At 38.6% G+C, this 288,358-nt stretch overlaps 3 protein-coding genes and 1 long non-coding RNA gene across 5 annotated transcripts; 2 read left to right on the top strand and 2 right to left on the bottom strand.

Annotated features, from left to right (window-relative positions):
- Window positions 1-967: 967 nt before the first annotated feature.
- Window positions 968-6,059, bottom strand: LOC307146020 (uncharacterized protein). Its single transcript, XM_079849742.1, has 5 exons — window positions 5,704-6,059; window positions 4,956-5,131; window positions 4,558-4,716; window positions 2,299-2,388; window positions 968-2,159 (listed from the first exon to the last, which is right to left on the bottom strand). The coding sequence occupies exons 1-5, from the start codon at window positions 5,873-5,875 to the stop codon at window positions 1,845-1,847; spliced, it is 912 nt and encodes a 303-aa protein (XP_079705868.1). The 5' UTR covers window positions 5,876-6,059; the 3' UTR covers window positions 968-1,844.
- A 66,492-nt stretch (window positions 6,060-72,551) lies between these two features.
- Window positions 72,552-247,686, top strand: plxna2 (plexin A2). The gene is made up of 31 exons (XM_079849341.1): window positions 72,552-73,858; window positions 85,958-86,140; window positions 134,505-134,639; window positions 163,423-163,523; window positions 171,540-171,663; window positions 173,341-173,494; window positions 175,208-175,304; window positions 178,795-178,909; window positions 179,877-180,077; window positions 180,706-180,802; window positions 182,008-182,207; window positions 191,116-191,267; window positions 195,446-195,563; window positions 199,112-199,248; window positions 200,296-200,463; window positions 202,676-202,769; window positions 208,555-208,794; window positions 208,957-209,097; window positions 210,238-210,472; window positions 213,466-213,608; window positions 213,913-214,181; window positions 223,915-223,981; window positions 225,354-225,500; window positions 225,775-225,934; window positions 227,388-227,491; window positions 237,749-237,848; window positions 240,626-240,816; window positions 241,262-241,431; window positions 241,560-241,772; window positions 241,932-242,082; window positions 246,221-247,686. The coding sequence occupies exons 1-31, from the start codon at window positions 72,656-72,658 to the stop codon at window positions 246,314-246,316; spliced, it is 5,706 nt and encodes a 1,901-aa protein (XP_079705467.1). The 5' UTR covers window positions 72,552-72,655; the 3' UTR covers window positions 246,317-247,686.
- A 14,061-nt stretch (window positions 247,687-261,747) lies between these two features.
- Window positions 261,748-270,393, bottom strand: LOC307145959. Its single transcript, XR_013819032.1, has 3 exons — window positions 270,312-270,393; window positions 267,128-267,326; window positions 261,748-262,009 (listed from the first exon to the last, which is right to left on the bottom strand). It is a non-coding gene; the product is annotated as an uncharacterized lncRNA (long non-coding RNA).
- Window positions 270,394-271,451: 1,058 nt separating this feature from the next.
- On the top strand, window positions 271,452-287,732 carry cd34 (CD34 molecule). 2 transcript variants are annotated; one of them, XM_079849642.1, is made up of 5 exons: window positions 271,452-271,660; window positions 282,697-282,894; window positions 282,982-283,136; window positions 285,410-285,562; window positions 286,369-287,732. In XM_079849642.1, the coding sequence occupies exons 1-5, from the start codon at window positions 271,585-271,587 to the stop codon at window positions 286,558-286,560; spliced, it is 774 nt and encodes a 257-aa protein (XP_079705768.1). In that variant the 5' UTR covers window positions 271,452-271,584; the 3' UTR covers window positions 286,561-287,732. The 2 variants fall into 2 exon arrangements, with proteins under 2 accessions (XP_079705768.1, XP_079705767.1); XM_079849641.1 differs by having other exon boundaries at window positions 271,474-271,660; window positions 282,991-283,136.
- Window positions 287,733-288,358: the final 626 nt, after the last annotated feature.

Raw genomic sequence — 288,358 nt, 5'->3', positions numbered from 1 at the left:
TTTCTGTGTTGTGTGTTTTAAATTCCAGTCAAAGCCTGAGAACCCTGTGTTAGTTCATGTTTATTGTGTTTAGACTTATTGAAGACATTATACACCCATATAGCTAGAATGGCATGCTTTATATGAAATAGAAATTGCTTCATAGCTCATTTCTGATCTTATAATATAGAAACATGAGCAGGAAAACAACATTTTAAATTTAAACCAAAAACAGCATTTTAGAATACTTCCCTTTCTCCGCACTTTATTTGTCTTGGTGAAGGAGCATGTAAGTGCATTTGAATGCTCTTTTATTTTATAGATCGCTATCGATCAGTCCTGGGAAGGAGCGCGGCTCTCTACAGATAGCAATCAAAGTGTGACATCGCAAGACTCCATTTCCTCTCCCGATGTCAGTTGGGATTGATTTTATGAGTTTCAAGGTCTTTTTTTTCTCCAAAGCACACTGGAAAAACTTTACACTGTAAGACCAAAGACAGAGCCTGGAGCTTCAATTATGTCTTTACTTACGTTACACAGGACGTATCTAAAGATTCCCACCATTAAAGGTGGATTTTACAAAGCACTGCAGGTGCAGGGGAGAAGAAGGTGTTTAATACACCTATGCAAGGAATAATAAACTGATTACAGTTGTTACATGTTGTCAATTGCTCACAAATATCTGCAAATCACCTCAGACTGCTGAAAATGACAGATTGCAGTATGCTCCAATCTGTTTTTAATTATGTTCAAGATGCGTGGCAGGCTTGATTTTAGAGATTCAGTGAAGAATGAAGACTGACATGAAGGCAATTTTTCATGCTCTCTTAATTAAAAATGCCTTTTCTTCCCTTCCCTTGTCTCCTTCCATTTTCCTCCCCTCTGTCTTCCTGTGATCCCCCTTTCCTTCTGTCTTTTTAGTTTAGTCACATATTAGTTTCAAAAACTAGTGAGTTGCCATATGGAGGCAGCACTGTAAGGCATCACCTACACTGTAAAAAATGATTTGTTGACACAACTTGACTTGGTCAAGTCATCTTGTTGCATTGACTCAGTTAAGTTTAGCCAACATTAGGAGGTAAGTTCACTCAACTTATATGTATTTGTTGAAATAACTTGCAGTAAATTGGGCCAACGTACTGTATCAATTAAGAAGCATTTCGATTTTTTTGTTAAGTCAACTTAAAAACATATTGGTTGAACTTAATTTTTCATGTTTTCACAACCATTAATCAAGTCTAATTGACATGAAATAGTAATTTTTCCTCAACATCACAACTTAACTTTTTGAGTTTAACTTTTGACTTCATTGCTTGCTTTGACAAGAAGTTCTATCTACCTGGAACCAGATTATTTTATGAAATCAACACAACTGCAAAATTGAAACTCTCAGCATTTATTTTTTTAAACAGATGCACTGCACCCGAAAACAGCCAAAAAGAATTAGCTTGCAAAGATATAAAAACATCACAAGAAAAACCCTCACATATAATCAGCTCACACAAGCACGTGCAAACTTCTTTATGCACAGACCCATTCTTAGAGAATAGTACAAATAACTCTCCTTGTCACTATCAGATATTTTCATTGCAGGAACAGGTGTACATGAAGAATTCACAATAAGCTGTGTTTAACAACTTCAAATAAAACAGTGTCTTCAATTCCCAATCAAACATCAAACATGACAAGGAAAGAGGAAGCAGGGCAAGGTAACAAGAAAACAGTCTGTTTGAAAAAAATTCAAGAATACCAATGCAACTTAAACTTACACTTAAAACAATGAGATCTAAAATAACAATGGTCTTACACTTTAAAACAGTGTAACAGTGTAAGTCTAATAGTAGCAAGAAGGAAAAAAAAGTTTCTTATCTCAGCAACTTGCTCTTCAAAGAGTGAACTCTTGCGGTGCAAGAGTCTGATCCAACTCCAATGAACAGGCGCTGTATCACTTCAAAAGTGAATTTTAATTCCTTTGGGTAGTCAAGGTTTAATGCGTACACCAGGCCCATCAGGTTCAGAAAAGCATTAGGTATGTCACTCAGGTGACGCATCACCACTTCTTCCTCAATCACCAGGGCAACGTCATTGTAGAATTCTGGGAGAGGTTCCATCACATTTTCCACAACCACTAGGATTCCGATCACCACACCCTTGATCACATCCTCTTCACGGTCACTGGGCTTTGTAGAATGAAAACAAAAATGAAGGTACTATTACTTAAAACCAATTTCACAACCAATTTAAAGTCCCCAGACCCCTGCAAATTAAGAAATCTAATGTGCAATTTTCCCTTGTTTTGCCTTAAAGGTTTCAGCTTACCTCGCATATCTTCATGAATTTAGGAGTCGTCTCTCGCATGTACCACGGCAGGCCAAGCAATGCTGCAGTCCTCATCCTTTGGTTTGTTGTCTGTAAAATATAGGATGGTTAAAGTACCTGCTTTATTGGTTCAATCCTTTGTTTTTCTTTTCATTTATCCTTTCAGCCCCTCCCACTGTCTTGAAAAATAAAAACATTAATTTCAAATATGTACACTTGTATATTTTGTTGTAAATAAATCACCAGTGATGTGGTCCAACAACAGTTGTTTGTTACCTTTTTGTTCAGCACCAAAATACTCACTTAACCAGGAGTGTCTAATGGTGCTTTCACACTGGGCTCGTTTGCTGCGGTCTGGACTCCGAGCCCGAGCGCGATTGTTCCCGGCAACCCCCGCAGCGTTGGTCTGGTTTCACACTCAACTGGATTCTATCGAACCGTGGTGCGTTATTACGTCATCACAAACGTGCATGACGCATGATAGAAAACAGAACGCGGGTAAATATATAGGTTTTTTTAATTAATTCGGTGCTATTATGCGCAGCTGAGTGAACAACACAGGTTTACTGTGTGTGTGTGTGTGTGTGTGTGTGTGTGTGTGTGTGTGTGTGTGTGTCGTATAATGTGGGCTTCTGCTGCTTGCAAACTAACTCTTTTGAGGAGTCAGTGGATTTCAAAATATGTTGTCCTGATTCCACACGCTATGCGCGAACACACTGAAGGCTCACTCTCACTCTCAATCGCTCATATCCAAGGTAAATCATCAACACTATCATCCCTTACATGTGTTTTATTTAACTTAATACATCATAATAAGCTAAAACGCATGCGCAGGTCACATTACGTCCTGAACAAGTGTGCACCCAAGTCCGTGTTGCTTTCACATTCACCCTATCCGCAGCACGGTTCGAGTGCAACCGAACAAAGACCACTTCCTCCAGGTAGTCTTGGCTTCGGTACCCCAGTGCACACCCAAGTCCACAGGACGTAATGTGACCTGCGCATGCGTTTTAGCTTATTATGATGTATTAAGTTAAATAAAACACATGTCCGGGATGATGGTGTTGAAGATTTACCTTGGATACGAGCGAGAGTGAGCCTGCAGTGTATTCGCGCACAGCGCGTGGAATCAGGGCAACAAATTTGGAAATCCACTGTCTCCTCAAAAGAGTCCGTTTGCAAGCAGCAGAAGGTCACCTTATGCCCCCCCCCCACACACACACACACACACACACACAGTAAACCTGTGTTGTTCACTCAGCTGCGCATAATAGCACCGAATTATTGACCCACATTCTGTTTTCTATCATGCGTCGTGCACGTTTGCCATGATGTAATATGCACGCAAACGCACCAGAGTTCGATAGAATCAAGTTGAGCGTGAAACCAGGAACAATCACGCTCGGGCTCGTACCGCAGCAAATGACCCCAGTGTGAAAGCAGTCTAAGTCTGCTCCTGGAGGGCCAATAATGTATTGCAGAGTTTAACTCCAACTTGGTTCAACACACCTGCCTGGAAGTTTGTAGTGATCCTGAACACCTTGATTAGCTGGTTCAGGTGTGTTTAATTGGGGTTGAAGCTAAACTCTGCAGGATCTTGGCTCCCCAGGAGCAGGATTGGGCACCCCTGCCTTAAATGAATTGGGGTTGTAACAACACTTTAAAGGATTTAAAAGGATAGGTTACCAAAGATGATAATTGTCATTTACTCACCAACATGCCACTCCAAACACATGCAAAAATATTCATAAATGAACAATGGCTAGACTGTTAAGCTCTATAAAGGACAAGTCAACACTATAAAAAAATGCAGTTAAAAGTAGTGGATGAGTCATGTTGCCTATTTTAAAAGTTTTAAAAGTTTGTGTAATGAACTGATCAGATCATATCAGTGTTAAGGTTACTACGACATACTACAACAACATCAAACCTCATTAGTTCTTGTGTCATGACATTTGATCAAAAGACTTGCAAGAACCAATGAGGCTTGATATTTATGTAGTAGCTAATACAATAAAACATCATTGTAAACAAAGACTTACATTTTTATGTTTTCATCCTACAAAGACATTGTATGATTTCAGAAGACTTTGAATATGACATGCAAATTGAATAGGTTACTTTTTAGATGCTTACTCTGAAGTCATTGTATGAAAAGACGTCACTATCAATATGATGTGAGTAGTGAGTAAGTGAGTAAATGATCACAGAATTGTCATTTTGGGGAGAGAAAGACTGCTTTAAAATAAATTGACTCACATTCGTATCAAGGCTCTCTAGTATTGAAGTCATTTCTGGAATGTCCTCATAACGCTTTGACCGGAATAACTGTATCAGCTTTGAGAGATGACCATCTAGGCCTTCCAAAAAGGACTTGCTCAGGTCCTTTGACACAAGCCTGGTGAATTCTTTGCTGATCTATAAAAACATAAATACATTTACAAATTGAACAAAGATGCCAGGGTCTCAGTGACAGTCTTAAAACATTAACAAGTTTAAAAAAAAAAAAAAATTCACTCAACATGAAAGAACTGGTCATATAATCTTAGGATATTACAGTAAGTTTGCCCATTTCTTCTAATAGAACAGCACAACTTTCACAGCCCAAGATTTTCTGATTAATTCAAAGCACACAGAAATAAATAAACACAATTTACCTGTCTCTCTGTGAAAATGGCTGGCCATCGGATTTTCATTTGTGACACTGGTGGCTCCTCATCAACGACTTCTTGTCTTCTCAAAGAATACAGCACACTGCTCATAGCAGCATCAACAAATGTGATGTCTGGAGTCCTCTTCATCATCTCCACAGCCATTTGCTCTCTTTCCTTTTCTGTTCAATTGACATAAAAGTTTAATCATGTGATTATGAACTACAAAAAGTTGAATTTGTATTAATACAAAATCATGGCAAGTTACCTATATAGGCCTACAGAAGACGCACCGTTTGCACATGCTCAAAAACATTATGGTTGTCAAAATCATATGGTATTTTTATTCGTAGTGGTAAAAACAAATATGGACTGGCGGCGGTGCTTCAGATATTAACGTTACTGGTCATTCTGTGTTTCTAACGATAATGAGATCCGATCAAGAACACGCTAAAAAGTAACTTATATGTACACTTTTTTTTAATCTATTTACCAACATTAATACTAGTCAAAGACGACTTCTCTTTCTGCTCACGTCTCGACAGCAGCTCGGTGTCTAACACACTGTAACGTTATAGCTAGCAAAAATATGCGTATTTTTTACAGTCTATGGTGCCAGTGCGTGTGGCTCCTGATTACTAATCAAGTTGTCTTAGTTTGTCAAAATAGCCTGTAATCAATACGCGGTCGGTGAGCGCAAACGAAACAAGTCTAATTTTTACATGAAAGAAAGAACAAATCAGGGTATACTTACTATAAAAATCCATCTGTAGTCGTTCAAATAAGAGCTCCTTCGTCTTTTTCCTCGCATCAGCAACTCGTGTCGTGATCTCGTCTTCTCGTGCAGAAAATGGCGATGGCGCGTCTGCTTCAAATTGGTTCAAATAGTACGTCATCATGACGTAAAGTTTCTGGCACATGCGCATTACACAGAAAGTTGATAGAACCCATGTTTTGTTGTTATATGAACACGTTATTTAAAGTTTTCCATTTCCCTTCAAGTTGAGGTTGTCATAACTCATCCTATTGTGTAGTGAGACACTGCAAGTTGACAGGACATGATTTTACTAGTCCACCTGACTAAAACTCAGAATCACTTTTTACAGTGTACACTCTAAAATGAAATGTGGGAACCTATTACCACAACTTAAATAAATGCATGGTTAAATTATTGATTTGATTAAACCTTTTTAAGTTGCACACGTTATTTTGATGAGTTATGTTGAAATAATAATGTAGATAAGAATATAGGATTAATTGGTTCCAGGGTCACCACTCAATTGGACCAATCAACTTAAAAATTAGTTTATTATGTTCCTGTAACTCATTGTAGTTTGTTGGTTGAACATAATTTCATTAGAGGTTGTCAACTTTGATGATAAAGTTTCGGATTTTGTCTCAGTATGAAGTATAGTGTGGCGAAAGACTGCCTCTGCTGAAGAAGGTCAACACCTACTTCTACATCATTGCCTCTTTAGCTCCGCCCACCGATTTGTCCATGTCATAATAGTAAATAGGAGAGAGACACAAACACAGGATCACTCCAGCAACAAAACGATAGAGATGCCTCTGAGGATTACAAGACTTTTTGAAGTGCCAGGTTGTGGAAATACACAGTCTTTGCTTTGCATTAAGACAGTGTGGTGTGGATGAACTTTTTCAGACTTTTAAAGTTTCAGTCAGATCGCATCAGTAAGACAATGATCTCTTTTTTCTTCTCTTTTATTGCTTAATTTTACTGCAGATTAGTTTTCTGGCTTTTCAGAGAAACTGAAAATAAAAGATGAGGCAGTGCTGACTATATTGGATCTGACAGATAGTGTCGAAACACAAGTATGAGTGAGTACTGATGTTTTTACCACGTATCACTATAGCTTTGTCTGTTACAGATTGTTTCAAATGTACTCACTTTACTGAGAATGATAAACAATATAAGTACGACAAACTGGTAGACATTAATTAGTTTACACGAAACAGTATTTATAACCCTGATTATAAGCTTAAACTTGACATAAACTGTAAACTTGTCCCTCAAATCTGATTGGTTGATTGGAATGTTGTTCAATGATCAACAAAGATGTTAATCCAGGAACATGTTGCACTTGGTGAAATCGCATTCACCAACTGGGCCTGTAAGCAGAATGAGGCAGCTTGCTAGGTTCTTGGAACAGTACTGTTTTTAACATCACATGGCAGATGGTAGAAAAAACAAGTATGTTTTTTTTCATCCGGCTAAACAGTGAGGAAAAAAAGGGGGGAAAACATGATTTCGAACACCCATTCAAATTGAAAATAAAAACCAATTTATCTCTGAAATCTAAAAGGCATTGTTCTGCATGCACAAGGCAATTTTCCTGATTAATACATGATCATACTGTACTAATTCATGTGTAAATCCTCACAATCCTTCACCTGGAGGTAAACAAGAGTATTCTGGGGGGTGGGGGGGGAGGTTTCCCCCAATGCACATGCCTCCTGTTGACATGCTCCCCAGAGGCCATTGTGAATATTCTGTTTCCCTCCGATAAAGCCTTTAAAATATTCAGTGTGAGAGTCCTCCTTTGCGCTCTTTCTTGCTCTCCTGCCAGTTTCTCTCTGGGTCCTCGTGGCTTTCTCCTCATCAGTAATAGACTCCTGGTGTCACCGCTGCAGCTCTCAGCATGGGGCTAATGCAGAGATGGAGCTGTCGCCGGGAGAGACCAGCCACCGCAAATGACATACGTTATTCACCCCCCCACCCAATCATATAACACCCACGTTCAGTCTGCTGCAACCAACCATACACCAGACAGAATATTACAGATCTACAATCACAATTGTTCTAATCACACAAACGTCTTTGAACCCAGACATTGACATTTTAAGACACTGACCATGAATTGCATAGGCTTAGCAATTAGCATGATACAGACTGAATAGGAAAAATTTCTATATTTTTTTTTATTACTGCAAAAACAACAGAAGCGTGATTTGCATTTTTTTTTTTTTTTTTTTTTTTTTTTTTGTCAAGAACTGAATTCAATATGAATTTATTATGAATATACAGTAGGTAACAAACAGCATGCAGATTTGCACTTAAATTAAATGTAAGGAAGTAGAGTTAAAATGAATTGACACAGTAAATAATAAATGAATGGTATGTAAATAATAAAGTTTGTTTAGACAATGCCTTTTTTGAAAGTTTTTAATATGTTTTAGAAAGACGGATGGACGGATGGACAGATAGATGATAGATAGATGATAGATAGATAGATAGATAGATAGATAGATAGATAGATAGATAGATAGATAGATAGATAGATAGATAGATAGATAAATCCCTGTCATTCCAATTCCCAGTTTTAGAATGAGCATGAGCTTCTTTTATCTAAAGGGATAAAAGTAAAGCAGCTCAACATTAAACAAGCTTCAATTACAATCAAATTTGGCACCGCTTTCCATTTTCCTCTCTGAGCAATGTAAAATAATCCCAATGACTTCATAACAAATTCATAGTATCATGTCCTGACCTCATGCTCAGCAATCAGACAGCAGAAGTCTTTACACTCTCTGGAAACATGATCTTGTGACCTTTATCTGAGCTCATATTCTACTGCCATTGCTACGCTGCTGCTGCTGCTGACCTCATGCAGGAGCTGCAATGAAATGGCCTTACGACTTTAAATGTGTTTTGGTGTGACTGTACATACACAGCACTCAAAGTAAGCCTTTACAATATAAATAGAGCTGCACTGAGCACTGCATATGCATGCAGGTCAACAACAATGAATAATGTGCACTCTGGACATTTCAATAGGAAAATAGGAAAAAAATATATACTTTGCAAATTTTATTCACTTAAGTACATCTGAAAAGAACTTTATTTGGTTGATTTGTGTATGTTGTTGAATTATACATGTCAGCCTGTTTCGTAACTGTCTTCTCTAGTGTGAATAGAAATGAATTTACAAGACAGTATTTGTGCATTTTTGTTGTACATTTTTTGATTAGCTAGGTTCAGAGAAATGTATAGTTACAAGAGTCATTCTGAATGAGGCTGATTAGCACCTGCATCATGCTGATGCTCGAAATTCATTAGAAATTCAGATTTCCGTGATTAGTCTAGCACCTCTGCATTAATTCCCTAAATAATCCCATTCTATATTAATCCTCATCTCATCGCTTAAATATCTCCCCATCTATTTCATTTGGATTTCTGCAGGCTTAGAAAAAGTTGATCCATTAGCTTTACAAATTACATGCATTCATCACGTTTATTCATGGCAAAAGTTGGCAAAAAATTAACCATGGATCGCTGAACTACCCTTGATATTGACGAGATTACACATGTGTACTTCTGATATCATGTCTAAGCGCCTACATGTCTCCTTAGGGGCATGAAAACAACATTAGCAACAAAGGTAATGTTAAAAGTTCCATAAAATTGCTGTGTTGAAGTATTTCGTATGAAACAAAAAGCTGGAGTGGCACATACATGTCCATTAGCCATTTACATGATTTGCTGCTTTCTATTGCAAATGATAATTATTCTATGTTATAGAGAGCAGACTGTATGTGTCATAAAAGTCATTCATATTTTTGTTCCCTTTTGCCAGAAGTCAATACATTTTAAATTTTCAGTATGAATATATGCTAAATGTTAGTTTTGTCAACTTTTAAGACTACATTATAGCATAAAAACTACTTGAACAGTAAGATAGACTAGACAAGTGCTATAATTTCAGATGGATTTTAAACAATTTAGACATGGCAAACAAAGAAACAAATATTATTTTTTTGTGTTTCTCATGCTGGGAAAGTGACACCTTGGCAACACTTACATGCATGATAAGCAGAGAATTTTTCAATGTACACGACAACAAATTTAATATGACTAAACTTCTTGTCAGAATTACAAGCACATCAGCCTCTCCTCACTCTGACACTTGTACAAATGCAAATGCTCTTTTTTCAATCAGTTGAAAGTGATTACACACTACCTGCTCCTGACATCCCATAATTACCGCAAGACCCATTAAGAAGAGCCAGGCGCACAATCATAATGACGCTTACATGGACCGTTCCCACTGTGAAGCGTTTTCCAAAAGAGCAGGAAAAGTAAGGGTCTTTGGTGGATTGCTGTCTTAATTGCTGGACTCATCAATCAGCTCTATTTTGGGTTCGCTATGGTTTATTAGCATATTTACGTACCCGGGCATTCAGCATACGCTGGTTACAATGGCCCAAGCCACACATTATTTGGAAACTGAGACTCTCGCAACCTTATTGTATGTGTAATTTTTTTCGATGTTAAAATATTTTATTCTATCCTAGCTTAATTTGAATAGACAACAAGCCATGTATGAGTTGATTGGGTGACTCTTTCTGCAGGTTACATCCTTCCACCAGTAGTAACTGTCTTAATAAGTGAATTATCGTTCATTCAACCGATACGGCAATGTGCAGACCGATCAGTGTATGACATTAAAATAACGTGAGAGCAATTCGAAAGCACTCAGAGCCGTTTGCCCTCTAATCGCTTTTGTGGTACTTTGATGTCAAACACAGATCAGTCTACGCAGCGCCGCTTCAAGTCGAACACACCTACTGTCTTTATATGTGTTAAATCATTTTGGATTAGAGCATCTGCTAAATTAATACATGTAAATGAGTCACTAACTTATTCATTCAACCGAATGGTTAAAAAATTTGGATTCATTCAGGAATGAAACAAGTTACTGTCATTATGAGTGAGCCATTGAATCATTCATTCAACCAAAAACGCTAAATCATTTAGAAATGAAACACCACTGTCTGTGTGTTGCAAAGGTTTTGCTGTGACTTTGGATTATTTTGTGACTTGTTTTGCATTTTTTTTCTTGCATCATTTTGATATGCACCAGTCCACTGGCCATAAATCAGAAACGGGATTTTAGTTTTATTTTGGCCAATCTCTATTTCGGGCTTGCGTCAGAGAACTGACTGAAACTGTTTTCAGAAAAGTTTCAATGGCATTTGCTTACCTCTGTATAAGTGCCCTAAACTAAGAACCCAACGTTTGCCTGTTATAGAGCAAATAAACTACAAAAAAATGTGCTTAAAGAAAGAAAATAGGCAAACGGTATTGGAATTGACCAATTTGCTTATAAAAAAGTCATAATTGGTGTATCAGTATTTTAGATTTTTTTTTTTTTTTTTTTTATGTTTTCGTTCACAGCCAGAAATGTTAATCTCTAAAACAGACAAAACCATTTATGGCTATAGTTCATCCTTATATATAACTATATAAATTGACCTTACAGAAGTCTACTACTTTGTTAACTGTGACTGATTATTTCACAGAACGCAGAGGCCTTTTTTGGCCTCTCAAATTTTCATGCATATAAAACAATAGGAACGGCCTTGGCTCTTTAAGCACCTCCACGAGATCCAAAGGTGCCATAACCAGCACAGAACCCAGCTGCGCCTTTTTCAAAATGGCTGGCAAAAGATGGGGATCCTTTGTTTTGTTTATTTCCTCCTTGGCTGTGTGAAGACCGTTTGAACCCAGCTGTTTGAGAGTGAGTCACATATACATATTTATGGCCATCTGCTTGTGCAGAAAACAAAAGAAGAATCAAGCCATTTCCAGACGTCATTGTGTCTTTGAGTGAAAGCCGGGATGTGGGTTCTCCAGAATGGCACGGTTAAACATCACATAAGCATGAATCTCTCCAAATCCGTAACTTTTAGCCTTGAACATTCGTCAAAAGGGAGAAAAACACACCCATCTGAAATGAAAAGGCTTATGGTTTCAGCTGACACCTATGCTTTCTCGCCACGCATGACGTGGACTAGATTTTCCACGTACGTAAAGTGCCAAAAAGGAAAGCGTTTGGCATGCAGCAGAACTGAAAAAGGAAGGCTTCTCAACTCAGCATGCTGACAGTGGCTAATTTATCTGTCACGTCAGAGGCATATGCTGCAATTAAAGTCATTTTCTCACACACATTGTTCCGTGCTCCTGTGGGTAGTTTGCATGCTTTGAGCATCGCCTGCATCACGACAAAAGCGCACATTAGGGTGCATTATGGAGTTTTTTTATCCTGAGCGCCTTGCATCTCTATCGTAGTGGGAGAAGATTGAGGTCACAAGTGAGACTGTCCCTTAAATTAAGGGCCATTAAAAACTCCCCTGCAGCAAAAACGAAGCATAACTTGTCTTGACGAAACAAAGGCAGTGTCTTTGGTAATAGACTAATCATTGAGACCATGATGATTTATTAACTCTAGTCTTTGTTGTGCATCTCAACTAGAATTAATAGACATCAAGAGTTTAATGTCATGGGATTGTCCATCAGGGAAGTGGTTGATCTCTAAAATTAGGAATGATAATGTAAATGGAAAACAGGTAAAAGCATGGATCCATCCAGCCTTGTATCAATGGTTCAGGCTGCTGCTGGTGTAATGGTGTGGGGAATATTTTCTTGGCACTCTTTTGGCCCCTTAGTACCAATTGAGCATCATTTAAACTCCACAGCCGACTATTGTTGTTGACCATGTCCATTGCTTTATGACCACAGTGTACCCCTCTTCTGATATCTACTACCAGCAGGATAGAGCGCCATATCACAAAGCTCAAATCATCACTGAACATGACAATGAGTTCACTATACACTTAAATGGCCTCCAGAGTCACCAGATATAAATCCAATAGAGCACCTTTGGATTGTGCCATGGTGAAACAGAAGATTTGCATCATGGATGTGCAGACAAATCTGCAGCAAAGCTATCATGTCAATATGGACCAAAATCGTGTGAAACATGAAGATATTTTAAAGAACTTTTTTTTTTTTTTTTCATACAATGAAAGTCAATGGGGTCCAGGTTTAGATATTAAATTACAACAAAATGACGGCATATCCCTTTCAGGTTTCCACATAGTGGACAATAAAATGGGCCATAAAATCCCTCTCTTTTATTTACATGGGCAGTAACAATCACATATGCAATCACTATTTCTCTGCATTTTCTTTTCTCTTTCTCTGCTCACTCTGCATTTCTTTCTCTCCATGATAAACTCATAGTTCTCATAATTTTATTCTAGGCTAAAAAGGCAATGGTCTGTATATGTGATCCCCCCCCCCCCCCCCCCCCCCCCGTTAGTTACAAACTGATTTTTTTCCTCCACCATTTTGCCCAGTCTAATAAATAGATTTTTATTTCTCATTCACACGTTATGTAAGTTTTGTGTTCAATGAATCGGATGCATCATTTTGCCTATTCTATGGGTTCTAGTGTAGTTGGAGGTTTATTCTACACCATCGCCTTCCAATTTTAACTCTGAATGAAGCTGATTAGTTGGTATTTGTCTCCGTGAGAAGGACGTGGCCTTGCTTATTCAGTCGCATGGATGATACACAGCACATCCAATCAAAGACTTCAATGTTTCCCTACAGAGTTGAATGGTTAATGGATGATTCGTTTTGAGAAACAACATTTCTCTTAAAACTGTGGCTAGATATAGGCTACTGTTAAATAATTCAGCTGTGCTTGACATCTACTCCAAGTCCAGTAAATATAAAAGATACCCAATAGAGGCAAATAAAAATGGCTATGAAAGGGACAAATGCATACACTGGCAGTTTATATTAGTCTCAGCATAGTAAACCTCTTTCTTTTTCACTGTTTTTGCTTTCTGTGGTTATTTTCAGAACTGATTATATCAGTGCTGTCTGACACTCAGTGCAATCTCTGAGAAGTCTTTCTTTTTCTCTCTGTCTGTATCTCTCTATATTTATCTTCAGCATTCAGATACAATTTCCTATAACACTTTACAATGATATTTCTGAAATTATATATATATATTTTTGAAATAAATCTTTCTTCATTAAATTCACCTCAAGGAGGCAGTGTGTCAACCTCTATGTTTCAAAGTCAAGAACTGTCATGAAGACTACACACTCCTTTGTGTGCCCTTATGTGGGGTGAAACTGAAAGTTTACTTTTGGTGTGTGTGAGTGTGTGATAATGTTGCCCTGGCGTGTTTAGCTGTTGAAACACACTGCCAACTGAGTTTGGATGATATCCTTGTGGCAGTGCCACTCTTTTTTTCTCTCACCTTTGCTCTGTGATAATGATGAGCGTGTTAGAGCAGGATAATATAGCCTACCCTTCACATCTCATATTCTTGGTCCTTAGTGATCGTCAGGGTCTGTAATTGAGAGAGAAACTGAGGTTTCTGTGCGGTAGGGAGCATGTTCACATGTCATTCACATAATTTCTCAAAGCAGTGAGCTGACAGGCTAAATTAATAATGTTAAGGGAATAGTTTATTCAGGAAAAAATTCAGTCATCATTTACAGATCTTCCCAGCAAACAGGGAACATTCTTAGAACTTTGTTTCTCTCAAAGTTATGAACAAACTTTCTTCAGGTAGCATTAATAGAACATTCGTTCAGAGTTATCTGTTCTTTAAAGATGTTTTCAAAAGCACAACGTTTATACATCGTTTATGGAACTACTTTTTCTGAAACATTTTAGTTTGTCTAACGTTGTTTAAATGTTAGTTGTTTTAGAACGTTCAGAAAACATTTAAAAATAAAGTTTCCTTAATGTTTGCAAAATTATCAAATTAAAAGTTCCCTTAACGTTTGCTTTACCAAAAAAAATAAAATAAAAAGTTTTCAAAACATTAAAAAACTGGCAGTTTTGAAAATTCTGAAAACTTGAACATTTTTAGGTTTAAATTAAGGGGAACGATATCAAAAGGTTCATGCTTTCACAACGAAAGTAGATTCGATTGGCCTATATAAAGTCTGAGTAAATTATGACATAAATATCATTTTAGGTGAACAATCCCTTTAAGAAGGTAATTGCATGTGTGTTCGAGCCTTTCTGTCTCTCACACATACATCTCACATGACAACCTTTTTAGAGTGTTTGGCATGGTAATGGGTATGACAATGTTGAATTTGGCTGAATAGATTTGCTACACTGCTGCTGCTGGTTATTGCCGCTGCAGAGCAAATACGGTACTTTCTACTTCCAATATATACAGACCCTTTCCAAAAAATTAGAATATCATGGAAAAGTTTATTTATTTCCATAATTCCATTCAAAACATTAAACTTCCATAGATTATAGATTCAGGGCCCACAACTTAAACGATTTCAAGTATTTAGTTGTTTATTTGTACATAATTTGGGCTTCCAGCTCATAAAACCCACGAAAACAGGATTTCAAAAAATTAGAATATTACATGAAATCACACAGTAATTACACAGTGATACCATGGTCATTGAACCAGGTTTTGGTTATTTTGGCAGTGTGGGCAGGTGCAAATCCTGCTGGAAAATGAAGGAAGCATGAAGTGCTCTGAAAATGTCCTGGTAGACGGCTGCGTTTACTCTGGATTTAATAAAGCACAGTGGACCAAAGTCTTCTTTTCTGATGAGAGCAAATTTTGCATCTCATTTGGAAACCAAAGTCCCAGAGTCTGGAGGAAGAATGGAGAGGCACACAATCCAAGATGCTTGAAGTCCAGTGTGAAGTTTCCACAGTCTGTGTTGGTTTGGGGAGCCATGTCATCGGCTGGTGTTGGTCCACTGTGCTGTCCACTCAACGCAGCCGTCTACCAGGACATTTTCAGAGCACTTCATGCTTCCTTCATTTTCCAGCAGGATTGGGCCCTGAATCTATAATCTATGGAAGTTTAACGTTTTGAATGGAATTATGGAAATAAATGAACTTTTCCATGATATTCAAATTTTTTGGAAAGGGTCTGTACATGACACGCTGTGAGCAAGTAAGAGACACTGATGCTGTACAAAATATCATACATGAATTACCCACAGTAGATCTATACAGGTGGAGCTGGGGAAGGTGGGGGGTTCCTAAAAGCACGATGCACTGCTACAGAAAATACTGTCCAAGTATTTGAAGGTTGAGCAGCGAGCTCATTGGCTACTGATACAGCAGGAACCAATCAGCTGTGCCCTATAGAGAATGATGCGATTGCAAGCAGGTTGAGTTAAGGACCTATTAGCCTGCACCATCTAGAGTTTCATGACAGAACTTTGTATTTCAATTTGTTTTCTTATGCCTATGATAATATGAAACATATGCAAATCTGCATGCAAGTTATTTTTTTATTTGGACAATTTCTGCCTGCCGTAAGCAGCACAATCAGCATGCATGTGACCTTGATTCATACCATTAATTCCAGAGGCAAATGTCTTCCTCCCACACCAGCTGTGCTAGGGAGTGTGACCTTGACTCGGTTGAAGGTTGAGCCAGAGTCTACCCTGTCGACTTCATAGCATGAGCTTTTGTATGCTAAAACACGCACACATGTTCTTAATCTAACAGGCAGAAAGGCCACAACATATGTGAATAATTAATTCTTAAAGTTTCAAGAGGTCTTCATACCTGGTTTAAAGGGCCAGTTCTCCTATAAAATGAAAATTCAGCCACCTTTGCTGTTTTCAAACCATTATTTCTTCTGTGGAACACAAAAGTAGAATTTTAGCAGAATGCTCAATATGAAGTGGCTGTCACCCCATCATGAAAGCATCATAAAATTGGTCCATATTCCAGATATTATAACTTTGAAAGACTTGTTCTCTCTCATTTATTATAGTCCTATCTCTCTTTATCTCGCTTTCTGACTGTCTCTGTCTCATCCGGAACATTTGTCAGCTTACCCTTGTCCGTCTTCTAGGAGTCTGTAAATGACAGTCTGTTCCTGACAGCCACACTCTCCCCTTAATTCTCGTCTCCTTCTGTTTTTTTTTCATCCCACTACATTTTCACTCTTTAGCAGATCTCGCTGTCTCTATCTGTCCCGTGAAAAGCAGAGCACAGGCTTTATCAGGTTATTAAGTACATGGTGTGCTGGAGGAAATGATGGGACCTGTACCCTAACAATGAAAGCAGGTCAGAAGATGAGTCACCGGTGGAGGGGATTCAATTAGGGCCCGGCAGTGTGTCCACCATTCACTTTATAATGGAGCCACTAACAAACTCCTTCTGCCTGGCCAGATAAAGGCCAAGAGTGTTGCCTTTTGTTAGACCTCCATCGCAGTCTTCTTCTCATAGGCCCCCAGATGCTCCAGACCCAGTCGCCTAAATTGAATACCCCCATTCTTCTCTGGGTTTTCAGTGCAAAATAGTCATTTCCGTTGGCTTGTCGCACTCCGTCCTTCCATCTCTCCCCTCCTTTTTCTCTGACGCGCGCCCACAAATTTCATTAAGGGCTTCTCTAGTACATTACCCAGCGAGCAAATCAAATTGCCGTTCTCCGGAGGCTGGAGCAGGGTTAAATGAGCCTTTCAGAAGACTTTGGCCAGAGCGGGCGCTTATTAGCTCTGCCAGGCGGCACACTTCTCCTTGGTGTGCCCTTTAGACCCCAGGACCCTCCACATGCCTGCACTGCATCTTTTCTCTGCCTCGTACACATTCGCTGTACCACAGTATTCAGTTCAATCACTCTATGTGATAGCAGGAGAAAGGAAAATGGAGAGAGGAAAAAAGAGAGAGAAAAGTTATTTTTTATTTTTCTCCCTTATTTCTTTTCCACTTTTTTTTTTTTTCTCTCTAAAACGGTTTCTGAATTGCATGCAGTGTGGGTGTGTCATTTTCAGATTTTTTTAAATGGTTGTTTACAAGGAACATCTGCAATATATGTATATATATATATATGCACTGAAAAAAAATTATAAACGCAACACTTTTGTTTTTGGCCCCAATTAGCTGAACTCAAAGATCTAAGACTTTTTCTATGTGCACAAAAGGCTCAAATATTGTCTCAAATATTTCTCTCAAATATTGTTCACAAATCTGTCTAAATCTGTGTTAGTGAGCACTTCTCCTTTGCCGAGATAATCCATCCACTCCACAGGTGTGGCATATCAAGATGCTGATTAGACAGCATGATTATTACACAGGTGTGCCTTAGGCTGGCCACAATAAAAGGCCACTCTAAAATGTGCAGTTTTACTGTATTGGGGGTCCGAAAACCAGTCAGTATCTGGTGTGACCACCATTTGGCTCACGCAGTGCAACACATCTCCTTCGCATAGAGTTGATCAGGTTGTTGATTGTGGCCTGTGGAATGTTGGTCCACTCCTCCACTGCTGGATATTGGCAGGACCTGGAACACGCAGTTGTATACGCCGATGCAAGAACTGGGATGTTTTCACCTTTTGATATTCTCCATATTTAAACAATATATACTGTATATATATATATATATATATATATATATATATATATATATATATATATATATATATATATATATATATATGTCTCACTGTGTCTCAATGTCAACATATCACAAATGTTGATCCAGGAACATGTTTGGTGAAATCAGGTTCTGCATAAACACTATATAAATGCAAATGTGTATATTCTGATTATTCTTTGAATATATATAATTCTTATTATAATTGTGGTTCTCATCATTACAATGATTTTAAGTCAGCATCAAAGCAGTATAATGTTATGATATAACAGTGTGTTTGTATTTTTATACAGTATGGATAGATAGAAAGACAGACAGACACGCACGCATGGATGCACGCACACACACACACACACACACACACACACACACACACACACACACACACACACACACACACACAGTATATATTTATTTATTATATTTATTTTATAATATTAGTATATTATTTATTTATTATTTTATATTTAATGTAGCATAGAGCTTTTTAGGCCAAGAAAGAAGATGGCAAACTGAGAAATTCTTTAGTTCTTTGAAACACAGGTGGGCTTTTAACCCACCAAGCGTGCTGCCAGACAGCTTCAAGAAACCAAGACATGGAGACTCAAGGGCACTGGACCACACAGAATGCTTTAAGCTTTCGCCACCAAGCATGAGTTGTGTCTCATGAACCAAACCGGGAGTTTTTCTTTTCACTTGTTCAAGGGCGCAAGTGCTTCTGAGATCTTACATGTCTAACATTTTCTGTCAGGTGGAGAGAAAAATGTGTGGTGAGAAAATCACATTGGTTGTAAAAAGGGGGTCACAGCGGACCATGTGTCCACATTTGCAGAATGTACTTCCTGCTTTAAGTATTAAATTTTTTTTAAAAAACCTGTGCGGGCTCAGGCTGAAAATAGCAAGATGAACTACATTACTAGTCAATGTTTTTGTTTAAAGTCGCTTATGCTCACCAAGGCTGCATTTATTTGAAAAAAATTACAGTAAAAACAGTAATATTGTAAAATAGTATTACAATTTAAAATATACATTTTCTATTTGAATATATTTTAAAATATATTCCTGTGACAGCAAAGCTGAATTTGCAGCAGCCCCCCCCCCCCCCCCCCATTCCAGTCACTAGATATGTCTCGTGTTAATTTTAGATTCCTCTCATGACACATTTCTATTTCCTGTGTTAATAATTAGTGTTCTGAAATGGCCTGGTGCTGTCCATTTGCAGTTATTATGACAATATGTGAAGGTGAAAGGTGAAAATTAATGTTAAATGACAGTCTGGGCCCTTGGACGGGTTTTTTTTCTTTTTCGGATTGCATTCCGTTTGTACGTGTGTGTGTGTATTAGAGTCCCTTGTGTCCTGTGCAGGATCATGTTGTGAAACCCCAACCGCAGATTCGGGGTTCTGGCTGCTCACCCCCATTAGCAGGTCACAGACCCCTGAGGAGGTAATACTATAATTGGTTTAATGGCAAAAAAAGAGGAGGGGGGGGGGGAGAGATAATTATGGGATTTAGTTTCACACCACATTAGCTTTAGAGGTGCTGGTGTCGCCAAAATGACAGTCACAGACCAGGACAAATAAATAAATGTGTCAAATCTGCAGGGTACAGACCGAAACACATTCACACACAGATTTGCTCTCCAAGACGGGAAGTACATCTGGAGAGCTGTTTTGAGTCTCAAAAAGCTTCTTAAACTTTGACTGTGAAGCCTAACACAATAAACCACATAAATAAAGCCTAGGTTAGACAACGCATTTACTTTAATACTCTTGAATTTGCTTTAATGCAAACTGAATCGACAAAGGACAACAATGGAGAAGCAGCGAGCAAACATGCATAAAGCACTCCCGCTGGGAATTGACTCCTACATAAAATCATTCAGCACAGAAGTAAAGTTTTATTCCATGCTGAATTTACATAAACAATGTCCTAATGTTTTAACTCGGGGTGTCTTTGATCAAACTGACGCACAAAACAAGCCATCAGGCTCTAAATATGCAGCCCCCAGAGAGCAAAACGCAATGAATGTCTTCCATTTATCCAGTTGCCTTCGAAAGCGGAAAATCTGACATTTCCAGGTGTTCGCTGTTTATATACTCAACCGAAAAGACAGAGACATATAAGAGGAACACACCCGTACATACTGCCACGGTTTAGTCTTTTCCAGCATTTAACGTGGTGTGTGGCAACCATTTTGTTTAGTTTATCCCGGGCCTGAAATGTCAGCGAAATGTCAGCTGTTGAAAATGCATGAGTGATGGGATGGGGAGGTGTTTGTCTCCATATTTACATTAGATGGGTTCTCTCTTCCATGCTTTCCCTCGAGGCACTGGCCACAGGGTTTTTATTTTATTTTTAGGGGGCGGATCAGGAAAGATCAGTGTCACTATTTACCAAGCCGGTCGGTTGTAACTGAATTAGAACCCCCTCTATACCTAAACAGGATTGGTTGGTGTGTTTGTAAAGCGCAAACTCCACACTTTTAGAGTAATTGCCCATACAATCTTGTTACCAGGCTGAGTGACTTTCCACTTAATGGAGGTGGGGTTGCAAGCGTAAGGCCTTGCTAATGGATATTTAGTAATGCTGAGCGTTTTTATTATTACTTCGAAAATAAACCAAGCCAGGCCAGCTGCGTCCAACACAGATTTTGGCATAGTGCAATCACAGAGGGATATGAGCTTTTGTAACAACTTTTGTAATTGGTGCTTGCCTTTGCAAAATTCACTGCTTTGGTGGTTGTTCATTTGCTGCTGCTGCAGTGTTTTGAGTGGTTGCCAGGGTGTTGCTAACAGCCCACCTGAAAAATAAATAAAACTACAGACATGTATATATTTTCTTTTTTTTCCAGTTTCCAACTAAATAACCTTGGCAATTAGTTGAAATAAAATAAGTTTAAGTTTTTTTTTGTAGGATGTGTTCTGGGATTTTTGGATGGGAGTGTTTTAAAAATGTAGGATGGGAGAATTTTTTTTTTTCTTCAAATTTTCTCCGTTCCCTCACAAAACGTTTGCGTTCCCCCGAGAAACTTTGCGTTCCCTCGCAAATATATTTGCGTTCCCACGCAAAACCTGTTGTGAGCTCAGACAAACACTTCCTGTTTAATGTCCCGCTGGCAGTGCTTCAGAGCTCTGGACGTTAATGGAGCGTTTTGAACTTGGACTCAAATATAAAGAAATGCGGTCAATATATTCACATAATTCAAAGTTCCCGGATCAATATTCGTGAGCTAAAGTTATTAAAACACAAAATACACCATTTAGGCTACAATAACAGTAAGTAGCCTAACCTAGACAATGGAGCTACAACCCAGTTGTCCTCAAAACGAGCTTTATAATATAAATGTGTCTCTAACCAGCCGATTGAGAGACAAGTCCGAAAAGGGACCGTCTGCAAAGTGCAAATCCCAAAACCCTTCTGCACATTTTATTAACCATATTATAGCTTCACTGTGATTCACTGTACTGTCACCAAATTCATTCACACATCACTGCTCTCTTGCTGGTTATAGCCTACTACAACATTTAGTTTGATAAAAATTATTATTATTTTTATTATAAACACCCTTTTTAGAAAAAATATTCAATAACTTCACACTGTTATACAGTGTAATGCCATCAAATTCAGTAAGCAAATATAATGCAAAAGCTATGGTTGTAACTATTATGTTGTCTGCCTGCATACGGTACCAATATAATTTGTGTAAAGAATAGGCCTTATTTTTTATGTGCAATTACTTCCCAAACTAAGTATTGTATAACCAACATTAGAGCAGTGATGTGTGAACTAGATTTGGTGTGTTACAGTGAAGTTATTGAATATTTTTCATAATATAAAATGTGAAAAAGCAGTAGTATGACCAGTGGGACACCATTGATGTGTAAACTGAATTGGGTGGCACTACAGTTTGTAACATTGAAGTTAATGACTATTTTTGCTTTCTCATAGAGATCCATTTAGCCTATATTATAAAGCTCGTTTTGATGGAAATTTGGTTGTAGCTCTACGTCACTGTGTTTGTAAATAATAACGACTAACGAGTTACTGATCCGAGAAGTTCGAATCTGTGAATATAATTTCACCTTGAGTTAAGCACTGACCGCATTCCTTTATATTTGAGTCCAAGTTCAAACACTATGAATGAACCGGTTCAAAAAACCAGTTCACCAGTTCTTTTACGTCATCACGTAATGACGTCAATTCTATCATCCTGGCGGATAAATATACATTCAAATAAAGGCATTTGTAATCATAACTTCAGTTAAATAATAGTACTCATCGTCATAATCATCTTGGATAGGTTTCTTACATTTACGTTTTGAAAATGAACCCTGTAGTAGGCCTAAGGCGATGCGCAAACGCGGATGTTTTACATGTCTTAAAGGGGTGGTTCAGGATTTTCGACATCGGACCTCATTTTCAAGTGAGCCTGGTTGTTATTCATCAGTGGAGACAGTTTTCAAAAAAATTCATCCAGTCCTTACTTTTGGATAGTTCACCTATGCTAAGGCTAGCGCGAGTCAACGGTGCACGTTAGCCTGCCATTAAAAACAGTGTTACCCACTCCACAGTACACCAAAAGCAAATAAATTATAACGCCAGACTATCGATGTAAATGTCTATTGAGAGAATAATGTTAGAAATCAAAGTACTCTTGTATCTCAATTATCTGCGGCAGGTAATATACTTGCGTGATTGTTATGTGGACCGACTCTCTCGGTTTCCTAGGTAACCAAATATAACTCCGCCGTTGCTATAGACTGCTTATAAATACAGGGAACAAATTATAACTAATGCAATGTGATGAAAGGGTAGTTTGATCACATGATGTCACATGAAATCCGTTTCAAGCTACATCCATATGTGGTGTGAAATCCTATTCAGGAAATCCGCTTCATTCTGAATGCTCTGATCGGATTTTGCGTGGTTGATGTGACTTTCTCACGGCACGTAAAATGTGAACGCCAGACGTTGTTATAGGAAACATGCTGAAAGTCACTGCCGAAACAAGGCTGTGTTGTTGCAAAGTGCCGGACGAGCAAAAAATGATTATTTTTGAATTTTGAAACCGGCGGAGACAAGAGCGTGGAAGAAAGCTGTGCATACCAGACTCCTACAGTTCTGCAGCAGGCTCAAGACGCAGTAGTCCAGTGCGACGGCTACACATTTCCATGTTGTAAAATTTAAATAAGACAACATCTCTATTGCTAATGCAAACCCCTCCATCAACTTAACGTCATTGCCATAGAAACCAATGCAGATATTCTGGAAAACGAAACAGTTGCATGGACACACAAATCGATCTGAACAGTTGCGATACACAGTGTGGACATCATTGTAGATCAGATTCCAATTGTAAACAAAAACATTCGGATTTGGACTGACAGTGTGAACGTAGCCATAGTGAACTACTTTACGTCAACATTTTAGCCATAGTCAACGCTTCATTTACACATGTGGTTGATGAGCTGATGCTGTGCCTCTCTCAACCACAAATGCCTTCTTTCCTCAGTTTTTTGCACTCTTCTCTTTAACCTTTGACAGTCTATAGAACTCCAAATGTTTTTCCCGGTGCGACCGATTAGTACAGACCAAAACACGACCATTTTTCAGCAGCGATAATAAGCCAAATTTGCGAGTCCGTTCAGTGCCTCCAATATGTCCGACTTCTGGATTGATGACATGTTGTGAAAACTCTCTACAGTAATACTGATGCTTGCTGTAGTCATAATGTACTGTGAAGAATGAGTGGTCTGTGCATGTGCGTGTTTATTGGTATATTCTTCTGTTTTTGTGCCTAGGCCTATCTCATGGCAAAGTTGTTATGGTATTATGGATGTTAGCCTCTGTTGTTTCAGTTGTCATTTTGATTGTGTGTTTGGTCCAGTTGATGTCCATCTGCAGATAACTGCTGGCTACGCCAACCCAGCTGAGGAGCTCCATCAGAGGGTACAATTTCCATCTGATTGGGCCTCTCACCACTCAGATTTATGCTGCAATTAACTGGCCAATTAAAGGCCATTTTCTCCTGTTTCCTGTTAATGGCTGTAAGTTGATAACTGTCAGAGATGCTTTGGAGAAGTATGTATTCCTCTACACCCAGCTGAGCCTGGCTTTCCTCTAGTTCGCCACATTTGAGCCTGACAACTCCATAAATGTTTAACAGATCAGTGAAGTTGAACCAGGTTCAGATGGGACACACATTCTGTAGAAATAGAACTTGACTAGGGTCTTGGGAATAGGACTGAACCAGTGTTAGAACAGCAATGGCCAATAAATCTGTAATGGTTGAGAAAATGTGAAGATCATAATGTTAGTGTTGCTGGATTGTTGGTTTGAATGGTTGGTAGTGTTGTTATTTAGCAGGCCTCCCTTCTGGATGTTTTTATGTTGGGTAAGGGGTGTTTTTATGCATGAGATGAAGGATTTACTACAGTATTGGGGCAAATTCAAGCAATTTTGTCTTGTAAATGGTGATTTAGTTGTATTTATTTGTGTTAAAAATAAAAAAATAAATAGAATATATATTTAAATGATATCATTATCAACTGAATCTCATGGCAATTCGTAATTACAATTTGTTTCTTTTGTCAAATTGGTGGCAAATTCAAATGAATTTGTCCAAATAATTTTGTATGATTGCTTACATTCCAGTGGCAGTTAGGTTTAGGGGCGGACCTTCAGGGTTACTTTTTCAAAAAACACACATTTTCGTGTAATTCACATCATATGAAATTGCCACCTTGTAAAATAATTACATTTTCCTATATATATATAAATTTACATATATATATATATATATATATATGATCATTTTAAGGCTCAGAGAAGCTTGTCTGATGTAATGTGTCTTTGGTGTAGGTCATTAGCGCTTTCAGATCTCTCTGCAGTAATGGTGATCACAGGTGCAGATGATTTAGGTTTTGGTGCCTCACACTCCCAGATGCTCTGAGTTCAATGAGCAGAGATGAATGTTACTCTACAATGCAGTGTTACAGGGGATTCATAACTTTCCCTTTCTCCTCTCTCACTGTTTTGCAATGCTCGCCCTCACACATCTACATGCATTAGCTCTCTAGATTGATGCTCTGGTTTTCTATAAAAAATAAATAAAAGGAATTAATCTAGCTTCGGCAGTAAAATTCAACTGATTCTTCTGGATTAGACTCCCTACTGTAAGTTTGAATAGAGGGTTACTTGATATTTTTTCACACTTTTCCCCCCTTTTGATTAATTTCTAGCATCTAGATTTTTTTAGCTATATGATCTTCATGCCCTTTATATAGGCTATGGACTGCATTTTAAATACCAAAGTATATGTAGACCAGTAACCAGTCTTCAAAATAGGCAACAGCAATAAGAAAATGAAAATGACACTGAAGACTGGAGTAATAGCTTCTAAAGAAAAATCAGCTTTGCCACCAAAGGAATTTTATATTTTAAAATATTAAAATAGTTATTTTTAATTTGTAATATTTCACAATATTACAAAAAAAAACAACAACATATTTTGTTAAAAACATCAAGAGACATCTTTTAGAAACAAAACAAAAATCTTGCTGACTCCAAAGTAAACTTTTGAACAGTATATTCTATCAGTTTCCATAAACAAATAAATCCATCCTACATTATAACCAAGAACAGTTGTCATATTAAACTTTTATATCTTCAGTAACATACAATCTTCTAAAAAAAAAAAGAATGAATGATTTAAATGTACAAAATATGAATAGCACATTTCTTCTTTTTTAAGGAAGCCACAGAAGCCAAAACTTCTGTTGGTCCTCCACGTGGCATGAACTCTACAAGAACCCTGAAGGTGTCCTGTGGGATCTGACATCAAGACATTAGCAGCAGATCCTTCAAGTCCTGTAGGTTGCGAGGTGGAGCAGCCATGGATTGAATTTGTTGGTCCAGCACATCCCACAGATGCTCAATTGGTTTGAGATCTGGGGAATTTGCAGGCCAGGGCAACATCTTCAACTCTTCATCATGTTCCTCAAACCATTCCCGAACAATGTGTACAGTGTGGCAGAGTGCATTATCCTGCTGAAAGAGGCCACTTCCACCAGGAAACACCATTGTCATGAAGGGGTGTAGGCTACCTGGTCTGTAACCACTTTGCCACTTTTCAGCCCGGGAGTTTCACGCCCAAGACAGGCCCAGTTTTTCTATGGTGGAATTCCAAATTAGCACTTTTTCCAAATTGGATTAATGAAGCAACAGTTCAGCTCTTACTATTGTGTAGTTTACTAATACCATGGTTCAACAAATAATGTAAAGGTTAAATAATAATTCACTTAGACTTTATAAGAAGCAATTGCGACTTTATTTCACACAGTTCTGACTTTATATCTTGCAATTCTGACTTTATAACACGCAATTGCGACTTTATATCACGCAATTCTGACTCTATATCTCGCAATTTTGACTTTATAACACGCAATTGCGACTTTATTTCAGGCAATTCTGGCTTTATATCTCGCAATTCTGACTTTATAACACGCAATTGCGACTTTATTTCACGCAATTCGGACTTTATATCTCGCAATTCTGAGAAATAAAGTCAGAATTGCGATATGTAAACTAGCAATTGTGAGATAAAAAGTCGCAATTATCTTTTAAAATGTTTTATTCTGTGGCGGAAACAAGCTTCCATACCTCCTGGCCTCTTTCTCCCATCCTCCCTGACGCATACCGTTACGGTAGGGCCGGCCCAGCTATCGGTAGGTGCCGGCGGTGCCGCGGTAGCCTACCTGAGAAAACGTTTTTGGAAAAGACGGACTATGGACCCAACCAACTCTATAGGAGGTGAGGGGAGAACTCCCTCACATGGTACAACCCATGCAGAGGCTGCGCGCTGCGGTGTCAGAATGCGGAACGTGTAATGTAACTAACGTGACAAATGTGAAAAAAAAAAAAAAAATCCTCGACCGGCCCAAAAGTGAAGCGGCCCACCGGGAATTCTCCCGATTCTCCCGATTACCCACCCCGGGCCTGTCTGTAACAATGTTTAGGTAGGTGGCACGTGTGAAATTTATGTCCACATGAATTCCTTGACCCAGGGTTTCCCAGTAGAACATTTCCCAGAGCATCACACTCCCTCCACCAGCTTGTCATTGTCTCAGTGCATCCTGGTGCACATGTATGGCTGTACACAGGATGTAAAAGAAAACGGGACTCATCAGACCAGGTGACCTTCTTCCAATGCTCCAAAGTCCAGTTTCAACGCTTGTGTGCCAATTGTAGGCGCTTTCGACGATGGACGGGTCACAGGCACTCTGATTGGTCTGCACATTCATCCGATAACGATCATTAAAATTTTGTTTGACTTGTGCCACAGTAGACCTTATGTTGGCTTGGACCAGACGGATTGGCCTTCGTTGTCCTCGTGCATCAGTTAGCCTTGGGCGTCCAACACCCTGTCGCCAGTTTGTCTTTTCTCGGACCACTGTTGGTAAGTTCTCACCACTGCTGCACCCACAAGCCTTGCTGTTTCAGAGATACTCTGACCCAGTCGCCTTGCCATAACAATTTTGGCTCAAAGTCACTCAGATTTTGATTCCTGCCCATTTCTTCTATATCTATTCAGAGCTGATTGTTTGCTTACTATCAAACCTACCCAGACCTTAATATGTGGCCGTGTTCTAGGAGATGATCAATGATATTCGCTTCAACTGTGACTGGTCATAATGTTTTGGCTCAATACTGTGTATGTATATATTATTTATTATTGATTGGCAATCTTTCCCCATAAACTTCCAGGTGCATTAAAGAAAGTGAATTAATTGAATATATTGTCTTTAATAATTTACATCATGCCATATAATTTAACCTTGAACATTCCTATAATGTCCATTTTTTGTTTCTATTGGTTTTTTGTTTCCATTTTTTGTTTCTATTTATCGATCACAAAATGATCCCCTATTTTGTTTCTGTTATACAAGACTGTTGAGGTTCAGAGAGGAAACACTGAGGTAGGTAGATATAACAGTGCAGTTATTTTATGACACACATATTCACAGTTCTCCCACAAGTGGAGAAAATACCAGACAGTCCTGCTCTGAGAAACCTCCAAATCCAAACTTTCTGTAGACTGTAGTGTTTGCTTTGGAAAAGACTTCACTTCTGAGTTTTAAATACATCTTACCTGACATATCCTGTGACCACAGCGACCTGCGAGGGCCAGGGCATGTTAGAAGTGTACGGAGTAGTGCTGACGTTGTAGGTGCTTAAAAGGCTTTGATGGGTGAGAGGAGCCATCAAAACCATCTAGGGCTTGTCTCTGGACATCACAAGGCTTTGGGGTGATATTTTAGTGGTATTTTATGACGTACAGGGCTTCAGCAAAGGCTGAGTGATCAGAAATGATAGCCAGTTCTTTTGGATCTACCGTAGCTGTTTTATTTGCTTGCTTTCTTGTCTTTTTCTTAGTGCTTTGTCTATTCAATATTTGTCACCTCAGAAGTCTTTATTATGTGTTAAACACATTTATGAGCCCTTAAGACTACTATTTGTCAACTGAAATCAAGCATACATAGTGTGATCTTAGCATTAATGCTGTTATCATTGAGGAAACAGCAGATCAAGAAACAGTTTTCCCTAAGGCTCATGAGAACTTGCTGATGATAAAGTGTTAAATTGTATTTGCTCTCTTATGGTCAGGATAAGAAAGATGTGGGAGCTAGTCCTAAGGCGTGGCGTACATTTTTAATGTTGTTTTTATAGATAATGATAGTCCAGAAAGCCATCCTACAGGAAACATTAGTGGCGCTTTGGAATAATTTTATTTTAAATAATGCATGGTTAAAAATGAAACTCGGAATGGATCTAATTTAAATTTAAATGTGCTGCATGAAGAGAGTCCCAGAGGAGGACAAACGTCGCAGAAACACACATCAGTGGCATGTGGTTGTCCTCAATATTATTTGTGGTGTTTTCAATCTTGTATAAATTTGTGTTTTAGTTTTATTTTTTGTTTAAATGGTTCTCACATATGGAAGAGAATTTAACTTCACTACTATCAACAAGAAAATAATACTATTAGGTTAAATTCAGGTGGATTGGGACACTTTTTGCCATTGAGACGACTGTCACATGACTGAAAACTATAATTATAGCTATCTATTATGTCACCACCTCTTCAGATCATTAGTCATCAAACTCCTAATAATATATTTTGCTTCAGATGTGACCAGAAGTTTGTTCATTAGTTTGTTTATTTTGATGCATGAATCATTCATTTTTAGATCATCGTAGGCAGGGTGTATTAGACTTTTCGCCCTGTGTGTTGCCATTATGCTTCAAAAAGTTCACAAAGAGATCATATGAATCCATATGAATTAAGCGTATTAGTCCAAATTTCCTGAAGAGACACGATTTCTTTATATGAAGAACAGATTTAATTTAGGCTTTTATTCACATATAGCTAAACATTAATCAACGCACTCATCAGATATGGTGAACGGAAGCTCAAGCATGCTTGCTTGACATGCGAGAACCAATGAGGTTCATTCTCGTGTGTTACGCAGCACATTTGAGCTTCCACAGGAACCAATGAGGTTTGTTCTCATGCATCAAGCAAGCACGGTTGAGTTTCTGTTTATTGATTTGCTGATTAGTGTTTATATATGAATAAAAACCTAAATTCAATCTGTTCATCATATAAAGAGATCGAGTCTCTTCAGAAAATTTGGACTAAACCGCTTGATTCATATGGATTAGTTTTACAATCTATTTATGAACTTTTTGAATCGACTAAGTGGTATTTGCTTGGACAGTCAATGGAGGGGCAGAAATCTCAAAAATGTCATTAAAATATCTTCATTTGTGATTTGAAGATGAAAGGAAAGCCTTACAGATTTGGAATGATGTGAGCGTGAGTAAGTGATGCCAATTTTTGATCAGAAGTACCAGTAATAATAAAAATATTTGTATTTTTAACTAAATCCCATCTTCTTGCCATTTCCATTCCATTTCATTGCCGTCTGGATTGCTGCAAGGCCCTCTGACATTCTTCTTGTCACATGTTTAACCGTGACCCATGTCCTTATCATCTACCTCTCTGGCACCGTGACGGATGAAAAGCTCTAATGATTCTGTCACGTCCTGATCCCTGCCATCCTTCCTTTCTTTATCCCCCCATCCTCCATTCACATCCCCCTATCTGCATAGGCTTTGGTCCTGGTCGGAAGTGAAAGGCCAGGTGGGATTAAAGTATCAGCAGCTGTCTGTGGTGTTTTCGGGACGGGCGGACGAGAGGTCTAAATCCCTGTCTTGGGAGACGGCGTGAGCGAGTAAACCTTCATCAGTCTCACTCTCGTTCTCAGCATCACTCCATCTGTTCCCTTGGCGATGGAGAGCAGTGACACGTAATGCTGAACGCAATTGTCTCGTCCTTTGTGCGTTCCGCATCCCTTGGTGGGGATATTAGCCAGATGAAATGAGTAATTCATGTCTGTTGGCATTTTTGGGGGTTTAACGAAGAGGTAATGGGATGAATTTGTGATGGGGCGTTTCTGGTGTCCTTTGACTGCTCATAAGAGATGGAATTATTTAAGATTAATTGAGCTCAGTGTCACTTGGGTTATGGAGGACACTGCAAACATTGACATGCTTAATTAAAATCTGACAATCATTATTTGATGGGGAAAAGCTGAAATATAACCTGTCAAGGTTTTTTAGCCACTTTATTGATAGTAAATATTTGGAAATGACAGGAAAAGATAGGGAAAATAGATTTGAACTTGTTGCTCACATGAGCAGCATAGCTTAATGTGTTGTACTGTATGCATTAACTGTTTCTAACCATAAAATGTCCATATAACTTGTGTGTTGGGATGATTCTAGCCGAATTGTAATATATTGTCTAATTGAATTAAAAATAGTATAAAATGAATATTCATTCATTGGTTTTGCAGTAGATTACATTTAACTGTTTATTAAATGTGTTTTTAAAGATTACATTTGCTGTCATCTAATACTCACTTAGTTAATCTAATTGTAATAATAGAGGAAAAACAAAGTTCTGTGAACTCTAGATGGCGCAGGCTAAAAGCTCCTTAACTCGATCTGCTTGCAATCAAATCATTCTCTATAGGGCACAGCTGATTGGTTCCAGCTGTATCAGTAGCCAATGGGCTCGCTGCTCAACCTTCAAATACTTGGTCAGCATAAATACTGTAGCAGTGCATCGCACTTTCAGAAACCCCTCAACTTCCCCAGCTCCACCTGTATAGATCTGCTACAGATAATTTGTGTATGATATATTGTACAGCAGCAGCATGTCTTACTTGCCCACAGCACCGTGTTGTGTACAATATGTAAGAATTTCGTTTTTTTTTTTTTTTTTGCTTTTTTGAAAGAAAAAATGGATACTTGTATTCAGTAAGAACAGATTAAACTGACAAAAGGCGCAGTAAAAATACGAAATCCACAAAAATATTATGCAGCAAATCAGCATATTAGAATGATTTCTGAACGATCTTGTGACACTGGAGTTATGGCAGCTGAAAATTTAGCTTTGCCATCTCAGGAATAAATTACATTTGAAAAAATATTAAAATGGAAAACAATTATTTTAAATTGCTATAATATTTTATAGTATTATTGTTTTCATTGGTGCATTTTCAAAAACTGCCTTGGATACTTCTTTAAAAAAACATTAAAAACTATCAATTTTTCCCCATTTTGAACTGTGGTGTAAGGACAAAATGAGGATAAGGGATGACAAAAGTTAAAAAATGTTGCTGAATTTCCTGCTTTATACTTAAGAGCAGAGATATGTTTCTTTCTCTACAAGCTCTGTATGTTTTCTTCTTTCTTCTGAGCTTCCAAGAAAACAAATTTTGTTCTTCAGTCAGTCCATCTGGGAAATGGAAATCAGCAACTGAACCCCAGGCAAAACAACAAGATGGCAATGTTTGTTGAGGAAGGCCTGTGTCATGTACATTTACATTCATGTTGTTGGCAGATGCTTTTAAGTGACTTAGCAGAAAAAGTACCAGTCAAGAGGTGACTTGTAGAGATGTTTCAGATGTAACTTGTGTGTCATTGACATGAAGTTCTTTTTATGGAGAAATATATTTTTTACTTGGCACAAATTCAAACCTCCTCGCTAATATGCAAAGTAGTTTATTAGTATGCACACTACGCCTCGTTACTGATTGTGGGGGACATAATGACAAAATCAACAGGAGATTACCCTATTAAGCAGTGTGGTTCTGCTTAATAGCCATGCGTTTGATTTGGCCGGAGCCGTGCAGAATCGTTGGGACGTGCCCATGCCTGTTTCCGCCCGCTACGGTAGACGCCGCTACTTTGAGAGGCGTTTGCCGTAGCAGGGTGTGGAAATACGTCTAATTAAAATCAAATACATTATCAAGATCTGCGACAATGAGAGAGCCAGGAAAACACATAGTCATTTCCCAGAGACTCTCGTTCTGATAAGCATCTTATTAAAATGGAGGCCAATTTATTGTGCGTGTAATTTTTGCAAGCGCTTGTGTTGCGTGTATATCAGACTCTGTGAGGCAAGTATATCTATTGTCTTTAGAGATCATATCTTCGAATATATGACTCTGTATGCAGGCATGTGTCATTGCAAGCTTTGTAGACGGTTGCAAATGCAACAAAAAATAAAAATGTGTGTGCATGACAATAATTTGAAATCTTTGTGTGTGTCCTTATGTGGTTTCTACTATTTAATGCACAAAACTATGAACACAGCAAGAGGGATGAAAAATGATTATTTTAAACCAGTTCTTTTTTAATAAATCAGTAAGTTAGCACTTTTTGAATCAGACTCTGTTAGTGAATCGAGCTGTTACTTATGTTCACAAATGACTCCCTCAATATACTACAAGTCTTTTTTCAGTTATGGGTGATCTGAAATGAACCGGCAACTGTTACGTTACTGTGACATATTTTACTGGCAACTCACCATAGACACGGCTCAATCCGAGGGGCGGGATAAACGGCTGTCTTTCAAATTCACTCTGCACGCAATAGGACAGCGCTTCAACCAACCAGATCGTTTTCCCAAAAGCGGAGCTAACGTTAGTTGATAGATTCAATTTTTGAATCTGGCCGGCAAAACTACAAACACATCTTCCTTTTTTAAGAATGACTTAAGTGCCGTTCTTTGCTCTTTTCTCAAAGAAAAACTTAACTACAAGTCCTCCAGAGTCGCGGCCAAAGCCGATTCGAAAGACTGTACTCCAGCAGCTGCAGCAGCCGCCAGTCTTTGTTTTCAAGTAGCAGGGAACCGTCGCAACTCTGTCGTCATTATGTTAAACCTGCCCCGCCTACTCTATACACGACGTGATTGGCCTGACCCAATTTAGGTTTTTATAGCTCGAAAGTCAACGAAGAGTTGCTAGACTACCCTGGCTGCAAAATAAATTTTGCTGCCGCTAGGGTGCGTCTAGATTTCTAGGCTAGGCCTCTTCATCACAGCACATACAGTAACTGTGACTTGTTAAAAGCTAAAGAAAGAACCATGTACTCCATAAACTGTAACACTTCTGAGCAATCATCTTTGAGCGATCCTGTAATTTCCTAAATGTTTTATTTTTGTCTGGAGCCCTAGGAATATTTGCGATAATGAGTCCTTGCGAATGCCGAAATGTGTAAATGACTCTGCTGCGAAAGTGGCACGCTTAATTGTTTTTTTCCATCATGATCTTCTCTGGTAGGAGTGTGGATGATGTTTATGTGATACGGATGGCAGCGTTGTGTTGAAGGCTCGGCCATCTGTGTGGTTCAGTCTCTCCGTTGTTTCTGCTAGCACCACTTGCTGACGAGGCCTGCCACTCTCTCCCACGCACTGGATGTGCGAGAACGCGGCGCTGCAGTGAGTTCCCTCCGCCCTCTGTCAGTCAGACGCCTTCAAGGAAGGGCAAAAACAATAATAAACACTTCAGTGCGATGTGTACCGTGATGTACACACACGCAAACTCACACGCTGCTGGCAATTACAGAGTCTCTTGTTTTTGTCTCTCTGTGAGAACAGAACAGAGATGGAGAAATGCATTTTGTTTTCACGTTGAAGCTTTTTCATGATGTTTGTTCGCTGTCGAGCGTGAGGGTCTGTTATTCCTGATCAGATGGGTACAGAAAGACCATGATTTAGCTACTGGCAGAGCTAAACGTCAAATTTGCTGGGTGCTCCTAAATTTTTGCTGGTGCTCCTAACTTTTTGAAGTTGGGAGCACCGGTGCTACAAAGTAAAAAAGTTCATTTCTAACTCTGAAGATTCAACTTTTTTTTTTTTTAAAGTGACCCTATTATGCTATTTTAATTTTCTCATAATATACATTTGCCCATCACCACATTTTAATGATTCTCAAATGACTCGTCCTTTCCGCGAGCTGCTCTGCTCTGATTGGCCAGACAGCTCAGTCTGTTGTGATTGGTCTACCGCATACAGCGCGTGTGTCGGTTTGAGGGTGGTTCAAGTTTTCCGGGCAATATGCTAATGTTTCGTCTTTATGTCACAACGAAACGGCTTATGACTCGTTTGAAAAACTATTCATTTAATTGACTTTGAGTCGACTCTTACTTTTGAAAGACGACAACTTTATATACGGTGCACTTTCAGATTTAAAAATTTGCACAATGTTTTCATTCACTTAGAGCTATGTTACACACTACATGAAAGGTCATTTTCAAAAATCCATAATAGGGGCCCTTTAAGTCAGTTTAATGTATTAAACAGACTGTTTTATTACAGTGTTCTTTTCTAACAGAAGTGACCCGGAGGCTGTGAACTCTTCCCACCTCTTAAAGGGTTAGTTCACACACACACACACACACACACACACACACACACACACACACACACATACACACACACACACACACACACACACACACACACACACACACACACACACACACACACACACACACACACACACACACACACACACACACACACTCACAAAGAATTTACAGTTCCAAGACCATATGACTTCCTTATTTCTTCCCTCTGTGGAACATAAAAGAGAAATAACTCATTTTTTGTGCATACAATGGAAGTCAATGCGCTCCAATGTTGTTTGGTTCCCAACGATCTTAAAAATATCTTCTTTTGTGTTCCTCAGAGGAAAGAAAGTCATGGTTTAGAACAGAAAACAAAAAATGTTAGGCTTACTTTTGGGTGAACTATCCTTGTAATCTCTGTTCTTTAAACAATAAAGAATTTAGTCAGGGTGCACATCATATTTTATTTCATGTGTGATTTAAAATGGTTTTGTAAGGGATAGAAGTACATTCTTTTTAATAGATTTTACAGTTGGATCAAACTTGTTGGATTGACCTTGGTTTTGATTGTCCAGCTGATTTAAAATGTTCCAGAAATTCCAGAATTCCAAAATTCCAAAATTCATGTTTCTATAATGAACAAAACATGGATTAAGACATTTTCCCTCACAGCAAAATGCAAAACAATGCAGGTGCATTTTGAAATGTTTTGATTTATCTAGGGCTGTCACTAACGATTATTTTGGTAATCGAGTAATCAGATGATTATTTTGACGATTAATCGGATAATATTTTTTGTGATAATGGACTTTAAAATGACTTAAACTTAAAAACACATTATAACGAGGCAATAAGAATCGGTTCAAATAAAGTATCAAAAGCAAGTAATCATTTAGTTTTATTGAAAAAATGCATACATAATGTAATGTACATAATATAAACATAATCAACTTATGTACATTACATTATAACAAATGCCAGCAGAGGGCACCAACGGCCGTTTTTTATAATGCAATGTTATAGTTGTTGTTGTTACACTTTTTACAGCATGATAAATCCTTGTTTAATATTGGCCAAAGAACATTTAATTCAAATGTCCACTTAATCTTTATTTTGCCGCTTCTATTTCACAATAGAAATAGGTGGACACCAAAACATGCAAACTCAGAGCGAGGGTTTAAACTTTTATTTTGAAATTTTGCAAAGAACATCAATTTGGATATTTTCAAATATATTGAGGTATTCGCCTGTGTTGGCCTAGGTTTATAAATGATTTACGTTACACATCTTGTGAAATGGTGCACTTTGCGTTCCCAGATGAACGTTATAAGCAACCCAAACTCACAGCAAATGCAGAGGTGGAGTTTGTGAGCTGCTGAGACGCTCCACGCATGTAAAGGATAACAGTGAACACTTTGCTCTGAAACACAAAGCGCATCCCAAATGCATGTTATTGGAAACCCAAACAAACCGCACATGCAGAGACTGAGTTCATGCGGAGCAGCATTTACTGTGAATGGAGCTGCTCTATTTAATTGAATATAAATATCAATCCGCCAGAGTGGCTAGCAGGAGTGACTGTGTTACACGCCAGTGCTGAAATCCACCCTAAACCCCTGGTGGAGACATTGTTCATGCACCTCATTCTTTAAAATGTATTCTTTTGTGTTCTGCTGAAGAAAGTCATACAGTTTGAACCAACATGAGGATGAGTAAATGATGACAAATTTAAATTACATTTCAACATACTTTTCTTTTAAACAAGTGAAAAAAGTCAAACTGAGAATGATCAAACCTTCATTCTTCTCTACAGACTGTCAGGAGGCTACCCACAGGTTTCCTCCTTGAGTAGGCCATTAGAGGGGGACAAACACTTGTGTGTGTTTGTGTGTGGGGAGGTTGGTAGTAAATGTGTGTCAGTCTACAGCCACTGACTGCTCTGACAGGCCTGTGTGTGTCCATGCATCCATGCTACCAAAAAAGCAACTCGCTACACAAAGATGATCCATTCAGTGAGCAGAGGTTCTGCTCCAGCCACTTTGCCACACACACTGATCATAGTCTGTGTGTGCATGTGTTAGGACATGGCATACACCAGTTGCCTTCTCTGTGAAAAGAGACAGTGTAATCGAGAAACCCAGTGCCACACAGACACAATGAGATACAGAATTAAAGATCTTTAAAGGAATACTTCACCCCAAAATGAAAATTTCTGTTATTTACTCTCATCTCGTTCCAAACCACGCATGACTTAGGCTAAATTCTTCCATGCAACACAAAAGGCAAAAATCAGAAGACATTTTCACAGTGCTGTTTTCCATTCAACAAAGGCATGTTGTAAGTGTGAGTCAAGGCAAAAATACTGAAATGGCATCATAAAAGCACTATAAAATAGTCTATATGATGTGTGTCTTTAGAATTTCAATAGCTTTATGTCTGTCTGTGTGTATTTTAACTCGTTTATTGAGGCTAATTTAGATCCAATTCATTCTGATTGGACAAGCTGTTTTTGTAACTGGTGTAAAATTACTATATAAACATACACTGATGGCTGATGCCACATTCTTTTTTAATTGAAAAAATATTGTTTTATAAAAATTATTGTTTATCCTTAATTCATATCAATTTCACTTCACTGCTGTTGGCACCTTTGTGTAATAAAAGCAAAGTAAATCGAATGTGCTTTAGTTTTACCACAGTTAAACATCTTCTTAACGCACTGGTTTGCTGTAACGCACATCTTCTTGTGGCTTATATTGCTTCATTTTGTAAGAATGTCCTAAATCCGTGTTAGTTGCAGTTGAACTGTCTGTTATGTCTTGCAGGTAAAAATGCTCTGTCTCCTGAAGTGTGTCGACCAAGTGCGTGTTCACTCCAAAAGAGGGCAGAAATTCAGCACTACTTTTCGCATCAATAGCACACAGTCAAAATCACAGACTCACGGAATGTTCTAGAGTACTCCTCCTCTGTGTGTCTGTAAGAATCAGCTGTTGTTATGGCTGGTGTGTGTTGTGTGAGCTGAGTGGCACGGCTGAGGGGAGAGGTGGAATGGGGCTCCCGCTGAGCCGACGGAGTCACTCTTGCCCTTGTGACGCTTTCAGACGGCAAAAGAGAAGAGGCGAGATGAGACGCCATGGAGCGTCAAAGCTAAAGCCCCTTTGAAACCTTTCAGCTCGCTACAAAATTACGGCATGTGAGCACTTTGATCCGCAAACGGATGAGCGGCGGTCTTGCAGCGGGCCATCGCCCTGCATTACGCTCATCGCCCCTGCGTCTGACTCGCTCACTGAGCTGATCACCCGACAAATCGAAATCGGCTCAGCGCATGCCGAACAATTGCACCTTTCCATAATACAATGCAATTTTCCCTTCCTTGTCTCGCCACATAGTTTCTGATGGATAAACATTACGACAGACGCTTTACGCCCGTCTAATTCCTGCAATTAGTCCCTTCACCTTGGCCTCAAAATGAACACTGTTGCATTTTGATTGCAAATACGTGGTACAGACTGACATTAAGGTGGAGGGAGGCTTGTTTTCGGTGGTGTTGAAGCTGTCTGTCAGGTTTCTCCACGGCGGACGGCTGGCGAGACGCAGGAAAGCTGTCAGGAGAGTGAGCAATGACTCACACTTTTGTTTGCCTGTTCGTTGCGGTGTTAAGCACGTCGAGTCGGGCAGCTGGAGTGAGGCCGTGTGCCCGTACATGTACAAAGTCACACATGGCAGAATCCCAGGGGTTTAATGGAGACCCTTGACGGCAGAGGTGTGTGTGAGTTACGGGCCAATCGATTTGCATCCACCGCATAGGATTACATGGCCAGAGAGGATAAAGAGGAGAGGGAGGATAGAAGGAGGGTTCTGTGGACACTGTTGTAGAGGAGCAGCCTTTAGATACCAACATCTCATCCATCAATACACAATGAGAAGTGGAGCCTTTGTATAAATACATTGGTTTGCAGGGAAGATCTGAAAATGGAGCATAAAAGTTTGCATGCTTGCATTATTTTTTACTACAGTTTGGAAGTTTAGAAATGTACGTTTTAAATGTTTTTGAAAGAAGACTCTTTTGCTCACCAGGGCTGCATTTATTTTGATCAGAAATACAGTAATATTGTAAAGTATTACTACATATTATTTTCTATTTTAATTTAATTTATTCCTGTGTTGGCAAATCTGAATTTTCAGCCCAAAGTCATAAATCATTCTAATATGCTGATTTAGTGCTCAAAAAACATTTATTATTATCAGTGTTGAAAACAGAATTTTGTGTGTGTGTGTGAATATTTTTGTGAAAACAGGAGGATTTCAAAAGAACATTTATTTGAAATAGAATTTCAAAGATCAAGATTAGTTTATGTCTTCCCCTTTTCTAATTTTCTCAAAAACACATAAAATAACACTTAATTTCAACATTTATTCTCTCTTAATTCAGCCATATGCAAAGCATGCTGGGAACTAACAAGCACTGCCCAGTTTCAGGTAATGCAACACAAATCATTCATGTAATCCAACACAAATGGATTAAAGGTCCCGTTCTTCGTGATCCCATGTTTCAAACTTTAGTTAGTGTGTAATGTTGTTGTTAGAGTATAAATAAAATCTGTAAAATTATAAAGCTCAAAGTTCAATGCCAAGCGAGATATTTTATTTAACAGAAGTTGACTACAACGAACGGCTGGATTGGACTACACCCCTCTACTTCCTTCTTTAATGATGTCTCTAGAACCGTAACCTCTGCCCACAGGAACACAGGCGTATTGATGGCGAAATGTCAACAGACGTGGTTGATGTTTATCTATAATCGGATACCGCAAGTTATCGAAGTTGTTAGTTTGCTATGTCCATTTCACCACGGACTGTTTTTCTAACCTGGGATAATATCAAGCAGGCTTCTCTCAGCGTTTCATACTGACGAAGGGGGCAATTTCAACTATATTCCAGCAAGCGGTAAGTAGTGATTTACTATGGAAGTAGCGATCAACTTCACATCGTTTCTCTTATAGGATGAAAATAATCTTACTTAAACTGTGATTAATATACAGAAAGCGATCAAAGAACAATCCCTTTCCAATCGCCCAAGCTGTCAATCACACAGCGCGAGTTTATCTGGACACTTGCAAAAACTCGTTATGAAATCAATGACGCTGTTACACTGCACAACGAAGCTCTTACTGTATTTATATACATCATGTTTGCATTGGTGAAATCATTAGTGAGAGTGCAGAAACTGCGTTGCAATGATAAGATCTTTCACGCGATCAACAGGCTGTCATCTGCTCAGTGCTCATCACTGCAAACTTTTATGTGATGGTAATAGATCTAAATACTTAAAAAAACTTCTCACGATTCGTTAATCCAGATAGCTGTAATAGTAAAAACGTATAATAGCTGTAATAGTAAAAGTTTTCCAGATAGTTCCACATGTAATGCCAGATATTTCATATGCAAGCATGTCAGCCAATCACAGCAGAGGGCGTTTACACTGAAGTCTTACAGCAGACACGCCCCTTCAAACAGAGTGTTCAAACCAGGGAATGAAATCAGGCTAGGAAATATGCCTTTTATTTCTAAATTATAACAATTTTTGATCTAAAAAACATACTAACATTATAAGGGCACCCCTGTAAACATTATAAAATAATAAAAATAATCCATGGAATGGGACCTTTAAGTAAACTTAAATTTTACCTATATTTAAGCAGATTGAACACAATCAAATTACGTTTGGACAAAATGTATAGCAATTGTGTTGCTTAAGCTCATTTTAATCAAGCAATTTGAACAAGCAGCAAAAATCATTTTTTTCAGTGCATCATTACTGAATTAAAAGTACAAAATTCTTTAAAAAAAAAGAGAAATCTTATTGACCCCATTTTTTTTTAAACGTATGAATTCCATGCAAACACTATTTAAAACATTTAACCTGGAAATATATATGCACTTTTGTTGTATTTCATCAGATGAAATGAAAATTGACATTAATTATAAACAGATTCTTTTAAGTACTTCCACTTGTCGTTAACCTAATGATTTCCATCAAACATATTTGACATGTTTTAATTGAGTCTTCTGAAATATTTCAGATCCATTTGACTTTTTCACCATCTGGAAGTTGGGCCCGATTTGGGCGCGTTCACTGCCCCTCGGAGTCCAGCAATCATCAGTAATTAGGCTCAGATTGTATGACCACGGCCAAGGTCAGGCAGGGATAATGTTTCATGGATTGTACCAATTATAGCATTCGTTCCAAGGCTGGCACTTGAGCTCAACCTTGAGTCAAGCCGCGCAGTGGTTTTAACACGGGACATGTGTTCTCCGCCACACAGCTGCAGTCTCCATTCACACACATCTGTCAGCTGACTTCAAATGGCCAAAGTCAAACGTTACCTTTTCATCAGCTTGAGTAATTGCAGCCCCAGGAATGCGAGAGAATCTAGTCTGATGCTCCTGCATGTTTACAGACCCATAAAACACAATTAAAAATTGTTTGTTTATTTATACCTTTTAATAAGACAGGATAAGAGAATACAGGAGATTATGCAAGAGAGGACATGACACATACTCTTAAAAATAAAGGTTGTTAATTGGCATCAATGGTTCCATGAAGAACCTTTCCATTGCTCTAAAGGCTACATCTTTATAGTGGAAAAAAGGTTCTTTAGATTATTAAAATGTTCTTCACACTAAGAAAAAAAAAGTTATTTTATGAACTCAAGTGAAAGTTTCTTTGGGGAATGGTTCTTCTCACTGCAAAAAAACTAATACGAACCTGCATCACCCATGACTACCATTGCTAAGTATATTGTGCACTACACAATGCTCTTTAATAAGAGATTTGTGTGGACACTTTCTACAAAACATTAAGTCACTAATGACTTATAGATAAAACAATGGTTTTCTCATTTTATGCAGATGAGGGTTCGGCTCAGTCTAACTGGATTGAGCTTTAACTTTGCGATTCAAATTGAATTACCCTTTATTTAAACATACTACTTGTATAATGACCAATGAATCATATATTGAAAAAAACAAACAAAAAAAAACTATATTTGATTACCAGTGGATGACTAAGATGCATTTGAGAGTTAGTGTAGTGGAACTTCAATATGGACGCCCTCCAGATATTGACCCTGCTTCTCTTAAGAGTACACACAGCTTTTAGTAGGCTATACACAAGACTTGGTAGATGCGCTCTTCTCCTCTGGCAGTTTCGCAATATTTTTGATGGCTGCCACCGGTTCTTTTCCCACTCTAAATTATTGATGGATCATGGAATAAGTGCTCCCGCAATGTCCCCTTTTAAAGTACAAAGATGTAGAAGACAGGCCAATGTGTAATCCATTTCTGTTTGAGCTAACCGATCAAACTATCGATTGTAGAATGCCACTTTAAAAGATTCGGCGACAGATGTGCAGCTGGGAGATGTGACAAAATCCTGCAGCCTGTCTGGCTGTGGTTATTCTATTACCTCCAGCAACTTTCCCAGCCGTCAGATGTGAGATTTTTTTTTTTTTTTTTTTTCCTCCATAAACTAAAAAGAATGATGAAAAGATTGATGTAGTCTGTAAAAAGGAATTGATGATGCAATATCTCGTTTACTGTAGAAAGAGACTATTAATGGCCCACTAATCCTCTCTGACAGCCAAATATCATTTGTTGGGGTTATATGGCTCTGTGATGCTGGAAAATATTTCATTTTAGATGAAACACAAGTTTTAGCCTTTAATTCCTCTGGAAGGAAATGCAAAAGGACAACTCCTGTGATTATATATAGATGCAGGTTACGGAAAGCAGCAGCACAGATCATTATGAAGCAAGATTTGGCTCACAGACTCAAGTGCCTAGCTAGATCTCCACATACACACTGTATCTGAAACGAACATCGGCATAGACAAGAATAGCTAGCAGTGATTTGTGATTGTGACGATGCACTCCTTTTATATTTGTGATGATAGGTTTCTGTCGAAACAAAGACAGTTTTTTTTATTACAGGAATAAGCCACACGTTTCATGACTGAACAAATGTATCCATGTAACACTAATTTAAGCGTGACAATATTAATTCTCACAACAAAAGGCTATACTATCAAAGTTTATTACTTCAATGTTTTTTCTCAAAGTTTCTATAATTAAGTTTTTTCATAAGAAATGAATGGGTTTACTTTAAATGTTATTCAGATTTATTAAATATGAAATTGTATTGTTTATTTTAATTACTAAATTATTATGCAAGATATAATTTAATATATTATGCATTATTTTGTTTCATATATAAACTATACAATATTTTGTAGTCATGTGTCTTAAAATAAATGTTTAATTCTCAATGTTAATACATTTTTAGCTGTTTTGAGAAGTAATAATAGCTTATGGACCCATAATATAATACCCATAATAATAAGTTCTAATCAAAATGAAATTATATCTTGAGTAAACCCCTGTTGACTAGATGAGGTAATTGCAATATTCTGTCCAAAGATGGCACTGTCTAGCAAAATTATACTGGGTTAGCACTTCCCTCACACTTGCAGCTGCTTGTAAAATAAGAGACAATTAAAAACAAATTTACTTGTAAATAGATTTAGCATATTGTGAGGGGACCTTTTATTAGCTGCTATTCTCACATGAGGTCAAAGGCATGAACTTCATATAACCTCATATCCCAAGATCTTCATCCATACTGTTTTTGAAAATGCTTATAGCCTAGATAATATTTAGTGAATCACATGTTATTTTTGAATAAAGTGATTGTGCCACAGTTTTTTTTTTGTACGTTTTATGCCTTGCAAAAAAAGTGATTGCACAAAAATGCTCAGTTTATTGTAAACAGCCATTTTGATTTTAACAAATAATTAATCCCATTAAGGAAGCTGCAGTTAAATAAATAGATAATCCTATGACTACAGACAATATAGCCTTGAGACATATTGCACTAGGCTATAACAGCGCACTGTAGCCAATATGGCGAGATTAGATATTGCAGAGTTATTAAATCTAAATATGCAAATGCACATTTCTAATCACCTCAGTTGTGCATTTGTAAAATGACCATCTTTGAGAGAATGAAACAGTTAAAACATGCGACATGCAAATAGAGCCGGTCGTAAGTGAGTGCTAGCACAGGGGGCTGGGTTTAATCGCGCTGCTACTGTAACGCTGCTGGGCTTCGGTTCCTGTGCCAGTCTCGCGTAAAACCTTCACAGGAGAGCAATGAGCGCGCGCATGACGATCTAACGGAGAGCTGCTGATGAAAGGCGTGATGTCAAGCCGCTATCAGTGTCAGAGGACTGGGGGAATGTGCCGTGCACTTGGCATATGCGCTTGTGAATGACCATCCTCCCGGCATCGACAGATAAAGCGTTGAATTTTGCTGCATAGATCAGAAGCCTAACGTTACCTGAAGCCGCGCGGCGACCGTTCATTCATCATCTTGCATGCAAGAAATCTTCGAGGAATTGTGAGAAATTTGTTGAAGGTGCTATACCTTTGAAGCTTCGGCATTCATTCGGATGTGGATCTATCTGTCAAAACTGAGCTGAACGCAGAGGCATCTTTTGACTGAACATTAGATATAGCATCCTCAGCTTTCTTCTGGATTGTAGGTGAGTGGACAAACGTGCTTCATGAATTCATTCAAGCCCAGAAATGCTTTTCCTGGGAGATGTGGCCAGGAATACTAATGCGTTCCGTGCAGCGTGTTAGAGGAAAGCGTATGGGAAAACAGACCATTCATGGTAAATTGCGAATACATCGCAAAGAAGTTGAGCAATATAATTAGGATAATGGGAATTAATTTGGTGGTTTTGCATTAGCCTATGTGGAAACGTTTGCTGCTGATGCTGGAAATCTCAATAAAACAAACCTTATCCTCACAGTCACGTTTCAACTTTGAACTTAATATGCAAGCCGTTAACGATAATGATTGTGTGTCTATTGAATTTTGCTGAATTTGAATTGTAGCCTATTTTCCCCACGTAAGAGAAGTTAATGATATTATTGTGTGTCTATAATTCAATTTTGCTGAATTTGAATTGTATTTTTCCCACACATGAGATCAAAATCTACAATGTTTGCTAATTATTCTCGTCAAAGCGAAAAACACGCAAATTTAAATGTTGGTCATCAATCTTCCTCATGCATATGCGCGCTCATAATTCATCAACCTTATTTTATTGATTTAATTTACGATCATTTAAACCTCATATAGGCTACCCGTCACTTTGCGCTCTCCTTGCGATCTTATCTGTACTCTTGTAGCCTACGGAATCTTCCTCGATGTCCATTTAAATAGACATGACTAACACAGTCGCATAGCCTACTCAGTTTTGTGGGACGCTGCATGTCAAAGAAGTTGATAGACGTTCAAAATGTGAAACAGATTGTTGCCGAGAGCTCATAATTCAGCTCTTCTCACCTAAAACTCCGTTCCGTTCATCTGGACTAGGCTACAGCAGATGCACTCACAAATCTTAATTTCCCTCAACTCGCGGCTCTGACATCGGCTCTAAAGAAAATAAATGTTTCTTTAAGTAGAAAATCGACCAGCATTTGCATGAGAATTACTGGCATCTGCTATGAAGGACAGGGATGATATTAATCGGTGTCTGACTAACACAATCAAACGGCGCTTTCAGTGAGGAAGATGAGGTGAATTCATCTCGAGCGTGACCTCTTCACATCATCGTTTTTATCTCCGAAACAGCGGTTTGACCCGAGACGGCAGGGTGAGAACGGCTCATTCAACAAGAACTGAAGTGGAGAACGTCTAAATGATCACAGTTTCGAGGAGAATTCGATCCACATTTAATTTGAGATGAAGCAATAGAAGTCTTGAAAGTATGTCTTTTCCTGTTTCAACGGGGTTTTCAAACCTTTCAGTAACCGCAAAAGTTAGGTTACAAGTTCGTCAGTGTGCTAAATAAACGCTCGGTGAAATCGCGACCGCCTGAGGAGGTAACCATAGCAACAGAATAGGTTGCTTGAACGCGTTCCGATAAGATCAATATCGGACGGTGAGTCGACCATACGGTCATGATCAACACATTAAAAATGTTCGTTCAGATATTTTACATAACTATGGTGGTTATGTATGTTATTTGATAACTATACAAAATATTAATGACAGAATTTCAGCTTAAAGAGCTAGTCATATTCACTCACTGCTATCAAAGCTGAGGAAGCTTATAAAGTGCAACTGAAATGAATGCCATATAACCTTTTAATTTTCTTCAAATTACACTTATTTGTCTGTTTGTCATAAAAAATTGGCACGAGACACCTACATAGAGAACAACGATGATAATTTATTTTCCATGGCTGTGCATTTATGGTAGTTTAAAAGTTTATACGTTTCATATTTGATGTTTTAAGTAGCTCAGCTTTTGTTTTATAATCCTTTCAGTCATACAGAATCCTTTTATAAGTCAACATATCTCTGAATTTCAGTCTACATTCCACATTAAATCCAGTGGCATTTTGTAAGCTTTGGGGTCCTGCTTCCAACTGGTGAGGTCATGCCCAAATTATGTAATTTTGGCCAATGTAGTCATTTACAAATTATAATTTTTTTTTAACATAAGGTGTTGCTCTATCATGTTAACCAGCATGTGTTGTTATTTGGTCTGCTATACAAAGTGAATTGATAATGGTAATTAATAATCAAGCTTGCAGTAGTATTTCCTGCTTTTATTGTAGTTACATGCTGAAATGGTATTGTACAATACATGCTGACTGTGCAGATTTAAAAAAAAAAAATTCAGACTCTCTGTTGGTATACCATACTTTAATTGGCTCATACTGGGGCCTCCCACATAGTGTCCCGTACACTACTGTTTTAAACATTTAGATAAGGGAGTCAAACCTTAGCAAATGACACTTAATGCTTTTAGATGAGAAGAATATGATTACATTCTGTATTGTGTTCTGGTCGCTGCATGGCTTTGTAGTTTGTTCTCTTTGATAAGGCACTCAGAGACAGGGAAGGCTGTAGAGCATCTCCAGATCACAGGCTCTTTAATCAATAAGGTTAACTACACAAAGCCGAGAGGACAAGTCTCCACTGGGCGCACACCCATCAACTTTACCTGCTTCCTCCTTTCCCTTACCACGGAGGCTTCATGGGGTTTAATCGGAATTGCAAAGTGAATCAAGAACTGTCTTTGCCTTTCCTCCCAGCGTGAGCTTCCTAAGTTGGATTTGCATGTTCTTTCTGATTGTCAAAAAGCCTCTAGCTTTCTTACGTTGGGTCGCATGCTATTGATTTCACTATGTAAGTCAGGTGCATTAAGCGTTTCCTGAAGGGTAATTGGAGGGTATTATGTGCTTAAAGGAGGTTTGTTCCTCTGTCTTTAGCCGTTGGCTCTCAGATAGATGTATACGTTTGAGGGGAAGCTGAGGGTCGAACCTCAATGGGGTGGCCACAAGAGACCCATGCTGAGTGCTTATCCTGCTTGCCCCAGTTAAATGCCTTGCTCGAGTGTGTTAGTTTAGGGACCAATTTGGATGTGTGCTTGTATCTTCTTGGCTCGGATTTTTGAGGTCAGCGAGATTACCTTATCAGTACTTTCCGAGGAGATTCTGCAGCTGAGAAAACGGCAATGTAAAGATCCTAAAGTATGTGCTATCTCATCACTCATCTTGCCCATTGTCCACCAGGCATCTAATGTTTGCAGAAGAGCTCATCATTCTCTGTGGCTTTGACTGAACACTGGGATTAATTCTGTGATGGATAATTGCAACCAATCCCTCCAGCAAACTTCGAGTAGGCCCACATAGTTCCATAGCGCCACCTATTGATAAATACATTGCGGCAACAAACCACGATGTCCGAAATTACTCAGGGTTACAAAGCGGTTTAAACACAAGCAGAGGGGCATTTGAGGTTGGTCGGTTATAAATAATACCATGCTCGTTTTAGTTGCATGCTGTGTCACCAGCGTGCACTACACCTCCAGAGAAGCCCCTCTTCTCTTCTCTCATGGTGGCATACGGGCTTGCCCCTGTTTAGCTTAAGAGATTTTGACAAGTTGCGATGCATGCAGGCGGAATCCTTGACCTATTTCTTAATGAGTGAACAGTACAAATGCATTCAGGGGGCTGCGTTTGCAGTGCAAGGCTTTCCACCGTCCCCCCACCGCTCGTGCACACAGACACAGTCTTGCATGCTCATGCCCTGCAGGATGGGGTCCTTGTCAATAGAGTTCATCTGCTTCCTCTATGCTTGTCTCATGTAATAGTGTGTATATCCAATGTTTGTTTGCTTTAACGCATTGATCTCGCATTCTCTTTGCAGCGTTGCCGCTTGGCTGTTTATCTAGGGCTCTCTACCGACCAACTGTCACAACAAAGATCGCTATCACTTTTGACCCTTTCCACTTGCGTAAAGCGTCTCTGTGTGTTTGTAGGTGAACGCGTGCATGCATCCAAGTGTAGCAAAGTAGAGCCAGATGTGGTTGCGACTGCAATTGCCCTGTGACATTAAGAAGCAGGATGCAGATTCACATAGATAATGATATGAACTTGTCTACCCAATAGTTTCGGCTGCCTGAGTGGCTTCTCTGTCTATCTCTGTACATCAGGTGTAAACAACCTGGCGTGATAATTTGTCCTCAGCATTGGTGGATTAGGCATGGGGTTGATACTGTGACCCGGCGTTCGGCTACACTGTAATTAGGCCTGTGTTTTCTGCTGCAGCTAATTACCCTTGAACAGTTGGTGGACAGACTCTCGCTTGGAAGGTGCCAGTGTCCAGATTGGTCACAGAGAATTGTGGGTGTTGACGCCCTTTACTGCTCTAGAGTGTGGGCAAGAGTCAATCACGTGCAGGTGCTGGTCATTCTGAGAACACTCGCCGTTTTATTCAACATTTTATTAAGAATTGAAACATGTTCTCTGTAAGATCAATTTTCTGTTCAATACATAAGCAAAAAGGGGTGTTTTCACCCCAAAATGATTTATTCATCCTCCTTGTCATACCAAACCTGCATGCCTTTGTTGCTTCTGTGTAACTCGAAAGAAGATATTTTGAAGAATGTTTTGCTTTTCTCCCAACAGTCCTAAAAAATCAATTTGATTTGCAGAAGCTTATGGCACTTTTTGTACTCTTGACTTTTTGCACTTTGATCATCTGAAGAGCTGGTATTGCTCTCAGTAGCTTGTTGAGACCATTTTTGTCTTAGCCTTTTTGAAATCGTGCTGCTGTTGTATGAGCAACTCAAAACACAGAAGACAAAAATCAATCACCACCCATCTCTCCAATACAAACTTTCTGCTATTTTTTTTTATGAGGGGGCCGATGATGCATGTTGTTCAGTGAGTAATCTTTTTGAGGGTAAAATGGTGAGGGCGGTTTTATGGCAAGATGCTACTGATGGTTCAGTTTGGGTAGGCTGAGGCTTCTGGATGTCTGTGCTTAGTTTCGTCTAGTTTTCATGATGGAGTTTTGCCTCTTGAGACTTTGGCCAAAAAGAAAGTATTGAGGAGGACATATAATAGACAGAGTTTGTGTGTGTGGAGTGAGAAAGAGAGTGATCAAGAGAGAAAGACACATGTTGCCATGTGGCCAGTCATAAGAGGAGATAGTTCTCCAGTTAAACCCAGCACTCCCCTTCTCCTTCTCTCCCCCTGCAGCTGCCGCTTGTTGAACTTGTGGAAAACAAAAGCTTTTGTTTAGATCTTCAATCCAGCAGATGGGAGGAAGGACAGTAAATGAAAACGGCAAAGGGAATGGAGCAAGTAGACCATGATGGGAAGCATACAAACTTGGAGGCCGGTCCTTTGGGAAGAGTAACGGTCCCAGGAAAATGCTGCCACGAAGTTCCTGCACTGTGCGGCCCTCTGTTACTTTTTCATCCCAAGCCATTGACTGAAAGCGTTAGTCAGAGCCTCCAGGCTCTCTTGGGCCCGGGCTGCTTTTATTAAGATGTTAATGGAATTGCCTTCATGACACACTTCTATAGGACAGCCATTCTTCAATGCCTCAATCTGTCTTCTGCACGGAACACATTAGCGGCTTACGCACAACAGGTTCCTTGCACGTTCGTGGCTCATTCTTTGTGGTGATTCTCTAAGACTCTATAATTCTTCCGTGTATATAATCGTTCCCGCCGCATGCATGCCATATTTCACAGCATGTAAAGACCGCCCATTTCAACGATAACAGTAATAATCTATGGACTCTAGTGCTTCTGTTTGTTTGTCAGTGAATTGTAGCCTGATTGTACGGTAACATCAAATCAGTATGTTAAACCTCGAAAATGCTAATGCTGTTTTTCTACACAACGTCTAAAAGGAGGGATGGTATGCTGGCGCAAGCCTTTGTGCCTTCCACAAACCGCTAATGATTTCCCTCCCTTAACCACAACCCCTTATGTTGTGTTTGCTAAACCCTTAGTAGAGATTCCACTGCAGACATACTAGGCTAAAAGAATGATGTTATAAACAAGTTGGGATTTTTTTTACAATCCATAATTTGTGTAATTAAGCTTCGAAATCCATCAGTGTTGGAATAATTGCTTTCTTGTCTTGTTTATTGGAATGGTCACTGTCCGTGTAATTACCGTACAGTGAATCCTTTTCATTGTCATTTAACAGACTGTTTAAAGTCTGTTAAATGACTATGAACTGCTATATAATATATATATATATATATATATATATATATATATTTTTTTTTTTTTTTTTTTTTTTTTTCGTGTACCCAAAATTCTATCATCATTTATTCACCCTTGCATCGTTCCATACTTTTTTCCTGTGGAACCATGTTTGTATAGAATGAAAGTCAAAGGGTCCAAACCAATTTATTTTATTGTATGGAAGAAAAAAAAAAAAAAAATGCTGATACATTTTTGTTTTAATTTTCTACCAAAGAAAGGAATGGGAATACCCAGGGTTTATGTGCTGTGGGCTTGCACACCGTCCCCTATTGACGAGAGGCTGTAGTCCTTGATTTTGTCATTTAGTCTAAAGTTGGCATTTGAGTGTTAAATTGACTTTCATTCTGATTTTTTTTTTTTTTAAATGTATGCTTGATTCAAGAGCAGAGTGCATTCAGATTACACCTCGTCCGCCTTCTCAGTGGTGCACTGGTGGAAATAATTCCTTTGTTGTGGGAATATAATTGCTTTTAACCTCCTTTTACCTGGCTTGGATTTTTGGCTGCAGGCTTATGCACGTACACTGACGTGTACCCACCTGCATCCATGCTGTCTGCTTTGTTACAATTCTCAAGTCAGCCATAGCCTTATCAGGAGAGATAGCTCCTCTTTCCTGTCAGGAGGCAGACGCCTTAACACATCCTCTCCGCCTCAGCTGGGAAAAGAGCTCCGATAAGCCTCCCAAATTCATTCCTGAGCCTGATAGCAAACAGGGCTCCTCGGGAGAGAGACAGGGAACAAGAGAGAGGGAAACTCAAAAAGATAAACACTTTCCATAGCACAGGGCAAAACAAACTGAAAGTGATGATGAAAGTTGATGAAACTCTCAACTTCCAAAGTAAAAAAAAACCAAAATGACACATGCCATCTTTGTGTACCCATGATAGACACTGGTTTGTGCAAGCACATTCACAGAAGGCCTGGCTGGTGCCAGGAGCATTGGACACGCTCCTTTGAAAACAAGAAGTATCCATACTTAGAATGAGAACAGAAGGTCATACCGAAGGAGCGACTCAGAGTGGGAAAAGTATTCTGGACTGAGAAGTTCTCCCTTATGCTCAGCATTCTGTTTGAAATCTTTACTTGGGCTTGGGTAGCAGCCACATTGAATTCAAAGGTTCCTTGAGTTCTTGCTAGTTTCTGCAGATTTCCACAGAAGTTCCACTTGCTCCTCAACTTTTGATTGTTCTTGTTTTTGTTGTTTTTTGTCAATTTTTATTTATTTATTTATTTTATGCATACTGAGCTTTACATATACTACTCTTATATTTGTACATTTAAGTTATAGTTAGGCTATACTAGGATAGTATATTTTATTATTAGTTTTATATAATCATATTTCTTATTATTTAAAATGTATATAGTTGTATTTATTTAACAATTTTCTTTCTAAAATATGGTAAAAAGTGTAGATTCTGGCAATTGTGCATTGAATATGTTAGCTGGATTCATAGGTTAGCTTTCCGAGGTATTTTGAAAATGGCATCTTTTTGTTTGATTGCTTGTCCTTCAAAGGCGATAGTCGCAATGAAACTGGGAAATATCGAGTCATTTCAAAACATCAAGGTCATTGGGTGCGCTAGCAATTGATTAGATCACAAATCTGACCTTTGGGGGGAAGCACGATTGTTTGAGCATGTACAAATCTGTCCGGAATCATGATAACAATGAACAATCACTGTTTTCCTTTCTCAGCTTCTCAGCACTCCCATCAAATGATTCATTTGTTTGTTTGTGTCGTACATAAAATTCTTGTAGAAAACCGCATGTTTTCTAACAGAATCTGTATCTTTATGGCCTACTAGCGTACAACAGAGATGTCATAGCATGATTCCTGTGGTGTCAAACCTCAACATCAACATTTCCCTTCAGCTTTCCACATTTGAATTTCACAATTACGAACGTAAGTGTTTGTCTCGTGAATCGCACCACAGGAAATAAATAATCAAATGATGACATCATGTATAATTCACAGATGAACAGCAATGTAGGTCAACCACGCTTCTTTTCTTGAGCATTTAAGGGGAGCGACTGTCGAATTAGGGTATCTAAGACAATTATCCCAAGTGTGACAGCACAGAGAGTCTCTACAGAGGACTGCAGATCCCTGTGTTGTCCACCGAGATGTTGATTAAATATGACTGCTCTGAAGCTACTGTCTGCCGATGGGGGTTGGGGAGGGATGGAGCGAGTGAGAGCTAAGGATAACGGAAGGGGGGTTTGGGCAGGTTCTCTGCTGTGAATGAATAGTGGCTCAAGCCTGCATCTGTAGCAGTTTAGGATTATGGGTTAATGCTGTTTAATGCCTGCCACACAAGAAGTGAAAGCATGGAATCTGTGACACTGTCACTGTGATGTAATGGTGTCAGCTGGGTGTTTACTCAGCGCTGTGCTCTTGCACTGATCTGAGACCAGCTTTTATGAACGGTTCATTTCAGGACTTCTGTAAGCACAGGTTATCTTGCTGTTGCCTATTTCCTGGGGCCTTCCTCAACTTTGAAGTCAGCATGAACTAAAATGACCCCATTTACTTTCTTAATATCCTTTTCTGGTCTTACTGTGCACTATGTAGTGCACGTCATATATATATACTTGCTCTGCCTCTGAAAAAATATCCTGTTTAAATAAAAAAAAAAAAAAAACAGGCAGCTGTGGTTGCCAGAAATTCACTGTAAAATATACATGGACAATGATTCCGGTATTACAGGAATTCATATTGGTACCTGCATATTTTACAACTTCTAACTATTTTATTAAGTGATAGAATTTTTAATATCCCAAGTTACTTGTTCAAAACTTGTACAGAGACGAAGCACTGGATCATACAGACAAATACAAAACACTATCAGGTTAATGCACATGATGCTTAAGTATACAATGAACATTAAATGTAACAGAAAAATCCCAATGTGCATTACTGATAACAAAAATGAGAAGAAATAATAATTTAATAATAAATGTGCCACGCAGTGACTTTTGGGAATGTACTTTTACAGTGTTTCACAGTAAATTATATAATAATTCATAGTTTGTACTTCCATAAATTTGATAGTAGTTTAATTTGAAATAATATTAAAGAAAAAATAGACCACTTTTGCGCCGACGTCACAGTTACGTCACGGCGCTAGCTGGAGGCAAAACAAACGGAAAACTGGAGGCGGCCAATACAAACCAGCACAGATTCGGCTACATAATAAGGAGCTTAAATTATTATTTTTATTATTAAATGTCATCTTGTTGTGTTGTTGGGTGCAAGAATCGATGAAAAATAAGTATGCTGTATCTGGAATTTTTATTTCTAGAAAATATTCATATCATTAAAATTGCACCGTAGTGTCACTCTTTACATTGTCGTCTTCTTGGCGCTGGCTAGGCAGAACTGCGGATCGTACCACACAAGTCTTTACATGACCATTCAGCACATAGTTATAGGCATCTAAATATATATGCCCTCAGTTTCTCTTTACCCTCGGTTTCTCTATCGGGTAGGTGTAGAAGTCAGGCCACTCAACCGGAGGTTAACGTTAATCCTGTCAGATCGTCCATTGACTGAGCGTGTACGGTCATCTGGTTCCGTCCGTTAAAATTAACTTTTGCAAATAACAATCGCGGTCCTGGACAGTGGTGACCTTGCACATTAAGACAAAATCTGATTTTCTCCAGTCATTGTTAAAAAAACAAGCTAACAAAACTTGCAAACTAGCGTTAGTGAAGCGGCCAGAGGGATCTTTCTGCCTCCAGCTAAGCCCCGCCCACACAAATACGTCACCATGTTTACCAACTGTAAAAGGGTCTATACTATCAGTAATTTAAAGTTAACTAACTAACATGATTTCTGTATCATGTCTTTTGCTGTAAAAAATTAAAATTTTCATTGTGTACTCAGGTTTGGAATGCCCATTTTTCACAAACCAAACAATTCCTAATATTTATATAAACGAATCCTGCTCTTTTTTTCTCTCATTGTTTGTGTAACATGGTTATGTCATGTTACATGTGTTAAAGGAGTAAAATGGTTTGAGAGTGCCATTTAAAGGTGTAGTAAGTGATTACTGTAAAACACTGTTGGAATTTGAAATCAGCAACCAGAAGTTGCTTTGTTTTTGTGCAATACGTGAGAAACATTGGTTTTGCTTTTTCACAGAACCAAAATATGCTGTTGTTGTAGTTGAATTAGCTAAATCATCCATACTTGCACGAGCTGTCTGATGAGACAGCTGTTAGTCGTTGCCTGTGTTGCATAGCGTGTTCGTTATTTTGAGGGCGGAGCAATGACGGGAGGGGTGTGTTTCTTTTGGGTAGGGGGTGTGTGTGTTTGGGTCTCGATTTCAAATATCAACAGTGTTCATTAGAATTCGCTTACTGTACCTTCAGTGTTGACTTAGTGGTTGCTAGGATGTTCCTAGATGGTTGCTGTAGTATTGTCAATGATTGCTATGGCATTAAGAGTTGCTAGGGTGTTCTGTGTGGTTGCTAGGGGGTTGATGAGGTGTTATGTGTTTTTGATGGGCAGATGCCAGAGTTGGGAAAATTTAAAACTAAAGAAAAATGAGAGTGACTCAATTAATTTTAGATCTACTTCCTTGCATTCAAATATGAATAATTGCTTTTGCTTATGCTGATTTGAATTCAGTTAAAATATAAAACTTTCATTTTCGTATGAGGTCATCATTTGAGGAATCAAAGTTTCCTTAATCTTTTTAGATAAAACAGCCTGATGAACTCTGAAAACATATAACTTTTCAGAAACATTCTCATTACCACATGCATTTTGGAAGCTTTTAGGTTGAATTGTTTAGTGAGTTTTCGGCAGTAACCCGAGGCATCTTAGATGCTTGCGAAAACATTCGAGATGAAGTTTCTAACCCCCAGCTGAGTTGAAGACGGCACTCATCGCCACGGGCAAGAGTTCAGAGGTGAACTGAGCTCAACCACCCACCTCATATGCTCATTGCTTTGGCCCCATATCAACTGTTTTGGAAATACTCCAGTTATGTAACAGACTCGAAAAAGCCAGAGCTTCTGTTCCTGGAGGCGATAAATATTTCATTATCACTGCCTGTCATTATTATGCATCAGAACGAATCTGTCAATTAAAGGCTTTGTTGAAGAATTTTGTCGAAAGGAAGCATGCCGTAAACCGGTATGGAGCCTGAATTAAAAATTAACTAGCTTTATATTGTTTGTTTGTTTACTCATTTAGTTTCTGCCTGACAATTAACAGCTTGTAGCAGACAGCTTTCCACCCCTCCTAAACATTGTCCCTCCCTCGTTCCTCTGTTCCTTCTTTTGTTTGCTTAGTGTGGTGGAGGAAAGAAATGTTTGTGGCTGCAAGCAAGCATATGTGTGTATGTGTTGTTGGGTGGGGTTACGCGTGTCTGTGTACATGGGTATTGTGGTGTTGATATAAGAATGCCCTCTCCTGCCAAGTTTTATATGGGTTGTTGCATCACCTAATGATCTTTGCAGGACTTTGGCAGATGCCCAATGTGTCTGCATTCATTATCATGGACACATACACCTGTCCTCCTGCTTTTTTTGCCTGTCCTTCTTGGGATGAAAGCTTCTTACTGTCTTTCCATTGATGTTGGTTCAGTAAAACCAAGCCCAAGGTGTCCAAGTGTGCGACCTTGACTGGGTTTTTCTTGGAATTTGTGCTTCTGTCTAGTCAACTGGCCTCAGGCTCTCCACACCGAGTCAGTACGCTTCAAATCATATGGCTACTCTGCTTTGCTCTCTCTCAGAACAACAGATCTTCAATTAGATAAGATCCTTTCAGAAACACCTAAGGATATTGCACAAATTGTCCCAGTAACTCCGTCTGGGGACCCCATCAGTATACCGTGACCTGCTATCAGCCTCAATCTCCTTGATGTTCTAACGGTGGCTAAAGGAAATCTAGTGGTGACTACAGATCATGATTGTGTCCATCATTGCTGTTGCACGCTGTGATAAGTGGATGAATTAAATGAATATAGAAATCATGGTAAGCTCAGAGGTGCTGTACTGTCCGACATGTTGTGGGTCACAGCCTATCAATCCCCTTGTGTCTTCAACACGTCGCTCCACATTCATATCCTTCTCCCACACTTTTGTTGTTCACCTGTGTGTGACGATGACATTTTTTCACCTGCTAAAAGTTTTGATTGGTTTTGCACTTTCTTGCACACTTTCTCAGTACAGAGTGGAAGATCTTCCTCTGAATCAGTGCTTCATTGTAAGGACTTTGTGGTTGGTCCCTTGGTCATGTGGTGTTAAATAAAAACCCTGGTTTACTGGGTTCTAGTTCCAGTCAATGTTTTTATTAGTCAGTTACTGACAGCATCCGCAGGCAGTACGGAATATGGCTCGAAACGGGAAACAAGGAAGAAGGAATGTGAATAAGACCTCTCTGATTGTTCCTGGCGAAAGTGAGTCAGACAGGAAGAGGAAGGGAGCAAAAAGGAAGTGGGCATTATATTAGTCTTGCTCAGGAAAAGTATGACGGACGGGGCAGGGCATTGGTGTGACCGTTCTCACAGGATGGAAAAATGGCTTACTGTTTCACATGCCGGTCTCCGAGGATGGCTGGCATGCTGCCATGCTAAGGTCAGGCAAGATAAGTCACCCTCTCTGGAGAGACTCTTAGTCAGAAACTCAAGTATGTTCTTGCAGTGACAGGCATTTCCGATTCTCCACCCAAAGTATTTGTCAACACCTGGAATAAAAAAGCAAGGATCAGCAATTTTACTTCCTACCCTCCCTGATTAATGCAGTTGAATGCATTGCTCATGCTCTAACATTGACCTGTTTTGTTTTGCCTAAAGTAGTTTCAAACGTCATGTACCTTTCAACCTCCATCCTCTACTGCACATCAAAATCCAGATTACATGGGTGAAGTTCTTGCTCTATTGCTGCCTTTACTAATGACTCACAAATTATCCATAGATTTTCTCCAGTCAGTGAGTCTCTTGTCTCTCCATTAACAAACTTGTTATAGTTCCTGGTTGGATCTTTTAGCCGTCTGCTGACTCACAGTGGTCTGGAAGAAGAAGCCTTTTCAGAACAAGCATTGAGAATTCCATTTGTAATTGAGTTAAGAATGCATTAAGTTCCATTCAACAGTGAATTACATCTAGAATTGAGGTAGCAAACATGATGTTTGTTGAATTAAAATGAATTCCTGTAACTGTACTTTTTAACAAAAAAATAATGAATGTTGGCTTGGCAAAGCCTTGTTTAAAAGAGATAGATAGATAGATAGATAGATAGATAGATAGATAGATAGATAGATAGATAGATAGATAGATAGATATATAGATAGATAGATAGATAGATAGATAGATAGATAGATAGATAGATAGATAGATAGATCTCTGTTTGAACTTGGCTTGATTGACAGGATTGGCACATCATAAATCATTACATATTTGTGAATGTTTCTGATCCCATTTAGTGTCAGATCTTTTCCTTCTTTCCCTATTTCCATCTCTTTCTGTATTTCTTTCTCTCCTTTCCTCATATTTCCTCAAATAGCTTTGGGTTCAGCCGCTCCCTCTTGCCCAGCTGAAACAGATGCTAATTTGAATCATCATTCACACACAGATTAGTCTTTGATCAAACTTAATGCCCAAGGAGCGTCTGTTGCATTTGAGAGGAGAAAAAAACACCCTTTCATCTGTTCCGAATCTACTCAGAGAGGGAAAGAGTCAGAGGCGCAGATGAGCGAAAGAAGCCATTTAGATGGCTGTAGCCATTCAGGTTTGAGACCATGACCAATGAGGATTGTCCAAAAATGGTGCCTTAACCGCTTACAAACAGCATGACCCTGAGACTCACACCTCAATGGTAGTCCCAGAGGATCTGTGTGTGTTGCATATGGTCTACTTAGTCAGTGGTATTCTTCTATTACTATTCTGTTCACATGTGGGACTGGGTCTAGTAACTCCCTGCTCTGAATTTCAATTCCGGCTCTTCTGATGTATGCCTGTGTATGGGCATGTGATGCTGTCCGAATGTATGTTTCATTAACATATGTTCATTCATTGAGGGCTATGGTGGGGTTATTCCCACATACATACATATATACATACATACATACCTATAAAGTGAAAACAAAACAAAAACACACACACACACGTATGTGTGTATGTGTGTGTGTGTGTGTGTGTGTGTATTTGTTTTACAATAACAATTGCAGAAAAAATAGCATTACAATGCCAGAAATCAATTTCAGTAATGCACTGAGTTTAATTTATCAACATAGAAGTCATGTTTAACGTGATAGTTTCATCCTTGAATCTATTATAATATATTGCTAGTCCCGAGATTCTTCACATTTGTGAATAAATAAGTAGATTCACATAGAATGCTTGTGGAATTGAGGAATTGCTAATAAAGGACGAGAGAGAGTAAATGAGATGGAAGCTAGCAACTCCTTTTTGGCACTTGATGGGCAATGTCTTTGAAATCAAGGGCATTAAATCAAAGTTTACCATTTTATCATCTCTCTCTCTCTTTACACTTTCTTGGTATCTGGCTTCCTCTCTTCCATTGCTCAGTGGCATGCCTATTCATGTTTCATATGGTGCATTTGTTATAAGGCCTGATCCCTCACACCTGCCCTGGTGTGCTAGATTCATGCCCCAGTGGAAAAAGTGCTTCGGTGTTCAGTATCGTGACACAAGATTTTTCATCCGTTGTTGTAGGTCAGTGTGACATTCACTCCTCTCCACAGCTCTTCTACAGCTCGATTTTCAGTTTCACATTCGTGAAGAATGGAGTATCAGTTCTGTGCTGCCTTCAGTGAGCACACCAAAAACGCAGAGAGGATTCTGACTTGATCTGTATTTTTTCTTAAAAATTCTTCAATTTGTCTTTTTGAGATTTAGTGGCCTATTTTTTTGATGCAGTCTATTATATTAATAATTAATTTGTCTTGAAACTCACAATTAAATGGATCTGGCTGGTAGTCTGTGCAAAAGGAACTGACCTCATCAAGGATCAAGGGTCATGTGATGCCAGAGCTCTCAAGGTGTTTGGCCCACAGGAAGCAGACCTGTTTTTTTCCACTTCACACTCTTTCCTCTGGGCGTTGAACTCAGCGCAGTGACTCAGCATTTCCGTTGGCTAGATAGCATGGTTGTCAGGGTTCAGGGTGAATAAGTTGGCACTTCCAAGTGCTCAAAATATTACTGACCTTTCACTTTCTCTCAGGTGGGAAGATGGACAGGCTGCTCCTTCATGCTCCTTGTGCTATTGGCTGCAGACCACCTATTACCTCGCCAGCTATGAAGCTGTCACATACTAGAATTTGATTTGGATATTCACTTGTAACTTGCAGAAATATTTTGAACGCCTCAGTAATGCATAACGGAACCAGCCCTATTTACCAGTTTTTTATTTTATTTAAATATATATATACATTTGATATATAAATCAAATTATTTTTAAAAAGTATTTTAATATAAGTAAAAGTCCAGTCCTAATAAAAACTGTTTTATTCTACATGGAGTGGGTCTCCTTGTGGAGGCTGCCATGTTTAGATCACATGGCCAGCCGAACAACATTATCGAAATGTGTTTTTTCAAACAAATATTTTCATTTAGATTTTTATGTTGTTGATTATAAAACTGCTTGCTAGGTGGTGTCTAGATTATTCTCAAGTTAAAAGAGTCCTTTACATCAGCAACCTGATAAAAGCTGTTTTATTCATGTAGCTGGTCGCCTAATGGGGGTCGCCATGTTTGGATCACATGATCAGCTGAACAACTATATCAGCTAGTGCATCGATAGATCATTTCCTACTTTTTCCTATTTACGTACATTTACATGTGAAAATGAGTAACAAATAGCTTAATACAGCATCAGTATTGATTATATAAATATGGACGGTCACGTTAATGACCTTAACGCCATGCAGTTTATAAATGATGAGTTTTTGAAGCTTAGTTTTTATTAAGGGTCTTGGTGGACTGAGAAGGTATCTTTGCGTATGCGTCCATTTTAAAATCCTGTTTTTCCACAATATGTGAAAACCCACCTGTGTGAAAATAACAATAGCCATTAAATGGAACAAGTAAGATCCATACATGACCTGATGTTCGCGCAGACACTGCATTTTTCTTCCAATCCGGTAGCTTTTGACCTACTTATGTCGCCATGTGGTACTTAACCAATTCACTAATTGCTTTCATTTATTCATACCCATGTGAAGTTTGGCGTCCCAGTCATCTGCCTGTCGTCTGAATGAATTCATTCGGAGCAGCAGCGTGTCTGTCTCTGCAGCCAACTTAAAACGATCACGTCAAACTGGGCTTCATGGTGTACTCTATGAAAAGGATGTCTGTCTGAAGGGCAAGAGGAAAAGGAGATATATTTAGATAGATAAAGCCTCACCAGACACTCTCAGTGCTTCTGTAAGGGGCCCGTAAGTCTTCAGTAGCTAATGCAGGCAGCTCCATTTCCTTATTGCCTCGATGCAGGCAGATATTAAGCTAAGTAACAAGCTGCCGACTTGATTCGCTCGGTTTGTATCACCCCTGATGAAATTATGGCCTTTGTTTTGAAAACTGTGGTTGTTGGAAGAGTACAAGAGGACGACTGAGAGAGAGAAATAGTATTTTGGAGAAGCTCAGGCCCTGTCTAATGTAATAGACTGAAGAAATGGTTCCTGTATGTGCTAAATGAGATTTTAAGGTGTCTGAGTGCTGGATGGTAACCGTAAAGGAGAGAAATAGAATCTGGGATGCATTTAACACTTATTCGGTGTGTATCAAGGTAAAGTGGATGAGATGGCGGAGGGAAAAGGTATCTGCCCACTCATTGCAAAGCCTCTCAATCTTTCTGCCTCAAAGTTACGTACTTATTGTAGCTCGCGGCGCAAGAGGGTTTTCACTTATGTTTGATTGCATTGGTGTTAACTCACTCTATGAGCTCTGGGAAAGATCGGCTCTTAAATCACAGCAGCTTCTTTTCTTAACAACACAGTAAGCAGGTGGAGAGGGCCTGGAAAAGACTAGAGTATTAAATCCATATAAGTGGATAAATAATTAAAACAAAAGCAACCGGACTCTTCTGATGTGACCCTGTATTACACTTGCTCTCTAAGCGGGGCTAATAATACCTTAGATCTGAACAATATATGAGCCCTGAATACGACGAATAGCTCAGCAATGTGTTTATGATGTATTTTATGCCTGTTTCACATATGTAATTGTCATGCTGAAACTTTTAATTTCATGTAAATGTGAACAAATAAGAACTGAATGGGCATAAGTTCAAACATCGCCTATTTTGAGGCTGCAATCTTTTAGCTTGATCACATTTATTTTTAATCTTGCACCCCTGAGTGCTGTGTTTAGCAATCTTAGGCACAGGAAAAGCTAGATTTAATGCATTTTGATAAGATCTTTCTCCCTCAGCCATCATTGTTATAAACACATTTATGGGCCAATCTCAAGAAAACATGGTCATATTTTTTCATCAATATTTTCAGATATTTTTTGTATATATATATATATATATATATATATATATATATATATATATATATATATATATATATATATACATATATATATACATATATATATATATATATACATACATATATACATATATATATATATATATATATATATATATATATATATATATATATATATATATATATATACATACAGTAACAAGATCTTTTTTTCCATTTGATTTTGGGTTAAAATATGGCCAGGACATGTTTTTAATTAGATTCACCCATCAAGACATGCATTGCATTGTTCACAACCTCGTTTTTTGTAATATAAGACCTTCCAATGACCCACTCAGTGGTTCGTAAATTGACGTGTGATTTAAAGTCCGTGTCTGACTTATTGAGCCGGGGTAAGAAGTGACTATCATGGGGTTCATTGGCATCTCCATGCCTGTGCTTCCTCTGTGATAAATCAACTGATATCCTCTGGATACCCCCGCCTCCCCCCCCAGGCCTCTGTTTATTAATAAATGCTGCTCAGTGACAGTATACAGTCAACAGAGAGGATGTCCTATACGCCTGGGGAGAGCGTGACGGATGATCCGGCCTGTACAGACTGCCGTGACACCGCATACAGTTGTCATTCACTCTGTAGACAGTAAAGCATTTCAATGTGGCTTCCCAACATGCCATGCCTGAGCACAGAAAGCAATACACAGTAACGGCCCCATAACACTATAATTAACAGACAGATTTATGACACCAAAGCAGTTATTTCAGCAGCATTTACATGATTTATTCAAGTCCTCGACAACAATGATAGTGTAAAATACATCAACTGCTGCAAATCTGTCCCTGTCTGTACTATAAACTTCTGTAGTTAATGGCCTCATGCATGTATTAGTGGTCAGGAAGTACATTGAGGTTTTTGCATAGACTGCAGGAGTAATATTTCTGAATGATGTTTTTAAGGCTATCTGCTGTCCTTATTGTTTGTGAAGCTACGTGGCAGTGAGTTATCACAAACAGGATTATAAAAGAATATATTTCAGCTCCGCTGTCACAGATTAACCTGGAACATTGTGGCCCCCTTTACTACCGGCCTTTATAGAATGCTCTGCTGAACAGCAGCTACATTAATTGGATTGGCATCTGATTGATTAGACAATAGTGAGTGAAGCAGAGAGGGTAGAAACACTGGTCTACATGCAGCCTACCTGTTATTGAAGTAACTGGAACCTCTTCTTGTTCCTGTGTCGAATATGTTTAGAGATGTTGATTCTTCGATTGCAAGGTTGTGATTTGAACAAAAGCTGATTTGAAACAAAGTCCCCTTAAGGCAAGTCATTTCACTCGGCGGACATCTTTCAAGCGCCTCGGGAAGCTATTTCAGTCATTCAAGTGCAGCTCATATCTCTCTGAATGGGGAAACATCAAATTCTCCAAAGCTGTTCACTAAGCTTACGATTACATTTTATGTAATGAAATCTGACAACAAATGTCTCATAATGTTTGTTTCTAAACACTCAGGTCATGACAGAAAAATGCATTTTTCAGGCTGGACCAGCCAATGCGCATGAACAGAATGAGTTTTTCTATTCCACTGCACTACTTTTCCATTATTTTTCGATGTAAACATGCACTAGACGGACGTGTTTTACCGTTGCGCTCACATCTTACGTCTTTTGCAGCATCTCACGCATGACACTGTGTTCTAAACTGTAGTTCAACTTTTTAAAGACGCTTTTCGAGACCTTGCGGTTTTTCCTCATTCCACTGCCCGCGTCTTGCGTTTTTCAAAGCAAAAACACATTCTGTGTGAACCAGCCCATAAGTGTGCGTCTCAGAACACTGACTGTTTCTATAGCAACTGGAGCTTTTAACGGCAGCTGCATTGATTCAATGTCCAATTGGCGATTGGCTCTTTTATTTAGAAGGCTGGACTTGCATTTTCTCCCATTCATAGTAATAAGAGTGCACAGTCTTTGTATATCTAAAGTCTTTAAATGCATCCCAATTCGCGTAGTAGTGCACTATTCTATGCCGTTTTATAGTATAAATAGTACGAAAAGAAAAAGTGCACATTAAACACTTTGTCACAGTTTCAATCATGCAGCGGAGCGGGAGAGGCTATCAACCTCAAATGTTGAATGACAACGTAACATCATAAAATTCATACACTGCATGGCTGAGTACATTGTGCATAAGCACATAGTGTGTCATGGGACACAACTTTTGTTTAAAACCAGGCTGGAGTGGACAAACAGTAAGGTTGGTACAGTTTACAATTGTTATTGTTATTATTATTTATTACATGCTAATTTCATGTCTCTTGTATCACTCCACAGTCTATTCTCCTATAATGAAATAAGAATTTCAACTTGCCCAGTTGTTATTGCAAAATAAATAATTTCAGTGTGATAAAAGACCACCCTATCTGGGTTTATTTTGTAGCACTATCTCTTAAATATTTGATCATTCTATTTTTTATTAGCCATTCCAGATATTGATATCACTGGCATCAGTTGACCGCTGCTTACCGGAAACCGTCTACACTAAACTAATGTTCACATTCACTAGAATTGCGCACACACACAAGAGTGTCATTTTCTGTTTATGGCGCCCCTGACGCTCAGCCGTCGCTGTGGGATGAGTGTGTTAAATCTCGGCAGCGCTAGCTGTGCCTCCCGCTGTGTGTGGAGTAGCCAGGTGGTAGCTCTGAGTGGCTGTGCATACACGCACTGTGTGATTGGCACACTGGATCCCATTGGCAAGCTCTTATTTGAAACAGTGGGAGCAGAATGGAGTGGATTATTCTGACAGGTGCCCTCTCATTTCCCTGAATATCTTATGTAATGCATCGGATTTGAGAGCCAAACATCACAGCGGCAGATTGAAGTAATATTATGCAGTTCAGTGGTATCCGTAACGCCGCTGTCTGTTTATGCCGTCTTTTTTCACAAACATTGTAAATCTTCCTCGCATCATCCTCTTTCTCTATCTCACTGACTTTCTTTTTTCAGTTCTCTGTGCCAGGCTGTGCAAATCTGCCCCAGATAATAGTCTGTGTGTTGGGTGCCAGCTTTTGGAGTTGTGACTGCTGTTGTAACGGGTTGTTGCCCAGCTGGAGTAATGAATAGCTGGGTCTTTGCTGCCTCTCCCTCTCTCTTGGGTGCCAGAGCCTCACACGGCCCCTTCTCCCTGCTAGCCAAAACTCGTACACACACACACACACACACACACACACACACACACACACACACACAAACACATTTATACACTGATCCAAAGCTGAGGAAGTCCTTTGGGAGAAATCCACTCCGTGGCATTACAGTCCGGATAATCCACATGAAGGTTAAAGTCGTGCTTTGAGTCTGTTCTGAGGATTTGATCAGATTCCATTGTGTTTTCTAAATAGGAGATAAATAAGGGTGCATTTGTGTTAAGCAGCCAGCTTCAGTGGCGTTTGAGAATGATTCGGGCTGATTATTAGATAGCGGTTCTGTTTCACCATTGGCTGTGGGCTGAGATGTGATTTATCTCATTGGCTAAATCAGTGTCTGACTTTTGGCAGTGTGAGGCTTTGGTTTAACACTGACCCCAGTCTGGGGTGTTAGGATGTGGGCCTGAGAGAGCTTAACACTCCCTTCTCACAGCTGGGAGCGCTGCTGTTTATGTAATCCAGCAGCCGGCAAATCTCTCATCCTCCTTTCTGCTTTAGGACACCTAATACTGCACTCACTCTACTCTTAACACCCGGGACTTGACCGTGGAACTTGAGAGAGAGATGAGAAAAGTCAAGTAACGGTTGGATAGAGAGATTCTGATCAGAGCGATCAAAAGAATTTCAGGGCAAATATATTAGAGATTATGTTGGACAGACCAGAAACCAATGTTTTGACATTTATTTGTTTACGTTTATGCATTTGGCAGTGACATTTATCCAAAGTGACTTGCATCGCATTGAAGGTGTACATTTTATCAGTTCATGCATGTGTATGACATGTTTTAGTCATATTTTAGTCATCTAAATTATTTTAGTTTTAGTCGACTAAATATCATAAGATCCAAATATTGATTTTCTCCCAACTGTTTACTTTCACTTAAGACATAACCAACTTATGGTTTGATGTATTTTTGTGTGTATTTGTCCTTTCAAGCACACTAAGATGCAAAAGACAACTCAGTTTAGTACTCGTACACCGTCAGAGAGGCGGCTTTCTGTGTGAGTGCTTCATATGTGTGTGCACAGTAAACCCTCCCGAATTGAGTTCTCTTCTCACGCTTTTAAAACTGGTTAGCACCATGCTGTTCTGTTTGAGCTACAAGAATACAGTAGCGTAGCTTTACAGTAGTTTATACAATACTAAAGCACAATGATGCTTTGTTCAATATAAATACAATGTAATGTACAATCAGCAATTTTTATTTTATTTTTTGACTTGTTGCATTCCTGGCTGATTAATGTGGGGCAAATTTCTTTTTTTCTTTTTTCTTTTTTCTTTTTTGTGGATCTGGTGTCGCATCTTGAATAAATTTTCAAAAACTCCCTTCAACCGTCATGCAAATAAACAACTTTTGATTGAAACAATTGAGCTGACAAAAGAAAATGCTGAACAGACAGCATCAGATTTCACCGCTCTTTCATGTGCAACTTCGTCGTAATGTTGACTTTCAAAACTTGCAGACTGGAAAGCATATTCTGGGCTTCCAGATTGATAAATGCGCGTTGCGTCAATCAAAGCGCTTAATTAAATTCAAAATCGCAGAGCCGAGGGAGGTAGATCTGAATCCTGTGGCCTCTGGTGACATTTTCCGTTTGTGTCTCGTGTCTTTCCGAAGGCTCCCCGTCTCCCACTGCCGCCCTTTACAATTCAGATTTATGGAAATAAGCACTAATAGTAACCTGTGCCAAGCTTGACAGACAGCTCTGATGAGAAGTACTTCCAGTTTGTTTGTGTGTGTGTATAAATCCGTAAGCAGATTGTCGGTCGTGGTAATAGGAGTGAGTCCGAGACACTGTTCGAGTGTGTAAAGCAGTGCGTGATTTTGAAAAGCTTATTTTTGTGCGCACGTCTGCGCGTGTTTGTTTGCCAAGGAGGTGGCGACTGTGGGAGGGTGAACAAAATGCATTAGAATAACATTAATAATATTATAATCTCCCCTCAGCGGAGTTGCGGGACTGTGTCAGGAGTGAAAGAGAGAGTTTATGTTCACAGAGTCTAAGTGTGGAGGATGCAGTGATGTCGCAGCAGGTTGCGGGTGAAAGGCAGAGATTAGATCCGCACCCCCTTGTTTGCATTCGGGGATAAGAACGCCTGCTGACGGCTGCTAATTCTGATGTCATGTTGACATGGCTTTTTCTTTGGGAAATCACAATGTGTGAGGGATTTAATAGACTTTGATATGCTTCAGTCAGACTGTATCACTCAGTGTCGTGGTGAGAGAGAGACCGAGATAATAGCGGGAAACTGGTCTTTAAAACGCTGCCTGAGGATCGAATGCATGCACATTGTGTAACTCACCGCACAGTACAAAAGTTCATTGCTAGAGCTGTAATAATTGGGACTGTGCCTTTTAGTGGTTTTGACATTTGCATTATGAATACACAGCGTACTAATGGGCATTCTGATGAAAATCCTCTCTTAAAATAGTTTTTTTTTGTTTTTTATAAGTAATGACCAGTTAGACTAAGACAAGCTTCCTCTACTTTTTGAGCTGATAGTAATAAGTAGGTGTCGGATTGGCCAGATAAACTTGACATCATCAGTTTAAGACCTTAGCTCCTAAAGTCATTATACAGCATTCACTATCTGTTTTACCTTCTTAATATGAATTTTTTTCTATTTAGACAGGAATGAAAAAAAAAAATGAAAAAAAAGAAAATTTCCCACTTTTAGTCTCTGATACATTCATATTTACATTTTATTCTTTAAGCAGATGGTTTTTAAATATATATATATATAAAAATTATTTATACATTTATTAATTTGACAGGCAGTTGAAGGGGAAGGGTTGAAAAATAAGAGGTCTTGGTGACATCAGCTGAAAAGGAAAGTCGTTTCAGAGGCGGAGTATTTTATTACATTTGGAGGAAACATTAAGAAAACAAATTTTTTCTTCTTCGTAATAACGTGCACCAAAAAAATCATTAACAATAAGAATGGTAATGTATATTAAGAAGATAAATGGGATCCATTTTGATTTCATGTTAAGGAAAAGTAAATAGCAAATACATAATTTTGCACACTCAAAGTCGTTTTTTCCAGCTCCCCCACCCAATAGTTCCCTGAAAGAAGAGTTCAGTAGTTCCTGAGTAGGCAAAATAAGACCAACAGGAAGCCATGTGGTCAGTGAGAGTGTAATCCGTCCCTACTTCACACTGTGTCATTTCCCTATGGGCAATGGATGCGCTCGGCAGTGGGAGCTGGCACGGAGAGAGAAGCAGCCATTACTGGCGCAGCCGGAGCTCCCGCAGAGACAAAAGAAATTATAAATATCACTACACTGCCACGACACCCTGCTCTCACAAAGCCTCTCATTATCACCACCAGAGAATGTCAGGGAAGAAATAAAGACTAATGGACTAACCTCTCCTACTAATCGTTTTTTAGACGCACTCTCACAAAGTGCTGCTTCCCTCAAGGAAAATTAGACTTTCTATTTTTAACCTGCTAAAAAAAATGGCAACAGAGATAAGACTCTTCGCTGCCAAGCGATCGGCCTTTCAAAGGCAACAACTTCTCAAACTTTGTTTTCTTCTTCCTTGCTGCTTGATTATTGTCTGCTTAAATAACTTTCTTTTCTGTGACGGTATAAATATTGGTATTTATTTAACCATTTAGATTACATGCTCAAAGATTAGTTGTTATTAGGAATGACGGATTAATCCCAGGCATGAAATTCCAAAGTGTCATTTTTTTTTCCCATTCCACAATAATTAATAGGATTTTCCGCCATAACGGGATTGTGGTTTAGGTTCTTTATCTGAAGCCGTACAATAGCTGTAAATATGAATTTAAAAGATCAAACAACTTTGGTTCTATTGTTAAGTAGCTTATAAAAGGAGGAAAAATATGTAATGGTACACGGGGTGGGGGGGGGGGGATGTGGTGTGCTCCCTCTGCTCTCATATCCATAGCTTCAGCCCTTGAGCCAGGCTCTCTATCAGCCCTTGGAGTTTAAAATTACCCCTCTGTCCATTGAAACGGTTCGCCTGTGCTTTGAATTGTGGAGTCTGTGATGAATCACAACATAGCATTACTCTTTCAACCCTAAACCAATTCTAATGTCCTTATGCCAACGCTAATATAAAGTATGGCTTATAATTCTAGAGATTTGGTAGCTACCGCAATTTCACTGCCAGGAATCTGATCATTACGTTAGCAACTTATTCTATAGATGAGCGAACCGAAGTTAGTCACAAGGCCGCTATGGGTTTATGCAGCACTAACATGTGGTTTGTTTTGCCTCACTGTTCATTAAGGAAAACAACAGTTTTCCTGTACAATAATCACAGCCTCAGCACTCACTGGAATGCAGTGGTTTTCCTGTTCGTTCAGTCTGCACACTCACATTTAGCCCCACAATGAAATCCAAGGCCATGCATTCGGATATAACAAGCTAGAACATTTCCATGCCCCCATTTTTGGAGCTTTATTCAGTCAGATACCACACTGTAAAAGATACCAATGTGGCCTGAAAAAATCTGCTCTGTGCTTGTGCACATTTCAACCGAGGAATCTTTTAGAAGCATAGGCTTGAATTTGCCATGGTTCACAAGAGATTAGTAGTGCTAAATTTGGATCCCATCTGAACAGCATTGTATCCCGGAGGTCAGTTTAATGTAAATGTGATGAGCGGATTATAACCCAGGGATGGATTTCCACATGATAAAATGACACTCAGTGGAGCCATGTGCTGATGCTCAGTCAGATGGAACTGAAATAACAGTCAGGGGCTCAGTGGTACTAGTGATGGTGTCTTCGTTATAAAGCAAGTGCTTTCAATCCAAAGTATATATATATACACACACACAATTTTTATTATTACTTTTTTTATTTTAACTATTAAATTATTCAAATGATATTCCCAGAGCGCACCAACTGTCTTTTTATGTGACTTACTGACGCAGGTGCAACTCCACCACAAATCAAACCAGAGACAGAGGCAGGACATTTGAATAAAAGCATAGTCTCTTGTGGTTGTGAGGTCATAATGGATATGTTAATGAGGTAACTGTTACCTTTCCATTTGTGCACTGTATGGTTGTGAATCACTGTCATGGTGAAATAAAGCTCTTGCCAAAATGCCTGTGCTGTTGTCTCCACAATACAGATGCCTGTTCTGACAAACCTACCTAAATCGCGCCATTATCTCTATAGGCTCTGGTGTGACGAACCAATGATTCACAGGTGCAAACATTGACATGGTAATCTCTTCCGAGAGCCAAGTGTAAAAGACTGACTTCAAACAATAAAAGGAAGCTAAGAGGCGAATCAGTCTCATCTATTCAATTCTTTGGCCAGGCTGCATAATAAGCAGAGTCCTGTCAAGCGTCGCAGAAAAGAGGGGGAAAAACACAAAGCATAATAAACAAAGCCCCTATTGCTTCTGTTCCTGACAGCACTGCTGCTAAACTTTGAACAGTCATTATTTACACCATTCGGTCCCCTCTTCAGTGCAGCTGTCGCTACGACATAAAAAGAGAGAAGCCACTCGTTCTGAGCCAGCAGGGAACTGGGGAAAAAATGGTTAGGGAAAAGGAAGAAAAGAGAGGAGTGGTGGTAGTTACTCGAGCAAAATCATACAAGATAAATTCAGTGATGGTTTGCGGTTGGAGAGAAGAGATGATTGCACTCCTGAAGGTGAGGCCTAAAAGCCAGAAGGCTGCAGAAAATTGCTTGTTCAGCAGATGCCACCTCCAGGGGAACGTGCTTTGCACCTCCAGCATGTGCGAAGTCCCACAAAAGAGCAGCGTGAAGGACAAAACCAACCCTAGGACTGGGTTTTACAACTCCCTTTATAGCCATGCTAATATACTGCACCTCAGAACTGAGCTCACGCATGTTTATGATAAAGAGGACAGCTAAACTAGGATATTAGCACTTTGATATACAGTATGTTAGCAAAGTCCTGTTTATAATGCTGCACAGGTAATTTACCTTTGATCACTTTGTCCCTTTAGCCTCTACATGCAATTCACAAAGCGATTAACAATAGCTTCTATTTCTTGACATGTTCTTGCACACTAGCAAAGCTTTGTTCACTTAAACAACAATGTCTGAGCTAATTACAATTGTCGGACTGCTTTGCTTAATCATATGTGATTCTCTGATGTGCAAGCATTGTCTACACTTGTTAGCCCTCTCGTACCACCTACTGTAGCACTGATAATGTATGCAAATCAAACAAGGGGGAAAAAATATGAGTAGAAATATGTTGAATGTGTTCGGACATTGTAGATTGTATATCTCTAATGGCTGCCTTATTCGTTTAGGGATGATTGCTCTGGTGCCAATGATTAATCCCTCCAGGACTTAATGGTGTCAAAGGGATACAAAAAAGGAAAGAGAGAAAAACACGAACAGAATTGGAAAGCATAATTAATGGATTCAGATCCTGTTAAACATCCCCCTCACAGAGCAGATAGTAAAAACAGGGTGCATGGAACCGGCACCCAATTTGTTCACACTTTGTTGTAGTAATAAGATCCAGGCCTCCCTCATGCAGTGGATTGGATAATTAACTCCCTGGGATAAATTCAGAAGAAAGAGGGCCCCCCTTTTGATTTATCGTATGGGGGAGATGTCGCTCTACCGGTCTTTGCAAACTGCTATTACATAAATTGCCTTTTCCACAATGTACTTTTCTCACTGTGAGAGTGACAAAATAAGTTTGGAAGGGTAGATAATAAGGAAGAAGCATGCGTCAAGAAATGAGAGTGTAATGTTAATATTTGTCATAAAGGAAAGCTTTTAAGCATACTTTTCCTGACATAAATACATTACTCAAAAAATATGAGGGAAAAAAATGAAATGGCTCCAAAACTAAAAGAGTAATAATTTTAAAACCATTTGTCAGACCTATTCAGACATGCTTTTGCTTAGATTCTTTCTTTTTTTGATCTTGTAATTGACAAAACAGGCACTACTCTAGAGACCTTTGACTGAGTTCCATTCTTAGAAATTGCTGTCTCAGAGAAATGGCAAGCAGCGCAATTCATGTCATGCTAATTTCCGTTGCTTCGATGTGCTTCACCTTCCTGCATTCTGTAATCCTGCCCGACAACTCCTTTGGAATGTGAAGATAAACCTTTCCTGCCATTGTCTATTAGAGAAGCTGCCCCCTCCTCTTGGGTTAGTAGACAGTCCTCCAATGGAGGCAGAGGGCCTTGGTTCGTTTTAATGGGGTGCAATTTCCATTGTCTGTTAGCTTTTGGATTATATGTGAGCCTAGATGTTTTGATGCTGATTTATGTCCTCATCACTCTCGCTTTCTCTCTTTCAGAAAAATGTGAAGACCCTGGTAAAGCACCGGACCACAAAGTTATCCTTCAGACTACGAGGACGAAGATTGAGCCTTCTGATACTTCTTTAAACTCTTCATTTTCTAACCTGACGGGTCCCTCGGACCATGGAGGGACAGCAGGATTCACAGAGGACTTTGAAACAAAGCCCTAGACAGGGTTCCACATTGTCCTTTACGTGCTGGTTGTTAGTCTTAATATTGCCTGTAGTGTGCTGTGAACAGTCCTTTACAACATTTCACCCTGAGCGACGAGAATGGGCCTTCAACCACCTGACAGTTCACAAGACGACAGGAGCAATCTACATCGGTGCTGTCAACCGAGTCTACAAGTTATCGGGCAACTTAACACTCCTAGTATCCCACGACACTGGTCCGGAAGATGACAACAAGGCCTGCTACCCTCCACTAATTGTTCAGCCTTGCAATGAACCACTGGTTTCTACCAACAACATCAACAAACTCTTGCTCATTGACTACTCTCAAAATCGACTACTTGCCTGCGGAAGCCTCTACCAAGGTGTCTGCAAACTGCTACGGTTGGACGACCTCTTCATCTTGGTGGAGCCCTCTCACAAAAAGGAGCACTACCTTTCCAGTGTCAACCAGACTGGCACCATGTATGGAGTCATTGTGCCTTCGCAGGGCAAGGATGGGACCCTCTTCATTGGTACCGCTGTGGATGGGAAACAAGATTACTTTCCGACCATCTCCAGCCGGAAACTTCCTCGTGATCCGGAGTCTTCGGCAATGCTGGACTACGAGCTACACACTGACTTTGTTTCATCACTCATCAAGATTCCCTCCGACACACTGGCTTTGGTGTCTCATTTCGACATTTACTACATCTATGGCTTTGCCAGTGGGAATTTTGTCTACTTTCTGACTGTGCAACCAGAAACACCTGAGAACAGCATGTCTTCCAGCGGGCCCTCAAACGACCTGTTTTACACCTCTCGAATCGTCCGACTCTGCAAAGATGACCACAAATTCCACTCCTATGTGTCGTTGCCTATCGGTTGTGTCCGAAACAGGGTTGAGTACCGTCTTCTGCAGGCGGCCTACCTGGGCAAGCCTGGGCGAGTGCTTGCAGTGTCCCTTAACATTAGCGCTCAGGATGATGTGCTCTTTGCTGTATTTTCCAAAGGTCAAAAACAGTACCACCATCCACCTGATGACTCGGCCCTCTGCGTCTTCAGCATCCGGGACATCAATGCACGGATCAAGGAGCGTATGCAATCCTGCTATCAGGGAGAGGGAAACTTAGAGCTCAACTGGCTTTTGGGAAAGGATGTACCTTGTACCAAAGCGGTAAGATTTGTTTTATGTATTACTAGCCGTAGCAACTAGCTTGTTAATTAGCTTGCTAAACCAGCTTTTGTACATGAATCATTACTTTAGATGTAGTATCTGAAACCTTAATCATGGAAGTTCTTTCCAAATTGTACTACTTTAATTGATCTCGTTGTATGCATGGTTTATTTAAGAGCTTTATTTAGAGCTCTCTGCCTTTGAATGCTGTTCTCTTAGCGCAATATACATTTTTGCCCTCTCAGATATGGATAGTTCCCATGCCTGCTTCTGCTTACTAGAAACCACAGTAGATCAAAACAGTCAGATGGGGAATTGTTACTAAGTTTATGTTTTCTTTGGAATGAGAATAGGATCTGCATCATAATGTTTACGTAGCTGGTTGTTGTTCTAACATATCCATATTTCATTCTTAAGAGTGTAATAGTATACTATCCAAGCAATCCTGTTGACCCCTGCAACCTACAGGATTGAATGACTGGCATGGTCAGGGTTGGTCTAAGCGTGAATGTACACCCCAACAAATCCCATGAAAGGAATTCTAGACTAATCCTTTCAACTGTTTTGGTAATTGTAAATTTTCTAAATATTCTTCATCCATGTGTAATTATGTCTAATTGTTTAGCGTTGGTAGTCTAAATGGCTACATTAAAGTTTGATACACATAGGAGTCATGTCAATGTGATAATATTCTCCAAATTGAAGCAAATTAAATATGTATAGGTCACTGTGGTTAACTATAGTGATTAGGGTGATTAGTTATGCAACTAGTTTAAAACTGCATTTTTTTGTAATTTTGGTATTTTTGTACCACTTTTTGATAACATTGAATCAGTTAACATTGGTTAATGCATTAGGTGTCATGAACTAACAACGAATGTATTGTTGCATGCACCTTTATTATTCAAGGTAATCATCTTTTGTTTTCTTTGTTCTTTACTAGTCTTGCTCCCAAAAGACCACAGTCCTTAGAGTTTCTACTGTTTGACCTCTGATGTAAACAAATTGAATTAGAAGCACTATTAATTCTCTGTGCATATGCATATTTACAAGTGACCACATTGACAAGTGGTGCGTTGATGTTTGCATAAATATATAAATGAATATGTGTATGTTTTTTATTGCTCTCACTGGTTCTTTAGCATATGTGTGCATGAAGTTTAAGTAGAGTCTTAATGACAAACCACTGACACGTGGTTTCCTCCAGGGTATCCTTTATTAGCTTCAGTAAATTCACCATTAGCATGATGTCAGAGGTGATTGTCACTCAGAGGAAAACATTATTGAGTGTCTGAGCAGGGTGGTCTTCATAGTACCCGACTCCACTCTGGTCCCATTAAGGACCCTAGAGGATCCCCCATCTGACCCCAGGGGGTCCGTCAATGGCTTATGATGTCAGCCTGCCCTCCTCCATGTTTTTCTAGGCCTCATTTAAAAAATTGCAATAGAAACCTCCTGCGTCTTCTCTCCTGATCCTAGAGGAATGTGTCAGGATTGACTGAGGAGGAGGACTTGGATATAAAAACATGAGGATAATATGTACTCTAAAACTCAATACTGTTCAATAAATCTATGGTATTATGCAGGTTGATCTTTAACAATTTGAATAGTGAAGCCTTTGAACCCATACTAATCAAATGCCAAAACTAACCACCCTCTTGCTGCCACCAAGCTTTTTTTACTCCCTTTTCAAGACCAGTAGGAGTATGAAAATATTTTTACAGTGAAATAATACTCCTTAGATTTTTTCGTTTGCTATCCAAGCTCATTTTACCTAAACATACAGCTAGAACTCCCCTACTGTTATGTTTTTATTTAATTTCCTTTCAGTTATTTCAGGCTATTTTTGATCACTGGAAACATGGCCTCTGTGCAGCCTTTCGGGTTGGTTTCTTCAGCTCCAGTGTCTCTGCTGAATCACAGAGAAAGTGAAACCAAGAAATAGAGGGTGAGAGGAGGAAGAAGAGAAGTCATAAGCCAAGAAGACCGAATGAAAGATTTATCACAGAGCCCAGCTTGCAACTGTCTTCCTGCCTGGCCAACCTGCTCGCTGCTTCACATCCAGCCCTTTGATGCTATTCACTCATTCAGCCGGTGTTACGTTTCATCAAGCTGCCTGATCAAGCCTATCGCTGTGCCAGTTTGAGCAGTGATCTAAGGACACTCTATTGATCAGGTGGCTTCCAAAGGAACGACCCTTGTCCTGATTTGTGTATGGAACAATAACCCCCTACCCGAAACAGTAGTCATGGGAAAGGGGTTCCAGTGATGAGCATGAAGGTTGGCGTGTGAATATCATGCATTTTAGATGGTTTCATATCAGAGAGCACAAGGGAGGCAAAACTTGACACTGAATGTTCAAAAGCTCACACTCTGTCAGTAGAGGTGCTTGGAAATCATGGAAATCTATGTGCATTTTATTTATTCTTTATTTTTTTTTATTTTTTTTTTTTAGGTAAGTTGAGCTTGAATAACAAACAAAAATGTATGAGGAGTACTATTTCATTGTAAAAATATTTTCCTACTTCTGAAATGGGGGTAAAAAAGTTTGGTGGCATCAAAAGGGTGGCGAGTTTGCTGTGCCATTTAATATGTGTGGGCTCATAGACTTTGAAGTGCTAGTCCTGGTACTGTCCACTCCAGATTTATATAATTTATCATCCAATAAAAATGAATATCATATTGACTGATTGTTAAATTTTATGAATTTAGAAACATACATTTTGCTACTGGGTTGCTACATTTTTTAATAATTACATTAATTTGAGCTAAAGTAGCAATTTATGTTACCATTTCGATGCCAGATTTTGATGTTATTGAAATGTTCGATTGCCAAACAGTTTTGGAAATGTGGTTTTTCCCTTTGAAGTATATAAGATGTAGAATTAATCCTTTGCTGTACATTAGCATAGGACTTGCAAGACTAGAACATAGCTGCCCGAGGGCCATTACCAAGATGAACACAGAGTGGACTGACTTTCTTTAAAAAAGGACTTGGCATACAAATTTAAATCTTGTAGTCAAATGCCAACTGTTTTTTGAAGAACAGATCTAGGCATCTATTTTTAGATTCGAAAATAAAAGAAAACACGATGAAGAAGGGCTGGAACAATATCTGCAGAGTACGAGGCATTTACATCCCTGCTTTATTGCCGTCCCCCAGCTTGTGAAGGGCTGGGAGGCAGTAAAGATTTTATAGCGTGAGCCTGTAGTCGACCAGGCTGATATTAAAGGGCTGTGGAGTGTTGGGGACGAGCACTGCTGCGTTCAGCATCATGACCGAGCACACAGTATCCATCCCTCTTACTCTACATGGCACTTTGAGGCCAGTGTCAGTCACAAACTCCGATGACCTGAATCGAAACGCCGCCGAGTGTTGTAACTCGCCGCCCCAACCCAAATGGGGATTGATAGTGGCCCACGCTGCATGTGACATGAAAAATGGGCCATAGACCCTCCCATTAGATTGTAAATGTTTACAAGCTTCAATCTCTTTAGTTTAAGTTGGTGTGTATGCGTGTGTCTGAGAGAGAGGAGAAGGTGCAAGGGGAGAGCAATAGAGACAGAAGGAAGGACAAATATTGGTGTTTCTTTTGGCCCCATTAGGACCTGTGGACACACCTTTGATTTCAAATGAGCTATTGTGTTAAGCAGCATTCTGTATTGGAAAAGACATTGGAGGAATTTACTTTTTTTTGGAATAGAATGGCATATTTTTGGTTTTTCCTTGCTAAGACTAATAGCTAGCATTTTACACACACACACACACACACACACACACACACACACACACACACATACACAGACAGTGAACAGGATCATTGTTGATCCTGGAACAACATTCCGATCAACTAATCTGATTTGAGGGACAAGTTTACAGTGTATGTCTTTCAACCAGGGTTAAGCACCCTACACACCGGGACGAATATCGGCGCGCGTTATTCGCCAGCGTTTTTCAACGCGTTTTTTGTGTTCACACCCAAGCGATTTTCGCTGACGATGAGCCGAGTGAACATGCAAATTCATTCCCTGACATTAGATGGCGCTTAATGTAAAACAGAAATACCCCCGTACACAAGGTGCAATACCACTCCATAACAGTTCTCTTTTATCAAGATTTTTGTAGTCGCTGTCGCGTTTGTCATATAGTTCTTTATGTTCCGACACCAACAAGCTCTACATTCATCTTGCCTTGCATCTTCCTCGTCTTATTTCTTCCCGGCAGTGTAGACCATAGACAGTATAACAGTGTAAAGACGCTACTTGGCGTATATCTTCTTCTCCGTTTCGTATGTGTGCTCGGCAAGACCGTTTTGTGTTTGAGCGCCCCCAAGTTGTGTTTTACTGTAACTTCACAAGCTCCAGACACGTGAGCAAAAGCGCCAATCTCATTGGTCGGACAGTTCGGCGCGTCAAATAAAAAAAACGAACCCGAGGCGTTTTTTAAAAAATGACGCTTTTACGCGTGGCGTTTTTCGCGTCGGTGTGCACACTCACATTAGCGCCCTTTGTTTAGTCACGAGGCGTTAAACGTCGGCGAATATCGCGCGCGAAATTCATCCTGGTGTGAACAGGCCTTTAGGCTCTTCTACATCATGGTTGTAAAAAAATAAAATAAATAATAATAATAATAATTAAAGCTGCAAGCAGCATTTATCGGGGTTCAAGCAGTTAACGCCTTTAAGCACACAAGCATCAAAAGACATTACGTTTTATTTAGCAAGCATTTAACAACTGCCATCATAGATGAAAAAGTCAATTTACAGCCAATACTGGCAGTTTACCATAGGAAATATATGGTTTTAAAGCGTTTTTACAGTTATAGCACCTTTTCGTCTGAGTCTTCTTATAGTCTTGCCAGATCTCCACCACTTTTATTAGTAGTACTCAAAGTGTGCCTATATATATATATGTGTCAATTTTGTTGTAAATATGTAATTTTGATAAGGAGTTTAGACAATTATATTCAGTGGCGTAACGAGCCAACACCGGACCCTTAAGTAGGATTATCAAGGCGGGCCCCTTGATGACGCAATTGATGATATTGATGATGCAATGTCCGCGAGTAGGCTACCATGAATAGGGCAGGATATGATCATACACAGCATATAAGAGATGAGATGACTAACAAAATCAGGAGGAGCCTACACTCACCAAAAAACAAACAAAAAAAAACACTGGTGACACTGGTGACAGCGCGCCATAACACATTGTTAGGCCTAGGTCCAAATACATAAAAAAGATGCTCTCTTACATTATAGCGGGATTTTCCGGGCTTTCCTATGTGCAACTGCAAAGTTGTCGATTAGATCAGGATTGTGTGCACGGGCATTCTCAATTGACCCTTCGCAGGGAGATTAATTGACAGGCGATCTGACTAATCATAATCCGCCATTTTGTCCAACAAAGCAGTCAGGAGAGTTAGTAGATTAACATTGGAGGATTTAAATTTGAAAAACAAAGTGTGCTGACGTCTTAGCACTTTAAAACAACATTCCTTTTATGTTCATTCATGTTTATTTTAATGCTATAAATTAACTAGAAGGAAGAGATGATCGGTTCACGAGCAGCTTTATCTGAGCCTCGAGTCTACAGCGATTTGTCAGACACATTAAAGAGTCACAAAACGGTATTTATTGTTTAAATGTCTCTAAAAAATGACCACGTTTGAAAGGTGAGACTTGTGACGCTTTTCCATTACCAGTACTAGCTCAACTCAACTCGACTCGGCTCGCTTTTCGCTCCGTTTTCCATTGCAGATAGTACCTCCACAATAGTACCTGGTTGTCATAGCGACGCCGCAGGAAACTGCCGTGACTTAATCTTCTACGCGAGATACATCCGCTGCCACACACACAGGACAATGGAGGAAATCGAGTGTATGCTGGTTTTGGATGTTTTTGTTTTTGCTGTTTTTTATTCAGGATACTCCGTCTGGCACGTGCAATGATGACGCAGTGAATAGTGAAGATTCTCTCTGACCAATCAGCAGTCTGCCGTGTTTTCACGTCACATTTTAGTATCGCCTCAACTCGCTTAGAACCTCGCCGGAGGTGGTACGAAAAAAAGTACCTGGAAGCAGGTACAGGTACAACTTTTACACAGTGGAAAACCAAACAAAGCCGAGTCGAGCCGAGCCGAGCCGAGCTGGTACTGTGTAGTGGAAAAGCGCCATTTGTTTCATATCAAAAGTACTTGTCTGTCAGCGTGCAGTCTCCTCTCTTATCCGCAATGTATTTTTCACTGCGTGAGAACTTGGTGTGGTGTGAGAGTGGCGTCGCTTGTCAGACATAGCAACAGTAACTAAAGTGGGCGGGTCTTTGCGAATGGTCATTGACAGTATGGACGGGGATTCGCCAGTCCCAATTCAAAACAAATTTCATCACAATCCATCATTGTTCGTTTCAAACATGTGAGAGCATCAAAATGATCCATGGGTGAAATTGATTGGATTTAATTCATTGTTTTGTCAGTTCCTATCATCATTTTAACATTTTGGCATTATTGTTTAGCTATTTACATATGTTTTCAAATTTCCTTTGTTTTTTTGTTGTTGTCTCGATCGGACTAACGGCTATGAAGATAAACACAATTTTTTAAAGCTCTAAATTACACTTACAAAAACCATAAGGCGAAACCTGGCATGTTTGGTATTGTTGGACTTTAGCAAGGATTCAGGAGTCTTAAGAGGTCACTCTTTTGAAAAAACACTGGCTTGAAACTTCTAAGGCTCCTTCAAGGCATTGTGCCAATGATGTATACTGAGTTTTTTTAGATACACCAATGTTCTCATAGACTATCATGGCACCCTGGACAAAGACACTGCGTGCCAATTTTCAGTAGACTAACAGTTGGGTGCACTTATAGCTATTTTCATGATTTTTTTCTCTGTTATACCACCACCAAGTGGCCAGTTGTCACGATTTTTTTCATGTCAACTCAGATTGAGCTTATGAACATGTGTCCCAAGTTTTTCTATTTTCATAATTTTCTAGTCGACTATAGTTATTCATTTAAGCCATTAGTGGAAAAATCGCCCCTTTATATTAATTGAATTACTTAAATAGGCTATATAGCCTACAGGATAATGAGCGTTTACGTAATACAGCCGTACTCAAGCGCACGACCGCAGGCATAAAGCTTGCAACAAAGAACCGGTAAAAGTAATTTGGGGTCAGTAAGATTTTTTAAGAAAGTGACAGTATAGACATTTATAACGTTAGAAAAGCTTTCTATTTCAGAAAACTCTGAAACTTTCTATTCATCACAGTTTTCTACATCGATAAAAATATTTATTGAGCAGTAAATCAGCGTATTATTCACTCAGGTAGGTTGCACGTTTTCTTGCGTGGGTGGATGTTGGAATCAATAATCACGTTGTTTGCATTCGCCTAAACTGATTTGCCAAAATCAAAATGCTGACATTGAAAGTCCCGCTCGGAGCGGTAAATCAAACAATGATTTGTCCCTAAATAATGATAAATTATATCATAATATATTATATATTATTATTATTGATAGGACGATAACAGGTGTCGTGATCAGCACTGCTGCTGTATCAGTCAGTGATCAGCTTTGCAGTAAAAAAAACAGGACAAGGGAGATATAAATTATGCATTATTAATTATAACAAATAAATTATGCCCAAAATACGGGACATTTGGCAACCCTAACGTTAGTTTTTCCCTTCCCCAAGAACAAAGCACATAACGTTAGCAGGGTTGAACTGGAACAAAAAAAATTAGATCAAATTTGCTAATAAAAATGAGCAAAATATAGCTAACAGCTCAGATAACTGCGATTGTCTGCAACAAATCGGAGAAAATCAAGACAGAAGAAGAGGTCTACGATGCCTACGGATGTTGGTTGATCACAAACTTCCAAGATGCCGTCTGCAAGTGTGTTTATGTCGATTGCGTGGGTATTAGAGATTTTTTTGCGATTGTCATGGGGTTTCTCAGATTTCGATTGAGACCGGTAAGCATTAGCCTCGATAGTAGTCGTGTCTCCTTCATTGCGTATTTTAATATTTTGAATATATCCCTCCACTGCATACTGTAACCCCTTTTGCCTCGATCTGGAAGATATCGCGGAGGTATTGCTCCAAAAAAGGTCACTGACACGCACGGGTATACCTCTTCCCGTCATGACAATCTGTCGTGCTGGTCGTGTTTGACCATTTGTTTGTCGGACGTAGCAACAGTAACTAAGGGGGGCGGGGCTCGGCGAATGGCTAATTCTTGCGATTTTTTTCAAGTGATCTCAGATTGAGCTCAGGAAGATGTATCCCAAGTTTAGCAAAAAAATCTCTTTCCGTTCACAATTTACAACCGTTTTAGTAAAAGTGGCCCTAGTGCCATCAAATATGTTGGTTCCCCTTATCGACCGTTAATTGAAACGAATCCTTACAATTACAGTAGGGTTTCAGCACTTTGTTGTCTCGATCAGACTAACGGCTTTGAAGATAACCACAATTTTTTAAAGCTCTAAATGACACTTACAAAAACTATAAGGCGAAACCTGGCATGTTTGGTATTGTTGGACTCGGCAAGGATTCTTAGGAGGTCCCTCCTGTGAAAAAAACACGGGCTTGAAACTTCTAAGGCTCCTTCAAGGCATTGTGCCAGTGACATGTACTGAGTTTTTTGAGATACACCAATGTTCTCATAGACTATCATGGCACCCTGGACAAAGACACTGCATGCCAATTTTCAGTAGACTAACGGTTGGGTGCGCTTATAGCTATTTTCATGATTTTTTTCACTGTTATAGCACCACAAAGAGGCCAGTTGTCACGATTTTTTTCATGTCAACTCAGATTGAGCTTATGAACATGTGTCCCAAATTTAGCGAAAATATCTCTTTCCGTTCACAAGTTATAACCATTTTATAGCACCACCAAGTGGCCAATTGTCATGATTTTTTTTCACGTGACCTCAGAATGAGCTCATGAACATGTGTCCCAAGTTTTGCGAAAATATCTCTTTCAGTTCACAAGTTATAACCGTTTTATAGTGCCACCTAGTGGCCAATTGTTGCGATTTTTTTCATGTAATCTCAGATTGAGCTCAGGAAGATGTATCCCAAGTTTAGCAAAAAAATCTCTTTCCGTTCACAATTTATAACCGTTTTGTAAAAGTGGCCCTGGTACCATCAAAGATTTTGGTTCCCCTTATCGTCCGTTAATTGAAATTTACAATTTTTTGGATGATTATTGATTGTCAGACTCCAGAGAATATTCTTGCAGTGATTTGGTTCCGATCGGGCAAAAAACCTAGGAGAAGTTTGCAAAAATAGTTTTTTCAAAAAAATGCAATTTACTCGAAATTGGCGCCTGAAGGGCGAGCAAATCGGAGATAGCCATTTTGTCCGCCTCGAGCCAAGGATTCCAACGATATAAGACACTTGATCCTGGGACAAACGGTCTAAGAGTTATGAGCGATTTTGTACTTTTGGTTGCTGTAGCGCCACCTATGGGCCAATCGGGGTCATACTCTGATAGGTTGTCCCCAAATTGAGGCCTACCATCTGGCCAGGTTTCAAGTCTCTAGGCCTTACGGTTTGTCCTGCACGATGCGTTTTACGAATCCTTACAATTACAATAGGGTTTCAGCATTTCATGCTTGAACCCCTAATAAGAATGAAGGCTTTTTGCCAGTTATAGCGCCACCTGTGGTCCGATCTCCATGAAACTCTGCATGCTTCCTCAGCATGTTCTGACACATATGCTCATCAATTTTGGTGAAGTTCTGAGTTTTCATTTGGGATTTATAGGCTTTTTAGTGTATTTTGCCACGCCCCTTTTCTAAATGACCCTGTTACAGCCACCCAAATGGCAAAGTTCAACTTTTTTTTGATAATTATTGATCTAGAGAGTCCAGAGAATTGTCCTAGACTGGTTTGGTTCCGATCGGGCGAAAAACCAGGGACTAGTTCGCAAAAGTAGGTTTTGGACAAAATCCGACATAGCAGAAAATTTTCCCTGCCTACATCCAAATCGGAGATAGCCATTTTGTCCGCCTCGAGCCAAGGATTCCAACGATATACGACACTTGATCCTGGGACAAACGGTCTAAGAGTTATGAGCAATTTTGAACTTTTGGTTGCTGTAGCGCCACCTATGGGCCAATCGGGGTCATACTCTGATAGGTTGTCCCCAAATTGAGGCCTACCATCTGGCCAGGTTTCAAGTCTCTAGGCCTTACGGTTTGTCCTGCACGATGCGTTTTACGAATCCTTACAATTACAATAGGGTTTCAGCATTTCATGCTTGAACCCCTAATAAGAATGAAGGCTTTTTGCCAGTTATAGCGCCACCTGTGGTCCGATCTCCATGAAACTCTGCATGCTTCCTCAGCATGTTCTGACACATATGCTCATCAATTTTGGTGAAGTTCTGAGTTTTCATTTGGGATTTATAGGCTTTTTAGTGTATTTTGCCACGCCCCTTTTCTAAATGACCCTGTTACAGCCACCCAAATGGCAAAGTTCAACTTTTTTTTGATAATTATTGATCTAGAGAGTCCAGAGAATTGTCCTAGACTGGTTTGGTTCCGATCGGGCGAAAAACCAGGGACTAGTTCGCAAAAGTAGGTTTTGGACAAAATCCGACATAGCAGAAAATTTTCCCTGCCTACATCCAAATCGGAGATAGCCATTTTGTCCGCCTCGAGCCAAGGATTCCAACGATATACGACACTTGATCCTGGGACAAACGGTCTAAGAGTTATGAGCAATTTTGAACTTTTGGTTGCTGTAGCGCCACCTATGGGCCAATCGGGGTCATACTCTGATAGGTTGTCCCCAAATTGAGGCCTACCATCTGGCCAGGTTTCAAGTCTCTAGGCCTTACGGTTTGTCCTGCACGATGCGTTTTACGAATCCTTACAATTACAATAGGGTTTCAGCATTTCATGCTTGAACCCCTAATAATAAAACAAAAGTTAAAATTTGGTAAAAACTATTATAGAGCTATTATGCACTATAGAAGTTATACACTGTGTGTTTGTGGTTTCAGCCCCAGTCTCGTCTGTATAGGTGTTGCTTTCTGCAGGTGGAGTGTGTAAGTGTGTGTGAATGTGCTTTCGTTCCCAGCTGGGGTGAGCTACACTATTCTCATAGCACAGGGTAATGAGGCAGTCTAGGAGCTCGGCAGGACTCACCAGAGCAGAGCGGGAACATGTCTGCCCAGCTGAACAGAAAACCAAGTGGCTGGCTTGGGAAACCACACTCAATGGTTCAGTTACTGTCTCCCCTCAGAAACTGAACAAGAGTCAGTATTCTCTGGCCTTCACTGCAAACCCAAATCAGTTAATATCATCAGTTTATAGTGTGATTACACTGAATCCCACAGTCACTGAAAACCCTGAAATGACAAGGAATGTTTTCTAAAAATTTAATTTCCATGCCAGGAAACACATATTTTGAAGACAATCATTCAAAAGTTTGGGGTCAGCAAGATTTTTTAAATGTTAAGTTTAATTATATTGAATATAAATATATTGAAGTAGAAAATGGTTATTTTAAATCTGTGATGGCAAAGCTGAATTTTCAGCATCATTACTCCAAGCTTTTATTGTCACATGATCCTTCAGAAATCATTCTAATATGTTGATTTGGTGCTCAAGAATTCTCATCAACATTTTAAAAAATGGTTGTGCTGCTTAAAATTTTGTGCATTTAGAAATCTGTTGTCATTATCCTTGCTGGAAAAAAAAAAAACTTTTGAGTGGTGAGTGCTTGAAATTGCTTTTAATCTTTATCAAATATATTTTCACAATTATTGTCCCTTTATCATGAATATCTGCATTATTATTTTTTCAGCATGTGGAGAGTGAGAAAAAAAACCCAAAATTTTGATTAATTTTTTTTTGTACTAAAATCAACCTTTAGTGTTGCCGGATCCATTTCTTACCTTCACTTGACAACATAACAAACTGATGACGCTGGGTCGGTTAATGTGATTTGTGCTTCTCTGTATTTAAAATCAGTGCAACCTTTTCACCCTCCTACTGATGCCTGTATAAACAACCAAACCGACCTTGACTTTTTGATTCCAAGCAAACTGCTGACTCTCGGTTGACCTTTCTCCTCCTGTAGCCTGTCCCTATTGATGACTCCTTCTGCGGTTTGGACATCAACCAGCCCCTCGGCGGCTCTCAGCTGGTGACCGGACACACGCTTTATACGGAAAGCCGGGACCGCATGACCTCGGTGACCTCCTACGTCTATAATGGCTACTGTGTGGCTTTTGTTGGCACCAAGAGTGGACGACTGAAAAAGGTGAGTCTTGAGTGCAGGAGTTTTAACTCAGCGGTGGATTGAATGTTGTGGCTCTGAAAGCTGAGACGTTTTACGGAGTTGGAAATGTTTGATTTAAATGGAAAAGTTCTAGATCTGTAACCTAAGATACAAGCAAACGGTTTTGTTCGCAAACAGTGTGTCACGTTAGTTATTAATGATGTCTTCTGGAGGAGCACCACTTTGAACTGCTCTACTGGCCTCATTTAAAAGTATAGATGGAAAAGAGGGAACCAGAAACTTTTTTGCCTAAATATTTAATACCTTTTTGTAGGATTCTTCTGGTTCTGTTCACTTTCTCGTCCATAATGGGCAGCTTAAAGTGACCTCAGGGGTTCCTGTCTACCTCCCAAGTCTATAAATTTTTATAGAATGTCTTCTCAGCCAAACCCAAGGAAAGGATGTTAGACACAAGAGCCAAATGCTGTTGAGAGTATAAGGTTATCAGATGCTTAATTATAATATCTTTCAGGTAAATAGCATTAAGATAATGTGTTAAACATATCTTTTGGTTGGTAATAGTAGTGTAATAGACAAGAAACCATCACTCAACTTCTATCAAGAGTATTTAACGGAGGTGTTAGCATAGAACAATAACTAAATAACTTTATCTATTTTGATATGTTTATTTCCACTCTAAAGAGGCTTTTGTATCAGAGGAACGTTTTCATAGTTCCTATAACTATTGGCTGAAATAAAGTACTCGCTTTTTGCTGTGTTCACACCGCAGGAACTGGGAATGATTTTAGTTCTAGGAATGCCTTTTGGGGGAACTAAATTAGCTCCTACTTCAGAGTCTGGTCTAACCCAGCACAATAGGAACTAGTAGTGACGTAAGTGTATGTTGATTGGCCAAACGCATGTGGAAACACCTGTCTTCAACCACACAGCAAACACTTTTCGTATACTGGAACTTTCTTTGTATAACAGTTCTATCTAATGACATGTTAGACAGGACTGTTAAACAAACCGTAAACTAATGAAGACGGAGAATGGGAGCGCTGTGTGCTCAGGCATTCTTTGTGGCTTCAGAATAAAAGTCCCACACAAAAACCAGAGTGGCAGGACATGTGAGTTACTTCAGAGTTTTGGGTGCGAAAACAACCAGGAAAATGGCCCTAGGGGGAAATTTAGCTCTCTGGGTTCTGCCCTGGTGGCTAGTTTTTTGTACATTTTCATTTAATATTTAGCTTTAATTTCAGCTTTATTTAAATTACTGAAAATAATTTTGAATGGTTTTAGTTCAAAAATTACAACACTAATATACAGTAAACATGCACTGAAATATTTAGATTTCATGTTGACTACAGATCTATCTGTGTGGTTCAAAATGTTTGCCCTTTACTGAGCTGGCAGTTTAGTAAGTGTTGACATGTTAGCATGTGGCTAATGGAAATGCTGTGGTTGGTAACAAGATGAGACTACCTTCAATACGCAATTATGAAGATGACTAGGGGTCTGTCAGCTGCTATTGGGACTCATACCTCCTTTGGGACACGACAGTGATGAGTGACAGGTTAGGCCCTGTTAGACGAGCAGGAACAGGCATGCCCACCTCCTGTCCTCACCCCACAGCAGCTGAAGGAGACACCAAAGAGATGAAGACAGAGAGAGACCTGCTCTACAAACGCTGGGTTTGTCCCTCATTCCCACCTGCCCCCCTACAAACACACACAAATAACAGCTGCCTTCCCAGACGCCAGGGAGAACGGACAATGTCAAAGAGTCAAACCGAGTGTTTGTTTCATGCCGGTAGCACAGCAACGTCCAAATTGTGTTTTGCGCCTTGATTAATTAATTTATAATTGAATCAGCACTGCAATCAGGAAGTGGCATCGGAGGCATTCGCTTTCTGTAATCCTCTTGTTTTAGTGGCTTATTAATTAATGTTATTTTTTTTTCTCCTCTCGGTTGGTACAATCAAATTAGGCCGACAGCGCTGTGCTCTTAGAAGTGCTGCCGCGGCATGTTTGTCTAGCCTCAAGCTCTTTGCTGAATGTCAGCCTGTGTGTATTATCGCCGCCCTAGTGGCCAGAGAGGAAAATGAGACGTACAGATATGGTGAGATTAGGGAGGTATTACCCTAGATGGAAACGCTGAGTATCTTGCGATAGTCTCTGCAAACCCTGAGGATTCGGTCACATCTGCACGGGGCGTAACAGTGTCGCAGGAAGAGGATGAGACAGTCTTATGAGAGCTTGTGTGTTTTGGAGAGGTTAGAGAGCTATCGCAGCCCCAAAAACTGTGTCTCTTGGAGAATACACAAACGAGTCCAGAGAGCTCAGGAAGCTGGTATTTGTGAGATTTTTCTCCATGAGCCTTTGCCTTCACTGTGCAACTCAAGCTGTCTGGCTGTGTTCCAGCTATTAACTATTTAATAATATTCACCGTATATTATCTATGAGTTTGCTAGTCATCTAAAATTAAGCAGCATCACTGATAATGTGATTATTTGCATATGCTTTTTATTTGGCCATGACGATTCCTAATGTCTCCAGATTCACCAGTATGAAAGTGTTAAGACGTTTTAATAGCACCTATAATTTATTTTTATGATCATTTGAATATGTATATATTTATAAATAATGCTATTTTTTTCATTTTACAATTTTCAAAATATAATTTTCAATTTTAGCTAAATGGCATGGCCCTAGTTGCTCTCATGTTGATGTTAACCTATAGACTGACAGGATTTTGATGCTCTGTAGGTGATATATTGTTGCACAGGGGTGAGTGGTTGTGGCTCGTTCTTTGAAGAATGGAGTCGGTTGCATGATCTGCCTATTCCTGCCCTCCACCTGCAAGAGGAGGGGGAGGGAATGAGAGAAAGAGGGGGAAAGCATAGCACAGTGGCAGCAAGAGAAGGGAAGAGACTGATGAAATGTGAAATTTAGCTCAGCTGAAGAAACCGGGCTTGCACTGCTGCCTGTAATTGGATTGGCTCCTTTCCCAAAGAGCAAACCCACCACTCTCTTTTTCTTTCTTTCCCTGCCTCTTGCTCTCTCTCTCACTCTCACACACATACACCAATTCCCCATTCAATCGACAGAGTCCCCTGCTGTACTCTTTCCTCTCTCTCATCATTCTCTCTCTCTGTATCGTGGTAAAGCAGATACTGGGACTTTTTCAGCATTGGCTCTTGTAGCTGGACTAGTAGCCGGACACACAAGTTGAGGAAAAAGCCCTTTGAATGAATTAATGAAAGCAGACCCTGTGCTGACCCACGGTGATATTGTCCTCATTTCAGCAAGCGACTGTAGGTTAAACAGTTCTAGCATTAGTCATTTTTACAATCCTTTTCTGAAATGTTGTCCCACTGGTTTAGGTAGTGAAAAATTGGATATTGTTGAATGTAAGCAACATTTACAGCCATCTACTGGACTTTGAGATTGATTATTAGTTTGCAGGATTCGGAAAACGTCGTAATAATTTGTACTAAGGATGTAACAGTATATACATTTGGGTCAATGATTTGGTCAACCAGTGATTATGTAAATGTAAGCGCTGATAATTATTTATCCCAAAAGGGTTAGTTCACCCAAAAAGGAAAATGCTGTCATTATTTACTCACCCTCATGTCGTTCCAAACCCGTAAGATGTTCATCTTCGGAACACAACTTAAGATATTTTTGATGAAATCCGAGAGCTTTCTGATCCCTCCATAGACAGCAACATCATAGCAACGTCATTGCAACTTTCAAGGCTTAAAAAGATAGTAAAGACATCGTTAAAATAGTCCATGTGACTACAATGGTTCAATTGTAATGTTATGAAGCGACGAGAATACTTTTTGTGCTAAAAAAAAAAAAAAAAAATGATGACTTTATTCAACAATTTCTTCTCTTCTGTGTCAGATCTCCTACGCTATTCACGTAGTAAACACAGTACAGCGCTTCTGGGTTCTCGTCACATGGACTATTTTAACAATGTTTTTACTACGTTTCTGGGCCTTGAAAGTTGCAATGACGTTGCTGTTTATGGAGGGATCAGAAAGCTCTCGGATTTCATCAAAAATATCTTAATTTGTGTTCCGAAGATGAACGAAGGTCTCACGGGTTTGGAACGACATGAGGGTGAGTAATTAATGACAGAATTTTCATTTTTGGGTGAACTAACCCTTTAAACTTTTAGTGAAACAGCTTGACGTGAAACTGAGCATCAAAATGTTATCATTTAAAGTAGAAATTCAGAAGTATTTTTCATTTTTGGGGACATCATGGAATTATGATTATTATTACCTTTATTTTTATTTATTATTTATAAAAAAAATTAGATGTACCATGATATATGAATATGAATTTAACCTATAGTGTATACTTAAGTATATACAGTATCACAGAACTTGATATTACTGTCTGATGCCATCACTGTACCATAGTATTTCCATTGTACTTTTCTGTCAGTAAAAAAATAAGCATGAGTATTTTCTCAAATGGTCACTGCTATATTGTGCTGTTCTTCTTTTTACTGCCAGAAAATGTTACAGTATTGTGTGTGTTATAGGCACCCGACCTTACACCAGTGGCAGTGCCCTCTGAGCTGATGGGTGGCAGAGCAGGGATACTGTTCACCTCAGCGGGATTTTGGCAGATAAGGGTGGCAAGGACAGCAGAATGAAAATCAGTTGCATTCAACGTCCCATTCAGCCATTTTACTTAGAGGTCATGATAGCATCTGATTTTTTTATAGAATTTTTTATCTGATAGCATGTGATTTTATATTCAAACATGCAGTTCTACAATTATAATACTTACTTAACATTTAAATTAATATTACTGTGTATACATCTTATTTGTAAGCATATATGATATTCATATTTTGCTATTGAAAATATCAGCCTCTGTTAGCAGAATTGCGTCAGATTAATTATAGGGCGTGAAGTAAAGTTTATATTGTGTTTTAAGTGCAAATCTCAGGGGAGAGTGCGGTCTTCCTAAGAGGAGGGGGACTACGTTAGGAGCGATCAGCCCCAGAGGGTTGCTTTTCTCTTTGATATTGTTTGAGAGGAAAAGACCGCATGCTAAAATTAGATCTTTAAAGTTATCCCACTGGGAGATTAGTGCTGATTTGAGATGGTCACACCATCTGAACTACATTAATCCAATCAGAGCGCAGGCATCGTGAACTGTGGGACTGAAGGAAACGGTGTGACTCAGGTTTACTAAAAAAAAAGTCAATTGAAAAGAGCACCTGGGCTAATTATACGCGCCCCCATTAGACATCCTTCTTTTCTAATTGGTGGTATAATAAGTACTGTGATATGAGTAGTTTGCATGACCTACATGGTAATTCCACTCATGCAAAAATCCCCAAAGGGAAAGGATTCTATGTCTGCATTATGTAGTGTTGGGAAAGCTACTTTGAAACTTAGTTTTCCAAGCCACAAGCTACTTATAATTTAAGTAGATAAACAACAGTCACGCTGCTCTTTAAAAATATAGCGAATATAGCTAAATTAATTTAAGTTAAGCTAAGTATTTAACCAAATATCAGATTATTTGATTTATTTGTAAATTAATAAGGATCTTAATCAGAGTGGCAGCATTAAAATATAATAAATTTACAGTAAATGCAAATAATAAAACTAGAAAGCTTAAAAAAAAATAAAAAAATGTGCTGTCAAATCGATTAATCGCGATTAATCACATCTAACATAAAGATTTGTACACACACACACATATGAATAAACTTTCTGTTAGATGCAATTAATTGTGATTAATTGATTTGACAGCACTAAAATTTATAAGTGATAGATGAGGTGTTGAACATGTAAAGATGTCTCTTTTGATCACCAATATATGTATTAAAAATGTATCAAATATATATTTTTTTTTAAATCGTTCTGACCCTAGTGTATTTTTAGTGTATTCTTTTCAATGCTAGTGTATTTTGCTCCAAAAAAAAAAAAAAAAAAGAAAAGAAATTGTTGCTTTGGGAATTGGTGATTCATTTTACATGATTATACATGTTCACCGATTTAGTAACATGAATCAGACTTCTGAACTCTACAATTGAGTGAGCAAGGACAATTTAGAAGAGCACGTTTGATTATTTCCATGATTTGTGTGACTAAAAGCTTCATCAACAATATAAAAACCAGCAATGTAGCGTCATATCATGCCACGTTGCTAGTTGTTGGAGAAACTAGCTGACTATACCATTTTGAAAATAGCTGCACTATCATTCTCCATGAGAAATGTGATAGCACTTTATTTTACAGTCCTGTTCGCCGTGTACATACTATGTACTACTTATACTAATTGCAATAACTGGGTAATAACTAGGTACTAACCCTGAACCTACCCCTAAACCTAACCTTAACCCATGTAGTTAGGTTATATTACCCAATACTTTGGATAACATATACTGTAAAATAAAGTGCAACCAGAAATGTAGTTATTAGCATGGCTAATTTTAGGTAGCTTCTCCCCAACACTGTTTTTATATGTTGTTTATGGTGGCATTAACATCTGAACCACAAACAGCGCATTGGGCACGCATGACCAAACCGATTCCTGTCATCTTGCTTCGTTAGCTAATCAGCATTTAGTTTGGACTGTGTTCCGACAGGGCTTGGAAGAACGGTTCAGGTGTCTTCCTTCTGGCAGCCAATTGAGACCCTAATTGGACAAATGTCTCATTGAACTGGTTAAGTGAGTTTCTGGGCACCCATCCCAATCTCCTCGACATTGACATCATCGCTGACATGGTGGATGTGTTCGGGACTGGAGCAGGGACGCAGCCGTGATCTGCAGCTGACTGCGGCACATGAAAGAAACTGCAGTTTAGTGGACTAAGCATGCAGCTGTGTCTGCTAGTTAGCTTAGCTAACACCTTTATTTTGTTCTTCGCATCCCTAGTGGTCTAAGGTGCTGTCTGATGTGCTAGTTGCTAAAATCTTTGATGTGCTGGGGAACATCTGGGTTGGTGGCTTTAAAGGGATAGTTCACTCAAAAATGAAAATGGTCATCATGTTCCAAACCTGTATGAATTTCTTGAAGACATTTTGAAGAATGTTTGTAACCAAACATTTGTGTGTATTTTTTCTATATGGAAGTCAGTGGTTCCTCACAACTGTTTGGTTAGGGTTCGAATTTTCATTTTTGGGTGAACTATCCCTTTAACGTGTTTATCTGTCCCAGCATGTACAGTAGCTTCCTGATTCTACCGTGTCGTCCTTTTGATTTGGTCCGTAATGAGCCATGGCTGAAGACGTGCATTATTGTCTGGGGAACACAGCAGGAAAGAGAGATGGAAATGGTGAAGGGGAGAAGAAAAGCTTTAACATGTAACATGCTTTCCAGCACTTCTGTAGCTACTTCAGAATAAAACCATGTCCGTCTCATGAGAATACACACAAAACTAGCATATGCTCACTGAAATGTACTGTAGCGGTATGCATTTTTAAAGATCCCATGAAATGGCTTGACACAGTTTTCTTTGCCATGTTGACATGTTACACTTTTTTCAAAGCTAAAAATCTTTCGATAACGTCACACTCGTGACGATCGGGAATTTCACCTGAGAGCAAAAGATTTCCCAACGCAGATTTTTGCATTTGGTCACACGGATTTGTCACGTAAACCAAAAGAAAGCTGCTTGGTTTGAAGGTGACTTCTGTGTGAGCTGAGCTTCATACTCTACACTACTAACATTTGACAAAAGACCTTTTTTGCCCATGAAATTTCATTAATATTTCGTTAATCTGACCACATCTTAACACAAATTGGCTTAAAACCATGCAGAGAACTCTGATGTTGATTTCATATATTTACATAATCGGTTTTAGAGTCTTTCCTCTCTCTCCAGATGTCTATACCACACTCTCCTTAGAGAGATAGGTAGAGATCATTTTTACTTTAGCAGAAACTTAATGAGTCATTTAGAAACAGCCTGTCAGCGGCAAAAACGCTCACTAGAGTTTGCTCCGCTAAGCAAAACTTGCCCGGCAGTTATGTGTTAATTTGTTTTTTCAAGGTCAAGGGGTCATCCGGCACATTGGTTTTCATACTGGTGGCATTTCTCGACATACTGCAACACTACAACAAATTCTGCTGTTGTGCGGCAACACAAATTGGTGTATCTGCAATGTCGTAGGCTGAGGTTATACTTTTCTCCTGCTGTTTCATAATTACTTGAATTGGACGCTTTTTATAAAAGCCAAGCTTTTCTTCTTTTAATTTCATATTTAGTGTGGTGTGTTGTTATCCTTGATTTTCTGGCTCCAGAGTATTTTAGTTGGAAAAAAAAGAAAGAAAGAAAAAAGATCAGCCATTGAGGACAATACAGTATCTGCTGCCAGATACAAACAGTTACGAGATGCATTTGTTTAAATGTTCCTCTTGGTTTCAGTGTTGTAAGGAAGCTTCAATTACATTGAACACAAATGAGCAAGACAATAGAACATGCGTTTCAATCATCATAACAATTTCTCACTCCTCCTTCAATGTCATGTTGAATTAGCATCAATCTGCCTGTAAATTGAATGCTTTGTCTATTTCCATCTGTCTCATATCACTGTAGTGACTTTAGACAAATATGATACAGTGTGACATATAATGACTATTATTCCCATATATTACAAAATATTTTCAATAATTAGTAATTAAATGTTTATTTATATTTAATATATCTATTATATATTATATATAAAAAATTTTTAAGACTTTTAGACCCTCTTTTGTAGCCTGTTTGCGAAAAGTAACAGTAATATCACATTTTAAACCACTATTTTCAGACATTTTGTAGTCGTGAAAGCAGTTTTATCAGCAGATGCTTCTTGATAGATTACAGTAATCATTATTGTCTGCTGTGATTGCAGATGGTGTTGCACCCTCAGTGCCACCTTGCTAACTCTCAGCGAGATTGCGAGCAATCTTCCTAATCATGTTACTGTACACTGGGCAATTCAACTTCAATTTGCCTCCTGCCAATAGTGGGAGACTCTGATTGGCTGTTGAAATTAGGAGCTGCGAGAGCACATATTGAAGATCGGCTTGCCCTGATTTTCCAAAGAGCCTGTTCTTGGATTAGACAAGGAAGAACTGGGTTCTTCGAGTTGATGCAATCCCTTTATAGACCAACAAGGTTGGTGATTTCAAATATCACAATGGTAGAATAACCTTTTAGTATTATTCTTGTATTTGAATGTTAAGAATCCTGTAATTTATAGTCTCAGATCTTAACAATAGTGATACTTGATGTCTGTGCTACTAAACTTTATAACGCTGTGTTTTGGTTAGCTGTGCTCTTTGACCATTTTTAGATTCAGTTTGACATTTTTGGTGCCATGACCCCTGGTTGACCTCTCCAATTGAAGCAGCAGAGACAAAAAGAGAGCAAGTGACTTCATTCTGCTATTCAGAGCAAGCCTCACAGTTCTTTAGGAGGGATCTCAAGCTTTCCTGGGCTGGCTCAGGACTGAAGCGCTGCTAAAGAGCCAAAGGCTGAATGATAGAGGGACCCTGCTGTTTCTTTCACTCATCAAACACACTTCCACACAAAGACACACACACACACACTCCTGCCCCCAGACCTCTTCCACTTATCTTCTTGGCACGGTCTTCAGTCGGCCTTCTGTCCGCGTACAGTCGTGTGTCCGAGCCTTATGTGTGTGAGAGCTGAGTACCGGCCAGCTGTCTTCCTTTCGCTTTTTGTGCCTCTGTAAGCACGTCCTTCGTCTTCTCTCTTTTCTGCGTCTCTCACACTGTCTTTCTAGCTAGTCCTTTACATTACCATTAGACAGCCCACCCTGCAGTGATCTCATTACTGACACACACACACTCTCTCTCCATTCTTTCACTCTCCTTTTCTTCCTAGCCATCTTTCGTTTCTTTCCCTAGCGCTTTATTTCGTGAGATTCTGCTTTTTTTCTCTCTGTGAATTATCGCTTTTTTTGTAGTCTCTCTGTTCTTTGTTTCTCCATTCGCTCTCTTTGCCACTGCTTTAAATTTGTTTTCAAACCATGTTTTTGTACTTTGTGCTGTAGAGGCGTTTTAAATCTCTGTGGACGCTCTATTAAAGTAATATTTTTTGCCAAAAATGAAATTATGTCATCATTTACTCACCCTCATGCTGTTTCAAACCCAGTGCAAGTGGGAAGTTTTAATGAATTGTACTAGTTGCTTTTTTTTCCCATTGAATTACAATAAATGAGCCAAGAAAAGTACATAAAGCTATAAAAAATAGTTCTTCTGACTATTCCAAGTCGTCTTAAAAGCTTTGTGCTAGAAACCGACCAAAACTGAGCTATTCACTAAAAATCTCGACTGGAACATTCATTAAAGTGGCAATGTTCAATTTTTAATTGACTCATTCTTTTGAGTCAAATTTTTACAATGAATCAGTTGATGCAATTCACAAAACTGTTTTGAATGATTTATTCAAGAATCAGACTACTTGCTACTATCAGAAACTTGAGTTTCACAGAGGTTGTATGCTATTCTGAACATAGCCATTGTCTCATTTTCTAGACTGATTGCGTTAAGATCAGGAGAGTTGATTAGGTAATTGATGCTAATACGCTCTCTCAGGATCCCGTGTGCACTGCATCTGTTTATTCCAACCCTTCTACTTTATTAATATCTTAACTATACATTTCTGCCTCTTCATTTAATATTCTTCATATCATTTTTCAGCGGAGCGGTACATTAGCCTTTTGACTGTCAGCCGTAATTGGTCTAAATGTCATGTGGTGGGTGAATTAACCTTGTGATTAGTGTTAGTCGTCATCAGAGGCCTGCATCCACGGCTCTTGTCTAAATTCAAGATGTGATACATTTTATAAACGCTGTTTCCTGAGAGCGCAATTCCAGTGATTCCAATGTGTGTGGAATCGAATATACTTATATAACCCCTTGCACAACAGAATAGTTCTGTTAGCTTTTCTTGTTCAAGTGGCAAACGCTATTTTGCTGGACACTCAAAACTCAAGTACACATATCACTATGAATAACAAAAAACAGACTCGAACCTGCATTGCCCACATGAGCACCAGAACTCAACATGACAGAACATGTATGCTAACCACTCTGACATATACTGTTCTCTTAAATTAAGCCTAAATTATCTATAAAATGTGACTGTTAAAAGTAAAAGCTGCTAAAACAGAGCAATGCGCTCTGTTTTAGCAGATTATGGGTTCAATTCCCAGGAAATGCATGCATTGTAAAACATATACAGCTTGAATGCAATGTGAGTCACAATAATGTCTGCCAAATGCATAAATGTGAATATAAGTACGGCAAATTGGACTGAAAATAACTGCTTTTGTTGGCTAGGTATCCACTGCGAGTTCTTGAAGTGAAACTGACACCTTTTCATCAAATGCAGATTGGGTCTCTGGTTGCATTTGACAGCGTTATGTCCTGCGGTTAACATCGGATAATGTTCAGCACCTCCTTTTCAATAATATGTCACTTCAGCTGTAGCGTACTGCATGTTCTTTCAGTGTTTTTGTTTAATTGAATACAGAGTGTCTAAGTCACTGTAATCCAGTCTTTCTCTCTGGCACTTGAGGTCTAAATGTAATTGTGTGAACTAGCAATTTAGGTCGTGGTTTCCACTAACATTTGACAGTATGATCAGGACTGGTGAACCACATAAGAAGATCTGTGCTCCCGACTCAAAATCTTCCGCTTAAGCGTTCAAAAGATTAGAGTTGCGCGGCATACTCATTGCTAACAGATGTCCTCGCGGGACCTCGTTCCAGTTTGTTTGGAAAAGGAAAACCTCTGTAATGACACAGAAACATCTATTTCATATTAGCAGGGCTGTGATGTTCGCTATTGGCTGTTCGCTGCTCGCTGCGGTCTGGTAGAAGCCCAGAGCATTAGCATAGCGCGGCTAGTCATCAGCACATCGATATTCAACCGGAGTGCCCGGCTCACATAATCACTGCAGGGAAAGCATTTGAAATTCATAGAAATTCCTACCAATCGTGTTGGCCTTTTTGATCTGCTACAGTGGAAATGAAAAGAAATTTCATAAGATTCTTACATAAAATTATAACCCACCTTTAGCATGGAAGGGAATGAGGCCGTTACAATAAAGGGGGATGGCACAGGGATAGATAATGTGATCTAGAGAGAGAGTTAAAGCATTTTTTTTGGCCACGGTTCCACAAATAGATTTCTACTGTCCGTCAGAGTGGACAACTGGCTGGTCGCCAGACCATATTGATTTACTTTACAAAGCACTTGAATGGGCCAGATATCTGTGATTACCCAATTCATTAGTGTAGTCTCTTAGAGCGGAGGGGAAATTAGATAAAAGCTAAGCCTAGAGATGGGAAAACCTCAAATTGTCCTGCATGTGCATGTCTGGATAGCTGGAGTGCACTTTAAACCAATTAAAACCTGCTTGGCTTTCACTACAGCAAACATTGTTGTACACCATGGGCCCTAGTTGTAGTTCGACCAACCCATTACGTTGTTGAAAAAATAGGAACTATTAATTTGTGGATAACTGTCGTTAAAGGGATAGTTGACCCCAAAAATGATTTACTCATCTTCATGTCTGTTTGACTTTCTTTATTCAGTAAAACACAAATGAAGATGTTTTGCATAATATCCTGGCTGCTCACTCTCCATTGAAAAGAAGTGAATGGAACTTTTCAAGCTCCAAAATGACAAAAAAAAAGCACCATAAATTTAGTCCATATGACTCATGTGGTCTATTCAAAGTCTTCTGAACCATTCGATAGCTCTTTGTGAGGAAAAGATTGAAATTGAAACCACTATCCAGAGAAAATACCTTTCACCGTAGCTCTCAAATCTCATTCACACTTGTGTTCATTGAGGCTCATTCGTGACACAAAAAAACAGAGAACTAATTTGAATTGTTCTGAATTGCAAACTATTGTTCTGAATGGTTCAAGATGGTCATACAGAAAGTTGCTTGGTTTTGTGAGCAAAGCTTTATACATTTCACAGAAATGTCCCTAATGCGACTGCACCTTCAGTCTCGTAAACAATTATGCCACATGTTTGAATATGCATAAACATTTCCAAAGAACATAAAGAGACATGCTTCCCTTGAGTGGAAAGCAAAAGCACCCGTCGTCAATCGTTTGTGTTGCGCTGTGATTTGTTGATGCCGTTGCGTCTCTGAAGAGCTGGCTTTATCAGGTAGCTTTCAAGTGAGGCTCTCTGGCTGAAAGCCTGAATGATGTTGGGTTTTTTTTTTTTTTTTTTTTTTACAAACAAAAAACACATTGTGCTTGTGAGAGCATTTTCCCTCCTTTTTCTTTCCCTGTCACTTTAAATAACACTTTCAAAAACGTTCATCTTGTTTGAACCATGTCTACTGTACAATCGAAGCAGCTTTGGATCTTGCACGTCTCACTTAAGAACTCATTTCAGCTGACAAGGTGTATTGTGTTCGCCTGTGCCATTTATTAGCGTCAAAAGAGTTTATTGCGCCAGTGTAGAGATGTGTTCTACTGAGAACTTTATTGTAGATCATTAACACTTTCTTGAAGCTTCTACAAGGAACTAACCTGTCTTGGCTTAGTTTAGCAGCCCCATCTGCCCTGTACATGGAATATACGTGTTCTAAGAGATATCTATGATGTTCTAGGTTTTTTTTTTATCTGCTATCAGAATGTTATTGGTAATTTCCTGTCTTCTCTTGGCCTGTCCACCTTTTTCTCCACCTTTATCACCGAGACAGCATTCAGACACCATCATCTCTAATGAATTCTGATACTTATCTAATAGCGTGCGATAATGTTTCAAACGTCAGGTAATAATGTCTCCTTCACCAAGTCATTACCGGGCCTTCACCCCTTTTCCGAGTCCACCTTTCATTCCGTCTTGGCATGGATCACAGACGCCCCCCCCTCTCATCCTCCATCCTCCTGTTTAGCCGGCTGGCTCGTGGCAGACTTCCCTGTGACGTCACACTTCCATGTGCCTAATACGAACTGACAGCCTCCCCTCGTTCATGCATCCCAAATGCACTTCCAGTCATTTAGACTAGCAGAAAAAGGAAATGCTTACTTGCCTGCAAATTCCTCAATAATGCCTTGCTTCGCTACTTAATAACTGCTGTTTTATTTACTCAGGATACCTAGGATCTTAAAGTCAACATGGAAACATGAACATTTTCCCTGGTTATTTTCCACAGGGATTCCTGTTTTTGATATGACTATGCACAATTCATCCGTGCACATTATTCCGAAGAATTAAATTAATTAATAAAATAAAACAAGAAATAATACATTATAACAAAGTTTCTATTTATTTATTTATTTCCTAAGTATTGAAGTTGTATAAAGATTTTTTTTACTTCCTTTTTTTTATAATAATTGATTTAACTTAACATTTAGGTTGAAGAAATTAAGATAATTTTTTATATTTTATATAATTGCTGAAAAGTCTTATAATAATACAATTATACAAAAGATATTTAAAATAAGAAATTAATCATTATTTCGGTTTTCGGCAAAGTGCATCCAGAGCACTTTAATAATAATTGTAAATTCACATTTATTTACACATTTATTAATTGTTTAACTTTAACTTGCTTAGCATTTAAGTTGTATAAATATTGTATAAACTTATTTATATATACAAAAATATTTATTTACTTGTTTATAGTTGATTGTTAATTGAACCTTACTGTATAGTGTCACCGAAATAATAATAATAATAATAATGTTTTCCGTATTATTATTATTATTTTGACCTTCTGAAGCAACATATTTGTTGAACATTTGGACGAACTTGATCTTCATCCTCCACATAAGGGTCAAAAACCCACTTTTAAAGATCCAATCGAATCTGTTGGATAAAATCAGGTCCAATCTTTTTTTCCACTCTCAAATATATTACAGAAGCAAAAGGGGTTGCCGTTTCATGTTGACTTTACGGCACAACAATAAACATCCTTTCGCTCATGTTCAGGCTAACCTAGAGTACTGAGAGTTTTCCACTATAGGCAGCAGAGCACAGATGAGGTCTTTTGCTCTGTGGTTCTCATTCAGAATCCCGTGTGTGTAGCTCTTTCTCGGCACTGCCGGCTTCAGGCTTTTTCATTATGTTTTGCCGGGGAGTCAGTCCAGAAGGTGACAGAAGTGCTAGTGCACGGAGCAAGGTCAGGGCCATGTAATCCCATTACACAATCAGAGAGAGAGAGAAAGGAAATGCCAAGCACAGGGTTACAACTCAGGTAGGTCTGTGTATATTTTTGTGAGTGTGGTTTGTAATATGTAATACGGAGTGGCATGTGAGGTTAATATCCAATCCCAATGCAAGTCTTGGTGGTTTTGGAGACGTTTTCTACACTAACATGGCTAACATTGCTGGCACTGATGTCATCCATTAAGCAATAATCACCGCCGGCGCAACGCCATCACAGCGCCTTCTCAAGAGGCCATACAAGGGCAGCCATGCGGTCACAGTCGAGCGCAGACCGTGTGCATTCAGAGCATTAACAGAAGATATGTTGCTTGTTTTTGTGGTCCAGTGGATTTGAAACTGGCCCTGTTTCTCTTATAGAAAAGTACAGTGGTAGTGCAATGGTTCAGGGATAGTGTCACATTGTAATACCTTGGTGCTTTAAATGCATGATGTAGTACAGATTGAATACTATGTTCATGTGCTTCAGAAAATACCATAGTATTACCGTGATACCATGTATTATTACTGTGATACCATGTCAAAAAGCATAGTACTTTGTATTTGGCACTCCAAATTACTTAAATACCATGGTACAGTGTTAAAAAAAAAATCCAAAAATGCATTAGTGTTACCATGGTACAGTAGTGTTGCAAGTAGAAATAAATCATGACACTGGTACTATTAAATTTATTTTAAATGTAATACTTTTATTCAGCAGGGATGCATTAAATTGGTCAAAATTGACAGTAAAGACATTTATAATGTTACAAAAGATTTCTGTTTCAAATAAATGCTGTCCTTTTGAAAGAATCCTGACCAAATATTATTTTAAATATTAAATATTATTTTAATATTTCCACAGAAATATTAATCAGCACAACTGTTTTTTACATGAATAATAAGAAATGTTTCTTGAGCATCAAATCAGCATATTAGAATGATTTCTGAAGGATCGTGTGACACTGAAGTCTGGAATAATAATGCTGAAATTGGAGCTTTGATTTCACAGGAATTAATTTACATTTTAAAGTATTATATTTTACTGTATTTTTGACCAAAAATATGCAGTCTTGTAGCCTGGCAAGCCAGACCTACATCAAGATGTTAGGTTTGGCAACTCACCATAGACACGGCTCAATCCGAGGGGTGGGATAAACGGCTGTCTTTCAAATTCACTCTGCACGCAATAGGACAGCGCTTCAACCAGCCAGAGCGTTTTCCCAACAGCGGAGCTAGTTGATAGATTCAACTTTTGCCATATCTGGCCAGCAAAACTACGAACACATCTTCCTTTTTTTAAGAATGACTTAAGTGCCGTTCTTTGCTCTTTTACTCAAAGAAAAACTGAACTCCAAGTCCTCCAGAGTCGCGGACAAAGCCGATTCGAAAGACTGTTCTCCAGCAGCAGCCGCCATTCTTTGTTTTCAAGTAGCAGGGAACCGTCGCAACTCTGTCGTCATTATGTTAAGCCCGCCCCGCCTACTCTATACTTGACGTGATTGGCCTGACCCAATTTAGGTTTTTGCAGCTCGAAAGTCAATGGAGAGTTGCTAGACTACCCTGGCTGCAAAATACATTTTGCTGCCGCTAGGGTGCGTCTAGATTTCTAGGCTAGCAGTCTTGGTGAGCATGAGAGAATTCTTTCAAAAACATAAAACATCTTACCAATCCCAAACTTTTGGGAAAACAATGGTATTCTAAGGTACTTTAAAGAATACTACATCCAAAAAAATCATGGTATTACCATGATTGATGTAAAAAAAGAAAGAAAAAATCCATAGCATTCATGGGTACTTTAAAGAATACCATGGTATTATCATAGTACCATCATGGTACCTTGTCCAAACAATCATAGCATTCCAACATACTTTAAAGAATAGCATGGCATTACAAGGTCACATATCCCAAAAAGCATATTTCATGGTATATCAAAGAATGCCATACTATTATCATGCTACATAGTAACACCTTGGCACTTTTGTACGTGTATGCAAAGATTGTTGGATCGGTGTTGTTGGTGTGTTTGGCACACACAGTTTGGCTCAGCTCAAAGCAGCTGCTGGTCTGGCAGGGGGTCCAGACCCACGGGCTGTGTGTGTTTGTGTGTGTGTAGGGTTAGAGTGTGTAGATTTGGACCCTGACCCGTAGTTTGTTTTTCCCGTCGCCCTCATAGGGAGTTGGTAAACAGCTGCCCCTCGGGCTGAGTAAACACGGGGAGCACTCCATCATCAGCCCAGTCACTGTCTATACGCTCCCTGGGCGTCAGTGTAGCCGCACCGGCCCCGATATCTCCCTGATCTTTCGTGAAGGCTTTTAGAGATGTTTTCTCTTTGCAGTTTCCCCCCACAGAGTCACTGAGCATCGAACACAATTCAGCTACACTTGAACCACTTTCATTATGCAGTTCTACAAATCAGCATTGTGTAGATTGTGGAACTGGTGGCAGAAATGTTGCCGTCTTCTCCTCCCCCGCAGGTATGCAGTGTTTTGACGCTGAGTGTGAGAGGTGTGCGGTGGATCGGGTGACAGTCTTGGCTTCCCGGGTTGCCCCCGTGTAATGAGATCTGTCTGATGTTTGGGCTACTCTCTCTCCAGAGCGCTGTCTGCTTTAGACAGGGTCACACTGAGCGGCGTGACAGAGATAAGATGAACTGTGTTGCACAAGATCAGGTTTCAAGCACTCAAATGCTGACTTTCTCTTTCTTTCTTCTCCCCCGCCTTCTCTTTCTCTCTTTATGTAGGTAATCCAATGATGGTTAAGGGCTCTTTGTACATAAGATGTTGTGAGATTCAACTCTCTCATCATTTTATAAAACATTTAATAAACATCACCTGTGGCCCAAGACGAGAATTAATTCATTTAATATCCATTAAATGGTGGGCCAAACAAAGGAAAATATTATATGCAAATATATAATATACATTTTTTAAATAAATACATGCTGAATAAATAAATGTGATGTCAAAGATTGATTGATTGATTGAGTGATATTGATTGATTGATTTGTTTCTTTGTTCATTTTACTAAAAATGTATTTATTTATTTACTTATTCAAGATTTGCATTTATTTATTCAGGATTTATTTATTTAATGGTGGGCCAAACGATTGAAAGAAAGAACTAGAGAAGTAAATATAATGTAGTATAATAAATAATAAATAAATGGTAGTATATTAAATAAATTAAAAAAAATTCATATGTTTATGAATATGTCTGAATATAAAAATGCAATTCGTATGTATAACAGTTGTGCTGCTTAATATTTTTTGGGAACCCGTAATACTTTTTTCAGGATTCATTGATGAATTAAAAGTTTAAAAGAACAGCATTTATTCAAAATTTTAATCTTTTCTAACATTATATGTCTTTATTATCACTTTTTATCAATATCCTTGCTGAATAAAAGTAATAATTTCTTTTAAAAAAAAGCAAGAAAAAAAATTACTGACTGCAAACTTGAATGGTAGTGTATATTGTTACAAACGATTTCTATTTTAAATAAATGCTGTTCTTTTTTAACTTTTTATTCATCAAATAATCCTGAAAAAAGTGTCACAGGTTCTAAAAACAATATTAAGCAACACAACTGTTCCCAACATTGACAATAAATCAGCAAAGTAGAATGATTTCTGAAGGATCATGTGACACTGAAGACTGGAATAATGATACTGAAAATTCAGCTTTGACATCACAGAAATAAATTATATTTTAAAGTTTGTTTTGTTAGAAAACCAATATTTTAAATTGTAATAATATTTTTCTGTATTTTTAAACAAATAAATGAAAAGATACTTATTTCAAAAACATTTTAAAAAACATTGTTCCAAACAATATATATATATATATATATATATATATATATATATATATATATATATATATATATATATATATATATATATATATATATATATATATAAGTATATATATATATATATATATATATATATATATATATATATATATATATATATATAAGTATATATTTTTTTGGCTCACTGATAGTTTTCATAAATATAAAAATAGATCATAAAAATATTGGGATTTTTTTTTTACCTTTATCCTTTGTTCATTTTAAACCTTTATCCAAGGTTATGGAAAGTTTATAGAACATAGTCTGTTGTTCGCAGACAGTTATTTTATAAGCAAGGGCCCATGGAAGAGGACCAGGCCCAACAATAACATCTAAAAAAAAATAAAAAAAAATGTAGAACTCTGGGATCATGTAGCTAACAATGGCAGCATGTCTTCAGGAGAAGTGGTTATACTGGCTGCTATTGTTGCCTTGTGAGATGGAGAGGAAATTGTTTCTCCTTTCAGACCACAATGACTTCCCCCATAAAAGAATCATCATCGACTGTCAGAGAAGGAAAACAATATATTTACTCTCTCTGCAGACATCTGTTGTCTGTCTCTGTTTTTACTTCCCTCTCTCTCTCTCACTCTCTCCTGCATTTCCAGCATGCTCTTTCTACTCGGCTTTAAAAGGGATTTGGATTTTGCATGAGTACTGCCATCTCATATCAGATTTAAAGTAGACAGTGTGGGTTTTAAAGGATGAACTGAGGTATTTAGTCATTTTCTCTGCTCCATGCCTGTCTGTTTTCTCTTGTTCTCTCTCTTTTTTTCTTTTTCTTGTTCTCTTTCGCTCTTTTACCCTGAAATGGTGCTCGAAATCATTATAGGATGCATTTGTAAATATTTCTACTCTGCTCTTGTTCAACATCCTCCACACAAGCCACAGACAGCTAAACAGAGATGGGTTCACTATATTTGAGAACAAAACAACTGATTCGGCTTAGACAAGAAGACCTAATAAAGAAACCATAAAATTGACAGTAAATGCAGCAGCTTTTTGCCTAACGGGTCTATTAACTTTTTTAAGAGTCTTGAATAGTCTGTTTTCTATCCTGTTCCTCACACAGTATATTGTTCTTGGCTTCTTGTTTTGAGAGTGTTTTTTAAAGGGATAGTTCATCCAATTCACCATTTACTTACACTCATGTCGTTCCAAACCAGTTAAAACATACTTCCGAATATCTTCTCATTTTACATTTCAATTTACATTTTTGAGGGAACTAACCCTTTATGATAATCCTCCAGTCCTACATGTGTTCATACTCTTCATAAAGTACAACTTTCAGCACATTAGGACCTTCATTAAGCCATTTTCCTGATCCAGATGTACAGGGACTGCAAGTCCCACAATGCACTTGACTTGAAAGCGATTGCATTGCCCTCAGTGCTTAATGCTGTTGTATTTCTACTGAGGTTTTGGTTTTACACTATAGAGTCAGCATCACAGTGTAAAAGCAGATCAAATCATTTCTATGGCATCAGAATGCAGAAGAAGATGTTGAAATGCACAATCATGCTTTTCAGCAGTCATGTTTGCTCGCAGTTATTTGATTGATAGCTGATGGTCTCTAATCCGATTTGGTCTTTTTTTTCCCCCCCTGCACATGGGATGGCACGTGTACATCTGTCCGACTAAGTCACCGACTGATTTGCTTCAACTTCTGCGATGAGTGTGTAATAATTGCCAGTGAAAAGCATAAATCTTGTTTGAATGAAACAGCACAAATCCCTGGTTAGGCTGCATTTGGATAAGCTGCTTGTACTGAGCTTAGCCCCTTTGATTTGTCCTGAGCCCCATCTGAAATGGAGAAAACCTTAGATAAGCACAACTTACCAACAGGACAAATAAATGCTTCACGTTCGTTTCAATTGCTACCAAACCCGAGTTCGATAACAACCCCCTCCCCCTGCTCCTTCAGGTCTTTTCACTTTTATTTATGTATTAAAATATAAATGTATTTATTAGATTTGATGACACAGACATACTATGGTTTGATTTCCAAAAAACAAAATAATTCAATTATTTATGCATTTATACACTTCCATACATTCCTTTTTTTTTTTTTACTTTTTTTTTCAATAAAACTGTCATAACATCATTAAAGGAGAACTCCGGTCAATTTTAACATTGAGCTCATTTTTTTGTACATTTGGAGTGCTGTCAATACAGAGAACAACGACAAAAATCGGTGTTGCCTACACCGAGTTATCCTCTTTTTAAAATTTGCACCCTGTTGACTTCAATGGGGCAAGTTTTAAACCTGCTTTTAGCCTCTTAACATCCTTGATGTGTCATTACAAGTGCACAGGCCATGTGAGTGATTCCTTCGGAGTGAACACGGGTGAATCTGACTGCAGTAGATGTGAAAGATATGAATAAAAATTATATTTATTTAGCCAGCGCTCATACCTGTATTTACATCCTGTTTTCGGTCAAAGTCCATAGTAATCGATTGTCGAGTTCACACGCATGATCATAGGTACTAAACCAATGCGCGTGAACTCGACAATCGGAGTTCTCCTTTAAAATGATATGCTTTTTATTAAATAAATATAAGATGACATGTTTTTCATTTCCACCAAGTTTGAGGTTTGTAAAAAAAAGTTTTGTTTTTTGTTTAAAAAAAAAAAAAAGAAGTATTTTATGTTCACCAAGGCTGTATTAATTTGAAAAAAAAAAAAAAAAAAACCAGTAAAACATTAATACTGTGACATAACTTTATTTTATTTTAATATGTAATTTATTTCTGTGATGGCAAATCTGAATTTTCAGCATCATTCCTCCAGTCTTCAGTGTCACATGATCCTTCAGAATTCATTCTAATATGATGATTTGGTGCTCAAAAAACGTTTATTATTATCAATGTGCTGTTTAATATGTTTGTGGAAACTGTGATACTTTTTTTGTAAGATTATAAATATATTTACTGTCACTTTTGATCAATTTAATGCATCCTTGTTGAATAAAACTATCAATTTCTTTCAAAAAAAAGATCTTACTGAAAGGTACAGTATTATGTATGAGAGGTAGAGTTCATTTATTTTGAATTATGCTTACTGTTGTTAACCTTGCTTGATCTTGTTTTAAGGATGCTTAGATAGTTTAGCTGGGAAATGACAAAAACACTAGTTAAGAAAAGACTCGTACACTGTAAAAAGTCATTCTGGGGGGTTCTAGATTTCATGAAATTGAATATGTAAATTTTATTTAACAAATTTTTTTTTTTTTTTTTTTTTTTTTTTTTGCAGACAGTTTTTTTTGCATTAAATTGAATTAAAAATGACTGGAATAAAATCTACTAAATTTTGTTGTTAAGGATTTAGCTATTCTTTTTGAATATTTCCAAATGGAGAGAGTATTGAATGAACCTGATGCCTGAAGCATCTTTCTCTTAAACCGTGTGTGTGTGTGTGTGTGTGTTTTGTGCCGTGGTGTCCCAGCGACCCGAGGCTACCCGCCGAGTTCTGTGGTCCTTTTATTACACATCTTTCCTGTACTTTGCCTTGCTGTCTCTTTGTCCGACTGTCCTGTTGATTTTTTTCTCTCCCCAACTGTTCTTCTGTGCTTTTTGGAATATTAGCATACTGTTGCCACTACAGGCTTCAACGTTGCAATTGATGGTTCTCCAGGCTGTCACATTATACAGCTCCGCTTCTTAATGTAAGCCACGAGGGGGGACCATGTGGACGACAGCCAGACCCCATGAAAAGATGGGGTCTGCAAAGCAATATTTTGAAGTTGTGGAAAGTTTATTTGTCTGAACTTGGCGGGAGCCTAATCCAGTGAGAAAAGCAGAGTCAGGATCGGGTGTCAAATCGGGTTAGGGTGACTGTAAAGGTGAAGGCACGAGCTGTCACTAGACCCCTCGAAACCCCCAGAACAGCTGAAGGAAACCTGCTGGCCTTCAGATTAGCCACGGGAAAACAACGACTCCTGAAAGGGCCTGTAATGTGCAAATAAGCCGAGGTTCCAGTGTCAAACTCTCTGTCAGTCTCTTGGGCCCTTAAGTACTTAAGGACTGAACTTTCTTGCTTGGATTTATTTGGATTCATGGCGTTTGTGTTCTCGTGTCAAGGCCAAAAGGTGTTTGCTATAGCTAAGCTTCTTTTATAACAAAGGCATGAAACTGTATCCAAGTTATGACTTTTTAAATGGGAAACTGATCCTTTTAGATGTGTTAGATGATCCTTGATGGGTATTGTCGAAGTGCTGGTAAGGTATTCCAAACTAAAAATCCAATACAAATGAATGTTTCTTGGAAAAATGAGAGCAGATACTCTGGCGTTAGAGTTCTAATTCAGCTAGTTAAACATATTCAAGTCTTTAGTGGAGAGGAGCCAAAAAACCTCTTTACTCATTACATGTTCTACAACTACAAAAAGACTTTGCCTTCCATTTGTTTCTGGTTGTTTTCCGTGAGTGTTGTGTTGAAATGTAGCTAAGTGTTTCAGTTGCATGCAGCCTGGGTTTCTTTGCGAATCCCTCGACAGGCTGAAATGGAAAATGCTGAGTTTTCTATCCTAAAATGGCCTCCAGCACTGTCCTCATAACCCGGCTAGCCAGCAGGGCTTGACATTTGCCACCTCATTAATGGGCTAATTAGCCTGATTTAGACTAAAAGAAGTGCGAATCCATCCATCCATCTATCCATAAGGGAATTTCATATTGTACAGAGTGCAATTTTATCCTTCCCATTTTGTTCTTTTTTTGGCTCCCACCACTCAGAACAATAGAAGTGCTTTTTGTAACTTCAGGATTGTCGAGTAAGTATTTCTCTAGCTCACTTTTTCAGCTTCCACTATTCAATTCTATAGCCAGACAGCATTCTCAGGCCTGCGCTTGGTCTCATTGTCCCCACAGACCTCCCTCTACGGAAGTTTTTTTTTTTTTTTTTCATGCAATTCTTCCTCAGGTAATTACATTTTGATTCCATACTTCAATTGAATGGCTTTGTGCTTACAGTTTCATTAGAACAATATTGGTTATTTATTTTCTTCTCCGTTAAGAGGCTGTTGATTTGCAGATGGAGAGAGGGAGGAAAAAAGGCAAAGAGGCCTCCTCTTCAGGCACCTGACATTTCGCTGCTCTTCATTAAAAAGGAGAGGCAAACAGTCAAGGTCTAATTAAGACATCAATTCAGGCACGGTTATGAGCATTGCGCACTGTTTTAGAGACACATCACAGCAAATCTTTTTAACTCCCTTCCTGACTGATGTGTGCTTAGTGGTTGAACCAGTCATGAGGATGGTGTTTTGTTTAGAAAGCATAGCTGTTGCAAAATGAATATAATATTATTTATTGTAATGATATTATATCTGCTGCGGCCATACGTTATAATAAATTATTGTAATCCCAGACCAGAGCCATTGATTTTGTCTGAGCTATGACTTTTTTTTTTTAAGTAATATGAGTCATATTTTCTCATTTTATTTGTCTTAATTTATCATTTATTGTACAATTAGTAAAGCTGTTTGTTTTTATGATGACAAAAAGTTTTAAAAGAAAAATCTTTAGGCTGATCATTTTTTTTAGGCTGCTCTGCTTTAACACCGCTCGTCAATGTCAAAATGGTCGAGATGGCCAATCAAATCAAAGAAGGCGGGTCTTACTCTCTGACTGACACTGTCACAACACAATGTGACAACATGTAAGTAGATGTAAATTTTAGACTGTTTTACAATATAAATGTTTCATGACCGACAGTAATAGACTATCTAGTGATGCAAACTACTAAACTTTTTATAAAATTTCATAATTTTGAATTGAAAATATGCGATAAGATGAGAAACGTTGCCATTTTCGACATATTAGACATACGGATACGAGTGAATGTGTGCACATTTTAAAATAAAATATTATTTACAAATAGTTTAAATTTATTACTTCATAAATTACACCTAGAACTTATTTTATTTATTTATTCCCTTAAATCCATTTTAATCCTTTTATTACACACACATACATACATACATGCATAAATACATATATTGAACACTTTTTAGGAGAGGCAGTAGATCTTTTGAAATTGTCTTTTTGATTGACGTGTGCTTAGCTGTTGTAGCAGTCATGAGGGTGTTTATTTAGAAAGCATAGCTGTGCATTGCCTCCACATGCCTGTCAGTCTATTCACTTCTAGATCTGCTTTTTTGATTGATAAAGCTTTAAAAGCACAGTCTGGCCATGTTTCGACAAGCGCCAATTATTCTGGGAATGTTTGAAGAGGTGGGAAAGCCTAGACAACTCAACTCAACTCAACTTTTCTCAACAACTGGGATGCAGCCATTATTCAGGCTGGCAAAATGTCTTTCTGCCCGCTTATTTGTGATTTAGGCAACTTTTCTCTTACTGGCCAACTTAAGATCTACTGTATTGTTTCTGGCTTTTTGAGGTCAGGGTTCTGCTTCCTTTCCCAGCTCCACCATAAGCCTCCAGACTGACTCATTACCGCAGGTTTCCATCAGGACAGACTCGGAGGCTATGCTACGGCTTTACCTGTTTGTTCATGGTGCAGGTAACAAGTAGACTTCTTGACAGTCAGGTCTTTGTATGTGCACGCAACCATGACTCACAAAGATTTGTGTACCCGAGCGTGTTTTTTTGTCTTTTAACAAGATGCAGACAGACTTACTGGTTCTCACAGGAAAGAGATTACTTACGGAACATCATAGCCCTCAAAGTCAACGTCTGCAATGATTTGGACTGCTGTCTGTGTTAAAGCAATAGGCCTGACTGCTCAAGCATCAGTCAGACATGCCTCAGAGATTAGGCTGAGAAATCGTGTACGGCTGCGTTCTCTCAAAAAGAATGTGTTAAAAGTGCTCGCTTGATCCACGAGTCCCTGAAATGACCTTGTTCTGAAACTTGTGCTGTATTATTAGGCTTTAGTGAAACACAGACTTCAGTAGAAACAGCATTCAAGGCTACATGTACACTTGCAATGAACAGATCTGATATTTTTTTCATGTGCAAGTTATCTGTTTTTATTACTTGAAATATATATATCTGTTTTTACTCTGGAACATGTAAGTGTAAGTTTTTATAGTAGTTGCACATTAGTAAGTGGTTGTAGTAGAGCTGCAAGTACTATATTTTTAAATATCTAGCCTATCTGTCATGTAACAATGACAAAAGATTATGAATTAAGATGAAAATTGCACTTATCAAGTGTTAAAATAAGGTTTAATGACCAGGTATCAATCAAATCTGATGCAAATGTCATGTTTTGTTCTAAGTATTTACATGCATGCAACAAGTTTATATCTATCTAATTCTGAATTGGTTGACATTGTAAATGCTGCCTAAATGTTGTGAAAGCTTGTTGGTTTTCATCATGAATGTATTCTAAGGTCATGAAAAAAGTGCTTGCTCAGCTAAAGGGCTGTCAGACGGCCTCCTGGATGGGATTGTTCTAGCAACTGTAATTATGTGGTAAAGCACTGTTTTTTATAAACCATCTCTCTTTGTTTCCTCCCTCTCTGTTGCTCTCTCCTGGCAGAGGAAGTTCTCTCATGGCTTAAGTATGTAAGGTTTGGCCGGCGGCAGGGTCCATGAGAGGAACCATGACTCTCTCTCTCATATACAATATCAACTTCGCAACCGTTACTGAAGCCAAAGGAGCTGTCATTGAAATTGTGCAGCTGTCGGCCCTCTAAAATGTGGTTTTCTTTCCTGTCCTCGTATGCATAACACTGAGGCTAGTGAGGAAGTATATTTTAGTGATGTGAACAAGAAAACAGTAGTTTGTTCAGCAGTCGAGTTGGATTGATTTTACAGTACGCTGTGTTAAAACCTTGTTCAAGATGTTGTTGATCTCTCCAAAGCTGATTGTATTGTTTTGCTCATACCTCACACTGGCACGTTGTTTCTGAGAAAAGCCGCAATGGCACTGAATAGTCTTCCAGTCTCCATTGCTAATAACAGCTTTTGCTGTCCACTGTGTAAATTTTTGTGGCGTATTAATTATGGATTGTCTACCCTTTCACAATTTTATTTGAACAGTAAAGACGGCATAGTCTCATAGTGTGGATGTGGCTTAGAGTGGATTCACTCTTTGTTGAGTTTACATTGTACAGGATGCTGAAAACATATTTGCGGTTGTCTTTTCTTTTTTTTCTTTTTTTTTTTTTTGCGAGAACACATGAACACACACCAGTTTTTCCTGTACTGCTGTTTTGAATATGTACAACACCAAAATGAATCTATTTTAGTTTAAAACTTAGAATAAATTGAAATAAATATTTAATTTTAAAGATTTTTTGAGTTTTGAGTTTGCAGTCTGAATGGAATGTGATGGGATTCAAATATTGGGAAAAGACTCATCTGATTCACAGATAAATGACTCTTATGAGCCTGTTCTGTTAAAATAATCATTTAAAATGACTAACAAACTCACAAATTTTGTGTCTGAATCAGTCAGCGAGGTAAATTAACTAAGATCTGACTCACTTACTGGCTGAATATTATATGAAAATGGCAAAATATGATACAAAATAGCAAGTATGTTTTGTTTAGGACAAAATTCTGTAGGGAACGTTGACACACACTCACACACACACACAAACACACACACACACACACACACACAAAATCATGTCAGCCGTGTGAGTAGAAGCCCCAGGGAGCTTGTCTGTGGATGAAGTCTGATAAATTCATTTTGTTTTCTCTAGGCTGAAGCGGAGAGACAGAGAGATTGTCTGATGTGTCGGTATCTACCATGTCATATTACCTTGAGCTTATCAGCTCTCATCATAGACTTTTAGTTAGTTGTATTTTTACCACAGAGATTATTGAAATTTTCCTCTGATTGGTTGACATGCGTTCCAAGCGTTCTGATTATTTTTTTGTTGTCCGCGTTACAGTTGTTGGAAAGTACTTAATTAGTGATGCAATGAAAAGTTTTACACAGTGAAATAATTGACTTGTGGTGATTAAATTGAATGCTTATTTAATTTCAATTTTCAATGGCCCATCATCACTTATTTCGGTCATGGCTCACAGGTGAATCATTTGTTTGTGGCATATGTTGATTTTGTGTGTATTTGTGTGCAGATTAGATTGAGCGGTCAGACGGTCCGCTCTGATTAATCACTGAGCAGTCACGCGAAGCCAGAACGTTTGCAACCCATGTTTGTGTGACCGACCGATTTAATGGCTGCAGAAACCGTCCGTTGTTTTGATCTCAAAACGAACAAAACAGTAATTGAGAGGGTTGGTCAGCTGTGTGTGTGCGCACATATAGCATATGTTCATTTCCATACAAACCGTGTAGAGAAAACGTGGGTATCCAGGAAGTAGGAAGAGACGCAGACGTAGGCAATAATGATATTGGTTCCGGCACTCTGGTCAAAGGTCAATGAGTCACTGCGAGTTGGAAGACAGGTGATTGATCAGTTCAAGTGAGGATCGATTGATATGAATGCCTTGCACACACAGCTAGATGGATACACACTCGTGAAGACAAGCTCGGCAGTCATGGGCAATGATTTACTAGGCTGACTGTGAGCCAGCTGGACCCCCAAACTACCCACCCCGACCCCCCCCCCCCCCCATCCTTCTCTGCACGATTGGGGACACAGCAGACCCCCCCTTTACCCCTCCTTTTAGGCATGTGTCAGCTGCACCCGTTCCCCAGGCATCCCCGTGCCTCCGGTGTCTGTCGGGGTATGCTCAGTTCATCCGCCCCCCCTTTTTCCAAGCTTCTTTGTCCATTCATTGGGGATTAGTGTTATTGAATTATGCTGCAGCCCTGTCACTCTCCCTAGATCACAGTTTTACCCCCTCCCACCGTCTCTGTAGGGGGCTACGCATGGGAGGGCGTCTGTCCGGGGTCAGGCCCCCGAATCACGGCTGAGGGTGAGAGGAAGTGCAGGCCCATGAAGCGTGACTTCCTCTACCTGGGATGAGTGCCATTGAGCACCAAGAAAGTGACAAGCTGCTCGTTTGATGGATGCGGGGGATCGTTTGATTCCATCTTTAATGTTTAACGTCATGAGCAGGACCACATGGAGTCATTTGCAACATGGTCAGTTGTACACATCATTCACCCCATGTTCATTTATTGTAATATTTTATTTTCAGCCAAGTATATAACCAAATATTTAATATTGGTATAGACAAAATGTAAAACTTCCTAAATCATTCTTTGAAAAGACCAATATTGGTCAGTATTGATTGACACTTATTGATTGATAACTGATAACCGCATCCCCTTCAGTGTCTATGGGTACAGGACTGATAACGGCTACCATTAAGAATATAGTATTCTCAGCTTTATTTAACACATTATACTATAATGAAAGTAATTGTGCCAGTTTGTTTTGTTCATTCGTTTATGGTATTGATGAAAAAGATTTCGAATCAATCAGGGGTGCCTTTCCCAAAAGCATCGTTAGCCAACTATGGTCAAAAGTTCCGTCGTTATCAGCATAGTTCAACGAGTCTGTGTTTCCCCAAACCATAGTTCTAAGAACATTCGCAAACAGCATCACAAAGTTGTGTGGTTGGAACGACAGCTCTCGACCTGTGGTTCAGAGCATAGTTTCTTGTTTGCATGACGTGGACTCAATAAATCCTTATCTTGAGCAAAATAAGCAAGCCAACATTCAGTACAGTCTGTATCTTTTATTTAGAATACATACAAATGTCATAGTTTGTCAAGAGATTTAAAGCAAATTTTTTGAAGAGTGCGCATGTGCGAACGTGCTCTAGTATGTAAGAACGAGCCTATGATTGAATCTAGAAATAAAGCAAAATAACTGAGAAAATGAGAAATAGTCCTCAGATGCCATGTCTGTAATTTATAGCAAAACATCTAGCATTAATTCGATCTCAAACAGATTCATTAAAATAAGTTATTACACCACCACATGTGTCACATCATTAACCAACATAGTTGAACGACCAATTTACGACAATACGTTTTCTTCAACAGTACATTGTACTATGGTAGTTAAGCAGCGAGTTACATCATTGTATGGGAAACCCCAGAACGGTTACCAAATGAATATTTGACTCACTGACTGGATGTTTATATGATGAGACAAATTATATCCACACAAATTATAATCTTATTATATATATATATACAGTATATATATATATAACTCAGAACTCAATGACAACAAGTCAGACAAAAGAGAGGGAAGGACAGAAAGCGAGAAAAAGAGGAAAATGGAAAGGGACAGGAGACAAAGCTTGACGCCAGAGGAGATGTCTGTCTTTCCACGCGGCTGCCTGCGCACATGAGTATCTGGTCTGTGTGTATCATAACGCTCTACATGCTTTAGCAACAGACCCTTTAATTCCAGATCTTCATGAACACCATATGAAGTCAACAAGAAACTCGCCAGCATCATGTACCACTGCTAACTAAAAAACAAAACTGCTAGGCGGTTAAATACAGGGCTCGCTGAGCAGGCCAATGGAATTTGACATTTTTGTGCATGTCTAAAGCATGTCCATTACCATCTAAGGAGCCACAGTATTTGTTTTAAATATAATGTAACAAATACAACATACTGAAATGGTCCCACATCCATCCACACCCCCCCTCCTCCCTCCCCCCCTTAGACGCCCCATAGTTCAGGCACAAGACTGAGGTCAAACGACACGCTCACACACAAATACACAACGTGTTTTATGCTTTTGTTGGTCTTCACGCCTCCTCTTGAACCCTCTGTTCCACAGAGAAGCATCAACACTTCCTGTTTGAGAGCCCTCGGGACAGTTTGTTCACATACACACATATTTTACTGTTTCTGACTCTCCCAAACACAAGCTCATTTACCTCATCAAAGCATAGTTTTGTGTATCCCCACTAAGACAGAGGCTGTTTTCAATGCCTCTTACATATGGAGCCCATTATTCAGACTTTATTTATTCACACAAAAGGTGGGGGTCCAGCCAACCATAAATTGTGGGAAAGGCTGAGAGAGAAACAAAAGGAAAGATGAGCAGACTGCTTATGTCCAGCGTCCAAAATGTTAGTCATTTGAATGGAAAAAGAATGTAGTAAAGGTACCGTAAAAAGCTATTAAGTAATTTACCATATATGGTGAAAATCATAGGTTTATCAAGGCTAAAATGCAAATTTTTTCTGTAAAGTCTTGTAAATATTATGGTTTTTGAAAATAGAAAGTATGAATGACCTCATCATTTACAGTGAAATTCTGTATTTAATAACGGAATGCATGCGCTTTTACAGTAAAATGTTGTTAACATCGTTTTTTTATGTATATTTTGACAATGACAAATAACAATGTCTAAAATCATAGAAATTATAGATATTTTAAGGTTATTCTTTTTATAGCCAAATGTATAGGCAAATGCATATTTAATATTGTAAAGCAAAAACAAGAGTTACATCATCAACCCATATGTTTGAGTATAAAGCAGATTTAAGCATTAGACTGCAGCAATAACTTTCTTCCCCTGCAAGTTTAAAATAAATTTTTTTAAGAATTTTAAGATTTTTTTTTTATTTCTCTGTCATAAACAAGCCCTTGACTGAGAGAAAGGGAAGGAAGGAACATTTGAAAATACTAGATAGAACCAAAATCGTTTTTGTCGACTAAATAGTCGAGGTGTTAAGACCAATTTCTTCACATTCTATAACCACCAAATGTGAGAAAGGAAGAGAAAGGGACAGACATTTTTAGAAAGCATGAGAGTTCTGTTACTGAAATTGACCAACAGGAAACCCGAGTGTTTCTGGCCTGAAACTGGACAAACACAGAGCCGACTGGACGGAGTCTGTGGTGAAAGGATAAAAGAGGGAATGAATAAGCGACGGAAGGCATTTGGTGTGTTCTTTCATTTTTGGCTCTTTGGTCTTCCAAATAAAGAGTGGGAACATAACTCTACCTGTTCTCAGAGGAGAAAAAACGACAGATCTCTAAAGTATCTCAATTGTTTCCATTTAAGTACAGAGATTAAATGGAAATGTTGTTTGTTCTTCTCAGTTTCAGAAGTTTCACAGACAGCTCAGATTTAAATATGAGATCAACCATTTTTCATCAAATCATTCTTAGACCAAATCATCTGGTTGTGCTAAATTTTATAGTATTCTTACAATTATTTTTAGTAAAAATATCTAAACATCGTTAAAGGGATAGTTCACCCAAAAACTCATTAATCATTAATTACTCACCCTCGTACATCTTTGGAACACAAATGAAGATATTTTTGATGAAATCTGAGAGCTTTCTGTCCCTCCATTGACAGCTGATGCAACTACTTTTAAGCCCCAGAAAGGCAGTAAAGACATCATGAAAGTAATCCATGTGACTCCAGTGGTTTAACCTCAATTTTATGAAGTGACCCGAGTGCTTTGTTTGCTGGAAACCCCCCCAAAAAAAACATAATTCACCACTTTATTTGCTAAATATTAATCTCCAATGCACGTCAATGGAGAGACACTCTCAGATTTCATTAAAAACATCTTCAATTGTGTTCTGAAGATGAACAAAAGTCATACGGGTTCGGAATGACATGAGGGTGAGTTTTTAATCACTCTGGGTATTAATAACATTTTTGGGTAAACTAACCTTTAAAATGTGAATATTATTTGACACAAAATTGCATGAAATGGCTTGTATTCAGAGAATTGATTTTGAATTAAGTTTTCTTACCCCATTTATATTTTAAAAAAGAAATGAATATAAAAACTAGGGCTGTCAAAAGATTAATCGCGATTAATCGCATCCAAAATAAAAGTTTGTTTTTAATAATATATGTGTGTGTACTGTGTATAATTAAATTTGTATATATAAATACACACACATGCATGTATATATTTAAGAAAAATGTGTTATTTATATATAAAAAAAAATATATTTATATATAATATAAACTATATAAATATATATACAGTATATGTATGCAAATATTTCTTAAATATATACATGCATGTGTGTGTATTTATATATACAAAATAATTATACACAGTACACACACATATATTATGTAAACACAAACTTTTATTTTGGATGCGATTAATCGCGATTAATCTTTTGACAGCCCTAATAAAAACATCAATTCGTTTTTTGTTTTTTACTAGAAAGCAAGAATTAATTTTTACTGTATTGTATGTGAACAATCATCTCATATGTGTCTTTTTTTAAATTTCTCCTTAAGAAACCGAAACATCTGATAAACAGTTGATAATTAAATAAAATGCACAGTTACTGAGAACTCAAAGTCTCCTGAGCTATGAAAGAGCAACGTTTGAGCAATTAAAAAATCACAATTGCAAATCAAGACAGATGGAGACTAATAGTCTATCCTTTCCTGGCCATCTGATTCAAACAACCATTTAAAAAAAAAAAAATCTGATTTCTGCTTTAATTCCATCAGAACCTGTTATTTAGCGACACCCAGACGCGGTCCAGCTCACCAAGGCTCGAACAGCCGACACAAAAAGCAAAACATTCGCTTTCCATCTCATTATAGCCAACGTCTGCTTCTCACCAAAACAATAGAGTGCATTAAATCAACAGCAACTGTGTTTGATTTGCTATTCGCTCAGTCGTGGACACGGTGTCTATCCGGCTGCCAGAGCCAGACGTTACCTCACAAAGGCAGTTTCGAGTGAGGAAATGCTTTATGGTGCAGGTAATGCAGCGCTGAGATGGACAGCCAGACACAGACATCCAGTTGCTTCTCAGTGCCAGTCGGGACAAATCAACCCAACCCCTAGCGTAAGACCTGCTCTTCAACTCTCACTCCTGGTAATAAACCATAATTGGAGGATATGACACATGCTAGACATCCCATTTTAAACAGATAGTCTAATATTTCTGCATGCTTTTCGGCTAGAACATTAAGTTTGAGTTTATAGCATTAAACAGCTGTACCTGAATGGACTGTCAGCATTTGAAATAATTTGATTCACATTTGACCCACATTGGACAGCAAGCTGTCATTCTTTTCCATAATGAGGCTCTCTGAGCACGCCCTAGGGCCTAAGCAATGGACATTTGGGGGGGTCACACACACACACACACACACACACATACACGCACTCACCCGAGGCCCTTTACCTCAATTGTCTATAGTGCAACTTTCCTCTTACCATTGGTGGTGTCCTCCTTGTAGATGAACGTTATCATTTCATGTTTCCGCGAACAGTTAGCACACTCAAATTAGACACAGACACACACACACAGTGGTTGGGCACTGACCGGCAGTAATGGCATTAATGGTACTGGCCTACATACAGTGTCTTACAGGCTAGTGTGTGTTGGAGCACGTAGGACACAGAGCCAGATGAGAGAAGGAAAGGTTAGATTTGCATACATTATAACTAAACCAAGGCTCAAAACATGTGGCTGCTGAAAAATGATCCTGATATAAGATAATGTTGAAAATAACATGTTTGACTATCGCCATGAAGTCTGGTATATTTTGCAGTTTATTACGGCAAAGAAGTGCCTATTTGGACAGAAACATACTGTCTGACTGGCTTACAAGTGACCAGCCACTGTTTTTATACATTGCGTTTAGAGATGGGTAACTGTTGACGTACTGCGTTTTTGTATAATTTAAATGAGAAAAAAAATGTGCATATTTGGCAATTGCATTAGCCTGCTTCCTAGTGTAACCACATCGAGATGGAAAATCTGAGCAATAAGCATTTTAATTTGAATGAACAGCTGTTAATGCATCAGTTCAGACTGACATAAACATTCTCATGCCGTCAATGCAGAGTTTCGTTAACACTTTACAATAAGGCCTCATTTGTTAACATTAATGCATGAACTAACTTACGTGAACTAACAACGAGCTATGTATTCTTTGAGCATTTATTAACCTTTGTGAATGTTAGTTAATTAAAATGTTCATGTTAGTTCACAGTGCATTACCTAATGTTAACAGATACTTTTGATCTAAAAAATTTAGTAGTAAACGTTAACTAATGAAGTGAACTCATTTTAACAAATGAAACCTTATTGTAAAGTGTTACCGGAGTTAAAAGTATAGTATGGTTTCCATTTCACTGCAAATAAAGCTGGCCGACCAATATGATTCAGGCTTTTGGTCACATGGCCAGAGACGCAGGATTTCCCAAAGTATCCAACAGACAGTGTGATTTTGCATGTCTTTTTTTTACACATACTGAACAGATAAATCGAATGAGAAAAATTTGACCAAATTTTCGTGCCGAACATTTGTGTTGGTGCCCTTTACTGTCTACTTGTTTTCTTCTCCTTTCTTTCGCTCTTTTTTGCTGTCACCCTTGCTCTCTTCCCACAATGTCACTGCTGGTCTCCTTCAATCTATTAGATTCTGTTTCCCTTTACTTCTTCTGAACTTCCCCTTTTACGCACACACTGTGCATATGTCTATCCCCTTTTTTTTGTTAGGTGGTCTGTCCTAGTGAGATCAGTCAAACACATTTACCTGAGATACGTTTAACACAGACGTTTTGACCTCTTTTCAGCCCAAGTTCATATTTTACCTCAAATGTATAGAAAGTGATGTTTTCATTTGAGATTTGTTGCTAAAAAATATGTAGCATACTCAAATATTTCTTAGATGTTTATATAAGGTCCGAAATATACTCAACGTAAACACATGAACACAAAAGCATTTAGCCATGTAAGCTAAAAGTATGTTATAAGGGACACTAAAGCAGGCATTAGCACAAACTTTCAGTGTTAACGGATTAATGTTAGTATAAAAAAAACTGCTTTTCCTGTCTTTTAGGTGAACTGCTATTGTGGCTAAGCACATTTTGCTGAGAAGGTTAGCTAAAGTTAGCTATAGCTAGCTAGCTGAATAACAACACAACCAGGGAGAAGTGTATTACCATCACAGTAATGCTAAAGTAGAAAGTATGTACAATACCATTCAATGTTTGGGGTCAAATTTATTGAGCAAGGACACTGAAAAGTGACTGTGAAGACATTTATATTGTTACAAGAGATTTCTATTTCAAATAAGAGCTGTTCTTTTGGACTTTCTATTCATCACATAATCCTGAAAATGGTCATGGTTTCCACAAAAATATTAAGCGGCACAACTGCTTTCCGCATTGATCATAAGAAGAAATGTTGCAAATCATCATATTAGAATGATTATGATTATGATTATGACAATTAGAATATTTTTGATCAGATAAATGCAGCCTTGGTGAGCATAAGAGACTTCTTTGAAAAACATTTAAAGAATCGTACAGACCCCAAACTTTGGAACGGTAATGTGTTCCTGGCCTAAGCGCTTAACAGTCATAGCTCAGGCATTTCCTTCCCGTTTCACCTCTCACCCTTTCTTTAGATCCATTTCTTTTGCAGAACAACCTTAGAGTTGCCGAAAGAAACAGTAATAAGAGGAAATTTATATGTGCTTTCCTGTGTTTCTTAGGGAGGGCCATTTGTAGTAGGCAAGCCTCAAATCCCCCTCCAGCCCTCGCTGCACCTTTGTTCTTATAATATATCGAACAGCAGAGACGATAACACACGTCTGCTTTCCACCTCCCTATGGGTCTGTCAATGTGATTTGCTGCAACTGGGGAGTGCTTAGAGCCGGCATGGTTGTATAGTCGTCCACTGCTACTCCAGCCCCCCATGCATGTGTGTCCTCTGTATACGAGGGCACGGCAGCATGTCATTTAGGGGGTGAAGGTGGTGTACACTGAAGACAGCAGGAAGCCAATGACCTCAACTGAATTTATAGTCGCAGTCACCCATGAGAGAGGAGAGCTCTGCTGTTGTGCCCCCTCCTCTTTACCCACAATGCATAGAGGTTGATTTAGTGGTGATCTTGTCTTTGTAACAAGACCTCCAGGTTTTGTTCAATTATTGATCTGCTAAAGGGGTATGAGGTGTGTGTATGTGTGTGCACTATCAATTTGATGTGGTCTCTCCCACTAGCAAAAATATCAATGATTCTTTAAGTTTGTTTGTGTGCTTTTGATTGCGTAGGTGTGTGTATATGCTTTATAGATCAGTAGACTAGTGTGACGTGTAGTCTGCTTTGGTTTTGTTTTCACTGTTCCCTTCCTGTTTCCCTGGCTGTTAAATTGTTTCCACACACCTGTATCTGTTATATTCTTCTTAATTACGTTCCCTGTGTATTTAAGCCTCGAGTTATTTCTGTTCAGTGTCTGGTATCGTCAATGTTTGGTTGTGAGTGTTGTTTTTTTATATATATATATACAAGTTTTAATATTTGTATTAAATTTAACCTATATTTTTTTATTAATATTTATTTGTAATATTTTTTAGCAACAACTGATTCAACTATTTTTGCTTTAATATTTTAATTACATTTTTCTTAATATTTATTGTCATATTTAGTATCAACAACTGGTTAGGCTATTTTCTGGGGATGTTTTATTTTATTTATTTATTTATTTTGCATAATAGTATTGTTTTTAGTATCAACACATTTTGATTATTTTTGTGGGAGGGAATTTTATTTTATTTTGTTTTATTTTTATTTTATTTTATTATTTTATTTATTTTTCACTGAAAAGAAGCAGTTCATAATCTGACTACACTGGCAGCGGTGTGTTTTTGATTTACTAAATAGAACTGGCTCATAAGAGTCATTTGTTTGTGAATCTGAATATGCTATTGTCTGCAGCCTGAAAAAAAAAAAAAAAACTTTTTTTTTCTCCCTGCTATTTTTTCTCCTTATCGCATCACATTCTAATCTCAGGTAAATTGTGGTTTGTTTTGCCCTGCCGCTGAAAAACGATGCAGCAAAGTCCATGGATTGCATTCAACATGGATTGCATTCAAACAACTGACTGAATATTTGATTTTGAAAATACATAATTTAACACAACATAATATAAATAGATTAGTCCAGTGTTCCTCTACCAAAATGCCCACACCCAAACTTATCTATATTTTTTTTTTCCTGAAAGTGTGTCAGACATATGTCCATGTGTTTATGCACATATGTTGTGTAAAGCTGTCATACGTGCATGTGTGATCAATTAGCACACATCTCACGAGACTCACCGCAAACCTGTTCATAGGCCATGTACATTGCTCAAAATGGGAACGGATGCTTTTGTACGTCATTTGAGAGGTTGTGTGCACGTATTCTCTGAGCGGGTCAGTGTTAGGGCTTACCGCTGTAATCCCCCCAGCGCCCCTGGGGGACATGTTGCCATGGTTACTGTGATGGTGGCGTCCGATCCTGGGCGTTAGAGTTGTGGCCTGCTTTGCTACGGCCGTGAAAAGAAGCATGCTCAGCAGGTCACATGGCCCTCATCGCCAACTACAGCGGGTCATGTGACCCTTATCGCTCTCTGCGCCCAGGAGGGCCATCGAACGAGTGGTCAGTCCTGGTTGGACAGTAGAAAGCAGATATTGCTTTGAATGAAAACAGCGTATTTGAGGTGTGAGGGTCCAGATAAGCTACAGCAGGTCCTTAGGGAAAGCAGAACAGGTCATCTGATAAGAGTGTGTCACACACACACACACTTTTATACACACATTCCCCTTCATATACTGCCTCCAGCAAAAACAAAGCTGCGCTTCCTCTCTCAACACTTTGTTTCTCATTCCTCTTTTCCTCATTTCCTCTGCCCAGCTTTCTTTACACGCTTTCTTTCTATTTCTCTGTCATGTCTGTGTATAGATGTAGAATTGCACTGTCGAGTGATAAGTGTGAGCTTTAATCTAAAACCTTTATATAATTGCCTCGCAGGTGGACCAGAATTTGATTTATCATCATCACAGCTCTCTCTCGTTCTCCCGCCATCTCTCTCTCTCTCGGTTGAATTATTTTGAAATCAGTTTAATTAATCTACCAAAGCAGTGCAAAATAAGTAAAATATGGTAAATTACTGTATTATGCAGCTTTCTAGAATACTTGATTCTGATATGGTACTGTATAATTAATTAAACATAGGTAATGTTTAATAAATAAAAAAAAACACTCTAGTCTGGGGATTTAACAGCAATCAGGGCATCTGTAATCATCTGAAGGTGCTGAGAGAGACAAATAGATGGCCATTGTGAACCACACATCATGAGAAAGAAAATCAAGAACAGATGAGAACCCTGCTTATAGTTGTATTGTGTTGAGAGAGAGAGAGAGAGAGAGAGAGAGAGAGAGACAGAGACAGAGAGAGAGAGAGATTGACCTTATCAAAGAACAAATAATAAAATAACATTTCTCCCAAGACTGTGAACTGCATTTGTGTAGAATCAAAAGGAAAAGATGAATTACACTGAGTAAATAAGATCTGCATGATATTTTCTGGCTAATAAGGTGTAGCAGTGTAAGTAAGTAATAGTGGGTGCTCTAAGCATTACATATGAAGTTGATAAAGCAACAAACGTCTTCTAACAAGTTGCATTTCTGCCCTCTAGAAGCGGAAATGTTTAATTACAAGGAGGATAGTCTTGCCTAGCCAGACTTTTGATTTGCGCCGTAAAGCCTTGTCCTCATTGTAGCTTATTCTGGCCAAGATCTGCCCACTTACAGGAAGAGACTATCAGACCATTGCTCTGGTCGTGTCATTTAAAGTCGAGACTACCAGGAGGATAAATGAGGGTTTTATTCGGACTGATCTGAAGTTTCTGCAAGCGGTTGACATGCGTTCCTTTATCTTTATTATTATTATTATTATTATTAATAAAAAATGAGCATTCACTGTACATGTTCGGTTTCACTGTACTTTGTTCCTTTTATGTCAAATTACAGCCTGCTAACTTGCAACACAATAAGGTTTTTCTCTAGGGGAGAAATTTGAACTGCTTTGCATTGCTTTCCCTTTCTCTGTTTTCCTTTCACCCAGCAACTTTAGATTTTATTCACTCCATCATCCACTGTAAGCACTTAAATGGGTAGAAAGCGAGACAGAGAGACGCATTGTGCTCATGCTCATGATTTGGCGTTACAACAAATGTTTATGAAGTTGCTTTGATAGCGTGTGAGTTAATTGTGCACCTATAGATATTAAATTTACAACAGTGGCTCTGAGCCGCTCAGCTATCTCTAATAATCGTGTTGTCGCTTAGGGTGGTTTTGGTTTCTCTGATCAGTTCTTATCCCGAACACCCTACTGAGATTTGACTTCCTTTTCTTACTGGACCCCCACTGTGTCTGCAACTCATTTGACAGGTTCTGATTCTGGTGCTTAAGGCTTATCTTATAAAAGTTGTTGTGTGCGTGTAGATGTATATGTAGATGCATAGAATCTTTTTTTTTTTTCTTTTTTTTTTTTGAAAGTCTGAAGTGTATGGAAGCTTTAAAAGATTATTTAAAAGATAATCGCAACTTTTTATCTCACAATTCTGACTTTTTTCTCAGAATTGCGAGATATATACTCACAATTGTGAGTTATAAAGTCCAATTCTGAGGAAACAAAATACTTTTTTTCTCACAGTTGCAAGTTTATATCTCACAATTCTGACTTAATAACTCACAATTGCCATTATATCACGCAATTCTGACTTAATAACTCACAATTGCCATTATACCACGCAATTCTGACTTAATAACTCGCAGTTGCCATTATATCACACAATTCTGACTTAATAACTCGCAGTTGCCATTATATCACACAATTCTGACTTAATAACTCACAATTGCCATTATATCACACAATTCTGACTTAATAACTCGCAGTTGCCATTATATCACGCAATTCTGACTTTATAACTCACAGTTGCGACTTTATATCTTGCAATTCTGACTTTATAATATGCAATTGCGACTTTATATCACACAATTCTGACTTTGACTCACAATTGAAATGCAATCCTGAGAAAAAAAAGTCAATGTAAAAAAGATGTAAACTCGCAATTAATTGAAAATAAATTGTTAGAATTGTCAATAAAGAAATGTCAGAATTGTGAGAACTTTTTTTTTTATCTACCTTTTTTATTTCTTATTCAGTGGCGGAAACAAGCTTCCTTAGAAGTGGCACATTCTCAGATGATCTTCGTAATTAGCTAACTTTCCAATACATCCTTTGATTTTAAAGGAAAGGTATATTATGTTGACAATCAATGTTGAGTCTCAATAGATTCTTGGTTTTTAATGGCGCATACTAATTTGTCTGTAGTTTATTTTAACATGCACTTTTTATGCTGCTTTGATACTCGCTGAAGCGATGCAAACAAGAGGGGCCGTATAATTTACATTGTTTCTCCTCCGCACACAATTAATGGGACACACAATCGTATAGTAAACACTCTGCCAGCTCTCCAGAGCAGAACACTTCATTTGTTCCCTTACCGTACCGTAGGTTGAACTAGGTTCTCCACAGGTCCAGTAAACATGGATAAAGCCATGAGATTATGGTAAAAATCCATAATAGAGGCTGGAACAAAAATTCTAAACACTATTTGTCTTGTTCCAAGCTCATCTTTGTCTCATTGTTGATTCTCTTTAATCTTGTAAGGTCTCTGAATTTAGAAGCTGCTTTCTGTATTACAAAAGGTCCAACATACCATCTACGAAACTCTGCGAGAGAGAGGAAACCTCAGCGTGGAACTCAACTGCATAATAAATCTTAATGCAGAACAGTTCGGGCCAATTAAGTGCAGAAAAACACCATATAACCACTAGTTCAACATTAGTTTTACCTCAAACTCATTTTCAATGAGCTCACTTGGACACGATCCACCAGTTTTGGCGGTGGTTCTGTCGTTTTAAAACTGCTCCAAATATAGCCGGCTGGCCGTAGCTGCAAGTCTGCATGTTGGCATTTTTGGATAATTAAGGATATTTTTGATCATGTTTTACCACAGCCACTCATTATTCAGATCTGGTTTCTGTAACCAGCGAGAAAAAAGCTGACTCCAAGTTGTGTGGGTTTTAAACTTAGGTCAGGTAATATCAAAGCTGTGAAATTCTTAGGAAGTTTATGTCTGACATGATGTTCAGAGTTTGAAGTATTTAAAGCGCTTTAGGTACTTTTGTTTCATCTGGCAAAAAGTAATGTCATTAAAACTGGCCTAGTTATGTTTATGACCAGATCACTGCTGGGGGATTTTCCCTCTGTCACACTATACATTTTTAGGCTTTACGGTCTTTGACACACTATGTTTGTTGTTTATGGATTATGTGGGTTACTTCCTGTGAAGTTACTTTCAGGATCATACTTAACTAGCTCACACTCAGAATGTATACTGTAATGACCTGACTATCCATAGACATGAATATGTTTAGAATCGTGGTTGCATTTTTTAATGACTGCTTCTTAAACTTTTTTGTGTGCTTTATTGGAGTGTGTTTAATGAAAACCATAAGTTAGAAGTTAGTGACAAAAGTAGTGGGACTTAGGAAGTTGGTTAGCAACAGTGAAAACTCATTAAAGAATGTTAAAGAAATATTCACACATTATAAAGCAAAGTCTAGGTTTAAGAAGACATTATGATTATGTGCTTACTATGCATATGTTTTGCCAGTATAGCGTATCACATGAGTGCATATATTTAGTTAATAATGTTATGGTGTTATTTGCATAATGAACTTCACATAGACTAGAGAATGAAATAACAGACAAACGAAACTTTCTCCAATGTTCCCTATGTTTAGTTCAACTTAACACAACCAGATCTCAGAAATCTATTGTGAGGGTCCAAATGAACACATGCAAATCGCCAAATGGAAGTACAAATTGTTTTTTTTTTAATGTTTGTTTCAATATCTTATGGAGTTTTGCTTTTCAAATAAATTGGAGTTTTAATGATATTTTTTACTGGAAAACAAGACATATTTTTATTTACTTAGCAAATATGCATTTTCATTGGTGCTAATTTTTATTGATGTCCAGGTGTGGTAAAATTATTTTGGAGTCATGCAAATAGCTAAACGTCATAGTCAGAATGAAACTGTCCACTCTCTCCTGTTCTCTCTCTTTCTCTCTCTGTCCCTGAGAGGTTGAGATCTGCTTAAGTGCTCAAATGCATCTGGATGGAAAGTGACACACGGCCCTAGCAGTCTGTTGCTGTAACACATGCGTTATGGGAGATAGTGTTGTACTACAGCAGCGAGAACAAAAGAGCCTGTTTTCCACTGATAGAAACCGTCAGAAGACAGAGAGAGAGAGCGAGAGAGAAAGGGAGAGAGGGCTTGCTGACACCAGAATTCTTCAAGCTGACACAGGTGATGGATTAGATGTGTTATCCAGGCGGACTGGGGCTCAGAAAAATCTCTCCAAGAGCAGAGAGAGAGAGAGAGAGAGAGAGAGAGAGAGAGAGAGAGAGAGAGAGAGAGAAATACTGCTGCGTCTAACGGACCTGATATATCGCACTACATCTCACCCTATACGAGAAATCTATCTATCTATCTATCTATCTATCTATCTATCTATCTATCTATCTATCTATCTATCTATCTATCTATCTATCTATCTATCTATCTATCTATCTATCTATCTATCTATCTGTCTGTCTGTCTGTATGTATGTATCATTCTGTCTATCCGTATCTATCTATCTGTCTATCTATCTGTCTGTCTGTCTGTCTGTCTGTATGTATCATTCTGTCTATCCGTATCTATCTATCTATCTATCTATCTATCTATCTATCTATCTATCTATCTATCTATCTATCTATCTATCTATCTGTCTGTCTGTCTGTCTGTATGTATGTATCATTCTGTCTATCCGTATCTATCTATCTATCTATCTGTCTATCTATCTATCTATCTATCTATCTATCTATCTATCTATCTATCTATCTATCTATCTATCTATCTATCTATCTGTCTGTCTGTCTGTCTGTATGTATCATTCTGTCTATCCGTATCTATCTATCTATCTATCTATCTATCTATCTATCTATCTATCTGTCTGTCTGTCTGTCTGTCTGTCTGTCTGTCTGTATGTATCATTCTGTCTATCCGTATCTATCTATCTATCTATCTATCTATCTATCTATCTATCTATCTATCTATCTATCTATCTATCTATCTATCTATCTATCTATCTATCTATCTATCTATCTTTCTGTCTGTATGTCTGTATGTATCGTTCTGTCTATCTATCTATCTATCTATCTATCTATCTATCTATCTATCTATCTATCTATCTATCTATCTATCTATCTATCTATCTATCTTTCTGTCTGTCTGTATGTATGTCTGTATGTATCGTTCTGTCTATCCATATCTATCTATCTATCTATCTATCTATCTATCTATCTATCTATCTATCTATCTATCTATCTATCTATCTATCTATCTATCTATCTATCTATCTATCTATCTATTTATCTGTCTGTCTCGTTCTGTCTATCCTTATAAATCCATCCATCCATCCATCCATCCATCCATCCATCCATCCATCTTCATTAACTATGGTAAAGGAATAATTAATGAATTAATGATGTATAGAAATTGATGGGCAGTTGATAGCTAGGAAGCTCACTAAGTTATAGAACAGAGCTATTGTGTTTGAATCCTTCTGTCTGTTACTAGTGAGTCGAATCTGGGAAACGTTGAGGGTCAGGTTGGCCTTATTTTGACAGTTAACCCTTTCAGTTAGCGTTAGCCCCTTCTTTACTGGATAAGCACTGACATTTGACCTGTGAGAGCAGACAATTTTGAGGAATCTCTCTCTCTCTCTCTCTCTCTGTCTGTGTGTCTCGACATACTGCGTGAGCCTACACATTTAAAATGGATTACGGAAGATCTGAGAGAGGCCACGGGACAGATTGCTCTGTCAGTCTGAGTTCTGTCTCTGACTCTTTTGCGCTCCCATGCACACACATATTTAAACAAGAACATCCATTGTGCACGAGTCCCGCAGTGTTTGGAAACAATATTCTTGAGGTCCGTGCTTTTCTTTGCCTTTTATTGCAAAAAAAAAAAAAAAAAGGAAAAAAAAAATAGGGAAAGGGAAATACAAATAGGAAACACATACAGGTTTTTTTCTGGTACTTTTTCTGCTTTGATCATTCATGCTTAGTGTGGTTTAGAGGTTATGGCTAAAAATAGACAAGAGAGTAAATAGTGTTGCTGAATTTCTTTGAGCAGGTTTATGTTTCAGTGCTTTGTGTTGGAATTAAATTACCCTCTTACAGTTCTTCCCTTATGTCTACTCTGTCATATAATCGCTTTAAAGAAAGATTGAGTTGTGCTTTAGTAAAGACTTTTAGATGTAAACAGAGTCGAGTATCCCTCTAGTGGTGGGAGGGTTATGTGGATGTGAGCATTCAAAATCTTTTGATTTGTATTCAGTACGTTTCTAGTTCCAGAAGAGTTAGCTAACGTGAATAATCTGAAATGGGATGTATTCAGAACGAGGTACCCTAAAGGTTGTTTCAGATGTGGGTGCACATATCTACGTATAAAGCGCACATGTACAGTGTGGAAAAGACTGTTTTGCAGTTTGTTATCATGTTAAACAGCAAGAGAATTTGTTTCTGGTTTCTCTTCAAGCACTTTTGCTGTTGCACGCTTACATTCTCACATCAAAAGCATCCTCTTGGCAAGAACGTGCAGCTGGAAGGGACCGACGGTCTCAGAAGTCCCTCATACAAATACAAATACAAATACAACCACACATGCAAATACACATAGGGCAATATATACACAAAGAGCCACTTGTATATAGAAGCCTATAAATGAACATGCAAAATGACTATTTGAAACAGACAGAGACAGTATAGCATGCATATATAAGTGAAATGATTGTCATGATTATCGGTGCTGATTGACATGAAAATCCAATACACAAGCACATGTAAAATGCTCATCTTTATTTAAAGTAGGTGACAGTGTGCACACGCACTCAACACAGAACACACAGAATGATATGTGATTGTCGGGAGTAGTTCTGCGTGGGCTCTGAGAAAGACAGCTGCACTTACACTGGAGCCAAAGGGACGGCAGCCATCTATAATGTGCATATGGGAACGAGGGAGAGAGAGAAAAGAATGTGCCAATAATGAAAAAGTAATGAGCAAATGTTTCAGAAGGTTGTAAGGAGAAGAGAAACCTTAAGCAGAGAGAACAATGATGACAGAACGAGACTCAAGCCAGGTGACTGACAGATCAGTGGTCGGTCGGGGGGGGGGGAGTAAAAATAGAAGAAGGACAGTTTGAAAAGAGATTAAATCCATTTCCAAATGCATTCTGGGTCAGTGGAGCTGAAGTAATTGTACATGTAGCCTGCCACTTTAGAGCAGGGATCTTCTTCGTCTGGACTTCCAATTATATACATTATATAGACAATTTTAATGGCTTTTCAATGCAAGCATCATTACAAAGTGTGTGAAGTATACATTATATAACAGGGGTTAGTCTTTCTATCTACCAAGATATACTAGTCCATTAAAGCTGCATGCCTCCCATCACTTTTACAGTTACATCCACAGAACCTACTGCGGTGTCCATGTCTGATTGCTTTATAGTCCCCCGTCGGACCAGTGAACACAACATTTACTTCTACAACCAGAATGCCAGACCCACTTCCTGACTGCAAATGAAGTATGTTCTTCAAAGTGCCCTCCGCGGACTACTGGACACACAGTTCTCCCTGACATAAGGTCCCTGCGGTGCGCACCAGGTCGTATCAGGGTCATGCTCGGCCGAGCAAAAGGAGGCGGGTCTTGTTGACTGGCTGACATGTTTTATGTATGAACACATTTACCGTTGTGTGCTGTAAATGTCAGTTTAGTGGATTGGGAGTCTGCCGCTCACAGATGGTTTTTACATTCACTGGAGTGGACTAATGCTTGAACAGGGCTTTTGTGTAGCGTGGACATTTTTCTTTTCTTTTTTCTACTCTTGGCCAGAATTGTGTTGAGAGAGACTGCAGACAACTGTTTTGGTTATAGATTTAGCAGTAATCATAACCGTAGCCTTTGATTGGCTAATTCTCCTGGGTCTTTGTTTGGGTCGTCCTCAGCCTCCTCGTCTGCTCTATTGTAAAGCAGTAGTAGACAGACACATGACCTTGGACTAACCCCGATCAAACTCCATGCAGGACAGCCGTAATGTGTCCTGGGCTTTCAATTGTCTTTTGGGGCTGGTGAATGCAGTGGGAAGAGACCTGTGACGTCAATTCATATTTCATTTGATTTTATTGTTTTTTGACCTGATCAAAACCGCTTTAATCTATTTAATCAAAATATATTGTAAAAAAGATTAAATACTCTATACATTTTTTTTTTTTACTCAAAATAAATGTACTAATATATTTTGTATAGCTAATATTGTCTAATTGTAATATTATATATATTTATTTATTTATTTTTTATATTTTTGTATGTAATATAATGTGTATATAAAATAAATAAATAATATATTATTATTCGTTATATTATTTATTTTACAAAATATTGTTACCTAACTATATATATATATATATATATATATATATATATATATATATATATATATATACATGGTGTGTGTGTGTGTGTGTGTGTAATGTAAAATACAATATACATTATGAAATGCAATAAATTATTACAATATATAATACAATTATATGATAATATTAAATTGTTCTTGTCCTATTTAGAATAATTATAAGCAATACAATTATATAGAGAGAGAACAATTGAATAATATTATACAATTGTATCATATATTGTAATAATTTATTATATTTCATAATATATAATATTTTACATTTTATAATACATACACATATACATGGGTCAATGACGTGACGGGTCATTTTTTTGTCCAAAGGCCTTAATAATAATAATAATAAAACAAATATATAACATCCAAAGTATGCAATGTAGTACAACTTGATCTCTTTTACTGAATCCAAAAGGTTTTAATTATATTTTACTACATATAAATGTATTTTAAAGATTTTGAAGTGTCAAAAGGTCATTCGGTAAAACTGATATAGTAAATATTTAAAAGGAAATATATTGTTTTTAATAACTAAAGGAACTACAATAATACAAATATAAAGCAGATAAGGCTCTTTTTTTACATTTCCCCTTTTCTCCTTTCCCTGTGCAATGTTTTACTTGAATATGTTGGAGTGTTTAGAGTAGTCCAATAAATGATTACATTTATGAGATCAGTGATAATTTTTTTTAATATTTCTTCTGTGGTACACACTATATACTATCTCAACATCAATGTCAAATCAGTTTTTAACTTTCAAATCAGTGGTTAAACCGAATTTCTTTTTTGGTGACATTTTTTCCATCTTGTAAAAAATGACAAAAAAACAGTGTTAATTGATTGTACAAACCACAAAATCTTATTGTTAACAATAAGTTTTTACACTTTTAAAAACCTTATTCGTCAATGACCCACATACATAATATGAAAAGTAACACACACTAATTGCAGTTTTGCCTTGAAATGTTTTTGTTTTTTTTGTAAAATCTTGTAAGCCGAATTTTCAGATGGTGAAAATGTAAGACAAGTGGTCAATTTCTGCTCATGATGGCATGTTTTCTTCTTTTTGTCTTAGATTCGGGTTGACGGTCCTCCTCAAGGTGGCGTGCAGTATGAAACTCTGCCGGTGATCAAAGATGGAAGCCCTGTTCTCAGAGACATGGCCTTTTCCCTGGACAACAGCTTCATCTACGTCATGTCGGAGAGACAGGTCTGAATATATACATGTATATTCTCTCCCCTCTCTGCTTCTTTCTTCCATTCATAACAGCTGTAGGACGGAGAGAACGTGACAGCATCCATTAATGAAAGAGAGAAATGGGAAGAGGGTAGAGTAGCTGTGTCAGTGAAGGAGAGAGTGATGGAGGGACAGCTGAAGGAGGAGAGATGGAGAGAGAACAAGGTCACCCTCCCTTGACAGCATAATGAAGAGAGAGAGAGAGAGAGAGAGAGAGAGAGAGAGAGAGAGAGATAGAGATGGGGAGAGACCCTGCTCATTTAATATCAATACACACAACACTTCCCATGGGATGCATTGCAGAGTAGAGGTGGGCGGTATGAGTCATTTTATATCACGGTAACCCTATACATCAAGATATTATGGAAAACACTTGGCCTCTGAGTCAAAAAAGGGTAATTGTGAAGTTATTTCTCAATAGCGACTTGTACTCTTGTAATTGCTACTTTATTATATCTCACAGTAGCTATGTTTCCACCCAAAGTTGCGGTTTTAAACTTATTCGCAAAATTGGAGTATCGCATAAACCATTTGTTAACAAAGCAGCGTTTCCATCCCATGTGTTCAAGAGAGAGAAAAAATCATCACTTCATGGGAAATTGGCACAAAACACCTGTAATAAAAATGGAAGCCACAGTGGCTCTTCTTTCCTACATCATTAATAACGGAACACAATAAACCCTGTCATGTTATCTTGTGTCCGGATGCTGGTGTTTGGGAACGTAATCATGTGAGACGGTTTTAAACCAAATCATTCTGATGACAGACTTTGGCTCAGGCATTTCAGAATGATCAAACAAACATTTGAGATGCTGTGCATTGAAATTGGTCCACTGGTTAGTTATCCAATCACATCCACCGGTGAGGCAAAGTCACATGAGTTTTTTGTTGTGCACTTATTTATGTCCTAAATGTGTTTCCATCGTAGTTTGTGCTTAGTTATGTCTTCTTATTGGATAAACAATATATCTACCTCACTTGAGCACATTTTTAGGCACAATTTTAGATTTGATGTGTATCTTGGTATTTTCCATTTCGATATCCCAAAATGGATGTATAAATAGGTGGATGGAAACATACCTTAGTGTGATTATTTCTTCAGAAGTTATTTCTTGTTTTTTTGCACCTTTTTTCTCACAGTTGCAGCTTTTATCTCACAATGCGACTTTATTTAAGATGATTTGACATTTTATCTCTCCTCAATGCGACTTTTTTCTTATTTTAAACTTAATTTAAACAATTACCTTCTTTCTTTTTTTACTCTGAGGCAAAAACAGTCTTCCATAGGCTATATTTATTTTTACTGTAGTAATGTTGTTTCACATTATATATCAAGAGTCTCAAGATGGTGAAACATTATAAATGCTATTGGATGATTTGAGCAGTGGTTTGAGGGTGTTGTAAAATAACCAATAATTATAAAGTAAATCAGTTTAACTAGTTTAATGCAGCAGAGTTAATTATTCTTGCCTTGACAAATATATACCATCATATTGCCCAACCCTGTTTCAGACTATAAAATAAAGAGAACCAAAGGAAGAAAAAGAGAGAGACAGTCTCTAAAGAGAAGGAAAGGAAACAATACTGTCTCTGCTCAGAGATGGATGACCAGGCCGGTTGCTTGCGTCTCCAGGCTTTTTTTAGCATCCGTTGTAGAGGGTTGATATCTCCTCTTGGGATACACGTGGGCAGTGGGATGGGGTCGGGTGTGGCGGTAATGAGAGAGGTGGTTTAATGCACAGTGGGCTGACAGGTTCACATCATATCGGTACACGGGCGGCCCGCTGGGTCAGCCCCACTGGGCATCACGCATAGCAGCAGATGAGAGGAAAATGGAGGAAGGAGAAAGAGAAGGAGACTTGTTGAGTCAGCACTTTGTGTCTACACCCTGTCACACTTATCAGGCACATAGTGACCCCAGCATTTTATCAACTTTGTGGCTTGAGTCCAGGGCCCTTGCATCATCTGCTTTTTCTCTTTCTTTCTTGCTAATATTGCTAATGTTGTTAATAAAACATGCTTTATTTTTAAAGCTAAGGTTTCAGTAAAGCTAAAAATATTTGCAGGTAAATAAGTTCAAACTCTATTGACAACATCTATGGTATTCTGTCAATTACCACAAATATATGTTTATGCATTTAAACTTCCATTGTAATTTTGCTTTGTTTTACAAACTGAGGGAAGAGTCTATTTTGACTTTATATTGTTTGTGACTAGTTTTCAAGTTCTCAGGGGTTTTCTGTGGACTAGTTCTCAGGGGTTTTCAAACTGGGGCCAAAAAAAGTATTTTACAAAAATGATTTTTTTTTAAGCTGTTCAAGTTAATGTGTAATTTTGTTTTTTAAATATATATCAAGAAATCCTTTTTTTAACAAATTGCTTTTGAATGTTTACTGTGATAAGAATTTCTGATTTGAATATGCTACATTTTTACATATATAAAAAGTAACTTAATACAAAGTACAATTTTTTTAAATTAATTTGCTTAAGCAAACTTTTTTATTCTATATATATATATATATATATATATATATATATACATATATACTTTTTTATTCTATATATATTTATACTGTTTTATTTTCTTTTTTCTTTTATTAATTCCATTATTTTCAATTCAGTTTAATTAAAAAAGTAGAGCAAAATAAGTAAAATATGGAAAATTATTATGCAGTTTTTTAAATACTTGTTTCTGATTGGGCAGTTGTGGCAAACTGTATAAACCATCATCCGAGTCAATTGCTTCTTTATTTTATTTTATTTTATTTTATTTTATTTTATTTTATTTTATTTTATTTTATTTTATTTTATTTTATTTTATTTTATTTTATTTTATTTTATTTTATTTTATGTCAGGGTTTTTTTCCCCAGTTTTTATTTATTTATTTTTTTATTAAAGATGAGACTTATATTTGTCTCACATAGTGTAAATGAGTCTGTATAGGTGACAAATTATAGCTGCCTTTTTTTATTTATATTTTTGGAAGTGGGATCATCATATTTGGGGGTCTTTGGCATCAAAAGGTTTGAAAATCCCTGTTCTCTTAAGGAAAACAAATGTAGCTGTTTGGGATTAGGCTGTGTATATAAATTCCTGTGTATCTCTTCACTAGCGCTGAACAGTCTTTAGGGAATCATGTTCGCTGAAACCTCATAAGATTCGTCCCTCTCATGCAGTAATTCAAACCGATCCCATCGTAAAAGAGCCATAAGCACGTTCCATCATTTCTTCACCCACTTTTGTCCCGTTTTAAGTGTTTCAGGTGATTAATTCAATATTACAGCTTATTAAACGACCACGTTGAGAGGCATCGCTGAGCTCAATGAGTCCTTTCAGTCTGACTCGGGTTGAATTGCTCTCGGAGGTATTTCTCTTCATAACGCCTGCCGTATCTTCTGTGAGTTGTGTCAATATTCAGGATGCAGGTGTGAGACGTTCTCTTGTTGGGCTGAGAGGAACAAAAAAATGTTGCTAAAGACCGCACGGCCCCCGTCACCCCAGCACGCCGCTGTTTGAGGAGTCAGTCGGCGTAGTCACACTTCACACTTCACAAAATGGCTGAACTAGAGTAGTTATTGCAGCTCTGTGAGGATGTGTAGGATACTGTCTATATGTTTACTGGCAAAGTTGGCAGTAAATGACAGCAAAAAAAAAATGTCTAAAATGTAAAAATAGGTGAAAACGATTGATACTGGTAAAAAAAAAAAAGGAAGGAAGAATAAAAAATTAGCTGAATTGATATCGTCCAGATATATTGTGCATCGCTTAGTAATATTATAGCATTTTTTACTTTGTCATGATCTAGTCAATCTGGTAATGGATAAAATACTTAAATGTGTTGTGAATATTATTTTATGTTGTTTTAAATGTAGTTGCACCCTTTTTTGTGACTAAACAATGGTTATGTTTAATAAGGCTTGTGATTAATGTGAAGAATGCAGTACACATTGATATGTGGGTATAGATAGATAGATTTATTATAATCATATATTTACATGCATGCATGCATGCATCAGACACCATGGGCAGCAGTGGATTTGCGGTTAGCATTCAAACATGCTCAAACCAGCATGTCATTTTACTATATGCACACACGCACAGACACTCCATCTTTACCCACAAACGTTTCACACCACCGCCATTCCCATTTGGCATCTATAATTCTTTTCTATGATGCCATATATTGTGCATTTCTCAAAGACTCATAAATACAGCTCATTCCAAATGCATAGCCATCCCTCACATGCACACAAATAGTCTAGAAACGGATTGCCTCACACTGACATAAAAAGAAATACACACACACACACACACACACACACACACATGCATAGACTTTAGGGCTCATTGTCTCAGTGTATATGTACGAATACCATGTTAATGGTCCGTAGTTATTGGAACTGAAAGACAAATGAGCTCCAGACAGGTTGTGTCCACAACCAGAGCAGTCAAAAAATACAGGTTATGTCAAACGTGTTTACACAGAATGTCTATGAAGGACTTGGAAGCAGTCGGTGTCTATGAAGGGCTACAGTCTTAGATCACGCAGGCGGTGAGATGGTGTCCTTTCTGTGGTAATTCATAGTCTTGTGATAAAGTGCTGTGGCTGTTTGGCTGGGGAAGGGAGCCAGAGGCTAACAGCTATGAAAGGTCAGAGCTGTTTCAGCTGATAACAGCTTTACAGAGACAGAGGGGAGAGAGTGGCGAGCGAGGGAAACAAAAAGGGAGTCGTTGAAAGAGACATGGAGACTTAGCGATGTCATGCACGTTTGCTAAATGTGTGTCAAAGACTGTTTCAAAAATATCTCATCTAGGTTTTACATTCTAACTGACTGTAAACAGTCTTTATTTGTCACCTCTCTGGCAAACTGCTGCCATGCGAGTGGGAGTCTCTGTTTGAAAACCTAGTGTGCTGCATAGATGGCATTCTTAATCTGAATAGTGACAGAATTGGTACACTCTACATAGGAAAAAAAATTATTTATATGTTTTATATATATATATATATATATATATATATATATATATATATATATATATATATATATATATATATATACAGTGCTATGCATAAGTTTAGACACCCATACTAAAGTTGACTAAAAAGGAAAAATCCAACCTTTAAGGACACCAATTTTCTTTGTGAATGAATAATGTATCGTAAATAAATAAATGTTCTTCCTTAAAATACAGGGTGCATAAGTTTGGACACCCCTATGTTAAATTCCCATAGAGGCAGGCAGATTTTTATTTTTAAGTATTTTTTAAAAAAAATTTTAGGATACTATGCATCCTGATAAAGTTCCCTTGGCCTTTGGAATTAAAATAGCCCCACATCATCACATAGCCTTCACCATACCTAGAGATTGGCATGGTTTTATTTCAGTTAGCCTAATAGCTGGTTTGATTTGCATTGTGAGATGATCTTATGGAAAGTACTCCATGCCAATCTCTAGGTATGGTGAAGGCTATGTGATGATGTGGGGCTATTTTAATTCCAAAGGCCAAGGGAACTTTATCAGGATGCATAGTATCCTAAAATTTTTTTTTTTTTTTAAATACTTAAAAATAAAAATCTGCCTGCCTCTATGGGAATTTAACATAGGGGTGTCCAAACTTATGCACCCTGTATTTTAAGGAAGAACATTTATTTATTTACGATACATTATTAATTCACAAAGAAAATTGGTGTCCTTAAAGGTTGGATTTTTCCTAATTTTTTAAATTAAGGCATTAAGTTCAGTTTCCAAAAGATGATTTTTTATTCCTCTTTTTAGTCAACTTTAGCATGGGTGTCTAAACTTATGCATAGCACTGTATATATATATATATATATATATATATATATATATATATATATATATATATATATATATATATATATATATATATATATATATATATATATATATATGTAATTGTTATTATTGAATTTACACACATACACAAACGCTGGGTAGTAACTGATTACATATAATTTAATTAAAGTACTTAATTTTTGGAATCTGATTACTTAATCGAGGTTACATTACATTTTGAAATATTCGTAATCAGACTAGTTACTTTTATATTTTACTTTTATTTTTATGGTTACTAATATATTTTCTTTCTCTTTGTATTTTTATATCAGTATGGTACAAGATTATCCTATTCAATTCAATATGATAAACGAGTTAGGTCAAAAGTAATCTAAAAGTAATCAAAAAGTAGTCATATTAGGTTACCTTAAAATGTGTAATGGACTACGTTACTAACTAAGATTTTTGTCTTGTAATTTGGAATCAGTAATTGCAGTAAACTACAATTTGTAAGTAATCTACACACACTATACAGAGCACACACACAAACACACATAGAGAGATAGATAGATAGATAGATAGATAGATAGATAGATAGATAGATAGATAGATAGATAGATAGATAGATAGATAGATAGATAGATAGATAGATAGATAGATAGATGTATTCTATATGAAATGTCTATAAATATCTATATATAAATATATACACACATATTGGTAAAAATGTACCTTTTATTCATTTTTTCAGTATTGAATAAAATATGATGTGTTGGATGAACGTTTGAGCTGAGCTCTCTGGTTTTTGGAACAGTGCTTATGTGTCATGTGTACGACCTCACAATCAAATGAGGCCTGTGCACAAGCAAAGCCACACCTGCTGCCATATGCAAATCCAACACATGTAACCAACTCCAGCAAACGCTACGGCCCTGGTCTCGCTCTCATCGAAGCGTGTAAACCAATCCCTTATGCAAACTGCGAGGAGGAAAGAAATATTGCCTTGCAGGTTTGTCTGACTAGCCTTTTTGCATATCAGCACACAAAACTCAAAAAACAAAGACATTTTTATATGGTGAGATTGTACAACACTTTTTATTTTCTATTTCTATTTTTATGAACATACAGTAGCACATTATCTCTAACTTTAATTGAAAGACCTGATGCAGATAACTGAAATGGCACAACAGTGTGACAGTTATTTTTCAATCAGGCAGGATAGGGCTTGAGAATAGATTGTCACTATTTTGATTGGTCGTTTAATCAGTCGCACAATAAAATTGTTATTAACTCCCACCGCATTAGTGGCGAACGATTCACAATGAATCATTTACTCATTTAATTGCTGGGGCCATAGGTCAAAACCCACCAAGCATCCATTCAGAGCAATGAAAGCATAGCTTCAAAAGCATGTAATAAGATGTGAACATGTCTGTTGGCAAATGCCTCTTTTCTAAACATGCATTATGAGTCATCAGTGTCGTCCTCTGAAGCTTTGCACAGTAGTTTGATTTTGTGAGTTGGCCTTAGAAACCCGACTTGAGATTGATCTGACGTTGTCCATCCCACGCCCACTATTAAGAGTGGCGTGACATTTCCAATGCCGTGACTAACGTGGAGAAGCTTGTGAATGAAGTGTTGACTTTCACAACCAAACCAGATTCTCTGCATATGTCGCTGTCATTCACATAGCCGTAAACGTTCAGGCTGAACTTGGGAATCCAAGATCTGCTCCTTATCCTCGCCCCTTCTCTCGCCTCCCCACCTCAGCTCATAAAAGCGACGTAACCGAGATCATCAACCAAATAAAGGAGCCTCCGTATTTCCACCCTGGCAATTTCTCTCCCAAGTGCTCAGCTGTGAAATTTAAAATCCATGCATGGCTTCCCTTTTTCCCCGTCTTGAAGAACCCGATTATTTGCTCTATGTCTTTGCATAGCGTTAGCCTCCTTTGGCGCACACACATACTGTACTTCGAGTCTTATGCATGTATTTACCGTTTTGATCTCTCACTCACACACACGCACCGAGAGACACTCTAGGCCTGCACTACCTTTGTCTGGGAAATGTGTAGGAAATGAACTGTGTGGTTATCAAACGCAGGGAAATGGGATTTTTCACCCGGAGTAAGATTGTTTAGAGGCCCTCTCCTCTCTTCTACAGTCCATTTCCAGACAGCTCCTAAAATAACACTCTTCTTCCATTATCGAGCTGAAGATTGTCTCCACGTTCAGTGCTGACCTAGCCAAATTTAGAGCCATTGCATTTGGTGGCATTTGTGATTGAATGTAACATTTCTCCAAATAGGGATAGTGTAATTTGTAACATTTTTAAGTAGCTTGAATATAGTGAAAAAACTGTGTATACAGTGAAAAATCCACTGTATACATTAGTGACATTTTAGTCATTTAGAATTTAATTGAATGTACTATATCACCAACTTCTAAGTGAAACTTCTAAGTTTTATGTTTTTTTAGGATAAAATAAGTGTCAGATTGTCAGTGTTTTGTTGCCCGATTGTCGTTTTACCGTTTAATCAGTCATACAATAAAACTTTTAACAACTCATTAGTGGCAAACGACTCACAATTAATATTTTTTATACAGTATATAATGTATTTTATAATGCTGAGGCCATAGGTCTGAACAGCCCAGCCCAGCCCCTGACAGCAACATGAACTTGCTAGTGCTACTAGATACACAGACATGCTGCTGTGAGATGTAAGATATGCTGCTGCTGCATAAATAGACAGATAAATCCCGCAGTAAATCTAGACAGGTGGAGCTGTGGGAGGTAGAGGGTTTCAGGGGAACTCTAAGAACAAGCTATATGACTTGCTTACAGCAAACAATGAACCAGACTATTTAAATGTTGAGTGAGCAATCTCATTGGCTGCAGGATCAACAGAGGCCAATCAGCTTGTGTCATGCGATACTGATGTAATTGCTTGTAGATTGCATGTAAAGGACCTCTCAGCCTGCGCCCTCTAGAGTTTCATGACTGAACTACACACATACATACATACATACATACATACATACATACATACATACATATAAAAAGGTATCGCCCAATTTTATTAACATTTCTATTCTAGCTGTGAAGCCTACATTTATGCAAATATTCAAATGTCAACTAAGTGAAATCCTGTCTGCGCAGATAGTGCCCTCAAGAAACCATATCTAGCCTGTGATTTACGCCTGGTGCCTTTGGAGTCTCTTGTTTGCCTTTGTTTGGTTTGAACTGGCCCTCATCCTGCATGCAGATTGAGTTGGCCGACAGCCACTGGTTTCTCTGTGTCTGTGTGTGTGGCGTTCTGTAAATGTGTGCGCATGTGTCTGGATGTCAGCGTTTGGGTGACTGTAGCATGGTTAGGGGGATGGGGGTATATATGATGAAAGGGCTAACAGGAAATCAACAGAGCAGAGGATGTGATTAATGAGAACAAAGCAGCATTAATATTCACTTAACAGAAGTGTGTGCGCACAGCTCCTGATTTTTATACACAATGCGCAGGAAAAGACCCAGAGCCTGGAATTCTGTTTTGCCGTTTTCCGTTATTGACTAGCTCAGCTAACAATGAGCTAAACTGAGGAATTGTGCCCAAAGTTCAAGCAAATTTGCCAATAAAAAAGTGCCTTCTCAGCATCAGATGCCCCCTAGCATTGCCTTGACCCCTGGTCACCTTGTGAAAGTGCAGCTGCTCTTGCTAAAAAATGGGAACAAGGAGTGTGTCTTGACCAGCGACCTCTTTTCTCCCCTCTATCCACCAATCACTGTCATTCATGCTGCCCTGGACAAAGACTTAGATTAACTGTAGCTGCCATGGTAATTGACGGGGAAGAATGAAAATGTTCTTTTTTTAAGCATAAAGAATGAGAAAATGAGATCCATTGTATTCATGAGAAATTGGACCAGTCCAGCTTATCCATTATTGCGTATATCTGTTTACATCACAGTAGGTTAAGGCAACAGCTATTATGAACAGCAGTTTTACATTATTTATAATTCTGATCAGGATGGTATGTATTAATTGTATTATTTATTTAAATTAACATGTTTTAGTAATGGTAAATGTAGCATACTAAAACATTTTAACATCGCATAGTTCTATAAATAAATGTTGATGCATTAACAAATATGAATTAAAAATAAACAACAGCACAAAAATAGTACATTTGATTATTTCTATTTTTTATTAAATTATTTCACTGTTCACTTCAATTCACAAAATTGAATAACCATTGTGTATGAAATTTGCTATATAAATAAACCTGGCCTACTATAATTAACATTAGCCAAGCTTAATAAATGGTGTAAAAATCCTGTTATTGTTAGTTCACGATATCTAATGCATTAGCTAATGCTAACAAATTTAGCATTTTTGTTGCTTGTTACTAAACAACTAGTTTATGAAATTAACTTGCTGTGTGTGTATATATATTAGTTCAAATGTAATATATATAGTTTGGTTTGGGGTCAGATGCAATATCCACGCCATGAAATCCATGCTTGTGTTTTTTTTGGACAATGCTAGTCTGTGACGCATGATAGTAAAAGATCATTGATGCCACACAGAGGGCTTTAGGACTGCTTGACATCTGCAGGCCATTAAATGAACAGTGATGTGCATTTTGCTATTGTCAATCATTCTTTTTGATTAGCAATTCAATCTTTCTAGTATACGCTCTTGCTAACACAATGGCAGGACTGATTGATATAAAATTGTCTGTTATAATTTTTAGGGGGTCACTGCTGCACGATAGAAAGTACAGGTAGGGGAATCAATTCCAATGATAAGTTGCACGTTTAAGTGTCAACGTGACTGCTTCACTTGCTATTGACAGAGGGACAGATCAGGATAAATGCCCCTGTCGATACGTCCCGCGTCCAGCGTTATTGATGAAGCTATTTAGCCGACTCATTCTGTGAAAGCCGGCTCCAATCTCACACTCTCTCCAGACACCAGGTGGCTTTATGCCTGAACGCCGCGTATATTGCGGTCTTCGGGTCAGCGCCTGACCTGGTGTTGTGTATCAAACTGCCAGGGTCACCCTAAAGGTCAATTGTATATTTTCACCATTGCTATTCACCCTTACAGATACTTCTTCAAGACTAGAATGAACCCTCAATGTGGAGCAGTCACCATCACATGAAATGCATCCCTCCTCTTGCATTCATGCATTCCTAATTGACTTAAGCGAGGATTTGCACTAATCAGGTTTGGTGCACAAGAACCATTGGCCAGTCCTAACCTCATTATTTGATAGCAAAACTCTTGTCGGCCCCAATCAAGTGTTTAATTAAAATACGCATCGGCTTCAAGGTGCTTTCTCTTGCCCTCCGTCCCTCCGTGTTTCCACCCTCAATGGAAGCTGCGCTGTCAATAAATAATTTGCTCTGCTGCTTGGCGAACTAGCAGCGGCTCTTGTTCAGCTGAGAATTTGGACCTTGAGGTGAAATGTCTTTGTTTTTGTTAGTAAACAGCCCGGTTGTACCCCATGTCGCCCTCTGACCCATCAGGCTAGTCCTAGATTTAGTACAGCGAACAAAGACAAGCCAGTGTCATGCTGGTTGTTATTAAGAGTGGAGGCAGGCGCTATCGGCACTGTCTGTACCTGCTGAATGCTGTTGCTGTCTCACAAGCCTCTAAGGGGCTTTCAGTGCGGTGTTGATTTAATAGTCTCAAATGAGGTGGTGGATATTTGAGATCTGCTTGCGTGGCTTGTTTTGGGGCCGTTGGATGCCTTGTTAAGAGAGCGGTGGCTCTGTGGGGGCGCAGCATAACGCGGCTAGTAAGCAGAACCGTGGATGAGAGCGGCAGAGGTAATTCGGCTTTGCAATTTTTCTGTTGTGCATCAATCTCGAGTCGGACCACCCAATGAGAGATGTCGATAGCGTAAAACGGCTTGACAAGCATTAGCGGTGATGAGTGGCTAAACACGTTCCCTGCTGTTTTGTGAAAAACGTCCAAAAAGAGTGCTGGAAAAGTTCAAATGATCTATGAAAGAGCAACCTCAGCGATCGAATGAGATTAAAGCAACAAATGTATCAGTTTTAAGTGTCTAATTTATTTGGTTTTTGTTTTTTTTCCTAAGTGTGTTAAGAGAAACATCTGAGGCAGAAGATAATGAGACATAAGATACTTCTGTGATGTAAGGAGTTTGTTTGGTCTTTATCTCTATAGGAACATTCTGTTGCTCAGAGGTTTCTCTTTCATAGTTCAAGACTTAATTGTCATTCTCAGATGTTTTTCATGTATCAACTTTGGCTCAGATAAACCACCTTAGGAGAAGTAAAACTGACTCAAATGAAACATAAGACATTCTCAGGTATTCTAAGTCAAAACTGAGAAATTTGTTTTTGACAAGCATAGGAAATCCCTTTCTTACTCCGATTTTTCTTAGCAATGTTTCATTGAAGTATCAAGTGTCTACTTAGATGCTTACATCACTCAGATGTGTTTCTATCAAAGCTCTGGAAACTTTGTGATTCTCAGAAACGTTACGTTAATGGATCAACTTGGTTTCAGATATTTCTCCTGAACCTCCTAAAGAGTAATGAAACATTTCTGAGAATCACAATCAAGTCTCCAGAGCTCTGAAACTTCTGAGCAAAAACTCTTCCTAGAGATTAAAGCAAGACAAGAAAGAGATTGCATGGTTGTCACACTAAATTCTCAGTTTTAACTCCTTGTTTCTCAGAATCATCTCATTTCTCATTTGTATCTGATCTTTATTTCCCTTAAGGAGATTTATGATAATCTGAGGCAAAGTTGATACTTAAATTATGAGAATTGTAATCTCCAGAGCTTTAACTTTTGAGCATTTTCCCAGAGATTAAAGCAGAAGACACATCTCACAATAAATTCTCAGTTTTAGCTATCTATATTTAAGAATCATCTCATTTCTCATTTGTGTCTATTTTTTTCAAAGTTTTAGAAGCATCTGAGACACAGTTGATACTTAAATGAAGCATTTCTGAGAAGAACAATCAAGTCTCCAGATCTTTTGAAATATCAATTTCTCAGAGACAGGAAAGAGATCTCCCATGCTTCTAAAACCAAATCATATCCCAGAAGTATATCATGTAGACTATCATTTGGTTCTGTTTGTATTTCTCTAAAGGATTTTTAGGAGAAATATCTGACACAAACTTGATATTTTTCCTAGAGTCACTGAAATGAACACTTTCAAGCAACTGCGCTGTTGTCGCAGGGATCAGTCGTGAGGATAGCAAGATAATACCATCTGCAATTAAAATGTTCTAGCATATCAACAGTCATTCGAGCTGTCAGCACATGACTGCATAATGCCGTAGCTTTTGTGCGTGCCCCACCACACCAAGAGGTCTCCCTGACATCCGTCACATCACTAATAATGCCGCTTCAGTCTCCTAATTGCAGGCTTTAATTGTAATAATTATTTACAAGCCTAATTAAACAAAAAAGGAGTCTCATGGAGAAGTGACTTCCAGTTCAAGTAATCAGGCTCGGTTCTGTCAAGAAACTCTGCTAGCATATTATCATTAGCGCTAGCTGTCTAATTGACGAAGGCAGTGCCGTGTGACTCGCTCTGTCTTTTTCTCTCTCTGTCTAAGAAATTACTTTGTTCCCTGTCGGTGTTGTGGAAAACAACAACCGTATCTTTCTCTATATACAGTATTTCAGGGCTTCTTTGTCTTGAGGAATGTAAAGGAACCTGAAGGCACAACAACATTGGTTAATGCTTTTAGAGTAAATTTTGTTGTTAGATGTACTTGTTCTGGCTTTTCTCAAGGCCATTGAAGCATGGTATTGGGCTTGTGTTTGGTTACGCACTTCATTCCACCAGGCGTTGTTGTTGTTTTTTCTTATTTATTTAAATCCAAAATAAGTGATCAACAAAATATCGATTGAAATCAAGAAATCAATTATACAAAACGAAATACTACTAACAAACTTATGAAGCGGTCAAAAATCACCTCTGACATATTGCCATTCAATACATTTCCACGCCCCTTTATGACATATTCAATTTTCTACATTTTCTTTCTTAATAAACAGATTGAATTAAACCAAGACATAACCAAATAATATTACAATGTTGTAACAAAAATATGAAACCAAATAAATGTTCTTAAATTGCTAAAACATTACCAGCCCATAATTGTTGTCTTACAATCAATTGCAACAACAACATTATTTTAGAAGATGGTAGATATATTTATGACTGATTTCTATATATCCCTCTTTGTTTTGCTAAGTAGCTAAATTTCTCTTTGTGAGGATAATAAATGTGTTGGCTATCAGGATAATACGTTTGTTAATATTTTGGCTAACTAATAATGGACTTGTTATGTTGCAGAGGCTATTGACTTCACCATTTCCATGTGTCTTTCAAAACAGGTTCTTTGTATTTCCGTCCTCATTCGGCTTGATCTGGTGTCTGGCAGCGATTCCGAGATACTTCTCATTAATCGAGTCCAAGCTTTTTAAAGCCTTGGCTTCGGCGATACCGGAATAACAAAACCCCTGTCCTTCTTTTATCGATTACATCTGCCCAAATTTGAGTGGAGTCTCAGGCTGTGCCAGCCCATAATGTGTCTGCGTGCTTCCAGACAGATCCTGTCAATGTATCCCTGCTGAATGTCACAGTGGGCCCAGCACTCCTCCTCTTGTTTTGTGGCGAGAGGCTGTTAATGAAGCCCCCTGTAGATCGAGCGCTTCCCCTCCTGAGCACCTCTGCAGGTTTAGCTGCCGGTCCTGGCCGAGTCCGGGGTGAAGCCCACCCCTGCTTGCCATCCCACCAACACGGGCGCTGCCAGAGCTGCATATGCTCTTTGTCTGGGTTGCTAATGGCTCAGATGCAATTGTAAACACCCTGCACGGCGTGAGGTGATTGTTTTTTCTGGGTTACTCAGCGGTAGTGGCAAGTTCTGCCTTTTCGGGGTACAGCATGTGTCGGAAGAGCGGCTCTGATGTCTGTCCTAACGCGTTGCCGGCCAACAGTGAAAAGAATCAATCTAGCAGCTCCGCATCTGTCCTCCTGTGAAGATCATTTTGCGAGAGCTGTCAGCACTAGTAGCCGTACTGATGGATGCATCTTGCACGCTTCATGTTTGTGTCATTTACTCCTGAGGGACACACTCTGAGACTCTAATGTCAGTACAAACCTTTGATATGTTAATAATACTCATATGGTCTTGGACTCACTTAATAAGGCCGGGTTTCGCATCGTCAGGTTTCCCATCTCCGCTACATGACCTGCTCTCTAGAGTTAGATGTGTAAGTTATTGACAGAAGCACTGTCTTCAATTATATCCGTTCAGAGCGTGTGATGCACCGTGAATTACCATCAGGGTGATAATACTAATGCAGCGAGCGTACGCCGAGTGGGTGATGGATGTCAGTCTCGAGTGGTGCGCTGGCACAATGCTGACAGAACTCAACAGGGAGCGAGAGGCACACTGGTGGGCGATAGATGCCAGAGACAGTGATGAATGTTGGGAAGGAAATTTCATAAAGGATTGAATGAAGATTGCCCTGGACCTGTAAGGATTTTTGAGGTTATTGAAGTATTACTTTTGTGGCTGGTGTGCACTAGACACAACTCTGGTTTACAGCAGGTATAGTATTACAAGGACACCCTTTATTTGTTATAAAAATTGTACATTTAAATGTATATATATATATATATATATATATATATATATATAAATTGACTTTTTTTGTGATTTAATTATTTATTGGAGAAAAGTAAGAATAAAAAATGTTTAAATAGTAATAGTAAAAATAGGGATTGAGTAAGGATGAAGTGATTGGGGGCTTTTTAATTAACATTTTTATATAATTTTGGTTCCCCCAAATCTTGAATATTCAGTGGCATTTTTGATGGGCCCCAAAACAATTGAATGACATTTGTCTCTAAAGTTTGTTTTGATGGAACAGGCATAGCAAATGGCAGGCAACTAATACAAGTAAACCGTGTTCTAAAACCATAAGGTAAAGAAATACGTTTTGTATTAGCTATAAGCCAGAAGCTTAAGGTGATTGGTGCAGATCCATCCAGTCAAATAAAAATGAGCCACATTTGCCTCTCACTGTGCTGGCTGGATGTACAAAATGAGACCCAAAGACAGCCAAGGCTCATTACCGGAATATTTTCATGACTTTCTCTTCGACATCGTCGCAGAAGGGTCCTGTCAGAGCGGCTGGATTAAATGAGGCGAACTGAACCGCATGTGTTTTCTTTCACGTTTTTCTACAAAGTGAGGGCCCATTATTTCTTGCGGTGGTGTTTTAGGGTTCCTTTGCTAGAGCTCATCTACCTCCTCCTTGGCTGTCCTGGAGGAGGGAAAGAAATCGGGACATGTCTCTATCATATAACCGTCTCATGATCTGTTAAGGGAATAGGAACATGGGGCATCAGTTGCGTCTGCAAAATTGGTTTTTCACAGGTCCGCAGTGGGCTTGCGGCTGAATGGAAGAATCTTGTTTATGATATGACTGGTACCAGACTGGGCCACCTGAGCCATCATGGTGTTTCCCCCCTTCTCCCCAAACCTGGCCAGCCGATCACGCTGAGCATACGCCTGCAGAGCAGCCAAGAGAGCAGTGGGGTGCATCCAAACCCACCATCTGTATATACACACGCATGCAACACACAAACACACACGCTAGAGATTTCCACAAATGCGGAGGGGGGGGGGGGGGGGGGGGCGAATGGCAGACAAAGAGCCATGGAAAGGGGTTTAAACCACAACACACAGTTTGTGCTGAAATCAAGTGTGGAATTTTGATGTCTTTTGTCTTCGGCTAACAAAAGAAGCCCTCATGCAGTCACACTATGACACTCTCTAATTTCACATAATCAAACCTGGATTATTATGCAGCCCCGGGTCAGAGCGACCCACTGTCTGGCTGCTTTCTTGAAATCAATAAGGCCCCTATCATCTCCCCTGCTGCTATACACCACTGCTTGAACATGTGTGTGTGTGAGGGAGACGGCCCTCAGCCTGTTGCTCTGAGCTTTGACAGCTGAATTATTCACTCCTCAGACAGTAGCTCAGCTTCTGCCTGCTGTCAGTTCGAACTGAATTATCAGTTTAGAGACCACCGTACTGCTGCTCTGGGATCTGGATTTAATACTAGCCACTATTGTGTTTTTTTAAAACCTCTCCATCTTTGTTCTACACAATCAATGGAAATCACATCAATGAAATTACTGGTGACTACATTAGATAACGTGTTTGATTCCCAAAGTATTGTTCTGTGTCTGAATGTGGTGTTGCAGATGGAGGAGGGTAATCACATTTGTAGGTCTCATCAGTTAGCTTATCTGACAGTTGGGTTTTGACCAGGACCATGAGCTAATGCCCCCTACCTAGAGAAAGTTCAAGACCTGTTCCTGCCTGGCACATTGTAGAGGAGATGTCAGGGGCTAATTGACAGGCTGACGGACAGACAGGTTACAGGGCTTTACCGGCGTCTCCCAGAGGGGGCCCCAGGCCCTCCCGACAGCTGCGCCCGGGCGCTGCGCTCCACGAAGAGGCAAACGTAGGCCGCCTGTGCACCTTCCTCTCATTAGTGTCACAGTATGTGGATACTACTGTTGTCAGGTGAGGTGGTGTGGATCACTATTTTGTCAGCTCTGACAGAGATTTTGTACATATGCCTGTGCGAGTCATGGTGGAATAATGTGGCAAACACACACACACACACATGCGGCCCCTCTCCTCACCAGCCCCGGTGAGAGGATTTCAGTCATACATTATTGATGTACTCACTCTCTATCGACTGGCTGCAGTTTCCAGCTCCGTATCTCAGGTCCAGTCTACCTCTCTATTATTTCACTCCTCCTTTGTCTCTCTCGCTGTCTGTCTCGCTAACCCTTTTACAGCCCGCATGCATTTCCCGTAAACTCTACCCCAGTTCACTGAAAGCGCGTACATTTTTTGTGTGCTATCTGAATTTTTACAACTGCTGTTAGCAAAATATGAAATGCATCAAATGGGATAATTCAACCCAAAATGAATTGTCATCATTTACTCATTCTTATGTTGTAAAAACCTGTGACTTTCTTCTGTGGGATGAAAAGATGTTGTTTGAAAAGTGTCTTCTTTTTTTCATACAATGAAAGTGTTGTTTTTGGCCCCATTGACTTTCACTGCGTAAACAAAAACTCTTCAAAATATTTTTGTATTCGTGACAGAAGTCATACAGGTTTTCAACAACATAAGGGGATAAATTATGACTGAATGTTAATTTTTGGATGAACTATCCCTTTAATAAAAGTGTTTTGTCTTGTTTTGTGTAAATTGCAAGTTGTGACTGAAGTAAGCTAAATGCTAACCAGCTAAACCTTTAGCATTTTTACACTCTGAGACCTGCTGTCGGCTTTCCGATGTGCATTTACAGTAGGAACACATCCCTCACAGAAGTTGTGTCTGTACATTGAATGAGATTTAACATGGTAGAGGCTTGCAGAAGCTTTTTTTAGCAGTCTTGCATAGCCCCATGGTGCTAAAGCGTCGAGATGCTTCAGTCGAGCTAAATCTACACGTTCAGGCCAAATCCGTTACACAAATAGCTCTGATGGGAAAGAAACGGTTCGCTGAGGAGGCTCAAAGCTCTGTTCAAACACGGAGGTTAAGAGCCTTCACATTTCATCTAAAACACAATCAGACAGGATGCATCACTCAGAAATAACCATTGATTTTTGGCTAACAACTCTCTAATGCTTTTTGAAATCCACTGTGTTCCGGAAATAGTCTAAAGCTAAGCTAATACTAATACTGTTGCATTGTAATATTGTTAGCTAGCTAGCTGTGAGGTTATCTCATTTTGATTTATGTGTATTATTCTGTCGGACAGTAAAAAGTCCATATGACATTTAAGTTCGGAGTGGAGAGGGATTTCAAAGGTCACCCCATGAGCACACATGCTGCGCTTTTGCCTTTAATATAGTTCCTAATCAGTTGTGCTATTCTGCTGTGTCTATATTTTAACCGTAAAACATGTTTCTTACATTTTCTGATGAAAATGTTAGTGCCTGTCCACGCAGAACTCGCAGCCATGATGCTAGATTGCTTTGGCTGCTTGTTAGCGCATTGCTATGCTAATCTGAAGGATTCTTAGCATGCTGCTAAGGGCATTATGAGTGATTGCTAGGTGGTAGAGAAAGTAAAAATCCTATTCATTGTCTCCTTAGAAGGCTTGATTTTAAACAATAACTTCTAAATCTCTTAAGACAGACCCACTGTGAGGTTGATAATTGATGGTATATAATATTGTTGAAGCCATCAGCCTGCATTAGTTTCGCTTTTTTTTTTTTTTTATAATCATGTTCAACAGCATAATTCCTGATGAAAAAATGCATAACCCATGATTATGCAAAAAAATCTCCACTAATCATTAGAATTGCGTCAAGCAAATCAGGACAAAAAAAAAAAAAAAAAATCAGGTCTTGATGAGTGCCTAAAATATAAATATATTTATCTTTAAAAATGATTAGCTTTATATTTATCCATTGTTTTTAATTAGATTGTCACTCGCAGTGCTTCATGGTATTGTAATTATTTACCATCAAGTACACAGTCTTGTACCTGTCTTCTTGTATGATTTTCAATTAACTCTAATGTTGTGATTTACCTTGTAGCTGGTTGGCTTCTAACACTTAAAGACTTTAAAATCCATATGGGAAAACATACTTCTGAAACCAAGATTGCTGAAAAACTGGGTGGGCGCTATAGCACTCTATTTAGAAAAGCTCTGGTACCTAGATATGACTTAGATCCCTCTATTAACAAAGTTAGCTGGTATATTAGCTTAGCTAGTAGAGTATACTGCTAGCAATGTGAACATTATGGGTTCAGTTCTCAAGTCTTTTCTCAAAATTCTTTGTCAGTTTTATTGTGTGCCAGGTTAAAATTGTAAGTCCAATCACTTAGAAAAGTAATAGTGGCCTACATATCTCTTTGATAAACCATACAAGTTAAGGTACAGTATCATTCTCATTCATCAACACTAAAAATGAGCAGTGGTACTAGTGATGCTTGCTTTAGCCATTGTCTTCGTGTACTTTGATGAACTTATCTACTCTCTCTCACTCGTTCACTCTATCATGCCATCTTTCTCCTACAGAACGTTGGAGTCTTGCTGAGAGGCCTCTTCGCGCAATCAAGAATGCTTTGATTGAGTTTTCAACCCACACACACACACACATGTGTTTGTGAGTGTTAGTGAGATGTCAGTGAAAAGGGCTGAAAGAGTTGTGCAAACAAAGCAATTGTGCATGTGTGTGTGTAGTAACTTACACTTCACACATGTGAATGTTTTATTGCGCTGCAGTTCGAGTGGGTTTGCTGAATATATAACAAGGCTTTCTGAAAGCGACTGCCGTTGTGTGTCTGGCAGGTTTGGCTGGTTAGCACGACCCTGTTAGCCCCCATGTACTCAATGTGGCTGCAAAAACCATCTTTCTTCATTGATTTGTGTGTTTATCTGTGCAGATGTGTGTGTTGGTTGGTATCTCTGCTGGGATTAGAGGGGTCAGATTAGGCCGCTCGACTCCACAGAGACATTGCGCAGGACGGATAAGAGTCAGTCAATTGGTGCCCTCAGCTTAGCCAAGCATGAATTTATCACCAGAGAATTCTTGCTTAAGACTGAGGTGTGTGTTTGACTTGACTTTGTGTAAATTGAGTGTCTAAATGTAAAAAGAGCCCAAATTTGAGTTAATAGCTTTTATTACATGTTGGTTAGCTTTTACATTTACTATATACTAGTGCACCGCTAAACGTTGATCAAATTTATATAATTCTCTTTTAGCATATGTAAGACTTTTTTATGTTTTTAAAAGAAGTCTCTTATGGTCCAAAATACAGTACAAAAACTCCTCAAGAAACATTTATTATCAATGTTGAAAACAGTGCTACTATTATTACTATTATTATTAATATGTTTGCAGAATTTAATTATTTTTTCCAGGAAACTTTGATGAATAGAAAGTTCAAAAGAGCAGCATTTATTTGCAGTAGAAATCTTTTATAACATTTTAATTGTCTTTACTCTCACTTTTGATCAATTTAATGCATCTTTATAATTCATTTAAAAAAATTGTTCTGCCCGCAGAATTGTGTTTTTTAAAATTAACATTTACGCATTCCAAGTCCTCTAATAATACAGAGCAAAAACATTGATGTTGTTATCCTGCTCCACAGAATTTTGTCAAATCAGATATGATATGTCTCGCTCAAAAATAAAAAGTTGTGGAAGCTTTTCATGGTCTTTAATTAATTATGAAAGTGTTTATGTTAATTTCCTGTGCGTATTTAAGGAATATGTATGATTTATGCGCGTAGGTGGATAATGAATCACATACACACATGAACATGCTGGTTTTCTCTGATTTTCCACGAGCGCCGATGGATTTATGTGTCAGTGAGATTATTTCACTGTGTGTGTGTGTCAGAGGGGACATGATCGATGGATCTCATCGCTGTGGGTGCAGTGCTCAGTATCTCACATTAAAAATGAATGTGTGAGTGTGTGTATGTGTGTAGGTGGCAGCGTGTCCCAGAGGTACCAGCTGTTTACGGCTCACTCCAGGAGAGGGGTAGGGGGTCAATGCCTGGACTGGTCTCTATGGCAACCAAGATGTGGATTTCATGAACCTTTTGAGTGTGCATGTGTTTGTACGGGAACATCTGGATACAGTATTTGTACATGAGAGGCTTCTGGATTTCTGTAGTTTCAGCTCAGATGGAAAGCCCACCCTTCATGGACCGTCTGTTCTGTACTGCACACAAAATTATGAGCATTCGTACAAAAAAAAAGGAGTCAGTGTGTGTAGGTTTTAATCAGTCTGTGTTTATTTTTATTGAGTCATATTTAGTTCCAAGGCTGCAGGAATGAGGCTTTTAGAATGAGGTTTCATTTTAGTCATTAGATGTTTACACTACAGTTAAAGGTTTGGGGTTGGTAAGATTTTTTATGTTATCTTATGCTCACCAAGGCTACATTTGTCTAATGAAAAATACAGTAAAATATATTTCCATTATATTTATCTTTTCAGACGTGTCCCGACAACAATAAACACTCTCTCTTTTGTATATAATTTGCAAGACATTTTTGATCTGTCTTTAATCCAAAATCCACTGGAACTTATAACATCATGCCAAAAAAAGGTCACTATGCATATTGTTCAGACAGTTTTTTTCCTGCCTATCAGCAGTTCTTGGCCAGAACAAGCTGTAATGTTGATCAGACTGTTCTGTATGCTGATAATCAAGTCTAGCTACACAAGAACAGGATTTCCTTTACCCTCAGTTTACCCTCATATACTTTCAGTCTGCTTCTAACCCCTCATTCTTCTCTCCATGTTTCGACTCTTAATCATTTACCTCAGACCCTTCATCTCTCTTTCATGCTATATCACTCTCTCCATTCATCAGACAGGTGCATGTGACATTGAGGGTGTTCTGAGGACTATAGAAAAGAGAAGTAATGAACTAATAGCTCATACTGTAGATCCCAAGCACAGGTCTAAGATCAGCCGTTGGGTTGTAATCATAACGTCTGGGGTCTGGATTACAGCAGCTGAGGTTCTTTAGAGGTTACAAGCTTGACTTGGAAGAGTGTTGCTTTTGAATAAGACAAGAATTCGGTGCCAACTGTCTTCTTTTCTTCTAAATGTCTTGTCTCCAGGCGATTCTTGGCCAGCTTCAGAGCGAGTGGAAAATATCGTATTCAAGCCAGATATAGATTAGCAGATAGCATCCTGGAAGCATTTTAAGCTGTGGAAGAATTACCGAGCTCAAGAGGAAATTAGGAGTTGGCACGGACCCTGTCCTACCATGAGTTTGGGCTGAACCCAGAATTCCTCACTAATCTAACTACAGTTGTCTTTTAAGCCAATTGGCTGTTATTAATACTTGAAGTTCACAAGTGCAAGTGGAGATTAATGGCGTTTGTGGTGCATTCGAATGTTTTTTCGAGGATTTTGTTTTAAGGTTGTGAGACCACTTCTTTGAAAGTTTTATTTATTTTTTAGAATGTTCTCATCATTTGGCATCATTTTTTGGATTGCATATGCCACTTTGGAAGTAAAATAGCCAATATACACTGTAAACCCTAATAAATTGAGACTACTCAAATAATTTGAGGAAAGTGGTTGCGTAAGTTTATTTGAGTAATGGGAAAATTTAAACTCAATTCATTGAGTTGACCTAATGTGGTCTTCTCATTGAATTAACTTAAATGTTTAAGTAAAGATAACTTAAAAGGCAAATGGATTAAACTCAAACTTGCCCGTTTATATTTTGTTGTTTACTAATTATTAAAATTATAAATCATTAAACAAAGTTGTTTTTGTTTTTTTTCACATCAACAGCTTTATTAGGGTTACATTACATATCTTAACTTCTATAATGCATACTGTCTGAACATCGTATATTAACATTTAATCAGTAAAACATACAATTACAACACATGCAGATACAAACATCAGTTATGCTGTATAAACCCATCATGTTTTCTCATATATATAATTATTTTCATAATCTTTTGCAATTTCTAAGTTTATATATATATATATATATATATATATATATACTGAATAAGATATGGCACCATTAGTGACCGCTGGGCATATATTTCTATGCAGAAACTACTAAGTAAACACCCAGAAACTGAAGCATAAATCGAACACCACCACATGTTAGAGGTCAACTTGAACGCCTTTTAGTCATCCAAAAAATAATCTGAGAAAGAAAAGGCAACTTGAATAGTTAATGCCGATAAGTACCTTTAATAGATTGATCTTTATGTTGCTTGATAGCTGTAAACAGCCAATTTGCTAAAAGACTATTTAACACCACAGTAAAATAGTTATTCATATTAATAAATGTAATCATTTTTTGAACGTTGCTGCCTTTTATCAGTTTGCTCTTGCCACTGCTTGCATCATGCCTACCAACATCCCTTTACTGTGGTGAATTCACTGTAACGTATGATCTTGCTTTCTACTTTATATTTTGTTCTATTGCAAACTAATCAAAGTGAAAATCTATCCAAATGTAAACCACGTTTTTATGTTCTGTGGTTAAACTCGAGTTTTAATGAGAAAACATTCACACACAATCACAAGCTCCTCTCAGTGGGAGAACAGGCTTCATTGTGCTTCCCGCTGTGTTGACTGACTAAAGCATGTGCTGGTCAACAGCTGCTCCAGTTGCCTGCCCGCAACCCCCATAACACCTTTATCCCTCTCACTCTTTCTGTCTGAAAGTCTCGCTGTGTCCATCTTCTCCTTTGACATGGTCCTGCCAAGTGTGCAGACGAGGACGCACACCTGCGGCAGCTGTGTCACCCTGCAGTTCAGCTGTCCCCTCTCTGATCCCTCCGTCAGCATTCGACACTGCTGCAGATCTTCCTTACGTGGTTAGCATCACTAGTACTGTTGTTCATACTAGGGTTACAGGGATAGTTCACTCACAAAATGAAAATCCTGTCATAATTTACTCAAGTTGTTCTGTGGAACACAAAAGAAGACATTTTGAAAAAGGTCTATTTCTCTTTATTTTTTTTTATTTTTTTTGGTCTATACAATGAAATTCAATGTGGTCCAATGTTGTTTTGATTACATTTTTAATTTGTGGCTGGTATTCTTGTCATTATTGTCTGTTTGTGCTACAGGCAAAAATAATACGTTTAATTGTGCAAAAAAATGTTTCATGAATTATTTTCTAAAAAAAATTACAACACATGTAAGCCTATATAATAATTTTTCTTAATTTTTTTGACTTGATAAAAAAAACTGCCCAGTGTATTCATTCAAATGAGACCCCAGTTACACTTGCAGTCCAGAGGCTTCATGAATTGTATCTATTTTAGTTTGGATATGCCATTTCTAGGGTATGGGTTTAAAAGGGGTACAACGTTAACTTGTTAAAACTGCTTATAGCCTATATATATATATATATATAAATCGGTCAAAAGTTTGGAAACGTTACTATTTTTCTATGTTTTTGAAAAAAAAAGTCTCTTATGCTCACCATTGCTGCATTTATTTGATCAAAAATACAGGAAAAATAAAAACAGATTTCTATTCTAAATAAATGCTGTTCTTTTTTATTTTTTATTCACAATGAATCCTGACAAAAAGTATCACAGGTTATAAAAGAAAAATACTGCTCAACTGTTTCCAATATTGATAATAAATCAGCATATCGGATTGATCCAAAGTATATTAAAATAGAAAACCATTATTTTAAATTGTAATAATATTTTATTTCACAATATATATTACTGTTTTTTTTTTTTTTTTTTTTTTTTCAAAGCAGTCAGACCTAGATTTTTGTCTGACTACTGATAAAAATGGTGAAAAAAAACCCCATAGACCTACATTGAAGGAGGAACCCAAGACATATCCAGAGGCCAGAATATCAGAGACTTTGTGGTGGGCTCTTTTAAATACTTAAAAATACCCCAAATGCCCTAGCAACCACCTAGAGCACCTTAGCAACTGCATAGTAATGCCCTGGCAGCTATTCAAAACACTATCGCATTGTGGAGGGTTTGTACTTCTGACATTTTCTTCATATAATACAGAAAGTTTTTCTATCTCAGTGTTACTCCAGAAAAGGCATTTGGTGACCATTGGAATCAAGCCAGCATCATCTGGTATCTGTGAGTCTAATGTTGTTGGATTGTTGGTCTAGCTCTAAGTCAGTGTTGTGTAACATTGAGACTTATTGCCCATGTTGAACCAGCGTTGTATGGCGGTTGTTGCTTTGTGAGCGGAGCCCCTGGTGGGCTTGTTTGTCATCAGGCTGGGCGGCAGCGCTGATGTGCTGGACTCATTACTTTTGACCACCTGTTTGTCCTGGGGCAACGAGTGAGTGAAAAATAAAGAGAAATGAGGGAGGGGGAGCTGGGTGAAAATGAAAAAGGGAACAGGACGGATCCTTGTGGGACACCTCTCGGTTTTTGCCATGAAGTCACACCGTATGTATAAACACAACTGTGCATGTGTGTGTGCGATCACAGCCATGTGTTGCTGGAAACAACGCTGGTAGCGGGAGGTTGAATGAGTGTCTTTGTTGTGGAGCTGTGTGTCGCAGGGACAGGTGGATGGCCACCCCCTTCAGACCCCGCCGCTCACACATTAATGACATTTAACACGGCCATACAGCGCACACACACACGCGCAGCGGGAACCCTGCGTGTTTCTCCACCCCTCTCACTAAACACACACTGTGTGCCCACTCATCCATCTTAAAACTGTCTCTCACTTCATCCTACCCTTTGACCCCATCACGAATGTCAGAATAAAGAAAACACAAGGACTAACCGTCAAAAAACTTGATGCTCTGCCCAAATTCTGAACAGTAACCGGCACAGTCTTATTCGTCAAACAAATGTTGTTCTTGTATTACATTAGTCTAAATAAAATGTCAAATAAAATGAGGCTTTGGTTTGGTTATTCCTCTGCACCACACCTGACCACATAAAACCATCCTTTCATTTCAGTCAGATATGTTGCTAAGCAAAATGGAAAGAAAAAACGCTGTTCGTCCCAAAATCCTCAATGATTTCACACTCTCCTGTCCTGTTTGTGTGTGTTAATAGGATGCAGGTGCACCCTAAAAAAAATCCCCTCAGTGACAAGGGAGGACATCACAGACTCCAGCTCTGGCAATGAAAGCAAATCCCTGAAAATACATCAATAGATAAAAGAGATATTACAGGCACAGGCACAAATCACAGAGCTGTGGCCCGGTCATCACAGCGACGCTATCCCAGCATGCCAAGTGGGCAGCAGAAGGCTGTGTGAGTGGAGTGGAGAGGGGCATTGTGGGTCAGCAGGCAAAGCAAAGCAAAGCTCGAGTCTGTTGTAGTGGGCATGTGTGAGTGTGTATCTGGTTAGCACTCATCTCTGAGGTATTACGGGTGTGTTTGATTGTCTAGGTGTGTGTGTATGAGAGCAAATGTTTGTCAGAGACACGTAGCTTGTTGGGTTTTGAGGAGAGAAACGTTTGTTTTTTAATGGTTTTTGAATTGTGTCTCGCTCTAGAGGCAAACTTGACACGATCACTTTTACTTACAGTATGTGTGTCTTCATTTGTGAAACAATTTATAATTGAACTAAATATTTATTTTTAATATTTCAAAGAATGTTTTTATATTTTAATGTATTATTTTATTTATTATTATTATTATTATTATTATTATTTTAAACATTTAAAACAATTTATAATAATAATTTTTTTGTTGTTGTTTTAATTTATTATTATCTTTTTTTTTTTTTTTGTCGTATTAGTATATTATTATTATTGTGCAAATGTAGAAATATTTCTGTTATGGTTAGCATTTTGGTATGTGTCACCATTCAGTTCAGTTTAGTATCGTTTCCATGGACTTTTCAGTTTGTTTTCAGTTTGTTCAGATTTCCCGCCACTCGTTAGTTTCTATGGTTACTGTCATTAGTTAGTTTGGTTTAGCTGTGTCTAGTTTATCACCTTGTTATCTTTAGTATATATGTCACGTATCCTGAGTTCCCTGTCCCGTGACCGTTATGCCTACATCTGTGTATATTTGCCCTTGCCTGTTTGGATCACTACATGTTGGATTATATTAAGTAAACTTTGTGTCGGAATCTTCATCTTCTTTACACTTCTTGACTGCACACACCCGTAACTGTATGGTTATGAGCTAGTCTATAGTCATTATAATTATTTCTATTTAAGTCTATAAATATCCTCATTTAGATAGCAACTGTGAATACATTTGTGTTGTGAAATGTATCAATTACAAGCAGTTTACACAGTGTTACACTGAACATTATGTATATAGATCTTAAAGTACATATTTCCTCCTTTATGTTTGAGCAGGTGTGTGTGTGTGTTCTTGTTTAACTTATATTGAGAGGCCAAATGCCCCCACAAAGATAGTCAAATGAGAAAATGTTGATAAAATTTCAAGGAAAACAGCTTATAAATCATACCAAGTGATGTTTTTTGAGTCTACGGAAAGATATAAAAAAGCTAATTTGTGTGTTTGTGTTCATATACCTAGTTGAACAGATGCACTGGGCGACACAGAAGAGCAGTGTGTCGATGTTATTCCTCTTAGTAGCAGTAGAACAGCTGTTTGTTTCCTGTTTCCTCTGTTCTGTCCGTTTCTGTTAGCATAAACACACACACACACACACACACACACACAGTACAGGTTTTACCAACGAACGCAATCGTGTTTGTCTTTGACTTATGCATTTCAAAGGAAACGCATGGATACATTAACACCCAGACGTTCTTGTCCACATACACAACTGTCACCAACATGAAAACTGGCCATTTGGTTTTCATAGACATCACAAATGCGATCTCACTTTCATCTCGCAGGGAGATGAAATGGAGATCAAATAGAAACCCTGAGGCAGTAATGAACTAATATCTCAATTTGAAGTCTTCTGCTTCTTGGAAGAAATAGAACTTGTGGTTAAAATGTTCTCACATTTGCCATGATAGCAAAATTTGCAATCAAACATTGTTAATCTGTTTAAGAACTGGAATATTTCTCATTTTCTTCCAGGATCATATTATCTGGGCAACATAATTTAGCTTGCCTATTTGTATTGCTCCTAAAGACTTATAGAAGAAACATCTGAGAGATGTTAATACATAATTGTGTAACTAAGACCTCTGGTGCGTCTTCTGAGGTATGAACATCTGAGCTAAATGTTCCTCTGGGAGTAAATGTGGTGATGGTGTCCTGCTGTTCACGTTAATCTGGATTCTTCTCTTTTCTCTCCTCTTCCATGTCCATCATAGTCTCAAAATAAAATTGGTTGAGAATTGATGACTTCAAATGTTACTTCAATATCAAATATCCATCGAACGGACTGATAGAGCTTGAATTGAATGAATATGCTCCGTTTGTTCTTTCATTCAAAACCTTATTTGCTTTGTTGTTTAGGTCACACGGGTGCCGATCGAGTCGTGTGAGCAGTACGGCACATGTGGAGAGTGTCTGAGCTCAGGAGATCCTCACTGTGGCTGGTGTGTGCTGCATAACATGTAAGTTCCCTCTTTATATTGACACACAGTTAGTGGTAAAGCAATGCTTTTTGTGCATTTGAAGACTAAAATCTCCATAACATATATAATGAAAAGTCTAAGAAAGATCACAGGGATCATTCTCACATGGCACAGAGATTGTTTGCCCTCTGGTGGTGGACTAGTGCAACTGCATCCAGATGCGTATAGCTCTCAATGCTGAATCCTCAGATGCTTTCGTGCTTTAAAATACTGTATTGAATGTTGCAGCACAGCACAGAGTTTGTCATCTTTTAGTGGTTTTGTGCTGTTGTGTAAACCCTCCGCTGCCATCATTACTGTAATGGCGGGCGTACCTCCCTTGGGAAAGTGCACTTAAAGTAATTTACATGACTCCCGACAGGACAGGGACAAATAATTGGCGAAGTGAGCGGTATTTGTGCCTCTCCGTTCAGCATGGGGCTGTTTTTTTTTCCGTCGCAGCGTGCCGTCAGCACGGCAGGATTACATTCCTCCATCAGTCCTCTGGGGCTTTCTGCTGCATGTCATACAGACACCATTCGAATCTCAAACATACCGTGCTGTGTTGTGCAGACAAGCTTAAGTATTTATTAATTCTCTTGCAAAAACTACTGAAAGTATCATGCTACTACTGTACCTTGGCATTATTTGAAATTAACTCGTTTCAAAGGGGTCATGACCTGGATTTTTTATTATTATTATTTTAATATATTCTTTGAGGTTCGCTTATTGTTAATGAAGTTTTTTTGCTTAAAAAAAAAAACAAATCAAAAACTTTGTCTGAAATGGTCAGTTTTTAAGGCACGGCTCCTTTAAGGCATGTCAGTAAACGGCCAGTGTTACGATTGGCTAACATTATTGCATAGGAAACAGCATCAATGCCCACTCGCTGTTGCATGTGAGTGTTTTGAAAACATTATAAATATAAAACCGCCATTTACACGCATGAAAAAATTTACTTACGATTTGCGATGTAGCTGCGACGGCTGCTCCATCTGTCAACAAAGGTTTCTTTGCGAACTCTCCATTACACTGTGCCTCATTTACAAAACAATCTGCAGTCAAATTCTCCAAACAAACATACAATCCTCGGACGCGATCCATGACGCCTTTAAAAATCCACCATCCACTTGTTCCTGATGCTCGTATCCTTCTGAAGTCTCTAGAGAAATGAGCAAATGAGCTGTTTAAACGGGACGCACCAAAGCGAACGTTTATTTCAGTCTTCTATTTGTCCGGTTATCAACATAATCAAATGTGTGGAGTATTTCAGAAACTGAACGCGCATCTATATACTGTATCCAGTGTACACAGCGTCAGTGATTATAATGGGTTCTGTTTGCGATATTGCCTATTGTGCGATTGCTCTGGAGCCAGGCATATCCAAATGTATTTGCCCGTGTGACGTCACAAAGACCTCTTATATGTCAAAACATTTGCAAATTTGATTGTCATCAACCTTTAAAATATCCCATGTCATGACCCCTTTAAAATATTAGATATTATTTTTTAAGCATTTTAATTTAATGCTTAAAATAATATTTAATTTATTTTAAAATTATTTAAAATATTAATTATTTTGATTTTTTGTAGCATGTTATTTTATTTCATATTTTAAAATAAATATTAAAAAAATATTTAAATATAGTATTTCATATTTATTTATACTTTAAATATATATAATAAATTATAAATAGATTTTAAATAGGATACTTTGATTGCTATTTTTTGTTGCTTTTTTTTTTTTTTTTTGAGAAACAAATTTGGTGTATCGGTACGGTAATCATTCAGTACCATGGTATATTTCAGATTTCTCTGTAATTTCTCTCTTCATATGTGCTAGTATTCCCCTACAGCGAGTGCTTTTTCACAGTCAGTGTTCTCTTAATGAAATTAACATCTCTCTCTCCTGCTCGCTATAATTCCAGCTCCACACACATATTTGCTCATTTCTCACTCCTCACGGCCCCTATGGAGTCCGTCCTTCCACATCTGATAAAGCGGCAGAGAGAGAGAGAGAGAGAGAGAGAGAGATTGCTGACACCTACTACCATGCTTTCATTAGTCTTTTAGCCTCTCCTCCACTGCACTGTTTTTATCCTCCTTTGCACATACTTTATAATAAAGGTTTTCAAATAGTTATCTGAAGCGCAGGTTCATCATTAGATGCCTTTTTAAATCAAGAAGCATTTTTTTATGTGTGTGGGGGATTCCTGAAGGTGAGATATGGGTCTTTGGAGATTAGATAAGAAATCTTGATGGGACATTTAAGTTTCTACGGATCAACACATTGGCTTCGGGGTTTATTAAAGCACCAGAGCAGATTATATGTAAAATAATGGTTTACTATTTGAATATATTTGAGTATATCTTATATAAAATGTAATTTAATCCTGTGGTGGCAAAGCTGAATTTTCAGCATCATTACTCCAGTCTTCAGTGTCACATGATCCTTCAGAAATCATTCTAATATGTCATAAGTCGCACGGGTACATTTGTGGCAATAGCCAACAATATGTATGGGTCAAAATGATCGATTTTTCTTTTATGCTAAAAATCATTTGGTTATTAAGTAAAGATCATGTTCCATGAATATATTTTGTAAATTTCCTACCATAAATATATAAAACATTTATTTTTGTGAGTGAATGCAGCACAATCACGAATATAAATGGACAACTTTAAAGTCGATTTTCTCAATGTTTTGATTTTTTTTGCACCCTCAGATTCCAGATTTTCAAATAGTTATATCTCGGACAAATATGGTCCTATCCTAGCAAACCACACATCAATGGAAAGCTTATTTATTTGTTTTCCAATGATGTATAAATCTCAATTTCAAAAAATGCACCCATGTGACTGGTTTTGTGGTCCAGGGTCACATATATCCAGGGTCCTGCATTATTCTGCTCCTAGTTGGAGAGATGGTCTGTATTCATACCTCAGTTCAGAATAGTGTAATTAGTGCAAGTCCCTCTAATTATCAGCAGCTGCTGTGCGCCATGTGATTGAAAAGAGAGAAAAAATGAAAGCAAGATAGTTTTTGAGCATATGAGGAATCACTAATTCTGCTGGTGTTTAGACTATTAAGGCAAACAGCATCTGTCTGATATCGGTTTATCTGGCAATGGCATTAAGACCCAGAGGCGTCTCTCATGGCCCAGTTAGACTGCGTACAGGACCCTGAAACTGGGAGGGGACCAAAAAGAGGAGGAGCGAGAGTCAGATTTAGGAGGACTAATCTCCTTGGCCCATGGAGAACACTAATCCTTGGAGATGATCTGATTGGCTGAACTCTTTTGAGGTCAAAGGCTGTTTTAATATCAGTGATCCAACAGTTGCTCAGCGGAGATCATTCCTACGGATCCATAATCGCTTTTAGGATTTAACTCATTATAGGGAGAAAGAGGGAGCTGGGGAATCCTAGCACTGATCAATGTTTAAGGGCAGAATGTAAGCGTATTTAACATTATGCAATACATGAGTGTCTTCAGTGTGTGTGTGTGTGAGCTCTCGGCTTGGGTCTTGTTTGCATGGCTGTGGCTTGCGTTCCAGGAGAGAGACGATCTTCACAGCAGGGGTCAGCGTTTGATCCGTGCTGTGGGGAAACATTCTCTCTCTCTCTCTCTCTCTGATGTACACGCACGGCCATCCTTGATATGCTGGACTAGCATACTATACTATATCTGCTGTATGTACTGTATACTGGACACAGTATGTCAATTTTCTGTATGCATTGAAAGCACAGAGCACAATGTGTGAGATGTTGTATCCCACGATACAGTGCATGTGACCTGACCTTCCATGTGACGAATGAACCTGAAGAAATGTCTGGAAAAGTCATGGAAATTAATCAAATTAACCTTTCACCGTCTCACCTTTAGACCGAGATAGAGGAGAACGGTCACAACACAGTCCTTTGGCCATCAGCAATAACACTACTCATCACATTACAACAACACTGGCTCCATTAATCGTCATCTGCACACGTTCAGAAGGATTGCGTGCCCTGTAGTTGGTTTAATGCTCTTTCAAGCAGCGCTATTATGGTTATGACAATCATACGCTGCTCATTACAGAGCCAAGACGTTTACTCCTCGCTCTCAGTATTGAACTTAGATGGTGTCGGTGTATGTTTGGGTTATATGGGATTGATGCTCAGCTAAATGAATTCCTAATTACATATTGATCTGGAGGGATGGAAGCAGATTCACACTCACAGGCTGTTTATGAGTGAATTATTTCACCTGTTGGACACGCACTGGGGCAATATGGAGATGAGAGGTTGGTTTTAATTGATGTTGGGTTTAGGGCTCTTCTCGTCTCATCTCGCCTCTCTACTCTCTACTTGCCTCGTTCCTTCTCTTCTCTTCGCGTCTTCTCTTCTCTTGATGTCTCTTCTTTACTCGACTATAACTGTTCTCTTTTTGTCTTGTCTCTTCACTTCTTGTCTTTTCTTCTCTGCTCGTGATGTCTCTTCTTCAATACTCATCTCATGTCAACTGTTCTTTTTTTGTCTTCTCTTCACTTCTCAACCCTTTCTTCTCAACTCGTCTCGTCTCTTATCTGCTCTTGATGTATATTCTTTACTCATACTCATCTACTGTTCTCTTTTTGTCTTGTCTCTTCACTTGTCGTCTTTACTAATCTCAACCCTTTTTTCTCAACTTTTCTCTAGACTCTTGTTTTCACTTTTTGTCTTTTTTTAAATCTCCCTTTCTTCTAGTCTCTTCTCCTCTACTCTTATCATCTTGAGTCTATTAATTTTTTTATCTTGTGTCTTCATCTCGTCTTCTTGTCTCTTATCCTTTTCCTTATCTTCTCACGTTTCGTCTTATTTACTCATCTTAACACTTTTCTTTTTGCCTCAAATTTTCTCTTAATTCTTTTCTCTTCTTCTTTTGTCTCTTCTCTTCTTGTCTCGTTTCTTTATCTCTTCTTGTCTCTTCTGTCTCATTTTGTCTCATCTAAGTCCTCCCAGGGAGAAGTTCACATCACTCCCACAGCTTTCTTCTCAGCTTTATTTTAAAAGAGGGACTTTTATTCCTCTGTAAAACGTCTCCTCTTCTCCTCCCTCAGAGGGTTTGCTCAATCGGGTGTCTCGCCACACACCTCACGGGATGTTTTGGAGACGACGCTGGTAAGAAGACAGGAAAGAAACAAGGGAAAATCTTCTCCTGTCGCCTGTCTTCTCTCGTCAAGGCTGAGTGTGTGTGTTGAGTGTGTAAGGAGGAGAAAAGACGCTGTAATTGCCTGTCTGGTGCACAGGGCTAAAAGCAGGCGGTAGAGAAAAACCCAAAGGTTAACCCACCACTACCATTACCTTCCTTTGTCTCTCTCTCTCTCTCTCTCTCTCTCTCTCTCTCTCTCTCTCTCTCTTACACACACTGAAAACAGGTCATTCATAAATCTAAAGCTTGTCACGCACATTGCACTGCTACATTTAAATACCAACGTTTATTCATAATTAACAGCAGTTTTCTCAGCAGAGTTTAGCAAATCATAGTAGAGCTCATTTGCATATTAAAGGTACAGTAGCTAAAAAAAACTTTAATTCTAAGGGACAGACAGAAGGTGGAAAATGGACAAGCAAAAATAAATATGAACCTTTGGTGCAAGAAACCTTGACAATCATACTGTATGTGCGTGTGTGTGTGTGTGAGAGAGAGAGAGAGAGAGCGAGCGAGAGAAGAGAGAGAGATGTACAGGGGACACACACTTCATTTAATGAAAGAGAAAGAAGAGCTTGCCCACTAAGTATACACACTTACTTGTACACACACATTATAATGGCCGTCTCCTGGTGCCATGGCAACGCAGCATCCCGAGCACACCTACCTCCTCCTCCAAAATCAAACCCGGCTCCTGGATTTGGCGGCTCTGAAAGATGCAGACAAACACACACCCACATTTTCAGACAGCGAAGAATGCACAAGCCGCCCCGGACATCTGAAAGCACATTAAGTGTCATTTCCCCCCCGGAGCATTAGGCATGTTAAAAAAGACACGGCAAATTGCAAGCCTACACGCTCTTTGTCAGAGATAGAGGAGCAAAGAGAGACGGAGGCTGAGTCAAAAGCAAGTGACAGGCTGAATGAATACAGTGTGAAAAGTAAAAATAACAACCCTCAAATTCGCAAAAGATTTATATCAGTAGGATGAATCAACTGTAGTAGTTTCTTTTTGTGAGCCAGTATATGTGTAAATGCAACAAAAATTAACAAAATGGTCATTTAGCAGAAAAAATGCATTTTCTTGTCCATCAGTGCCTTTGGTCAAGTAAAAAATACTTTGAGAGGAATAAGAGGATATATTCTGGAATTGTACGTGTACATGAACATTGTTGGCTCGTGACCGTAATGACAGCTTTACACATCTGGAATTGGATGTTACTGATTGCTCTTTCAAGGGAAAGTGATGGTATGGAAGTGTTCAGCACCAAGGACAGCAGCTGAAGGCAGCAGATGCTCATGAAGCCTGTGTGGAATGTAGCCGGGGGGGTTGCAGCAAGGGTGCATTAAATTGATCAAAATTGATAGTAATGAAAGCTGTTCATTTGAACTTTATATTCCTTAAAAAAAAGTATTACGGTTTTCTCATTATCAGCATTGATAATAATTTAACATTATTTAACATTATCAACATTGATGATAATTTAACGTTATTTAGCATTATCAATGATAATTAGAAATGTTTCTTGAGCAGAAAATTAGCATATTAGAATGATTTATGAAGGATAATGTGACGCTAAAGACTGGAGTATTAAGTGCTGAAAATTCAGCTTTGCCATCACAGGAATAAATTACATTTTAAAATTATTATTTTAAATAAATCACAATATTACTTCCAGCCTTGGTAAGCATAAGATAGTTATTTCAAAAGCATTAAAAGCAAAGCTTTTGAACTGTAAAGATGAAGTTTACCTGGAAATGAAAATTTGAGAAGAAAGTTATGGAAGTTACAGATCTTTTACTCAACCTCATGTCATTCCAAAGGAACACAAAAGAAGACATTGGAGAGTGTCCAGAGTGCTCTTTTTCCTAATTGGGACTGTCGAACTGCAAAAATATATATTTTTTTTAATGATCTTTTTTTCCTTTATAGTTCTGAAATCTCATCTATGTCGTTGTACCAGATTTAACTTCATTGTATCAAATGTCATTAGTTCTCTTGTCATCATTCTTGAATTGAATGAGATTTGAGAACTTTGGCTGAGGAGAAGCCTTTCAGCAAAAAATGACTTTAATTTCTGCCTTTTTTACACATTGTTTACTGTTCAGCTTCAAAAGACTTGGAATATAGCCAAAGGCTACTTTGAAAATGAAACAAAAAATGATTATTAGTTGTAGTTGTTTGTTTTATGTAATTGTACAGCTCTTTTTAAATGTGCTTAGTACATGTACATGTAAATGTAAATGTACTAGAAATAAACATGTCTTTATTTGGCATGAAGGAGAGTAAATGATGACAGAATTTCAGTTGTCAACTGGATATTCCTTAAACATATATATATATATATATATATATATATATATATATATATATATATATATATATATATATATTGTTTTTGTTTATTGGTTTGTGTTACTCAGAACTTAATGTGGTTAGAGAAGAGTTATCTTCCTACTTTTAAAAAATAAAAGTTCCAAAAGGGTATTTTCGCAGTAATTTTTCAGTGAACATTTCTTAAAAGAACCATGTTTTTCTTAGTATGATGAACATTTGAATAATCTAAATAACCTTTTTCCACTATAAAGAACCTTTTACAGATTGTAAAGATCCCATGGATGGGATCTTTGCATTCAATATAGGGCAATAAAGAACCTTTATTTTGTATGGTATGTGTATAGTGCTTGCAGTGATTCTCTGGGAACACACATGCTGATGATTATGCTTGTTCTGAATGCACTGTATTGTCTGGCAGATTTATAAATGAAAATATTTTTGCTTGTCAAAATATCTTCCCAACTAACTACTGCTCTCTCTCTCTCTCTCTCTCTCTCTCTCATGTAGGTGTTCTCAAAGGGATCGTTGCGAGCGGGCAAACGAGCCGTACCGTTTCGCCGCCACACTGAGTCAGTGTGTGAAAGCCACCGTGTACCCGGACAGCATCGCTGTGTCTGAACCCAGCGTACCGGTGAGACACCTCACAAACCATTTATAACCTTTACTCACGAGAACACATATCCACCTTAACAACCTAGAGGTGATATTGACTGAAATACAGGAGCATACATTCCTTCTAGCGAGAAAAATTTGCATGAATTAGTTTTCAGTGCGATGTCTAGATAAACAGTTTTGGGTTTGGAAAGCGTGGTCTGTGTGGGAGGGCTCGGAGAGCGAGATATCTGGGAACAGAGGCCTTTGGGAAAGGTATATGCGTGGGTGAGATGCCAAATAAGCATGTGGGCCGGAGTAGGAGTTGCGTTCAAGGAGACAAAGATATCTATTCAGGGCTTTTTGTCATTATTTTATACCCTCATGGATACCTTTTTATTCACGCAAAAAAGTGCAGGCATCTCAGGCATACAAGCAAGTATGAAGGTATTCACCTTGGTCAAACTTCCCTACGAAGCCAGGGAAAAAAATTGTGATGTCCAGATAATTGATAGAGTCCCTGTATCACAGCTACCTGATTAAGATAATGAGGTGTCCGGCTCTAAATTAGATGTTTCTGTCGTGCCGTAGCGCTCGACAACATGACAACAGGGTCACCGCTGCTCTGCGCGTCGCACAATGAAGGGAAACCATCACCATGACAACAAACCCATCCGCACGGGCGCTAGAGGAGCATGAAAAGCAACAAAAACAATCAAATTACCTTTATTAGAAATACTAGCAACAATTAGCCCTCCCTGCACATCAGCAGCCATGAAGAGAAATGAGAAAAAGCTAACCTGCAATGAAAGGAGCAAAGGCAAAACATAGAGACTCCAATCACGCCTTGTCAATGTTGTTAAGGTCAGATCATGCTTACCGCAAACAATGTTTTGTCTCGATGTTTGAGTACAGTCTGTGTATCTGCAACGAATAACAAGATGACTAATTAGCAAATCTGTAGCTGTGGCTTAAAGAGTGAAAGGAAAGGAACATCCATGTGGTTCTAAAAGTAATTGGATGCCATTTGGAGATGGGAAATTTTAAAAGAGAGGGTGAAGGAAGGCAATGAGATGGGCCGAACGTACATGCTCTCAGAAGAGCCGCAAGACGGCTAGAACTGTTGAAAAACGGCATGGTAAAAACAAAAAGTTAGCCGAGCAATCTTAACAAATGTCACAGTAATAATTGTCCTCTTCTTCAGTGGTGTGAAGACCAGCCTGCACTTCGCTCCTGGCATGTGAAATGTGTGTATTTATAGTCTGTGAGCTTCATCCTATGTGTCACCGGTCCCCCAGAGAATGACTTCAGAGGACCATGTGTGCTTTGAGAAGATGTGCAAGAGCATTCGTGTGAAATACAGGAGATCTAGTTCAAAGATAGAGGAATAATAGATGGATTGTTAAATGCCCAGTTTCAACCCTCTTTGAGCAGGAGTCTTTATAAGGTTAAGTCTGTAATGATGGTTGGAGTTTATGCTGTGTGAGACCATCTGCCGTAGAATGAACTTTGCCCGTATGAGGAGACTGAGGTTATTTGATCAGAAATGAATCTCTTCTGTTGAGCTGTGGCTTGGTTCAGGCATGTAGTCGGTTTATATAATGAATTATGTCATTTATTATTTAAATATAAAATAATAGTTATATAATTGCAATACATTTATTTTCCAGCTTGAAAACTCCTGATCTAATCTAAATGATCTCTTTCCTCTGTCTAGCTGCTGGTGAAAGTGACAGATGTTCCGGATCTTTCTGCTGGAATCACCTGCTCCTTCGGGAACCTGACGGAGGTTGAGGGCAGAGTGGATGGGAATCAGATTCTCTGCACATCTCCCGCTGCTAAAGATGTTCCCATCATCCCCACAGATCAAGGTATTTATTCAAACTAGACCATTTAAACTAAAACTCCATATTTGTGCTTTATTTTATACCCCATAGATTTCTCCTGCTCTCATCTCCATGCACTCAACCTTCCCTATCAATTGACATCTCTTCTGTTTTTTCGTTATCCATCCGTCTACCTGTTCCCCTCAGAGAGGTGATCTCTATTCTCTTGTATAGATGCTCTATTAATAGACCCTCTCTAGCGTACCAACAGTCTTGCTTCCTAATGAGGGCTTCTTTCAGCGGTGCCGTCCGCTCTCACACTCAAGCCACCCCATCGATCCCACTAGCCACGTGCAACCGCGGCTCTAATGAGCCTACAACGACCTCAGGTCGGCCCCAGGGCTTCATGCGTGCTCTCAGACACACTTACACCCATTACAGGTGACGAGCCCTCTGCCCTCTCCCTACCCATAATAGCTCCAGGGATGGAGTTATTCTCCAATGCTTTTCAACAATCGGGTTTAGAGTCATCTGTGGTTAGCAGTATAATCAGGGATCAGTTTGCAATGTGGGAAACCAAAATCAGAGGATCCAGTTCCACGGAAAACTGCATGATGTAATTGTATGTCACTACAGACGTATCGGATAAGTGTTCAGTTTGTTAGCAACGCTTATACAGCAAGATTACTCTGTTTGTTTGCTTTTAAAGCTTACATTTGTCCACGGACAAATTCCTACATGCGCTTCCAGTCTAACCTCTGTTGAGAAGCAGATGGCCATATATGCGGCAGAAGTTGGTTGTGATTATCTGAATCACAATAATCTCCTCCCAGCCCACAGTAAATGACAGCTTTGTTTACCCACAACCCCCATGCTCTTATTGGGGGGAGCGTTATCCAATCAGTGGGCTCCCTCAGGTAAATGTCATCTAATCCCCCGGTGCCTCACATTTGCTGCTTTCTCTTGACTGATTCCGGCTCGATAGGAGCTTATGAACATCGATCATGTGTGGAAATACCTGCGCATAGAGTCGTGGGTGTGACCAATTCGATTCCTAGTTTATTTCCAATAGCTACAAGGCACAAGACAGTCAGGCATTTGGGAATTGCGTGCCAGTTACTGCCGTTGGCATATGCACTTGAAACGGTCTAAAAATGTTTCAAAATGCCAACTTTTTACCCTTCAGTCCATTCATCCGTGTTACGAAGCATGGAAACAGGTGTGAAGGAGGGAAGAGGAGTGCTTTCGGGTCACAGCTGACTTCCCCACGCTGTATGCTATCTGAATTGCTGCCTGTTTGGGACGGAGCTTGTGCTTATTTGAGTATGAAGAGCTAGCCGCTTATCGAGCGCGAGAGTTTGGTCTGCACGCCGATCGGCATTCTCCACGCCACCACCCTGCCAAACAGGATTGGCCTGGCTGGTGTTCTGTGGCGATGCCAGCCGTTCCTCCTCCATTACATCGACGCTGCCGCCCGCGGGCCTGTTTCACATTAACAGCAGGGCTCAGCTGTGTTCGGTATGACAATAGCGTGTCTTCACAAAAAAAAAAAACGCCAAATATGCTCATATCAGCTTGGATGCCACACACTGCAGAGCTGCTCGAGGCTCCGCTTGACTGTGAGAATACCATGTGAGGTATGCCAAGTATTAATCAGAAGACAGCTTGAGCATGAAGCAAGCTGAAAAAAGGGTGGCAAACCAAACACAACAGAATGCAATGCGACAGAAATGTTCTAATCTCTTGCTCTCTTTTCAGACTGGTCCGGTGTCGAGCTCAGGCTGAACTCGAAGGAAACGGGTCAGATGCTAATTAGCACAGAGGTGAAGTTCTACAACTGCAGCGTGCACCAGCTGTGAGTATACACACACTTCATTTGACTAATTTCCATAGAAAAGAAAAATTGCATGTGAGTACTCATTAATTGTTTTTCCTAGATAGATTAAATGGAGCAAAAATGGCTCAAATATCCTTCTTCAGAGGTTTTTCTTTTGAAGAAAATACACCAGGAATCTTGCACGTCTCTACCAAAAGCTCAGATCTCATAGTCTTAGAACTCAATGTGACCTCAAACATTTCTCATGATTTCTTCATTTTATAGTTCTAATTTCATAGCTCTTTTTTTATACACTACCATTCAAAAGTTTGTTCTTTGAAATGTTTTTGTTTGTCTCTTATGCTTGATATTTGATCAAAAACAGTATTATTTTGTAACAGTAATATTGTGAAATATTATTCCATTTAAAATAACTGTTTTCTATTGGAATATATTTTAAAATGTAATATATTCTGTGATGTCAAAGCTGAATTTTCAACAGTGTCACATGATCCTTCAGAATTCATTCTAATATGCTGATTTGCTGCTAAAGAAACATTTCATATTATTGTCAATGGCACAGTAGCTGTGCTGCGTAATATTTTGGTGGAAACCATTTGTTTATGCTTCTTTGATGGATAGAACAGAATTGATTTGAAATCAAAATCTTTATAAACGTCTTTACTGTGACTTTTGATCAATTTAATGCATCCCTGCTGAGTAATCTTACTGACACCAAATGTTTCAACGGCTTTATAATTAAATGAAAACTTAACTTAAAACACAAAACATGGAATTCAAGTGTGTTAAAACTGTGCCTAAATAGCTATTTGGCTAATGGTTAACACTATCTTATAGCCCACACAGTCAGTGATAACAGCAGAAAAGGAAAGTTGTTTCAGATGAAGAGCTAGTTAAATATTTAATTGAAAATGAATATTGTAATTGGCGCAAGTTAAACTGACAACATAGGGTAGGTTTTGATTGCATAACTAGTGGTTAGCGGATGTTGCTCAGCGTTACGACTCATTCTGAATTCTTTTCCAGATACATCATGAGATATACGATGTGTCATTCCATCTATCCATCTCTCCGGTTTCTGTGATATTTATCTTCATGATGCATTCGTCCCACATACGCAGCCCTGCTGATATTTCTCTCACTTCCTGTGTCGTAGAGTATCAGCGTTGTGTCACGGCGCTCAGCCAGCTCACTGCGCTCGCTGTGAATATTTCAAAACTGTTATGCAACATGGAAAAACTGTGAATGTTTCAGGCCCACGGGACGTTTTGATAATATTCAAAGCGTTTATCAAGACGCCAGATTCTCGCAGTGTGTCCGAATTCGCTTTTTGCAGGCCACTAGGATCGCATCCCTCCCAGGCTGCACTTTCCCGCGACTGGCGAGGATTGTGCAGCTATAAAAAGCATCCATTATGGCAAATGCCGGCTGATTGCTTGACATTTCTCAAGTGTCGAGGCTGAGATGTCTGAATTGCTGAATCTAAGTGTGCTGTGGGTTTGACGCTCCGGCTGGGGGCATCGCTGTCTGTCACAGTTCAATTCCACTTCATCTGCTATGATGGCTGATCAGAGAGGAGAGAGTTGGACCGCATCTCGTCTCTCCAGGAGGCTGGCTGATAAACAACCGCTTGTGTTTGAGTGCGCTTTGTGTCTTTGTACACGCCACGCTCCCGAACTTCACTCGCGTGCATGTTTATGTGTGTTTTAGCGTTTACTCGTAGCCTCTTGTGTGTATTCTAAACCACATCTCATAAGCGTGCCTTCTGCAGAGAACAGATGCTGCTCGATGCAGGAGATCACAGAGCCCCCCAGTTTGCTGGAAGCTTTCTAAAAGGCTCAGGAAGAGGTAGCTTCCGAGGGCGCTGATTGGCTGGCTGCGAAAGACTGGCCCCCTCCCCGTTCCCTTCACTTCCTTGCTCTCTCACAGCCATGTCGCCCAAGCATCTGACAGATCTGGAACTAATCAAACAAACTCCCTGTATCCAATCCCTCTGAACACGCAGACCTCACACGGAGCGCCGTCGGTCCTCTGTGCCAATGCACAGGGGATTATGGGTAGTCTGAGACAGAAAGAGTCAGACCCCTCCTTGTGTGTTCAACCTGGCTCAGTTTTTGATGCGTTCAGCCTTTGTAAATTTCCTCCCACTCTTCCTTTCACTTCAAATGTTGTAAAATGCTCTAATTTATCATGAGTTCCCAACACAGTGATTAAGTACAGCGTGGTACATTGGTTTTAGCTCTCGATTTCTATAAAAATCTCACCGTCCAATCGGGTGGGCCCGTTTGAGCCCAGTGAAGAGCCGGCTCTGATGAATATTGTAGCATACACTCTTCTGTATAATTTAACTGGCACGCAGAAAACACAAACTCTTGGACGCCAAAATGATGTAGAGGTTTATAACCCTAGAAGCGTCTCCAAGTTTCCTCAACATCAAATATATGACATGTTCCATTGCAAATAGAACAAGGCCCGCTCGCCCTAGAAGGGCTTTGCTTCTGAATTAGAGGGACTGATGTAAGTGTTTTATTGGAACGTGCTGGTACTATAGATTCTCTTTCTCGTAAGCTTTGCTCATCTGCATATAAATATATAACCGCTGCAGGGACGCACACAGATACATGCATATGCACACGTGCTTGAAATGTATGACTGTATTCTCGCATGGTTTGCCTGCTGCATATTGTAATACTGATTATACAAATAAATAGAGATTCCGTACAGGAGGTGAGGTTATGCTGGGATCTCAACCATGGTTTATCTCAATTTTGGCCTTTTATGCTACAGTTAACACTATATAATATGGATATCCTCAAAAAGAAAACTAGTTAATTTGTTTAGGCGCATTGGACTTTGTGTAAACAGGCATTTTCTTGTACGTGTACTCTTCTGGATGTCCATTTAACCTCTAGACTAGGTTTCTTTTTCTTTTTTAGGAAAACTTTGTCACAATTACTAACTATTACAATGCTAAGGATAACAACTACACTACTGCAATTAGAATTAGATTGTGTCTCTTTTTCTTTAAGATACCTCATTCTACATTCAATCAGGCAGTTCACTGTCTCACTCACAGACAATACAGTCCTAATGCAAATCATATGTCACAGCACGACTATATGTCTTAATAAAGTCTGTATGTCTCAGTACCAGAGTGATAATTGTACGTCTGAAGTCTAACCTTTGCAGAGCTGCATTACATCTGTGAGATTCAGTGGGACATGTGAGATTCAGTGGCACAGCGCTGTCCAACGGCACATGCAAATTTCCGCAGCACACTTTTAATTTATTCAGCATTAAGCCGCAAAGGTCAAGGACACAGCAGTTCTGGTCTCAAAGGCACAACCTGCTCCCCATTGCTAATCTAAAACCCAGAGCTACATTTTATGCTGACTACTTCCACAGTGCCCTCAAAAAATGGCTTTGGATCATAAATCAGAGATATCAGTGAGTTGTAATAATACTTTATTCTCTCTCTCTCTCTCTCTCTTTCTTTCCATCTGTTTAGGTGTCTTTCCTGTGTAACCAGTTCCTTCCGCTGCCACTGGTGCAAGTACAGAAACCTCTGCACCCACGATCCCTCCAGCTGCTCCTTCCAGGAGGGACGTGTCAACGCCTCAGAGGTACGCTCACTAACACACACTGTGTGTATGAGGTTAGAGTCTCTCGGTAGCAGATCTACAGGATCACAAAACTCTGGGGAAGAGCCTCCAATAATAGCTGCTGAAAAGTGTGTGTGAAGTCGACGGTCGCCTCGCTAGAGACTCTGTCTGTGCTTGTGTGTGTATGTGTGCACGCATTTGCAGGTGTTCAGCTGATCAATGTGCTACATTACACCCTGTCAGGTGGTAAACACACTTGCTCACCCTCTCACAGCGAGCAATTAGCGGTCGATATCCGGAATATTCTCTCTCAAAGCACACACAGGCTTCCCACTTATTCACACACAGCCATATGCACAAAATAAACACACACTCACGCAGGCAAAACCTCCTTAAGGTGCATGATCAATCATGGTGTGTGTATGTGTGTGTGTGTACACATTCATTTGCATTTCCGTGTGTGCAGGCTTACATGTGTGTAAGTGTATGTTTGTGTACATATGTATTTGTGCATTTTTGTGTGTGTTTTCAACCTTATACTTTAGGGAGAACATTACTGTCCTAGAAGTTACCCTGCTATAGTGTATATATAGTATATAGGATATTTCAGGCCTTTTCTGGTTTCAGAATAATTGTGTTTAGCTTTATTACGAAACAGTAGAAGTCCCCATTTCCCTGTGTGTGTGTATTAAAGAGACTCTAGGGACACCTCTCACTGGCTGACATACTAGTGGATGGCATCTCCTCACACAGCTTTTAGAGAGTAAAACGTCAAAGAGCTTTTAAAGAGCACCTGAGGTTTGGCTGTGTGTGTGAGAGCATGGGGAGCATGTGTGGGGGTTGTGTACATTGTTACAATTTCTATGTGCACTGTACTTTTTTGTAAGGCTCTTTCACTTCATCTGTTCTCTTCTGAGTACACTTAGGTTAGGATTTTATGAGTTTGTCTTGACTACCCGTTCACCTCTTGTTCCTTTCACTCCTTTAGGACTGTCCTCAACTGGTCCGCTCTGAGGAGATCCTGATCCCGGCAGGGGAGGTGAAGCCCATCACCCTGAAAGCCCGGAACCTTCCCCAACCCCAGTCGGGTCAGCGCGGCTACGAGTGTGTGTTACACATACAAGGAGTCAGTCACAGAGTCACAGCGCTCAGATTCAACAGCTCCAGCGTACAGTGCCAGAACAGCTCGGTATGTGTTTGGTGTGCTTGTGTACTCATGGGAAAGAAAAATCACAATGAGATATCTCACAATGATGATGAAACGTAACTAATATCATCCGAGCTATAAATAAAACAAGATTGAGATCCAGAAGAGCACAGTTTATAGCTAGTTAAGCACTGGTTACCTGCTTCGTGATGTTATAACGAACACGATCATGAATTGGACGTGGCCAAGGTATATTTTACCCTTTTACCTCCTCCTTTCTCACACTTTTTGTCATTCTCTTTCAAATGAACACGCACACACTCGATAAGTAGAGATGAAGGCAGTTGGAGCTCATTGTCCAAGCTGTAGAAAATAGGAGTGTTGAAAGTCTTCCTTATTCCTCAGACTGATGATGCAAGTCTGGAGTAACTCAATAAGAGCACTAATACAGTCAAACCATCTCTCTTTTTCTCTTTCTCTCTCATGTTATTTGCTTGACTCTCTTGCACGCTCTGCCAGTTTTTTGTTCACTTTTTGGCTGCATGTTGTAATCAATAATTGACACAGCAAAGACAAAATCCGATTAAAAAAATCATAAACTTTACATTATCTCAGCGTATGCGCTGTCAGGAAAATGTTGTAACCTCTTTCCATCTCTCCGTCTCTGCAGTATCTGTATGAAGGGATGAGAATTAGCGAACTGCCGGTGGATTTCTCAGTGGTGTGGAATGGAAATTTCATCATTGACAATCCTGAGAACATCAAAGGTAAATAACCCATGAAAATAAACTCTATGTAAGTATGCTGTAACCTGTCTGATTCTGCCAGAATAGTTCTGCCTTAAAGGTCCTGTATTATGCCCCTTTTCACAAGATGTAAAATAAGTCTCTGAGGTCCCCAGAGTGTATATGTGAAGTTTCAGCCCAAAATACCCAACAGATCATTTTTTACAGCATGTTTAAATTGTCATTTTTTGGGGCTCAGAAAAACGCGCTGTTTTAGTGTGTGCCCTTTAAATGCAAATGAGCTGCTGCTGGACGACACAGGGGGCGGAGCTTCACGAGCTGGCGCACAGTCTCTCAGGACAATTTCATCTCACGGAATGATGATAATATCAGAAACTCTCAGTAACGGTGTTCAGTTCGAGTCGGACAATAATGCCTACTGAGTCAGAGTGCTGTATAGAGATGAAACAGGTATAGTTTAGTAGTTTAATTACGGTTATTATTACGTATTTGTCATCTGCGTGTATGTATCCATTATTTATTATTAATAGCCTACAAGTCTGCTGTCTGAATGATGATCAAACTGATGAGTTTAATAAAGTTTATTGTACATCACACAAAAGATGAAGCGTCAGTTTTACTTCAGAAAATCACCGTAAGAGCTGAGTAAACACAGTAAGTTATTAGAAGTGCGCAAGTACATAAACGAATTTCGGTAGAGTTGAGGGAGCATTCCTGTGGGCGGAGGTTAGTCAAAAATCGGTTTTAATGACGTCATTAAAGAAGGAAGTAGAGGGATGTAGTCCAAACGGGCCGTTCGCTGTAGGCGACTTCTGTTAAATAAAATATCTCGCTTGGCATTGAACTTTGAGCTTTATAATTTTACAGATATTATTTATACTCTAACAACAACATTACACACTAACTAAAGTTTGAAACATGGGATCACGAAGAACGGGACCTTTAAATAGTGTTTGAGGTTATTGATCATACTCATTATTATTCATTTCATGTTTATGGAAAAATTAGAGTCTGAAGCTACTTTTCTCATGCTCAGCAATACTTCCAAAGCATCATGGTTATGCTGAGCTTGAAATGTTTATGATCGATAGCTCTCTTAAACTGTCAGATAGGTCAACCTAACCCTCCTGAAAACTTTATAAAAACTTAGAATTAAATCTCAAGTTGTTGTGTATTGTAGAATAGTGCAGCGTTCATTCAGAAACTAATTTCCACTTGTCCCACAGTGAATCTGTATAAGTGTGGCGCTCAGAGGGACAGCTGTGGCGTGTGTTTGAAGGCTGAGAGGAAGTTCCAGTGTGGCTGGTGCAGCATGGAGGGCCGCTGTACCCTTCGCCAGCACTGTCCCATGTCCAACCCCTACACCAGCCGCTGGCTACACCTCGCCAGCACCAACGTGAAGTGCACCAACCCTCGAATCACTGAGGTGGGTCAAATATACACTTACTTGAGTCAAGAACAATCTGGTTTTCTGTCATAAATGATCTGATTTGAGTCCCATATGGCAGAAATATGCGCAAGTGTTTCAGACATACAAGAACAGCATAATTCTGTTTCGAATTACATATATTTTTCTTAACATATATGATGCACACAGATCTCTATTTATGTTTTTCAAGCTTAATACTGTGAAATGGGAGGTATAATCATCTATTTGTAAACTACAGTTGAAAGGTTTGTGGTCAATACGTTTTTTTTTTTAATTAATTCTGTTATTCAGCAAGGATGCATTAAATTGATCAAAAGGGCTGGTAAAGACATTTATAATGTTACAAAAGATTTGTATTCAACGAATCACTGTTTTCACCTAACTATTTAGCAGCACAACTGTTTTCAATATTGATAATAGTGCGAAATGTTTCTTGGGCCGCAAATCAGCATTAATTAGTAATAATGATATAATCATATATAATTATAATGATTTCTGAAGGATCATGTGACACTGAAGACTGGAGTAATGATGCTGAAAATTCAGCTTTGGAATAAATTACATTTTTAAAAGCATTAAAATAGAAGATGTTAAATTGTAATCATATTTTACAATATTACTGTTTTCTACTCTATTTTTGATCAAATAAATGCAGCCTTGGTGAGCACAGCTTTCAAAAACATTAAAAAATCTTGCAGACCCCAAACTTTTGAATGGTAGTCAATATATACATTTTATTTATACCTTTTTTTTAAATGGGGATGCTTTTCAGCTGAAAGTATACATCTTAAATGTGTTTTCAGCATGATTCATAACTTGGAAAAATCAACACACACACACACACAGAGAGAGAGAGAGAGTTGTGTGGAAGATTCTCGGTCAGCTCATATTTCTACTCTGTAGTCTGACTGAGCACTTTATTGATGCTGCTATTCATAGACTCTCAGAGAAAGGTGAGCTGTGTGTATCATGAGTAATCTCTCTCTCTCTCTCTCTCTCACAGCTTCTCTGTCACTCTCATCGTCAGTCATACTCACTCTAGCTGCCAATATCTTACGTTTTCTTGTAATTAACACAATGTTAGAATGTTGATGGCATACTGTGAGATGTGTGTGTGTGTGTGTGTGTGTGTGTGTGTGTGCTGGGAGACTGAGGGAAGACATGGTGTTTAATTAGTTTAGGTAACGCACCAGTGCCCTGTGTTTAAAGTACCTGATTCATGAAACTCATTGATTCATGTGGCTGTTTGCAGTCTGCATATCTCAAGCTGTTGCCCCATGTGCACACAAACCAATTAAAAAGTAAGGGTTATGACTTCCCGTTGTCTGTTTTCATTTAGGATGAATGAGCAAATTAGGGTTAAGAGCTACAGTATGTGATGGATTACCTCTGTTTTTGTTGATGGAAAGTGTTAATAAAATAGCATTATTAGTGTAGCCTTTGTTTCTGTTCGTGGAGGTGTGAATATGAATATGTCAATGTGTATTTGGTTTGTTGCACAATTTAAGTTATACTTTTAAGTAAAAGACGTGTAATTTAATTAATGATAGCATGGTAATTTATCTATTTTTGCTAAATAGCACTGCTTTTTTATTTATTTTTTATTTTATTTTATTTTATTTTAAAGGTCTTACATTTTTGAGAAAAATTAAAAAATATGTATGAAAAATATTATATTTAGTTTACTTCAACCAAAGCTAAAGTTAAGAAACTAAAGTTCAGCTAAATGTTTAATCGCTGTTCCTTCATAATTTACTAGTATAATTAAAATGCACTTGTACTACAATTATATGACTGTCTACATCAATATTGATTATTTTAATGGCTTTGGAATGGTACTATGTGTGTGTTCTTACAGACCAGGCTTTTAATACAGCATTCACTTTTATACAATATGTACCATAGGTACATTAAAGGTTGAAAACCCCAAATGGAAAAAGAGCACTGCATTTTGTGTTTTAAACATATGCATTTGCCAAGACCACATTACAATGCAGTGGAGCAGTTCCTTCAAAGCAAATTAGTATGAATATTTTTAATTCATCCATTTTTAATCTGTTCTCTCCAAGTTGTTCATTTCCATTTTCTCCTCTCTCAGTCTCACTAACACACAAATGTAAAAATGTCCTCTAGATCAGTCGTTTCCGTGAATGTCTTTTGTTCTTAATTTCGTTGTTATTTTTCCTGTTTTTGTCTGAATGTAGACATCTGTAAGCTGATTTGTGCAAATACATAGACATTAGCGAGATCTGCCTACACGAAAATGACAGTCATAAATGATTAACACTTCTATTAAGCAGCACTCTATCCCTCCTCTAAAGACTTATTAATATTAATGAGGCTTAAGTCCTCAGTGAAAGCTGAGGGTTCAGCATCAAATGAATGTGGAGGAAAGTCAGGCACTTGAAGCTGGTCTTGACGTTGCTCTTTACTTCAGATGGTCTCTGAGCTTCTGCTTAGTAGCTCAGTCACGGAAAGACTGGTGTCAGTTCGTGCTTCACACAACTGAGGTTGGATCAGCCATGAAAAACTTTTTGAACTATGGACTTTAAATGCAGTTTTATTTCAGTATTGCTGGTTTGTTTTCAAATGATTGATTATTATAAGATTTGTTATATATAGCATACTATACAAAATACACTGCCCGGCCCCAAAAAGAGTCGCTATTTGGATTTAAAGAGGCAAATGCTTGAGAGTCAATGATTGGATCATAATTGCTGTGATTATTATGTTTCTAGCATGTTCTATGTTTGGCAACAGTTCTTCTAACCTTAACTGATGGAGTGTGTAGCTTTTCATTTTTTAAACAACCATGTAGGAAAACACATCGTGGCCATATTCCAGGATGACAATGTCAAGATGCATCAGGCTCAAATTGTGAAAGAATAGTTTAGTCGTGAAGAATCATTTTCTTACATGAATTGGCACCTCTGAGTCCCAACCTTAAATTTATTGAAAGTCTTTGGGATATGCTGGAGAAGACTTTAAAGAGTGCTGGACTCTTGCATTGTCAATACAAGATCTTGAGCAAAAATTTATGCAAGATTTTAAATTAGACTACATTCAAATTATTTTAATTTTAGGATTTTTTATATAATATATATATTATTTAAAATTTTATAAATTTAATTGTTTGTTTGTTTGTTTGTTTTTGTACAGACAAACTTGTATTCAAGATCTCCTGGTCAGTCTCTGGGCACTTAGAAATGTAGTTGAAACCAACCATGAATTTGTTTCAAAACATGGTCCAAAGCCTCAGGAAATAATGGCCTAAATACACACTGGTACACACACCCCGACACTGACAGCTAGAGAGACCGTTCACGGTGAAAATCATCATGAATAAATTATACTGAGCCTGATAGAACCTTCTCTCCCATCAGAGCTACAACGCTTGTCTAGTACGACACATCCTTTTCCACAAAGTCACATGTCTATTTACAGAAGAGCATTCAGCTCGAATCACTCAACCACAAACTCCAATTTTAAACTGGATGCACCACTTTCAAGTCCCTTGTTTCTTTCTTTCCTTACTTAAACACTCGCTTGCTTGGCCGAAGTTCAAAACCAAGGCCCTTTTTTCTTTTTTCCCCCCTTTCAGTCTTTATCGCAGCCAACCACGGGACATTTAAGAGCAAATAAAGTGTTTAGTGTGCAGTTTATGCAGCAAGAAACAAGTCATAAGCTGAGTTTTATCAAGCCCATAAATTGCATCTCAGTGTGAATTGGGGACGTGCTTGAATCAGCTGAAAAGACTCCAATCCCGGTAACAAATCACACCTTTCGTCCTCCTGCTGCACACTTTCATTACAGCTTCCTAATTATACGCAGCAATTGAGTGCGTGAAAACCCTCCGAGGACAGGAAATTCATCCCCGGTTAGACTTGAACGTGCTGGTGTTAAGCATTAGCATTTCTTCATTACTTAGCGAAAGACCCATTCTAAACCATCTGCAGCACAAGACTTTTACCTGCGAGGAGATCACGACATGTTGGGTAAGGGGCATCCAGGCAGGGCTTCTGCTTTAAAAAGCATGCATTAAGAATGAAGAGACTCCCTGTTTGTCCCCGAGACACTCTCAAGACATGACACTGGCCCGTGGCTGGGAGTGTATCTGTGTGCATGTGTCCGTATAACTCAAAGCCAAACAACTCGTGAGAAGATCTTCTCAAAAGGTCCACATTCTCATTCTGAGGCTGGAATTCTTAGTCACTCTTGTGATGGGGGTGAAAATGCAGTTGGAATCAAATAGTATCTCTGGAACCAGGCGAAGGAGCCTGTCTGCTGGGTCAAACAAGGCAGTGCTTTCACCTCAGAGTGGGCCGACGAGACTTTGAAGTAGTGAGTCAATGCGAGAGATATTTATGCTCTATGAATAAAGCCCATTTGATGTCTGTAATGGCCAGTCAGAACAGCACCACGCTCGGAGTGAAGCTGGAATCTGACACCCAGACTATTATCACATGAGATTTAATCTACAGATGAAAGTGGATTCTGTAAGAATATATCTATATAATCCGTAAAGAATACGTGAATGCTAGTTGGACCCCCTTTTGCCTTCAGAAACTTCCTTAATTCTTTGTGGCATAGATTTACCAAGGTGCTGTAAACATTCCTCTGAGATTTTGGTCCATATATACATTATACAATCACACAGTTGCTGTAGATTTGTCATCTGCGCATCCATGATGCGAATCTCCCATTTCACCACATCCCAAGGGTGCTCTGTTGGATTTAGGCCATTTGAGTATAGTGAACTCATTGTCATGTTCAAGAAACCAGTTTGAGATTATTTGAGATTTGTGGGATAGTGTTATCCTGCTAGAAGCAGGATCCCTAGCCATCAGAAGATGGGTACACTGTGGTCATAAAGCAATGGATATGGTCAGGAACAATACTCAGGTTGGCTGTGGAGTTTAAATGATGCTCAGTTGGTACTAAGGGGCCCAAATTGTGCCAAGAAAATATTCCCCACACCATTACACCAGCAGCAGCCTGAACTATTGATACAAGGCAGGATGGAGCCATGATTTCATGTTGTTTACCATGTCTACCATCTGAATGTCGTGGCAGAAATCGAGACTCATCAGACCAGGCCAAGCTTTTCCAGACCTCGGCTATAAGAGGTTATTTGAATAACTGCTGCCTTTCTATCAGCTCAAACCAGTCTGGTCATTCTCCTCATCAACCAGGCATTTCACCCAGAGAAATGCTGCTCTCTGGATACTTTTTGGACCATTCCCTGTAAACCCCAGATGGTTGTGTGTGAAAATCCCAGTATATCAGACCAGCCCATCTGGCATCTACAACCATACCACGTTCAAAGTCACTAAAATCACCTTTCTTCCCCATTCTGATGCTCAGCTTGAATATCAGCAGATCATGCCTAAATGCATTGAGTTGCTGCCATGTGATTGGCTAATTATATATTTGCGTTAAAGGAACACTCCACCGTTTTTTGAAATAGGGCTTATTCATCATCTTTCCTACATTAAGATAGGTGGGCAAATGCATTTTTGTCTCAGTGCATGCATTGTTTTAGTTTGGCAGCGCCACCGCTAGCTTAGCTTAGCATAATGAATGGAATCCTTTGTTGCCAGCTAGCATGTCGTGAGTAAAAGTGATCAAAACATTTAAAAAAAAAAAACTAATTACTTCTTGTGGCCTGCATATTCACAATGAGTACAAATAGCAATGCAGATTAAGACTAGGCGATTTCCTAGGAAGATATTGACTTGGGACTATATTCGGGTGAAGCACAGGCAAAGCACTGCTACTTGGGCGCAGAGATATCACGCAACACCTGAAATCCCCCACGTTGAGCCTGGTCATCGATGGCAGTACCTTGTCCCACTCGCCACAGCACAGAAACTCTATTTCAGTCGGCATAGGTTGGCATATTTCTCCACACTCACACCACCAGTTCATGTTGGCTCTCATCCTCACGTCCTCAGGCTGTTGAGCGATCGCAATCTCCTCCTCATGTCGTTCTATTTCCAAAGCACTCAGCTCCTCCTCTCAAACTCTGGTTCATAGAGGTATGGTTCTGGATCTTGACTATCTGAGAAGTCACGCTCTTCGTCTCTCACAAAATCCGCCATGTTCTTCGCCATTCACTATGTCTACTGTAAGAAAAATAGCCAGCTACTATTCACGCCGGTATGTTGACGGAAGTTGGGGGATTTCAGGTGTTGCGTGATATCTCTGCGCCCAAGTAGCAGTGCTTCGCCTATGCTTCACCCCAATATAGTCCCAAGTCAATATCTGCCTAGGAAATCGTCTAGTCTTAATCTGCATTGCTATTTGTACTCGTTGTGAATATGCAGGCCACAAGAAGTAATTAGTTTTTTTTTATTTATTTTTTTTATGTTTTGATCACTTTTACTCACAACATGCTAGCTGGCAACAAAGGATTCCATTCATTATGCTATGCTAAGCTAGCGGTGGTGCTGCCAAACTAAAACAATGCATGCACTGAGACAAAAATGTGTTTGCCCACCTATCTAAATGTAGGAAAGACGGTGAATAAGCCCTATTTAAAAAAAACGGTGGAGTGTTCCTTTAACAAGCAGTTGAACAGGTGTACCTAAATAAAGTGGCCTAATACAACTATATTACTATGATTTCATTCATTTTATAAAATATTATGAAATTCTAATTTTATAATGAATAGCCTAAACACAAAATGGCCACCTTATTATACACGTATTTTATTTTATTTTATTTTTGCATTTCGAAAACTCAAGCTTCCGTTTGTCCAAATGTGCAGTATAGCCTACAATAGAAGTGATATCGAACTTCATTTTTAGTTTTCATTATATTTGAAACATTAAAAAAACTAACTAGAATGGAGTACAAACTTTGCTGCATTGTATATTTCATGCATAAAGAAAATGGTCATATTTTACAGTGCATAAATACTGTACAAATGACTTTTTTTAAAGTATGTGTTATGCTATTACATGCATTATTTCAACAGTTTAGACAGTTTTCTGTTGTTAGTTTGTCTTAGATAGTCAGTCTGATGCTGACTCGGACCGATATGAATATATTTAGCATTCCATTCTTTCTTTTATTCCGCCCTTGTATACGGATGTTTCCGTCTGTTCCAGTCCTGTGTTCCTAAGAAGCAATAAAAGATTCATATACTTCCACCCTAAAGCCCGGGACACACCAAACCGACGGCAAAGAACTAGCGCTGATGAAAGCAACTGTGTTGTCGCCTCGCGTCGTGTGCGTCGGGGGAAGAAGCTGCACTTAAACACACCGAGAGAACTACAGGCGACTGTCAGCTAGAATGCGCGTTCTGCGCCTGCGTGTAAATGAGACAACTGTCTATTTCTGCAGATATTTTCATCTAGGCCTATATTCGTCATTCAAAAGGGGAAACCGACCCTGGAGGCTGCAGATACACAAACCATAAACAAAGCAGTGCGTGCTTACCGTGTTGAATATCAATCCTGCTAAACACTTTCTGTATTCCACTCATGTTAATATTGAAATATTCACCAAGGAACACTCGGGTAAGATGACGTAACATTAGAACAGCCTTCTATCTGTACCGATTTGACTTCTTTGCTCGCTGTTTTGCTATTATTCTCATGCACTGACTCGTTCACTAAGCTGAACAGCCAATCAGAGTTCCCTCTTTCACCGACGGCCCGACGCCGATTCAACATGTCAAATTGACCGGAAAAAAGCAGACGAGGACCAATTTTAGCCGACGGTGCGGAACACACTGAGAAAACTTAGTCGGCCGACGCACAAAAACTGCCCGACGGCCGAACGTCGACTTGGTGTGTCACGGGCTTTAGGTTCACTAGTGACACACTTATTTACATCCTATCCAATTAATGTCCACTAAACTCCCAGCTAAACTGCTCCCATAGAGCGACTGCAGGATCTAGTCCACTTCCCGCACCGCACTGGTCTCAGATCAGTAAACAGGCACACTTAGAAGATGCTCTTACTTTGATCATGTTAGTTTTACTTCCACATGACTGCACACAAATGGTTTATTGATTGTGTATGTAGTGGCTATACTGTGCGTGTGGCTTTCTGGTCTGTCTGTCGCCCTCTCCCTCTCTCTCTCAGTGATATTTGGATCTGGAGAGGGTCCAGGACTGAGCTTCTCTTGGGCTTTAACAGCACAGAAGGCTTTTTGGCACCCAGAGCCAAGGTCACGCTGAGTGGCCATATTGTATTTTATGAGAGGGTGGGCTGCTCCGAGGACTAAAATGGCCTTGTGTTAGATTTATTGCCTGTGGCAACAGCATGCAGATCTGCTGCAGTCTTGACTGGAAATTTGCAATGTACTATGTAACATTAATAGGTTAGGAATTTGCCACAATGAAGTTTTACTGATATCTAATTCGGTGCTATTAAAGTGAAACACAATGAAAGGAACCAATTATAATTAAAAGGAATCCTTTTAAAAGGTTCATTTGGAGACCTTTAACTAGTTTAGGCTGTTTCCGAGGATTTCAATTTCTGTTCTTTTAAACTGTTTTTAACATTGATAATAAAAAGAAAGTTTTTTGTGTGTACCAAATAAGCTAATTAGAATGATTGCTGAAGGATCATGTGACACTGAAGACTGGTGTAATTCAGCTTTGTCATCACAGAAATAAATTACACTTTAAAATACAATAAATAGAAAAAAGTTATTTTAAATTGTAATATTTCACCATATTACTGTTTTTACTGTACTTTTGTTCCAATAAATGCAGACTTGCTGAGCATTTTCAAAAACATAAAAAAATCTTACCGATCCTACATTTTTGAATGGTAGTGTATAATATATTTATAAATAAATAAAAAGGTTTTTACCAAAAAAAAAAAAAAAAAAAAAAAGATTTTCTGATTCATTCACTGAATGAATCAATTACTATCTCTCTTGTTTCAGGTAACCCCAGTGGCAGGACCACCAGAAGGGGGCACCAGAGTGACCATCCGTGGTGTGAACCTGGGCCTGTCCTTCCCAGACATGGTCAACAACGTGCAAGTAGCAGGAGTCCAATGCACCCCGCAGGAGAACGGCTACATCATCGCTGAACAGTGAGTGACTGTGGAGCTGTAAAACTCCAATGAATTCATGCTGTGAAAGATTAGAATGGGAAAAAGCTGCTTTAGCTTATCTTTAATCTTTCTCAAAATAGCAGGAGTTGGAAAAGATAATGTCCTACATTACACATACCGAGAAGCTGTTTCATGAGGGGGAAAAACTCCTTGGGTTTTCATCCAGTTTACTTTAAAGCACAGCGGGATGAGTCCATTAAACACACACACAGGATCCAGTGAACATGGCTTTGATGTCACAAGCATTAAGCGACCAATCAGGGCTAAGTATGAAAGGCATGGCAACAGTCACAACCGTTTCTTTTATGCTCTATATGCTCAGAAACATTTTAACAACAACAGGAAAACATTTCTATCTGAAACATTTATATTTTCTTGTGAAGCAGAAACAAGCCGTAACTAGAGTCCAAACAGACCTGGCTTGGTCTCTGCCTGGAGTAGGTCCCATTCTTCAGCATCTGTTTTTGTTGTTTTCCCTTGTGATTGTCATTAACCCTATCTGTAAATATCCTTAAGCCAGGATTTTATCACTAATATCATACCTCCTGGGGGAATGGGCTAGAAGGTCTAAAATGTGATGATTTGTAGAAGTAGTTTTTGCTAGGACATGCAGAAAATGTCTGTACTCAGCTGTTTTTGTCAACCATTTGATTAAAAAAAAACAAAAAACTTTGGGTTAAATGGTGAAATGTGTAATATCTACCCACTAGCATCACTGCTGGCTTCCTTACCCGCTACCAGATGTTGGATACAGCGTTTCTGGAAATCAACGGCGGCTCCCAAACTTAGTTCGTGAAAACCACTTCAAATTATCCATCCCAATCTATTTGCACGCGTCATGTAACAATATCCAGCCCATGTCCCGGCACGGCAGCCTCAGCAAGGAACTCAGCAGAACAAATCCACCATAAACAAGAAAAAACATCATACCTTTATAGATTTGATCCCTGTTTGCCAATGCAACACAGGTGTTTATCTCTTCCCCAGCACAACATGAGGAAAACATTGTGTATGCTACTAATGTTGCCCCTCCCCTTATTTGGGATGAGCGGCTTACAATATGCAATTCGACGTTGCATTAAAACTCAGCCTGACCTTAGTGTAGACAGGAATTCTGAACGTTTGGCTTTCAAACATGTATGCCGTCATGTTGTAAGGGGATATAAATAGCGCACAGTGTCTGCACTCAGGTGGAGTGTGTGTCCACAGCGCCTCTCTCTGCCGCTGAGGCGAGGACGGGCAGAGCGAGAGGGGAACGTGTGGTAATTGAAATGCACGGCGTGCTGCCGGCTGTAGGAGGGAGATTTGTCAGCCCTTCTCTCTTCTGACAGCAGTTTAATCCGAGCGGGACGAAGCCGAGCCGAGTGGGAGTGGATTCATTTGTATGGCGCGGCGAAGGGGTGTCATGAGGAAATGGAGAATGCGCCACTGGACCCAATCAAACCCGCAGACGGAAACGAGAAGCCGCGTATCTGATTCAACAGTTCTCTCTGGTCATTTTTTGTACTAAAGTTGTAAACATTAAGATCTTTTGCCATTTGATATTAAAAGAGGATAGGGAGATCAGGATATCATCTGAGCCTCAAATGACTATAATGGCTTTGTCTCATGCGTACGTGTATTGGCTACTTTTGAATAGCTATCAAAGGTGCTTTTTCGTCCACAATATGGTTTAGTTACAGCATGTATCAGCTAATTTCCGAAGCTCAACAGCTAAACTGGCTCCACGCAGAAGCAATGATTGAGCACCCAAACTTGCTTCCAAACTTTAATTGCCTTAGAAGTGCAAGTCCTCCGCTCGTTGTGATTGAGAGGACATAATGTGTGCTGTGAACAGCTGTGAACGCTGTCTGCCGAGCCTGTCAGACTCACCGCAGGACGCCACATCACACCCACAATCACGCAGTCTGCGCCGCATGCATTCCCACAGTCATCCCTAATGATGCGAACACTCGATATCAACCAAACATCGATTGCAGCGCCCCTGCACTTTCAACTCAGATTTGAATTCTCATGTCGGTTTCATATTTACTTCATTTGAGGGCCAGTCAATGGGCTGTGTGTTTTTATTTTGTCATTTGATCCTGCCACCCGTCCGTAAAGCTGATACCTGATCAGCACGTATGATGTAGCAACATCGACCTGCTCCCTGATCAGAGTGCATGATAACGCTGCATTGATTTGTGCTGTGCGTCACTGGCTTGCAATGTGGAGGTGTTTATAGGTGTTTCTTCAACTTCAGGCACTTTGATATGGCAGGGGTTGATCTTTTTTATTAAAACATGTCTTCTTAATTTATATTTGCTACATTTGAAAAAGGCTTTTATGTGTATATATATATATATATTCAATTTTTGGGTGAACTTTCTGCACTATTTTACATCATTTCAAACATACCAAAGGATTTTGCTCCAATAGTTGGTCTACTTGGATTCCAAGATGACAACAGTGTCAATAAAGGGTTTGAGATGAAATAAGATACTTGTGATGTGTGTAGAAAACAAAGAAAAGGTAAATATCACTTGTGAGCAGAATATTTTTTGGCATTTCCAAGCTGTAGTTTTGTCCAATTATGCAAAACGTGTGAAAATAATATTTAATTGCGTGTTTATTAATATACATAAAATTCTAGCTATGTAATTAGTCTTACAGTTGCAAGCCAAAGGAGTCTGCCATTTTATGCTAAGAAAGTTTAAAATGTCCTCTCGAGGACCATTATTTCTATTTCCGAGTGCCATTAAACACAATATTGATACTTTGCAGTCACGTGACTACCACGGATACCTGGCGGGCAACAAACGGGTATTTTCAACGTTGAGTCCTGTAGTTCCAGGACTTTCTAGTAGCTATCAAGTCTGTTAGCTAGCTAGCTGCATAACTATGGACTAGGATTAACTCCAAGGTAGCTAAATTGTGTAAAGCAGACAAGTTTTTTTAAGATAATCGAGCATTAATAATTCCTCCATAAATAATCTAGCTCTACTGTTGGGTCATCTCTGGTTCTCATTGAAAATCATAGATATCGCAAACCTCAAAACAACCTATCACACACTTCTGTTATTGTTAGCAAAAGACGACAGCTGTTACTGTGCGTTCACACCGCCACCGGCGAGAGCGTCAAAGTGCACGGAAATCATTCATTTTCAATGAATTTTGCCGCTCTCGCCGGCGGCGGTGTGAACGTACAGTTAGTCTAGCTTAGACTCATAAACAAACAGCTGACTCGCCGAACCAGCTGGTGAATACTGGTGGTGTTGATTGACAAAACTACAGTAACTTAAAGACACGATTAATTACATGATCATACACCCATTGATTGTATTCAAACAAATGTTGAAATTACCTTTGATGATAATTTGCACAGACGTGTGTATACTGTGAAGGTTGCTTATCTCATCTGTGGTTAGTGCATCCAGTTGCACAACAACTATCTGGCATGTCGTTTACACCTCAAAACACCAACTTTTGTACAGTAAAACTGGCGACCCTTGGTTGGTTTACTGGGTTTCGTCGCTGGAGAACGACGTTCTTGCCCGCCAGCCAGTACTTGTGACGTCACATGCAAAGTATCAATATAATTTAAGATGTGGTAGAACTGTGACACTTTCAGAAGAAAAAAAAAAAAAGTAAAAAAAAATGAGAATTCTCCTGTGATGTATGTATATCCACTAGTGGACAACTATGTTAGTGGATAAATGAAATAATTCACTGTGAAAAGTGTGTTTTAAGAGTTTATTTCCCAAAAGTGCAGAACCTACAGGAACTTATGGTTTTAATGCTACAAAAGCGTTGTGCGTTCTTGGCATTGGCACTCCCGTAGAGCGGTCTTGTCAATTCGGCTAATGGAATGTGTGCGCTAAAGCAATCAAAGCAAAAATTACATTGCGATCAAGAGGAAATCAATGGAGAGAGAGGGAGAGAGAGAGTCGCATACTGATCACTCAGCAGGACTGGAGATGACTTCCAATGCTTTGGTTCCTTAGTCTGGATGAAGTCCAGAAGTGTTAAAGCTTTGTAATCATATAGGACTGGATGGACCTGGATTCGTTTGCACAGAAGCTATGAGGGGGTGATATGTGATATCCATCCATTTAGGTGGCTTTCATTCAAGTCAAGATTAAAATGTAATGTAACGTTGTATATTTGTTCTTTCTCAGGATTGTATGTGAGATGGACGAAGCTCCTGCGGACAGTAAGCCCGGCCCAGTCCATTTGTGCGTAGGGGAGTGTAAGCCGGAGCTCCAGACCCGCTCTTCTCAGCTCTATTCCTTTGTGGTAAGACCTTGAGCTCTGCTACATCTAAATAATGCAGTGAGGTAGTGGTGAAACCGGCCTTTGTTTTGGTTTTATTAAACTGAGATTTAGTTGGTCCATTGAAGAGAACTCACGGGTCACATGATTTTATGCCTCTGGACAGGTGAACCTTGCTGAGGTTGCTTTGTTCTCAGAAGCGATTCAACGAAAATGTCAAATCAGAGGAAGTGACTCAGAGCTCAACATTCTGTACTTCATCTGTTCAAATAGCTACGCTTTTGGAGCAAAGACTATCTTCTGCACATATTCATGAGGCCTTACAAAAATCTATATCTCTCATTAGTCCTCCATTTGAAGTAAATATGCTGGTTTCTGATCTTACAACATTTATTTTGCTCTCATAATACTAAATATTCTTCCTCACAAAGCATTGCAATAGATTTAATTGCAATACATCTCATAGTTCTACTTTTTTTAAGCAGAATAAAAAATGAAGTGGTAATATTGCCAAATACTCAGTAAATGTGTTAAACAATATTGCACTACACATAATTACTTTGTTTTTTAAGTTCCTAAATTGTAAGCACCCTCTCGCAACCACCAGTTTCAAAACTCCTTTGAAGAATACCATGGTACTATAATAGAACATGTCCTAAAAGTCTATTAGTTTGCTACGTTTTTGCCACAAAAGCAGTATATTTGCATGTTATATTTATATATTTCTATCTGTCCAGGCAGTTATCTAGGAAATCACTCCATTAATGTGTTGGCACTGTCTCTCCATGCAAATTTAGAGTCATTAAAAGCCACAAGGTCAATAAATTAACCTTTTTATGGCTTGCATGGCATTTTTATCGGCTTATTGTGCTATTTGGTCCTTTTTAAAGTAGTATTTTTGTGCATCTTCAGTAGATTCTGAAATGATGTTGTGGATTAGTGGATAATAACATCATTTACACATGAATTTGCCAAGACATTAAAAGAAAAGCGTGTTTATTGAACTAATGCACTCATCAAGCACAAAAGACTCGAGATATGCTGTAAAAACTAGCTAATTTACAGATTGCTGCTGTGTGTGTGTCATTATTATTTGGTAAAATAGCAGCCCTGCTTCCTCCGTTAAGAAGCGCAGCTCTCGTCGGCATAATGGAACTTGTTTTCGGTTATTAAAATATTGAGTGATTATGAACACGAAACACCACGGGGAGTGCACATTGAACATGGAGACAATAAAAGCCATTAAGCGAATCAAAGGAAGGATGGTTGCCATGTTGTCTCGTCGCAGTGGAGCACCTGTGGGAACTCCTGCGCACCTGTCTCAAACACCCAACCGCCGGCCTGGGGTTAATAGATAATCAACGGCAGCATTCACACGCACACCAAGGCAAACAATTATCCATACCGCCACAATTAACGGCCTCTGCTAATTAGGGGAGCTGTTTATATTACACAATATGTGCTTCAGCCACTTCCTGTATGTGTTTATGCCTGTTTGTGTGAGTGTGTGTGTGTGTGATTTTCTTGCACGCCTTTCATATCGCAGTCAAATATAAAAGAAGCGTGTTATCTCAACCGCTCCGACAAATGTTGTCGGACAACATGGAGTCCCTGAGCGGCCCGCCCGTTGTAGAACAATGAGAGGCGAGACCGAAATTGGTGTTAATTCATTTCTTAGTCCGTGCACGTGTGAAGTCGGCCACCAGCCATTTCATGTGCTTTCTTAAGACACAGAGCTGTCTGTTTCTGTGATTCTCCATCTGCTATGTTCAGTCCCTGTGCACAATAAAGGAAGAGAACTGGGAACTAGAGAGTTTATGTACAACATTTTAAAAGCCTTTTATTTATCCTCAGACATGCTTTTCATGAGCTCGCATCACTCAGACAAGACTGGAAATGGCATTTCTTTGTAGCGGTCGCTCTTTATTTGTGAGCTCAGCAGCGAATGAGGCGAATGAGACTCATGAAGGACAGTTGTTATTTACAAACGTAGCTCTCTTTTGTGGAACTGCCACCCAGATCTAGGCAGTTTCAGATTCAAAACATGCTTGTGTTCAGCTGATACAGAAAACTAGGCTGTGTCATTTCGATTTATGCATGTATGCATGCATGTGAGTAAAAATCGGCATTGACGACTTTTTATGAATTCTAACAATGCATAAACGTGAACAAATGTGAACAAATGTGAACAAACGTGAACGACGCTCAGGACAGTTGACGGGTCAGCGCTTCATCTTCACTAAAGTTTAAGCCTTGACAAGAAGACTTGAAAGGGAGCTCGTTTCGTTACTCACGCGCTGTGTGAAAAGTTTTGTGTGCGCACACGTCCAAAGTCCGCGTCAGACACCACAAAAATAATACTAAGCTATATTTCACGTCGTCTTGCACTTGAATGGACAAATTCACACAAAATTGTCAAAAAATTGCACAATATTACTGTATTTTTGAACAAATACATGCAAACATGGTGAGCATAAGAGACAAAAACATCTAAAAAAAAAAATCTTACCCATGTTTTTGCATGTGTAAATAAAATTAAAGGTTACATTTTATGTTAAAATACTGAGTGATAACAAAAAGTACTCACAGTTAGGATTAGGGTTTGGTTTAAAGGAGAACTCCGGTCAATTTTAACATTGAGCTCATTTTTTTGTACATTTGGAGTGCTGTCAATACAGAGAACAACGACAAAAATCGGTGTTGCCTACACCGAGTTATCCTCTTTTTAAAATTTGCACTCAGTTGACTTCAATGGGGCAAGTTTTAAACCTGCTTTTAGCCTCTTAACATCCTTGATGTGTCATTACAAGTGCACAGGTCATGTGAGTGATTCCTTCAGAGTGAACACGGGTGAGTCTGACTGCAGTAGATGTGAAAGATATGAATAAAAATGATATTTATTTAGCCAGCGCTCATACCTGTATTTACATCCTGTTTTCGGTCAAAGTCCATAGTAATCGATTGTCGAGTTCACGCGCATGATCATAGGTACTAAACCAATGCGCGTGAACTCGACAATCGATTACTATGGACTTTGACCGAAAACAGGATGTAAATACAGGTATGTGCGCTGGCTGAAATAACATCACTTTTATTCTTATCTTTCACATCTGCTGCAGTCAGACTCACCCGTGTTCACTCTGAAGGAATCACTCACATGACCTGTGCACTTGTAATGACACATCAAGGATGTTAAGAGGCTAAAAGCAGGTTTAAATATTGCCCCATTGAAGTCAACAGGGTGCATATTTTAAAAAGAGGATAACTCGGTGTAGGCAACACCGATTTTTGTCGTTGTTCTCTGTATTGACAGCACTCCAAATGTACAAAAAAATGAGCTCAATGTTAAAATTGACCGGAGTTCTCCTTTAAGGTTAGTTGCTTATAATTATGCATGATTTACTGTTATTACTATAGTAAGTACATGTAAGATGTGTAACAGTGGCAGTTACCAAAATAAATCAATAACAAACTGTAAACAATTATACAATGTAGTTTTATCTTGAAGTAAAGCCTACTTTATCTCTAGCTTGTTTCCTTGTTTCCTACCTGTCTTCTCTTTCTGTCTGCAGATGCCATCAGTCACGGGTTTGTCCCCCAGTCGAGGTCCCGAGTCTGGGGGAACTAAAGTGACCATATTGGGGGAGAACCTGGGGGCAGGCAGCAGCGTCACTGTGCTTTTTGGGAACCAGACCTGCGAGTTTTATGAGTATGATTTTTTATTTATTTATTGTATCCTGTTATGCCTAGTATAAAAACATTATATTATATAGTAATACATGTATTATATAAAATAATATACATATATTAGTGCTGTCAATCGATTAAAAAAATTAACTAACTTATAGAAAGATGTCTGAAGGATCATGTGACTGAAGACTGTAATGACTGATGTAAATTCTGCTTTGCATCACAGAAATACATTGTATTTTAAAGTATATTAAAATAGAAAACTATTATTTAAAATTGTAATAATATTTCATAATATTACTGTTTTTTTTCCTGTATTTTTGATCAAATAAATGCAGCCTTGGTGAGCATAAGAGACTTATTTAAAAACATTAAAAAAAAGTAATGTTTCAAAACTGTATATATACTGTAGTAGTCTGAACATGGACACTGATGTCAGAAGAAAGTTGCTGATCCTAACTTTCTATAAACTTTTTACATCCATCAGAGAGTGTTTCGGATGACTTTCTGCTTAAACTTCCTTCAATTAAATGCTTAAAGTTCTTCTAGATTTCCTCTTTTTCATCTCCCTTTCCTCTTCCTGTTGCTCTAATTTTGCTAGCATACTTCTGTATGTAAATATCGTACCCCCCGCCAGACTTCTTCCTATATCTCCTCCTTTTCCTCTCACTCCAGGATCTCAATTTAAAGATGAGGCTGATTGTAGTGCTTTAAGATGCACGAGAGTGACGACTTTAATGCGATAGCGGCTAATTGCGGATTTCTATTTTCCTCTGTGTTCCTGTGGAATGATGACGCGTTCCTGATCGCGTACGAGCGTGTGCGAGGGTGCCATAAGTAAAAACACGCTGCAGAGAATGACTAATGCTCACTTTCCATAGGTAGCACTTTCAGTGAGGGCTATAAGAAAAGACTGCAATTGAAAAAGAGCAGAGAGCCGCCCACAAGCCATTCATATATAGTGTGTCTGAACAATAAGTCTAGCCATCTGTTATTAAGTAAAGACTTTGTGTTGTTCTTAGTCCCTTGTCAGAATCTGATTGGTTTGTGTTTTCTTTGCCCACAGAAGATCTATGACGGAGATTGTGTGTTACTCCGCCCCTTCTCTGACGGGAGTTGGCCCGGTTCAGATCAGCGTGAGTTTGGATCGCGCCCAGGTCCCAGGGAGCCTGACTTTTGAGTATATAGACGACCCCACCGTTCAACGCGTTGAACCGGAATGGAGCATTGCCAGGTAACAGTACATATATGATGCATTGTTTTAGTATTGGATTATTCAGATCGGATAGTGTGGCCTTCAAACACTGTTTGCAAACACTTTTGACTTTTTGAGGCTCATGATTCGAAGACTCTTTGAATGGATGTCAGACACATTCCTGAAAGAAACTGATCTGATTCACTGAATGCAGTTCTGCAGCTTTGTTCAAGGCCTTGTTGCTTTGTTATGAAATGAATAAATGGCTGACTTGCATCCAGATATATCCTTTCATCTTTTTCATAGTATTTACACCATGACAGGGTGATCATGAAGATAGTTTTATAAAAGTAAAGCTTTAAGTCACGTCTGAGATCTAAAAATATGCTGCTGCTGCTGAAGTCCCGAAATCTTTGCACAGTCTGTCTTTGCAGAGTACATCTTACGTATGTCTGACTTTAACTTTAAATAACAGCATATAATACAGTGGGGTCCAAAAGTCTGTTGATATTTTCTAATTTAAATTAAATAGGAACTATATTATTAGCATAACAATTGAGTGAAAAGTTCAACTCAAAAATGTACATAGGTTTCAAAATGTCTTGCTGTAATTACATAGGTTGTCAGGAGTCAGTCATATGATCTTATTTGATTAATGACCTAGAAATAATGCAAAATCTAAAATATTTATTTTTCATTTTAAATCATAACTTTTCTTTGTGTTTAAAATGCTCAAAGTTCTAAAACTTTGTTTATTTCAAGAATTAAATTACATTTTGAATCCCAGATTTTCAATGTGATATCATACCCCTATGCATGAGATATGCAAATATATGTACCTTACATACTTTTCCAAGACATATAAAGAAAGTAAAGTGAAAAGCTCAGATTTGCTTTTACAACATGCTATAATTTAGTTCGGGCAAAGTGCTTGGTTATTATGACTATATCTTAAAGTGATGGTTAATCCAAATATGAATATTCTGTCATCATTTACTCCCCGTCGCATCATTCCAAACCTACTGTATGACTTTCTTTCAATGTTGGGAACCAAACATGACCCCACTAACTTCCATTGTATGGACAAAAGAAACACTGAGGCATTTCTCAAAATATGACAGAATTAAAAATTTTTGGGTGAACTATCCCTTTAAGTGAATTTGAGAGCCTTAATATATTCATACCAAAGTGCTGCACATGATTATATACAGTAGCACAAATGTGCTACATAAGTGATGCTGAGATACAGGTTCACTACAAGCTGGAGTTAGAAATGCAGAAAAAAATGCCTCTCTCTCACAAGACCCAACTCACAGATACATAAGCATTTAGAATCATGCCTACAAATAGGAACATTGTATTGCTCAACGGTTGCTCACTTAAAGGGATAGGTAAACCAAAAATGTCCTCCTTTACTCACCCTCATGTCGTTCTAAACATGTATGACTTTTTCTTCTTCTGTGGTACACAATAGATATTTACACAGAAGATATTTTGAAGAACGTTGGGCACCAAACCAAATTGGAGCCCAATGACTTCCATTGTATGTACAAAAAAAAGAAGATTTTTATTTTTTACAAAATGTGGAACCCTCTGTTCCACAGAATTCAGTAAAGTAAGGCATACAGGTTTGGAACAGCAAATGTGTGTAAATAATGACATCATTTTAATTTCTGAGTTATGAATCCATTTAGCATAGCTCTGATCTTTTGGTCCGGTATAATTTGATGAGGAATGTTTGAGCTCATACTGAGATCTCTGACTGTTTGCTGTCTCTCTTATTTGATCCTATTGCTATATAGGAGAAACAATTGAGATATTGAATGGATCTCTTATGTGATTTTCCTGTGGGTGAGTGTCCCATGCCATGGCGTCGCCCACAGCGAACAGAACAGCGTACGAGCGGCTCCTGGCTAATAAAGTGCTCAAGAGTAAACAACAGAAACACCTAGAGCAAGAGCTCCTCACCCATTCCACTCCCAGATGCTCAGTTCTTTTGTTGTGCTTTATCAAGCTGTGGACATCCCCAGAATGCTAAGCAGGATCACCGCTGCTTCTGTTCTTTTAGTGTTTTCAAAGACACGTCTAGTATGTTTGATTAAATCTACTGAAGCCGGTTAAAAGCATCTTTAATCAGAACCTTCTCCAAAGCTTATTATCTTCTAAGCACCGCATTACAAAGAAACAAGTTTTGAATCAAATGGAACGTCAAAGTTTTCACCCCATTCACGATCACAACTATGTTTTTCAGCGGACACACGCCTCTGGTGGTGACCGGGACGAACTTGGATGTCATACAGGAGCCAAGGATTCGGATCAAGTATGGCGGGCGGGAATCCGTAAATGTGAGTAGCTTCGTTTGCGTTATCGTCGTTCGTCAATTATCCACCCTCACTTTTAAAATGACCTTAGTTACCTGAGCTCAGGAGCTTATGGGAGAATGGCTCTCTCTTGTGAGCTGATATCTCACTAGGGCCGACACGATGAAACCGAATCGTATCAGTTCGACCTCCGAGATGCGTGACCTTGGGAAGTGGGATGCTTTGTCTGCAGGTTTGAGTTAATTATCGGTGACTTTCAGTGGAGAGAGGATCACACAATCTGCACGCTGCCTTTTTTTGTGATGCATTAGACTAATTTCTGTCTTTTCTGTTGACCCACGGAGGCGAGATCCGTCGTGACTCACTGCCACAGCTTCAGAAATCTCATATATCTCCTACCCACAAGCCTCTGCGTGACCTCTTTTTCAAGCTGTGTATCTGTAATTTCGACTAAGTACCCTGCTGAATTATTCAGTCTGCGCAAAGTGGTGCGGATGAGGCATTTAATTTGAGCATTTTACTCTGCTCATGCCACCTTTGTCGAACTGGGTTTTGTTGGCCATTATTTGTAGAGTCCTGCATAAAACCATCCAATGCATCCAATGCAGTATTGGTGGATAGCGGCCTGTTAAAAAGGGTTGTATTGCTTAATAGGTTTCAAAGAAAGATAAACTCCAAACCCATCGGCTTGGTCAACATAAAGATATCCCAAAAATAATAAGACCCAAGGGCTAAGGAGTTGGTACAAATTCAATTGGCTCTGTACTGCAGGGGGTCCAAGTTTAATTAACATAATAGGATTTTTCAGCCTGGTCAGACATGAGGATGGAATAGCCAGTGGGGTCTTATATCTTCTATTGTATTAACATACTTTGATTTTTTTTTTTTTTTTTTTAAGTATACAGTACTGTATGATAGATCAACAATTATGTTTGTACACTTCCTATTTACTTTCTATATATACAATGTTGGTCTTTGCCCATTTGCATGTCTATGAGCAATGTGATGATTATGTAAAACGCATCTTTCCAAGTGTGGAGGTGTTTAGAACAGCACTAATCACACATTATTTCTTACTTCAGTGAGGTGAAAACAAAACTGCCATAGCCATCCTTCCTCTGTTTCCAACAGCATAACTGCGCTTCAGTCCCCAGCTGTACAGATGTACCCGTGTGCGGGTAGTTCTCCTGAAAGTCACTTTTAGTAAAAGAGACACCGACTGCGCAATGAGGAGTGACAGAAGCTTGCGTTCCTCCACGCTTCACAGAGCCCAGAGCTCTAAGAGTTCTTAAAGGGACTCATGAAATATGTTGTGTGGGCGCTGTCTGATGTGTCAGGTGCTAGTGCTGTCTTTCTCTTTCTTTCTCTTTCTCTTTCTTACTCTTTACAACAGAGCAATAAAAAGAGAGGTAGACAGAGAAAGGTTGGCTTCCTTCTTTCAGGCATCATCACCAAAGACCCAACCTGGCTTTGATTCCCTGCATTTGTATTAACCGTTGAGCTTACGATTATGTATTTCTTCATCCCCCTTTTTCCTCTGTATTTTTGGAGAGGGAGATGGGGAACAAAACAGCCGCGGAGTCTGGCAATCAAAGCCGAGCGCCCGTCAAGGCAGCCTTCAAACTGTCATCTGCCTCCTCCCCAAATTGCTTCTCTTCCTCCTCTCCTCCCCTCCCGTTACCTGGTGGGGTTCTCAGAAGCCGAGCGAATGGCAGACAATTGCCTTTGTGCATCCTGCTGTACCTGTCACCAACCCGCAATTGAGACATTAATCATTTTCCTGATTATAGCTAAAAGATGAGTTTTTCTACCTTTGTCTTCTCTCGAGGATGAGTAGAAGAAGAAGAAAAAATCGCTTGACACATGCAGCAGCGAAGAGATTCGGTAATGAAGTCTGGAGACAGATTCCTAAAGCGTTGCACGCCACTATCTGAGCCGATCACAAAGGCACTTCAGTTTTTTTTTCTTCTAAAACTAAGCGATCAGACGCTCCCACCAATCAGTGTCAAAGACCTCCCCAGATACCTCGGATAAGAGCGTGCTCGCAAAAAACCAACATGAAGAACATGAACTATGGATGATAAAAGCATCTTAGCATTTAACAGAGCCACGGGCGTTTGTCTACAATCGCGCAGATCCTTATAGTTGTTCTAATTTCCATCTATCTTTTTTTTCCCCGATATATAGTTACATGCGCATGTACTTAAAACAACAAAGGGCATAATTCAGAAATGGTGGGCAGTCATTACCATAAAACTTTTTACTTTTGCTGTGTCTGGTTCAGAAGATATCTTGCTGTTCTGTACATCACTTTTTGTGTTCCAATCGAGCAAGAAATGTTAATGTTTAAAGGATTAGATATTCATATATATATATAAAATTATATATTCTATTTAGCAATCGTTCAAAACCTGTATGCCTTTCTTCTGTGCAACATGAAAATGTGGAATACAATGGAAGTTGTTTTTGGACTCCACTGACTTTCATTGTATGGACAAAAACAGTTGACGATATATTTTTCGTGTTCCACGGAGGAAAAGAAACTCAGACTGGTTCGAAACAACATCAGGATGAGTAAATGATGACAGACTTTTCATTTTTGGCTGAACTATCCCTTTAAGGCATTAGTACCCGTTTTCACTGACCCGAGTAACTCGAGACAGATTTTAGCCAGGGAGCACCATCTCTATGCAACTCTTTGTCCCAGAGACAGAGAGATGAGTGGAGAGAGATGTTTGGATTCATTAGTTTAGGCGGGTAGAACTGTGCTTTGTGCTGAGTCATGTGTCAGTTCTTGGAAGAACCTGAAACCAATTATTTCAGTGAGACAGAAAAGGATCCCAATTATTTCCACAGCCAAATACCTGCAGCTACTGCAGCCTGGTCATAGAAGGACAGAAGACCAACTCAAATGTTATTAGTCTGGTGCATGTCCTGAAGTACAGCTGAAAACACATTTGCTTTTGACCCACTCAATATCTGCATTTCCTTCTGCTTATAGCAGGTGTTATTTAAAATACAATTAAAATCTGCTAATTAAATCCATCCATGTGGAAATCTACACCCCCCCCCCCCCCCCCCCTCAAACCCCCACTGTTGTAAAACTGGTAGCTTGATGTGGGCGGAAGTGAAGAAACAAACTGGTACAGCAAGACAAAATGTGACAACAGCCAGTGTGTGTCAAGCCAGTTTGAAACAGATGGCGTCCAGAGGCTGTGAAAGGCTCTTCCAGGCTGTTCCAGTCTGGTGGTGCCCACAGCATCTGTCTCTGACATGGCACTGCCACGGAAGGACAGAGAAACACACACACACGCGGTTCAATCGCATTAGACCCTTATCTTGTCCTGCTTAGCTGGGCAGCAACCTTCAGAATGGCTTTTCAATTCAATAACACAAAGGTTGCAGGTTCAGTGTTTAGTAGGAGTGGTGTATGAACTGGAGAACTGCTGGAACAGTCCTCTGCTGTCATCACTGGAGTAAGTAATAATTTAGCGCTCACTTTAATCCTGAGTAACAGAACACTTACTACAGCGACAATATCCCTGAAGCAATCTGGTTTAAGTGTCTTGCTCAAGGGCACAATGATGATAGTTCATGGATCTTGTGGGGATCAAACCTGCAAACTTCAACCATATCATCCCATATATATATATATATATATATAATATATACATTTTGTACATATAACATATTTAATATAAAAAAAAGTATTTTATAATGTTTGTATTAGAAGAGGTGTTTTGTCATTTATCTACATTCAGTGACTCTCGCCTCTTGCTCTTTGGCTCAGTAAGAATCAGTTTTTCAACAGTTTGACTAGATCTGCATTCCTCGGTTACCTCACGTGTTGTGCAGTGGAGTATGTAATGGGATTACAGGTTTTGATGACAGTGTGACTTTAGAGTTATTGAATCCCATTCATTTTTAACCAGATCCAGCCCCTCTGAGCTGCAAGAGAGCTTCTGTTATCATGGAAACGCGGTGCGTAATGTGAAGTGCCTACAGACGAGACCCGTGCTCACGGAGGCGACGTCAAATGTTGTTCGAACCTACACGCTGTTCAGTCAGCTGCCATGAAGGTTGTAATTTTGGAAGCATGTTTTCTTTTCAAGTTTTCCTGACTTTAAATAAGCATAGTAAGTCAGTCCTTATACTGTAGATGCTGGATATTTTGCTGTATTTGAGGAAAACCAGAACCAGAAGGTTGCAGGTTCGAGCCCTGGTTCGAGTTTCAGAAAGATTTTCAATGTAAATACACTTTCAGAGGGACAATCCATCCAGAAATCCTCATGTCCAAAACCAGATGCTATATTTTGCGGCTTATTTTTTTAACTCAGACTGTCAATTCATTCTGAGAATTCGGCCTTTTTTCATAGTAGTGTTTACTTGTAATGGCAGTGGCCTAGAGAGCAATAATCACTCACAAAAAAACCATTTCAATCTCAGAATTGACAAATATCACTTATTATACACTCCTCGAGGGCCGAGTGAAGAGGAAGAGCAAAGGAATGAGGAACCAAAAGCTATGGAATGAGATGCACCCACAATCTCACGAAAATCAAGTTTGTGTGGTCAAAATGAGTTAGTATGGATTGCGGCTCTGGCTGCGAGGAGGCGAGATGCGAGGAGGAGATGTAGTGCTCGCCGGTCCTGCCGTGCTTTGAAGATATTTAGCTCTAATTAAGTTTCTCCCCTGAGAGTCGGAGAGAAGAAAGAAATGAGATGAAAACCTCCCGGCACAGTCAGAGTTTCACAGCAATCAATTTTGTTGTTGGAGCGTCATTGCTGCTCTCTGCTACTCCGAGGGAACGGCTCGGCGTCTGAGAGTGCATCCGTCAAGTGTGACTGCTGATGTTTATGCAGTACAGATCACGGTTGTTGCATACTTGAGGTACGAGAGTGCTACAGTTTGCATCATTTCAGCTCAACAATGAAATTACATTGAATCTGAAGCCTCGCGGTTAGCGATACATTGAGCCGCGCTGCTTGTGTTGCAAGTTCCGAACTCATGAAATGTCAAACTTCTGACAAAAAACGTCCCCTAATCCTCCAAAGAATATTTTGTAGAGTATAATAAATAATACAAAAAGAAATTACAGAACATTAAGCCTTTTAAGGACCTTTTTTTTGTTGTTGCATTATTTAAATATTTTCATCCAATAAATGACATTTCCCTCCAATTTTCCATTACTTTGCTATTATTACTTGTACTCGTTTTTAGAATCTCAGATTCTAATTATTGTTGTACAGTATTTTTTTAAACTTGGTTTTTTTTTTATATAATAGCATAAATTAATGTTAATTAAAAACATATCACTATGATGTACTTTGCAGTTTTAATAATAATGGGAAAATTGTAAAATAATAATTTCACAATGCAACAAATCCGAATGGTTCTAAGACATGCTGCTTTTTCTTTAAGCAAAAATATTAGAACTTTGTCTTTCAAGCGACCTGGACGTGTAGATACGCCAGCTCATTTCTTTCATGAAGTTCAAACACTCGCATGATGTGGCGAGATTCGATCAGAAGAGTGTAATTTGCACTTTTAATGTTTTCTCTCTGAGTTTGTTTCTGATTTTTGAATTTAAAAGGTAGTCTTTCCTTTGTTCTCCAGCTCCGTTGTTGTCTAACAAAAGAAAATGCATCTGCAGTCTTTTCAGTTCAGTAAAACACTTGAAAACAGATGGTATCAAAGGGATCTTAATGGGAAAGAACTGAAGTGAGATGAAACAATGAATAACAATTACTCTCAAAAACTGGTGATGAAAATAAAGCATATTTATCTCTGTCTCTCTCTCATTTCCAGGTCTGTAAGATTCTGAACACCACGACTATGAGCTGTTTCGCTCCCTCGCTGACAGCCGAGTACAGGCCGGGTTTGGACTCAGTCAAGCACGCAGACGAGTTTGGTTTCATCTTCAATAATGTGCAGGCTCTTTTAGTGTACAACAACACTAACTTCATGTACTACCCCAACCCTTACTTTGAGCCTCTCAGCACCAATGGCATACTGGAACAGAAACCTGGCTCACCTATCATTTTAAAGGTACATCCATCCACCACACGCTTGACTCTTTGACCTCAGATGTACAGATCAGACTGTCACTACCCAAGCTTATGCAATGTATACTGAAAGTAGTTAAATATTCAGTAGTGTAAGCTTTTCAATGGTAACTAACCTTTCACATGTGCTGTGTTTGTGTACCAGGGTAAGAATCTGGTTCCCTTGGCCTCTGGAGTGAAGCTTAATTACACCGTTCTGATAGGAGAGACTCCATGTTCTGTCACCGTATCTGAGTCTCAACTGCTGTGCGAGCCACCTAATCTCACCGGCCAGTACAAAATCATGGTAAATATAATGCATCTGTATGTTGGACACATCCAGCTCAAATCTTTTTAGTTTTTTTTTTCTGAAATATTTTTCAGTCAAGAGCGAAACCTGAAATCTGATTTCTGATGAATGGAAACGTGTCTCAGTACCTTTCCCATATAGTGAATTACACTATCATTGAAAATAAAAAGTACTTTTATTCAGTGAAGAAGCATTAAAATGATTAAAAGAGACAGTAAATACATTTATAATGTCACAAATTTGAAATAAATGCTGTCCTTTTGAACTTTCTATTCATCAAATAATCCAGGATAAAAATGCATCAGTTTCCACATAAAGCAACACAAGTTTTTTCAACATTGATCATAATAAGAAATGTTTCTTGAGCACCAAATAATCATATTAGAATGATTTCTGAAGGATCATGTGACACTGAAGACTGGAGTAACGATGCTGAAAATTCAGCTTGGCCATCACAGGAATAAATTACATTATAAAATATACTATATTAAAATAGAAAACCGTTATTTTGAATCATAATAATATTTCACACTATTACAGTTTTAACTTTATTTTCGATCAAATAAATGCAGCCTTGGTGAGCATAAGAGACTTCTTTCAAAAACATTTGAAATCCAACCCAAATATTTGTAGTTTTTCCATCTCTCTTTCCATAATGTCACATTTCTGATCCTTTTTTGTTAAAGAAAACAAGTCAGCAGTTATGATCAGATTGAAATAATTTGGATTTCTGTGAACCATTCCTGATGTGTTTTCATGTGTTTAACATGCTTGAAAGGCCTTTAGTACGTGTTTACTAGATCTGAGACCTGTGCTGTTGAGGTGGGTGTTAAATGCCCTCATGCTCATTATTTACTATTGTTGTACCGCTGGTGGAGACGCAGGCCAGACCTTCAGCAATGCCACAGTCTTGTTGCTGTCACCAGGTTCCCTAGGAACAGAAAACCAATTACTGTTAGTGCTGCCCAAAACTTACTCAAAGCAATGTGTATGTTTTTTCTCTATTTTTGTGGATTGAATGGGTAAGGTATATTTTTACACTCTGTGTCTCTGCGTGCACATCTTTATATGTGTATCTGTGTGTGTGATTATTCTTAACTGATTCTCATGTGTATATATGTGTGTTTGTTCTCTCAGGTGCAGGTCGGTGGTCTGCATGTGTCCCCTGGTTCAGTAAACATTCTTTCTGACAGCCTCCTGACTCTTCCTGCCATTGTCAGCATCGCTGCCGGTGGCGGACTGCTTCTCATCATCGTCATCCTTGTGCTTATTGCCTACAAGCGTAAATCCCGGGAGAACGACCTCACACTCAAGCGACTCCAGATGCAAATGGACAACCTGGAGTCCAGGGTCGCGCTGGAGTGTAAAGAAGGTGAGAAAGATTTTCACTATGTTGCTTTATTGATTTTTTGGGTTTATTTTGGAGAAACCGATCTTGTTTCATTATGACCCCAAAACAGGACTGTCTTGTCCTGGATAAAACATAATTTAGCGAGTCAGGTAATTGAATTTTTCAATTAGTTTCTGACACTTGTTTATGTTTTTACGGCCTGTTTACACCTGGTATTAAGATGTGTTTTGGTCAATCGGATCACAAGTAGACGTTTACACCTGGTGTTCTCTTTTGTCCACTTTCAACCACTTTTCTCCTGATTTCTTCAAGGGGAGGGTCTATGGGTGGGTAAATGTATGGGCTTTATTCAGATATTTCGATCTCATGGATGAAATAATGGTGCCTTCACGTGCTATGGTAATTATGGTAAATACCAAAAGCCGACATGGAAAATGCACATGAACACCCCCTCATGTGGTATTTTCCACTGGGCAACTCGTAGAATATTTTGATGCACGAGTTGCCGAGATGAGATAACCTTTGACCTTTTCAAAATGGCGGAGAGCAACGCAAGAGTCGTGAATACTGTTAGCGGATAGTTTTTGTAGCCTATACAATGTTGTGTCATTAACATTTTTATTATTAATTATGTTTTAATCATCAGAAAGCACCACATTTACGTTTTTTTTTTTTTTTTTGTAAAGATAAAAAAGATACTCTACTGACACAGACCTTGCGGGTACTACATTACGACAACAAAAGCACTTGAACACAACACACTGGTAAATACCAGTTCACAAGTGGAAAATATCATCTTTTCCATAGCACGTGAAGGCAGCATAAGCTCGCACAATTTACATACAGTATGAACGTTAAAGGAGATGACGGAAAAACATATGGAAAGCAGCAGCTTTCGTTTCTTCTCTAATAGCCACAAGCCCAGAGTGTGTGTTAGAAATCAGTGTTGGCAAGATAACTTTTGCTTAGTAAGTTTTACATCTTCAAACCAAACTTAGGTCTTCAGCCGACACATTTTAATTCCTGTCTGGATAGCGCACTTCCCTTAATGTTAGGTCAGTAGGAGGAGAGTAGGCGGTCTTTTGTGGTTCTTTGAACACATTTAACCACATGAGCGCTTACACTACACAAGCAATCCGGTCGAATGTGTTTTCGACTACCACTGGAAGTGGTCAAAAGTGGAGAAGCTCAAAACATTTCAGACCCTGTTTACACCTGTATTTAGTGCTGTCCACTTGTGATCGGATTGACCAAAATGCATCTTAATACCAGGTGTACACAGGGCCTTAGAGATGGCTTGTCTCTTTTTATAAAATGTTTGTTAATTTAATTTAATATATATATATATATATATATATATATATATATATATATATACACTCAAGAAATGCAGCACATGACATTTGTGTTTGATTTTTCATGATGTCATATTCTTATTAATCAGATAGCACCAATTAAACCTTTATTCATAGAATGATGCAGCACACATCATCGTCTGAGGGTTCCAGAAGGCTGACAGATAAAACAGTTTCGTACACACAGTTCAGACAAAAGAGTGTCCCTGACCCATGGTTAGCGGGGCTGAGAGGATGTAGTTTGTGTTGGCTGACTCTAGAGTCGCAAGGAATATAAGATGCAGAAGTATTAAAGGGGTTCGTGGAGCCCTGCACTCCACGAACGCCTGCAAAAGAGTGAGTTTAAAAGGAGAAGAAAGGCATAGAGAGAGAACGCCAGACCAAGATGAAGAGAGGGAGGACAGGTGAGAGGAGACAGATAGAGTGAATCAGAAAGAACGTTCCAGAAAGGAGAAATAAGGAAATGTGTGGGGAGAGAGAAAGAGAGATAGATAACTCCCTCAGGGAAGAGTGCTGCCCCAGGCTCTGTCAGAATAGACCCAATTAAAGACATCCCACCTCCAGTCTCCACCAGCAGGGGACAAGCACTTCAGCAGCCTGCAATTTACTCTGTGTGTGTGTGTGTGTGTGTTTGTGTGAGTGTGAACACCATAAATACAGAGAAGCTGAGAGGTTATTTTGGTTTGCTCTCTTTGTCTGCCTGCAACAACCTTCAGGAACTTCATAAAAACCTCAAACTGGACAAAACAAAGTCTTCAGAGTAGTTGATTAGAACAGAAGTTCAGGTTTCGGCATGCTTTGGACCTTTTATGTGGCGTGTGGCTTCAAAACCCAAACTCAAGGAATGTTCCTAAATCACCCAACATTTTTAAGGAAGAAATAAGAAATTATATTTTGCATTAAGAAAATTAGTCATATTGTTGGACTTTTTTTTTTTTTTTGGTTACGAATTAAAAACAATTTTGGTAACACTTTACAATAAGGTTCATTAGTTAATTAAGTTCATTAGTTGTATTTGTTAACATTAGTTAATGCACTGTCAACTAACATGAACAAACACTGTACAGCTGTATTTTTATTAACTAAATACTGTACTGTAAGTGTATTGCTCAGTTCGTGTTAGTTAATACATTAACTAATGTTAACTAAAGAACCTTATTGTAAAGTGTTACCACAATTTCCTTGCTCAACTCTCATTACTGTGTAATGCATACTGATCTTTTAATTTTGAGGGTAAAATAGTATGTGATAATATTAATAATGTTTTAGTATTAATATTAATAATAATAATAATATTTATTAATTAATAAACCAATTAATGTTAGTGGTGATTTTCATATAATAGTCATTTTTAAATAAATAAAAAAATATATATATATTGTTCATACATTTTAATGTTCTTATATTAAATTAAAGCATAGTATAACAACAAATACTACCATGATGTACTTTACATTTACTTTTTTGTATTACAGTAAAAATAATTTGATAAGAATGTTAATAATGACAATAATGTCCCAATCCCAAAAATAGGCTTAATTTTCATTAAGCAAAATAAAAATTTGTTTCAATAGATTTTGTGGCTAAAAATGACCTAGACATTGAACTGTGAATTACTGTGTATTGAAAATTGTGTCTCTCTTTTTTTTTTTTTTTCAGCTTTTGCAGAACTGCAGACCGATATCAATGAGTTGACGAGTGATCTGGACCGGGCTGGTATTCCCTATCTGGATTACCGCACATATGCCATGAGAGTGCTATTCCCTGGCATCGAGGACCATCCTGTGCTCAGAGAGCTGGAGGTGGGCTGCGGTTTACTTTATTTAATGCAACATGGGTGCACACTTCGGTACCATGTGACACAATCATAGCCAATCTTACTGGATGTTTAATAAACGGTTATATGGGGCAGGATTTTGGACCAGTGAGATTTCACTTTGAGCGGGGCTACGCAGCTCAAGTCCATACCAATCCACCATCAAAATGTCATTTCTGATCAGACAATGGTGTAGTTTACATGTGATCTTTTAATATAAATGATGTATTTAAGGAATTTAGTTTATTGACAGTCTAGTTCATTGACAAAGATGTTGTTGTGTGTTGCAGGTCTCTGGTAATGGGCAGCTATGTGTTGAAAAAGCTCTGAAGCTGTTTGGCCAGCTGATAAACAACAAGGTGTTTTTGTTGACATTCATCCGTACGCTGGAAATGCAGCGCTCCTTCTCCATGCGCGACCGCGGCAATGTGGCGTCGCTCATAATGACGGCTCTACAGGGTCGACTGGAATACGCCACAGATGTGCTCAAACACCTGCTCTCCGACCTCATCGACAAGAACCTGGAGAGCAAGAACCACCCCAAACTACTACTCAGGAGGTTTGCTGTTTACTTCATTTTTTTGTGTTTTTAGTGTTAGTTTTTCAATTGCTTTGTAGTTTTTAATTTTACCTGTGTCATATAGCTGTTTGTGCATGTAAACAATCAAAGTCCACCCCAAAGGGAGTGAATCTCTCTAGCAAAAAACACCTGCTTTGAACACCTCGCTTGTAGTGCTGACATTTTTTTTCTGTGGCATGTATATGTCACCATGTAAACTTTGCATAATTCCCACCTACTGGCTAGTTTGGCTCGCTCTTAAACATTGGTCATTATAAAGCCAGTGTATCAGACGTAGGCCAGTAAGCGTGTGTAAACCTCACTCCCCTGGCCTCAAGAGGCGTGCTAGCGACTGACGCTAACGGCTTCAGTCCACACTGGAGACCCAGGTTCAAATCCCGCACGAAGCGGGTTGAGTAGAATGGGTTACATTTGGTGCTGTGACCCAAATGGGAGTGAGGTTTAGAGGGGTTAGTGTAACGGGCATAGGCTAGTAAGAGCTGAGTGTGTAAACCTCATTCCCCTGGTCTCAAGAGACACACGCTAGTGGCTGCGGTCTTTAGTGTCCTTGTTAGAGTGCCCTCCTCCCACGCCGGAGACCCAGAGTAGGACCGGTTACACCAGAAATAGTTTATCACCATGCTGAGGAAATGCAGTTTTTTTCACTGTGAGAGCAAAACATCATTACATGGACTTTTTTAACACTATTTAAAAAAAATAAAAATGTTTAACACTATTTCTCAGCAGTAAAAACACAACCTTTTCTTGTGTTATCACCATTTTTCTAGCAACTGGTTTCTGAATCATGCAGTTCGTTGCAGGTCGGTGTGTTGATGGAGAAATGACACAGTTATAACATATCACATAAATAAAAATATATAAAATATCACTGTGAAACGTCCTGCTCAAGTCGTGCTTACGGAGGTGGTTCGGGTTGATCAGCTTGTTCTTCTTGACTGTCATTACGAACTGATACAGCAAGTGACACCATAGTTACAGTAGTTTTTACAGCGGCTCAGGAAGCCTTGGGACTCACCTGTTATGGTAAGGGTCGTTACAATTCCGACACATGTCTAAGCGGTAGATCAATCACAACAGACTGAGGCCAGCTGACCAATCAGAGCAGACTGCGCTTTCTGGAAGATGGGTTTTAAAGAAACCAAAACTAAAACAATATAAATTATGACGTTTTTTTTTGTTTTTTTTTACATTAAATCATGTCAACATATTCAGACCCCATAAACCTGTAAATAAGTCAATTACTAACTGATCTTAAAGTGTTGCGCTGGTATCTTAGTCTAGCATTATAGCTATATTGACTCATGATCCATTAGTCTGCTTCCCTCCAGTCTCTCAGTACGACCCAACTGTCAGTGTCACTTTTCATTTGTGTGCCACGTACTCATAAAACATTCATGAGCAGCTCAAATCCACTTGTTTTTTCCTCTCTCGTGCTCTCGGCTGTCCTTTATGCTTTCCCTCTAAATTCGTATAGGTTTTTCAAAGTCTTTCCAAAGCAGCGTATCAACTAGAAGATTTAGACTAATAATGATTAAACAAAGAGTTGCCCGAGGGCTAACACACAGCACAGTCCGCGGCTGATTTCATTACGCTCCACTTGATGGAGGCCGAGTGTGTTTTAGTGTAGCTGGAGGTGATTTGTTCCTGCTGACTGCGGCGTTATATCAGCTATACATCACACTTTGAATATTCAAAGCAGACAGGCCAAACAAACACCGCAGCCGTTCCTCGTTCGCGCTCTCTCGCTCGTATTGAATGATTTTCGGTGTTTCGTTACGTGACTCAGCTCATTAATAGTCACAGTAAATAGATGCGGGGGGAATGTGGATTACGCCGTTATTTAACGTGACAGACGACGCGTCTCTCTCATTATCTGCTGTCGTTAGGAACACAAAACACTAATCCCGCCGCGCTGGCAAGGCTGGGCCATGGGGATCAGGGGCCCGTGGTTTTAGATGACACTTTTTCCTTTTTTTTCCTATTGGAATTTAGGAGATTATTGATTCATCATGCTCCTCTCTGTCTCGTTCGCAGCTTCTTGTCTTCACTTTTACACAAAGCATTTGGAAAACAAGAAGGCTGTTTTAGAAAGTCTACAAATCCGTCTCTTTCTGTTGTGTTTTCATTTATTTACTGTTTCCTTCCTTTTCCGCTATCGCTTTCGGCCACGCAGTCTCCTGTCAGTGTTACGGTTTAACGAACACTGCTGTTTCTGCGACTACTGCTGGCCTCCACTCCCTCCACATCGATTGGGCTCCATCTCACTAATTTTCTTCTCTGTTCCTTTAATAAAAGGCATTTCTCTCTCTCTCTCTCTCTCTCTCTCTCTCTCTCTCTCTCTCTCTCTCTCGTTCTCATTTTCTCTCCATCTCAAGCATTTTGATTTCAATTGATCCGTGTGGACGAACCCTGCCCTTCTTGTGACCTCTTTCTGTGTCTGCTCCTCATCTTAACATTTCTCGGATAATGGAATACATCTGGAGCTTGTCCCACCTCAGTGAGCGATTAGTTCGCTGGTGTTCTTCTGAAGAGCGAACGGTCTTATTTCATGTTGTACTGATAAATTTAGCGAAGAATTATGGCCCAATTTGTTTTTTAAAAGCCGTTTTTTGCCAGTCAGGGTGTGCACTGTAAAAAGTGATCAGTTAACTTTTTTAAAAAAATTGAGGAAACCCATTGCCTTAAAATTATCAGGTAAATAAACTTCATGCTTAATCCAAAAAATTAAAGGGATAGTTCAGGTCAAACCGTTCTTGTCTGACAGTCATATCATGCAGGTCTATGGTAACGGTCTCAAAGAGCATGCACAGAGTCCAAATTAAAACAATTCCCCATCGTCCAAATTAAACAATTCCCCATCGTAAGTACACATTGACGGCCTAAGACACAAAACGAGCGGTTTGTGTGAGAAAACGAACAGTATTTATATCGTTTTTACCTCTTATAACACAACCACGTCCAAGTGATCTGAGGGCGCGGGCGCTTCCTGCTGTGTGACGTGTACGCAGACTGGTGCATAGATATATATACACTAGATGTCGCATTAAAGACATTCGTTCCAATGAACTGCCGTAGCCAAGGCGATATCTAGTGTATATATCTATGCACCAGTCTGCGCACACGACACACACCAGGATGCGCTCGCGCCCTCAGATCACTTGGATGTGGTTGTGTTATAAGAGGTAAAAACGATATAAATACTGTTCGTTTTCTCACACAAACCGCTCGTTTTGTGTCTTAGGCCGTCAATGTGTACTTACGATGGGCAATTGTTTAATTTGGACGATGGGGAATTGTTTTAATTTGGACTCTGTGCATGCTCTTTGAGACAGTGACCATACACCTGCATGAAATGACTGTCAGACAAGAACGGTTTGACCTAAAAATATCAAAATTGAAACTACTGCGGAAAAAAAGACACCTACATCTTGGATGCCCTTCAGGTAAGCTAAAACATACCAAAATTTAATTTCAAAGTGAACTATCCCTTTAAGTAATGTGTAATTTTCAAGTTCACATAACTTTTTTTTTTTTTCAATGAAGCAGTAAGTTTATTTACTTAATAAATTTAAGGCAACAGGTTTCAACACTTTTTAACATGATTTGTGACCTTTGACCTTTACCCATAATTCCATATACTTATATATGTACAGTGTGTGTGTGTATGTATGTATGTGTATATATGAAGAGTTCAGATGCAAAAGCCTCTAAGTGCCATCTGAAATTTTCTTCTAGAATGATCATTTTTATCAAGCTTGTATATTTAAGTTCAGTAATTTCACTTAAATGACAATTAATAGGTTATTTTCATTGCTATTTAAGTGAAATTACTGAACTTAAATATACGAGCTTGATAAAAATGATCATTCTAGAAGAAAATTTCAGAGGCTTTTGCATCTGAACTCTTCATATATATATGTACTGCATATATAACAAGCTTTGTCCATCCACATGGGCACCAAGGCTCAACGTATCATACAGCACAAACCGCTAGGCCACTGCTCCCGCTCCCTTTTGCTGGTTTAATAAAGAACAAAGATCCACAAGTAGTCGACTTCGAGCTGACAATCATAACGAGTGAACTACTTTTATGTGTGCAATTTTCTTCATGTAGGAACAAAGGATATTCATGTGTGTTAAGGAAAATAATGAATGTCAAAGATGCCTGTAGGGCAGTTGCTTGCAAATGAGACATCTTTTAAGAATTAGACAATATCAACAGAGAGACTAATTTATTTTCATAAAGTGACCCACTTGCATTTAATGATAACCGACTGTGAAAAATAACAAGGGCCTGTCTGGTCTCTGCTGTCATCAGAGTGGCTGTACGTTTCATTTTAAATAGCCTAAAGCATAGATGGCATTAATATTTGCTTGTCTATTATTATGTTTTATCTTTATTTGATTATGGAAGATATGGAGACACTTATAAGACTCGGGCTTGTTCTGGGCTTCTGTTTCCATGAGGATCAGCAGGGAATGTGATTGTTTTCAGCACTGACTGATTCATCATTTCAGTGGGAAAGCCACAATAAATCAAATCTCTGTCGCGCAGTGTGTAAAAAGATTTTTGTTGGCTTTTTGCTACTCTTCATTGACAGAGACATTCGAGAAAGGACAGAAAATTGCATTGGAGAAAGAGAAGATATGTGGGATTAGGTTCTAGCTGGATTCGAACCTGCATCTCCTGAAACTCAACCACAGCTGAACATATCGAGTCCATGGTTTTGTTTTGTGTTGTTTTGTTTTTAGCTCTGTTCTGCTTAGTTTTGTCTCATTGTGTTTCGTTTGTTTGTTCTGTCTTGTCTCATTTTGTTTCGTCTTGTTTTATTTCGTTTTGTCTCATTTTGTTTTCTCAGTTCTTCCTTGACCTTTGTCTGACGTGTCCTGTTTGTTTTTAATATAATGTTCAGAAGCTGTTTGTGGTGTGTTACAGAGTTAGTGTTAGGGGTGTGACGGTTAGTATATAACTGTGAGACCGACGGTTATAGTTAGACACCGTCATTAGATCTCTATAACCGCCAAAACCGTGTTATTAAAATATTTTTTACAAATATTTTTTGTCATAATGTTTAAACACTAATTAAAAACAATTGTTAACAGTCTGTGTCATTAATGGTCTACGTCGTTTCCAACTGTATTTGATTCTTTGCCAAGTCCCAACGCAAGTTTTGTTTTGTAAATCGTCAGACATGATTTTTACCACTTCATTAGGTTTTTCTTTGTAGAAAGCCTTAATTTAAAGCGAATTTCGTTTTGTACAAATTGTATCTTAATTTTAATAAATGTTTCATCAACCAATTGAATGTATTTAATAAATAAAAAGCAAATGACAATATAATAACCGTGACATGGAGGCGCCGGTGCGCCGCGTTCACTTGCATTGCATTGTGAACTAGAGCGCATCTCATCGTAAATGAATGAAACTCAGCGTAGGCCTATGCCTCATACATTAGCATTAAATATCTTTGCTGCATCCTTTCTAGAACAGACAAGGGCTTTCTTGCGGCTCGCATCAGCAGAGCATTGCATCGTCCATAGGCCGCAAAACAATCAGCGGATGGCGGGCGGGTGCGGCTTTGAAATTTGGTAAAAAAAAACGTTGGTGCGGATGATGAGTTTTTTTAACTAAGTTCAAACTAAGTTGTCCTATAACAGACGAACGTCGCAACGCCCCGCCCCCGACGACGGTTATGTTACGAACCGTCACATTTGACTCACGTCATAACCGTCATCACCAATTCTGAAACCGGCACACCCCTAGTTAGTGTAGTATATTTTTGTGTCACCCACATGAGCATCATGGCTCAGTTGATCGGTGCTAAACACTAGGCCACAGCTCTTACTGTACTTCACTGAACTTTTGAGTTTTCTTTTTTGTCTTTCTCTCCCTCATGTTAATATCTGTGGAGGACTGTGGCTAAAAATGGAACAGCTCCATCGCCTCCGGCTCTCTCTTGCTGCTGTTTGTGTGTGTGTACATGTTTTCACCTAATGAGATTTGCAGGCACCCAGAACCACTCGGAATGGACTATTAGTGAGACACATTGTGTTGTGTCGCCCCTTCAATGAAGCATTCCTTTACCCCCCTTGAGACACACACACACACACACACACAGCACACACAACTCATAAACACACTAATAGCTAATAAAACCCTCATGTTCATTAATGCAACTGTTAAAAAAGAAAGCAAGCAAAAAGAAATCTAAAACTGCTGAAGAAAGAGGGAAAGTAAATTTTTATGAGCAGACAGAGGCAGAATTACAAAAAAGCCTGGTGTGATGAAGTTTTAGAGAATGCAAAAACTCATTTAGGTGCTCAAATAGCTACTACAGTTTATTCATTCTCTCAGTCGGAGGCAGCCAGTGTGTTTGTGCTTCCTGGTGAAAGAAAATAGTGATTTGGTCTCAAAAGATTTCCTTTAAAGCATCAAATTGTCAATGAAGTGGGTCTGAAATAAATATTTGAAGCCAGATATTGACTCTGATCCCCTGCAATGTGAAATATGTCGTGCACCAGGAGAGTGGCCAATTCCTGTGTGCATTTGAAAATGTCCGGCCAATTTCCCGTTCATTTTGCTTGTTAGAACTCAATTTCCAGCCATTTGTGAAACTAGTTTATGGGAAGCACAAAACCGAATGACTCTAATAAACTAGTTTCACAAGGATACTGCAATTTGAAAGGGTAAATTTAGTTCAGTAACTGGTTATTTAGGTTGTATTTGTAGGGTTTTTCCCACTCCCTCATCATCTATCATTGATGCATGATTGACTGAGACAGGAAAAAGACAGGAAACATTCTTGCAAGACCTGATGCAACCAGCATCAAATGCACTGTCATTGTAGTGTATGTGTGTGTCAGATCGCATAACTCACTCATACTGACACACACACACACACTCACTGAATGAGTGTCACATATTGTATGAATGCACTCATCAATGCACATATACACACAGGTTCCTCTTGCTCCCGCATCCAAAGTCCCTCAGCTCACAGACCCAGAGAAAAACAGGTAGAACACAAAGGCAAGTTGACAGGCTTAAAAGAGAATATATAAACATAACCGTGTTTTGTATAGACCGCCACACACGCTGCTGAATAAAACACACAAATACGCTCTGTCCTTTAGAAGAATCACACGGACAGGCGCTCAAGTCGTCTCAAACATGACGACTTTCCTTCATTTCACTCCATCTTGCATCACTCCTTCTATTTGCCCATCTCTATTCTCTCTCATTTCGTCTGTATGTGAGACTGCCATTGATTTATTCACTAAACCTTATTCACTAAAATGCACCATTATTAAATGAGTATAATTTGGCAGCCTCGTTATTCGACAGCCATGTGTTCTTTCAGTAAAATTAGCATTTATCATCCACTAATGCATTAACCTAGATGAGTGAATACAAAAAAAAAACAAATGCAGAATAATGCAAATCACATCATCTTTATGTTAATGGACTCTTAACTTCTGAATATACAAACTCGAAACCCCTCAGTGCACTAATAACTTGTTTTTTTAAAGCAGTCCATCCACTCAGTGGCCATCATGACTGTTTTCTAGTAGCTTCTGTCCACTTGAATGTGTAAAATCACCAAATCTGTCTGTTACGCTAACGGAATGACAAAATTGGTCCCCGCCAACCAGTAGTTTATCTCAGGGACCATCTTTAGGGAAAATGCAGTTTGCGTGTTTGCATTTCGTCTGCACTGTTTTAAAATGGTCGGTTAGTTTATCTGCATATGATTTAGATAAATACAGATAAACAAGATTATTCATGGTCATGTGCTGCTATTGTTTTGTGGTTTGCTTTTTGCAATGTTTCAAGTTTAGTTTCTTTCTTTTGCGATATTTTTGAACACATGAGTTTAGTTGGATTTTTCAGCAGAGTTTTGTCATTTCCCATGGTGAAGACGAATTGCATGTGGCGTGGCGTCTCATTAATATCTCAGAAAGACATTACATAGAGAGCAAATGGAGACTCTTGCTTACGTCTTCTGCTTCTCAGAGAATAAGACCCCATAAACTCTTGTATTTCTGCTACTGTTTCAGAAATATCAATAACAGCTCACACTGTGCTCATATTTTTCAAGATAGCAAAGTCTGTAATCAATGTAATATATTTCTACTTTTATTTCTTCTGAAGAACTTTTGGGAAAACCTCTAAGAAAAAGTTAGTACTTAAATAAGAAAGTATTTTGAGTTGTGAAAGAGCGACATATGAGCAATAAAAATGTCCAGCAAATTCTTGTAGAGCAAAAAAGACCAGTAAGCTGATTGGCTCTTTTAATAGGAGGGCGGGGTTTATTTTTTCCTCTTTACATGTATACTGTCTCTGTTACACTAATCACTCCCTTTTTTGTAACATCATACACAAGTGTTCAAAAGTTTGCCATTAGTAAGTACATTTTAATTTTAATTAATGCTTATTCATCAAAAGTGACAGTAAAGACATTTATAATTTTACAAAAGATTTCTATTTCAAATAAATGCCGTTTTTTTTTATTTTTCTACTTTGTTCAAAGCATCCAGTAGACTGATTTCTGAAGGATCATGTGACACTGAAGACTGGAGTAATGATGCTGTAAATTCAGCTTTGCTATCACAGAAAAAAAATGAGAAAATATATGAAATAATTAATAATATTTCACAATATTACTGTTTTAGCTATTTTTGATCACATAAACGCAGCTGAGCATAAGAGACTTCTTTCAAACACTGTCTAAAGTCATCTGGTCACATGAATATGCAGCGATTACAGTTTATCACCGTCACCTTGTCTCACTGATCAGCGCTCGCTCTCACGTGTGACCCTGAAGCGTGACCCCCCCTCGAACAGAATGCACACACGTGCATACTCCCAAACACACATACACTCTCCCACACTCTGTGTTTGCGGGCTGTCTCAGCGGTGTAATCATAGTTATTTCCACATGCATTAAGAGAGTCATTTTCTGGTGCTGCTGTTGAGTAAATTGCCGGTGTGCTCCACGGCGGCACAACGGAGTGTGAGCGCATAACGTTGCAGACATCGGCGCCACAATTACGCAGCTGATATTACATCGTCCGGTGATGCTTATGAGTGTTTGTAATGCCCATAAGTGAACATAATACTCGCTGCCACAAACACCCGAGCCAGATAGAGACAGAAAGTATTTTCTGGGGTGAAAGAAGAAATGTTTTGCAGGCAAAGAGAGATATTGGTATTCCACAGGCGCGCTCAGCCGTCAGAACGAGGGAATAACCCTTTCATGTATTTTTCATGCTCGTTAACCACTCCCGTCGGGGTGCTGTTTGTTCTCTCTTCCTCTGTCTGCCTTATCTTTCCCCCTCTCTCTCTCTTCAGTTTTCCACCTGCTCTGTATTCAACAAACCCTCGGCTCTTCCTTTTTGTCTCTTCCCAAATTATTGCCCACAACTCTAGAGAACCCCGTTTGAGTCGTGTGTTTGTCGTTTGTGGGTTTGTGTCTGTCTCCTGCCTCAAAGCAACAAAAAAAAAAGAAGAAGGAAAGAGACAGGGGGTGGTCAGAAGAAGTAAAAAAAACTGATATATGGCCAAAAAGAGTCTGGAGTGATTGACAGGGAAGGAAGCTAGCAATGTTTTTCTCACTTTCTGTTTTCCTCTTATCAAAACGCAGCCGTTATTAAAGGAAAAATGAAAATGCGCTGGTATTCTTTGAGATAAGTGTCAACTTTTGTGTTTCAGGACGGAGTCTGTCGCTGAGAAGATGCTAACCAACTGGTTTGCTTTCCTGCTTCATAAGTTCTTGAAGGTAACTGGCCTCTTTGACTTCCTCTATAAGTACTAGTCTCATGGAGACAGACTTTTGACTCTCAGCATGAGGTCTGGTTCACTCTCCAGCTTATTCAGGCTCATGATCAACTAGAGTTTGTATGTTTGTTGGAGATCATTCAAATAATTGGAGTCTCTACAAACAGTCATGAGAAATATCAAAGACATTAATGTGTGTAGACTTTATGGTCAGACTTTAGAGGTTTAGCATTCAGTTGTGCTTCAGGATATCCTGTTTACTTGCTGTTGCTAAGTGCCTTGAACTAAAATATATTTTTATATCTTTCCATGAATGGGGAAAATCCAGTGAGTAGTTAGGCAGTAGCAAGACTTATTTTAGTAACATGCAAACACAAATTTGCTTCACATAAAGTCAATTGGGAATTGCATAAAACCAATCAGATTGTAAGAACGCTTTTGACTTTTTCATTTTTTTTTTTTTGGTCCAAAATAGATAAAAGTCTACACACTACATACTGCATACTAACTGTAAACATTATGCAATAATAAACACTTAAAACAGTAGTCTGCTACATTGTTGTGACAAGGCCTTATTAGATTGACCACATGACCTCATTATGTAAATATAAAATTCTGTAAATTATATAATTTCAATAATAATGTAGTTATATTTAGCTTTTTTTAATTGTGTGTAAAATGTCTTAAATGTAACCCAAAAATGTAAATTCTGTCATCGTTTACTCACCTTTATGTCGTTCCAAACCCGTAAGTCTTTTGTTCATCTTCAGAACACAAATGAAGATATTTTTTTATGAAATCTGAGAGATTTCTATCCTTCCATTGACAGTCTACGCAACTACCACTGATCATAAAACTAATCCATATTAAGTGAGTTTTTAGTCCAATTTTTCTGATGGGACACGATCGCTTTATATGATGAACAGATTTAATTTAGGCTTTTATTCACATATAAACATTCATCAACTCACACATCAGTTGTGGTAAATGGAAGTACAGGTTCGAAAATCTTACAGGTTCGGAACAAAATGAGCGTGAGTAAATGATGACAGAATTTTAATTTTTTGGATGAACTAACCCTTTCATATATTGTTCAATGTCATTGTTAACACAGTAATAAAAGCGGATTTTTGTTTGTAATATAAATATTTTGTAATACTGTAAATGTATTTGCTGTCACTTTTGATCAATGTAGTGCAAATTTGCTGAATATAAGTGTTAAAATCTTTTTTTTTTTAAACAAACACCAAACTTTTGAACGGTAGTGTACATACTATATACTACAGACATAGTACAAACCTTAGACAAGTCAGTGTGATTCCAGTAGTGATAAAGTAATAATAATAATGTGTGTTTGGTGTCTGTGTCTACAGGAGTGTGCAGGCGAGCCTCTCTTCATGCTGTACTGTGCTATAAAACAGCAGATGGAAAAAGGTCCCATAGACGCCATCACCGGAGAGGCCCGATACTCCCTCAGCGAAGACAAACTCATCCGGCAACAGATCGACTACAAGACGCTGGTCAGCATCACACTAATACAAATAGTATCTAATAAACTCTTATGAAGGTCAGTGCTGTTACTGTATGTGTGTATGAAAGCAGGCAGTCTGGCCTAGGGAGGGTAGTGTTCATTAGTCTCTCATACCCTGCTAAGGCTGAGATTGGGGTCCTGCAGAGGGTGTGAAATTAGATTTCTCGGGCCAGGAAATGGCCTTTTCCAGAGCCCCGCTCTACGGTTTCACCGACCACTGCCCAACATCTTATCATCCTCATCCTCTTTTTTTCCCCCTCCAGATCTTAAACTGCGTCAACCCGGAGAACGAGAACAGCCCAGAGATCCCGGTCAAGGTTTTGAACTGCGACACCATCACGCAGGTCAAAGAAAAAATTCTGGATGCCGTGTATAAGAACATGCCGTATTCACAGAGACCCAAAGCTGTGGACATGGACCTGGGTGAGTTTAACTGCATTGCAGGATTGAGTTTGATATTGCTTTTATACAACAGTTCCATATTTAAGATTTTAATTTAAAGTAACTAACATTTAGATATTATTTTAAATAAATATTTTGAGTTATTTTGAGTTTGTTGCACCAAAAATGCACTTCCGAATGAAACCACAGTTGAAAATAATCTGTGTTTTTGAATGAATTGTTGAGTGAATGAATACATTGTTTCATAGACTGTCATAAAAACCGTCACTTGTTTTGTTCCTTAATTTATCCGTGTTTTGAAGGAATGAGTTGACTCAATGATTACTCAGTCATAAAGAGTCACTTACTTCATTCCTGAAGTAATCTGTGTTTTTGAACAAATATTTTAAGTGAATGATTCACTCATAAAGACTGTCACCTGATTCATTCTTTAATGAATTTATGCTTTTGAAGAAATCGTTTGAGTGAATAATTTAATTTACCCACACCTCGGGTCTTGGCCACTTGAGAGTGTGTGGACCCAATAGGAAGTGCGCAAGACTGTCCCAGGTCTGAAAAATGCCAAAGTGCAGTACACTTACACACTAAGTCCACACTATCTTTAACAGTGTCAGCGTTTTTAATGAATCGGTTGGCTAAACGATTCAGTTACTCACTCAGAAAGAGTCACTTTTTTAATTCCTGAATGAATCAGTGCTTTTAAAAAAAAAATTTGAAAAGTCACTGAAAATTCTCAGCACTTTGGACTGAATATCAGTGATCTTGGCCATTCAGATTCGAGGGTAGGATTAACTTTAATTAATTAACTTTTTTGTAATTGATACATTTCAATACAGAATGACCTCAAATTTTTTCAGAAATGTCAACTAATTTTGATTTAATGTTGTCTGTAATGTATAAACAGTGATGGAAATGTACAATATTTGTGCACATACACAAGCAGGTGCATGTGTGACCCAGGTAAAAGCTGACAGACGGCACTGACAGACTGACTCCACATTTTATTTCTGGCACACAAACGGCCATCTCACACACACACACGCCACACAAAAGCCCCCTGTCAGCGGTGCAAATCATCCTTCCAGCACCTTGGCCAGAGCAATCTCCTCCATGATGATGTTCTGTCTCTGTAGCTGCAGAACTGGCATTGCTTTTTTGTGCGTGTGTGTGTGTGTGTGTGCGTGTGTATGTGTGTGTGTGTGTGTGTGTGTGTGGCATCATCTGTGCATTTGGCAACCACGTAAACTAATAAACCCCATTCAACAGAGGAGAAAATCAATGATCACTCTCGCTCTGAGCCTCTCTATATCCTATCAGCTCTCTCTTTAGCATTTAATTATACCCTCTGCGTGTGCACACACACATTTCTAACCCATGTGAAAAGACACATTCAATGCATTGAATCAAATCAATCTGCTTTGAGCTGGAGGAGGTTCACTGTGTCTGTTTTAATTCCAAATGTTTGATTTTTCAGAGTGGCGTCAGGGACGAATGGCCCGAGTGGTCCTGCAGGATGAAGACATCACCACTAAGATTGAAAATGATTGGAAGAGACTCAACACTCTCATGCACTATCAGGTACAAAAGAGGACACACGCGCTCATATATAATCTCATGGTGCCCTCTTCTGTCTATGTGAGTAGACATTAAAGGGGACGTATCATGGACTTTCTTTGCTCTATTGATAAAAAAAACTATTTGATGTACAAATATGTAGACATACTCATCCGTTGTCGATACATATATATATATATATATATATATATATATATATATATATATATATATATATATATATATATATATATATATATATATATATATATATATGTGTGTGACCCTGAAGCACAAAACCAGTCTTATGTTGCACGGGTATATTTGTGGCAATAGCCAACAAAACATTGTATGGGTCAAAATTATAGATTTTTCTTTTATGCCAAAAATCATTAGGATATTAAGTAAAGATCATGTTCCATGAAGATATTTTGTAAATTTCATACATTAAATATATAAAACATTTATTTTTGTGAATGGATGCAGCACTATCGCCAATAGAAATGGACAACTTTAAAGGTGATTTTCTCAATATTTCGATTTTTCTGTACCCTCAGATTCCAGATTTTCAAATAGTTGTATCTCGTCCAAATATTGTCCTATCCTAACAAACCATACATCAATGGAAAGATTATGTATTCAGCTTTCAGATGATGTATAAATCTCAATTTAAAAAAAAATGACACATAAGACTGGTTTTGTGGTCCAGGGTCACATATATGAAAATGAGTCTGGAATTTTTCTCAGTTAATTTTATTTGGCTTTATGGATGTTCAGATAGTTTTAACTGGAAAGTGAGATAAAAACACTGATTAAGAAAACCATTTTTGGATTGAATTTATTGAAACTAAACTGCTAAATAAACAGGTCCTTCAATTGCATGGTGTTGGTGTCACAACCGTGAGCATAGTAGCATATTCCTGCTTATGTTTATACATTAATCAGTGTTAAAAAACTTGGTGAACTATGGCACCTTGAAAGCATCAGGAATATTTAAAGGTGCTCTAAGCGATGTCACGCATTTTTTAGGCCAAAACATTTTTTGTCACATACAGCAAACATTTCCTCACTATCCACTAGCTGCCTGTCCCCTGAACACACTGTAAAAAAACGCGGTCTCTGTAGACAGCCCAGGCTCCACAAACGGCAAGAAAATCAAACTGGCCCAGCCTGGACCACGAAACATACAGCGAGGGAAATAAGTATTGAACACGTCACCATTTTTCTCAGTAAATATATTTCCAAAGGTTCTATTGACATGAAATTTTTACCAGATGTTGATAACAACCCAATGAATCAGTACATAAAAAGAAACCAAAACAAATAAGCTCAGAAATTAAGTTATGTGTAATAATGTGAAATGACACAGGGAAAAAGTATTGAACACATGAAGAAAGGGAGGTGCAAAAAGGCATGGAAAGCCAAGACAACAGCTTAAAACTATTAGTAATTAAAAAGCAATCCAGCCCCCTGTCCGTGCAAATTAATAACAGCTGGTTCAGTCCCAACGGATGGCCTACAAAAAGGTCTCATTGCCAAGGTGTCACACAAGACACATCTCATGATGGGTAAAAGCAAAGAGCTGTCTCAAGACCTTCGCAACCTAATTGTTCCAACACATAATGATGGCATTGGTTATAGGCGCCATTCTAAGCTTCTGAATGTTCCAGTGAGCACTGTTGGGGCCATAATACGGTAGTGGAAAGACAATCATTTCACCATAAATTTGCCTCGACCAGTGCTCCTCGCAAGATTTCTGACAGAGGAGTGAAAAGAATAATCAGAAGAGTTGTCCAAGAGCCAACACCAAGGTGTATGGCGTTTTTAGGGTAATGTGCAGTGCCATTTCTCCTTCAAAAATATGGTGTGTATTATGGCATCCAAACAATTCAATTTTGCTCTCATGTGACCACACTAAATTCTCCCAGTATTTCCCTGGCTTTTCCAAATGTTGTGCAGCAAACTTTAAACGAGCTTCAACATGCTTTTTTTCTTCAGTAATGGAGTCTTGCGTGGTGAGCGTGCATACAGGCCATGGAGGTGGAGTGCATTACTTACTGTTTCCTTTGAGAACACAGTACCTGCTATCTGCAGGTCTTTTTGAAGCTCTCCACAAGTGGTCCTTGGCTCTTGGACAACTCTTCTGATTATTCTTTTCACTCCTCTGTCAGAAATCTTGCGAGGAGCACTGGTCGAGGCAAATTTATAGTGAAATGATTGTATTTCCACTTCCGTATTATGGCCCCAACAGTGCTCACTGGAACATTCAGAAGCTTAGAATGGCGCCTATAACCAATGCCATCATTATGTGTTGGAACAATTAGGTTGCGAAGGTCTTGAGACAGCTCTTTGCTTTTACCCATCATGAGATGTGTCTTGTGTGACACCTTGGCAATGAGACCTTTTTGTAGGGCATCCGTTGGGACTGAACCAGCTGTTATTAATTTGCACGGACAGGGGGCTGGATTGCTTTTTAATTACTAATAGTTTTAAGCTGTTGTCTTGGCTTTCCCTGCCTTTTTGCACCTCCCTTTCTTCATGTGTTCAATACTTTTTCCCTGTGTCATTTCACATTATTACACATAACTTAATTTCTGAGCTTATTTGTTTTGGTTTCTTTGTATGTACTGATTCATTGAGTTGTTATCAACATCTGGTGAAAATTTCATGTCAATAGAACCTTTGGAAATATATTTACTGAGAAAAAGGGTGATGTGTTCAATACTTATTTCCCCCGCTGTAACAAACAGTGTTCCAGCCAATAACCAACAAGAATGATTTGGGGGTGGGGGTTGGGGGGTTAGTCCGCATACACATGAAGGGGGGTGTGGGGAGTGGAGGAGAGAGAAGCATGAAGAGGGGAGTTAGCTAGAGGAGAGATGTCCTAGACAACGACTAACGTTCAAATTATATTCTCTTTAATTTTGATATGGCCGACACACGACCAAAGAGACGACGTTTCAATGAACAAATAGCAAAGAAGTATATTGTTAGAAGGAAGCACGGAAGGGAGGGGGAGTGGACGGGATGAGGAGGAGGGGACAGTAAATGATGAGGAGGAGGGAGGGTCGAGCCAGCCTCTGTTTTGTTTGACAATACTTTGAACGTCTACAAGAAGTGACGTCACCCAACATCGCTTAGAGCACCTTAAGAGAAACGTATCAACAAGGACAATGTGCTACAAAAGTAATCCTCTGTATATCCATTTAACTCCACAGACTGAAACAATTAAGCTGAAGCAAACAAACATTTCCTTTATCTCCCAGTGCTCCAAAATGTCTCGCTGTGAGTGTTTGGCTCCAGGGAGACAGACGGCTGATCTCTCTCTGAATCACACTACACAGGACAGTATAATAGAGGACAATTATTGAGCTCTGCGACTGAAAATTTTAAGTGTGGCGGCTGTGAAAGCGCTTGAGTGTGTGAGAGAGAGAGGTTGTCCTTTACCTTCAGTGGATTAATTACAGCCTTTACCTTGTCTTTACTTCAGACACCACAGAGACAGCACACGTCAGAGCAGGTACCTGATAACAGTGTTAGAGAGAGAGAGAGAGAGAGAGAGAGTGTCCAGAGTCCTTGCCACAGGGCACACATATTCTCATAATTACTTCTGAAAAAGCTCATCATATGTGCTGTTACAATGTGAGATATGAGGATGTTGAGGTAGAAATGAAGAGAGAACAGAAAAAAGGAAGTGTCATTTCTAGAGTGTTCCACACTGCCTTTACAAAAGTTTACCATGGTAACCAGATTTTATTCTTAATACAGTGAAACAATTTTTGTTTTGTTTTTTAAATCAAAATTTAAGAAAGATCTCATATTATAATTTATACATATATAGAGTAATATAAAGTATTGCACTATAAGAGTGGAGTAAGGTCTATTTTAAGAGAGGAGACAGTCTAATCACTAGCTTTATTAGGTACACCTCGCTATGACCCTCGGAACTGCCTTATTTCTTGGCATAAATTCAATAAAGTACTTGAAACATTCCTCAGAGATTTTGGTCCATATCGACATGACAGCATCATGCAGTTGCTGCAGATTTGTCAGCTGCACATCTCTGATGCAAATCTCCCATTTCACCACAGTAATGAGATGGTGACCATATGTAGACCTTTTAATAAGTCTCTATGAAAGAGCAACATCTGAGCAATTCAATTTATGTCACTTTGTGTGCCAGTGTGTAAATAAATCACAAAATGTTTTGCTTAGGGAGCTGTATATTAACTATTTGCTATATTAACTCTTACTGTTTCCACAGGGACCAGTGAAATAGAGAGTTTAGAGAAAGAGAAGAGAAAACAGAAGGCAGGGAGCTTTAAAGAATACCACATTAAAATACAGGACTCCTACGCTTTCCACAGAGGCACCCTCACCTCTCTCCTGAAATACTACGGATATGCTAATCTCAGCCATTCGTTGAGTTCCTCAATATAGTAAGGGCATATTTTAAGAGAGCAGACAGTATAATCAGCAGCTGTGTTCTTCTAACGTTTGGTGCTGTGGCTTCATAAACCTGTGGTCACCATGTTCTTTTCTGATTGCTCATTTTGATTGCACAGGGTTGATTAGAGCACTAGCCATGAAAAAGTTTCCATCAGTCTGAATGCTAGCGTGGACGTATTTCTCTAGGCTCTGCTTCTTCTCCCACTCTCTCGCTCTTTCTTCTTTTTCTCACTCATCCACTCTTACTTGAAATCAGTGAGCGTCTTGACCTTGTGTAGGCTGAATGACATTACAGGAGACTGGCAGCGTGTCCCTGACGGGCCACTGTACTCTTCAAATTTCCAATTTAAATAGTTGGAGCAGCATGAGAGACATTGGCATTAATAATTCAAATAAACAGAGGCCTCTGTTAATATGTGCATTATTGTCACCTGTATTTCACAGGAATGTCACAGTGGTAGAGCAATAATTGCAATGAGGCGTTTGACTAGGAGTGTGTGTAAAAACTAAACCAGTTGTTCTTAGGGAACCCAGCTGAAAAAACTGTTTACATCAGTCTCAACTGGATTAGTGGTCTTAAAGGTGGTCTATTGTGCAAAATTCACTTTGACAGATATATTGTTTTTTAACATAATTGTGGGTCCGCAGTGTGTGAACACAACCGCCCTATTATGGTAAAAAATCGATCCACTCTGTTATTTTCCCCATAAATCAGAAATGTTATGTCTCAAAACGAGCCATTCAGAAATGCATCCATTGTGACGTCACAGTGAAACAGGCCCCGCCCACAACTGGTGACGGAATCTGCCCTATTAGCTAAGCTCCACCCCTGCGTTAGCTTAGCTCCACCCCTGAGTGAGCTGTACACAGTCTGCCATGTTTATCTATCTGAAGCATGAGCTGTAAAGACACAGCCCTATTCAGGGGGCAGGAAGCAGCAGCTCATTTGCATTTAAAGATACACACGAAAACATCATGTTTTTGCTTCCACTCAAAAAGGAGCATTTACAGCATGGTATAACAAATGATCTGTGGAGTATTTTGAGCTGAAACTTCACACACACATTCTGGGGACACCTGAAACTTGTATTACAACTAATAAAAACGGGCATAATACAGTAGAGTGCTTTAATTTTTTAAGGTGCTCTCTTAACCTGGCTAAGCAGAAGATTAGCTGGTCTACCTAAACCTGACCAGCTGACAAGTACCTAAAATTCTTCTAAAACCATCAAAACACACAAGACTAGATAACACCAGAAGTACAGTTTAACATGGTGTAAGGTGTTTTTAGCTGGGTTCCAACTAGTCTTAGATAGAAAACGTAGAAAATACACTACTGCTTTTGAAAGAAATCTCTTATGCGCACCAAGGCTGCTTTTATTTGATCAGCATTTATTGATGCTGTTAAAACAGTAATAAAATAAAATATGATTTAAAAACAAATCCAGAATTCTTTGATAGTTTGAAAAAACATCATTTATTTGAAGTTTAAATCTTTTGTAACAATTTAAATGTCTTGACTGTCACTTTTGATCAATGTTATGTACCCTTGCTGAGTAAAAGTATTCATTTCTTTCAACAAAAAAAAAAATCTTACAAATCAGTGAATAATTCAATGACTCACTTATAAAGACAGTCACATCTTTTGTTTGTGAATGAATTGGTGCTTTGAAATCTGTTGACTGAATGATTCATTGACTTTCAGAAATGATTCAGGAATAACTGTTCCCTTATGTTAAAATGTTAAAATTTGTATGTTAAAAATCTGGATTGCATTCGATTTTTTTGCGCTGTCACTGAAGCCAGCTGTGTGTGTGCGCGTTTAGCACAAGCCTGTGATGCTCATAATTGTAAGTAAGCTTTGTTGGCTCTAAAAGAATATAGATAATCATCTCTGTTGTATATTATTGCATACGGCGCTTGGCGTAGATCACTGCCGGGGGTTAAGCTGTCTTTTCGAGTGCTGACAAAGCTCAAGGACTTGCAGTCTGACATACGACCCTGTTTACCGCTCGTCACTTTTATTTTAGACATACAATGAAGATGTACATTATAGTGTATATTAACTGTTAGAGTTAAATTCCCTTGGATTTTCCTTTATGCTATGCCTATATGTCCCTCAATGCATTCATCATGTGTATTATGATGCTTTCATCCATTTCACCTATTAAACGCCCATCATTCTGCTGTGTTTATCATGTGGCAAAGGCGTTTCATGCTCTTTGTGCTAGCATGACCGAGCCTGCCGTATTTCAAAGAAGAGTCAGAATGGCAGACACATCACCGCATCCTTCCCCACCGCCTGGATGCAGCGTCTGAGTTAAAGGCGCGTTAGCTTGCCGATCTCCATCAGATAGAGCGCAGGCAGGGGGATCAGAGATACATGAGGGAAAGGGGTCAGCTGTCTGCTTGATGCAAACGTTATCATGAGGAAAGCTCACTCCTTATCACTCTCACACCCACCGGCGGCCCGCCTGCCTGGCTGAGGATTATCCCTCAAGGGCGAATGCTTCTCCCCTCCATCATTCAGGCTCCGTACGGCCACCACATACACCGCAGAGACCCGCTGTGAGAGAAGAAGAGTAGATTGTGCATGAGGTTATGTGGTGTGGAGCCAAAAATATGTTACAAATCCAAATGCCCGAAATAGTGTTTATAATTTCTTTTTTATATACAATGACTAATACACTCACCTAAAGGATTATTAGGAACACCTGTTCAATTTCTCATTAATGCAATTATCTAATCAACCAATCACATGGCAGTTGCTTCAATGCATTTAGGGGTGTGGTCCTGGTCAAGACAATCTCCTGAACTCCAAACTGAATGTCAGAATGGGAAAGAAAGGGGATTTAAGCAATTTTGAGCGTGACATGGTTGTTGGTGCCAGACGGGCCGGTCTGAGTATTTCACAATCTGCTCAGTTACTGGGATTTTCACGCACAACCATTTCTAGGGTTTACAAAGAATGGTGTGAAAAGGGAAAAACATCCAGTATGCGGCAGTCCTGTGGGCGAAAATGCCTTGTTGATGCTAGAGGTCAGAGGAGAATGGGCCGACTGATTCAAGCTGATAGAAGAGCAACTTTGACTGAAATAACCACTCGTTACAACCGAGGTATGCAGCAAAGCATTTGTGAAGCCACAACATGCACAACCTTGAGGCGGATGGGCTACAACAGCAGAAGACCCCACCGGGTACCACTCATCTCCACTACAAATAGGAAAAAGAGGCTACAATTTGCACAAGCTCACCAAAATTGGACAGTTGAAGACTGGAAAAATGTTGCCTGGTCTGATGAGTCTCGATTTCTGTTGAGACATTCAGATGGTAGAGTCAGAATTTGGCGTAAACAGAATGAGAACATGGATCCATCATGCCTTGTTACCACTGTGCAGGCTGGTGGTGGTGGTGTAATGGTGTGGGGTAATGGTAATGGTGTTTCTTGGCACACTTTAGGCCCCTTAGTGCCAATTGGGCATCGTTTAAATACCACGGCCTACCTGAGCATTGTTTCTGACCATGTCCATCCCTTTATGACCACCATGTACCCATCCTCTGATGGCTACTTCCAGCAGGATAATGCACCATGTCACAAAGCTTGAATCATTTCAAATTGGTTTCTTGAACATGACAATGAGTTCACTGTACTAAAATGGCCCCCACAGTCACCAGATCTCAACCCAATAGAGCATCTTTGGTATGTGGTGGAACGGGAGCTTCGTGTCCTGGATGTGCATCCCACAAATCTCCATCAACTGCAAGATGCTATCCTATCAATATGGGCCAACATTTCTAAAGAATGCTTTCAGCACCTTGTTGAATCAATGCCACATAGAATTAAGGCAGTTCTGAAGGCGAAAGGGGGTCAAACACAGTATTAGTATGGTGTTCCTAATAATCCTTTAGGTGAGTGTATTTGATGCTTACTTGCCATACCAGTTGCACGACTCCTGGTCAGGAGAACAGAAACTCTGGAGGGAGAAATTGAGCCATGAAAAAGACATCTGTGAGTGTCAACCTACTCGGCCACCTCTCTGAGGTGATTCGTCCACAGTCCTAGACTCTTTCAAGTGTCTCTCCAGTCAGGCTATTAGCCCACTCTGCAGTAAGGGATGGCCGAGGACAAACCCGCACTAATAGGGCTGGAGCTTATGGGGGCGTATGGGGGGCTAAAGTAACACCATCATCAGCTGTGAGAGTGTAGGGAGGTGAGTGAAGTCTAACTACCGTCAGCCTTCAGCGGAGCTCAGGAGGTCCTTAAAGTCTCCATTATGGTGCACAGAGAGGTTTTCTGAAATGGAATGGACTCGAAATTTGATGTTTTATGTTGACGGGGATCTTAGACTGTGGCACTTGACCTAGTTCACTAGTATCTGAAAGACCTTCTTTGGTTTATAGAGGAGGTTGTTGACCTATTTTCAGTAGCTTTTGTTAAACGAATGCAATCCAATGGAAGCTTGTGTCCGCCACAGAATAAAACAATTTAAAAGAAAATTGCAATTTTTTAATCTCACAATTCTGACTTTTTTCTCTCAATTGCGAGTTTACATCTTGCAATTCTGACTTTTTTTCCCTCAGAATTGTGAGATATAAACAATCTACAGTCCAATTCTGTGGGAGGGAAAAAGACAGATTTTTTTTCTCAGAATTGAAAGTTTAAAACTCACAATTCTGACTTTATAACTCGCAATTATGAGATTACATCACACAATTCTGACTTTATAACGCCCAATTGTGAGTTTAAAAGTCAGAATTGTGAGATAAAAAGTCAAATTTGTGAGAAAAATATACTAAATAAAATGTTGTTTTATACTGTAGAGATCAAGATAAGCACCTCAAAAGCTGATAATATGAGATTCGGACTGGATTTTGCCAGCTTGCTTTCAGGAAGTTGTTTTCTTGTGCTGAATTGAGGTTGAGTCAGTTGTCTTTGTGAGGGTAGACCTCATTTCCTCTGCAGCTCTTGACAGTTCAGATGAATACAGAAGATCTGATGGAACTCGAGCACTCACAGAGCAGACAGAGAGAAATGAAGAGTTTCACCCCAATATATAAAAGTCCCGGACCTCATCTATCCTCATCCTTTCTACTTTCCCGTCTCCAAATGACTCAGTCACTACATTCCCTAGCCTGTCAAACTCTTCCTTTTGACCTGTCTTTGTGTTTCTATTTTTATCATTACCCTCCATTCTAAATTTTAGTTTATTTCTGTCTCTCTCTCCATCTGTGTGAATTTATGTTACTTATGGTGTAGGTTATTTTTGTTTTTTATTATTATTTTTATATTACGCTATTTTTCTGCTAGCTGAAATGATGCCTTTAAATTTGAATGTAATTCAAATACTAGTAATATTGAAGTAAAAAAAATAATTGAGCTTTTCAGCCATTTTGACAGCCCTAGTTTCTTGTCTAATCAATCTAGTCCTTTTTCTGAGCAAAGCACAAAAGGCGAAGCTCTGCTTTTACCTGAGAAAGGCTTTAATGCGCATTTTATCAGAGAACACAGCATGAACACCCCTTATATATTTATAAGTAGAACAGATCTTTTTGAAGCGCTTTAACGTCGCTTTATTTCAGCACTGGAGAGAAACTGAACAATTTCACACCGTTTTTGAAAAGCAATAAACATGTACTGAGAATCTTTTCGGAATGAAATATATTTTTGCAGAAGTAATATCAACTCCTCAAAAGCAGAATAAAACGGCATTAGTTGTGCTCCACTATCTTGAACATTACTTGATAATAAAAGGCTGTGAAACCAAACACTGTGAAATAAGAATTAAGGGAAAAGGAAAGAGGCTTGACATGGACGTTGTGTTTCTTCTACAGGTATCAGACCGCTGTGTGGTTGCTTTGGTGCCCAAGCAGACGTCCTCCTACAACATTCCTCCCACAACTAGCATCTCTCGGACTTCTATCAGTAGATATGGTGAGTATGTTTGTCTCATGATGATGCTGCTGCTGCTGCTGCACAATTCACTGTGTTTGAGAAAAGGCCTGTAATTATCAGTTTAGCTAATTAGAAGTTTGAAGTTTGTTCACTGTTTCACAATATAGAGGTAAATACATGGTTAAAGACTGGCTCTAAATGAAGCCTCTGATTATTGTGCGCACGAGCCACGTGCAGTCATTTTGCTTTGCAGCCCACAGGATGCCCAAGGGAGCCTTCGGGGCACCAGAGAATGAGAGTGAGAGAGCATGCCAGGGAGGGTAAGAGGAAGTCAGAGAGAGAGGTGTTAGCAGTTAACATGAAGCTCAGTAATGCTGATTTCTCCGCTGAGTTTGGATGCCGCCCGTAATGGACACATTAGCTCCTTCCCCATAGCGTTGCTTTGAGGGAGTGCCACAGGGCTCCCCATCTGGCCCGTTCTCATTTTCCATCACACTGAGCTGCAGGCCACTCTCTGATTGCTAATTATGCACCGCCGATGATACTTCACACGGGCGAAAAAACTCAAATGACACGCAGCCAAATACCAGGGCCAGCGATGAAATGGAGCCCCTTGTGCATTGTCACCTAGCAACCCTGCCAAACTGTGCACACAAACATCTCACCTGGCTTCAATTCACTAGATCCACATGAAACACGACCCGTATCAGCGTATTACACAATTCTGTTAATCAAAGCTTGAGGATGTTTCTCGCATCTGTGCAGTTTAATGAAAGAGTGTAATTATCTTCTCTTATCACTTGTAAACATAATGACATTTAAAGTTCAGGGAACACTTCAAACGTCCAAAGACGCAACAAGCAACCTGAGAAATATTCTATAAAGCTATCTTTATTTCTCAGCCATGCTCTCCGGTAACCAACCAACCTCAATCTTTTTGTATCCTCCCCCTGAATTAGGTGGTTAAGAGTTTTTAGGGTTACGTTTGGCGCTTTGATGTATTTCATTGCAAAAAGCTTGTTGTATATTTTAGGAATCTCATCGAGTGGGAATGAGATGGCACAACACAGCACATCTCATTTTTGGCTGTTTTTACAACCTGCTCTTGTGTGTGGTGCATAAAAAGCAGCTATCTCTTCTGACAGAGGCCTGGTGCCCATCAATCACACCATGGCACAGCGGGCACAGCTGTGCACAGGCACCTGCTGATTGATTCATATCAATTTAATGCTCAACACTTAGCAGCTCGGCTCAATTTAGCATGCCAGCAACCCTGGCCCAAAACAACACACTGCTCACACACCTCTGACTGGCGGAAGAGAGCAGCAAACATCAAAAACATGCAACATATGCACACAAAAGTTTATGTTAGAATGTGATCAAGCACCCTTCCCATAATTGTTTTTTACTGCATGGCGTGTGTGTGCGTGTGTGTGTGTGTGTGTGTATATATATATATATATATATATATATATATATATATATATATATATATATACATAGTCCAAAAAAATGTAATGATAATATAATATAATATAATATAATATAATGGCATTTTTATAATAATAATAATTTTTTTAACAAAAATAGTATGGTATTTAATGACCAGTTATTGACTTTTAATCAATCTAAAGAGTTTGAATTAATCAGAGGGATTAGTGAATTATGGGATGGATGCTTATATGATATATATATATATATACACACACACACTTATTTTATCATATAAGCATCCATCCCACTTTTTGTCATTTTGAGAGAGTCTCATTTTGACATAATACTTTTGACTATTATCTCATAATTATGTCTTAGTAGCTCAACATTTTGACATTTGCATCATAATTACAACTTTTTATGTCATAAGTATGATTTAACCAAGCATGATGGTGAAATGGGCTTCCACACTTCTTTTTTTTTTCAAAGAACCAAATCACAAGAATCATTTGTTTGTGAATCAGACTACACTAAAAGTGCTGTTAAAGTCAAGATAGTCCAATTTTCTGTAGTGTATACACTCACATAGTCTAGTAGTAATCTCTCAATGTCAATACTGTGGCAACAGCCAAAAGGACTGTAAGTTTGCAGTAGCTTTAGGTGGATTGAACCCGCAATCCTCTTCTTCCTGTACACCCCTGCTGCTGCTAACACCACCATTTCTCCTGAATTCTCCCTTGTGACGCCGGCCTGTTCAAAATTCCACTTCTGTCTCGAAATAGCCACAGCTATTTGCCTTCCTTCGCTGTTTCACATGCCCTTTGAAGCCAGGTGATGAGGACAGAGAGCGAGAGAGAGAGAGACTTTGAAAGGACACAAAAGCATATACCACCATTGTGAGAAGCCGATCCAACCTCCCAAGAGAGCACTCAACCACTGCAAAAAAAAAAAAGCCACACATCTAATTGGAGAAGTGAGTAAGAGACTGATTATTTAACATGCGAGGATGGAAGAGAAAAGGAGATGAGATGGATGAGCGGGGAGCTTAACTCATTAGAAATCTTTAGATGCATTGATTAGGTCCTGCGATGCAGACGTTTAAAGCGTGTGTGCAGCACAATGAATCAGGACCAGCCAATTATGAAGCCTTTGAAGAGGCCAGAGAGCGTCGACTCATCTCTCTCGGTCTTGAATGAATACAGAGATGAATCTTCTACAGAGAGAAAGTGAGGAGGAAAGAGATACACAGGGTTAGACAGAGTACATGAAATGTGAGAGGGCCACGCTCTTTCTATTCATTCCAAAGAATGACAATGTGGAAGAATGGTGGTGTAAGAAGATCATAATCCTCTTTCTATCTCTCTCTCTCTGTGTTACCGCAGACTCAACATTCCGGTACACCGGAAGTCCGGACAGCCTGCGTTCTCGTGCTCCTATGATCACCCCGGACCTAGAGAGCGGAGTCAAAGTCTGGCACCTGGTGAAGAACCATGAGCACGGAGACCAAAAGGAGGGCGACCGCGGCAGCAAGATGGTATCTGAGATCTACCTCACCCGCCTGCTGGCTACTAAGGTAACTTCACAATTTTTTAAAAATTAACACCCAGCAACCAGCCAAAATCAACCATGGTCTGTCTGAATACTTGATTCTGATTGGCTGGAAGGTGTGCAATAAAACCGCTTAATGCACAGGTAGTTTCAAGTCATTTTAATCACTATTCTGATACTCGATTATGATACTCGATTATGACTTCATCTGTCTGATTGATGATATATATATATATATATATATATATATATATATATATATATATATATATATATGATCTACCAGGCTACATACTCTAATGTTCACAATGAAAATGGCCATGAAGAACTAAATTACAGCTGGTTTTGATGCTGACAGTATAAGTGGACTTCAAGTTCAAAACAAGTATATTTCTACAAAAGTGTACAATATGGTTCCTCTTGGGTCTCTCTCCTTTAATATTCAATGATCACTTGCTTTTGTCTTTTAGGGTACGCTGCAGAAATTTGTGGATGACCTGTTCGAGACTCTTTTCAGTACAGTGCACAGAGGCAGCGCGCTTCCTTTAGCTATCAAATACATGTTCGACTTCCTGGATGAACAAGCGGACAAGCACAGCATCCATGACACTGATGTTCGCCACACCTGGAAAAGCAACTGGTGAGAGGAAAACCCTCATACACACAACCTAACCCTCAGAACTAAAAACGAAAGTTGTTTTTTCCCAGTATCTGCAATGCCAAGCAATGTAACATTCTCTTTCTATTTTGGTTTGTTTATCTTCACAGCCTTCCTCTGCGCTTCTGGGTGAATGTGATCAAGAATCCTCAGTTTGTTTTTGACATCCATAAGAGCAGCATCACGGATGCGTGTCTGTCTGTGGTGGCTCAAACCTTCATGGACTCGTGTTCCACATCTGAACACAGATTGGGCAAAGACTCGCCCTCTAATAAGCTGCTTTATGCTAAAGATATCCCCAACTACAAGAACTGGGTAGAACGGTAAAAAATTCAAGTTCCAGTTTTTATCTTTTTAATATTACTTTTGTAACAAACTAGACCCCATTATTCTCATTGTCTTCATATAATGTTAATTCAATAGTAAAACCAAGCTCCCACTCAACATTGATATTGACTATCGCCCCCTGGCTGTCTCCACAGGTACTACGCTGACATCAGCAGGCTGCCAGCCATCTCCGATCAGGACATGAATGCGTATTTGGCAGAACAGGCACGACTTCACTCCAATGAGTTTAACATGCTCAGTGCCCTCAACGAGATTTACTCCTACATTAGCAAGTACAGCGAAGAGGTGAGGCGAAACTGCCATCAGGATTCATCTTAAAACATGCCAACAACCATCATTTTCAAAACATCCTCAATGATTTCTTGCCTCGTATCAATGTAGACTGACTTCTTGACTCATTCTATCTGCTCTGTATTGAAACCGACTGCTCTACTGTCTAAAGTGCCTGAACAGAGCTACAAAAGTGAATTATAAAATATTTATTTTGTTTGATGATTGCTGGTTCTAGACGAAACAGTCTGAAGTTTCAGTGGAGCAAGTTACAGTGTTTTACTAAAGTGTGCCATACAGTTGATTGGTTAGTAGACCTCGATTTAGTTGCCAAAAGATTATCATTTGAGGTCTGTACCTTAAGATATATTATACTGGTGTAGTTCGTCAGCCATAAATACTACCTCCAGATCAATACAGCCTTGTTTATAGCATTGGCAATAACATGCATTGGAACAAGAAGTGCTCAGGAAAAAGTTTCACAGAATGATGTCATCTTTAAACAGTCTCTAAAGCCAGCGGCAGCAAGCATCAGTGTCTCACACACACACTTATGCACAGTGTGGGGACAGACAGGGAACGAGAATGAATAGGCTTCTGATGAGGAAGATTACACACAGCTAGATCACTGACAGCCACTCTGACACAAAGAGCACTAGAGTAGGGCCCACGATGGAGATGTTCCAACCGTAATGGCAGCTCCACTCAGGGGACCCATTAGTCTGACCTTTACTTTACACCGCATTTAGGACAGCGCCAAGAGCCCGGAGACACAGCCTCTCCTCTCGCTCTCATGTAAATATCGCTCTTTGGTTGCAGGTCTGTTTACTCTTGTCCTCACATTCCTCTGTAGTCTTTTTTTTTTTTGCGTATCCTTTTCATTCTTTTATGTACTTGGTCTGTCTTTCTACAAATAGAGCAGTGATTCCCAACCAGGCATATGTGTACATCAAGAGTTCTTGAGCAGATTACAGGCGGTGCTTATAAGAGTTTGAGTTTGCTTTGTAGATTAAAAGTGGATTTAAGTTTAATAACTGTAACAAATTTTAGCAGTGTCAAGATTGACATTATTTATATTTGATTGATTGGTATACTTATTTATTTTTATTGGCTTTTTTAAGGGCAGAAAAAAAATATCTGTCCGTTTTGGGTTCAGCTATTTGTGTGAATCGCACAATAATGATGGCTGATCGTACATTATGCTGCTTATATACAGCTAATTATATAAATAAATGTATATAAGTAATATTTATTAAATATATTTAAAGTTTATATTAAATATTATAGTTAGATACTATGTATTTTATACAGTATAGTATAAAATGATTTAATAAAATACATGGACATAAAATGTTGCTTTTAAAATATTGTATTTTCTATCTTGTAGATGTTAATATAGTGTATATATTTTATATAAATATATATATATTATTATTATTATTATTATTATTTTCTGCCATTCAAGTTACTTGTCTTCTATTTTAAGTTCTGCTCAGAACAGCTCTTTGCATGTCTCATCTTTTTTTCTTTAAAGGGATTCTGTCATCATTTACTCAGGTTTGGAACAACTTGAGGGTGAGTAAATGATGACAGAAGTTTCATTTTTGGGTGAACTAACCCTTTAACTAGGGACTCCTGAGTGTCTAGCTATCTGTTAAACATGAAATCAATGCAGAAGTCTTCAGAGGCCATATAAAGCCTTTACTAACTTGCATAGAATGAAGATAGAAAGACTGTATTCAATATCCCGTATAATAGAAGTTGAAAAGAAAAGGAAAACATGTTGAGAGACACAAGTGTAAACCATGAAGAAAAGGAAAAAAGCAAGCACAAAGCTAAGAGGAGAACATCCTTTTGTTCACCCAGCCAAATGTGTGTGGCGGGACAATCCGTACCTGCATGCGGTAATTCATATTCATTATACAATGCGAATAGGACAACTGAAAATAATTACCTCTGTCTGCGCTCCGGAGCACTTAACCTGATGAGAGAGGGAAAGAGAGCGCTAGACAGAGAGAGGGAGAGAATATGCGCTCTCCTTAAAATGAAGGCGAATGAATCAGACACAATGATGTGGAGAGTGCTCCTGCAGCTGTGCTGAAATCCATGAAAAATTCAGTGCACGCGCTCCTCGTCGAATAGATGCTCACGCTGTGCACCTCGAACGGAAGCCCGGAGCGCCTGTAGAAGTGTTGACCTGTCCCGTAGCTACAGCCGCTGAGACAAACCGAGCAGGTGTGGGCCCAACTTGGCTCCGATGGCAGGTGTCCTGGGAATACTGGATGCTGATGGAAGATGAAACGGATATCTAGTGCCTCACGATCTTGTTGGTGGCTTCAAAATTTGACTTTCATGCATGAATTCTTCTAAGTTTGTTTGCCGCAGTGTGGTGAAGTGATACTAATGTAATTCCTTATTGAAGGTGGGATGAAACCTAAATCCGAGCAAGGGTGGACCAAACTTAGTTTGGATGTCGTATGAGGTGGTATAGCATATTTTAAAAATCCTAAAGTTTAACCAAAAGTTTGCAGATTTGTTTGCAATTCATGACATTGTGCCTTTGAGCAAGGCATTTAAAGGGATAGTTCACACAAAAATGAAAATTCCGTCGTTATTTATTCACTCTCATGTCGTTCCCAACCTGCATGACTTCAAATTGTGGAACACAAAATACATTTTGCAGAATGTTTGCACTTCTCTTTTAAATACAACCAATATGCTTCTGTATAATCAAACTAGGTGGAAATTCACGGGGGACCTTATTAGGGAAGTCAGGGGACAATTTCTTTAAAAATTATTTTAATGAGAATATGCATGGGTGGCATTCTAAAGAGCTTTATTATATATTGCTAAATATCAATTTTGAATATTTTACAGCAAATTAAAACTAAGATTTTGAGCTGTTCCTCACATAAATACATAGACTTGCAGTGCAAGTCGTATAGACCATTTTTACAGTGCTTTTTTGTCCTTGACAGCAGGGCTGTTATCATTAACTAAAACACTTTTTAAGTGAAATAAAATGAAGTATAAACATGTCAGTTACGTGACATTAGTAGATTGATGTGAGTTTCAGAGACTTTGTTTACAATCAATCATTCTTTCGCAGCTACAGGAGGAGATTCCCACATTCACGCACCCACCAGCGAGCTCACGTCCACCATTTTAGACATCTGAAAGATATCATTAATGAAGCCCCATCTTGGCTAGCTGGAAGTGCCCATATCAATATAATTTCCCATTATTTTCACTGTTTGATGTGCAAATGAGTGGCAGACTGCAGCCACAATGCCATTTCCCGCCGTGTTCCTCTGACACCACAGTCAAGAGACTATGACATGAGCACAGAGAGGGGTCGATCCCGTCTGCCCGCCCCCTCTCAACATGACTCGACATTTTTGACTGCTCTGTTTTCAAAAAACACACACAGATGGAAAATGAGAGATGGCACTCTGCAGATTGGGTCAGACTCAAGTTATACTTTCCTTTTTTGAAATGAAATATTCATGAAATTAAGTCTCTGGCAATTTTTCTCTCAGAGACTGAACATTTCTCCAAGTCTCATATCACAGTGAGCAGTAACTTTGTTATAATTAGATACAGAGTATTCGGTCTGAAGAAAGTGTCTGGTGTTTAATGGTTGCCTGGATCAGTTTAATGTTCTAGTTGCGGATGGATGGGAACAGAAGCTTTGTTCTCATTAAACCCATGATTTGTTTTTCAAACCGGATCTTTGACTGTCAATTTGCAAGTGTTGATAGTCGATCTCTTTGTTTAGACAGTGTAGCCTATATGAGACTCTCCTAATAACTAAACATTAAATTACATATATTTTTATATTGTGTTGTATTATATTAAAAATATATAAATATTCTTAAATAAGAATCATTTTTAATATTATATTTAAAAAAACATTATAATTTGTATATATATATATATGTTTTGTTTTTTTGTTTTTTTTCTCATATGAAATGCTGCATTCAGTTTTGTGGCCACGCTCCCCCTCTGTCCTCGGATCACATTCATGCTTTATAAACTTTTCGATTTTTCCATCCTTCATTACGTTGAAATGTGTTCCTTAGAGCTCTGACTGCTCACCTCACATCTGTCGTAATCCCAGAGTGATTAACACCTTCCTCTGTTCTTTTGGTAGATCACTGTTGCACTGGAACAGGACGAGACGGCAAAGAAACAGCGACTGGCCTACAAAGTGGAGCAGCTCATCGCCGCCATGTCGCTGGAGAGCTGAGAGAATGACAAAGCTGGAATGAAGGACGAAAGACTCAGTCAAACCATCATCTAAAGCCTCTCCACACAAAAGAGAGCAACTCTGGCTAGAGACACGACACCAACAATAGCTTGTGCTTTTTTTTCTACAATTTTGTGAAGAGGTCATCTTTTAAGACCAATGGACATCTATTTGATGAAAGCAAGTCACATGGCTTTCATCTTCAGGATGGGATCAGGAGTGGAAATTATGGAGTTCTGTTTTTTGTTTTTTTGTGGAACGAGCAGTTCCTGGGGTGTTGCTTTGTTTCTTTGCTTTGTTTCAGTTCATCTGGTTCGATGTGCCTAGCACAGATGCAAGACTTGTCGGATCTGAAGAGACGCTGATTCTTCCTCAAAAGATGCGCTTGCTAAAAACCATTTGAGGAGGATTCATTCGACCGAAGGAAACGGACATCTACTGCCTCGCCATTACCCTCCAGTTGATGGCTTTTACTTCCAAATTTTATTTTTATACATGAGTGCTTTTTGAGTTCGTTTCATTGAGTCGCCTAGTATAATTCCTCATCTTGGTGTGGCGAAAGTTCAAGCGTCTTTCTGTCCTTGGAAAGCAGCGGCTGCTACCAACAACACGTGTGCATGTCGACACGCTAGTACAAACTTTTGAGCCCCTCTGACCTAAGAGACCATGAGGCATCTGCATTGTTTGGGAGCTAATGAAACTCACAAAAAGGGGGCCAAATTTCAACCAGCATGTCCCTAACTCTCTTCAACTGACGATAAAGGACCACAAACCCAGTATCAAACTGGACGAACTCCACTCTGCGGTCTCTCTGTGTGCATATGTTCTGTTTTCTACACGTAAGCGTATGTGAATGTACAAACGTTACTCTATTTTGTCTTCGCATTTTTGTTGCTTTTCTAAAACAGGGAGTCAGTTGAGCTGATCTCTCCGGCACGACGTCCTAAAAAACTGAACCTCCTTCTCCATAATAGCGCTGCTTAGATTCAGATACGAAAGCGGAGATGAGTAGCACCTTCAGCTCAAATCACGCGTGGAGAAACCCCACCTTCCCTTTCAAACGAATGGACTCGCTTGAGATCATCTTACCAGAGAGTATTAATTATTATGTATGGTCCAATGTGTGTGTAGTCTGCATGCATTATACAGTACCTCATATTAAAAAAAATAACGTCTCCTTTCCCATTTACTCCTATGTTCGAGTGCCAAGAGGTCACGTGAGTTGTGGATGACTCAGATGAACGCCGTTGATGTAATATACCATGTCACTTCCTTTCTGTACACACCCGTCGGGATTAAGTGCCAAAAGATCACTTATTTACGCACTTGTCGGTTGATGCTTTATTAAGGGAACGGACCCTGAATACTGTAAAAAAAAAAAATCAAAAAAAAAAATCTCCGGTTTAGAAGTTTCATTCTCACCACTCGCAAATTCAGGTACGAAAACGACCATGAGCTTGGAACGGTATATGTAAATATAAGAAGTATTTGTAAAATACTTTAGATGTCTGGGATCTTGATTGCTGGAGTGGGTTCTTTCCAATCTCTTTTGTTTTTTAGGTCTTTCATTCCCTCCGTCTGACATGAAATATGTCAACAGAACGCATGAACAAAAGACAACATGGCTTTCATTTATAATGCATGATGGCAGGTAGAGCTGTTTTTGAAGATCATCCGAACCAAAACAGACAAGGTCGTTCAGGTCAGAGTCATCTTAGGTTCACGGAGGCATCAGGGAGAGAACTAACTTCTCCTCAGCTCGGTTTTTACGGTAAAAATGCAGTAGACATAGACTGAAACGGCTCAAATGGCGCTTGTTGTTTTCCCCCTGTGGCCTTAGAACATTTAATCTGTTGTTTCTAGTTGATTTAATCAGCGACGTGTCATTGTTCTCCACGTCTTTGTTAGCTGTGTTTGAGACCGATCAGATAAAGAGAGGCATTGCGACGATGAAGAAGGGATGAAGAGGCATGCCCTCTCTCAGACGGCTGCCGGGTGGTGTCTGCCGGAGTGTTTGAGAAGCATAGGAATGAGAAGGAGAGAGAGACAGACCCCTTTAGCTTCAGATTCCTCCTGCTGCTTTGAAGCTCGCCTTTGATCTCAACTAGTCGTGTGCACAGTGTGATCAGGAGATAAAAAAAAAATACACATCAAAAATAGGATCCAGCGCAGGAGATTACAAATGAAGAGCTGCATGAAAGACATCGAATTAATCTGTTAAAGGAATAGTTCGCCCAGATTCTAGCAACGTTTACTCACCTTCATGTCCATTCAAAACTTATTTGACTTTCTTTCTTCCATAAAACTCGAAAGGAGAAATTCTGAAGCAGATGAAGTATGTTTGCTGCGTATGGTGATCGATGCTCGCAAGCTTTACGAAGGATACAAAAGCATCATGCAAGTGGTCCATACTGTATGTCTTGTGTGCTAGACTTCTAAAGTCAGACGATAACTGTGGCTAAGAAATAGACCAAAATGAAGTCTTTAAGAGAAAGTGTGATTTGGGAACTGACTTCAGTTGGGAACTGAATCAACTAATTCATTGAAAAGAGTGGTCTGTTTCTCACACAAAATTGTTGTACAACTTTATAAGACATATCTTATGAACTTTTTAAAGTGCTGTTGTGTCCTTTGTGAAATTGGAAAGCTTTATATGGATTTGGAGAGTCTTTACCGGAAAAAGTGTTTTTCGGTGTCTAAACATCTAAACATTCTTAAATTGAGACATTTATATATAATCAAAATAATTCTTAATTAAAAAAGAAAAGTTGATTTGTCTTTTCCCATTGGCAGCTATTTTTAAGCATTAACTTCATTTTAAAAAAAGTTTTCAGAAGACTTATAAATAAATATTTATTGATTTTAAGAATGTTTAGATTTTAACAATCTCTCCTGATGTGTTCCCTGGAAGAATGAATCTCATATCATTAAATTATGACAGATTTTCCATTTAGGCGTGGAATATTACTTGAAGTTATGGCATAATGCTACTCTTCCTGAACAACCACACATTCCTCTAACAAACACACACTGTATAGTCAACATATGTGAATTTGCAAGCCATGTCAGTGACGAAGCTTCCTACTTTTTGGTTATCCACGGTCTTCCCTGTTTTCTGTTCATCAGAGCCCATCCCAGCTCTATAAGGGCAAGAGACCTTCCGTTGGCCACACTGCCCTTGCGGATCCGGCTCAGTGTTATTGTGAACCTTTTGGTTTTGCTGCCACATTAGTTGAGGAGGGACGACTCTCCTGGTTGTGCAACAAATTCAGAGAACAAAATGCATTCTGGTCATAAGGTTTTGTTCGAAATGATGTGGCACAGGAAATTGCACTTTGTTGAGAGAGATTTCTGTAGCTCAACGCTTATTAATGTTTATTAGAAGACATTTGATCCCTTGAAAAAAAAAGTTAATTATAATTTTATTGCGCTATTCTGCAGAGCAGAATAAAATTTGACAGCACTGGGCAGCTTTCTGAAATATTAGCAGTCATCTGTGGCGGTCACAACTGCTGTTCATTTTATATTAGGCACGAATGGACAGTCTTGGAATCAATTTTGTGCACTTTTATTGTTTTTAGCTCATGTTTTGCTCTGTGATGGAATAGCATGCTACAAACAAGTGAAATGTTCATATTCTCTTCATATTACCGATCATAAACAAAAACGAGTGCGGAAAAGGCTTTTGTAGTCAGTTTGATCACCTCAGAGGTGAATATCCTTCCATTTTCAGTCACGCAAAATTATAAACGAATCTCTCTTTGTAGACACTGGAGTTCTGTAACATAGTACATAGAAATAATAATGACCTCGATGATGATGATGATAATAATAACACTTATGGTTGTCTGTTCTTGTTGTTTTTAAGTGTTGTGAAAATTGTAAGAGAGTTAAAGTATTTAAAAAGAAAAAAATCGGTCTTGTTTTTTTAATTGCTTTTGTTTTGTTATATTATATTACTGTGTACCTATTGTAAATATGAAGCACACCTATTTTGCAAGCCAAGGATTCACTTTGTACTGTTGTTATATATAAATAAAATTTACTGGTTAAAAAAAGGTGGTTCCACTCAACTCATTGAGCAACTCCCTGGCGTCATCTGAAACTGAATGACTTCTGTCAGTCCCGAGGGGAAAAATAGCCTCACATTCATCCCACTTAGTTGGGGTTAATGTAGGGATGCAATTTAAACCCTGCCATCAATGAACACTCACACTCAGACTCGCTGCGTAACAAGGTAACCAATGGAGCTTAAACAGCCTGGCGCTGCAGTTTGTCTTTCCACGTGGCCATTATCCCTAGCTGGACATTTCTCTCAGACAAATGACATTACAATGGTAATGGGCCGGTGGTTTCTGATTGGATGGCTGTGTAAAATGCCCCCAGTGGGACTGAGGTAGATGTGCCTGTTTTTAATCAATACAGATGTCTAGTTCGGGCAAGAAAACCATGAAAATCAGCCTAAGGCAATGTGTTTTGTTACTTCATTCACCGTAACCTTGATTCACAGTTTTTAAACATCAAATAAATGCACTGTTGACCACTGAGGTGTGACCCCTGTGCCTTAAGACATATTATAAACATCAGCTGAATGTTATCGTAACATCTGACTTGTAGTGATTTAGTGGCATACTGTGGTTCAAAATTCACTGGAATGAAAATATATTATGTTTTGCTAATAAATGTATTTGTGCTATCAGGATGCTGACAACACCATTGTGAAATGCCTGGTTAGTTCTGGTTTAGGTGTTCAGCGGTAAAACGTATAAAGCTCAAGCAGGATATTCAAAAAACAAGTGTGCAACTGTGGCTTATCAACATAGAAGATAATCATGTATTTGGAACAGTGTTATTTTAGTATTATAGTATTTATTCATATTTTTAATTTTTATATTTTTCAAATTTCAGTTATAATTTTAGTTTAAGTGTAACTAATTTTGTGCTTTTGTCATTTTTTGTTTTTGTTTATTTCTATATAGCTTGAATCAATTTCTATGTCATTATGTGTCATTTTTAGTATTCAGAAATTTCGGTTTTAGAAATTTAAATCAAAACGTTAAAAAAAAAACTTGTCTTGACAACTAAATAAAATATTTATAATTTATTAAATGTCAGTTTATTTCAATTACCGAAAACTATTTTTAATAGTTGTATTGTTAATAATAACAACACTGATTTAGAATGACACAATGGTAAAGGTGAGGTCACACAACACTTTTCGTTCCATTCAGATTTTTTGGCCAGAGGCTAGAGAATATAGCAAGTAGTAGGAGCTAGTTCTGCATGTTTTCAACCCGCCCATAGGGGGATCTCACAATAAAACATCGTCTTTTCAGTTTCGAGTCAACTAGTAGCCTAGTTGTATCATTTCTTACGATACTGCCCTCTGTAACCGGTAGGCGTGGCTTGGGAGTGGCCTCGTAGGGCAGCGAAGCAAGTGCATTCTGGGAGTTGTTGTCTTTCATCCACATGAGCCAAAAATACATTTTCTGGCTTTTCTCAGTCTGGAAGGCACCAACTTCTTTCACATTTCTACTACATAAATGACCCAATTTAAATACACATTCATCTTTCCAGCGGTGAAATATCCCTTTAAGTACATTGTTGATTTTTACATTTTGAATGTATTACTATTTGTTATAATTATGCTGAATTCATGTTTATAAAAAAAGACACTGCAGAGCGTGACGTCATATCATGACCGTTGCAGTGTCCGAAGAAATTTTGCATGCTCGAAGTCTAGGGATAGTTCACCCAAAAATAAAAAATTGCTGTTAATTTACTCACCCTCAGGACATCCAATATGTCGGTGACTTTTTTTCTTCAGTATAGGCTAACAGTAAATAAGATTTTTAGCTGAAACAGCGGTCATCTGTGATTCATAATGGAAGTCAATGGGTGCTGGCACTTTTGAGATTCAAAAAAACATATACAGGCAAAACAAAATGAATACCCGTGACGAAATGATCGATCTGTGCAAGAAACTAAACATTATTTACAACATTTTTACCTGTAATCCACATGATGACGGAACTGGGTGAACTGTCCCTTTAAGAAGCCCAGCAGCATAGCAGCCCATGCTAAATAAAATAATAAAAAACTAGCAACCTCCACATGCTGGTTAGCATCTATGCAGTGTTTTTCAGCAGGGACTTCACACGGGTTGCTGGAGAACATTGGGATCTGTGGTTTGGCTCTGTTTCTTATTACCTGCAGGGCTGCAGAAGCTAGCTAAACGACCTGTGAGAAAATAGCTGCTGGTCGATTTAGTTTTTCAACCGCCATCCATCTGTCATTGATGGTTATGCATCTAGTCAATATTAGCTAGTGTGCTGAGGCCTGTCGCTAATTAGCTGGTCAAATAGATAGAGGTCCGGTGCAGTCCGCACGGCTCAAAGGGCGCCATCAACCGCAGCCATCAATAATGAAAGAGGCTGCGTGTAATAGCTGGTCATAAATATTTTAGCGTGTGCTTTGCCGAGACCTCCTATCGCCATTGAGGTGCTGCCCAAGCCAGTGGAGCGGGTTTTAGTGCAACTTCATTAAGCCTGATACTTCACTGTGAATGCTGATGGTTTGTCGATGTGTTTTGATGTGGGAATGTGAGAAGCTTTCAATACCAAGTTAAGAATGCTCATTAAAAGAGGTGCTAGTTTAAGCTTAATTGGCAATGATGTCATTTTGAAATGGCTATTCTATAGCAGACTAATGTGCATGTGTAACAGTCTCACAAATAATATGGATTTTTGACCAGTGTAGTTGTATATCAAAATTTGTTTCATTATAAAACACATACTATAGTTTAAATTGTACAAGTTGTTTTTTCATATACCAATCAGAAGGAAAAAAATCACATTGTATTGTTTGGTTGGTGTATTTATTTAGCTACCAAAGGCTAATGTGCATTCATGCTAACTACTGACTTAGCACAATTTGTACCTTTATTCGCTAAAATTAATTGGACCCTGACTGTTTTTATAAATATGAACTGTGGCATGGATAAATATGCATTATAAGTTCAAATATGTGCGTACACACGTTTTATAAATGAGGACTCTTAACTCTGTAGCCTGTGTTTGAACAAAATGAACAAATATTTTGCGGCGGTAGAGTGGCATTTACAAGGCAGAGTAAACTGAGCTAAATCTAAAACTACGCACAATTTCAGGATAATTTGCGATTTAATTTCACTTCTGGAAGAGAGGCTTTTTTGTGCGTATGTTCGTTCTCTGAATCGCGCACATTTGAGAAATGATCGCAAGATCAAATGTAGGACGGTTTATACACAACATTTTATAAATGAGGCACTCTCACGAACGGCATGGCGTGAAAAGTTGCGATCGTCTTACCTTATTCACAGCAGCGACATCTTTGATTTTTAACGTGAATGAGAGAGAGACTGTGAGGGATAGACATGCATTTCTTCAGTGGGTTGTACTGTTATTTAATGTGTTTTTGGATTGTTTAAAAAAACTCCTGACAACATGAGGTGTGGAAAATGATAAGTGATCTAGGAGCTTTATACAGCTTTTTACAGAAAATACGGTAAGTCTATCCCTCAGCCTCGCTTTTATACCTGTCATGGAGCTACTCTGAATAAGGTCTATTGTGATGTATATCTGAGTGTAACGGCTCTCGAACAAGAAAAAATGTAGGATGGGACTTGATTTTGTCTATTGGCCTTTGTAGAGAAGAGACGCCGCTGCAAGAGGGAGGGGAAGTTATTTTGATAATAGATTACGAGGGAACATGAATTTTAAACATGAATGTGCATAGACAATATGCATTTATTATAATTATCATTTACAATTATATTTTACATTTTTACATTTTAATGAGAAATTATAGACCATTTGCAGGTCTTCAATGACCACCAGAAAACCACTGATTTAAAATTGTTTATATCAAAGTAACCGTAATAAAACCGTAACAAGATACAGAAGCTTTGATCAATAATTTGGTTTTATCTGGCGTTCACCTTGATGGTGTTCCTCCAGCGATGCCAAGGGTGAAGAGATGGGCACCGCTGTCATCCGCAAGCCTCGAGCAGACGGCCTAATCCTGGATACTCTGACAGCGGCTAGTCACCGCTTCCCCCGAGGCTACTTACAGAACTAAAGCCTCAAAAAGCTGTCCACACAGGGTACCTGTCAGACGGAGAGAGAGGGGGAGGAAATGATGAGGAGATGTGAGAGTTGAACGTGTGAAGGCTGGAGAGACAAAAGCGGAACGAGCAGCGTGGCTAACACAGAAGAGAACAAAAAGGGAGGGAATAATGAACAAAATTTGTTGAAATAATAACTGGAGAAGGGACTTCACATGACACGAGGCCGAACTAAGAGAGCACAATAATCAGACTTTGTGAAAACAGAAGTGAGGTTCTGATCGACAGAGCAAGAGATTAGAGGAGGAATAGAGATGGAGATATAAGTCAGAACAGCTGTGTGTTCCTGGAGGAGGGAGGGAGGTGTGCAGGAAGAGTGGAATTTCTAAAGACTGGTTTTTAGGGGGAGAGAACACACCAGGGTGAAATCACCCTCCAAGTGTCAAAGTAGAGTTATTTATAGAATGATGGCCTGTTCACCTGATCTATCTGTCACTTTCCTCACTTTCTATCTCACTCCCCCTCTTTCTCTTCATGTAAAGGCCAATTTCTTTCAGGTTTAAAGAATAAGTTTCATTACAAGGTAAAGGAAGTGTAATTTCTGCAGTGTTACCATCACCAAAAGTAAGTGCAAAAAAAAAAAAAAAAAAAGTATAATTATTTATAAATTATATAAAATTAATTTTAAAATTACAGGAATAAAGAATTATTATGGCAAGGCATAACCAGAAGTTTTACATTGAATATTCAATTTAGACATGTTTGTGATTAAATAAACTAAAAATATGAGCTGCAGTGCACATTTATCCTTTTTAACACTCCAACACTTAATCAAAGCATTATATGGAGTAGTGTCTGTGAATATTAAACGCATAGAAAGAATACTATTTGAAGTCTGCACGCACATGCTGGCGCTCGAGTGACATTCATGGTGTTTTCAGCGTCTGCAGTCTCATTATTTGTGAAGGACATGAACACATGAGCTGTTTCTCAATTCCAAGAACGCAAAGAATGGGACACAGAACACATCTTTGTGAGAATTGAGATGTGTTGTGATCTTCTCGGAGGCTTGTTTTTACCACTGAATAAAAAAGGTAATTTATCTCGCAATTCTGAATTTTATTCTCAGAATTGTGTGATATAAACTGGCAATTGCGAGTTATAAAGTCAGAATTGTCATATACAGACCCTTTCCAAAAAAATTGAATATCATGGAAAAGTTTATTTCCATAATTCCATTCAAAACGTTAAACTTCCATAGATTATAGATTCAGGGCCCACAACTTAAACGATTTCAAGTTGTTTATTTGTACATAATTTGGGCTTCCAGCTCATAAAACCCACGAAAACAGGAAACCACACAGTAATTACACAGTGATACCATGGTCATTGAACCAGGTTTTGGTTCTTTTGGCAGTGTGGGCAGGTGCAAATCCTGCTGGAAAATGAAGGAAGCATGAAGTGCTCTGAAAATGTCCTGGTAGACGGCTGCGTTGACTCTGGATTTAATAAAGCACAGTGGACCAAAGTCCTCTTTTCTGATGAGAGCAAATTTTGCATCTCATTTGGAAACCAAGGTCCCAGAGTCTGGAGGAAGAATGGAGAGGCACACAATCCAAGATGCTTGAAGTCCAGTGTGAAGTTTCCACAGTCTGTGTTGGTTTGGGGAGCCATGTCATCGGCTGGTGTTGGTCCACTGTGCTGTCCACTCAACGCAGCCGTCTACCAGGACATTTCCAGAGCACTTCATGCTTCCTTCATTTTCCAGCAGGATTTGCACCTGCCCACACTGCCAAAATAACCAAAACCTGGTTCAATGACCATGGTATCACTGTGTAATTACTGTGTGATTTCATGTAATATTCTAATTTTTTGAAATCCTGTTTTCGTGGGTTTTATGCTCTGGAAGCCCAAATTATGTACAAATAAACAACTAAATACTTGAAATCGTTTAAGTTGTGGGCCCTGAATCTATAATCTATGGATGTTTAACGTTTTGAATGGTATTATGGAAATAAATAAACTTTTCCATGATATTCAAATTTTTTGGAAAGAGTCTGTATAATCACAATCACATAATTCCAATATTCATGAATGCAAGTACTGTTCTAGATATCGATGCATCCTCAGTATCTTTACATAGTCATTTGTTTAGACATCCTGATTATCCATATTTAACTAAACCATTAAAACAGAATAAACAAAAATATTTTAAAAAAGGATTCTGAGGGAAATGGATTTCATAGGGCTGTACACAAACATTAGTCTTGGCATCTTACTTTGTGTGAGTCACTATTCAGACTGTCAACATAGTATACACTTGTTTTCTGTCAGAAGCGTTAAGCATCATAAGAAAGCAGAGGAGTTTTTCCTGGTTCTATGTTCTTCTCAATGTTCTTCCTGTCTCATTAGACTTGTAATTCATCCAGTATCACTGAACTACATGACTCACTAGGCTCGACTGCCCTGACGGTCTGTTATGAGTGCCTCTCCTTTTTTTCCCCGACAGCAGCGGGAAGAGTGTGGTAAACAAACGCAGAGCACTTCTCTGGCCCTCAGTGGCCCCTCACGCTCCCACACCATCTGGGTTGAGCTGTAGAGGCAGTGGTGGAGGCTTCCAGTGTGGGAAGATCGTGTGCTTATGGGTCCATTAGTGCTCATTCTCATATATAGTTCATGTCCATGTATTGTTGATGGAAACATCTAGATCTTGCATTCATTTGAGAGCTTACCAAATTCAGTGTCACTGGTCCACTCACACCCTGACTTTAGGCATAGTTGGGCATCTGCATGCCAAGAGTGTTCTGATGGCATGTTTATTAACATTTGCAGATGAATCTCGGAGGGTCAGTCGCTAATAAATACACCTCCTCACACTTCCTTAGCTAAATCAGATGACAGAGTTTACAGAAAATGATGGGCACAGACTTGAAAGTATGATTCCATACAGTCGGAGGATTTCAAACATGTTTAATATATCAAGCCAATTTTAGAACACGTTGTTTTCATTTGTCATGCGTCTCCAAGCAATGAGTTTGTATTGTTCGGGAATGACTGAAAAGTCTTTTTGTGGTTCTTAAACGTATAGTGTATGCCCAGTTTTTCAAAGTCAGCAAGTAAGTTTTTTTTTTTTTTAAACCAGTGTTTTAAAATCTTGTGAAAGCCATGTATTCCAGCCTTATTTTGCAATAATACAGCCCAGTCTTGATCAACTAATGTTCAACTGTAATTTCAGTGAAAATGAAGCTGCATTACAAAAGCAATGACTGTAGCCAGGCGTCTGCCTAGATAATAGCAAAAATCATTACCAATAATAATTCATAATTATTGAGCATATTATCAGCACATTAGAATGATTTCTAAAGAATCATGTGACACTGAAGACTGTAATGATACTGAAAATTCATCTTTGCCATCACAGGAATAGATAACATTTTACAATATATTAATAATTTCACAGTATTAATGCTTTTACTGTATTTTTGACCAAATAAATGCAGCCTTGGTGAGCAAGAGACTTAAGTATTCCAAACCAATAGGGTATGCATTGAATATGCATCGTGTAACATGCATTGCAAGTTTGAATTGAGATTTGAGATCCTCATGTTGAGCACTTTTGTAGTGCTCCCTTCCCTGATATTCCCTTCTTATTATATGCATTCTCTTTATCTGAAAGAGCAGCGTCAACATTCTGCAAAGTATCTAGTTTTGTGTTCCACACAACAACAAGGTCAATCCATTAAGCATGAAAGATTTAGAAGTTTATTAACTCTGCCAAAAGCATGTAAGAGAAGTGTTGAACCTAAAGCGTGTGCTGCGGAGTTTAGTTTAGTTAAAGACATGATGCTAAAGTTTAGCTAAACAATGCTTATACGTCTCTCAGTTTAGGGAATTTCCCCAATATTCGGTTTACTCTTCTTCTTTTTTTTTTTTTTTTGGTCTGTCTGTCTCTCCTCTGTTCCCTTGAATCCATTGTCCAGGTTGAAGCGTGTCTGGGTTTGTAAGGGCTTGCTTTTGCTGCAGTTCTTTGAGAATTATTTAAGGCATAAGAGTTACTGTGGGATAAATATTTGATGCCTAGAACCTGTGAGTCTGTACTCAAGCCCAGAGCACATACATCAGAGGCAAACAATACACACACACACACTAAAACAAGACTATAAACTCTTTGTACATTTGTTTTCTAGTAAAATAGACTTTTAACAGAGCTCAAATAGAGATAATTTAGCTATAGAGGTTTTAGTGTCCGTTTACCGTCTCAGTCTAGCTCAACATTTCAAGTTCATACAAGTTCAATTCAATATTTCGCATTTTACTGAATGTATCAAATTGGCAGATGCATTTGAAGATGATGAACGTGGGTTTAATGTTTTCTCTGCATCTTTTGCTTTTTCTAGACTATGCTGTCTTATGAAATATGAGGTGCATAATTAGTATGTTCACAGACAATACTATGTTTGACCATTAGAGGGCATTGCTGTAACATGGCACAGCTTCACTGTCTCCTGTAACAGTTCAAAGGTTTAAATGGTCTTATGTTGCCATCAAGTGGAGAAAGCTGGATTACTAATATAATAGACTTGAACCATACTCGAATCTGGACAAAATTATAACCAGGTTTGCATTTCCTGAAAGGAAAATTAGGGCTTGCAAGGAAGCAAAAGAATAGTTTTAGGTGAGCTTAGGTAATGAAATGATCACCACAGCTTGTAAAGTCAATTTACGGTAGATGGTGAAGTCACAATTCAGAATGCAAATAATTCCAACAATGAAAATCAATCATAATTCATATGTAGGCTACATTTTAAACATTTTATCACAAGTCTGTAAGACTGTAAGTCTCTAAATTGTTTCACCCTCAGAGACCCAAGCACTGATATTCATGTTGTATTATTTTTCAAGTCTTAAAAATGTCTTTAGGAAGATATTTGTTTTGCATCAATGTCTAATTTGAGACATTGTCTCTTGTCAGGTGTTCTCCAAACTCATCAGGCATTAGGAGAAGACTCAAAGCTGTTATCTTGGGAAAAGGAGGTTGCAAAAAGTATGAAATAAAAGGGGGCAAATAATTGTTCCCAACGTGTTTTGGAGAAAAACATTTATTTCATAATGTGACCCCCACCCCCCACTTTCAATTCTTTTACTTCAATGAAAGGTTAGATTTTTGCACATTTTTTGAATGAAATAGCAAAAGGATAAACAAAGCAAATTTATTTTTTACAGCCATATTTGATCATATTTAATTTACCAAGGGGGCAAATAATTCTGACCAGCACTGTATATAGATGCAAGATGGCAAAAAATAGACAATTTAGTATACACATAAATGCAAGACGACAAATATTTGTGATCGTTGATGGTGAACATCTTAAGTCAATGGGAGAATTCAATCTTTATTTTTCGATATGAGATTATGAACTCTATTATTTATCAGATCACTGTGTTGAATAACCGTAAGGTATCTATCACAGGCAAAATGCTTGCGTGAGAAATCCGTCAAATGAAAACATGACAGTCCAACAGTATGACCTCAGTTCAGATATGATTCTGATAGCAAATATAATAAGAAGCATGTGCGTGCCCTCCATAATGGATCAATCTCACAAGCCTTTGCTGGCAGTACCGATTTCACTCTGTTCCAGCTTTCTCCAACACACATACACACACACTTCTAAAGATTTACAGTAAAAATAGACCCCATAACCCAGACATGCTTTACAACTGCATGTCATTTCAGGTTTGCACAAAAATGATTGAATTTACTATGCAAAATCCCTGTTTGCTTTCTCTCAGCTCTCTTCCAAGTACTGTCTCGCACTCATTTTGCAGTCAGGCCTCAGTCTGATTTATTGTAAAAGACCTTACAGGGAGAGAGAGAGAATGAGAGAGATCGAAGTGAAAACCACATAGACGGAGAATAACATCCGTGTGTGTAAGAACGGCATTGTGGGAAGTGGGTTTGGGAGAGAAGTAATATGCTGTGAAATAACTGCACTTAAAGGGTTAGGAATTATGCTTTATTTTTCTTGATATCTCCCCTAGGTCTCACTTTAAGAGTTATATCGATGTTTGAAGGAGGTTTTGAGAATTTCACAAGGATTAAACGTCCACAATAAATCACTTATATGAGCTGCCAAGCCGCCCAATCAGCACCAATTAGGACTGGTCATGTGGTGCGTTCTGTCCTCTTCAATCAGCTAAAGACAGAGAGACACAGTGAACCAGCAGAGAGAGTGAGATGAGAAGATGATGAAACGAAGGATGTGGTTAAAGCCACATCAGAGCCAGAACATGACAGATAAAGAGTGCTTTTCTCCCAGAATCACACAAGTACAGAAAGTACTGGCATCACTGATGAGAGAATGTTTGTTGAGCAAACTTTTGTATGATGTGTTTGTCTTTTAATCTGCAGGTTTTTTTTTTTTTTTTTTATTCAACTACAATTCAGATGAAGTGCCTCTCTCAAGTGTAAAAATGAAAATAGTTCATACGACTATTGCACTATCTTCCAAGACTTCTAATGCCATAGTTATTTACTATGAGCTGTTCATTTGACGACAGCTGACTGGATCATTGAGTCAGAGAGTTGAATTTGAGAACTGGATCAGTTGTGAACAAATCATTCTTTTGTACCCGTTTATTTATTTTTTTTAAAAAACAAATTATTCTTTTGAACCGGTTCTCTTTTGAAAAATCATTCTTTTGAATCAGACCTTTTTTGTACAAATTGCTATTTTGAATCATTTATTTTAATAAACTAATTGTTTTTCTGAATTTCTCTCTCTCTCTCTCTCTCTCTCTCTTTTTTTTTTTTTTTTTTTTTTTTTTGGTTCTACAAACCATTCTTTTGAACTAGTTCTTTTTTGAACAAATCTTTCTTATGTACTGATTTTTATTTTATTTACTTTTTTTTTACACAAATCATACTTTTGCACCAGTTAATTTTTGAACAAATTGTTCATTTAAATAATAATTTATTAATTTATTCATTTTACAAATTGCTCCTTTGAATTAATTCTTGTCTAGTTTTTTTTTTTTTAACTGTTCTTTTTTTGACCAGATCAAGTTATTTTCTGAACAATACTGATTTTCTTCTTCTTTTCTATTGTACGAATTGTTCTTTTTAATTATTTTTAACTATTTTCAACTGTTTGGGTTAGTGTTTTTTTTTTTTTTTTTTTTTAACATAATTCTTTTTAAAAAACTAATTACTTTTATATATAATTTTATATATTTAATATATATATATATATTTTTTTTTTTTTATTATTATTTTTTTTACAAATTGTTCTTTAACAAATCGTGTTAACTGTCTGTAAAATAAATGCCACTTGGTTTAATATTTGGTTTTAATGCAATAAAGTTCCTCTGCAGATATACAAACACAGTACGTTTGTGATATGTCTTTTTCGCATTCTTGTTTCTTTACTCCATTGAATGTCAGTTGTATGTTTTGTTTCCCATACTGTTGAGGTTACGCTTTCTGTTGGGTGTGGTGAGGATGTTTTATTAGCGCATGGAGAGTCCTTCCTCCTGAGATAACTGCTAAAGTCAAACATCTGCACACACTCAGCTCAGACAACAACAGACTATAAAGAAAGAAAAGGAGAGAAGAAATGAGGGAGGAGTTTAGAACAAATTGAGGGGATTTTGGACAGAGAACAAGAAACACAGAGCTGTGTGTTCTGAAGTTTTCACTGCATTTCATGAACAATTTAGCCCGATCACTTAAAAATCATTAGAGACAAACCAACCAGCTATTCATTACGTCTGTAAGTGGTCTGTGTTTTCTATTGGTAGCTAGAGACAATTTCAGTTTCAACCACAATAGCTATAAAATCAGTTTAGGCTGAGTTCTTGTTGTCAAGGGAGATTAAAAAGGCACAAGAGATGTTCCACAAAGCACCATTTCCTCATAGAGTAGCACTGGCCTGAAGTGATTTAATTGGCTCAGACAAAATTTTAGAAAGCCAAACTGAACCTCGGTTTCCTTCATATTTTGCACAAAGTAAGACTTCTCATAAAGTAGAGTATATTATATAGAGTATAGAGTATATCATCAAATATTTATAGAGCAGGCATGCATGAAAATAATGGTCAGTACAGTAAAAATTTCAGCACATGAATTTTGAATATTTCACAACCCTGCAATTTACAAGCTTTTGATTATATAATAATGATATGTCACAATTTAAAAGTCATTAGTTATCATATTAAAAGACACTTCCTTTTAAAAAGTTTAGGGTTAATAAAATGTTTCTAAAAAAAAATCTTATGCTCACCAAGGCTGCGTTTATTGGATCAAAAATACAGTAAAAACAGTAATATTGTGAAATATTATTACAATTTAAAAGAACTGTTTCCTATTTGAATATATTTTAAAATTAAATTTATTTCTGTGATGGCAAAGCTGAATTTTCAGCATCATTACTCCAGTCTTCAGTGTCACATGATCCTTCAGAAATCATTCTAAATGCTGATTTGCTGCTGAAATCTGCTGCTTAATATTTTTGTGGAAACTGTGATTTTTTTTTTTTTTTTTTCAGAATTCTTTGATGAACAAAGTACAAATGAACAACAAATCTGTTGTAACATTACAAATGTCTTTAATGTTTCTTTTGACCAAATAAATGCATTCTTTCTGAATAAAAAGAAGCACAAAAAGGAAAAATCTTACTGACACCCAAACTTTTGAATTGAAGTGTAGTTAATGCAACACACATCATAAAGCAATTATTATTAAAATATACAGTATATAAAAACGAACTGATCCCCCATATTGTGGGATCAGAGAGCGAGACAAAAGCAAATCCTTCGAAATTGCAGCATGTAAATCAAAGATGAAATGTGCAACTAGTGGCAACCAACAGAACCACCAGTCCAATTCACGATTGGTTTTGTTTTTCCAAATTTGCTGTGCTCAAACAATGTTTGATAGCGCCACATTTTGAGGATCAATGTACGAATAGCTTAGAGACATCTCTGCACTTTAGACTGGGATAGGGATAAAAAAAAAACATATTTCACCTTTAAGATTTCTTTTGAGCCAGGCTGTCTTGTTGTAAATGATCTATGAATGAAAAGCACCACTTTCCCAAAATATATGATACAATCAATTCAGAGATAGATCTGGCAGGAAGTAATAATGTATTCCATCTGGATGCCCTCTGACTGTATTCATCTTAAAGACTCAAATAGAGAAATAAAACCAGTACAGATGCATCACAAACGCTGTTCAAACAACCATATCTCAATCTGTCATGGCACTTTTCCACTAAAATCCGTTTTCCTGTGATTCCCAATCGATTTTTCCCAACATGGAAAAGTGCCTGCTGTATGTTGTTTCAGGGTCTGTCTCCTTTTCCGTGTGTCTTGGAGTGAGCCAGAAGACAATTCCATTCTAATAAAACATGGAAATTTAAAGAGGTATGTGGAATTTTCACTTAAAGGGATAGTTCACCTACAAATAAAATTCTGTCTTCATTTATTCATTCTATATAATTTCAGACCTGACCTGATTTACTTTCTTCTGGGAAAAAAAAAACAAAACAAAAAAACACAAAAATAGATATTTTGAAAGATATGAAGTCAATGAAGTCTAAACCCCAATGTTCTAAATTTCCCTTTTTTTTTGTGTTCCACAGAAGAAAGAAAGTTATTTGGAACGACAAAAGGTTGACTACTGAAAAAAAAAAAAAAATCATACAAATTTGTATATATTCTTCTTAAGAATTTTTCTCGTTTTCCGGTATAAATATTTAAATATACCTAATTCAAGATACATTAACTTGAGAATTAAATGGCTAAAGATATTAAGTCTTGTTTTCTGAAAAATGTTTCAAAATTGAGTTTGTTTTTTTATTAAAATAAGAAGAAAAAAATCTGACAATGGGGTAAGAAAAAATATAATAGTTTCCTCCTTGAATTAAGTTTATTCTTCTGATCCCAATGGCAGATATATTTTCTTGTTTTAAAATCTCTCAATTTTGATACATTTTCAGAAACAAGACTTAATATCTCGAGTCATATTTATATATTGGAAAACAGCTTATAAATCATACAAAGTGATTTTTTTGAAAATTCTAAAAAAAGGTTTCTGTGGTGAGGAGGTTTAGGGTATATAATTTACAGTTTGTACAGTATAAAAACCATTATGTCTAAATCCCCATAAAACATGGAAACCCAACGTGTGTGTGTGTGTGTGTGTGTGTGTGTGTGTGTGTGTGTGTGTGTGTGTGTGTGTGTGTGTGTGCGTGCGTGTGCGTTAACTATTCCTTTAAGTGAAAATATCTATACATTCCTCTTTAAATTTCCATGTTTTATTAGAGTGGAATTGTTTTCTAGCTGACTCCACTTGAGTGAGTAAATGATGACAGAATTTTAATTTTGGGTGAATTATCTCTTTAAGGTAATAAAAGAATAATGTCATCAGTGCAACAGAATGAGCTTGGGACAGTTTCTCTGACCTGGACCAGGATCCAGAGGGTCATCTCCCAAAGTGATGTCCAAATATAATCAGATGGTGGGGGTCCACAATCTACACACATAAATACACACATACCAGAGAAAGACAGGAAGCAGGCAATAGTTGGACAGGAAGAAGGGAGTGTTGGCTATCACACTGTGCAGAACATAGGCTCCCTGTATTGTTTCCTGCGTTTTCTGGCCAAAGTGACTCCAGTCTCGTTTGTTCTACAGGATTGCAATCCAGATTCCTGTGAGCTTCTAGGCATTTGCCTATTTTCAGAAGGGAACTCAATTTGCACCTCCTGAATGTGCTTGATAGACACAATCAGCGACTCCAGTAATCTCCCATAATTCCATGCATTGCTCAACAGCTGCCTGTCACTGTTTCTTTTGGCTTGGCATTTGTTTGTTTGTTTCTTCTTTTAAGTCCCCATTGATGACATCAACGTCACATTATTTTGGCATCAGACGTGAACACAGGCCTGGTCTTGGTCAGTTTGATCACTGCTTGTTTGAACAGGCCCTTAGTTTCTGTTTGGACAGACAAGGGAGGAATTTTGTGGCCATTACACATGTGCCGTTTTAGCTTATTTATAGATTTCAGAAGCTTTTGTCATGACAGTTGTCGAGAAGAGGAGCCAATGTAAGTTATGTTGCCATTTAAAAACAGTTTGGGGATTTTGGGGCTCAGCTGCGCTCATTTGTTTGCAATTTAGCTTCACAAATTACTATAATAACTCTTTAAAGTTTTATACCTTCACATTCACTATTTATAACTGATGCTTCAATTTTTACAAACCTCTAATCCAAAGTATTAAACTTTAGTATGTAACTCATCCCACAACATGTGTGCTTCTAATATGAATGATACTTTGTCTGGTACAATAAAAAGTGCACCAAAAAAAAAAAACATCCTATAAACTTATATTGTAGAAGAAACCTGAGCCATAGAGACCACAATAACAGTGATTATTATGGGCCAGTAAGGAATCCACCTAGAAACCATCCAGGACACCCTAGCAACACCCTAGCAACACCATAGCAACGCCCTGGCAACCACCCACTCCACTTACAGTACATGTAAATCAGAGACTTGATCAGTTATACGCTGCACCAGATCTCTAACATAATGTCATTGTGAATTATGAACACGAACAGATGCACAACAGCTTAACCGAAGCGTCACCGCATGCAAACCACAGTCACACAACCACAGGTTTCTCCACCCCACTTCCTTACTGGAGTCAGGGGAAGCTCAACGCTCTCTTCAACTAGACGTGAAAAACATCCCCAAAAATCTAGAAACATGTCCACGGTGCAGATGCTATATTAATTGAGTTCATACTTTTTGCCATTTAACAATATGAGAGAATTTGCTACTATATAGGGCTTATTGATGTATCAAATGCATATCTATAATATTAGCCTATAACAATATATCCGCAATCTGGTGATTTTTATGTGAACCAAATGTTCAAACTGTCCATTTTAATGAATCATATTTTTTACTTCCTGCATAAAACTTTTTGAATTCAATGTCTGTTTGGTCAAATGATGGATCAGCCTTTCCTATACATCCTCTGAAATGCTTAAAAGGCTTCCTCTTTTTCCACAAAAGTGGCATTTATAATGTTATAAAAGACTGACATGTCAAATAAATGCTGTTCTTTTCAACTTTCTATCCATAAAAAAAAAATCATGGGAAAATGTATCATGGTTTCCACACAAATATTACTGCACAACTGTTTTAGTAACATTGATAATAAGAAATGTTGCTTGAGCAGCAAATCATCATTAGAATGATTTCTGAAGGATCATGTGACACTGAAGACTGTATTGAGTAATGATGCTGAAAATTCAGCTTTGTTATTACAGGAATAATTAAAACTTTCAAATACATTGAAATAAAAAATAAAAAAATTAAACAAAAGCAATTTTGGTAAGCATAAGATAATTCTTACAAAAACATGTAAAAAAATCTAATCGATCCCAAACTTTTAATCGGTAGTGTATACATAGAATATCGTTATATTTAGATAAACTGATTTTAGCTATCAGCCCCATATATTGCTTATATGCATGAATATAGCTCTTAACCATTCCATGTGGAAGTCATCCTCCTTCCCAATGGAATGCAAGTAACATTGTGGCAGTTTGTGTAAACCATCCCCCCGCTTACCCCCATGGACCGAAAAATAACAAGGTCACAAAAGGTCAAGTGCCTCTGACCATTTACCCACCACCCCTGAGCCTCATGATGCCTGAACGATGCCTGAACGGTGCCCTCGGCCACAGAGACGGTCTGTTTGTGCTCTCGTGAGGCTGCTGAGCGAAGGAATATTTACATGTTCTTTTCTGTGTTCTCACAGGCGTGGCTGTGGAGGGAGGAGGCAGAACATACACGCTATGAGGCAATCCCTTCTCAAAACCCCTGAGACTCTGAAAGAAAGAGAGGAGGAGGAAGAAAAAGATGATTAGCCTTCTCGATGGTAATTTAAAACAGGTGTCTGAAAGGGGTTGTGTGTGCCTTTGTGTGGTGCGAATGTGCAAGAATGCTGTATGTTTTCGTGTTCCATCTTATGTAAACCAAAACGACAAATTCCACAAACAGGAAATGACAGGAAACAGGAAATATCACAAACAGGAAAAGCATGATGGCGCTTGTAAGGTTTATCTCCCCAACAAGTTCTTTATAGGCTGGTGTTCCATAGTGGCTAAAGGGCTGTTGAATAGAAGGTTGCTGGTTCAAGCCCCATAAGGAATGATTCATGAACTATTGCACCCCTGATTAAGATGCGTAACCTGGCCCCCCCGACTGAGCCTGGTTTCTCCCAAGATTTTTTCTCCATTCTTTCACCTAAAAAATGCTATAGAAATAAAGGTGACTTGACTTGACCTCAAGTTGCTCCAGGATGAAGGAGAGTACAATCTTATGTAACACTTTAGGGTCCAGTTCTCACTATTAACTAGTTGCTTATTAGCATGTATATTACTACGATATTGGCTGTTTATTAGTACTTATAAAGCACATGTTAATGCCTTATGCATCCCTTAATCCTACCCAATACCTAAAGTTAACAACTACCTTACTAACTATTAATAAGCAGTTATTAGGAGTTTATTGAGGCAAAGGTTGTAGTTAATAGTTAGTTAATAGTTAGTTAATAGTGAGAATTGGAAACTAAATGTTGCTTTTTCATATCTCAGTTATATTTCATTAAACAATCAACTTTGTCTTTTCTCAGATGAGAAATAAAAATAGACAAAACTGAGGCTATATATTAACTTTCCCCGCCATCGTTTTTTTTTTTTTTTTTTACCAGTCAGCGCCAGCATTTCTGATCATTTTCATAAAGCTTTCATGGCCCCCAGAATACTTTGTTGTGTGAATATCTAAACATACAATATATCCAAAGAAAGAAACAACAAAATTTAGCTTTTTTTAATCAGTACTCAAATGTGGGTGTTTCATAAAAAGCTACATTTTGAACAAAAAGCTGAGAAAATCAAGTTTCTGTCGAAGATGTCTGGATCGGATTCAGAATGATGATCAAAACCATTCGAACCAAATCGAGTCCTTCAACACCTCCAACTCTTGCACACGCCTATACCTCTTCCTTGGTCGACATTTCATTCGGTAACATTGGGCAGTTTTGATTTATATGTGGTTTAATGTTTGATAATCATGTAATTTTACATGTGCATAAGCAGGTCTTCTATCGCTGGTTTCTACTGCTTCTTTGCTTGTTTTGAATCCGAAGATTCTGCACTATTTCAGAAGATGCGTAATAGCGTCCCCTACCGTATAACAGTGAAAACATGGATTGCTGGAAAATTCAGTCAATGGCGGAGAAAGAGTTAAGTATAGAGCTGTGAAATCAACGTGGCTGTATTTTATACACTGAACAAAATTATAAACGCAACACTTTTGTTTTTGCCCCCATTTTTCATGAGCTGAACTCAAAGATCTAAGACTTTTTCTATGTACACAAAAGGCCTATTTCTCTCAAATATTGTTCACAAATCTGTCTAAATCTGTGTTAGTGAGCACTTCTCCTTTGCGAGATAATCCATCCACCTCACAGGTGTGGCATATCAAGATGCTGATTAGACAGCATGATTATTGCACAGGTGTGCCTTAGGCTGGCCACAATAAAAAGCCACTCTAAAATGTGCAGTTTTATCACACAGCACAATGCCACATATGTCACAAGTTTTGAGGGAGCGTGCAATTGGCATGCTGACTGCAGGAATGTCCACCAGAGCTGTTGCCCGTGAATTGAATGTTCATTTCTCTACCATAAACCGTCTCCAAAGGCGTTTCAGAGAATTTGGCAGTACATAGAAAAAGTCTTAGATCTTTGAGTTCAGCTCATGAAAAATGGGGGCAAAAACAAAAGTGTTGCGTTTATAATTTTGTTCAGGGTAGATAGATAATTTGATGTTGGATGCATTTAAAAAACATGTCCATTTGTCCATTTAATCTCAAAGCTGTCTTGAAAAAACAATTAGGATATTTGATTTGCGTTTTGTCTTTTACAACGGGGATTGTAATGAGTACTTCAAGTTGCTTTTGATGAATGCATGTGCTAAATGGATACTTGCATACTAAACAGCCCTAAAAAAAGGTTGATTTTTCATGTTTCTGTCTGCTTAAGAATAAAAAATCATCTACTCTGAAGTAGAAAACAGATGAGTTTTCCTTTGAGTCATGGTCACGCTAAGTGCCTGGAGCATCTTGCTTCACAAAACCATACCCACAGGAATTAATTTACAGATTTGTTCTTTTCATTTAGAGCATCAATGACACATTTCAAGACGCATTGGCCATTTGTAACTGGAGTGCCTTGTACTGTTCTTTGAACAGCTCAGGTTACATGTGGTTCCATATGTGGAGTCTTGGCCGTGCAGTCGGACCCTCCTCACACCGTAGTGCTAACGGTCCCACTCCACCCATTGCTGGCCAGAAACTGGATAGCCCAGGTGGATGTTGTGTGCTTGAGCCTATCAATCATTTCACTTCCAAACTCCCCACACACCTCAAAAAGGGAGGGAAAATGAAAAAATCAGGCTTGTGGGAGGGGGACACATGTTCTCCGCTCTCTCCCCCATCTGGCCGAAATGTTTGACAAGTAATTTTGCGAGCAGTCCCCAAGAACACACAAAGCTGCTCACACTGCACTGTTTCCAGATGTTCTCCAAGCGGCGCCAACACACAGATACATGTGAACGGTTCCCGCCCAGTCGCACAGAGGAGAAATGAAAGTTTGTCTAGGGGAAATGGGATTGTGTGAGGGTGTGTGCGTGTTTAGATGCATGGGTGCATGTGCGTGTCGGCTTTTTCAGCTTCCCTTCCGTTTTTTCCTTCTATATGTTGTGTGTGTGTTGGTATTTTTGGGTGATTGAGGGTTAAAGCTGATTCACTGTATTACTCATTGGTCCAGGGACACACAAATTCAGCGTACATGACGCCATGTGCTTTCACAAGCTGATCAGCAGTGAACAGAGTATATAGTCTGCAGAGATGAGAGAAGAAAGGGCACATCATAGTTACAATACCAAAAGGAATGCAAATCAGACAAGCAAAATAATTTAATGCGTTTTGTTTTTTACCTTTTCAGGCCCATGGACCCCCATAAAAACTCTCAGACAGCCCAGATTTTTCTTTTTTTATAATGCAAATTATTGTAAACTATAACAAAAACTTTGGAAGCCTATTTCCACATAAAATAAACGTGATTGTGAGTTTAAAATAAGAAATAGTAACATTGTGACATTTAAAGTCAAATTATGAGATTTAAAGCTGCAATTGTAAGATATCACAGAAAGGGCTTAGATTAAGCCAGGATTAGTGCTCAGTTTAATTAGGACATTTAAGTAGCTTTTATAAACATGCCTTACAAACATTGCTGGTGTGCATCTTGAGACAAAACAATGGCACTGATATATTTTAAGATATGTCAGTGCAAGTAGCTTTCAGTTAAAACAGCTCAAACATACAAACATTTAGTCTGGGACTAGACTTAAGCCTTGTCTGTGAAACCGGGTGATAAAGTCAACATTACCTTTTTTATTTGTTTCCTCAAATCAAATTTGAGGAGAACGCATTGGCAGAATGCAACTTACATGATAATGTACAACAACAACTAAATAAATATGGAATATATTCTTTAAAGGAAATCCTAAATGAACCTCCAGTGGACCAACAGATGACAATGTTTAAAATGACATCATTAATCAATCAATCAATAAAATCAATACAATTTAAACAGATTCATTTCTCTGAATCTTTTTGGAGGTTTAATTGGTGGCAGCCTTTGTAGTTTTATGAATTTTCCAGAGAGACTTGAAGAGACTTTTTCAAAGTAATGAATATAAATATACAAAATAAATATAATAAATATACAGCAACATATACATGTTTCAACTCTTCTTATACTATCAAATGCACACAACATGAAGGAGGTGGCCTTGCCTGCAAGACGAGAAGAATGACGGTAGGAAGAGAGAGAGAGAGAGAGAGAGAGATGTGGGGGGAGTGTAGAGGGGCCATATAAAACCCCTGGAGCACAAGCCATGCTTTATCTTGTGACCCGCTCATTTCTGTCTCAGGCACAGGAAACCCCTAAACTCTTTCAGCCCTGCCCCAGCGCCTGCATACACACTCTCTCACACCTCAGCGTGCTCAGAGACCAGAATGGCTGTACGAAGAATGAATGAACTCTGGAAAACCATGGCTCTGGCTTTAATGTTCGGCTTTCTTTTGCTTCACAGTAAGTTTATTTGAAGTCTTTTGTAAGTTATTTTGTGTATTACATGCAGAATTACCGTTTGCATCCTTTTTATGTTCCTATTATATATTTTGTATAATTCTTTTGTACAGATTTATAGGAACATCTTTTTTCCTTATAATTTGTCAGGATTCATCATTTTGTAAGCTGTATAAAAGTATCACTGATTTTGAGATCTAATATAATGTTTTATTTAAAAAATAGTCTCACCTTGATTGATGTGACACCCAGCAGTTTGTAGTGTTTACTCAAAGGAGACGCTGTAAAGCTAGCGGGAAACTAAAACAAAGGGCTCTGGCTTGGAGTGGAAACATGCCGTTGATCGTAATTGCGGGCTATATCCTGCTCTCTGTCTGGGTGGAGCTGGCCGAAACATGGGCGTATATGTGTGTTTTAGGGACTGAAGAGTTTGGAAAAGCCTGGAAACTGTCTGAGGAGTCTGTTAAGCATCTTTATCCTGATTTCTATGACTGCATGTGGTGAAACTGTCCTTTGTAAAGCAGACGTACGAGTGGATTTATTGTAGACTGAAATGTGGACCACAGTGTTTGGTTCATGTTCTCCTGAAAATAGATGGATGTTTACATTATTAGCCACAGGGGTGAAGACAGTCATATGTAAACGGCACTCTCTTTCCAGTGAGATTCCAGGGAGCTCCGTTATTTCAAAAAGGAGTAAAAAGAGCTGGTTTGTAAGTGACGCCCATGTGGGCAGGGCAGAGCTGTACGCCCCTTTTCCCAAGAGGTGAGAGTAATGCCGTTTAAACGGGAAGTCTGGTTTAAACACCGTGCAACTTCTCAAAAGCGTGGTGGTTGAATTAAACACCAGAAAATGTTTCAGTTAAAATGTAAAAGAAAACAAATATTAAAAAAGAGAAGACTACCACTTTATATAAGAAACTACAAAAATGCACAAACAAACACTCACACAGCACATCATCAGTTTTCAAGCTAAATGAAAAATTTAATTAGGCAGCCTGCCCCCCTTGTTAGAGAAGAGAAACCAGCGAAGTTTGCCAAAGCTATGTGTAATATGAAATCTGAAGTTAACATGCCCTATATTCCTACAGTTCTCCTCAAATGTACTGCTCAGTGGTTTTTATAAAGAGTAATGCGAAACTGTAACCCAGCTGAATTCATTAGGCTGTAACAGTCATGCTGCCGTTAAGACTTTGGAGGTTGCAAGAAGTCACTGTTAAAGTGAAGCCTCTTCCCCTCCCCAACAAGAGGCCGCAAAGCACTGTACGTTTCCATTCCCACCAGTCTGTTAAATGCTTGGCACTTTAGTGCAATTGGCACTCCTGTGAGACTTTGCCAATGGATGGTCAGAACATAGCAGCACTCTTCAGCCAACCATGGAAATATGTGTGTATCAAGAGGGAGCAGGTCCTAATGTTGCAGATGTTGGTGCGCCATTAAAGTTCCGAAATTGCATTAAAGTTCATCATATCCAACAGAAAATCTTAAAAGCTAGTTATAAAGATTCAAACAGATAATCATAATTCTTAGTAAATCTTAAATTAGCATTATAGGTTTAAGATCATAAAATATCACTCACTTTAATTTGTTTGTCAAGTCCTGCCTCTTGGACAATGTTTCTTGTTAACTGACTGCAAATTATTTTATGCCGATTTAAAGACTCTTATAAAGAAGTATTTATTTATTTGTTTGTTTTTGCCATACAAGCATCTATGGCTGTTTTTATGGCAAGATTGATGTATTTTAAAAGTAAATAGTGGTAATTAGTAATGAAAATCATAAACTGACTCTTATACTGACTCTCATATCAATGTCGCTCTTGTGGCTTATTCAGCTCATTTCACAAGATTCCATGCTTCACTCAATGCAAAATTTGTATGTTAAAATTGAGAAAATTTCAATGATAAAATTCACTCACCCTCATGACATTTGAAACATGTGTTGTCTCCCATTTCTCTGTAGACTGAAATTTAAGTCGTTAGTCACTAATAATCTTCCACTGTAGTTTTTAAATGTAATTTGTACTCATTCAAACATTGTTTACATTTCTTTATATCGTTGTGCACTGGACAGTGGCTAAACATTTATGCATTTTGGCAGACGCTTTTATCCTAAACAAATTACATTGCTTAAAAATAATACAAAAATTATATTATAGAATTAAACATCATGGTTGAACCCACTTCAATGTGTGCTATTAAAACACAATATTGGAAGGGCATAGACAGAATCCTGAGGAGTGACCAATTTTGGTTGTGAAAGCAATATTCTGTTCATGTTGTGTTGGCAGAATTTATTATTTTAGCTCAAACACCGGAGCAAGCCACTACCAATGCCGAGGTCATGGGTTTGACTCCCAGAGAATGCATTAACTGATAAAACTTGTACCTAAAAAGCATCTACTAAATACATAGATGTAAATTTACTAAATGAGAAAGACTGATCTGAAAAACCTTCAATTTATAATAACCGAATCAGCGGTTTCAGTATGTGGACACTCATCCGCACGCTACAGTTGCTGCAGAATTAAATTAACCGAAGCTAAGTGGCTAAAAAGGGTCAAATTACATGGTGTTTGAATAAAGCCTCAGAGGAAAGACTCAGAAGATAGAAGTACTGCATTCCAACCGGCCACCCACTGTTCAACTGTGACAGTGCCCTCCCATTGCAAGTATTGCTCTTTTAGAGGCGTAACCTTCCTCCTCTAATGGATGGAAAAGGGCAAGAAAGAATGGTTCGCTATGACAGCCTGTTGGCAAATGTGTTTAGCTGGCTCACATTCACCCCATAGTTACATTAGCCACCCAAACGACATGCTAAATTTCAGTTACCACCTTTTCCCATGTTGTGAGTTCAGCCATTATACACCCTGGTAGCTATGTGGCATTTCAGTGGACAGATGCCAAGATAACGGTTGGTGCCGCCCAAGCATCATGTAATATTATTAAATCTGGCTGTGTTTTGAGCTCAAGGGTGAGTGAGAAAACACCTTAACGCATCTTTAGCTCCTTGGCAGACTTAGCATCCCTGATGCAGGTATTTTCCCAGTCCTAAAACTGCTACTGTGGTGTATTACAGTTTGATATATGGGAAAAATCCAAGGCCTAGATCAACTGTACCAACAGGAGCCAATTCATCCACCCTGGTCTGAACCAACACATGGGAACTCCCAAACTACACAATGCAGGATGTTTAAAGTGACTATTATCACACACATTTTTATTGCATTTGCTGGAGAGCAGATGCATATTTTCATGGGTTTAGTCACACAAAGATCACATAGTCAAGGCACAAAGGAAGAGGAAGTCCATGCATGCCAGTGCATCATGCATGATAAAAACAAAATGGATGGCAGGGGTCACTACAGGGCAAGGAGTGATATATTAAACTTATATTTATGTGTACCTTAGTTCTGGAATATTCTCCTTGGCTGACAATGCGCTGTTTGGCCAATAAAAACATGCAGCTGCCAGTTTCTCATGGCTTTTAGCTATTGCCTGGCATTCCAGCAGTCCTAGGCCACTTCACGTCACATTCGCAAGGGTGGGGGAGCCTATACACAAATGCTGTAGAATATCTTACATCACTCCGATTTGGGTGTGCTCAGTCTCACTGGGCTTCTCAGTGCATATTGATTGAAACTGAAAGGGTGGAAAAATAAGCAGTTCATTCTCAGATTATGTGAAAAGATCATCTGTGCAAACAGTAATTATGACAAGTTGTATGTTTACACATTTATGTCCATCACCCCACTTATAATTAAGAAAAAGATACAAAACAACTATTACGTATCATATTAAGAACTAATGTAAACTATCAACTAACAGTCATGTTTAATTAGCTGAACAGCATCTTAAATGAGAAAAGATAATCTGGAATCATATCAGGGTTTGTTGTTGTTGCTTTTGTGAGTCTGTTATTCTGTAGTTCCCCTGGCACTCCAATACAGTTTTGCAGTTATTGCGTTTCTCACAGCTGGCATGCAGCTTCCAACCACTCTCACACTGACACAGCGCTCTGGTAATACGAGTATCCAAAAACCTGCGTCCAAACATTAGTGTGTAATTAGCCTGTGGTACAACAAAATCTGTAACAAGCGGAAACTCCAAGACACTAGCTTGGACCATTCTGCTGGTTGAATCATCATATTAGTCAAATAGCAACTTATAAAGTGAGTGCAAAGTTTCAGCTTCACAGAAACTCTAGCTGTAACCTTCAGGATAAAATCTGTTCACTTTGATGAGAAACTTGTGCAACATCCTGTACCTAGTCATATGTTTGTGCTTTTTCCATAATTAAGGTTAAAAAGAAAAACTAACCTTTTTTAAAAAAAACTTTTCATTTTCTTATAGAAAAAGGAAAAGTTTTTTAAAGATTTTTTTAATGTATATATATATATATAAAATAGTAATAACTAATAGTAATCACAAAATATCTAATAGATATCACAACAACAAACACTGTTTGTGCTTTTGATGTGTACAAAGATTGAGTCATTGTTTTTTGTAATACTTGTTACATGCAAGTAACTTTATGGAGAAATTTGCAGTTCTGTGGTGGTTTTCGCCATTTTGCCTGAGGAATAAACAGAGCTAATGTGGCTTGGCTGAGCTTCTTTAACCAGTGGGGCAATTAATGTTCAGCAAGCAGCACAACACTGGGGCAATTCTACCTAATGTTCCCTAATTGAAAACATAAGATTTTATCCTTTGCTTGCCATCAAAAGCACGAGGACTTTCTCACAGCAGTCTTTCCTCCTTAACCACAGTGTTACAGAGCCCAGGGGATTTGTTACGGTTAGCCAGAAAGTGAGAGAGGGGGCAAAACCCAACCCCAGTTTTTCTTTTGTGTGATGAAAAGTAAAAAAAAAAAGAGAGAGAGAGAGAGAGAGAGAGAGAGAGAGAGAGAGAGGCTTCAATACCCCCTCATCTTTCTGTTGTGGCCTTTTCTCCAAGCATTGTATAAGCTGAGCATGGCAGTGGATCAAACATTTAGATATCCTATTACATTGTCTGAATCAATCTGCGTGATGATGTCAAAGAACAAGAGCCTGGAAATGGTCCATGGACATCTGCAACCATGCAATGCTTTTGGTGCTGACAGTGAGCTGCAAAAAGTGGAGGCAGCTGGCAGCTGGAGGGGGGTGACAAGATCATGCCTGTTTTGGACAGTAGGGGTGCTATTTGAAAAAAACAAGGTTTGATGTATTAAAAACACCAAAATCTGCAACATTCATTAACTAAACCATTAATTACATTTTTATAGTATCTGTACAGTATGGATCTAGATGGTTCTTATGGAAATGAACATAGCAAACAGTGAATGAGACACTATTGTAGAAGAATAGTAGAGGAATCTATTAGTAGGTGGTCTATGTATTAAATATACATCTCGAATTGGGTCCAAAGGGGTCAGGAATGGGATCATTACTGTGTGCATGTTTAACGCACTGTCTATAGTTTCTATCTGAGATACCTACATCCTGTCTGGCTTGGGGAACATTCCACACCTGACACTAATTTGATTAATTCCTTCTCCCCGTTTTTGTTTTGTCAGAAAACAACAGGGCTGTGGGCTCATTGCTAAGTAAACTCTCAGGATCAGCATGCTTGCAAATGGAAATAGTTATCCGGTAGTTGGGGTGGATAGAGTGACCACTGGATTTCCTAGTGTGTCCGTTAAAAGAGCCCATGAAGTTCTTTGACCTATAAGAAATAACGAGAAATAATATTTTGTGATCGCACCAACAGTGCATCACAGGGGCTTCCACTGTAAGATTTTTTAAATAAACCAACGAAAAAGACTCCAAATACTATTTTAAAAAATAGTTAAATGCGAAATGAAAAAGCCAAGTTTGTCAGAACAAACTTTAAACGTTGGCTTGACAAAGTCTTGTAAGAAAGTTGTATACCAACTCTCTCCCAACAGAGAAAATGAATCAGACAGACAGACATCGATAGAGCGAACGATTGATAGATAGAACCATAGATAGAACAATGGATGGATGGATGATAAATGTTAACATGACAGGCCTGCTTAAGAGAGGGGATTGAGCTGCAGCTGACTCTGATCACCAAGAGATGCTCTCTCTATGGCCTGGGTGGAGAAGCCATGATTCCCAGGCTGCCGTCCAGCTCAGCAGGCTGCAGACGTCAGACTCAGGGCCTGATGTTTAAGCACAAAGTACACTGGGAGGAGAGTGGTTCCCTTAAGATCTGTGCATCTGGTGATGGAGAAAGATGGACTCCACCCTGCTGGACAACACATTAGAGATTATTAGAGTGATTACCAACCCTTTGAGTTGCCTACATCCGTCATCACAATCTTTCCTCTTTCGCTGAACTGTTTATTTAGGTTTCTCCTGTTTCAACCAGACCTAGAGATAGGAGAGAGATAGGAGATCTTGAGATGGCCTTCTGTCCTGCAAGATAATCACGTCACAGATCTGAGTGTGGAAGGGAGAACAAGAGGAGGTCTTTGTTAGGAAGCTATCCCAGAGTTCAACAAGCTTGTGATTTAAGCATTAATGCGGGCATTTTAGAGATTAAAGACACTCCCTTATGAGCCGTGAAAAGGCAGATTGCTTATCGCTGCATTGCCCCTGGGGACTGAGTTGAGGATACAGACCAGAAATCTTCTAGACATGTCTTTAGATTCCCAGAAATAAATGTCTATGGGAAAATTACAGTGACATCATTTTTAGTCTTATGAGTAGACCCATGGGACCATTTAAAGAGGCAATGATCAAAACATGACTTAAAATGCTTTGAGAGCCACTGAAAAAAGGTCATTTGGAGTTCTTCTGCCATCTTTCTAGCTCAGCACAACTCCATATACTGTAGATAAAAACAAAATAAAGCACAATTCTTGAAATCTGAACCCTACAACTAAGACGTAAAGGAACAGTTGCCTGGAAAATGAAAATTCTGTCATCCGCATAACTGTCTATTTAATGAGGTACTTACTTTAAAATAACCCAAACATTTTAGGGGCATCTCTCATGTTTCCAGGGAATGTGGAAGAAGGAGGCTTTAGCTCTCAGGTTTATATCAGAGCTGTCAGGACGTGTCTGGCTAAGCTTACTGCCATTCGTCCATTCAGACACAGCTGAAAGCACTGGGGATTTTGGGGAGTCTTTGCCTAAGATTGTCTCATTACATCAGACCAGACGTGCCAAAACACCATCGAATGGATTAGAGCGATTCAGAAATCTGGAGAGCACATTTTGTCCCTGTTGTGTCACTTTCCTTAGGAAAACAATGATTCCGGTAATATTTCTGTTGTATTGTTGGATGAAAAACATGCACTGAAGCAGTTAGGTGAAGCCACTCTTCCAGATCTCTGTTTATGCTTGCTGTCAGGGCATCCAGAAGTCAGTTTGATTACCAGATCTCACTGCCACACAAACTGTGAAATATTAAATATGTCAAGAGGAATATATCATTTGGGATGAAAATTTTATGGGATGAGTTGTATGCCTTTTGAGGTTGAATTATAACAACTGACCAACTTCATCAAACTAGAATGTGCATTCTACAATCTCTAATTTTTATCATACTGCCATGGTGACCACGTTAATAAAGATTAGTATGATATTACTAAGTATGATAATACTTAATAAAGTTGGCATGACTGAAGTTTGTTTAGTAGCTTTGAAGAGAGACATCACGGATGTAAATGCAACTGGCATTTCATAAAGCATTTTGTAACTTTAAAACTATAAAAAATAATTGCCAAGATAATCATCAGCAATTGATGCATTATGTGTTACACATAACTTAATGCATATTATGCAGTAACAAATGTATGTAGAACATTTATTAAAGTCTACATAAAATGTATGGACAAAAAGATATGAATTTTATGATGCATAAAATGTAAGCATACATTCAGACACTTTAAAAACTGGAAAGTGCTTTCCCAATCTGGCGAACTCGGATTTGACTAGCTGACTTCACGCAACACAAGGTTTTCATCAGTCCAACTGGAAACAAAGTTGTGTCCACAAGGTTTAATCAGTTGTCTGGCTATGAGAAACAATATTTATACGAATTGTCTAGGATGACCTCATTCACCTCAAAGATTCCCTGCTATTCGGATGATGATGTTGTACCACAACAAAAGCCATGTCCCTGCACAGAACAATACCATGAAAACACACTTTTTGGATACTGTTTGCATTTGCATTTTAGCATTAACATCTAGCTAAATAAACCCAAAATTACATATGTATGATTTGAGATGCACTAATTCTAATCTCATAGACATACCATTTAAGACAGAAAGTTTGGAAAACAGGATGTCGCTACTTTGTCATTGTGTGCTGCTTTTAGAAGGGGTTTTTTGTTCTGTACACTTTACACAATTAAAGACATGTTGTTGTGCTTCTCATTTGTAGAAAACACACAAATACAGAAGTGTACAAAGGCGTTCACGTATGCTGGTCTTGTTTATGTGATATTAGGAGAAGAGGGAACATTCTTCCTAACAGTTATTATATCAATAAAAACATGTCAGGTTTTGGCTAGTGTAAGCCAGTGCTTAGTTTTTATTAACATTTTTAAGAGCTGTAGGATGCATGCCCAGTTCAGCCAATTAAACTATATAGCCAGCCACTCACAGTATCAAGCACGATAGACCCGCTTACAAGACACTCAAGAGTGTTTCTGTAATGAAGGAGGAGTGCTTCTTGCTGTACGTGCGGGCGAGTGCCATCATGGTGGCCATGCAAATCACAAATCACAAAATGCTAAGAATCCCAAACAGCAAGCGAGGTATCATAGCAATCAACGAGATCTGAGCTTGACCAATCACAGATTGTCATTTCTTTTGGTGTTTTAACTAAAAAGATTCATCAAGGTAATGGTTCATTGTTTCAGCATTGCTGCCTTACAATACAGTGGCATTGATACAGTCACACCTGTTGAGACAAATGTAGAATTAGTTATGATCAGGGTGTGGCAGATATCTTTGTATTGCTAGTTAGGAAAACACAAGACCACCCAGCATGAGCTCCAGATAGCATTCTGAAGCCTGCGTGACAACGAGTTTGACGGCAAGACGTGTGGTGTCCTAAATGACACCACAAAGTGTTCTAAATTTAAAGCTCAGCTGCTCAAATGCCCAATGGCAAAAAAACAAAACAAAAAAAAAATTCAACCCTTTGCTGAAAAACACTTGAAAGAGTATTCCGGGGATTAATACAAGTTGTACTCAATCAACAGCATTTGTGCCATGTCAATTACCACCACAAAAAAAAAGTATTTCCACTTGTCCCGCTTCCTTTAAAAAAGAGGAAAATTCTGGGTTAAAAATTTAAAATAATGGAAGAGAAAGGGGCTAATAATCAATACATGTTCAAATATTCACTGTTTCGATATTTAGTCACAAGTGTGAAGCATGACTGTAGTTCTAAAAAAAAAATTGCTTATAAACCTTATATGTATAAACTTATGTCCAATATTTACTTAATTACAATTACTCAAATACTGTAATTCATCAGTTTTAACAACATAATTAACATGTTAGTTTTACAATTACAATAATTTATGCTTTTAAATCCACCAAAAATTGACTTTAATTGTATTTCACAGTAACCTCAAATTTGCACTTTGATTGACCTTAACTTTTATTGTCAATCAAAAGTGAAAACTCAAATATTTGACTTGAGCACAAGTTCAATGACTTTTGGATGTGGTGTTGTTAGTTGAGGATGCAACACCTAAAACAACCAAGAAAATGAATTCACTCGTACGTTACGCCCAGCCACACGCTTCCTGCATTCCACGCCTCTAGACAAAACTCTTTCTTAAGGAGTGTGGTAATGTACAGCAAAGCCAAAGGTCTTGACTTTTCGAGGGTGATGTTTATTTGCTCAGTCAGTGTCGGCAGCATTACCCCCCTGCTTAAGTTATTAATAATGCAGAGTGGCTGTGCAAACAAGGCACATTTTTGGAGAGGGTGGAGACAGAAGGGCATTAAATAACAGTCAAGGAGGGGCCAGGCCTCTTCTCAACCTCAGGGTTCACCTACCACCCACATGCTAGCAAACACTGTGCGGCAATCTCTGGATGAGGAGCATCTGACACTCAAGTTAAACCCTGCAAGCCCTTTGTGATTCCGTAGTAGCCTAATATATGAAATGAAGGGGTGGCATGGAAACCTTGATTAAAATCCAAACTCTACTGTTTCACAAAACTTTAAAAATATATATATATTATTTAATATTAGGATTGCATGTATCACTGCTATGAATGCATAATTTTCAGCACTATGGCAAAATAAATCCGATTTTACCTGAGTTGTGAATGTGAGTTTGCATTAAATGTGATGCAATAAAACAACATCACGTTCTGCACAGAAAAACAAACACAGAATGCAACCAGTGATTCATGAACAAATTACTTTTAATGAACAAATTATTATTAGTGAATCAAAAACATAACAGCATAACAGCGTAGCCCCATCACAAACAAATGACTCCTATGAGCCAATTTATTTTTTTGGTGAATCAAAAACGTACATATGGCACAACCAGTTGTATGATACCCGAAACAAATGACTCTTTGGTTATTTTAATGAATATTTGGTAAAGATGATAGAGAGAGAATTTCTTGTGTCAAAATGGAAATATATCTGAAATGGAAACTGGAATCAAATCAGAATAAAATTAAAAACAAAGCAAATCAAGAGCTTGTGAATCAGAATCAAATGTGAATCAGGAATACTGATGTGCTGCTCCCTAAAACCATGTTCATGATTAATAGAAACTATTGACTTCCTGTTTCTATAGGAAATAAGTCAACACTGGAAAAAAGTGACTGAGATGAATGTTCTGTGTCTGAGGTGATCTTAAAGCAAAATTAATAAGATCACATTCATTGTAATTGCTGTTATGGGCGGCGCATTAATGGCAGCTACAGAAATTCTATCATGTTCTTCGTTATTTATGTAACATGCAGTCATTCACCAACTTGAGGTGGGAGTCCAACCTAAAGCTTCGATTATTTGACACTGAGCATTTTCTGTGTTTCCGTGTAGGTTGTCAGGGACAGGGAACCACTCCAGCTGGTGCTTCAATAGACCCGGGAACAACCTCAGCAGCAGATCAGGCAATGGTGCCATCAACAGTCTCAGTAACAAACACAGTTCTGCCAGCATCCTCAACCCTTGAGGTCAAAGCTCAAACAACACCTGAACCAACCAAACCAAGTTCCGGTTACACTTCTCAACACACTGGTATGAGCCATCAAGAATGTCCAAGAAAAAAATTGCAAAGTGTTTTAGTTGGTGAAACTACTATTACATGATTCTTTTTATTTTTAGCTCCATCAGACCCCAGCGCCTCTGGCAACAGCAAATCCGCCACCCTGATCACATCCCCACCAACCCAGCCAGAAACCGTAGCCTCCAACAACAATCCTGAAGAGACAAAGGAAACAGTGAATCCAGCCTCAAATCAAGAATCCAAACAATCAGAAGTAAGTCATTCTGAGTCAGTTTTATGGATTGGAATTCTGGGTGGAAAAAACAATGGCCTGAAAAGAATGTAATTTGACAGATTGATTAAGAACTATACAAGTTTTCTTTTAATTGATTATTGATCACTGATTTTCATTGGTCAACAGCTTTCATGAAGAATATGAAAAAAAATCCAAGAATATGCTGACATTTTCCTAAACTCAACGTATAGTTATTAATCAACGGAAAAGTGCCATTTTTGAATAGAACATCAATGCTGTGTTTTTCTTTACATGTCCCTTACAGAAAACAAGTATGGTAGAGGTACAGTGATGGTTACAGATGGCAATATCATGGCACTGATATTCAATTATATGGTACTCCAAAGTACTTCCAATAATACCATGGTACTTCTCCAAAAACATTTGGTAGTTTTATGGTAACTGTTTTAGTCTATTTGGCACTTCTTGTGATTAATTTACAAAAAAAGTACCATCGTACTACCATATTTTTGGACATTTACCAAACAGTATCATGGTCATTTTGAAAGGAGAGTACGTTAATTTTAGTACCATGGTATATTATACAGTTGTTTAAACTCCAATATACAGTATCTCTACAAGAGCTGAAGACTCTTTGCCAACCCAAACCAGTGGACAGAATGACTTCAGATGTTTTCAGTTGCTGTCATCTGCGTCCGTGTACATTAGAAAGGAAGGAAGCTTGGTGTCTGAGAGGATAAAGTTTAGCAAGGCAGTTTGAGCTGTTGATGCCTGTGAGCTCAGATTAGGGAGATCCTGTTTTGTCATTCGCTATAAATAATCCCTGCACACAAAAGATGAATGAGTGGGAGAGAAGAGGGGCTTCCTCTCACTGGTGCCATGCGGTTATGAACCCAGGAAAGAGGTTAGACAGAAGAAGTGGGGGAGATGATGATCGTCTATGTTGGCAAGAACCGATCTGAGACCAGTGAAAGTATAGTTGGTGAGATAATAGTGTTGATAGGCCAGTCTGATGCAGAATCATTCATTTGTTTTCATCATGATAGGCATTGATCATTCGGGCATGACACCATGGCGTGACACATCATAAATGCTTTGTAAAAGGCAGGGAGATGTGCTAAACTACAAAGACTCCTTCCTGTTCACTTCCTCTTTTTGTTTTCTGTATCAAGGGTTCGTATAAGGGACGCATGTCAGGGAGAGTGGAAAATGTCTAAATTAGGAAAGCTTAGGAATGCTAAATATCAAGGGCGTAGAATTTAGTTGGGACGCTAGGGACATGTCCCTACCAATATTCAGCTATACTGAATTGTTCCTAGCAACAATTTTGATCAAATAATTTAATTATATATGTAAACCACTGTTGTTGTAATTTTGGACTTTTGGACAAAGTTATAAAAAAAAACTACGCTCTTTCAAGTACAGGGACAAGTGTTTGAAACATAGCCTACATGCACGGTTCAGCTGAATGTTAAAGTTTACCCTCTTTAACTTAATGTTGTTAAACTGAATGTATTAATCAAACTGTTAGGCCAAATATCCACAAAATTTAAAACAACACTTAAATAAGAGGGCGCGGTTTATCTGTCAATCAGATGCGCATGAAAGATGTGTTCGTTTTCAACAGTAGTTCTTTCAGAATCATCATTGGTTCAGTTAATTTTTTTAAATAAAGTGAATGTGCAAAGTCATCAAGAGCGCTCTGACCCCCCAAAAAACACTGTGTGCTCTACAAGTGCTATATATATTATATAGATTACATATACATTATATGTAGGCCTATGTACTCTGATGCTGATGAGAGAGGTTGACGATAGTACTATGGACAGAGTAAGGGTCTAATGCTCTATTGTTGATGACTTCCATTGACTTGGAAGTCAATGGGGTCCATCAACTGTTTGGTTACCAATATTCTTCAAAAAATCTACTTTTGTGTTGAGCAGAAGAAAGAAATTCATACAGGTTTGGAATAATTTGAGGGTGAGTAAATAATGAAAATTTTCATTTTTGGGTGAACTATCCCTTTAAGTAAGCATTAGCATCATTATGTAAAAAAAAAAATTTAAATAAGCATGCACAAATAAATATCCCACATCTACCAATATCAGTTGGTTGTACCAATATCAGAGTTATTTCATCAAAACAGACTTACGACAAAAAATGCAACAGCCATACTGAATCAACATCCCTTGATCAAATACAAATTATGACTCAAAATGCTGTTGAATCTACACAATGTTCAAATCCTTCTGAAGATGTTAATACATTGGTGTTTATGTGTTTCTCTACAGGCGAAAATTAATACAGAAGAGAAAGGCGCCTCTGGGTCTTCTCCTGCAGTTTTCGTGTCTGTGCTGATGGCCGGCTTACTGCTTGCTGCCATAATAGTCGGCATATACTACTTCAAGTGCCATCGCCGAACTAACGGCAAAGGCATAAAACTGGTGAGTCCCCAAATTAATGGCCCAAAGAAACATCCCTGATCATTAACTGTAATATCCTTACTAACTGTAACATCCTTACTAATATCAACACCTAGCAAATCTTTAAAGCAAATTTTCACATTCATTCATTTCCTGCCCAAATCGATGACTTCAACAACTGTTTCTCCACCACCGAGTGTTCCCGATCAAATTCCCATTTTGAATGTGTTATGCAATCATTTTAATTGCAAAGTTTAGCGTATTTGGTAAAGAAGTGTTGCCAAGCTTGTAATTAAGAGGGAAACAATTGGCAGCATATCAGTGCAGCGCAGTTCCTCCAGCACACGCCCAATCTAATGTTCAGAACCACAACACATGCAAACGAAACACGAACTGTTTCATCTCCTAGCCAATAGTTGTAAGCTGTTTTCCTTCTCAGCTAAATTATGTCAAATTATGAAACTGAAACAAAGTGCACTCCATCGGACCTCAAAAAGAGAAATAATAAATAAAATAAAACATACATACATCACAGGCTAGGATTTCATAAGCCATATGCTGCTCAATGAATGCTTTAGCTTTGAAGATGCATCATGACATGTATTCTATAAAATAAAAATGATTTTATGGCAGTTTTCATATTCTGCTCCAAGAACACACCGACCTTATTTCAAGGGTCTTGCTCATCAAGTGTTGATTATGAAAAATCTGATTTTGTGCATCTTTCTTTGAGATGGCACCACAAGGCGCTGTTCACTTGCAGAAAGCAAGCTTCTGGAGGGCACTAATAATAATAATAAATCTGTTTGTATCATGTTTTCCTACAGGCTGAGGAGTCTTACATGGCTGACGAGGAGAACCAGGGCAACACTCTGGTGTCTGTGGCCCCTCTGAACCAACCCGAGCCCCAGGAGAAGCCAAGTCTTAACGGAGAGTCACAAGAAGCAGTGAAGCCCCAAACTCCCCCTGCTGCCACCAATGGCCACTCGACCACCAAGACGGCAGACACAGAGCTGTGAATGAGCCGTTCTGCCAACGAGGGTCTGGGTGAAACGCTCAATTCCTGCTTTATAAACCCAACTCAATCTACTGCATATTGACCTTGGCCGTCAGAAGGCTCAAGGGAGACAAAGACTCAAATTCCCACATTTACATGTAAATATGATGCAAAATGTTCCATTTAAAGTCATACAGAACAAGTAAACATTTTTGAATCAAAGTATGGCATACACATATATAAAATAAAAACAACTGGTCAAGTAATCCTCCTCCTTATCTAGCAAAATAAATGTCAATGCTTGAATGCTATATGAAAGATTGTTGTGATGCTATGAAAGTTGTAAAATGCCAGTTATGACAGTGATGATTTATAACAAGAACATCATATAGGCTAAATTCAATCAAAATATGATGCAATAAAAATCGTTTTAGTCCAAGAGGTGCAACCCTTGAGTATAACACTACTGTGGGGTGGGGAACCTTTCCCATGAGTCATTGCTGGCTTCCATAAGAGCAGCCAGGGCTGGAACATAACACCGGGAGGATCCGTGCTCCTGTCCCAGCGCTCTAAAGCTTCCAGCTGAGTGTAAATCACATCACACCATAAAGAAACTCTCAGAATCCAATGGTGCATGAGTTCTGTTTATGTTTGCTTTGGGTTGTTTGTGTGTTTCTAGACTTATGAAATGTTCTATATGTTCTTCTTTGTGTACAGTATGATCTGACTAGTTAATAGTCTTGTATAATTTTGTTAATATCACTGCATGACAAAGTAATGATTTCTGGAGTTGGTGAGCATGAAAAAATCAGTTTAAGTGTACACGTGAACTCCATTTCATTGCTGCGAACAACCCTTAATGTAAAATCCAACAAATTAGCTATGCTGCAAAGCCCGTTAGCACTCAGGGTAACAGCTAAATATTATCTTACATTTCTGGATTGAGTTACACCGTACTTTGTAAACCAGTATTATGCTCTTTTTGTAATATTTTTTATTCTAGGCATCTAGATGTAGTGTTTATGGACTGAATGACTGACTTAATCGTTTGGATGACCTGCCTTAATTTTTAGAAATTTCTTGAGTGGGTGGGTGTGTTTTACTTTGTATCTACATTTGCTACTACACTGTACATAAATCATTAGGCATAATTAGTTGAAGCCATTAAACCCTGGAGTTTAGGCCTACCCATCGCCTTTAGTTTTAGTAGATTCACTCCAATACAATGCAATTTTCAACCCATATCTTGTTTAAATACTTCACACTTCTTCACAAGATTTCTGACACTAGACTTGACTAACCCTTTGTGTCAAAATTGAGTGCTAGAGTGTCAGTGGTATCTCTTGAAATAAACTGACAGAAAATTAAATTATGTTTTAAGGTTCAATACGAATATATGAAAGTATATACATATGAATATCATGTCCTTTATTTCAACTATGACATTTATAACATTCCGGTGTTCAGTCTTATTTTGGATCGGTGTACTAGCATTGTGTTAAACTGATGTATGTTTGTGATAGGAATAAAGTTTTGGGGAAAAAATCAGTATGTGATCACTAATCATTTCTACTTTACCCCAGTGAGACCTCGTCTTTGTGTGCCTTGGATCTATATGATACAATTTTTCATTTATTTGGCTGCTGGGCTGTTTACTCAAGAGTTTCTGTTTGATATGAAATGCACACATATGTTCTCACTCCATCTCTCTCTTTCATTCTTGTACACACGTGCAAAAATTTGGATGGTCTCTAAAGGCCATTTAAGCAAACAGCTGGTTTGTGTAAGAGACGGTGATGACATCATAATGCAGGGATTTG

The sequence above is a fragment of the Squalius cephalus genome (assembly GCF_949319135.1).
Source record: "Squalius cephalus genome assembly, chromosome: 18".
In the NCBI taxonomy this organism is placed as follows: domain Eukaryota; kingdom Metazoa; phylum Chordata; class Actinopteri; order Cypriniformes; family Leuciscidae; genus Squalius; species Squalius cephalus.
Note: the sequence above shows the minus strand (reverse complement) of the source record. Positions and strands in the feature narration are given on the sequence as shown.

Coding starts and splice junctions, on each gene's coding strand:
- cd34 (XM_079849642.1), top strand. CDS start 271,585: ATGGCTGTACGAAGAATGAATGAACTCTGGAAAACCATGGCTCTGGCT. Junction 271,661..282,696: donor CGGCTTTCTTTTGCTTCACA/GTAAGTTTATTT, acceptor GTTTCCGTGTAG/GTTGTCAGGGACAGGGAACC. Junction 283,137..285,409: donor AAGAATCCAAACAATCAGAA/GTAAGTCATTCT, acceptor GTTTCTCTACAG/GCGAAAATTAATACAGAAGA.
- plxna2 (XM_079849341.1), top strand. CDS start 72,656: ATGGAGGGACAGCAGGATTCACAGAGGACTTTGAAACAAAGCCCTAGA. Junction 73,859..85,957: donor ATGTACCTTGTACCAAAGCG/GTAAGATTTGTT, acceptor CTCCTCCTGTAG/CCTGTCCCTATTGATGACTC. Junction 134,640..163,422: donor ACGTCATGTCGGAGAGACAG/GTCTGAATATAT, acceptor TTTGTTGTTTAG/GTCACACGGGTGCCGATCGA.
- LOC307146020 (XM_079849742.1), bottom strand. CDS start 5,875: ATGCGCATGTGCCAGAAACTTTACGTCATGATGACGTACTATTTGAAC. Junction 4,717..4,955: donor CCATTTTCACAGAGAGACAG/GTAAATTGTGTT, acceptor ATGTTTTTATAG/ATCAGCAAAGAATTCACCAG. Junction 2,160..2,298: donor AATTCATGAAGATATGCGAG/GTAAGCTGAAAC, acceptor CATTCTACAAAG/CCCAGTGACCGTGAAGAGGA.